Source organism: Centroberyx affinis, unplaced genomic scaffold, assembly GCF_046629955.1.
Source record: "Centroberyx affinis isolate AG114_WGS23_722 - 3 ecotype Tasmania unplaced genomic scaffold, CSIRO-AGI_Caff_v1 ptg002065l_1, whole genome shotgun sequence".
Taxonomy (NCBI): domain Eukaryota; kingdom Metazoa; phylum Chordata; class Actinopteri; order Beryciformes; family Berycidae; genus Centroberyx; species Centroberyx affinis.
Window position 1 is genome coordinate 145388 of NW_027280395.1, and position 288358 is coordinate 433745.

The 288358-nt window shown below is 41.2% G+C and overlaps 5 protein-coding genes across 6 annotated transcripts; 4 read left to right on the top strand and 1 right to left on the bottom strand.

Moving 5' to 3' along the window:
- Positions 1-4581: 4581 nt before the first annotated feature.
- Positions 4582-82327, top strand: col15a1b (collagen, type XV, alpha 1b). Its single transcript, XM_071531326.1, has 44 exons — positions 4582-4847; positions 4941-5023; positions 45308-45555; positions 46068-46238; positions 46858-46989; positions 54558-54632; positions 55582-55674; positions 58108-58237; positions 58872-58915; positions 59791-59973; positions 60236-60262; positions 60814-60876; positions 61018-61098; positions 61914-61970; positions 62385-62513; positions 64494-64547; positions 65045-65080; positions 65612-65737; positions 66264-66323; positions 66673-66708; positions 67139-67183; positions 67585-67647; positions 67945-67980; positions 68299-68382; positions 69191-69256; positions 69620-69682; positions 69965-70054; positions 70737-70772; positions 70996-71049; positions 71475-71531; positions 72508-72567; positions 72682-72723; positions 73651-73678; positions 73939-74007; positions 74280-74305; positions 74432-74521; positions 75206-75350; positions 75557-75621; positions 76417-76545; positions 77582-77629; positions 77742-77804; positions 78393-78590; positions 79232-79347; positions 79930-82327. Exons 1-44 carry the CDS (start codon positions 4837-4839, stop codon positions 80129-80131), a joined length of 3714 nt encoding a protein of 1237 aa, XP_071387427.1. The 5' UTR covers positions 4582-4836; the 3' UTR covers positions 80132-82327.
- A 2140-nt stretch (positions 82328-84467) lies between these two features.
- Positions 84468-86004, top strand: LOC139654238 (apolipoprotein D-like). Its single transcript, XM_071531319.1, has 4 exons — positions 84468-84587; positions 84666-84790; positions 84895-84977; positions 85772-86004. Exons 1-4 carry the CDS (start codon positions 84468-84470, stop codon positions 86002-86004), a joined length of 561 nt encoding a protein of 186 aa, XP_071387420.1.
- Positions 86005-87483: 1479 nt separating this feature from the next.
- Positions 87484-93092, top strand: LOC139654239 (apolipoprotein D-like). Its single transcript, XM_071531320.1, has 5 exons — positions 87484-87498; positions 88061-88165; positions 89390-89511; positions 89795-89883; positions 92860-93092. Exons 1-5 carry the CDS (start codon positions 87484-87486, stop codon positions 93090-93092), a joined length of 564 nt encoding a protein of 187 aa, XP_071387421.1.
- Positions 93093-101571: 8479 nt separating this feature from the next.
- On the top strand, positions 101572-106779 carry ggh (gamma-glutamyl hydrolase (conjugase, folylpolygammaglutamyl hydrolase)). Its single transcript, XM_071531333.1, has 9 exons — positions 101572-101701; positions 102012-102120; positions 102288-102338; positions 103243-103327; positions 103418-103556; positions 105125-105231; positions 105858-105948; positions 106059-106193; positions 106291-106779. Exons 1-9 carry the CDS (start codon positions 101620-101622, stop codon positions 106407-106409), a joined length of 918 nt encoding a protein of 305 aa, XP_071387434.1. The 5' UTR covers positions 101572-101619; the 3' UTR covers positions 106410-106779.
- A 2181-nt stretch (positions 106780-108960) lies between these two features.
- Positions 108961-237308, bottom strand: LOC139654245 (A-type potassium channel modulatory protein DPP6-like). Of its 2 annotated transcripts, XM_071531329.1 has the most exons (27): positions 237132-237308; positions 212498-212503; positions 161456-161570; positions 151769-151867; positions 140472-140566; positions 139922-139996; positions 137338-137390; positions 135569-135650; positions 131236-131356; positions 122937-123091; positions 122479-122576; positions 121804-121927; positions 121660-121698; positions 120498-120605; positions 119857-119948; positions 118575-118622; positions 118350-118468; positions 117239-117286; positions 115117-115215; positions 113653-113722; positions 112455-112649; positions 112030-112084; positions 111325-111424; positions 110342-110400; positions 110168-110240; positions 109986-110059; positions 108961-109110 (listed from the first exon to the last, which is right to left on the bottom strand). In XM_071531329.1, exons 1-27 carry the CDS (start codon positions 237306-237308, stop codon positions 108961-108963), a joined length of 2529 nt encoding a protein of 842 aa, XP_071387430.1. The 2 variants fall into 2 exon arrangements, with proteins under 2 accessions (XP_071387430.1, XP_071387429.1); XM_071531328.1 differs by lacking the exon at positions 212498-212503.
- Positions 237309-288358: the final 51050 nt, after the last annotated feature.

Consider the following 288358-nt stretch of genomic DNA (forward strand, 5'->3'; position numbering starts at 1 on the left):
AGATTGTATCCTCATCTAACTTACATCAGTTTGATATGACTTACTATGATGTATTGTATTTATTCATGTCATAAAGATTCATGTCAGCCTATAAAGGTGAGTAAGCTCTATTCTGTAATAAAGTAAGTAAACTGTATTTGTATAGCGCCTTTCAAGACATTAGAGTCACAGAGTGCTTCACATTATGACACAAATATGGACACTCAAAAGGACATATTATGAAATAAATATAGACACTCAATGGAATACAAAGAGAGAAGTGAAAAAAATAATCAGTGAAAAGACACAAGAAAAAGCTTGACAGAAAAGCTGGGTCTTTTTTCTTAAAACAAGGGACAGGGGTGGGTTAACTAGAGTCTAGGTGGGTTTGTCTTCCACTACGTCCTGCAGTGTCCGCTGGCAGTCTTTGCTGTACCAATACAGGACTGCATTGCAGTCTATTGCCACTCTAAGCAGCTTTAGTTCACAGCATGGAAAGTCCCTCAAAATGCCCCTCTGTGACCCAGAGCCAGGCGTTCTCAGCAGATGTGTTTTGTTTTTGTTCGTTGGTGCGTTTTGATGTCAGCTGGGGCGGCTCAGCCTGCTTTCTCACAGCCGTCAGCTGAGGAGCGATGATTATCCGCTATCTCTCTGACTCATACTAGACCTCGGACTGCCCCCCCTTTTTTTAATCTGCAGCCACCCGCAGTCTAGAGTCCCTCTCCTCCCTCTGTCTCTCTCTCTCCATCTTGTGTCTCTCTCTCCTCTGTGTTACTATTTCCTTCCAGTCTGTCTCTCTTTCTTTCTTTCTCTCCCTCTCTGGTCACAGAAAGTGGGCGTTTGACCTTGTTTACCCCCAAATACACAGGCTACTATGGAGATAAACAGAACATTCACCTTCAACCCTAAAGGTCTGCATGTGGGTGTTCTTGATGGAGTAATCCCGACAACCCACAATAAAACCACAACATTTATTTTTCACTTGAACCTTTCCCAAAAAACAACATCTGTAAAACTAATATGGGGTTATGTGGAAAACGATAACAAAAAAAAAATCTCATTAAGTATTGATGCATGACATTTTCCTATTGCTGTTTTCTTGTAGAAACCCTGTAACTGCAATTTTGGTGATTTTCATATTTTAACTTCACTTGAAGGATTACATGTGTCTCTATGGGTTGAGAATTCTTTGACCCCATTGAATAAACTCTAAAATACATGGTGGCCAAGCTAAAAACAAGGCTGTTTTTACCCAACAGTGACGATAAAGATCTGTTGCTACTCTCTATTCCCGACCGATGTAACAGCAGTGATTCAACCTGTACCCAGTTCATGAAAGCTTTTACATTTACTGTTCTAAACACCCGGTGTCTGGTAGGTCTTTCCCGGGAAAAATCCTCTGGCGCAAAGTGATGCTTTTCATGTTTCCAGCAGTAGCAACAATGGTTGGTTTGGAATACATAGAAGAAGAACTGGGTAGTTAGTATGAGCAGCGATAGCCACCATGGCTGAACAGACAAAGAAAACTCAAACTTCATCAACAGAAAATCCAAAGACAGACGTCACAGTCCCGGCCCACACTGTTTGATTGACAGGTGATCACTGTGAAGTGCAGTGCAGAAACACCACAGTAATGAGCGCTTAGCAACAAAGATGTCTCAATAAAAACAGCGAGGATCCTGGAGATGACAACTTTAACATATGTGGAAAATCATTGTTTCCTTTTCCTTTTTTTTCCTTTCTGAACACCATTGTTGGTTTTGCATCACTTACTCATCACCTGTGACCCCCTCTTTTGTTCTCCATCACAACACAGCAGCTGTATTGTTTTACAGCGCTGGATGAAGAAGCATGGAAACACAAACACTCCGGTAATGTGTGAACTTCCCTATTTTGCCAGCTACAGAAGTTGAAAGCTTATCTGTGCCAAAACACTGTCAGCTGCGATGAGTCAGAGGACCACTGACTAAACTGGACACCTGTGAGGCACAGTGCACACACACACACACACACACACACACACACACACACACACACATTTTCCTCCATATTGGATTATACCGCTGTTTATTTTCTGTTATTCAGTTCAGGTGTGTCCTTGTTGGTCATCTTGATTCTTTTATTTCCAGGTGAGGTGATTGGGGTTTCTTTATCTCACCTGCAAAACTTTCTTCTCATGTTTTTTTTTTAATCTTTTAAATGTGCAACTTATATATGCAAATTAAAGTAAATAATATCAAAATTGCTTCACGCAGATAGGAGTTTTGATTACTGACACGTCTTCTCAGGGCAGAAACTGTTATGATTGGTTCAATAAGACGATCACTCAAAAAAAGAGAGGAGGCGATTTAGTGACTTTGTCACTAAATCTAGTGACAAAGTCGCCAAGTTGGCAACACTGAGCATAACGAATGAAAATAAATATCATGGGGACATTAGGCTACATGAGAGGCACTCAGCTCTCAGTAGCGTTTCAGTTGAATTTCGGACCCCTGTCTAACTGCACTTCAACACTCCAGCCCCTGGAGCCCCTGAAGAGGCTTCTCAGCTATCAGGCCTGACATGAAAGATACAGCAGACTTGACACTTACAAAGAGCAAAAACACAACACCCATCAGGCACTTTGATGTAGGCTATTTCACCCTCACTTCAGTGTTTCATTATGTACTGTAAAATCTGTTTAAGCTGGTATACAGGTAGCCTTTGTCTCTTGTTACCAAGACCTGAAATGCCTGTGTATTTAATGTACGTTACGATGAAAGATCTGATTCTGATTGAATTTCACAAACTGTAGACCAATCCAGAATAATATTTTTTAAAAGATACAACGCTCATCAAATGATGGCACTTTACACACAGTAGCCTACTTCAACAATCCAAACTAAATGAGGAGGAAGTTTTGGACTATTACCTCAACAAAGCAAATTACAAAAAAAATCCAGAATATCCTTTCTTGAAGTGAATGCATTCTTGTTAAAACTGCACTTGGCAATTTCAATTGAACTTCAGTAACTGTGAATCCTTTAACTTTGCATCATGTTACGTAAACTGCACACAGCATGCTCACGTTTACCAACCCAGCTGGTCTGTGATGCAAATGAAACCAAAGAGACGAAAGATATTTTATATTTACGTTTTAATTTGTCACTTCCTGTGGGTGAAGTACGCAAACCTGTCACCAGAATTTAATTTGGGCAAATAAGATTAATTTATGGCATCTCAGTTAGGGGGGAAGGGACACTCTTCTCTCCTGTGGCCCCACTTTGTGATTTTGGCTGATAAGAGCTTTAAGTATGAAGGCTCATTAACAAAATGTGGCATTTGACAGAGTCACAACAAAACATTTTTAGGAAGACCGGCTCCTGCCTCCTGACAACACCACTGCTCAGTCTGCTTATCACCGATGTTACCTCTCTAACAGCATTGCTCACTGGCTGACTGGTCCATATCTGTCTGGGCTGTCAGAGAGACGGTCTGAACACATCTTTATCTGTCCTCCCTGTACCACACTGGCTCCTGCAGCTAGACTGATGTGTGTGTGTGTGTGTGTGTGTGTGTGTGTGTGTGTGTGTGTGTGAGAGTGAGTGTGTGTGTCTGCTTGTCTGTATCCTGGGCGCCAGTGCACAATGCTCTTGACTCCAGACATTGTGGTGGGTGAATCACTGACTGTATCATCACCCAGGTCTGGAGAGGTGCGTACCTTTACCATACACTAGCATGGCTTCTTAAAGTATGGGTCAGAAACCAGATGACAAGAGAGACAATGAGTCTGCATGGGACTTTCCCAGAAAATGTTTAAAACCCAGAGTTCACCCTACTCTGCTTTCTTCCCTTGTACAGTGTTTACTTTCCTCTGAAGTGTATCTATTGGTCAGTTTTATTAAACTGATTTTTTAAAAGTTTTATTAAAAAATGAGATATCCACCAAATAGTGACACCTACTCTTACAAAATGATGGTACCAAATTAAAGACACTATGGTACTTTTTATGGTCAGCAGGTAAGTTTTTAGCCTAGTTGACAACAGATTTACAGGCTGAATCCTCTAGAACTATTGAATGATGAACTTCTGATAATGACTTTTTTCCCAATATGGATATACAATATAGCAATTTGGAGTATAACTCATGTATTGGATTTCACTATTTAGTAGTTTGTTACAGTTTGATAGTGGATTTTGCTTTGAATAGGACACCCATGTAATTAGCTATCTACTTAGCTAGCTACTAATTTGCAATCAAAAAATTGAAACAACCATTTACTACCAGACCTCAGAGAAAATTAGAGGTTTTGGCTGTAAATTTCTGAGAATTTCATGTGATGAAATGATAACAAGCTTTGGACGGGAAGGATGCTGCTCATCTCGAGGCGTCCCCCCCCCCCCCCTTGCAGTTCAAGGCCACACAAGAAACCGTTTTAAAGCGCAGGGAGAGTGAGAGAAACCACACATATGAGTTGGAGGAGGAGGATGACGAGAAGAAGGAGGAGGACTTAACTCAAGTGTGTTAATTTGTATGTGGGGTTGTGATGTCTTGAGGGGAGGGTTGGATTAGAAAGCGGTGGTCCGCAGAGAGACACGGAGTCGGGTTTCAGAGTTTTGAGGGCCCCCTGAGTCCCGACGCACTGAAGCTGCCTTTGTTTGACTGGGAACCACAGGCAGTGCAGGGAAACCGAGCGAGAGAGAGAGGGAGACTGGGAGAGAGAGTGAGTGAGAGAGCGAGAGAGGGAGAGAGAGACTTTTTTTTTAGTTTGGAGTCAGTGAGAGAGAGGCAGAGCGGGCTCCATCTCTCTCTCTCTTACCACTATCACACATGAACAGGGCGACTTTAGTGTGGATCTAAGCTTTCCATCACTGAAGATGACTTTACGGTAAATGGAAAGACATAAGGGTGTTTGTTTTTGAGGAAGTTTTTTTTTGCGCACATGTTTGTTTTCTCACTCTTTACTTCTGTCATTACGCAGCATTCCCCCGTGGTCCTTTGGATTATTTCTACCGGTCCTGTGGTTCTGCTGCCGTCGCTCGACTGCGTATCAGCTGCTGGATGGTAGGTGCACTCTCCGTTTGCCTATATTGATTTGAATGGACACGTGTCTCAATGAGGGGGAAAGTTGCTGCAAGCGCGTTAAGTTCTCTTTACGGAACCTCTGCCGGCTCATGAATTTTTATTCGGTCAGTGTGAATGCTCAAATTGTTGCGCTCCTCTCCTGCAGTGGAACACGCGTTACCTCTAGGAAAACGCGCTATAATAAGCCTAATGTACATTTAGGAAGGATGCAGTACAAATATCACAGCAAAACTATATGTCGCCATTGAAGATTATAGGAATATTACCGTAAAATAATCCATAAAGTACGATAAAGTCAATATAAATGCACTATTGAGTATCAGAATGCGCTATAAGCCTCTACAGTAATATTATAGGAATATTATAGGAATGTCATGGTGATGCTGTAGGAGATAAACCATTCAATAAGGCAGGATAAGGTCACTATTAACTCACTATTGAGTACCACAAACACACACCTAGTAATATTATATGAATATTATATGAATATCATATAGGATAAATTAATTCCATAAGGTCACTACCACACACTCATGCACCCCTATAGGAATATTATAGTGATTTTTCAGGTAGGACTTTTTTTTTTTTCTAGGAAAACTTTGCAAATTGGAAGCATCTGGTGAAATTTCTATTGTCTCATGAGTTGTCATCCATTGAATATGAATGGGCAAGCTGTTGGGTATGTATATAGCAAAGATCGTGGTAGAGTGTTAGGGGTTTTTGAGACATTTAGACCTGCATTAGACCCCCATATATAATTCAGCATCCCAAGGAACCTAATCTGAGATGCTTGTTGATGTTTGACTCTGTTTGGGGGTTCAGATTAATAAATTACATAACTGTCTATACTGGAGGAGGGGAGGTAAACCTATGATCATAACAGTCACTCTTATACACTCTTAAACACTAAACTATTCCTCATTTTGCTGGCGACTCCCTGGAATCCTCTCAAGGACCCCTGGTGGTCCCCAAACCCCACATTTGGGAACCACTGCCTTGGATGATTCGCTTTATGCTGTTGACAGATACCTGCAACCTGGCCTGGATTCTGTACTGTATGATCATTCCAATTGATCTCTCTGACTGATTAGGATTTCTATATGATTTTCCTGATGATGATGAAGTCTTCGCCTCAGCGTTGTGGCGTGCTGTCTTTGTTTTCACAGCTCAAAAGTAGAGTTTTCCATGATTAATGGACCAATCGGAGCACTTCAACATGTTCTCAATTAGCTCCGAAAGAAATCCTGATTTTCTTTTCCATTGCAATTGGCAACACTGGAGAAATCTCACAAAGTGCACATTCGCTGACGCAGACTATCCTTACCAGACCTCAACAATCAGTAGCACCATATAATTAAGGTGGTGACGGTGATGTAATGCCATTGCTACTGATTTGGGACATTTTAGTGTGTGTGTGTGTGTGTGTGAGTGTGTGTGTGTGTGTGTGTGTGAGAGAGAGAGAGAGAGAGAGGTGAAGGTCATTGTCAGTTAAGTTACAGTTTCTCATTTCATTAGTTTCACCCTGGCCTTTTGACAGACAGGCCACTATGCCATCACTTCTTCTTTCGTCAGTGGACTGGAATCCAGATTGGCATTTACAGCCAGTGTGTGTGTGTGTGTGTGTGTACATTCAGGCATGTGTGTGCACAATTATGCGTGTGTGTGTGTGTGTGTGTGGATATCTTGACCTGTGATCACCACAAGGACCGACATGTCACAAAAGCACCATTGTTTGGGCCTCGCTAAATAATTATGGGGTCTCTCTAGCTGATGTGGCCCCACGGAGCTTAATTGTCAGGGTCTGACAGTTAAAGTTGCTGACAGTTGAATTAAACACCGCTTTGGCTGCTGGCAGCAAAAAAAAAGCATAATCACTCTGCGCTAAAAACCTCATCCCTAAATTTACAATAATTGGAATGCAATCTTGTTGTAGGAATGAGTTTTGACTGAAAAGAAGTTTGGAATGGGGGAAATAGATGACCTGCAAGAAATGAGCTGCAACTGAGTGGAAGTTGAGAATGGAGAAGAGGAGAAGGGGGGAAGGGGGGGGGGGGGGGGGATCTCCAAGGCATGACTTCTGACTAAAGAGAAGTTTTCAAAAGGAGAAAAAGTGTGATTTCATCGTCCGGTTTCTTCCTCTATCCTGTAGATCCTGCAGAGGCTCTGAGAGACTCTGCTGTCAACCTGTTTGTGCCTTTGCCATATTCATAAGCTCTGCCATGATTCACTCTTTCAAGGGGAAAAAAAAGGAAAGCTGAATGCGTGTGTATGTGTGTGTGTGTGTGCGTGCGTGCAGGCTCACTGTAAGCTCACTTGCCAGATAGAGCGCCAGGGACAAATATTTCCAGGCACTTGTACGCTGTAAATATTCTTGAAAACAGAGCTGTTACCGTGGCAACGCTCACGTCGGCGTGCGCGTGTGCTGAAGTCAAGCCGATATGATCCGTTTCCTTAGTGTGAAACTGTGCACGCTGCCTCTGTTTGTGCTCCTTAATGTTTTAAGGTAGATGCAGCAGACCTGAGACCTGGCAGGACTTAACTGTCTTTGGCCAGGAGAGATTCCACTGCTGGCTGACTGGAAGATCTTTGGTTTTTAAGTTTTTAATTTAAGTTTGACAGAAGCACAAAATGCTAATCAGCAGTCTTTGTTGGTGGGTATGTAGGCCAGACTGGATGGGTAAACGACATTAATCAGCAAAAGAATGAAAGGAATAAAGCAAGAAAGAAAAAATACATATGCAAAATAATGAATGAATGAATGAATGAGTGAATGAATGGGTGAATAAATGAGTAAATGAATGAATGAGCAAATTAATGAATGAGTGAATGAATGAATGTGTGAATGGATGAGTAAATGAATGAATGAGTAAATGAGTGAATGAATGGGTGAATAAATGAGTAAATGAATGAATGAGCAAATGAATGAATGAGTAAATGAGTGAATGAATGGGTGAATAAATGAGTAAATGAATGAATGAGCAAATGAATGAATGAGTGAATGAATGTGTGAATGAATGAGCAAATGAATGAATGAGTAAATGAATGAATGAGTAAATGAATGTATGAGCAATATGGTTGATGAGTGAACAAATAAACAACTTTACCCGTCCACAATGGTAAATCATTTTTACAACATATCCAAAGCTAAATAAACAAGCAGTAAACCAGTAATAAAGCATCATGGCTTCGGTCCAGATATCAGTAAACATCATCATAACGTTTTGTGTGCCATCATTAAGTGGAGGAGTCGTAAAAGCCGGCCCTTTGGGAATTTGTGTCTTTTAATGTTTACTAATGAGCAACGTGGAAACAAAGGCTGTATACAGTATGAGATCTTCAGCCTGGGGGGGGTGGAAACATGAATCAGCACTTGTACTTCATAATGAATATAACGCTCGCATGCATATAGGCATGCACACACACATCCACATACATACACACACACTTGCACTAAACACACGTATTGCAAAAACACACACACATGCACACACACACACATGTTTCTCACTTCTGGTGTCCTCCATCTGCTAAACACATGGCAATTATTCGCAAATAATAATGTTTTTGATTATGTTGATGGAACAACTTTAATGAATACCAAAGACACAGAGACAGAGTTCTACATTAATGGGGATGATGATGACGATGATGATGATGATAATAATGAGGGTGATGATAAGGATCAGGATGATGATAATGATGAAGATGATTAGAGGGATGAGGATGATTCAGACCAGTGATTCTCAACCTTTTTCATATCAAGGACCTAATTCAGTCCACATTAGAGCCTCAGACCCCCATTTGATGAGATTTTATCTCTTGGACCCAAATCTGAGAATATTTTTATTGTTAGATATAATTTTGTCCAGAATTCCATGACTATATGTATTGTAGACAGAGAGATACCAGTTAAACTATGATCAAAACAGTCATTCTCTAATTGTCTTCACTTCTTGTATGTGAAATAATGGTGAAGTTTAACAATTCATCAATTTGCTGCGGACCCCCTGGAACCTCAAGGACCCCTGGTGGTCCCCGGACCCCATGTTGAGAACCACTGATTGAGACGATGTGAGTCTTGGAGAATTTAGCTATTATGAGCATGGTGCTGCCCGCATCAAGTTCAAGTCCTTGATGCTCGCCTACAAAACAATAACCAAAACGGCTCCGACCTACCTGAACTCCCTCATTCAGGTCTATGCTCCCTCCCGCTCACTACATTCTGCCATGGAGCGGCGCCTGGTGCTGCCACCTCAGCAAGGCCCTAAGTCTCTAGCCAGACTCTTCTCTTCTGTGGTTCCCCGGTGGTGGAACGAGTTGCCAAACTCCATTCGATCCGCAGAATCCCTCTCTATCCTTAAGAAAAGGCTAAAGACCCAGCTCTTTAGCGAATACCTCCTTTCATAAAAAAAAAAAAAAGATTTGATGCACTCTATGCATTACCTCATAGCACTGCCTTGTAGCACTCCCTCGTAGCACCTATGTCCTGTTGGACCAGAACTTCGCTTGTTGCACTGTCTCGTAGCACCTTTGTCCTGTTGGACCAGAACTTAGCTCTATAGCACTTACTCTCGTGGTTCTCTCCTATCTAGATACTTGCTTGTGTTGTATGCAAATCTCATGTGTAAGTCGCTTTGGATAAAAGCGTCTGCCAAATGTGAAATTGTAATTGTAATTGTAATTGTGGTGACGATGATGATGATGATGATGGTGATGATGATGATGTTGATAAGGAGGAGGAGGATTATGTGAGTCTACTGATATTTTTAGACCAAAGTCTCAGATAGCCGATATTTTGCGCCAGTATTCAATATCTTTAAATTTGACCGTTTTCATGCCAAAAAATTACAACGATTCAATGTTTCCTCAAGAATTGTAATGTCGGTAGCATATAAAAGCGTCTAAAACAGCATTTAGAGCATGGGAGATTAAAGCTCTCCATTGAAACCCAGAGTAAAGAAATTCTTTTAGTGTTAGCAGCTCTTTAAGGCAGGGTGACCCACCAGACCTATTCAGTGGTAGAGGAAACTCTGGGATACATTTCTGGCTTTGGATGAAGAATGAATTTATAGTAGACTACACAGTGCGCAAAGAAAATCAAATTTCATTGCAGGTTTTACAGACTGTTTTTATGTAGCGGTAGTCAGGGAGGAACCTGCATGGCCAATTCCATATTACTAATTCACTCTGTCCGCCCACACAAAACCACCTTAGAAGCTTTTCTTCCCAACCGTCATGTTTTTGAAAATAGGAACTTCTGTGTTTCTGAAAGACTGATTGATGAATTTCATGTGCCAATTTTTCCAAAATGGTTACATAGAACTTTGGAATTAATTTTTTTTTATAAATGCGGGCGTTGGTCTTTTACTATGAAGAGGAAGACTTGAGAGTGATTGTCATGGGCTTGGAAGTGGCTGCCTGGACTGACCGACTGACTAAATGTCTCCATTGACATACTGTATGAAGGTCAGCATCACACACTAGATGGGGAACTGAACAGTAGGTCCATAGAAAGAGACAAGTTGCTTGTGGTATGAACACAAAACCCTGTGACTCACTCTGCTGTGGATCAAGAATAATTATGGTAATGGTTAGTCTTATGAATCATTCTAGCTCAAGAGTTATTATGCATCATTTAGCAGTGAGCCATTGAATGAGTTGACGTATCGGTTAGCTGCGCAGGTTGGTTCAAGTTCAAGTTTGTTGATGAAGTGATTTAATATTATCCCAAACTTTTAGGTTATTAGACAGCTTAGTCGTTTCATACTGTATATTAACATAAATATAACACTCTGTCTTTGTCTTTCTCTCTCTCTCTCTGATTCAAACTCATGGTTGCCGACTTGGCTGCTGCTGCGGGTGTGTTTTGTTTGAAATATGAAACAATTTCTGTTTCCAAACTCTGGAAACTATTAAGCAGCGATGACTGTTGAGTTCTGTAGGAGCTGCAGGAAGAGGGTTTCTCTCCTGCGTCCAAAACAAGAGCTGTGGAGAAAATGGACACATTACTGTACATGTCAGTTATGGAGATAGAGAGAAGGAGAGTGTGTGTGTTTGTGTGTGTGTGTGTGTGTGTGTGTGTGTGTGTGTGTGTGTGTGTGTGTGTGTGTGTGTGTGTGAGAGAGACTTACAGCAGATAGACAGGCAGAACAGGCAAACAGTCTGAGACACAGATGGACTGAGACAGACAGATACAGACAGACATAAATAAACAGAACTACTGACTGACTGACAGACTGACAGACAGACAGACAGACAGACAGACAGACAGACAGACAGAGACATCTCATCCAGACAGGCAGACTGTTTGGAAAACACTTCTCTTCCTCTGGGAGTCAAAGTGTTACAAATGCCCTTATTGTCTGCTTCATTTCTGCTCAGATGCTGCACCAGTCCAACCTGGCCTTCCAAGACTTTTTGACACAGACATGATCTTTTTATTTAATGCAAAATCAATCAAAAATCCATTGTAAATCTAGCTGAACTTGTTTTTTTTATGTTGAGGTACTTTTTGGCAATAAGGAGAGAACAGTAATACCTGTGGATTAGCTCCTTGTCACAGAACAGAAGTGAGAAGACACTGGGTTTATGGAAGAAGTGTAAATCCATCCACAGTAATATAACTCTTCGCATCCATTTGGTCTTCATCTTGACTCTGACTCAGCTAGACCTGACCTTGGTTTGGCTTCAGTTTGATTTAGGTCATCTGGACCGTAGCCCTGAACACAGTTAAACATGTCAGGTTTTGATTAAAAGGGTGATTTCAACTCCCGCATAGTAAATGTAGTCAGTCTTCTCCAACACCGATTCCCTTTGTAAGAAAAAACACTTTTAAAGTAGTATTCTGCAACATTTTTATGTAAATAAATGTCTGTTTTGCTACTCTTTATCGCCAATTGATCAAAAACAAAAATGAAGATATCATGGATTACCACTTAACAGTTAGACTCCCCAAGATAAAGTTGCCCAGATGTTTTCTTGTGTGTTTATACTGCTCAGTGTCAAATGTATGAGTGTGCTGTATGAGTTTGCCCAGAATGAAAATTCTCTGTGTGTACATTATGAGGTAATGATATGATTTACATTTACATTTTAGATATTTAGCAGACTCTCTCCTATGAAGAGAGAATTACAGCAACTGTTGGGTGCAAAAAATATATTTTACATTTACATTGTACATTTAACAGATGCTGTAAGAGTAGCATACAGTGTGAGCAGCTAGGGAGTCGGTGTTGGGACACTTTGACAATTTTGACAACTTTGGAAATGACAGTGGATACACTGGCTGTTGTTGGGTTCAAACCATTGAGTAAGAGTCAAGTTATTTCATTTAAAGCTGCACTTGGCAAGATGTTTATGTAAAAATACACTTGTCTTATCAGCCTAAATCACAAAGTGTGGCTGCAACAAGAGTAGAGCGTCCCATTTCCTTTAATTGTGTATATTGCCAAATTTAAATTCTGGTGTCGGTATGGTCACTGGCAGGAAATCTTCTCCACCCACAGGAAATTAATCTCAATTGAAACTTAAGAGCAAAATAGAAACTGTCTCTTCAACAGCAACAAGGGAGCTGCTGGTAACAATAGCTGAATCTGCTGCCAAACTATTAAGAAGAGCAGTTTGCTGACTTCGGGGTAATATAATCCTGAAAAAATTCCTAAATTCAAAGTCATCTCTCGGTACTTGGGGCAGCAAGGGTGTGAAGTTGCCTCTCTTAGCTTTAATTTGAAAATAACTTACAATATAATTTCTTATCATTTCAGTTTATTTCTATACGTACTTCATAGTTTTGTTGGTTTTTGCGGTGGTGAGATGAGCATCTTTTATGACGTACATGTGTTTACTATTTCATGTGTCAGCAGTATGCAAGCTCAAACTGATTCAAGATGTCGCACTGTGGTCATGTACTGCAGGTTGTGTGTGTCGCACATGTCTCTGCATCCCAGATAATTCCTGTTTACTTTGCAGGTGTTTGGTGTTGAGTTCAGTTAATTTGGTTTCGGTGGCCAATTCACTCATGTCTTCATTTGTCATCTTGATTTTTCACACTTTTGGAGCGAGAGGTTTTCATAAATTACAGACAAAAAAAGACCAAGCACATTTAAAAAAAAAGCCATTGCTTACACTGAAAGACCATGGAGTAAAAATGGGTCTGTAACTGATTTGAACGGCAATGGATTGTGCTGACTCAACACTTTCCAGAAGGTTGTTCCACAGTCTAGAGGCTGCAACAGTTGTACTGCAAATAATATAAAACGAATCCTAAACTAAAAAATGTCTGTTTAATCCTGGTGGGTGAACAGGAGAAGCTAAATATGGCCTCTTCAAAACAAGCCGCCGTGATGAGTCATGGACACAGTATGAGGTGAGACAGATGACTCCCTGCAGGAGAATGAAACCAGGAAGTGGACAAAAACAGGACGTGTTAAGTATAGGAATGTTTCCGTGAGGGAGGGGGGAGTCTTCAAATGCCACTTTGACTTTGGTACCTTTCGATATTTTTACATTATCTCCTAGAACCTTATTCGTAGATGTACATTATGTGAACCAGATCCAGCAGAAGAATCCATAAATACCTTATCTTCCTAAATCCAATTTTTTATATTTACTCCAATTTATTTTCATCACTCTATGCTCTTTTGCTGAGACACTCTGATGCCGTTGTTAGCATTGATAACAAATTTGAATTCCTGAGATTTACTTATCCCCTGCTAGTCTTTCCATTAATCTCTCATTAATTCCTCCTTATCTGAGCATCAGTCATCGCTTGTTGAAATCAAAGCTTCGGCCATCAAAGAGCTTTTATTCTCAACTGGCCCGCTTCCTAAATGCTTTGATGTGGTCCACTGTTTCTTTCTGTGGCCTTCATTTTAATTTTGGATGACGAGGATCAAACGAAACACTGATTTAACTCCTTTCTCGTTGATGTTTTTTGTTTACTTTACGTTGCCTTTCCATATGGAGTGTTTCATTCCAAAATACGATATATATCTAGGTATCTGTATCCTTGGATCTAATTTCTCTATATGAACTTCCCAAAGAACACCTCTCACCTTTACATATGTTCAAGCTAAAGCAGCATTCCTTCATTGCCATCATTGTCATGCATATGAAGTATTTGTAACAATTTGGTACAGTGTAATTCTGAATTTAAAGAGTGTTTGACAGTATGTATCCAACATTCTTCAAGTGTTGGGGTATATTGCTTTTTTAATGAGGCTCAATGTTCCTATATTCATAATGATTTGTGATGGTCAACGGTTAACTCTCCCATCCCAAGTGGCAGAAACTCTAAAACTGAAAAAAACCCAGAATCACTTCAATCTCCAAGTACTATAAACGTACAGCAGTTTGTCTTGGTGACATTGGTACCAAGTTTTTCAACGCATCTACAGACAACCATGGCATAACGACAACAGGAACCTCACATACGGTGCAAAGGTACAGGCAAGATATGCTATGCCTTCTGTTTGATTTGTGCAATATGTTGTGTTGTCGTGTTGAAAACCAGCAGCGCTGTGAGTCCAAGGCAAATTTCACCAATATGAAGTATATCGTATCATACATACTATGGATGGCAGGTTATACAGGTGACGCTGCATATATCCTTTTGGGGAGGCAGTGGTCTGACTGCTTGTTCACACTGCAAGCAACTTGGTTGATGGGTCTCTCTTTTCTGAGTGATTCTGATTGTCAGCAGGCTCTGATTGCATCTGTGTAGTGGTTTTGATTGTGTTGCTCGCAGTGTGAATGTACGGTAAAGGTTAGAGAAGCAGACCAGAAAGCTGCCAGTTCTAATCCCCGGACCAGCTGAAACACTCTCTACTCCATCAACAGCTACGGTCGAGGAGCCCTTGAGCAAGGCTCTTAACCCCCGACTGCTCCAGTAGAGCTGCTCAGAACCAGTAGACGAAGACTGTGGTTGTGCTGGGCAGCTTGAAGGTTTGAATGTGTGTAACTGTGTGAATGTGAAGCAAGGTGTTGCAGGAAAAGAGCTTGCATGCTCAGTCAACTTATATTTGAACACTTGAGGCATAAAAATATGGCTGCAGCTATAAGGGGAGGTGTTGTGACTGACCAATAGAGCATTAGTCCAGTGTACCATGAGGGCATTATACTGAAATGAGACACATGATATAAATTATGAGCATTAGAGATCCTGCGTTCCTGTAGGAAAGAGCATGCTCATAGGTCGATGTCAGAGGGGCTTAGAGGTGCATCAAAACTGCAATTTACGAGAATGTAAAGTGGTCTGAATTAGTATGTTTATTTTTCTGGGAGCGGCCGGGCTTCCTGGCTTTGCACCACAGAAGCCCGATGGGTGAAAACATGGAATTTATAACAGTCTGGAAAGTGTCTGTCAGGGCGGAAAGATAGAGGCGAAACAAGCAGGTGTCTGTTCTGCTGCGTGGAGACCACAGAGGGAGAGAGAGAGAGATGTTCTGTCATACAGCTATGGAGCATCTGAGTGTCTCGAGAGGTCATGGAGTGCATCGCAGCTGTGCGTGTGTGTGTGTGTGTGTGTGTGTGTGTGTGAGAGCGCCTGGGCGTATTTGCATATGTGTGAGTGAGAGAAATGATGATTTTTATATCCCTAAATCACCATAACCCATGTTAAACCTATCTGAATTCTGTGGAAATAAGGATATAATTCAGTGTTTCCAACTATTATATTCATAACATGTGTATGTGCGTGTGTATGTATGTGTGTGTGAGTGAGTGAGTGAGTGAGATGACGATTTCTGTATTCCTAAATTACCTTGTAACTCCTAAAAAAAAAACATGTTGAAGCTAATTGCATTCTGTACAAATTAGGATGTAAATGTAAAATTAGTGTTTCCAAATAATGCATTAAAAAGTGTACGTGCTTATGTGTGTATGTGCATGTGCATGTCTGTACGTATGTGTGTAAAAGTGCTTCTACACACCCTGATGTGTGCTTGCAGGTCTGTGTGTGTGTGTGTGTGCTGGAGGAGGACTCCTGTAATGACAGAGCGGTCGTCAGTGAGGACAGATTTATGGAGTCTTGAAACAAATGCGTCTCTTTTTCCTCTTTCTGTCTGAAAATCAGCCGCCCACCTTTCAAGCAGCGGGTCCTTCACCCTCTGATCTCTGTTCGTTTGATCAGTCCACTTGCTATTGGACCGGAGATAAGGAATGTTTATTTATCTGTTAAACTAATTGCTACTTTGTCATAGATAACCCTTTACTTGACGAGGAGCCCGCTCTCTGAAAATCCTTATTTGATGTTTAGCTAATCATCAGCAAACGGTCAAACACCAGTAGCAACAGTATATTCATCGAAGCTTCATTTCAAAGTCTCAGTTTCCACATACCTCACCCCAGACGTGGAAACTTTAATTACTTGAGACTTGACTTGATGCATGAAAGACTTGAGACTTGACTTTACTTGGGTTCTGGTGACTTGGGACTTGACTTTGACTTGTGCTTTGATGACTTGAAAAGGTTTCTAAAGTCTTGACAAAAGTTTGTGTAAATGATTTGAAAGTTGAGAGATTGAAAGTGATGAGATTTGTTCCACCAGACGACTGAATTTAAATTCTATTTTCTGAATTTGTATGGAATGATTGAATTTATTGGAGTTGAAACTGATTATAGAAATCAAACTCATGATGCTCTTACCAAGTTTTTATCCTATTAAAACCATATTGCATTGAAAAGTCCTAGATATTTTGTTTTCTTTAGGATAATAAATTGATACTCGAGGTATGATTTGTTATGATTGGTGTTCTACATTTAGACTTGAGACTTGACATTAATGACATGGACTTGATTAGTAATCTACATTTAGACTTGGGACTTGACTTGAGACTTGAGTTGACTTGGTCACACCTCTGCCTCACCCTCATTCCTCTCTGCAGGCCTGTATATCATTTTGATGATTATCTTCTATGTTGCTCTTGAGGAAATATGAAATCATAGGCTCCCTATTAATAAAACTGAGTCACTGACTCATTCACCCCATAAGGTCACACCGGGTCACGCTTCAGCAGTGTTGATGGTTTATTGTACCAACCTTGAACCCTCATGGCTCTGGTTTTCTGCACTGTCTCCTGTCTAGTTAATGGATGACTTCTGTTTATTGGCAAACCAAAACCAAAACCACAGACTTCAAAGAAAGTCTCTCCTTTAAACATTTCACAACAGACACTTGAACCTTATTGCATCTTTTTAAAGTTTGCTTTGTGTCTTGTTTTTTTAGCTGCAACACACACATAGAAAAAATGACTTCTGCCCAGACTGAAGACCACCTGTTTGATTCTTCGAAGAATGATGAGGTGTTTCTATGATCTAAGTCTTGCTTGTGCGTTTCACTGTAATTGTTGAGGTATGGGCATGTTGCTTTGGCAGCTTCAAGCCTGAGAGAGAGAGAGGAGAGAGAGAGAGAGAGAGACTCAGAGAGAGAGAGAGAGAGGGAGAGAGAGAGAGACTCAGAGACAGACAGAGAGAGAGAGATGTATTCCCTCAAGAGCGTCTGCGAGTGAGGATCTTGATTATTTCCCAACGGGGGGTGTATGTGTGAGTGTGTGTGTGTGTGTGTGTGAGTGTGTGTGTGTGTGCAGCTGGTCTGCAGCTGCATTGTTTCTGAGAATGCAACAGCATACTGTCGACTCACTTCCTGAAAATCCCACCACAAATCTAATTAATGGATCGGTCTCAATTTACCTTATTGTGTCCTCACTGCTGGCCTGTAAACATCAACAAACATCGCTCTCTCTCTGTCTCTCCTCTCTGTTTTTCAGTCTCTCTCATGCTTTCCCTCTTCTTTTTCCTCCCTCAGTGTCTCTGTTTTATTGTCTTTTATCTATCTGTATATCTTCCTCTGTATCTCAATGCCTATTTCTTTTCGCTGTCTCTCTTCTCTTTATTTGTCTCAGTTCTTGTCATTCATAATTTCTTGCTTTTCTGTCTCTCCCCTCGCTCTATTATTTTTTCTCTTGCTTGCTTATTAATTTGTTCATTTAATTTATTTGCCGCATCTCCAGCCATACATATGAATACACTAAGTGCTGTTTCCCTTGTGATTTAACGCTAGAAATCCATGCTGGGAATAAGTGTTTTTTTTCTTGTCTGAGTTCTAAGTGTGAAAATCAGCAAGTCAGTTTCTGGCCGTGGTTTTCGTGGTTAGCTCTTTGCCCGTAGCTGCTGTTTCCGTCTTTGGCCTCTCTCATTAGCGCTACCAGTGATTATGTTTTTGCATGTAGTAAACTCTAATCACCTCTGCCACTCCAAAACCAGAAGTATGTGGATTCTTTCCAGCAACAAAACCAAAACATGGCAAATCTACTTTCTCCTTACTGGATTAGTTTGTATTACTGTAGGATACCTCACTATTTTGCCCTCTTACAAGCTATACTACACCCATTTCACCCTTTTATTAAAATGTAGAGGCTCTAGGGATACATACAGTATATTTTCTTTTATTGTGACTGCACTGCAATATACTACAAAAGAAGTGTATACAAGGCTATCAACGCTATGAAAAAAGTTTTTGATTGAGGACTACACAGTGCTGTGGCCTCTAATTCTGAGTCCAGTGCTCTATGACAGCTTATTTAAGCTAGGTGTACCATTACTAATAGGTGGGAGGCATAGAAAAATGTGACTAGCTGCTGTTAGCGATGTTGCGTTAAAGTCCAGCAGCAGCTAATATTCCTGTGCCGACAAAAAAAGGAAACAAGACGACTGTGCAGTTATCAGCTGATGTGTTTCTGGTCCCAGAAAATGAATGAACATCCAGTGATTGGTTTCTTCACTTGTTGGAGGTGTTTATGCATGAAAAGTAGTGGAACAACTTTAAATGGAGCAACTGGCTATGAAATGCTGCTGGAGCATTCCCAATTCACTGCATGGTAAGATAAGTGGAATAAAATACCAAGGCAAAATCACAAAAGTTACCAAATCAGAAAGCCATACTATTCACTAATGGTAAAAATAATGCCTGTCATGGTCATGCATATGCAATTACATTTCATTATTTATATTTAAAGGATGCCTGTTCTTCAGAATCTGACTTTTCACTAAGTGCAATAAATGACCATTGCATTTGCATCGTTATCTTACAAAGAGACAGTGAAATACCTACTGTACAATAGATTATATGATCATAGTAGACTATGCATATCACTCTCTCTTGTAAAATACACTGAATTCCAGAGGGTTGTGCCAAAAAATGGTTGTGATTGCATGATTGCTTAGCAAAAAAAAAAAAAAGTCCAAAAGTCAAGCTGCCGTTTAACTGTGGACTTTTCTTTTTCCCCGCATCTCTTGGGTAATATGTTTCTCTGGAATGTAGCATGAGGCAACATAGTAAGGCTGTAGATGATGTGTGCTAAGTGACTGAGTTCTCAGTTATTATTTTTAATGATGGTCTGCAATAAAAAAGTTATTGTTATGGTCAAAACAGCCCATAAGAGTTCCCCAAAGGGCTCTTAAAAGTCCGTCCAAAAATTGTAATGTTGATGAGAAAAAAGTGTTTTTCTGCATTTTATTGTGCTGATATCCTCGCCAAGATAGATATCACTTGAGCCTAAAGGAAAACTGGATCCAGTGAATTTGAAGTACAGTTATAATGACCAAATCTTACAATGGCCAGAGATGCTTTGTTGTTCCTTTCTGTCTTTGCATGTAATCTCACAAACAGCACCATGTGTTTTTAAGTGGGAATTCTAGTAAAAACGTAATTTGTCTTATGCTACGATAACAAAAAGATAACAGATACATGAATGTTTCTTTTCAATGCATACCAAACTGTCACCATCACCCTTTTGCCTTGGTAGAGGGAAAAAATATGCTGATCCAGTGCTCCTTTTTATCCTAAGTTAAGTAAGGTTGACTGAGTGCACTTGCTCTTTCTCAGCAATGCACCACTTCACAGTGATACAGTTGCACACAATCACATCTGGTAGCTGCCCAGTTTCAAATGAGAACCAGGCTTGTGTACCAAAGTTGACAATCAAAGCAATGCTAGAGTAATCAGCCAGGTTGATTACTTTAAAATTGGTTCATTTAATGCTAAAGGTTTGTGGACTATTCTCACATATTGTTGTTTAATGATAAGTCAGGCAATAAATTGTAAGAGTTATCAACACACTGGTATTGTTCTTTGAAATACTTCTTGATTGGATGAGCGGAGCAAGTGTAACTCTGTGTAGTTAAAGGTCCTGTTTTCATGTGTAGCCAACTGGCAGATTGCAGTTTTAGTTATACAAGCGTTTCTCAGAGGCAGAGCTGTTCTGGAGGCAGAAATAATCTCATTGGTTGAGTTAAACCTCAATGGGTGGAGCCAAAGAAACATTTTTTTTTTTCCGCTAAGTAACATTATACTGAAGCCAAGTGAAAAATGGAAGAGGTAAGAGAGAAGGAAGCTAATATTATGAAGTCTAGAGCTGTAGCTACTACCTGAAAAATGCAATCAAACCATTCAGTTAGCTATTTAGCCTAGCTGACCTTCCAAGTTCAAACTAGCCATATTAGCATAGCTATCTAGATAAACTAGCCTGATTACCTTCCAAGATCATAAATGCCATTCTTAGGTGAACTGAGGAGTTTTTGCTTTCCCAAAGTCAGATATGGTCACTATTTATCAAATTCTGAAACCTTCTCTGACAAAAGGATCATGGGGCATGAAAGTGAAACTCATCATCATTGAAGTTATTAGCTATATTAAAGCCTGTGCTAAAGCTATAGTAGGAATTGAGAATATGATGATCTTGGATTTATAATGGTTTTGACTAAAACAGTTCAAATGTCATTCCAGGTGAGCTCAGAGATTGCAGAGACCGGTTCCTCTTTAGGCCTTGGTTCAGTGGTTCCCAACCCAGTCCTCAAGGACCCCCTGTCCTGCAAGTTTTTATTCCATCTTTACTCTTGCACACCTGATCCCAATGGGGCCTACACACTTTCATGCTGCTCTGTTCAGGTAGATCTGTCTCTACCAATCAGCATTAAGACCTTAACTGGATCAGGTGCGCAAGAGTAGAGCTGGAACCAATACTTGCAGGAAAAGGGGTCCTTGAGGACTGGGTTGGGAAACACTGCCTTAGTTGAACAGTACTGTCATCAGTCAGTCCCTGGCTGGTCGACACCAGGCATCCCAGTGTGGCGCTCAGCCTCCTAAAGCTTTCAGCAGCCTCTTTGACTGGAGTGAGGAGAAAAACAGATCCGTTTTCCAAAAGCTTCCAAACTTGAGAGCAAAGTTCAACTCCAATTTAGCCCATAAAGCAGCACTGTGTTGCTTTCATTACACTTCACTGCACTTACACTGCTAAATAAAGAGACATACGTTCACTTGAATCAATTAGAAACCTCACATCTGGTTATTATATTGCATAATTCATAATTTGACAAGGCATTGAAATCAACAAGGGACAAGTGAGAGATGACTGCTGTATTGCTATCAGAGATAATCCAATCTGGGTTAGACAGTCGCAGTTTTCTCACAGGCTCTGTGTAAACAATGCTATCATCAGTCTGTCGCTGGTTGGTCAACACCAGACATCACAAACTTTCAACAGCCTCTTCCACTAGAGTGAAGAGAAAAACAGATCAAACTCCTGCAATCAATAGAGCAAAGGCCAGTCCTTATTTAGCCCTCTACCCCAAAAATGTCTCTATTTCCTTGCTGTTTCAGCAGTGTCTTTCAAATCATGTCAGCATGTCCTGAGTCAGACCTGGCAACATGATCAAACCAAGGGATTTAGGGCGCTGTCTTTGTAATGGAGACACATACTAGGGCTATTCACTAGAATACCTGGCAGTTCTGTTTTTTATAATACTTCCATAAAAGTGTTATAATCTGAAACTAAAAATGTGCAAAGTGGTTTTCTTGTTCCTGGCTTTTACAGTATATTAAATATTCCCATTATGTATTTGGAGTGAAATATAATCTCTAGAATATAACAAAATATAAATTTTTCAGTTTTCCTACTGTATATTTTTGAAATTTTATTGTGGGTTTTGAATGGATAACATGTGACCTAGGATCATGAAATGTGCCGCATATACAAAGGAACCTATAAAGCTTTAGCTCAACTGTAAACATTAAAACCACCAAAACTGGATGGTTTATAAGTTTCTCTCACTAATCAAGCTCCTTCCACTTGAGTGGAATGAAATTGCCTTTTTTGTGTTTATGTAGCATAAGTGGTCCTGGTATGAAGTAATTTGCCTTCCCAAAATCAGCTCTCTTAGTGGTTTAGTGATGTCTTAATGGAAAATGATGGTGGTTTGCAGGGATTTACGCATGTAACTGGCAACCAGAGCTTGATATTAAAACTACACACCAATAAAATGAGGGTAAATTTTGGCTGTGGCTGTCTGGCAACCCTAGCTGCCACTTTTACATGGAGCTATCCTGTTTTCAATCATTCTATTCTATTCTATTCTATTCTAAACACACTTGAAATTAAACTCCATTTGCAACTGTGGAGAGTAACGTTTGTGCCTTTTTGGCATCCATAACTTCTGTAATCCTTTTGGCAGTCTCTGCTCTGATTTCCTTTTATAGATATCATCAGCTGCCTCTCTGTAGATTAATTTTTGAGAGTAGCCTACGTGTTTATGGCAAGACGTTGAACTTTGGGAATAGGTGGATACTGTATTGCTTTCCATAAAAATGTTTTTAAAGACGTACAGTCAGACAATTCTCACAAGAGTGGGGAGACAAACAAGATTTTCCCAAATCCTTGATCACAAATCAACTCCTAAATCAGCCTCCCTCTCTCTCTCTCCAAACAAAAACCCCGGTCTCTTTCCATTTCAACAATGCCTTTTTAAATCCCCTCATCAGCAAACTGTAACAGCTGAGTCAAACCTGGCAACACAGCCAAGGGGGAGGAGAGTCATTTTAATGTGATGCTGTGGTGGCCCGAAGAGGGTTCACCCATTTAACTGGCAACCCCGGCTTTGATAATACTCCCATTGGCAGCAGATATGAAACATGAACTCTGCTCCAATTTCCTCTCCACAACACCAGCTGGGAAATCACCTTGCTTTTGATGCATTATTGAGCATAACCTAACTGTAAACGCTTGCGGCAAGAGGTCCAATTTTGGCAGAAGTTAAGTCTTTTGTTTTGACATTTTCCACTTTTCCTTCGTTCCTAGGAATCTCTCGGCTTAATTGAGCACAACAGAGCCAGATTTGAAAGCCAATTTGTTTCAAATGAACTCAGTACTTGTGGATTGTGGAGTGAATGTCAGATTATGCAGAACATTATAGCAGTAAAAGCCACCTTTTTCATCAGTGAGAGCCATTGACAGGGAAGCCAGTCTTCCCTTGTTGCTTGTGGGTAACCATGAAGAAACCTCAAGACGTGTGTCAGCTTTCGTTGAGGGTCTTGTGGTCAGGCATCAGAGAATGAGAAACACATTAAGAAAACATGGGATATATGTTGAAAAAAATACATATTTAGGTAAAGAAGCGTATTGATAGTAAGTTATATGATATGTGATACGCATTGTGTGTGTTGGGTACAGCCAAAGAGATGTCATACAAAATCAATAAACTATGTCATTATTTGCAAAAGACTTAGTTGTTACAGTTACAAAGCATTATATTAATGCCAGGCCAGCTGGAAATTCATAATAACCAATATTTCATAAACAAACCCAGGCTCTTTAACAGTTCCTCCCCCCTCTTCTCCTCTTCATCTCCTCTCTCTAAAAGCCATGTTTTTGATGGCAAGATGGCTACTTTTAATCTAACTCCCAGTGTGTTTTGACTTGTATGAGATTAAATTTGGAGAGTGGCTTCGAGGCCTTTCGCTGAAGTTTCCAACTAGATGATGTAATGTACATGTAATGGTTTGGACCGAGAAAAGGGGGACAGCCTTGGCCTGCAGAGCGGCTCGTCTTGTAACCCTGAAGCTCTGAAGCGGAGGGTGACATGGTGTTCCACAGGGTTACGATCGAGGTCTTCTCTGGTTTGTGAAGAGAATGTACTGTGGTTTCAGAGGCTGTGCTTCTTACATGTTCGTTCAGCAGCGGTGGTCCACCACTACTGGAAAGCTGCCCCAGCTGCTTGGAAACTGTAGTAGGGGATTTTTTTTGTCTGGGTTTAATATTCACCCAAAACAAATGTTATACACTTACTGAACATTTAAGGTGCGGCCACACCTACAGCTTGTTCTCTTTGGTCCAAATGGAAAACTTGACTTCGTTGCATTTTTGTATTCATTTATTCATGCACAATTACAGGCGAACTAGGGCTTGTAATCAAAAGTCACATGGACTCACAAGCAGCTTGTTTATTGGACAGATTTTGGTAATCGGTCATCCTGTCATAGGAGCGCTCTTTGCTGTAATTTACCTTCTCTGGTGTTCATACCAGTTAATAACCCATGAAGAAATAGCTGAATATCAGCATCCATCCAGACTGCGGTTTGCCCTCTTTCCAAGCATCAGTGACTGATGGCTATCAGATGTCAACATCTGTCTCTTTATACCCATAAAACCTTGCATCTTGGGGTCGTTTCCTGTAGTTGGTTTGGATTATGTTCTCACTCCTAACAAACAGCACCGCAGTTTGTTTGGAAGAGGACCGAGACCCGTTTCTGGTGTGTACCCAAGACTGAATTAAAGGTGTAAACACTCCAGATTTCTAATAAACCACTTCAAACATGCTCGGTGTGAACGTGCCTTTAGTCCAAGTATCTAAATAAGAGCCATTTTTGAATCACAACAGGTACTAGAACTGATATTGATAGAACCAGAACAAGCTACAGAAGGATTTACCCCCATCGCAGACTGCTGCAGAAAGGAAAAAATACTGGGAGGAGTATTTGAAGCGGTTGAATGTTCCCTACAGTGAGAAGGCTGGAAAGAAGAGTCTGTGACTCTTGACCTCACATTGAGGTTGTTTACAGCAAGATGATGAAACTGGAAGAGAGGGGAAAAAAGGAGCGAGGGAGGTAGAAAGCTCAGAGAGAGAGACAGTGCTGTTGATGGGAGGGAGAGATGAGCTGAAGTCATATCCATTCATCTATTTCATTGCTGCATGATCGGGTCAGGTCAGACTCCCTCTCATGTGCTACTCAACATAGTGGAAATTGACTCTGCCAAAGAAACACATGAAAACATAAATGCATGTAAAGTTAACCTTCTTAAAATGTTCTTTAAGAGTTTCCCTTCTTTCTTTAAGATATTGCCTTTTTTGAATTCCTTTCTCCATTTCCACAATTTCCTCCAGTGTTCAGAGTCTGTGTTCACAAAGCATCTCAGAATAAGACTTCTGTGATCTGACAGCACTGACTTGATTATTTATCACTGAGTAAGGCATGTGGCCATCTACTTCAGTCTCTGCAAAAAAAACATTTCAACAGGTGTTTTTTTTGTGTGGATATGTTAGAAGCAGAGGCTTGTTAGCATTTGGTAGCAATTTGTATGCACTGCTAGTACAAGCAGAAGGGCTAAAATTTATTTATTTTTTTAAATGAGATTCATACATCTAGTAAACTATTTTGTGAAACAGATTGGAATGGAAATGCTCTGCCTGTGATTAATCTGGCAAATGGCTTTTAGCCACCTTACATTAGCATTGTTAACAAAATGAGCAACTTCTGCTTCGCATATCTCCAAAACAAAAACATTGGTGCAAGTGTGTTTTTGCTGGGCTGAAGTCATTCTCAGTTCATGATAAATCAGATCAGAAAGCTTGAACTATCTCAAAAACCTGAACTATCCCCTGAAGAGGAAACTGCTGATTATCACCCCTACCCTGAGATACTGTAAGAATGCAGAGGTCTAGATCATTATTCTAGTAATTTATCTCCCGGATGTGGAAATGAACCCTGGTTCAGATGTTTGGTGCTGTTCGGGATCAAAGGGCCTGTCAGGGTGCCAGCAGGTACTTGCTGGGAGGGTTTATGGGGGCTAACAGCTACGTGTAATCTCCTCTCCTATAGGGCGAGGGCTGGAAGGAGAGAGGCCAAGTTCTAAATCTGGAAAGCTTTACACCCACGCACAAAGACACACACACACAAACATACACACACACACACAGATATGTACACACACAGCTTTAGACCAGGTGAACCGAGGTTTAGTTGAAACATTTGTCGCTGGATTAAGTTACCTGGACAATGACATCGTAAATCAAATAGCTCATTTTGGAGAGCGCTGAGAGAGAGAATTCATTATTAGAGAGAGAAAAAAGTAATATTGCTGTGTGTGTAAGTTCCAGGAGTTAAGAATAACAGTTTTATTTTCAGGTTGATGACCATGCGTTTTTGTATATGCAGCGAAGGTCTAGGGTTATGAAACTGACACTGCACAAGAAAGGCTTTCAATTCAAGTAAAACATAAATGTTGCCAAATTTCCACTCAGCAGCAGTGTTTAGTTTGGTTGAACTGATATGGTTATCAATTTATTAAAAAATGATTTAAAGCATTAGATACACTGACAACAGTGTCTCCTTTTATTAATTTTGATGATTTTCATGTTTTCATTTCAACTGAAGGATTACATGCTCTTCTTCGGGTTGAAACAATTCTCCAACCTCTTGGACTGATGAAACCCTTTTAAAACTCTGGTGGATAAACTCAAAAATAGAACTTTCAGCAAGTTAAAAAAAAGGCTGTTTTGCTTAGGTTCTGAAAAGTTGACATTGGAAATACAAAGTTTTCACCCTACGCGAAATGTTCGTACTATGTCCTGACACTATATCTACATTTTTTAAGAACCATAGAGCACAGGCAAAAGAAAAACAAATCCATCTCATCCCGAAGGTGGCCCAAAGCTTTCAGTTTTTGTCAGAATGTCAGTTTTGAGGGCATAAATCATAAATCTAGTCATAAATCAAATTACTCAAAGCGTTGGTAGTTGTTGCCATCATTTGAGTTCATCCACACAGAATTTTGACCCTCACAATATTAATATCATCCTTGCATGTCAAAGTAAATATTGGTCATAAATACTTCCCAATAAATCAGAACCGATTCGAAGCGGGTTACATTCACGGCAGAAGCTTCCTATAGAGAATTTGTCAGGTGGGGTACGGCTCATAAAAACATTTTGGAAGCTGCTACCCCTGACTGTGAAAACAGTGCTGATGTTCCCCCAGTGTGGAGCGGCACAGATGGAGCGCAGACATCACAAGCTTTGCTGTTTCCACCTCATATTCCTAAGGAGCCGCGCAGTTACAATACACATTATAAGTTACTGCACTGTCGGGAGCTCGGTTATGAAGCTTAGAAACTTCAGAAGACTTGGCTGTTCGTCCAGATGTTTTTTTTGTGTGTGTGTGCATGTGTGTTTCCTAAAGTTTCTTGATTTTCTTTAAAGTAATACCCTTTCTTCCCTGATTTTCTTCACACTCAGTCAAGACTGCAGGCCAAGAGAAACATATGTTATATGGAACGTAATTGTTAGTTTGCCGCTCAGTGCCTGATTAATGAAGTTAGAAGGTGAATACGACCTGGCAGGTATGAGTGTTTAATCTTCACCATGTTTGTTATTGCCTTTAACGAGGGTCATGAATCTCTCTCTCTCTTTCTCTTTTATCTGTCGGTCTTTCTCTCTTTTATTTTTGTCTCTTTCTTTACTGTCTGTTTCTTTCACCCGCTCTTTTTCACCTGTCTCTCACTTCCTGCCTTTCTCTTTCTTTTCCCTCTCTCTCTCTTTCAATCCTGCCCCTATCCTCTCTCTTTCTCTCTCTCTCTCTGTCTCTTTCTCTGTTTCTCTTCCTCTCTTTGCATGACAAATGAAGGCCAAGTTCAACAGAGACTGTCCTCTGTAACTCCTGCAGATTAGACCAATTCACATACTTCTTTGTATTTGACTGAGGTTGCCTAGACAAATACAACTGAATTACTCCCCCGCCTCCCTCCCTCCTCTCGCACCCCGTCCCAAAATGAAAATCCAGCTATTCTCTAAACAACCTCTTAAATAAACTCCTGTCGTCCTCCAAATGACTCCTTAAAAGGCCCCGTCTTTGTTTTGGCCACAACACTCCCAAGCATTTCTGAGACACGAGTGTTGGTTTGAGGAATTTTAAGTTGCAATAACGACCCAATGAGCTTGACCTGATTTTGACCTAACAAATGATGTTAACAGCTGCTGAGTGTTCTCAGTTGGTCGGAGGACACCGGGGTCAAGGAGCGGGGTCATTTCCTCCCCAGGGAGAACCCAGACTACGCTTTGCCCCAATTTAGCACCAAATAGACCAACAATAATGTAGATGATTGAGATGAAAGACCCACGCTGGGTTTGCTCGGAGGCTGTTCTGAAGCAGACCATCTAAAATAATAAAAATTTGGTTCGGACTCCTAGTGCTTAAAGTGGTAATCCGCAAGTTCCTTATTTATTTTATTCTGTTGACATCTTTGGTGCCAAGCACTCATTGTTCTGGTGTTTCTGCACTGCACTTCCCAGAGATCACCTGTCAATCAAGCAGTGTGGGCGGGACTGTGGCATCTTCTTCCTTGGAGTTGATGAAGTTTGTGTATGTGGCGCCCTTTTCTTTGTCTGTTCAGCCATGAACAGCTACCCAGTTCTTCTTCTGTTTATTCCAAACAAACCATTGTTGCTAGAAACTTAAAAAAAAAAATGCATCGCTTTTTTCCCGAGAAAGACTTTAGAGAGACAGAATGTTTAGAACAGTAAATGTAAAAGATTTCATGAACTGGGTATAGGTTGAATCACTGTTGTGTTATGTCAATCAGTGATATGTATTTATATTAAAATGGATTATTACTGTAATTACTGAAAGACAACCATATGTGGTCATCGAGTGTAGATATATTTAGATAATCTCTGTAGAATGCAGGAGCTGGAGACGCTCACCCATAAATGTTAGGCGAGGTGCAGACTTTCTGAAGGCATGCTGGGAGCATAATAGCGTGTGCAGCTTCTCCATTTTTTCATCTCTAGTGCATATTAAACCATTTTTACAGTGTTGTCACAGAGCTGTCAAGTGAGCATCAATCAAACTCTGACTCATCCGATCATCTGAAACTGTCGCTGCAGCATGTCGGTTGACTTCTGGAGTGATTTGACACCGGCTTGACATTAGCTCCGTCACGTTCGGGTCAGCCGGTTCAGTCTCATCTGGGTCAGCAGTCATCAGACAGTGACAGTGAACCCGGCCCCATGGAAACGGCCACACTTGAGTCAATGAATGGACCGGACTGCAAGTGGATTGGCCGACGGCCCGCTCTTCAGACTGTAGCGAACAACTCGCACTGCAAAGCCAAAGCAGATGGTATCACTCAGGGGCTTCAGAGCACATTACTCAGCTGCAGACCCCCCCCCACCACACACCCCCCACCACACACACACACCCCAGTTTGGATAAGCTAAACGAGGATCTCTTACGTGATGAATACACACAAACGCCAAACCCTCGTAGTCAGGCCAGGGAAAGACTTTTTTGTATTTTTCACTGAAAAAGGAGGGAAGGGACCAGTAGGATTACTCTAAAGGGATTTATTTATGACTTGAGGAGCTGATGTGGATGGAGATGGAGAGGTCGCAAGGTGATGTTGAGCTACAGATGTTGATCCTTCAGTTGCACCACAGTACAACTGCCAGGCTTACTGTATGTCTCTCTCTTTGTCTCGTTATCTCCCTCCCTGTCTCTGTCTTTCTCTTTCTATGTCTCAGTCTCTCTTTCTTTTTTCGTTTCCCTGTCGAAGTCCCTCTCAGGCTCTTTCTTTCTCACTCAATCTATCTCTGCATTTTTTCCACTCATTTTCTCCTCTTGTAATCTTTAGCCTCTTTGCCTTTTTTTTCCCTCTCTGCTGGCTGAAGCCATGATGAAGCTTAGCAATGTCAAAAAGGTTCCCATTGTTTAGTAAAAAGTGGCTCTTGCGCCTACCTCTCTTTAGCTTCTGTTAATTGGTGATTGATTGCCTATATCTTCCTCATACACATTATCTACGCATTCCCCCCTTTTTTTCTCTCGTTTCCTATTGCTCACTCACACTCACCAAAGAATCAGTCAACTTCCGCATACAAAAATGCATGCACACAGACAAACAGATGTGCTCTCTCTTTGTCTAACCCCCTCTCTCTTGTGATATCTTGTCATTCATCCCCCCCCCCCTCCTCCACCCTTTCCACCAGTAGAGGCTTTGCACCTTCTCTCCAAAAGCTCTGCGCTGAAGGCTGGACATTGTGGAGGCAAGCTGCCAAAGACAGGCAGTGTGTGTTTTTTTAGCGAGGCCGTCATTCCTCTGACACTTCGGTCAGAGTGCAGTTTCTACAGCTGGTTAAACACAGCTTGGGGTAAGCCGAAACAACGTGCCGTTTACACCGAGCCTCATGCCATCTGACCCCTGCGGACATCCGCTTTTACCACCAGCCTCTACTTACAGTACTCGAACTGGCATGAAGGCAGACCAAAACATGATGGTTTGAAAAATATAGCTTTATTCCCCAAGAATCACCACTACCGAACTACAAGACTACTTAAGGTGGAGCGAGATAGGATGTCTTGAAAGAACAAGTTCTGTTGTATTTGGTCCTCTTGTGTCATCTATAATATTGTGATAGGTTTTTATTTCTTCAAGAATTTCTGCACCAGCATCCTTCTCTAGGCTGCATAAAGCTTCATTCCAACTGCTGAGGATTTGTTGCATATTTGAGGTTTTCTTGAAAAAGCCTCCAATACGGTATCATGACTAAGACTTTTTGAGAACATTGCCATTGGCCTCCTAACTGGCTGCTTTTCTTGGATTTCCCACAGTTATGTTTGGCTTGTTTAATCAAACCAATATGGGTTGTTTTTTTGTTTTTTTGATAGTATTTATAAAGTCACTTTATGCTGCACATGCATTGTTTTACTGTACTCCTAAAGTAGAATCACTTAAATTATAGATCTTACAATTTACAGAGATTGATGGTACATACCAACACACATGACCTCACATACAGTGCAATGGGACAATGCCACAGATACAGATGTTCTACCTGAACAGTGGACTATACATTTATCCTAAAGTTCGAACTGCTCAGGTGATTTCAAACAGCGAAAGCACGTAGCTCTGATACTCTCTACTGAAAAGCGACCTGAGGGGCTTCAAGTGAAAAATCAAGAAAAATACGGCAAATATTCCGCTTTACAAAGGTGATACTGTTCTCTCACTGACACTGCCAACATGGTGCCCCATATCGAGATGGAAGATAAGCATTCTGGAGGAGCGGGGAGCTGCTGGTGGTGTGTGTGTGTGTGTCTATGTCTGTACAGTTGTGTGCTCATGCAAGTATGTGTGTGTGTGTGTGTGTTTTTGGTGGGGCAGACATGAGGAAAACTTGGCTCCGCTGACCTACCACACTAAAGTATTTGGCCTTTGGCTCTCTGCAGCCTTGGACCTGCCAGCTTGTACGGGCACGGAGAAAAAAGACCCTTATCAGTGACCCCACTCCGGTCCCATGTTGACTTATATGGGCACACACTCTGGAGCTTTGAATAATTGGTCCAGACCCACCCCAAACAAACTTTGATGGTGCAGGGGAAAAACTTGAAATCCCCATGTTATTGTGCCAAATAGATAAATGAAGAGTCCCACACACAGTTTTCACCTCTGCTGTTTCCTTATTTGTACAAGGTTTCGGTACAAGGAAAAGATTTTTGGAGTGTAGAATGAAATGCAAGGAGTGGAACGTGAATGAAAGGCTTACAGTTGGCAGATAAATACAGTTTTCATGAATTGACCTTGGTAATATAGCAATATTCAATGTGTAGTCTGCACCAAGGATATCATAAAAACTCAACTGAAACTAGAAACCCCACTGAGCATTTTTGTAAACAAAACAAATATACAATCATGGAGTAAAATTCTACATTGACCTATAATGACCCCCTCCTCCTAGACACTACAATTAAACTGTTGTCATTAGGAAGCCATTATATGCTCCTCTTCCACGGTCTGCTGAAGTTGCACTTACAAGACCTCTAACCCCTTGTGAAACCTACAGCAGCGCTGCCATTAAACCCCAGTGCAGAGTCAGCCAGTCTTTCCTGGCATGAGATCTACTTTTTTTCCATGACATACCCAGAATTAAGCAAGCATGGGAGAAGTCAACAAAGTCAAATTCATAAGGAAGTAAATTAGTGAAATCATGTCTATTTAGGGAGATAAATATTGTACAAATTGACTTTCAAAAGATTGATAGTTGTCTTTAGTTGTCTTTAAGGAATTTTCATTTTTAACTTGATTGATGTAGCTACAGCATGAGACTTGCTGTTTCCCATTTGTGTGTCCTGTATTTGTGTCGTTCAGTTTGGTGCATATTAATGTTTGAGTACACTGTGTGACTTCAGCTTCACATCCTCTGAAAATTGTTTGCATTTGCACTTACAGTATAGCACACTAAACACTGGACTCAGGGAGTTGAAACTGCAACCCACCCTTCTTTTCGCAGAAGAGAAAGTTGATCAAAGAGCTTATTTACAAAGAAGCCAGTGTGTTTCCGTAAGAGGTTCCCACTGTATACATTTCCATACATTAAGTGGACAGTAGTCTGTAAGACCACCGGCCGAGCAGAAGCTGTCCGCCTCAGTGAGAAAGAGTCCACCCTGCTCCCCATGCTGAATGTTGGAAGAAACACAAGAATGCACTCTGCTTACTGCTCAGCCCCCTTTACCCCAATCCAGACCTCACTTTACCTGTCACACATAAGGCTCCCCTTGTATATGTGTGTGTGTGTGTGTTTGTGTAAGAGGTCATCTCTCCCTCTCTGGTCTGTCTGTGTGTGTTTATATGTGTATGTGAGAGCAAGGGAGAGAAATGGAGTCCTTTTAAAAGCTGCACTAAGCAAGATTTTTATGTAAAAATACACTGTAGATTTGCCTTATTTCCCCAAATAAAATTCTGGTATTAGGTGTGGTCACTGGCGGGAAATCTTCTTGGCATACAGAAAATGTCAAAACTTAAAAGCGAAATACAAACCATCTCCGAAACAGCAGTGAGTGATTGCTCCATCCAGAGAAAACTGGACTTCCCCACCTCCACCCCTAAACAGACACTAAGAAGAAGAAATTTAGGTCCAAGGAGTGTGCAGATTACTGACATCACGCTCCATGATTTCTGGGTTTTGAAGTTACAAAATTCAAACAGGTGCTGTAATTGGAGCAGCCAACATGCAAAGCTGCCTAATGCAGCTTTAATTGCGTATGCATGAGGAGTCTATCGAGGAGAAAACAAGTACAGATCCTGTACAGGCCCACGGTGCATGTGTTGATGTGATCGCCACTATTTTTTTCCAAAACAAATATAGGAACACGTCTGATTTGCCAACAGGTGGTGACGAATCCGTCCGTCCAGAAAAAGTTCAACTGAGTTGAACCCTCTGTCCATCAAAAACTCTTTTTTTTAGTATTGACAGCGGAGAGTCGAACTGAAATCCAATATGGCATTATCAGTAGGCTATGGGACTCAATGTGGCATTTAGCCCATAGGAGAGAGGCTATCTCTTAGTCAAAGACGCCCTCCAGAGGCCATCTCACAAAGCGACATCTCACTAAACATTACCTGACTGACTGACTGACTGACTGACTGCCTGACCTGAATTTGCCTTGTGCCTTGGCTGCGTTGTGGAAAAAAGACAATGGAGATAAATAGGACAAGAGATAGAGGGAATGAAGAAGAAAGAAAGAAGCCTCTGTTTGTCTATGGGCAGGCATTTTTGTACGTGGAGGTTGGTGGGTTTTTGGGGACATGCACGTGTACAGTATAAGATTACAGTACAGTGAGAGTCATTCTATACTGCATCCATCTTGCATTAATACTGTTAATACTTCCATGCTATGAATACATCACCTGTAGTTCTGTATTGTGGTGCAGTCTGTGTTGTAGTAAAGTTGTTTGGCTTTTGTCTACCACAACCAAATCAGTATATTCTGATGTAAAACTTGTGGCTCTCAAATGACAAATCAATTCTTTTATTATCTGATCTGAACAAAATAGAAATGCTCCAAACAGTTCCTCTTGGGTTCAGCACTAGTGCAGGAAACATGCAGTAAAAAGACAGACTTCTGTGATGCTACATCTGCATGTTGTTAATAAATCGCACCTTCTTTCGTTCAGGGCCTTGGTTTATGGTTTCAACACTGCAGTTGGCATGAATATGGATGACACAATTCTGCCTAATTTTGTTGCGGTGGGTACAGCACACTGGTGTCATTTCTCAGGGGAGAACTTGGAAGAATTTGATTTGGATGAGTTTCAGTTGTTTAACAAAAACATAAGGAGGTGTGCCTGTTTAGGCTTCAGTTGCATGAGAGGTTTTCACTTAATTTCAAGGCTGCGACTGACAGATAGAGTCAAGTGTAACAGAGTTGAAGAAGTCTGTTGAAGTCACTCCTCTTGCAGACATGAAACCCTTTGGCCAATTCAAAAGGGTGAATTTCAAAAGTGTGGCTGTCTATTGTGCTGGCAGACACATTGAGTAAGAGCAGAGACTCACCCTGAGATATAGTCCTTTCTATTAATGACACTCTTAACACAAGCAAACCTCAGGATGGAAGACTAAGTAGGCATAGTGTTGCTATTATGGACAACAAATGCATCTCCAATTTTTTTGAGTTACATGTTTTCATGACAGATTTATGTGGTCATGTATGGGTAGAATAGATTTGATAAACCTATCGCCAATGAAACCCATGATACATTTTCAAAAATGCATTGTTGTCTGAAAATATGCTTTTTTCCCTCCCAAATTCCTGAAAACCTGACTTCTGAAGATACTGAAAGCACTTTTCTGTGTTGTCCAGCCTGTGAGCAAAACTACAAAGCTACTGAAAAGTGTCTCTCGATCCTACTTATCATTTAATCTCAATTATTATTTCCACTGGTTAGCCTACTGTGGAATTTCCCTGGAAACGTTTAATGTCCAGCATTTGCTTCCCTCTAACTAATTAGCTAATTGTATTTTCAGGGTTTTTTTTCCACTGTGGAAAGTAACGGCTCGTGCCGGTGTAATCATACCCCAGCACAATGCTGAAGTAGCCCTGTTCCTCAGCAGAGCCAAAGGCTACATGCAGGGGTTAATTGGGGACATGGATCGAGTTTGGTTGAGTCAGTCTTGGCTCTGAGACTTCACAGAACAGCGTCAGTGAGCCAAGAGCACAACGCTTACTCTGGTGTCATGGAAAACTGATTTCTCATGAAATCCTGCAGATAGAATTTGGATGTGATTGGTGGCTGGGTTTTTGTTAAAGCTAAATTAATGCAGACAGGATTTCTCTTCCTCTGACGACTGCACATCGCTGTGGTTCATGCTTCCAGCAGCTGCACCCAGCATCAAGACTGCTCTGTTTATATAACCAACCATTGGGAATGGATGTAGAGCACACCTCCTCAACATCGACACTGATAAATGTGGCATGCAACAATGGAAACAGACTTTGGACTACTCTTGTGTAACTTAAGCTGAATTCTTACCACATTTCTGTCATTTCAAAAGTTCCCAAATGTCATGACCTCATAAATTTTCATCATGAAAATACCCGGAAACTCCTTTGTGGCCTCGGCTGCTGCTTCTGGTAGAGACTGATTGGCTCTTAAAATTGTCAGCATAATAACTTTTAAAAAAAACTGTGATTGCCCTGATAAGCGTGGTCAAATTGAGGCTGTTGATAGCTGAGCGAGAGGGAGAGAGAGAGAGAGAGAGAGGGAGAGAGAAAGAGAGAAAGAGAGAGAGAGAGCTATCCAAATATGAATTAAAATACCTGTGGAAACATAGTTGGCTGTGCTCCAGCAGAGAGGATGGCGAGGGTTGAAACGTCTTATTCAGATTCCTGTAAACCATCTGGTTCATCTCATAAGCAGTTGAAATTTAAATGGCCGTAAAAGCTGTCTCCATTTTATAGACTAATCGGCTGTGCAGCTTTGTGTTGATGCCCCGTCGCAGTGCTATTAGAGCAAGGACCGCTCATGTTGACTTTACTGTGGAAAAATATCCTCCTGCTTTATAAGGACAGCTGGAGCCAAGTGTTTGAAGTCAAAGTGTAACGTTACGGCTAGATAGAAACAGAAACAGATTTTTATTCTGTACGTTTTTATTATACATTACAATCTTGCGTATATGTTGGAGTCTTCTGACAAAGTTCCTAGAGGTCACAAATCACTCTTTTTTTTTTTTTTTTTTGAGCTTGATGACCAAACCGGCTTTTTTGGGATTACACCAAATTCAGGACAAGGCCCTGAAAGAAGAAGGCAACTTTGCACTTTGGTGCCCCAAGTGGCAGCGAGAGATAACTGTTTGAATTTTTCAAAATTTGAATTACTTCATTACCCAGCAATCATGTAATGGGATGTCGGTAAACTGCGCACTCCTTGGACCTAAATATCATCTTCTTTATGTCTGGTATGGGTGGAGATGTTGAAAAAGAAAAACACTTTTTGTAGCAGCCATTGTTTGTGAGACAGTTTTGATTTTCGCGTTTAAGTTTTGATTTATTACTTTGTGTGTGCTGAGAAGATTTCCCGCCAGTGAGAATGCCTGACACTGAATTTGGCCAAATATGGCAAATTCACAGTGTCTCAATTGGGATGGGACACTTTGTGATTTAGGCTGATAAGGGGTATTTTTACATAAAAATATTGCCTAGAGCAGCTTTATTTGTGTCTGTGTGTGGCTCAGATGGTTCAAATTTTGGAGTAAGGTGCTTGCAACACCATGCAATCTGTTTCTCCACTGGGATCAATAAATGGATGCAATCAACCACAAAACCTTCTGTTTTGGATAAAATATTGCATCAAATTGAATAAATCTGGTAGCTTGCTGACTTTTAATGATTTCTAGTATTTTCAACTGACTTTCTACACACATGGTTCTAGGCCTCTCATCCCTATGTGAGCATGAATGTCTCATTCCTAAGATTCATGAGCGTTACATTCCCAGGTGAAGATTACTGTCTCATTCCTAAGATACATGTAGGAATGATATCACATTCTCAAGATACATGAATGTCACACATCCCTTTGTGAACATAGCCTATCTATCTAGCTATCCCATTCCCAGGATTCGTTAGTGTCACATACCTACTGGAACATGACCATCACATTCCTCACTGAACATGAAGAAGAATCTGTTTCCCTTCCTATAGCTTTGATGATGACAATACCATACACTGTCCTGAAAGACTGCAAAGGTGCATTTTTTGAGTGGTGAGAATTAGATTTACTGCAATCACAGTAACAAAATCTTATCCTCTTTCTCAGACATGAATACTGTTTTCATGATTGTTTTAGCAAAGTGTGCTACACAGATCAGCATCTTCAGAACTGATTGGACAGGTTTCTCCACAGACTGTCAAGCAGTAAAATACATCATCCTCCCTTGAGCGTTTGAGGTTTGTTTCCTCATACTATACCAACACAGACAAGCTTAATCTCCCCCGACAGACATTCATACAGGTGAAAAAAAAAAAAAAGTGACGTTGTGTCTGAGATCAACCTGAACGAGACCCATTCATCCCTGAGCTAAGTGCTGGGAGCCTTTGATCAAGGTGAGAGCGTTAGCAGTTAGCGCTCCTCTCCTCGGCTAATGACTGTGTTGACTCGCCGCTAACAGACTGGCTTTGTGCTCCATGGGGGGCCTCTAGCGTCACCTGGTCACACACACACATACACACACACACACACACACACACTGATACATACACAAATGCCTAGCATACGAAGACATGCTCACACATACTTACACACCGACAAACATACACACACACAGACACAGGCTGTGTGGCCTCCTCAATTTAACTAGCACTTCCTGCTTCTCACAACCACACGTGGCTGACATCACCTCTGCCTGTCAATCAAACACTCATGTGCTTTTGAATGATCTTTAAAAGAACCTCGGAAGAGGAGATGGAGTCTTCTTTTTGTTTGAAGGTCTACCTAAAGGAAGAACAATGGAAAGGCCATTTGGAGATCCGACAGAAGTGAAGCTAGCAGTAGAATAGAACAGAATAGAATGAAAATGGTAACAATTTACAATAAGGGACACTAAGTTAAGGGTTAGTTAATGCTTAATATGCATTAACTAACCCTTAATTAACAGTTAACTAATGTGTCTGGTAATCATTTACTAATGGTGTTCATGTTAAGTAAGGTATTAATGTATACATTATTTAATAGTCATCTTTATAAACTATTAAATAATGTATAAATGAATACCTTAGTGAACACCATTAGTAAATTACACATTAGTTAACTGTTAATTAAGCATTAACTAACCCTTATTAAGCATTAACTAACCCTTAACTTAGTGACCCTAAGAGTTACCATGAAAACCCTGTTTGAATCAGTGTCTTTTACTTATTTTAGCTCTGTACCACACACAGATGTGAGGAGGACCTCTGCTTATCTACATTAAGCTTTTAAGAATAAGACTACAGGTCCATATCAACTTTTCAATGACTTAAAACAACATTTCACTGTGATGGCACTTTTCAGCCTCTCTATAGGAGTTCAGGAAGAGTCAACTTCTAATGTTAGCTGCCTTGGTGATCCGCTCAAAGTTTGGTACTGTAAGTCGGTATCGAGAGAAATCAAGTGGTGTCTGTGGATCTGGTTCAAAGGCCTCTGGGAATAGACAAAGGTTAACATGATTACACACAGTGAAATGGGGCCTTGGAGAGAGGCAGTAGTATGTTTGTAACATGTGGTGTGACCGCAGCCACAGAAGATTTACTGTGCAACAATGAGGTTTTGTGTCTCTCTGCATGCTTGGATAACGTTTATGATCCATTTGCACTGAAATAAGTGTTTGTGTGTGTGTGAATGCACTGTGTGTCTGTCCAGGTACGTGTGCTGGTGTGGATTTATACATGCTTGAGGTTTGATTAGATTCCAGACTCACAGTCCCTCATTAGATGTGACAGGTCATTAGAGACTGCTGTGGACTGACTGACTGACGGATGGATGATTTTGGCCGGCAGCACTTAAACCTGTCCAAAGGCCGATCCATCACCACCGCTTTATTATGACCCTTCATTCTGAGACTATAGTGTCTGCTGTCCCTTCTTTTTTCCTTCGTTCTTTCGTTCTTTCTTTAAATAGGAATAGTATTCGTCCCTGCAGTGTGAGTCTGGCCTGTAAATGGGAGCCAAACACACAAAATTTACATCCCAGTCCAAGTAGAAGAGCTTTTTGTGAGGCCAAGCCGGCCTGAAATTGCCAAGGAGACACTGGCAAACAACAGTATTTCTTTAGTAATATCTTGAGCCTAAGCCAGACCTACACCAGAGCGATTCATTTTGCCAGAATTGGTTATTTTAAGTGTCACTAGGGCCTGTGCTCTCCTCTTTACATGTCAAAAGTATTCCAAACTCCTTGAGTTACTATTAGCAACAGTTTACAATCACCTCTTCCACTGTATAATTCTACTAAAAAGTACACTTTGTATGCACACGTTTTTATTATTAGTCTGTCCACCATGCAAGCACGGGTACGCATGTAAATGTGTGTGTATGTGCACCAATATGTGTGTGTGTGTGTGTGTGTATGTGTGCTTGATTAAATCTGCCTCCTCACTTAAAACTTAACAGACGATCTTTGTGAGAAAAAAAAAAGTGACGCACAAAGGGTTTTGCCCTCAGCTGTCTGTCCTGGCTGTTCTCTTTAACCTATTATTATGTTCATTATTTCAATTGTGCAGTGCTGCGGTGTTCGATTTCACCTAACATTTTTTTTCATTACCTACACTGAATTGTAGTTGCTCTGCTGTTCAATCTAACTTATTACTTGAACTGCATAACCCTGGGTGAAATGAACTGCCAACTGCGTAGTTAATGGAATACTTATGCAGACCAAGTTTTGCTGTATGTTCAGATGGGAACAATAAGGATTATACAGTCTGGATACTGTCCTCTGACAAGAGACCAGCAGTTGTAAGCCCAGATCATAACTGCACCGTGGCGTCTCCTGTGGAAACAGTCGTCCCGCTATCAGCTCGGTTTACAAAGTGATTCACTGAGTTTAAGACATGTTTTCACTCTGAAATACATTCTCTGAGCTTTTCAGACAATTGCTGACAGTATGTCACAGCTAAACAAGTTATACATGTATTTCAAGGATATATGCAAATGTATGTAAATGCAGGAGTAAAATACACTGAATTATGACAGATCAAGAAAGTTTCTAAAAAGGGTCATTCATGATAAACCCTAGATTTAGACGGACTAAATTGAGTTTTATTACAAAAGGCTATGCATTGTGGGAAAAAATCATTACCTGAAGCTCAACATCCAGTCTCTGAAATGTAGAGGATCCACTGTGGAAAAGTATCATCAACCAAGGACTTAAGTTTCCTACTTTCTTAAATATCCTTTAATAAATGCCATAACTTGACTAAATTTTTTCAGTTATTTTGTAAGAAGGGTCACTTTTTTGCAATGGGGTGATATCTCATTTTGGAATGACATTCCTCTTGCAAGTGGTGCTTAAGTAAGGGCAGAGTGTTGCAGTTTCTGCTATTCATAACAATCTGGATTTTGCCATAACAGTGCGTCGCTCCGGGACGTTCGCAGTCAGGGACACACACACACACACACACACACACACACACACACACACTCCCAAAACACACACTCCTTAAACACACTGACCCGTTTAAGAGAGCCGTGTTTGGATCGACTGGCGTTCATTTGGATAGAGAACAGGCATGCAAAACACTCGATAACCTGTAAACACACACACACACTGACGGAAACACACACTTACAGATTCAGACACACATACATATAGTGAACTGTAGATATGCACACACACACGTACACACACATACACACACACAGTCAAGTCATTCCCGGTGATGATGCTGCCATTCACTCTTATGTTTAATCAGCGCCATATGCAGTGGGAGCCAGCTCTAACCTCCCTCCCTCCCTATCACAGTCCTCACAACACACACACACACACACACACTAACCTAATGTAACCTTCCATTACGCCATGCTCTGAGACTGCTGCCTCTGGAGGCCCTTCCACCGGCACTTCAGGGGGAAATTGTCTGTTTATTAATTTCATATACTGTAGCGCTGACTTTTGGTCTCTATAGCCGGAAAATGATGGGGTTTTTTTTTTACATGGGACACCTTTAGTGATCCAGGTCGGTCTGCAGGAAGGCAAATTTACCTACACATCTGATGTAGTGATATTTTATTATGTGGGAATAGGTGTAGTGCATAGATATAGAATTCTTAATGGGAAATCCACCCTTGAATGCTCTTACACTGTTAGATATCATCAATTTCTGATAAAAGCATTCAAGTATAATGTACTTTCTTGGTGTATCCACTTTCCCTAACCTGCCTCATCTAGTTCTACTTCAGCTAGTGATTTCCTACATTTCCCAGAATGCAGCTGTGCATTCAACAACATGTCTTGTGGCTGCATTGCATTCTGGTCTATTGGTCTCTCTGCCCCTTCTGTGATGGATTTCTCCTTCCTGTAGAGATTGTTGAAAGTCGGTGAGTTTAGAAAGAAGCTCTTGCTCTTTGATTTACAGTTGTTTTAGATAGCCAGAATTTTTTCTGCTGTCAAACTATATTGTAGCTGTGCTGGAAATATCTTGATGTGATGTCATGAGAAAAATACACAATACACCAGCAAACAACAAAATGGGCCCAGAAATGCAAAGTGCATCGCCTAGTTTTAAAGTCTCTTAGGGTGGATCTTTTCTTTAAGGGATTTTCACTGTCTTGCACTATCTCTTTGCACTGGATGTGAAATTCAGTACATTGCCATTAGGTCTCAGCACCGATATTACAAGGCAAATTCTTGTATATTTATCGTACTTGGTGATTTAAGTGATTTTGTTTGCCAGAGGTCCAAAACAACTTCCTCTTCCCAGGAAAGGGAGTTTACTTTTCTTACGCCAGCGTTATGACTCAGAAACTTAACGACATGGCAAATATCATGACCTGCACTTAATTTGAAGCACCTTGAAGTTATTACTGGGAACACAGGCCACAGGCCACAGAACATACATCTATCTCCCCCAGCCTTCCTCCTCTCTTCTCCTCTTTCTGTTTGATGGCTTGCTGCAGTGCAGGTGGTGTTAAGGTCCAGCCAAGGCTGATTACATGGAGATGTCACAACCTGGATTACTCCAAAGTATATCGCTGCTGAGTCTTGTACTGGGATGTTTTACATTTTCACCATGCTCCAGTTCCATTATTCACAGTATTCTTATGATGAATGCTGAATGCCCTAAACATGATGGTTTGATTACAAGAAAATATTATTTAATTGCTGTCACCTGTTGTCAAACATGGCCATGTGATGACGCACAGTACAGTAACGCAATGCAAAGCCAATACACAAACACAGCTTGATTTCTAAACTGACTTGGCAAAGCCCTTGTCCTCCCTGCTGTATTGGGTTCCTGCTGCATCATGGGAACTTGAGCGAGGCCAGAGAGTGTGTCTTGGTTTCCATGGTGACCTGTCCAGCTGTTCAGTCACTGGCCCGGTGGAGGAACATCTGCCGTGATGTCACTTTTGGGGCGAGGAGAGAGCAAGGTGACAGGCCGAGCTGTGGGAATGTTGGCCGACACACATTGGCTGGATTTTCCTTTTGACGACACAGAAAAGACACAGAGCAAAGTCCGCTGCTCAGTCTGGAGGGAAGGAGAGCAGAGGCAGGCAGCCAGGCAGCCAGGCAGCCAGGCTCGGCTGGAACCAAAAATGGGTCAAAGTGTATTTGGGGAAATAATCCTTAGCGCTTGTTTTAGCATGGTTAGAGTGCCAGATGGGTGGGGTTTACTAGCCTGGTTCCCGGTTAGTGGGGTTTAGCCTGGTGTCCGGCGATTCATTAGGACCTAATGAATCGCCATGCAAATTCGAAAGAGTGCTGAAAACTGCGATTCATAGGGGGCTGGACACCAGGATTTACTTAGGGGTTTACTGCATCGGGACAATACAATGAGTGGCAGAAAGTTAAGACAATCACAAGAAAGTATTTCAATTAAATATGTTTTTTATCATTAAGAACTTAACTGACATCTGCATTGTCCTCATGTAGGTGTTCAGAATATTATACAATTGTTGTTCTAATAATATTAATGACTCTCACAGATCTGATCTGTATTAAAGTCTTCTGAAGTATTTCACTTAATTTTGGCTCCAGTTACATAGAAATAGAATGTGTGCTAAGAAGAAAAAACACTCCAAGTGAGAAGAATGGCTCTCATTAAAACCACAACTATAGCATCCAAAATGATTGGTAGCTAAAACAAATACAGTCCAGTCTAATTTTTGAAAAAAAAGTCAGTTCTACTCTGGCATCCAGCTGAGTTACAACATCCAGCTAGGTTTCACAGTGGAACGGATGGTGTGTGTTGCAGGTCACTGTTATTTTTTAATTGGCACACAGTCTGTAGGGGTATTAGTCCAATTAACGCATGGAGGAGGGAGTGTGCCTATCTCCCTATGGGGGAGCCCTACCACCAGCCACACACATGCACACACACACACACACACACACACACACACACACACACACAAGCATACACGCAACTACACTAATGCAAATCTAAACGCATGCACTCGCACCCTCACTTTCTCATTCCCACTCTTTCTAACTCTGTCTCTCTCTTTCCTGCACACACACATACACACACACACACCCACACACACACACACTCTAACGCCACGCGGTAAGCCTAATTTACAGGAGCTGCCACTGCGCAGCGCGTGTGTATTAGTCTAGCCTAATGCCTTCCAGATGCCCAGCTCCTATACCCCGCTGCCCCATACGCTCCCAAAGAACAGACGATTGTTCGACGGGTCTCCCCACTAAGGGGAACCAGGTGTAGAGGGGAGTGTGTGAGAGAGAGAGAGAGAGAGAGAGAGAGAGAGAGACAGAGAGAGAGACAGAGAGAGAGAGAGACATGCATGTGGCTTGTCTGAGTTCACTGACTGTGTGTACTTCTGTCAGAGAGACAGAGTGTGTGGTTGTGGTGTGTGCACGTGCATTCAGGCATGCTTGAGTGTGTGTGTGTGTGTGTGTGTGTGTGTGTGTGTGCATGAACTTGTGTGTGCATGTATGAGAGAAAGAGAGCATGCACATGTGCATTCAGACATGCATGAGTATAAAGTACTGGTAAATTTACAGAATATTGAGGCATGAGTGGAGGTCTTAGACAGATGGAAGTCTTCTCTCTCTCTCTCTCTCTCTCTCTCTCTCTCTCTCTGTCTCTCTCATCCTCTTGGCAAACTTTATGGGGTGTAACTGACATCCTGTCAGACATCAACATGCCCAGTGAATGAGAAAGGATCAGTACCACCCAGGATGTCTTATAAGGATCCAGAGAGCTTGTGGAGGAGAGATGTGAACTAGATCCGGGGGGATTTGTGGCCTACCTGGCTGTAGGTGCTCCAATACTCTAAGACAGTGGTTCTCAACGTGAGGTCCAGGGACCACCAGGGGTCCTTGAGGGGGTTCCAGGGGGTCCCCAGCAAATTGATGAATTGTTAAACATCACCATTATTTCATTTAGAGGTTAACACAATTAGAGAATGTAGAATGACTGTTAGGGTCTTAGTTTCTCTTTTATCTCTCTACCTACAATACAGATAGTCATGGAATTCTGGACAAAATTATATCTGACAATAAAAATATTCTCAGATTTGGATCCCAATCTCAACAAATGCGGGTCCATGGGTCTAATGTGGACTAAATTAGGGGTCCATGATATAAAAAAAGGTTGAGAATCACTGCTCTAAGAAGCAGTTAGGTTTAGGGTTAGATGGTCAAAAAACACAGCATTAAGGCTTACTGAATTTACTTTTTCTTGTTAATTTTCATCAATTATTTGGTAAAAATGTGTTAATTTAATCAGCTTTATTATTTTTTTAGTTCATTTTTCAGTGCAGTAGGACAGAAATGCCAGTCAGAGCTCAGTACCTGCTGTAGAAGTCTGACAACATGCAACAGTAACATGCAACATGCAACACTACTGCTGCATCATTACTCCTCCTTTGAGAAGAAAGAGGCTATTGGCACCAATAGAGAACAGATGCATGATGGGCAAATTCTGCAAAGGTTACCAATGAAGTCTGATGATTTAACCCTTTATGCCATGCTGTTGCCATATGGAAACAATTCAATTTTTTTGCCCCTTCATGACTGTTTATTTAAACAACTGTTTGATGACTTCCCAGCTCCCAGTTTATTTTTGTACGGTGAAGGTCTCAGTAGTCCAATGATACACTTCCCTTTCATCAGCTACCTGTGACTCCCTCCTTCCCTCCGCTAACTGTGTTTTCTCCTCCATGTTTGTTTTCTCCAGAGCGCGGTGGCCAGGGGGCTTTGGACCTGACAGAGTTGATCGGCGTTCCCCTCCCCCCCTCCGTCTCCTTCGTCACGGGCTTCGAGGGTTACCCCGCCTACAGCTTCGGGCCGGACGCCAACGTGGGCCGGCTCACCAGGTCCTTCATCCCAGACCCGTTCTACCAGGACTTTGCCATCACGGTCACGGCTAAACCCACCACGCGACGTGGCGGCGTGCTGTTCGCCATCACAGATGCTTACCAGAAGGTGAAGCGATAAACACTCGAGTTACACCACTCCTCTACTTGTTTTTCTGTTCATGTGTTTACTTTTCTTTACCAGACCTCCTAAACATCACTCAGCCAATAGTAAGAGCCACCTATTGATTCAATTCTAATCCTTGAACCACTCGCTATGCTTCAGCCACTCTCTTATCAACCAATCACATTCATTCTCTTGCAGGTATCAGCAGTTTTCTAACATCACACCACTGCCTGATTGACACCATCTAAGCCAAACTAATGTATTACTTAATTTAACCATTATTCAGGCTTACTCCCTCATCTTTAGCAAACACCCACATGCACTCACAAACCCAACTACATCAACCAAACGTATAGGCTATAATTATTAAAATTAAGTAAATACTAGATAGTATGTACTAGATAGTGTGTATGAAAGATTTCCATTCTTTGCCACAGCTTTTTTTCTGCCATACGTAATGCAAAGGACAATAAAGGACAGTTTTCTGAATCTGAATCTCCTGGTTTCTCGGTAAGGTTGTGCACCTGGGCATAGCGTTGTCTGCAGTGGAGGATGGCTCCCAGAGAGTCGTGCTGTACTACACCGACCCCGGGACTCCAGGCGGGACCCAGGAAGCCGCATCCTTCAAGATGGGAGACATGACAGGAAGATGGGCGAGGTTCACCCTGACCGTACAGGGGGCGGAGGTGGGTTTAGCACGTTTAGTAGCATTTTAACATCAATAAATCATTACCACATGAATTTTGAGACATTAGTATAATTACTTTAAACAAATGAGACCACCACTGAGAAGATAGGCAGCCTTTACTGGCTTCTACACTGCATTTTACATTGTGTGCCACTTGGCGGGAAATCTGCTGGATTGCACCAAACAGGAAGAGGGCGCTGTTCTTCCAGCACAAGCGAGTTTCTGGCAACATCCTCTTTGCGATGGGAAGCAGGATTTATGGGAAATGTCTTAATTTTGAGACACACTAGCACTAACAATACCATTGTAACATAGAGGCTACCAATAATCTGGACTGGATTTGATTACGGTAAATATACTGAGGTATCACAATTAATTTGACAATGATATAAGGGTGTTTAAATAGGGTTCAGGTGGCACCTTTGACTTTAATTTGATTTTAAAATGTGAGGAAGTTGTCAGAAACTGATATTAAGCTGAGTTCTCAACTAATGTGATTTTTCAATGGAGACCTAACTATGCAGGATAAAGTATTTTCCAGAGTCCTTCTAGATTTACAACAAGTAAAGCTTGTTATGTATGTGTGTAAATACTGTTCATCTGCCCGTGTACCTCAGGTGCGTCTCTACATGGACTGTGAGGAATACCACCGGGTGGCCTTCATCAGGAGCCCACAGTCCCTCACCTTTGAGGCCAGCTCCGGGATCTTCGTGGGGAACGCAGGGGGGACGGGCCTGGAGAGGTTTGTGGTGAGTCAGGATGGGAAAAGATTCATACGTGTGGCGTTTGTGTAAGCGTGTGCATGTATGTGTGTGTACAGTTTTAGCCAAGCCCGCCCCCTCACCCGTCATCTTCTGTCAGTCCTGCATGACTGCTACATTTATGCATAGTCCATCCCTCATTCCTCATGTTGGGGATTAGAGCTGCAACGATTAATTGATTAATCGATTAGTTGTCCACTATTAAATTAATCACCAACTATTTTGATAATAGATTAATCGGTTTGAGCAAGAAAAATAAGTCAAAATTCTCTGATTTCAGCTTCTTAAATGTGAATATTTTCTGGTTTCTTTACTCTTCTATGACAGTAAACTGAATATCTTTGGGTTGTGGACAAAACAAGACATTTGAGGACGTCATCTTGGGCTTTGGGAAACACTGATCGACATTTTTCACCATTTTCTGACATTTTATAGACCAAACAACTAATCGATTAATCGAGAAAATAATCGACAGATTAATCGACAATGAAAATAATCGTCAGTTGCAGCCCTATTGGGGAACATATGGATGGCGGACCCGCTGCTACTAACAGAACCAAACGTGGCGTTTGGGTGGAAGCCTACTTTACATTTGAGCCATGAACACAACAGTCACTGTTGGCAGTTTAATGGCTGCCACAGGAGACAAGGAATGAATGACCACATGTGTTTATGAGCGTTGCCTTATCCTGCGAGAGCTCATAAATGACAAGCAGTATATGATTTCATTTACTTTGAGGAATTTAGCTGATGCTCTCTTCCAGAGTGATTTACAATAAGTGCAACAGTAAGTGCAAGTGTAAATTCCTAGATTGCCAACATTTTAATCAAACAATACTAAAGCGTGCAAGGGTCAGAACTCACACAATCCATGTTAAAAATATTTCTGTGTCCTAAAATGACGGTATGTGGTTAAAAAAAAACAAAAGAAATAAAAGCCAGGGAGAAAAAGGTAGAAATGTTGGATGTGATCCTGTTCTCTGTGTTCTTGTAAAAGAAAATCCACCACTAAATTATTTCTCTCCTTCCAATCACCCATTATTTGTTGCTTTGTCAGAAATGGCTGTGCGTGATTTGTCCAAATATAACAAGGGGGATGGTGGGAGGATAACTGTTTTTTTTTTATAACAGGAATATCTAAGTCCAGTCAATATTTAGTATCAGGAACAGTTATATCCTAAGGCCAGAAACCAGCATATCATGTCATCAAGATGTTGAATCTGAAACTTTTTTAATATTCAATTTTAATAAGGGGTAAGCACATAAAATAAAATGCGCCAACAATGTGGTTTCCCATAAAATCACCCTGACTGATGGTTAAATTAGAAAACACATGTCCTGTGTTCATCTTAAAAACAAACAGAAGTCCTGTGTTACACTGCAACCTTTGTCCTCTTCATCTCCTCTGAGTTATTGTTATGTAAGCACATGTGATGGACAAACTACAAGATGTTTAGTCTCCAGGACAGTGGAAAGTTCTTATCGCCAAGCAGCTATTTTCCTCTCATTAAGATTTTATTGGAGAAATCTGAGGAGAGTTTCAAAGAAATGCGATGAGCCAGGGAGGGAGAGCATGTGTTTACTCAAGGATTCTTGGTTGCAGGGAAAGAGCAATTTTGGTGTTGGAACCACGTTTCCTTACCTAAATGGTTTAAAACCAATCCTTATTTGGGTGTTTACGTCATGATTGTCTCCAAAACAGTATTTCAGACCAAAATCACTTCACTCATTCATTATTCAGTCAGACTCAGTCTGTTATCACTCTGTCAGCCATAGACTAAAGTTACTTACTATACTTTAATAATCATCTGTTTTAATTTTGTGCTATCAGTTATTTTCTATGAGTGAGCAATAAGCCCAGAGGATGAATTTTAATTTTAGCAGAGGAGGGCTTAGCAGTCCATAGTGTGTATGGGTGGAAGCACTGCACTGGTAATAAAGATGACAGTAAACTGGAAACAGGAATCCTTTCCTCTATTTTCTTCTTCGAAGTTCTTTTTTATTGAATTTTCCATCAAATCACAATTACAGTTACAATGATCAGGTAAAAGGTGTACAAATAAGGTCATCCCATCCCTCCCTCCCTCCCCCAGCTGCCACAAGGGTATGTTAGTTACTTATCGCAGCTAAACCTATCTGCAACATAAGGCGTATTCCTTTCCTCCATTTTCAATTGACTTCTTAAATACAGAAGTTATCTCAGTTGGATGGACAAAGCCTCCATAGAGCTCTGTCTCTTTTTCTATTTGCCTATTCCTCTTTCCTTCTCCTCTGTATCCTTCACTTTCTCTCCTCAAACTGTTTTTATAGAGGCTTTGCAGTTGTGTCACAAATCTCCTAGCAACCACATTTGGTGCCATCATACCAAATAACAAGTGGGCTTAGAAAAAGAAAAAGATTGTTGTGGTGTGGGTGTTGGTCAATTCAGTAATGTTATAAGTAAAGGTGAATCATCTGATATAGTGTTTTCTAAATTCTGGTTACTGTAACACAGGACACTGTTAGCCCTGTAGTCTCTAACCAAAACATTAGGGTTGGTAGTTTGAGAAGAGTCAGCTTAGTTAACCTGAACAAACAGTTTTTGGCATTGTTAGCTAGCTATCTGGCCAGCAAATTTAGAAAAAGCAACTAGTGTTTACGTGTGACCAGCCACTATAACGCTAGTTTCTACAAGATACGTTACCTAGTGCGCAAATCAAAACAGTGATGGTTAGCTGGCTGACACTATGGTTGGCTAGCTAACAAGCTGACATCTTATTATATCTTCATACAAAATCAAATCAAATCTATCACTAGTGAAATGGTTCCCAGTCAAAACAGCACAGAAATTATAACCACATCTATGACAGGTGAGTTGTACGTTCAATAGTTCTATTAAACGTACAACTTGAATGAGAAGGAGGGGAGATCCTACAGAACTGATTATTTTAGTCTAACTTTCATCATTAGATTTGATCACGACCTCGTGCCCTTTTGAAATGTTTTCACAGGGGTTTCATGGACCCTAGGGCTGTGAAACTTGCTCTACTTATTAAAGATCATGTAAAACTTCAGCTTAAAACATGAAAATCACCCAAATTCAGAGTCATGTAAGAGGTTGAAGCATCCATTATCACTGGTATCAACATATGGTTAATGAGGACAGTTCTGATGTAGCAAAGTTAACTGTGACAAAGTAGTTAGTCTGACTTTTTTGTTTCTCTGTCTCCCCGTAAACCTATTAATGACCTTTTTAAAAGGTAAAAATTAAATTTTTTTATCTACATCACACAGAATGTCAAAATGAATCTTCTTGCCATTAGTCTAGCTGCATTTTTGGTGTTTTTCTAACTTGGAAGAGAAAGTTTGCATCATTTATGTTATCATGTGTGTGAGTTTCATAACCGCACTTCCCTTAAAACCAGCCAAAAACCCCACTGTATACACTACCTGATTGAATGCACTGTGTTTTGCATCATCTCAAAGCCATTTTGATCTAAAGGTTTATGCTTAAATGCTTGAAATTTGTTTCTGATGATGTAGCCCAACGCACCCTCTGGCGGCCATATTGAAAGTCCTCAGATCTTGGGCAGTTAATTGTGTTTCTCCACAATTAGAGGGAGATTGTGTTTCTACACAATTAGCTGTTCTCACTACACAATTAGCTGTTCTCACTGTTGCCCAAGAGCTGAGGACTTCCAATATGGCCGCCAGAGGGTGCGTTACATCATCTGAAAGCCCTCTATAGTTTTCTCTCTCCTTCCTCTTCCCTTTACCTCCCTCCATCTCCTTCTTTACTCCCTTCCCTCTCTCTTTATTTTCACAGCTCTCTCCTTCTCCCTCTCCCTCCTCTGTTTCTGTCTCTCTCAGACAAAGAGGACCAGTAGAGGCCGGTGGTTTCCAGCTGTTCAGTGTTTGGACTGGCAGCTCTGTCTGAGATCCTCCATCTCCACCTAGGGAGAACGATAACAGTCACACAGCAGCAGTAGCTCTCTGCAATACACTCACACAAAGCTCTGTCTCTTAACACATTTATAAAACACACAGATACAGTTGTACATTTGAACACACACACACTTTTCATGAACATTATGCACACATATACACATTCTGCATAATACACACACTCTCTCATTGACTCACTGGCCTTCTCGCTCTCCTCACAGTTTAATTGAACACTAAGATTCAAAAGAAGTGTGTGTGGCACAGAGTGTGTCTGTAGATGTGTGTGTATGTGTCCGTGTGTGGAGAGTGAGAGAGAGAGAGAGTGCGAAAGAAAAGGAAATAGACAGAGAGACTATGTGTGTGCAAACCTTTTTATGAGTTGGCTGACTTTCTGAGCAACTGTAATCCTCACTGAATATAACACTGCTCATCCAAAATGTTAAGGAAGGTTGTAAAGGAACACACTGTCTTGTCCAAATAAGCTCTTGATCAAATTATTAACATTCGTAGCAGTTTGTTTTGTTTTTTTTGCCTGTGTGTGCGCTGAGAATTTTGTACAATACACTGCTTCTGCAATTATGCAAATCTATCTTACAGGGTCACACTGAACATATAAAGTTTGGTAAAGTTTAAGCGTGCAGATGATGAGCTAAATAAATACTGGACACAGGGATGAAACTGCTACTAGCCTTCACAATAGTGACTTTATTTTCCAAAAAGTGATTAATTAATTAAAAATGGATTGACCCCGACCATAGTGGTGATGGTTTCCAGAGACTAAGACACACACACACACACACAGTATTACCCAAATGAAGGGAACACGGATCTTGGTGAAAAGCTGTTGCACATGGGTAAAATCTGACATTTACGACAAACAGCAGCGTGACAGCTTGAGAAATTACAAAACCCCAAAGGCTTCTCTTTCAAAGACGAGAGAAGAAAGTGGAGAGAGAAAGGAACAAATAAGTGAGTAGGACAGAATAAAGGAGGGAAGTTGGATTTATGAGGGAAGGATTGTTGCCAAAGCAACAGAGAGCAATGTCACGGCTACAGTGGATGTCTCTTCGACTGCTGCGGGCCAAGTGTGTGTTCTTATATTTTTATACTTATGAGGAACAAATGTTCTCACAAGGATGGAAAAATGAGGAACATCCTCAAAAGTGAGGACATTTTCATCCATCTCTCACTGCCATTGTTTGGCGAAACAGGTCTCAAAATCCCACTTTTAGCACATAAATGAACGCAAACAAAGCAGATTCTGACAATATATAGAAAAACTACTGTCACTGTCATTGTTTTTAAGTGAATCGCTTTGTTTATGTTTATTAAACCTTTCAGTTTGAACAAGTGGAACACAGAAATCCAGTTTGAGGAAACTTATGCCGATGAAATGAAGAAAATAATAAGTTTGCCAACAGTTGTAAACAGGTGAAAAAAAGTGACACTTTTTTTAATATATTGGCAGAATCTACTTTCTCCAAGTCCTGTTTCCCACTTTCTTTCACCTTATAATATTATGTACTTAAAGGTTAGGGGTTAAATAATGAATTCCCTGTAGTCAATCAAGGTCCTCACAAGTATAGTAATACAAATGTATGTGTGTGTGTGTGTGTGTGTGTGTGTGTGTGTGTGTGTGTGTGTGTGTGCGCACATGTATGTGTGTGCACATCTGTGCCTGTGTTTATGTGTGTGTTATTGGTTTTGACTGCATTGTTTATATCATTTTTGTGGTTGTTTGGTCTCCACAACAGCTGTCTTTTGTTTCCTCACACACACACACACACACACACACACACACACACACACACACACACACACACACACACACACACACATTCATTCATTACAGACAGCTACACACCCATTCTTCTAGGTCAAGAGCACGAGTCAAAATCCCCTACCGACCGACATCTGTGTTATAGGCGTTGTGTGTGTGTGTGTGTGTGTCTGTTAACTTTTGAGCATGCAGCAATAAATATGTCAGCTTGGCACTGCCAACTCATCCCACTCCCTTCATTTATTTACAACACACTCGCATAATTAAAAGGTTTTACTCATTGACTCATCAAATAATCACTCAGACCGTTTACTGGCCTCGTTCTTTCATAACTATGAAACTATGAAATGCAAATAAAGCCGTTTGAAGAGAGCGGAGCCGGTTTGCGTGGCACATTCTTTGTTTGTTTCAGGCGTGTTGTTTACTGCTCCAACACATGTCTCTGATTTTGGTTGCTACCCAACCCGAACCCACCCTGTCTCACTCTCTCTCTGTCTCTCTATCCATCTGTCTCTCTCTCTCTCTCTATCTGTCTGTCTGTGTCCCTGTCTCCCTCTCTGCATCTCTTTCTCTCTCTCTCTCTCTCTCTCTCTCTCTCTCTCTCTCTCTCTCTCTCTGTCCTTTTCCCACTCCGTCACTCCACCACTTGTCTCATGGACCGTGATGTGTTGCATTAAAAACAGGTGTTTGTGCTCTGGCTCGCGCTCAATATCAATAAACTTGGCGAAAGACGCCTTTAGCAAGTCTTTACTGTTCTAACGGAGGGAATCGGCCCGCTGACTCTCTCAGTTAAAGGGCCATTCCGCAATCCGCATCTGTGGCACACACAACTGCCTCACAGAGCCAATGAGCAGCATCTGCATGAGTGGTGGAAACGTTTATCTCCTGCCTTGACAAAGAGTCGGGGTACAGAAGTGGATAGTATATCATTTAGTTGCATTTACTGGTGGGTATACCGTTAAATCTAAAGCCTAGTCATGAGTTTTGACCTTTAAAACCCACAAAACGTAGTCGTATAGGCAGCATGGTTGAGCTTAGTTAATATAAGAACACGATTAACATTTGTTTATTGAACTATTGCTGCAAGTAGTGACAGTATGAGACAGCTAAAGATGATTTGTAAATGTATTTTCAAGCTGTAAACAGTGTGCTTCCCTTAATAATGTGCATAAATATTGGAGTAAAATTGACATACACTGCAGTTTTTGAGGTAAAAAGTAACAAATGCAAAATTTGCAAAGAGATAATTTTCCATCAGCAGCTAATTCCCTTCCAGCTGTGTCAAGCACCAACTCTAATTTGATTTAATTTGTTATATATTTATGAAATATTGGCTTTATTGGATTGATTCCAGTGGAGAAAGACGGGAACAAATGGGAGACATGCAACCGAGGTCCCAAGCCGGATTCAAGCTGTAGTTGCATGTTTTCCCCTTAGACAACTGAGCCACCAGGAAGCCGCAAAATGTAACTTTTTGAAATGATTCACATACTTTGAATGAATAAATAAATAAATTACAGACTGGAGCTTTAATTCTGATGTGAAAATTGTCTCTGGAGAGCAGACAGCTTGGACAAGAGGGAGACACCTGTTCACTGCCAGATGTGTGTGTATACATTTATGTGAGTGTGTGTGTATGTGTGCAATTGTGTATGTGTCAGATAATGTGCAGGGGAACGAGGGAGAGAGAGAGAAAGAGATAAAGAGATAGACAGAGGTAGTGTGTTAGTGTGTGGGAAATGCGTGTTTCGGTTGAATTAGTTACCATGCAACATAACACTGACTCTCCTCTTCTTCTTCTTCCTCCTCTCTCTCTCTCTCTCTCTCTCTCTTTCTCCCTCTCTCTCTCCAGGGCTCCATCCAACAACTGGTGCTGAAGTCAGATCCCACGGCCCCAGATGACCAGTGTGAGGAGGACGACCCTTATGTGAGTACACCATGTAACCATGTACACACACACACACACACACACACACACACACACAGGCATTAGCCAATGAATGAAGTTTAGTTCTGGCAGTCCGTTCTCAGTGATATCTTGCTGTAGTAATGAATGGAACCACTGCTCCCTCTACTGGTGCAAAAAGAGCATTACAGGACTTTGTTGTATTCAAGTTTACTGCAAATCCTACAGGTCAAATTTTGGTAAATTTACCCAAAATAATGGGTTAATATCACAATAATACCCGAGATGGTTTACATTGTTGTGATTATAGATACATGGTGATACAATGGTTATGAGGGATAGCTTACTATTATATATTATTCAAGTTTCAGCAATTTATCAGCAATGTCTTCCATCTCTGGCTTTCACCTGTTTGTTTTTTTGTTTTTTTTTATTATTCTTATGTATGTACACTACTTTGAAGAAAACTTTTCATACAGTAGACATGCATTAGAAACCGTTACTCTCTCAGGTGTTAAGGCTTTATCAGTCTGGGACCCAAATTGCTCACATTTTAGTTTCCTACTTCTCGTTCTCCATCCCTCGCTCTTTCCTTGCCTCTCTTTCCCCCTCCTCTCTCTCTCTCTCTTCTGCTATAACACCGATTCGAGCATTACTCGCCGCTGGTATCCAGTGTGGAACGTCTCCAAAATACGCTGTTTTTAAAATGAAAACAACATCCAATCAGTGTTATCACAGAAACCGTGGGAACCAAACTCTGGATATCCAAACATTTTTCTGAAAATGAGGACGACGAGATATTCTGGCCCGTTGCCTCATACCGCTTTCTGACTCTGCAGCTCAGAATCACATGGGCTATGTCTGTTCATAAGTATTTAATTATCTCTTCCTGTCTCTATCTTTGTCTGTCTACCTCCCTACCTACCTGCTTTCCGTCTCTCTCTCTCTCTCCCTCTCTCTCTCTCTCCAGGCCTCTGGGTATGGCAGCGGTGATGACGCCTATGAAGACATTGAGGGAAGAGATGAGGTGAAAAAGATTGTGGAGGAGAGAGAGTACACCATGGTGAGCGTAAACACACACACACACACACACACACACACACACACACACTAAAGATATTATCCCCTGAACAGACCACAAACCTTCCCTGACCCATTACTCCCATGTCAGTCAGTATTTACCAACCTTTCCCTTCCCAATCAAAGAACTGGGCTTGGACCAAAGAAAGCAGCTCTTATCCCAGCAGGCCTGGTGGAGACTGGAGCATGGTGATATGTGGCGCTCCCAGCCAGCAGCGTGCTATCTGACAAATGTTGCTGCTCTCTCCCCCAGCCAGCAGTGTGGAGAGAGGGAACCAGTAACTACTCTAATTAATGAACTTTTGTTAGAGTAAATGCCACTTTTCTGGTGAAGCATGCTCTTTTATTAGCTTCACAATCACACACATTTGTACTTGGGAACATCCCAGCACAATGACAGTCTTGTTTGTCACTGGACTGGAACAACTGTGGGGTTTACTGCCTTGCTTATGGGCAGCTTGATGGAAGTCATTAAGGCAGATGAGAGAGTTTCTAATTAGTTTTCTTCACCCAGATTTTCCCAGCTGGCCAGGGATTCCTTCCAGTCAATTTTAAAGATAAATCAGAGCTCAGAGATTGAAAGGTATGCTTGTGAGAACTTGAATTTAATATAAATTTAAAAAAATATATATTCTAAATATATCTTTTTTTTTCGTAACAAATTTCCCCTTTGTCCCCATGCTGCCACGGACCCCCTAGTGCCCCCCTGCAGCCCCCCAAGGCGTCCACGGTCCCCAATTTGAAAACCACTGCTCTAGGCTCCTGCTGCCCAAATGAAATGATTAATGCTTTTTCCTTGCAGTTAATTAAGTATTTGAGTGTTTTCCTAGTTAGGCACTCTTACTTTTACTTGAGAAATTTTCCAGACGAGTGCTATTACTCTGACTTAGATTCTAATAATCCAACTGTTCTCAATTCAACCTATTTAAAAACAACTCCAATTACAGTACCTATACTTCTGCACTAAGGTTGTCAGTTTCCACGTCCAGCTGATAGTACAGTCTGACCATGTAGCCATTATCAGATGTGAAGCCCTCATATCTTCACACTATAAGAAATTAAATGAGAAAAAAATTGAGGGTTTTATTCCAGAGCTTTACTTTAAACACATTTTAAGAAAAATAGTGTTCAAATTCACCACTTGATAGTTCCAGGATGCTTCTCTCATCACCAATGTTCATATTTAGGATGCAAAGATCTTAAAATAGCTTCCTTTCCCTAAAATTAGTTTTACTTTCATGTCAGCAATCACTTTGTAAAAGTAAGTGTCATTATGTCAAATGTTGGATATTTCATTTTGGAATGAGATCAGTTGCCGCCCTCTGATTAACACCCTCTGGATTTTTACTGTTTTCCTGGTGCAGATGGTGATATTTTCCAAGCCTGTAAAGGACATTTTAGTTTCAGTTCCTATAAAACAAAAAAAGGATTTGAAGACAGCCAAACTTGTGGAATTATGAGGTGTTTAATGCGTCAGCAAAGTTCTCTTATCCAGCTCTGCTATTTGAAAAATGTTGGTTTCTCCCTCAGCCAGATAAAAAGTTCAAATCCAAAATCCAAAGCTTTTCAGGAAATAAAAGATTTATTATTTTCTCATGTCCTTGGATCATTCACAGACAAACAGTGGGTTTTTGAATGGGTTTCTTGGGCCGTGGGGTCGTGAACTGTAACCAGCGTATAAAGGGCCGTGTAAAGTTTAGAAAAAGAGAAACAACACTAAAAATGTGTTGAGCTAATGTGGAGCTGTGAGCCAGCGCTGTGCTCTTGTGTGAAATGTTGCTTTCTGTCTCTGACACTGTAGCTGGACCTGAACTGAGAGAAAACATTTCCTCTTGTCTGTGGCAAGCACTTTGCTCTCTCTCTCTCTCTCTCTCTCTCTCTCTCTCTCTCTTTTCTTGTGAACCATTATCTTATTTTATTGGATTTCCAGAGACAATAAAAGTGTCAGCAACCTGGAATAAATGATAGAGAGAGGAAAAAAATGTTGATCATGAATATGGAAAAGAAGAAATACAGCAAAGAAAGCAAACAAATTGATAAATAGACATATACTGGACATATAAATATGTACTACGCAGTTTTCTGTGATTCCATGGTAGTGGAATATTTTGCAGAAAACAGGTTGAGTCACTGAAAATGAGGAAGAAGAAGAAAAATAGGAAAGTGACAGAATCATGCAGAAAAACATCTAAAATATCTTTCACTACCTCTAGATTTCAATGAAGGATCCTTAACTTTTAATTCTGGTTTCACTCAGTCTACATAACGCACATTTTCTGCATTTCATGAAAATTTGTATTTGTCAGGTGACCAGTGAACCAGTTTTTTGGTCCTGTGGAAAGCTGTGGGGACTGACACACACACACACACACACACACACACACACACACACACTAACCCTCTCTCCCCTCTGCAGCCCCTCCCAGAGCCAGACGTCACTCACAGCTCCCCGGTCCAAGCTCCGCCCACTGAGGCGTCGCTAGGCAACGATGATGAGGATGCAGAGGAGACTTCTGGACAGGAGGAGGAGACGACCACGTTTAGAGGTAAAAAAAAAAAAAAACCTTCAAAAAGTTATTTAACATCATAGGAAAACTGAAATATCTTAGGAAATCTGTCTCTCTTGGCAACAAAAGGCAGTGGTTCAATGTTTCTCTCTCTTTCTGTCCCCCCTCCCCCCTCCCTTCATGCTCTCTTTCCCTTTCTCTACCTATTTCTATTATTTATATAGAAGTAGATAACACACATATATTTCAGTTGTGTGTCCTGATAAAATCCACGTCCAGGATAACAGATAATAAGAGTTCATGGTTTGACTACAAAGTGACTCAGACCTAGGCTGCGCCTCCTCTGCTGTATTTCCATGAGTTTCCACCAGAGGGCGCTGAAACTGTGGCATCGTCAAACATGGATGATCCCAATTTTTATGCATTTATTTATTTATTTTCATTCTTTCACGCATTCTTTCATCCCAGTTTGGGTTGGGCATTAGTTTCCCCTGTGTCTCTTTCTCTGTCTTTTCTCTATCCTTCCCTAAATTAAAGTGAAGTCAGATCATAACAAACCACTTAGATGCAAATTTTGAGTAGTTCTAGCTTTGCAAACCTTAGGAAAGCACCAACTTCTTTTAATTAAATGTAACTGTCAAACTGTAATGTGTTCACTGTGTTTCTTCCACAGCAAGACCAACTCAGACAGCAGCTCCAGCCTACAGACCTGCCACTGTGAGTAATACTCTTATCACACTGAATACAGAACTTCACATCTGGACCTATAGCAGACATTTTACTTATCAATACATGCATTTGTATGTTTGTTTGTTCAATAATGCCATATATTAATAATGAGTTTATCCAATGATTAATTAAAGCTGCACTAGGCAAGATTTTTATGTAAACACGCTCCCGTCTTATCTAAAGAGCGCCCCGTCTCCACTAATTGAGACCCAGTAGATTCACTGTATTTGCCCAAATTAAATTCTTGGTTTGGTCACTGGGGAGAAAACTTCTCCACCCACAGGAAGAGACAAATTGAACCTTCTGTGTCAAATACGAACTGTCTCCTAAACAGGAGACAGTTTGTAGAAATGTTTGTATAACTATAATCCCAATCTGCATAATGTTTGATACCTGTCTGTATTTCAGTGGATGAATGAATCAATTAATCAGTCAGTAGGGATGGGACGATATATCGAAATTCAATATATTGCAATGCAAAAATGTGACAATACATATCGTGGGGCAGAAAAATGAATGGTGATATTAGCTCCATTTTATTCTGCTGTAGTAATCACAAATGAGTCGGCTTGACCATCACAGTTTCACAAGCTCTGCATCCAAATTATATTATTTACACTTTGTAATGACATTTTTAAATGTTGTTTACATTCTAGCAAGCCAATACCATCGCTAGAAAGATTTGTGGCTCAGAAATAAACATAATTCTGCACAGTCAGACTTTGTCGTCGTTTATTTATTACATCGTATCGTGGTTGTATGGAATCGTGAACCCCCATATCACGTATCGAATCGTGAGATAAGCATATCATCCCAACCCTATCAATCAATCCACCAATCAGCCTGACTATCACTCCCTCCAGGTGTCTCCAGGACAGAAGGGGGAGCCTGGAGAGCCCGGTCCTGCCGGCCCACCGGGGCCCGCCGGCCCCCCAGGTCGAGCCTCGGAGGGGGAGAGCGGGTCTGGGGAGCCGGGACCCCGGGGGCCACAGGGGCCACCGGGACCCGCAGGCCTGCCTGGAGATCCTGGGAAAGATGGACAGCCTGTAAGATTTATCTGCTTGTTTGTTTGACGTATTTATTCAAAACCTGGAAGTTACTGACTGTTTTAGAATATTATTGCTGCCATTTCAGGAGGTGTTGATGACATTAGAAACTCTATCTATCTATCTATCTATCTATCTATAGCTGTAGAGCATCATATCAGCTTTATAGAGCACATTGTGAGAGGAATTGTACTATTCAAACTATGGATGTTGTCAAAAGATAAAATAATAGATCAGTTTTTCATTTTCCTCTTTTTTCCAGGGCAGCAAAGGTGACACTGGAGTTCCAGTAAGTAAAGAGTTTTCCACTCTTGCAGATTCACACGTCCGATCTTGTGGGACTTTGTCATTTTTTATTATCTGTGGGGGAAACTGTTCTGCAGGGATGCACCCATTTCCCCTGTACAGATACTGATTCCTACACTTTATGTATTAGCCGATACCAGGAACTGATCCAATCCATTACTTTTACTGAACAGTGTAGACGTGGGTCGTTAGTTTGGATTCACTGGAAAGAAGTAATTGTAATATACAGACAGATCTAACATCTTGAGGCAGAAAATCAAGTTCCTTTGCTTTGATTTTCGAAATGTGAAATGTAGCTCTTGCTTGTGATTTTAGTATTGAATAAATTTGCTGATGCCAATATCCTGGTTTATTGTGGTATTGGCCTGATATCTGATACTACTATTAGTATTACTGCTTCGTTTCTGCTCTCACAAGGTACTGCAGTAGGTTTTCTTTTCAGTATGCTAGAATTGAACTGTGTTGCTTTACCTCTGATATGTTATGCGGCATTGTTTCTGTTATACTGAGCAAAACTGATGGTCTCGTCCTCAGGGAGAGACTGGGGCTCCAGGATTCCCAGGTTTGCCAGGAGAGTCTGGATCTCAAGGTGAAAAGGTAACAGCCCACTTTGAAATTCATGATGTGTCAAGGTGCATGTGGCTCATGACATAAATACTGACAGTGTGTGCACACCCATAAGGAGTAATACTGAATCTACGAATGAATACTTAAATACCCCACTGCTATCTCCCACAGGGTGATGCTGGTGTGGGACAACCAGGTCCTCCAGGCCCGCCTGGACCTCCAGGCCGGCCCAGCAAGTCTTCCAGGTTCCTGGTAAGTTGATCAAAAGACTTTCACAAGGTGTTCACCAAACCTGGGCTAATTATTAATGGCAGTCCTTTCAGAGATTAACATTTATGCCCATAACTAAGATGAAGTCCCGGGCTCGTGTGCAGAAGTATCACTGAAAAATAGTGTTCTTAGCAAATCTATCATTAGAAAGTTACAAGTAATAACAAGATTCAGTGGAGTTTCAGCTTAAAAATAAGTTTTCAGTTCTGGTGTTTGAAGTTTTGAATAATTCAGTTGCTTTACTTACTTTAAATTTGTTCCAGTTGCCATGCAAATTCGAAGAGTGCTGAAAACTGTGATTTATAGGGGCTGGATACCAGGCTAATTGATCTCAGGAAATTAACTGAACCCATTTCAATTCATTCATCATCATTCTGTTGTGTGCTTTGTTGTGTTTTTAGGTCTTCTGCATGTCGCTCTGTTGCTTTCGTCCTTTTATACTGTTCACTGTCATTTTTATGCACTAACAATGTAAACACATTTTGTTCCAAAATGACATATGCACCATCTGAAACAACTGGCAGCTACCGAATGAAGGCTGGCTCGAAAGTAAAGCACATTATGGGGTTACTGTTAAAGTTATGAGTCATCTGAGCAAAACAGTTCTGTTTTTGAGAAAGGAAGCATGTGTGTTTCTGAAGTATCGACTGTTTGAAGAAGCAAATGAAACCCTTCAATTCTATTGATCTAACCCAAGACTGCTCATCACACTGGTGATCTATATCTGATCACTGATCTGTTCATTAACTGACTGGCCTGTTAGCTGATCAGCTGGTCATGTGATGTGTGTTCATCAGGATGCCATGGAAGGATCAGGATTCGATGATTTCGACAGCGATGCAGAGATTATTAGGGTGAGTCGACTTCAAATTTAACCCTCCTTTTCTCTCTTGTTCTCTTATTTTTACACTAAATACTATTTTGCATCATATTTTATTATTGCGATGTTCTGTCCTTTCTCAGCTCTCTCTCTCTTTCTCTTTCTCTTTCTCTCTTTCTCTCTCTATATTCCCATCTGTCTTTCTCTCTATCAATCTCTTACTTTGTCTCTTTCCCATTGTTGTACAGCAAAAGTAAAGCCCCAGGCCAGAGACAAAAGATACATCTCTGCACCTTTTTTCTGGGAGTGTACTTTACTATATTTTGACACTCCTGGACCTTCCCTAACATTTGAAGCTTGAGCGGTACAAGGATGATCCTTCTCTCTCTCTCTCTCTCTCTCTCTCCTCCCCTCTGTGTGATTGAGATGTCCTGTCTTGTGTCTCCAGGGTCCCCCAGGTCTTCCAGGCCCTCCAGGGCAGCCGGGGCCCCCAGGAGCCCCATCTCAGGAGGACGTCCTCCCTGGACCGCCTGGGGCTCCTGGGAGAGACGGGACGGATGGAGAGATTGGACTCCCTGTAAGTTACCACTCCTTCCTCTCCTCCTTTTTTCATGCACAATTCATCAGTTTAAAGATTAAGCAATATCCTTATTCATACTGTAGGGGCACCATCTTTCTAAAATTGTAATCAAAATTGCAGTTCTTATACATACTATGTAGAGAGGTGCTACTTGAAATAAATAGTGGTTCCTTAGGAGCAAAAAGGCTCCAACACTGAAAATGTGAAGTTACACACAATTAATTGTGTGTAATTGCATATCATATATCTTAATTGTGGATAATAACGTATCTGCAATATTGAAACATTTCATTTCCTTTACAGTGTCCGCTGTAGTGGAAAACAATTGAGATGTTCCTCAAATAATCTATTAACTTCAGCTATTGATTCCACATTAGTAATACAGGGGAGACGAACAGGAGGAGACAGATTACAGTTTTAAATTTACAGACTGCTAAAACATGGAATTGGCCTAAAGGGGCACAGCTCAATATTAGGTAATGTTTTATACGCTAACCACGAGTTCACACCTCAACCAACCCAGGATACCAGCTGCTATAAATTCATGTATTTTCTACAACCGTAGTAGCGATGTTGACCATGATTGCCTTGTTTCCTAGTTGGCTGGTGCATAACAGCTGGCTGCTGCTGAACTTTTGGACAACATTGTCCATCTGCAGCAAGCTACTAGCATACTACTAGAGTAATATGATATGTCCTGCCTATTTCTGCAACAACATAGGCTCTACAGCTAACAATCTGCTATTTCAGCCATTGGACATAGGAACATAGGAATTTGGTTGCTTGTCATGTGAAGGCAGATTTAGTGTACACTGCCTGAAAAAAATGACAATGTACCAAGGCTTTAACACTAGAAAAGCCATTGAACTGTGGAGGTCTGAGAGAAGGCGAACAACCCATGAATTGAATGAACGAGTTACTGAATCATTTTGAAATCTAACAACAGTGATTTGTGCAGAACGAGGGTGTAGGAAGTCATGGAGGGACATTTTGAAGGCTGAAAGTTTTCAAGAGCTGAAGAAAGAAAAGTTTCAGCTAAACTCAGTCAGTTGACTGAGGTTTGGCCTTTCTAGCACACTTACACTGCTGACCCAGCCTTTGTTTTCAGGTGATTGAGGAGTGGTTTAGTGGTTCTTGGTCTGCTTCTTGGTCTGGTTCTGAGTCTGGTTCTGGGTCTGGTTCTGGTTCTGGTTCGGGTCAGGTATTATCATTTGGTCCCATGAAATCCAAGGGGCCTAAAAGACAGTATTTCCCCCAACTGTATTTGAAAATCCCATGTTGATCTACTGCCTTCCTGCTATGGCTTGCTACACACTATTGATCTATAAGCCAGCAAACTGTGTGTATGTGTGTGTGTGTGTGTGTGTGTGTGTGTGTGTGTGTGTGTATGTATGTGTGTTCATTTATAAATGTTACTACCGCACAGTACATGCAAATCCTCTGTATGGCACTCACACACACACACATGCCCAAACACATACCGAACAGTCAGATAGGGTATGTTCTTTTCCTGTTATCCTCACCTTTAGCATAGAAAGCTAACAGCGTTTTGGCAGGAGCTAGTGGAAGAGCTGGAACATGGTCTGGGCTCCTGGCTGCAGCTTCAGTTGGGGAAAATCTGTCTTTTCACTTTAAATTGTCAGAGGCTTTTACTAACTGTGTGAATGGACTACTCACAGGTTATACAGTGCTATCCCGCAGTATAGTGGTGCATAAAACATTTATACACTCCAGTTTCATTACAAATTGGTCATTAGCATTGTTAGCATTTCCTTATTTTAACCATTTCAACCTACTTGGCTTGTAGCTATCCACTACATTACATAAAAAGAGGAACGCTAACAATGCTAGCAACCCATTTTCATGGAAACTGTGCAACAAATGTACAAACTTGTGACAACAATGTGACAAGTGTCTGGTATAGACATGAAGGCATCTAAAATTTCAAATGTCAAGACAGTACTGTGACTCTTACAGGGAGTTGATGGACAAGACGGGGATCCAGGTCCTGCTGGGGCGAAGGGAGACAAGGTGAGACATTTTTTATTTAGCAGTGCACAGCATGTGATGTCAGAAGGCTTTCTTGTCACTGGTGTCAGTTCAACTTAGAAAAAACTGGCCCTAAAGTGAAAATTGGCTTACAGCATGGCATACATCACAATGTATTATCATGTCAACAAAGAGATACAATGCAGAAACATACAAGATACATTAAATAAAACAATGGGAAGAGCAGTAGATTGGATGAGCAGGAAACAGGTGGGGTTGAGAGTATCTGTATAATCTGTTAGTCAAATTTATGGCGCATGGAATAAATGAGAAGTACAAACTCATTTTCAAGAAAGATCTTGTAAAACCGTACTTGTAAGATCCTCACAGTCCCAGGCGAATATATATATATATATATATATATATATTTTTTTTTTTTTTGTTCAAACCAGAGACTAAATCCTTTTCATTGCTGTAGTTTCATGTGGTTTTATATTGTGTTTTTAATTTAGCATTGTCTCTGTTTTGTTTGTTAACAGGGAGAGCCTGGTGTGAGCGGGCCAGCAGGACCAAAGGTAATTGAATATCATATATCCAATTTGAATGAACAACCGTTATTGATATTAGCAGTGATAATTATATTGGTCATTTATATTGATATTGTACCCAAATTGCTATTGGCACAGCATAATTGATAAGCGTATATCTATTATCTTGGCATTCTCTCTCTACTCTTTGTGTCTCTCTCTTCACTTAATTTATTCCTACACTATGTCTTTATCTAACTCCCTCTTTCCCCCCTTCCTTTATTTCTCATTAATCCCTTTCTTTATCTTTTCTTAAGTTCTTTCCCAGACTTTATTCCACTTCTCTTTTCCCAGTCTCTCTCCCTCTGTCGTCTCTCTCTCTTTTTCCTGTCTCCATCCCTCATCCATCCATATCTTTACCTCGGCCTTTTTCCCCGTTTCTTTCATCCTCTCCCACATCCCATAAATCACAATTTAAATTAGTTTATTGGTTTAGCTGTTTAACAGAAACAGCATTGCCAGTTTTGAAATGATTTTATGTTTATTTTGAAGTGGTAATCTGTACTCTTCCTCTCCCAGGGTGATGCAGGCCCTGCAGGGTTCCCAGGTCTACCAGGGCCAGACGGCCCAGAGGGGCAGCCTGGTCCCAGGGGCCTTCCTGGCCCCCCGGGGCCCCCTGGAAGAGGCTACAGCTTGGACCTGGAGGTATGCTTTGTTTCGCTACCTATGACCAGACTACTTCTTGAAATGCACCACTTCTACTTTTTCCCTCCTGAAATTGATTCCAAATGCTGAACTTTTCAGAGTAAAGTACTTATCTGATCTATTATGTTCACTGACTCACACAATGTGATTCATTTATGGTCCATGGACAGAATATTGGAATATATTTTCTCTGTTAGAGAGATCACAAATCCTTTTCTGAGTGTGGAAAAGACAGAAAATAAGGTTGCTTTGTTTAATTTAAGTCTCTGACACCCTGGTGTCAGCCCAACATCCGACCCTAGCATGAATCCTGGAGATACTGTGCCTTTCATTTCAGTATTACTAGGCAAGTTTGCAATGTCTGTGCTATATATAAATTGTTCAGTTATTATGGTCTTTGCCAGCTGAATGTCTGAAGTGTAAATCTACTGTACATAGCATGGCCTAGTGGTTTTGTGAAATGGTTTTTAGAGACAGGTTACTTATCAAATACTAACAAGTTCAAGTTCACTGAATGTTTTGTTAGGACATGGAAGGATCCGGGAGGCAGAGTGGCTTTGGAGCGGTGCTGTCCAAAGGCCCACAGGTACCAGAATGACTTGAGTATATATAAATATTGAGTTACATAAGCATTCTGCATGCCAGCTCATATCCAGTTGAGGTCATGTTCAGGATATTCTGTTTTTATGTGCTGTTTTATGTCATATCATGATCATATATCTCCCTGTATACATTAATCTGATGATGTATGAATATTACATATAAAAAGAAAAGCTTCAGTGATTCATTTCACAACATTAAAAAGCTAGACTTAGTCCTCCTGCTGCAGGAAGTATATTAAGAAACAACAGCTAGTTTTGCCGATGTAAACACAATTACTGATTATTACACAATAACTTATAAACTTGGCTCAAAAAATTCTACTTTTTCCACAGGGACCTGCTGGGATCCCTGGCCTTCCAGGACCCAAGGTAAAACGTGTGTGTGTGTGTGTGTGTGTGTGTGTGTGTGTGTGTGTGTGTGTGTGTGTGTGTCTCAGTGTGGCACATACATACTGTATGCGCAAACACAAACCAAACAGTTAGATAGGTTATATCCTTTTCCTGTTATCTTCACCTTTAGCAAAATGAGATATCCAGCATTTGGGAAAAAAAGCTACTCTTACAAAATGATTGATAGGATAAAATTGAAACAAATTCCTCTACTTTTTAAAGGAGAGTTGGTAATTTAGGTCCTTGGTTGAAAAAAATTTTGACACTTTTGTAGACTGGCTCCTCTGCATTTTCTAACACTGAATGATGAAATTCAGATAATATTGTTTTTTTTATTTCCAGACTGGATATGTAGTGTTTTGGAAATTATTACCTATTTTTTTTTCCTCTCCTCTTCCTCTCTTACTAGGGTCAAGACGGGTTCATTGGTCCTCCAGGAAAACCAGGAGTAAATGTGGGTCCACCTCACCTCACCTCAACTGTCCTCTTGTTTTTGTCTTTGAGATGTTTGAGGTAGAAGTTGTCAGCATTTGTTAGCAGCTGCATTGAAAGTCAATGGGACAAAACACATTACTTTGAAAAATCACCAGCAGCACAATCCAATTTCCTGTTTGTTTCACAATGTTGTTGATTGTATCGACAAAACCGAGTGTGATCGATCAGATACCCTTCTTCATCAGTACTAATTCATTGAAATCTCACATCTCTGTGTGAAGAAGGCAGAAATCAAATTGCTTTGCTTTTATTTGACTTTATTGCATCTTATCTAACCTTTCCTAGTTATCCTATGCCAGTAATGTTTTTTGAGGTTAATGGATATGGAGTGTGTTGGTCATTTGTTCTTGTCTCCTCTAGGGGGAGCCAGGTGCTACAGGACCACCAGGGTTTCCAGGACTGGACGGATTAAATGGGGAAGAGGTCAGTAAATGGATCGACTGATGGATTGAAATGTCAATTTAGTAGCTGGCAAACCAGTTTTTAAAGTTGAAATTTGATTAAAATAAGTGCTGTTAAGTGCTGCTTGGTAGATGAATGCCAAAATGAGGGGTGAACCCTCAATTTGTTAAAGGTTTTAAGTCATGATTCAGAAGGTCTATTTTCCAGTGAGGATGGAAACGTGGATTGATGTAAAGTTCTCTCCCATACACGGCATGTATTGGGGCTAGGATTTACGTGCCGAGTGTTTGTTCATACTTGTTTTTGTGTCATCTACAGGGAGCGAAGGGGGACAAAGGTGATGCAGGACAAAAGGTAAAATGATCCAGGAGTGGATATGATATGGTCAAACTTTTTATTTTTGGCACCATGTATTAAAAGCCATGATTTTGAGTCATACTTACACACACTAGAAAAACATTTCATCATTTAACTTCTTGTTGACTAAGGTGCAGCCCACAATTTCCGCCTACGAGCACACACACACACACACACACACACACACACACACGCACTCATACACTACTCAAGTTTAGGAATAATCAAGGTTTAAGCATTCTATTTCAGTATTGACTTCATTGTTCCCTGTGATGCAGCTGGTTAACGTGTGTACTGTGATGTTTTGTTTTTCAGGGAGAGCCGGGACGGGACGGGCTCAGCCACCCCGGCCCTCCAGGGCCACCCGGACCCCCAGGACCCATCATCAACCTCCAGGACGTAAGTGTTCTTTGGCCCGTTCCATTCATGACAAGTAGCTCAATGGGTAGAGTCCACACTGGTAGTTGTAGTGCCCTGCTCTACTGGACTTGGGGAATGGAAACCTTAAAGGAATACAGTTTTTGAGAGATTGGCCCATTGGTCAATACCTGTTAAGTGGTTAGAACATAGACACCAAAATCATCCAGGTGTCCCAGGTAGATTGTTCACCCAGAGCACCATGCTAACTAATGCTATTAGGCAGCTAGCATTATCTCAAAAGTGTGAAAATGAGAACCTGTAGCAGCTCTAAAGCTAAGTGGTGAGTAATTTTTGAGTGAGTATTTGGACTACTTTCACAGTTTATTCAGTTAAGTGAGGATGGTGGGCCATCCTCAGCCAAAAATCACACCATGGATGAATACATGATTGGTCACCTGAAATAGTTCCAAAAATAAACCTGGCTACATCAGCTATATTGAGTTAGTGATATTTCATTTAAAATTCATGAATCTGCAACTTGTTACAAAAATGTAATAAGTGAGTTCATGTTTGTTGCCTACGATCACTCAGCATAGTTTATGCTAGTGTTAGCATTGAGCTGAGGAGCACTTGGTGTCTATCTTCTCATCACTTAAATGGGTAAGTCGACTCCCAAAAACATGGTTTATTCCTTTACCCCTGGCAGTGTTAATGCCATGCTCTACCCATTCAACTACACACATACTTAACACACATATTTGGGTTGAACCAGACTGATGGATTTGTTAAATGAGTCAGAGTGATGTGTGTTTACACTGACAACACTCTCCCTCTGCCTCTTCCTCAGCTCCTGCTCAACGACACAGACGGTGTCTTCAACTTCTCAGGGATTTTTGAACCTCAGGGACCCACTGTGAGTATCAGCCAAACAGCTGCACTGTAGACAAAATAATCTTGATGTCATGACAACAAACATTGTGTGGGTAGATAACTTTGCTGCCATCATGCAGGAGGCCGCCTAGGTTAGATAGGCCTGTGTGTGTTTGTGTGTTCCAGTGAATGCTTTTACCTCTCATATTTGCTATTCCAAGCAGAAATCAATGTGTTCAAACATCCAAATTTCAGTCAAACGAATGTTATTATTACCACTAGGCCTCATCCCTATCAGATTAACAGGGCATCAAACCTATACAGTGAGTTACATAGTTCAGTGTTCAGTCATGGAGTTTAGTGGCTTGCTGCTGATTGTAATGTTTTATTCCCCGAATCTTTGCAGGGACTGCGGGGTCCAAAGGGGGACATTGGGTTGCCAGGTGTGCATGGGCCGCCAGGTCTGAAAGTAAGTGGGGTGTGCATGTCATGTCTCCACTCCTTTGCATATTCACAGTGTTGAAAAAAACATTAGTAACTCCCTCCTAATGTTGGGTTGTGCCCCCTTTTGGAAGCAAATGCTTCTTTAACGTCTATTCCTCCACTGAAGTTGATTAAATTGTTAAAAGCAATAAGAGATCATAGTTTTTACCTGAATTTCACTTTTTCTACTTTGTATACAGTGGATATTTGTGTACATGCATGTATTTAATCTATATATACTGTATATATATTGTGTGTGTGTGTGTAGGGTGAAAAGGGGGAGCCGGGATTTGTCGTTGCAGCTGATGGATCTGTGATGTCAGGCCTGACTGGACCATTAGGACCCAAAGGAAACAAGGTCACTTTTCCTCATATTTCTCCTCACATTATTCACTTTCTAGTTCTGGGTTCAGTGACCCGTCTTCCTAAGTCAGAAGGGGGTGGATTCATAGTCTGCCCCAAATACAATGTCAAGAGTATAATATTACTTCTGACCCGCAGCCAAATGTAAATATGGAAAGTTTGTCTACTCTACCAGCCACTTTGACAGGTTGACACATTTTTTTCTAACTCAAAAATCAATATGGCTGGGATAAGAGTGACAGTGATTAGTGAGTTTTGTAATACCCAGCAACAGTGACTGATACCTCACAGCATGTAAATTTACATGCACAGACATTTTTCTGGGACGCTCAAAGATTATTTTTAATAGTTTAATAGTTGAAACTGCCATAGCTTGTTCACAGTAGTCGGGATATGGTTGTATCCCGTTTATTTGAAACCAAAATCTAATCGCTCATTGCTGAGATCTGCCAGTAAGACATGCAAATACCTTAGAGTTGTTTTTTGTGATCTGTTTAAGTTCTGTTTGCATTATATTATTCAGAATCCTCTATTTATTCATGTATACAGGGATATTTTGATCAGGATATGAAGATGGATATGAACAGTTTATCCCAAAATGACCCATAATGAGAATATGAGCTAGACTTTAGGACACTTTGTGCATATAGGTGCGCTCAATGTCTCTTTGTTTGCAGGGAGATAGTGGCGTACCAGGAGCCCCTGGAGTTATGGTAAGTCTTAAAGGGAAATGCCACCTAATTTCACCCAGAGAATAACTTTATATTCATGTTTCACCAACATTGCCTTGCCCAATAAAACTAAAAACACAGCCTTCTTTTGTGCATTATGTGTAGCAACTATGCTCAGGCTTTTAGATATACTGTATGTTATGTACTATGGAGGATACAGTAGATATGTTTATGAAATGCAGTCACTCTCTCTTGTTCCCTACAGGGGCCTATGGGACCATCAGGACCAAAGGGAGAATATGGTTTTCCTGGACGCTCTGTAAGCACCACCTGCTCACAAAATATTTTTTCCCCGATGATTAGGCCATACATGTCCTATTTTTACTTTCATTTGAAAAGTGATATATTGTGATGTAGTTATCTCACAATTTCTTGGGTGTTGTTCCTTTAATGAAGAGAGTCCATGCTTATTGTTTTTATGTCCATTGCAAGTAAGAATTCTTTGTATGTTGCCATGAAAAACACAAAACCTGCTTATAGCCTCGGTCCATGATTTGAGTCCAATGAAGGTGCAGAGTGCTGAGTTTTGAGTCAAATTAAATCACACGTTGACACATTTAATGGAACTACCCAATTTCCCCAATTTCCCCACAGGGATCATTAAAGTTTCATCTAATCTAACTTCCCACACTGCTGTTGTTTGTAACTTGAATGCTTTCGGCTAATGTCTTTCTATCTGTAAAGGGTCGTCCAGGTCAGATGGGGCCTAAAGGAGAGAGAGGGGAGTCTGCTGGCCTGCCGGTGAGTCACTGTCATCATCAGCCTCATTAATGTCCGCAGATAAAGGAAATCCACAGGACTGGGTTTCAGTTCAGTCTGACAAATCACCTGAGGAGGGAGGAAGATGTCTTTGTCATTTGTGAAACAGACTGACAAACACACAGCCAAACAAACACTGTGCGGCCCTAGACTGACAATAACACAAAAAATACTGGTTGATAAATTAAAAATGAAAAGTACAGATTCTGTACAGTGCCACAGTGCATTTCTGGCGATGACATATAGACCTGAATGTGACTTCAGCTGTCTGGCTCCCTAGTTGAGCAGCTGCCTTCATCTCTTTCTATGGAGAATTCAGTAAAGTTAGGCAATTTGACACTGTTTGGCATCCCATGTAAATAACTAGTATTGTTGTATGCTTCTATTTTCATTCTTTGTATAATCTCTGCATGTAACGCTTTTTGGTACAAAATAGCTCTGAGCTGCTTGATTCCTTAAGTAAAACATCAGCAACAGACACCAAAAAATGACTTTTGTTACTACTTTTTTTGTGCTATTTTGTGATCCATTTTTGTTACTGCTTGTGACCAAAAGTACATGAATGCAATCAAGTCATATTTACCACTTCCATTCTCAGAAGTAAGAAGTTCTCCCATTGAGTAACCTCATTGAAACTCGTGCATACAAAGAGAATTATGGGCGATTCAAATTGCAGCTTAGGTGTGAAGATTTATAGCTAAAGTTAAATTTTCACAATAATACAACAATTACTTTATTAATTACATACTGCTTAATAAAGAACAGAGTTGATTTATACAAAATGACTTTTACCACACCAGGCATAGAGGAGTCAGGTATCTCCCTTGCTCTTGCCCTGGCTCCTGGCTGAATTTGGCTCTCACACACCATGGTGCAAAAAAATCAATAGACTAACAAGTCAGAGCTCACCTTCTTCTCTTTCTCTCTTTCATTTCCTTGTTTTTTTCTCTGCTGTCAGGGACCGCCTGGCCCACCTGGACCGCCGGGTCGTCCGGGCATGTTCAACTGCCCCAAAGGAGTAAGCACACACACACACACACACACACACACACACACACACTCTGTCACCAGCATCCTGTACTCCAGACCTTTATGTGCTCACGCTCCTCTCTCTTTCCCCTGTTTTCTGAAGACAGTTTTCCCCATCCCTCCCAGACCCCACTGCAAAAAGACTGTAAGTTTCGGACCCTGCCAGGAAACCACTGATAAAACCAAACAAAACAAAACATGGATACGTCTTTATACACGCTTTTATTACAGCCTGTGCTAATGGATTTTTGGGTTGATTCTTCAATTGCTATTCATTCTAATGGCAAAATACTGTTGTACTGTTGTGTATCCCTGTTTTACACATGCTGGCCTTATAAAAGTATAATTAAAGGATGTGTAGGAGTCTGTCAGATATGCTGCCTGCGATGCATCTTCGATTCCCTTTGACACAGGCTGTAGAAAAGTCAATGTCAAGATGGATCCATTATTTATACAGGCCTACGGGAACGGGCTTCCTGCCTCCTGTCTACCTTCACCTGCATGGATAATCTCATATCTTCATTTATTTACCTTCAGTAATCCACTGACTGCTGTTCTTGTGTCCACATTGCACTTCTCACTCAGACAGCTGTCCGATTCAGGATCTATTTCTCTCTCTCTCTTTCTCTCTCTCTCACTTTCTCATTATACACGTCTCTCCCATCACTCTTTCTTTCCCATCTTTGTGGGGAAAATGTGCATGCTGTTCTGTGTGACATTCCTAGTTCCTAACCTTTTCTCCCAGAATCGTTCGAGGAGGGTTCTTCGTTATTCCTGCATGCTGCATGTCCGCTCGGGCACGGTGAAGGTTTATTGCCTAAATCGAAGACAGGTAGTACTAAAAATACAGCCTCAAAAAACTGCATGTCAACGACAATATTAACTCCTTTTGTTACAGATTATAGGTTGATCTAATCATTGATAAAAGAATGCAATTTAATATTCTACTCAGATTAACATTCTGAACCTTTTTCTGAATGTTAAAATACAAATACTTTGACTTTATTGCTGATTTCCAAATTCAGTCAACGTTGACCGACATTGTCAATGTGCTTGTGCTCCATTTTTGCAGCTGAATGCCAATGGAACCATCACAAATGGTAGGTGGGATCATCTTGTATAAATGTGCTTTTTTCTTTATCTTAGGTCATGAAGCCTTGTCAAGTCTGAAGTCTGTTTTGACCACATTTATCGAAAATGTCGCAATACCTTTTACGGAGCAAAATAAAGCAGTACAAACAAGTTTTTACTTTAAAACCTTTCCAAATATAAATAGGGCCGAGTAAAGATAAGCTATAAACCTTAGTTTTGTAAAGGTGCTTCTGTATGATGAACTGAATTTTGCTTTTTGTCCCTCAAGAAAACTGTCAGACTGGAGCTAAAGGAGACAAAGGAGAGAGGGGCTTTCCTGGGATGCCGGCTCCACCAAGTGAGTGAGCGCTTCAGAAAATTTCAAATCAAATCAAAAAGCATCACATCACTCCAGAGTCCCAACTTTATATAGACATTCAGAATAACATAGAAAACCAGAAATACAACAGATCTACTTACATAAAAGCAAGTCTATCAAGTGTTTTAAGAAGTGATTTAAAAAGGTCTGATCTCCTCACTCAGTGACTCAGTGTTGGTCTTTTTAATATTACATTATTTATAATTAGATATTTGTAATTTCATCTTTTTTTCCTGTTTTTTCTTCTCCAGTTGCATTTTCTCCTAGACAGGGTTGGGTAAGTTTCAAACAACATTTGGATCGATTTTTTGTTTTGTTTTTTTTGTTAGTGCCCTGTGAGGCATGTTTTTTATGTATGTGTGCGTGTGTGTGTGTGTGTGTGTGTGTTTGTGTGTGTCGGCAGGGGGAGAGAGGTGAACAGGGCATCAAAGGGGAGAAGGGTGAGCGTGGGGCGGTAGGGATGCCAGGTATCCCTGGGAGACCTGGACCTGTGGTGAGTCACGCTTCATGGATACCACAACCATTTCAGAGTTTTTTTGTCAGAATTTGTTTTGTTTTCATTTAATTTGTTAAAGCAAGATGGGATAGTTTGCAAGAAAAAGTTTTTGATGATACTGACTCAATTCAAGTTATTTCGCCCAACCAACATTAATAACACCATGCCTTGCCATTGAGAAGCTCTTCTGAGAAGTCATCAATTCATAACAGCACATGTCGCCAACAACCACTGTCTGTGTGGCAGCTGCAGTTCTTTTGTATCATTGCTCCACCCCAAGAGGAAATATGTGGAGAGTGGAGCAGAGCTACTGCCTAATGAAGGCAGGTGGAGGTCATTCTACAGCGGCTGTCACTCAGCGTTTCATTACATTCAGTTAATAGTCACGACCTCCACTGCTGGAAGACTGCACCCACTGCTAGACAAAAAGACAATGAAAATGAATTATTTGGGCCTACTGCTCACCCACAACAATATATACTGTATATTGTATATACTCTTGCAGTGCAGTTCATCTATGCATCATGAATACAAGTAAGATTAATTTTTAAAACCACAATCACACTCCCGACTGTAACCCAAATCTCCATAGAAGACAGATTATACATCTTGCAAACACATCAACACACACAATTATTGTCCAATAAGGACTTTATCAGTGACTTCTTCCTTATGTTTCAGGGACCCAAAGGACAGTCAGTGCTGGGTCCTCCTGGTCACCCCGGGGTGCCAGGCTCCCCTGGTGTCCCGGGCTATGGCAGACCTGGTTCTGTTGGTCCCCCTGGGCCCCCTGGCCCCCCGGGTCTACCCTCAAGATACGGCTCAGGTACAACCCGTCAATCATATCTCGGTCATAAGATTACCACTAAATGTAATATAATAATGGTCATTTAAGTTCACACAGTGTTCTTGTGGCTGCTGACAGTTCAGTCAATACCTGTTAATATGAACAACCCTCCTCTAAAGCCAGAAATCAACCAGTCAGTATGAGCAGTGCAATATGAAAGGTGTTGACATGTTTTGTTGTGGCAGCTGTGACCATCGCTGGACCTCCTGGACCTCCTGGACCTGCTGGACCTCCAGGGAACACAGCATCTGTAAGTTAACCTGTCTCTGCTGGCCATACACAGTAACTGTTGTAAAGTTACAGTAATACCTTGACAGACTGAATTTTTTCCTGCAATGGCCTGTTAACCTAGTTAGCAGTCCTCAGGCACAGTTAGCTGAAAACTTTAACTTCAAGTTCAACAATTAAAAATTGTATCCGCTAGATTCTTGTGTTTCTGAACTTGGCCACTTCCAGTGCTCAGCGCTCATCACTGTGGTGTTTCTGCACTGCACTTCCCATAGATCACCTGTCAATCAAACAGTGTGGGCGGAGCTTTGATTTTCTGTTCATGAAGTTTCTGTAGGTGGCACTCTTTTCTTTGTCTGTTCAGCCATGGTGGCTATCACTGCTCATGCTAACTACCCAGTTCTTCCTCTATTTATTTCAAACAAACAGCTGTCGCTGCAGCCAGAAATGTAAACAAATCACTTCCTGTGAACCAGATGATTTTTTGCAGGAAAAACCTACCAGAGACCGGGTGTTTAGAACAGCAAATGTAAAAGCTTTCATGAACTGGGTACAGCTTGAATCACTATTATGTTATATCAATAAGCAATAGAGAGAAAAGAGACATTTATTTATGTGATAATTCTACACTTAAGTATTACTTTACTCAAATTTAAACTGTCAACATTAACGCTTTAACATTGTCAGTTTGCTTAATTCTAATAATTAATTGCTTGAAGGATACAAACCTAAGTACTTCAAAGATTATACAGTATAACAAGAGGTCAAAGTTAACAGTTATATATATTTTTTTCCCTCCCCTGTGTTTTTCTCCCAGCTGAAAACGTTTTCTAGCCGTGAGAGTATGATGCAGCACACGCTCAGGGACGCAGAGGGAACGCTGACCTACGTGTCGGGGACAGGAACTCTCTTCCTCAAGGTTCCCCAGGGATGGAAAGAGATCCAGGTACGGACCGGGGCTGCTGCTGTATGTAGGTCGCTAAATCCCACGTGACATCACCCTGTACAGAAAATGTGCAATTACATGAGTGCTAAGGGAAGATCTGAACCATTGTAAATGCACTTTGACGTCAGGATTTTAATCATTGTTGTTGTCTTTCACTGTAGCACGGCCAAATGTGTGAATTTATGTATGAAGTGTAGTATTTATCTTTTAGATGTGAGCTTATATCTGTGAGCTGCCCCCATTTAAAGGTACTTTAAATGGGTACTTTAAATGTATGTAGGTCTCAACTCCAATGAGGAATGGTGTGAGGAAAGGAGGCTCAACTGTGTTAGTGGAAAAAAATATGTAACAATAATATTAATGCTTTCCTTTTCTTACTTCTTTTTCTTACTTTCATACTTATTTTCATGGTCATTTATGTGTCAAGTGAGTTTCCTGGGCCTATGAAACCTTTTTCTTACTTTCTTACTTATTTTCATGGTCATTTATGTGTCGAGTGAGTTTCCTGGGCCTGTGAAACCTGTTAAAACCCCATTATAATTTCAAATATACTGTATATGAGTATCAGAAAATAAGCAATTGAGAAAATAAGCATTTTTTCTTCAGTCTGGAAAAACCTAAGTTTTGCAAATTCATGTTTTTTGTCCGACAAATCAAAGTGAATTTTGTAGCCTATTCACTGGCCCTGAATCACTGCTCCAGGATCAGTTGCTGGGGATTTTTGACAGCCAAAAAAAAAGTCTCTCTGTCTCTGAAGATGTTCCTCTTCACATTACCAGTGAAAATGCTTTTCATGAAACACTGTCGTACAGTAGAGAAGTCGTCCTTAAGATGGTGCCCAAGGTCCTGCTTCATGAAAGTCACAGAATCACTTTTTCACTCTTCATTCAACTTAAACATGATTCATTTTATCAACAAATTTCCAGGTTCAGTTAAGCTGGGCTTTACAGATGCTGACACATTTAGCGGTGTAATGAATTAATCCTAATCAGAATCATTCATTTTCAAGGAGAATAAATGTGTTTTGTCTCCACAGCTTGGCAATCTGATCTACCTCTCCAATAACATTATTCCACAAGATGAGGTACGTATTGCTTATTTTTATTTATTTTAAACATTTTCGAACATTTGCTAGTGTGGAATATTGTATGTACAGTATTTATCCATTAAACGTCTATATTCAACTCTCCATTCAGCCTCAAGCTGCCTATCAGATAAGAGGAGACACGATGGAGCGGATACATTCAGTTAAAGAGAGGGTGAGTTCAAACGAGAGTCCAACAGCTTTATCACAATAAGGACAATAACAGGTGTGGCTTTACTCTTTTTTCACACTGAAGTTGAATGTTGTACCGTAATACAGTATGTTTGGAGTGGAATTCTGTATAACTTGACCTTCATATAATGGATCTCTCCAACCTAAAAATAAAAATACAATGATGATACTAGCATTTGCTCATGAAAGATAGCTATTGGAAATGCATTTTTGTTTCTGTATGGTTTCCATGTCATGTTGTACATGATTTTGCATGCAAAATATCTACCAAAATATAGCAAATTTCTTGTTTTTGGCCTCATTTGGCATCCCTCTTCATGTGCAGTTCCTATGTAATGTGTTTCATATGGGATTACTGCAGTACATACTGAAGCATTTTCACATTTAAAGATTGTTTTATCATACAATTTCAAAAATACATGGGTGTCAATGAGAGAATAAACCTTTTCAGTTATAACTTCATTCTGATGTATTTTCCATTGAAAATTGCTGTAAATAGTTTAAAAACGGCAAGAATCACTTATTTTATTCAAAGTTACCCTATCAAAATACTAGCTCTCTCTCCTTGCAGCTGAACCTGGTGGCCTTGAACCAGCCGCACTCAGGAGACATGATGGGGCTGGACACCGCTGACCGCATGTGTTACGAACAGGCCAAGGCCATGGGCCTGGCACCAAACTACCGCGCCTTCATCTCCTCCCACAGACAGGACCTGGTCCATGTGGTCTACCCAGGTTTCCGTGAAACACTGCCAGTCACCAACCTCAGGGTGAGTCTGCTGCTCTGGTGGAGGACAGGGTGTGAAATTAACACTCGTCACCAGCTGAATTCTGGTAAATTTTGGGTCTGACTGGTTTGTGGTCTCTACCAGCCAGCTTGGTATGTAACTAGTGATTAAATGGTAAATCAAACAGTGGGTAAACTATGAATATGAAACTATGAGATCCAGTCGGTGATCATCATAAGGCATCACAACAAATTGCATAAACAAAGATCAATTATACTTTTTTCCTTCCATCAGTTTGATGCTACTTACTATGATGTATGTTAGAATTAACAGTTCCAGGCGAATGAATTGTTAATTAAATTGTCTTGCTTAAATTGACACAATCATTTATGTGTTGAATGAGTTTCAAGTTCATTGGGCGCTTGAAACATGTTCAAAAATACATGGGCATCAATTAATAACATAAAGCCTTTTTCTTCCTTTTTGAAAAGCCCTGGCAGTACTGTGTTAAACAAGCATGACGTTAATCCTAGGATCCAGTTCAATGAAAACATCAGGAATTTTGGTCATGTGAGGACCCTCCACAGACAGACCCATGACCCGTAGTTTTAAGAGCTCATCCTGTAGTCTGTCTCTAGTTTTAGTGTCCAAACTCACCAAACCTGTCATGTGTCTCCTGTCAGGGAGACGTGATGTTCAGGAACTGGCGGTCGGTCTTCAGCGGAGACGGGGCGCCAATCAACTCCAGGATACCCATCTACTCTTTTGACGGCCGAGACGTTTTGGCAGACCCCTTCTGGTCAGTATCTATCTATCTATCTATCTATCTAGCTCTCTAGCTATCTAACCTGGAGATCCTGGGAAGGATGGACAGCCTGTAAGATTTATCTGCTTGTTTGACTTATTTATTCAAAACCTGGAAGCTACTGACTGTTTTTTTTATTTATTGCTGCCATTTCAGGAGGCATTGATGACATTAGAAACCGTATCTATCTATCTATCTATCTATCTATCTATCTATCTATCTATCTATCTATCTATCTATCATAAATTCCAGGATAATGTAATACATTGCTGGATAGTGAAATAAATAAATGGATAATGCAGTAAATTCATGGATAATGTAATAACGTCACATGACTCATAAGGGATGTAAAATATGTATTATTTATTTATTATTATTCATTTATTTATTATACATTCAGAGGGATATTTTGTCATATTTTGACGAGTTCTTACAATATCCGTCAGTCCATCCATCCATCCATCCAGCCATCCATCCAATCATTACAATATTAACACTCAAACAGTTAATGTGCATGTATAAATAAACATGCTTTTCTCTGACTCGGCCTGTTGATGTGTGTGTCGCCCCCTGCAGGCCTCAGAAGAGCATCTGGCACGGCTCCAGCAGCAGGGGTCTCAGAGTGTCGGACAGGCACTGTGAGACGTGGCGAGCGGACCACATGTCCGTCACGGGCCTGTCGTCCAGCCTGACCTCCGGCCTGCTGCTGGGCCAACAGACGCGCAGCTGTTCCAACCAGTACATCGTCCTTTGCATCGAGACCCACAAAACCCCATAAATTCCCACAAATAAACCCCGTCCCAGCCGCCACGTAAATGTAATACACTCGAGAAAAGGTGTTTTTTGAGTGTCTTTTGAGACCGAAACTCCACACTCTTAAAGAAGATGTATCATTTTCAACACATCCCTGCATCTTTTTTTTTATTTTAAAGGTGCTATGTGTTGTGTTTCTCAAAATCAAGACCACATTTCCCATAAACCCCTGCCGCTTCCTGTCGCAAAGAGCTACCTGCCCCTCCCTCCCCCTCCCTGCCGTCGCTCTGTGTGCGTTTGTTTTGAAGAGTGAGAAGATGGATAAGAGCCGCTAACAAACTTTGATAACAGTAAGCTAACGTGAAGTTGAAGCTATGCAGTTAGAGTACAGTTCCTGCTTTGTGCCATAAAGCAATATCCGTTTGTGCCGTAAAGCAGAAGATTTCCCATGAAATGCGACTCCATGGCACATAATATTAAATGCAGTGTAGAAGCTGGTACAGGCTGCCAATCTTCTCGGTGATGGTCTTGTTTGTTTACAGCAGTTACATTATTGTCTCAGTATTAATGTGGTAATGGCTTATTGATGTTAAACTGCTACACATAGCACCTTTAGGCTTTACTTTATCCAGGGATAAAGTGGACTGAACACTATGCTCTTTCCCAGCAACGCTCTGCTTCTCATTCACACCGTTACACAGATTCACACCTGGAAGCTGCACAGTACAAGGCAAGGCAAGGCAAGTTTATTTATATAGCACATTTCAGCAACAAGGCAATTCAAAGTGCTTTACATAAAACATTAAAAGCATCAAGACAAAATGAAAAGGATAAAATTCAAATAAAAGACCAAGAAAAATAAAGTTAATTAAAGAGCTAATAAAAACAAACAAAAAATAGGCTAAAATAGAATAAGACAGGTGTAAAATACAAGAATAAAGGTTACAGTGCAGTGTGAGAGATGAATAGTTATTTGATGTCATAAAAGGCAGCGGCAAACAGAAAAGTCTTCAGCCTTGATTCAAAAGAACTGAGAGTTGCAGCAGTTTCCTGGGAGTTTGTTCCAGATATGTGGAGCATAAAAACACAGTGTTCAGCTGTTGGCCACTGAGCAGCTTCACTGGAGCGGCTGGGGGTTCAGTGCCTTGCTCAAGGGCACACTGACAGTAGTTGCAGAGGGAAGGGAGAGCGTTACTCCTTCATTTTCCCAGACCTTCTGATCACAGATTCGCCTCTCCAACCTCTTAAGATATTGCCGCCCCACCATCTAACTTGCAACACACACTTATGCTACTTCTCAACAAAACATATGCTAATCAAACACATTATGACACACCATATGTTGTTATTAACATATGTTGTGTATCTGTATGTGGGTTTTGTCCTCAACTAGACATCCGGGTGTGTTGAAAATACCGCATCCTTTTTACGAGTGTATTTTGTCCTCCTTGTTCAATTGACGGACTGAAGCAGAGACTGAGGACACAGGAGTTACAAGTCTCTTCAACTGTCTTCAGACTTGGCAGTTTTCACAGCTGATAGATTTCCAAAGACTGTTGTGATGTAGGTGTAAAGGGCTACTTTCATTATTTTGTTTACAGGTTGTCATGGAAGTTGTTTGAAGATTTTTTTTTTACAAATTTCAGGAGAAATTGACTGGCCAAAACTTACCACAACTTACATTGTCCCTAGTCCAGCAGTGGAAAGACCAGACAGCCAGTATTGCCACCAAAGTAATTTTGATGCACTGTATTTCATTTTTTATAGTTTTTTTTTGTTCAACATTTTTCATCCATAAACATTATGTTTTTGTTTTAGCTATTCATACATCTGGTGATCTCACTCCTTAGCAGTACTTTCTCTCAGTAGGCTATTTAATTTAAATTCAATGATTTATTTATACCGTGACCGCACATAACGTGAAATCAGATGATTAAATTTAAGAATGTAATTTATCGTTTGTTATTTGTCAAAGTGATTGTTTTTTCTCACTTTTTTGCCTTTTTTCTCAATTTTTTTTGTACAGCGTTCTTAATGGTTTTTTAATATGTTTCAGAAATCCCTGAACGTTGACAGCAGTCAAAACTAAATTCCACCAAGTGTATAGAAATGCCTTTCAAACAAGCAAAAAAAAAAAATATGTTGATACAACCAAAATGCAAAAAAAAGAAAAAAACATTTCCAAAGGCAAAAGTGAGAGCATATGTTTTTGTATAAATATTGGTGCTTTGTTGAATAAAGTTTTCTCTTTTCATAACCTGCTTGTTATGTTTCATTGTCAATACAGTGCATAAACTGTGACTGATACACCATCTGACTCTATTAAGTAACACTGTAAAAACTGTAAATTGACAGATAATAGAACTTTATTTTTAGTAACAGTGGAATGAAAACATTACAAAAGCTTATTTTACATCCATCAGACCCTCTGAGAACTGATGTTCAGTTTCCATAATTAGTATACTGAGGTGAAAGTTAAGGTTTTGAAAATTAAACTGAAATGTTTTTGAGTGAACATTGAAATGAGTCGAGTACCCAGATCATCCACTATTGACGCCCTGTCAGTTACAGGGTGTCTATACAGTACAAACATATAATATTATAAACAGGTAGTTTTCAAATAATCTGATTTGTCAGTGCTGATAATTCCCATAGAGCTCAGCTGTGCCTCTAACTCTTGTGGTAACCAGGAATCTTATTAACAATCTTTCTTGTTTTCTCCTGCTTTTGATGAAAACGTATATATTGGTAGCTGTTCTATAAAAACCATAATACCCTTGAAGGTGTTCTTTTCTGTTAATATGGGTACTTTCTTATAGCTGCACAGCCATAATACACAACAACACCCTCTTGGGTATTACTGCTATAACAGCGCCCACTCCCAATATTAAGGGTATCAATCATCAGTCCCAGTTCTGTGGTCTTGCATCAAACTGATATGAAGTCTCTCCAGGTGCTGTGAGTCTCGTTCTGCAGGTGTGTGTGTGAAGTTAACTGTGTGACCATACACTTGAATCACCTCATCTATTATGTCGGTAACACAGAGCCTCTGAGTCAGCGAAGGTGTGGCCAGAACAACCTTCATCATCCCTTGCCTCTGGGAGGAGAGAACTGCTGTGATTTTAGAGCAAGACTTTCTGGGAAAAGCGACACGCCTTGTTGAACTCTCTTGGCATTCAAAACCACACAGGTAAGAGCAACTTTTTCTATTGATACTAAATGGTAACACAGCAACAACAAAACAATTACATCCCCTCTCTACTTTGCACTTCTTTATCATAGGCCTATATCATTTCATGAACAGGAGTTATCTTTTCAGGGTGCCATGATTTCTTACTATTTATTTTTTGCTTGTAATGCTGGTGATTTAGGAATCTGAGTTTACTCATTCTAAATTGCTCTGGATTAGAGCTGAGCAATTAATCGAAAAAAGAAAAAGGAATCGCAATATGAACTGGCTGCAATTAATTGCTTAAGAGAGAGGGGGCATCTAAAATTTTAACAAAATCACATTTCTTCAAACAATTTTAAAGTTCTAAAAAAAATATGACAAGAAAAACTTGTGATGATATGAATCACGGTTTAAATCGCTCTTGCAGTATTCTGATTTTTTGTCAATATCTTTCGGCCCACTCTGGATAAGAGTGTCAGTAAATGCCTAAAAAGTAAAGCAATGTAAGTTTCATTTTAGGTAAAATGTTTGGCAAGAGGACCATAAATTATCCAAAATAATGACAGTATTTAGAAATACATCTCTTTTCGCAGTCTCAAAAGTATTGAGCTGCAACATGTGGCGATGGCAGCGGTGCTAAAAGATGCTGCTTTGTAATATGGCTTCCCTTTTGTTGCTACAGAACATTTGTGTCTCTCTATTGTTTCTTTGATAATCACTGGTAATGGGATCACTGGGTCAGGTTTGGTTTTTACACTGAGGCAGTCTCCTGAGGACTGAACCATCTTTTTTACACAGAGACAATCTCCTGCATGACAACTGAACCAAGTTGCCAGATCATGTGCATTTCTCACTTATTATGTGTGTGTGAGTAGACCCCGTGTGAATGGGCGTTGGACAAAGACAGGTGTGATGTATGTAAAGATAAAGAAAAGAACTGAAAGGTCAGTGTGGGTATCAGATGGCAAGACTGTTGTCTGCTTACAATAACTGTTCTAGAGTTTGGCCTACCCATTGTCTCTTATGCTTTGCACAATAGTCACGCATAAAAGTGGAGTCATGCCATTTACATGTTTACATTTACTCTGCAATATATTCAAGGAGCTATTTCTCAATGCAGACGTTGCTATTCCGTCTTTTGGATTTGGAATTGACACAGAATATGTTTTCTCCTTTCTGCTGTGAAGGAATGATGTCTCTCCCTGTCTGCCTCCTCCTCCTCCTACTCCTCCCTCTGGTCTCGGCTCAGATTTTCCAGTGGGGCCCCTGTCCCAGCCCCAGTGTCCAGTCCAACTTCACCCTTGAGCAGGTAACATACATGTATATACAAAACAGCTGCATGAATTCAAGTGTGGAAACTACTCACACTCACAGTTTCTTCCCACAGTACCTGGGTCGGTGGTACGAGATTGAGAAGCTCCATCCGTTCATGTATGAAAGCGGGAAATGCATAGAGGCTAACTTTGTGGCGAAGAGCGATGGCAGCGTCCGAGTTCGTTTCACCGAGACTGTGTGAGTTGTCTCTTATACCCTCAGAGTGTCCCGCTGGATCTAGTGTATTATTATTAAATCATATCACATGTTCAAGATACACCCATCCTCTCTTTCTCAAACAGGAACAACAAGGTGGAGACGATGGAAGGAGTGGTAGATCAGGACATCGAAGAACCGGCCAAGCTGGGGATTTCCTACCACTATTGTGAGCCTTAATTCTGTCTGTACATACAGCATTTCATGTTCCATAGGAAAATGTGAAATGAGAGTGTTTGATACTGCACATGTCTTGCCAAAATAGCTGTTGGTTTCTTCAGGTGTGTAGGTTCAGATGAATCATATAACAGCATCAGACGACGGGAACCTGCACACTGATTTGCTAGAAAGAAAAGCCTCAAAATAGGAAATCAGATAAATTAAAAATGGTAAATGCACATGAACAACTGTATTAATTAATGTTGTTATACATGTTTGTTAATGCCAATGTATTACCTAAATTGAAACCCTACCCTAAGTTAAATCACAACAAGCATTACCTACAACGTGAGTAGTGTGTTATTCTTGTAATTTGGTAGACACGCTGCAAAATAGTGCTCAAAAAGAAACTTTGTCCTAGCAGATCAGTGTGCAGGTTTCTGTTGTCTGATGCTGTTCCATAAGAAAACATACACATTATGGGATCTGAGATTGTCACAGCTGAAAGGTAATGGTGGAGGTTTGTTCCAAAATGACATATTTTCCATTAAAAAAGTGACACCTACAGATTATTTTTTTGAGTCCATGGTTGATAAAACACTTTTACAAAATGTAGCCTCTATACCTTAGAAATACTGAAGAATGAACTTCAACTAATGATTTTTTTTTTTGCCCTGAAATTAACATTGAGCATTTTGAGAATAACCTCTTTCATTCTGCTTTTTCCTCAGTCTAATGACACCACTCTAGAGCATACATACACAAGTCTCTTTCACATTATCTCCTCTTCTTTCTCAACCTTAGTGCTCCCCAAAAAGAACTGGTGGGTGCTGGCCACTGACTATTCCACTGTGGCTGCGGTGTATTACTGCCAGGACTTTCTTCAGCTTTTCCACGTGGACTTCGCCTGGATCACCGGCCGCACGCGATCCCTGCCCCCCGATGTGTTACAGGAGGCCAAGAAGGCGTTTCTGACTAACAAAATCGACATCAGCTACATGATAGCTGCTGACCAAACTGGCTGCGAGGATGAGTAGGGTGAAGGTCCTTGAAATTCCTTGTAACCTGTAACCTTGTACCTCTGATCTGAATAGATATAATTAGTGAGTAGACAGCTCAACCTGCAGGCTGCTATCTCAGCCACAGTCTGAACAAATGTTTATAACAGGATTAAGCCACAGTTGAAGTCAAAATGAAAAACTGAATCTCTGCCTCTGCAACCAAGAAACTACAGTAGTCTGTATTATATATTATATAATGTATTATATTATATACCCATCTAACATCAGTGATGCTGTGAGTGAAATCAGTTATTTTCATACTCTTCTGTCTTCATGCAGTCAGTGGTTTCTCACACTCTGTAAAAGGATTTGTCAGATTTATGACATGACCAACAATGTAGAATTCCTGTATGGTGTTATTATTATTTACCAGTGTAGTTTATAGCATATCAGTTTATTTTCAATGAAATTCTCTGATGCTCTCATCTTTTGATTAAAAGCAGATAATACAGTATATGTGCATCCTTTTCTGTTTAATGTAGTGATGTTAGGAGCAGCAGGAAAACAGAGATGCTGATTAACAGTGAATGTAATCTTTACAGTGTCAAATGATTTCCTGTGTGTGTGTGTGTGTGTGTGAGGATGATCAATTTGCAAGGGATTATTGGGGCAAAAATGCATTGAACCTGCTGATGTTGGATGATCAAAACTGGGTTTATTCTGCCCTCTCCTGGGTAGTTTACTGAACCATCAGTCTAGTTCAAAACAGATGGCAGCGCTTTCATTCTAGATAATAAAAATCATAATCATAATTATAATAGTAGTAGTAGTGGTGGTGGTAGTAGTAGTAGTACTAGGCTACTACCAGTAGTAGTAGGAGAGTAGTAGAAGTAATAGTAGCAGCCTTAGCAGTAGTAGCAGTAGTAATATTAGCTTTACTAATATTAGCCGTTGTATTAGCATTAGAAGTAGAGTTATTAGCAGTAGTAGTATTAGTAGCATTATCCTTGAGTCACTTGAATAACAACCAACACTACCATAATCCACATGAAATCAATGTCATTATTGTGCTAAATGGGATGCTAAGATAGCTTGTTATTGTACTAAACAGTAGGCTAATACTCAGATTGCTTAATTAAACAGAGTTTAAACAAAGCTGGTCATGTTTAGCCTATGTTAGTGTGGATAACTACAACATACTATGAGTGTTAAAGGTTTTGAAAGAGTAAACAGAATCCAAATACAGCTCTTCAAACATACTGTATGTTGCTCCTTCCAAAGGTCTGGCACTGATAGTGAACACACACACACACACACACACACACACACACTGCTCAGCTTGCACACGAGCCTCTGGTAAGTTGTTGCATTTGATTGGATCCTTGTTCACTTACTTTACTGTTGTCTATAATCATGTAATGTGGTCCTTACTTAACTTTTACAGAGACATCTGTGTGTCGTCATTCTTCTTTACATGGGAACATTTCTGTGTGTGAGTTTGTCTACCACTGTAAAATGACAGCATTCCAGGTACTGTGAGTATGTTTTCACCATTATAATGTCTACTGTGTGTGTATGTGTGTGTGTGTGTGTGTGTGTGTGTGTGTGTGTGTGTGTAGGTATGAGGAGGTTAACTTTTTGTATGGCATATAACTTGTTGGCGTATTCTGAAGAATAATTGTAATTGTAATTTTGCTTTACTATTTCGTATTTGTTGTGTGATTTTATTTCAGTACTTTTATTGATATAGCATATGTGACACCTTGATTGATACAGGGCCAAGAGGAATGTGTCATAGCTATTGTTTTATATATCAAAACAGTGATTCACAAGAACCCAATGTTGAAGAATTACCTTAGATTATTCATAAAATGTATCAATGCATTAATACTAGGTGGTTCACTCCTATACTGCACTCTTATTTTGGCTTTGACTGAATTGTAATTAGTTTTGGATGTACTGATCATTTTAATAGTCTCAGTTTTTTCACACACACTTAAATTATTTTCATTTCAGCTTTCTAAAATGTAGTTACATTACCCTTGTTTAATCTTAGTTTTACTATCGTTGATATCATAACTTTGGTGTGCAGATCCTGTCTGTGCTGCTCCTGGCTGCTGCAGCAGCTGATGCTCAGTCTTTCCACCTCGGCTCCTGCCCCACTCCATCTGTTGAGAAGTACTTCAACATTACTGAGGTAAACAGCTGGAGGAAAGAGATTTATGTCCATTCATCAGTGAGTCTGTGACTTTTGGCATGTGCTGATTGATATTGATTATTCTGTACATTTCCATGTAGATAGAGAAATAACAGGAGCCATAGACAGACACTGTGTCAACCTGTGGAATGGCCACAGCTCCCACACTAATAAACCAGAAATCGAGTACGTTTTGAACCCTGTTCACTGAACAAGCTAATGGATTAAAGGCTTTTAATCTTGTTTGTTCATCTAGAGTATCTTGGATTTGCTTTCTTTTCTGAGGCTATATATCTACTATCTACTATCTACTATCTCTATATATATATCGTATCTGATGTTCTTTGCTCAATATTTAAAAAACACAGGACTACATCCTCCGTTTTGCAGGAAAAGGCTGTTGTTCCTAAAAAATAGTTCAATACTTTATTGCCATGTCAACACAGTTGATAGGAATTTGCCTCAGTGCAGCTCTTAAGAACAGACAAAAAACACACACATAAGTAAATAAAATATATAAAATAAGAACAGCAAAAACAGTTATCACATGTATACATTCAAACATACATAATATGATAAAGTCCTAAGTGCTTTGTGCTGCTACATTCATTTTAAAGTGCTTGTTGTCTTGTGTTGCTACCTACCTACTTTTAAAGCTCATTAAAAGCTTTAAAGCTTTTAATGAGCCTGTAAATATTGACATGCATATACATATTACATACATATTAGGAAAGAGACCTTTCAACAAAAGCAGAAAGAAAATATATACAGTATACTACCTTATTTTTTTTTTTACATATGCTCCAAATATAAAGTGCATTATGTAGAAGTGCTATACAAACGTTTCGATCACATCGTTCGTTCACTGAGGTCATTGTTTTGCAAGTAAAAGGCTCAAGAAAGCTAATTTCAATATTGAGTTTTACTTTAATGAAAGTAATGATTTTGTAATAGTAGATGTCACATTTTCAGATGTTTTTTTTTTTTTATTTTGGAATGAAACTCATCACTTACTTCTGTAATTCCCTCACCTGAAGCCTAGATATGACTCCTTCAGCATTTACATTTTATGGTTTTTGGCTGATACTCTCATCTGTTATAATGAGAGTGTCAGTTTGACGGGACGCACATTGGCTTTTGCAGGGAGCCTGTGACCTTTCGGAGGTCACTTGCCACCTAGTGGTTGATTTATGACCCCGCCTCCGGCTGTTCTTCCCTCTCCAGTACATGGGAACCTGGTACGAAATAGAGAAGCTCCCTGCTGTGTTTGAAATGGGGAAATGTGTCCAGGCCACATACAGTCTTCTCAGTGACGGGACTGTCAGCGTACGCAATGCAGAGCTGCTGTAAGCATTTCTCTCTCTCTCTCTCTCTCCCTGTCTTGTTCACTCTTTCCCAAAACAATACCTAAAAATATTCCACATTTCCAAGTTTTAGTATGGGTGAAATCTTGGTTTGCAGTAGCATGCTCAATATCTCTATTTCTGTTTCTTAAAATACTTTTCATACATCTTAAGTTTCTACTAGTCTAGCCTTTATTTATCTAGCCTATATACAGGAGCCCTCCTTTTCTCTCTCTCTCTCTCTCTCTCTCTCTCTCTCTCTCTCTCTCCCTCTCTCTCTCTCCAGGTCTAATGGGAAGGTAAACTCTATTGAGGGTGTGGCCAGAGTTAAAGATCCATCCCAACCTGCTATTCTGGCTGTCAGTTTCTTCAAAGGTAATATACTGTGGATATAAAAGTCCATGCATGTTCATTTGAATGAATGAATAATGAAGTGTGAAACAAATAAAATGGCCATTCATTATTACAGTACAATAGTTTTACTGTTTCTTATCCTAATCAATATATTTAGATTAAAATAAAACAGATTTATATATTTGTATCTGCCAAGAGAATCACTTTTTATTTTTTTGCTTTTGCCTCTCAGGGTTTCTGTAGCCCAGTTTAATTATACCTGCAATCTACTGCTTTTCTTACCCAGATAGCAAACTAACACTGAATCAGTGTAGAATCAATGTTAATGCATCAGCACAACATTTAAAGAAAACAGCACATTCAAGTTCAGTTTTGAACCTTGAAATAATGTTACTAGTGCAACATTCAAAATGGAATGACGGCGACACAGAAATCAATGCTATTTCTATTCAAATTCAACCATTAATTGATCATCAAATTAATATTTAAACAATATAAAATTCACCCTGCTTTATGCACAGCAGAATTCTCTGGTGAATGCAGGCAGTGGGCAAGCTGAGATAAAAATAAAAAAAAAAACGGCCCTGGAAATTTGACCTATGCTCATATGTAGAACAAAGCATCTTAAATGGGGTGATACATTTTAATTCAAAATATGATAATTAGTTATCATTAGTTGTTGACAAGTAAACATCACATCTCAGCAACTTGGGGATCAAAGAAAATCTAGACTTTCCCCTTTGTATTTCCCATCTTGTTTATATTGTTCATATGCACTGAACTCATAACTCTGTTATTTCTGACATAATATCAACTTAAAACTCCCAGTGCTCCAGAAAACTTCCCCTGAATATAGGGCAGAAGTAAGAAAAATGTAGCTCAGTGAGATAAGCAGGTGGATTCATCACACACATACATCATACCAGGATGCTGGTTCAAACCTCATCTTTGTAAATGTTTATACTTTTAATCTGATGAATGTAAGGTGCAAGCAGTGTGGCTGCTGCTCAATGATGCAATGACATATCATTACTGATTCCATAAATTACACTTCCATAAATAAACTATAGAAAAATGTGTTTTTGACACTCTTAAATTGCACATCAGCAACAGTCCTGCTGACTCTTCAGTGTTTTCACATTATTGCTGTCAGTAGTGTGAACACTTAAAATACACATAAGATAATGAATGGGAGCACCTCCAAACTCAGTAATAGCTCAGCAGGATGAGCAGCTGGTTTGTCTGTAACTACCTGACAGTTGGAGTGTTGGTGATGTGGGAGAAATGCTAAACCAGTCTGCAAAGTGTTTAACATGACTGGTTATGACATATTACGCTTACACAGCGTATACAGGCTCCTAGACCGCTCCAAAGAATATACTGTCAGGAACACAGTACATACAGGCTGTTACACATACTATATGTAATTGACACAATATGTGGAAGATACTACATGTGAATCAATCAAAAATATGTAGGCATGCATGCTACGGAAAATGTTTACAGTGTACATGTTGATGCATTTATAACACATACACACATAATGCAAACACTTCACATGTCAGTAAAACTTCAGCTGGACCGGGTGAAGAGTGTGTTTTTTTGCTCCAGCTACTGCCATAGAAGAGGGACTCGAACCAGCCACCCCACATCTGAACACATATTGTAGGGTCTGTGTTGACTATGCCATCACACCACCAGGTCCCCTTTGCACTTGCACCTCTTCTCTGAGTGCTTTTCACTCTTTCCTCCCGGTGTCGGCTTTCAAAAAACAATAATTGACTCTGGCTTGAACCCACAACCTCAAAACCTTCATGTAACCAACCAACTTGATGAGCCGCTGGGTCATAACACTTTGAAGCAGTTTTTTCATTTCAATCTTTCTTTGGTGTAGACTTAACCAACAGTCTTGAACCGAGACCCCAAAAGAGTTCTGAAGCACCCAGCACTTTGAGTCACTGTATAACACTAATAATGAGGATTTTTGCCTGAGCTTGTCAATCTTCAGTTGGGATGTTGAGTTTCTAAATTCACTAGCTTTAGACAGGCTTGAACCCACAACCTCAAAATGGATATGTATCAAATACTAGCAGCTCACCTCTATAAGCCACTGGGCCACACCATATCTGAAGACAATTCTCTCAGATCTTTTCAATCTTTACTTGGGCTGCTGGCTTTCAAAGTTCCTGGCACCTAAGAGTGGAAACTAGGGCCCAACCCTTGAACCCAGAACCTCAAAACGTATAAGTAGCTGTGCAGCTCTTTGAGCCACTGGGTCACACTGCTTCAGAGAGGATTTTTTTTTTTTCTCAGAGCTTTTCAGCCTTTTGCTCGGCTTTCAAAATCTACTTGCAGATTGGGCCTAACCCTTGAACCCAGAACATCAAAATGCAAGGAAAGCTGTCTAGCACTTGAAGCCACAGGGTCACATTGCTGCTGAGCTTGTTTTCTGGGAGCTTTTCATTTTGCCCTCTAGATGCTGGCTGGTGTCAAAGGCAGGACCTCAGCAACTTTGTATATCTACTTAGCTCGGTTTCTGAACTTGTTCTGTGAAAGTCTCTGGACAGTGGCTCTCAGAAAAAGAAAATAATGTAAGGTTAGAACTGGGGATGTGAACTACAACCTCAAAGGGCTCTTGAAACAGTTTATTCCTCTGAGATACTGAGTGAAACTACAGCTTAGCTTGTCTGAGAACATTTCAAATTTTCTGTTACTGCTGGATCTCAAACCAAACATTTAGTCCAAGAGATTTAAGATCCATATCTAGAGATAACTGTAAAGATAACTGTAAACTCTAACTGTACGTTGCTGCTCAAGCATTCACACTACAACTATACTGCTTTATTTCGGCACCAAATTTTCAGACCAAATGTCTTCCTTTGCAGACAGGTGTTATGAGTAAAAATGAAAAGACTGAATTTTAAATCCTGCCAGTCCAGTGGATGATTAGTTTCCTGACCTGGCCATTACCCACAATCCCTCTCTGCCTGTACCCAGGTGTAGAAGATCCCTACTGGGTTCTGTCCACAGACTACCGGTCGTACGCTCTGGTCTACTCCTGCTCAAACTACCTGGGCCTTTTCCATATTGACTTCGCCTGGATCCTGGCTCGCACACGGGCGCTGACTGATGACATCACTAGCCAGCAACGTGACAAGCTGGCTGCTGCTGGTGTCGACATAAACCGCCTTACTGTCTCCAACCAGACTGGCTGTGATGCCATGGCCTGAGGCAGGGTTACTTTAAAAATGTAATATGGAACGAATTGCTGATTACCTGTTTTGAATTGTAATGGAAACTCCAATATTTAGTAGCCTATCATAATACTTTTAGATTACAATAGGATAGGAAATATTAAATATATATTCCAATTTACAGAGTGCAATTCAGCTATTTATTATCAGTCATCTACAACCATTTTTTTTTTTTTTTTTAAGTTGCCGTGAACTTCCTGTTATTATCCCAACTACAGAGCTATGGAGTTTCTAGTATGCAAACGTTATTATCATAGAGTAGTTCATTGATTTATTAATAGATACATTAAAAAAAAAAAACGTAGTGATTAATTAAATTAACATTTAAATGACATTTAATAAAACTGTTAATAAAGCAATTAATAAAATGTTCATTAAATTTGTCAACAATACCATTTCATAATTGTGTCTTTAAACGATGAATACATGACTGAATTTATAAAATGACTGTAAAATGTAAAATGAGGTTTAAAAAGGCATTTAAATTTCACTTTCTGTTATTCCATGTGCTAATGTGCTTTTGTATTCATTTTCCATTTCACAATTCATTTGTCTAGTACTTTACCTTTTACGCTTTCTGTCTGGGCCACACTTTATCAGACAACTTTTCTTTTTAAATTTGACAACATGGTGACAGTATGCCAAGCTAAAAAATAATAATAGTATTTGTTTTGACACATATCTTGTACAGTAGCAATGAAAGGTGTCTTGTGTGGTGTCCAATTTATTCTAAAAATGTCACAGTTTACCAGCGGACATCTTGAGACGCGACGAGTCAAACATTTCTCCACACAATACACAAACATCAATACTTTTTGTAGGTGTTTTAGGTCCAGACGACATTTTGGCTAATCTCTATAAACAGATATCTGCATATGAGACGTCGTCTGTCAACTCCAACTCCATTCTCGTGTCTCAAGTTGCTAATCGGACTGTAAACAATGACCGGCACATGGAAGAGGAAGTCTTGGCCCGGATGTCCGCTGGCTACACCGGAAACCCCAAAATATTGGCCGTCGCCCCCAGAGTCTAATCGTCATCAGATCGATAGACGATGGGTTCCGAGATTGTTCTTGATGAAACTACCTGCTTAAGCCTTCGTTTGACATTTAGTCAACTCAGAGTTGCCTGTCTGTTTTAGCTTGCATCTCAAACCAATGAATGGAAATCACGATCAAAACCAAAAATTTAATTCATGCACTGACTTAGGTAAAATCACTGATCTCCTGGTAAGTGAATGTCCACTGGCTGCAACAAGGATCCTGTCCATGTGTGTGACTTCTAGCCTACTGCCTGGTGTACAAGCCAATCATGGAACATTTGGCATCTGTCAAATTCTGCTGAAACCACCTAGGTTTAGACTAGTTGCAGTGGGTTGCTGAGTCTCGAAACATTTTGAAGCAGTTTACCTGATTGCTAGTTTGTTTACCTGGCCTCTGTCAAAAGTCCAGCTAGTATCAACTTTTTTAACAGACTGATATTTTCACGCACTGATCTCTATCAATCCATGCCATCCAGCAATGCACAGGTCTCAACGAAGTACATTCATAACTAGTAATTTTTATGTAGTACAAATGCACATGTGTACGCCACCATATTGCGGCGTAAACAGTCTATGGGCGTAAAGAGCATGTACTGTAATTAGGCACCGCAGTGCGCACTGGGCACAAACAGCCCGGATGCCTCTGACTTGAGTCCACTTGGATCCATGGAGCTAGTGGATTTTCTAATAAACCATTTTTAAACTCTTAACTACCTGTGCTATATGTGCTGCCTTGGAATGAGAGGACGTTCAAGTTTACTGTTACTTTAGTGAGCCAGCTTTGGCTTAGGATATTTTAAGAACTGCCTGGGGGATGAAACCTTTCTTAGCTTTCATGTGCGGACTGGGAGAAGAGCTTCATTTTTTTTAGCAAAACACTGGGATCAGGTTACTGGTAATTAACACATTAAAGACTACACAACTTTTTGGGAGCCAATATATGAAAATCATCTCTGTGTCTCTGGTGCATAAATCTACCTTGTGCGCTTGCTAACGCTTTAGCATACAGTATGTTAAAGGACAACTCCAGCGTGATTTGAGTTTTTGCTAATTTTTGACATTTTACATCCCTTTAATGTTGACTGTATTTACATGCATGTGCCACAATTAAAGATATTTTAAAATCAGTTTTGCCATACCGCTCGGGCTCATTCACTCCCATTCAATTCCAAACGGCATAGAAAACAACACTGGAGACTTAATTCAGTCAGTAAAGGTAGTCCATCACTGTGAACGAGAGGCTGCAAGAGCTAAGACGAGACCGACTTACCACCGTTTTCTACTTGTAAACAAATATACCGCTTCCAGGTCATTACATGTCCGATTTCTGCATTTTCCACTCCAAAATAAAACTTTTAACCACTAGAACACAACAACTATAACAACTTAAACCTGGAGTCAATCGGATTTAAGTTTTGGTCGGTCGGTCGGTCGGTCGCATGCAACACGCAATGAGTCATATTTTGGGCTCAAACATATGGGAGAGTCGTACACTTTTATTTTAACAAAATACGGTCTTCAAACATATAATGTTCTATGATTTAGTAAAATAGCCTCTTACTGTATTGTCTGAGAGGTTGGAGAACACTTTGGGAGGGACTGTGCCTCCATGCAGAACATTTCAAGATCCTTGATATTCTTAGGTTTGTGCTTGTGGACTGCCCTCTTCAATTCAGACCGCAGATTTTCACTAGGGTTCTGGAGACAAGATGGCTATTGCAAAACATCGATTTTGTGTTCTTGCAACCATTTCTGTGATGATTTTGATGTATGTTTGGGGGCGTTGTCTAGTTGAAAGGTCCTTCCACGGCCAAGTCTCAACCTCCTGGCAGAGGCAACCAGGTTTTGGACTAAAATATCCTGATACTTAGTGGAATTCATTATGCCATCGATCTTAACAAGATCTGGACGACTAGCAATAAAACAGCCCGAAAACATCAAAGATCCTCCACCATATTTCACTGTGGGCATCCGGTGCTTTTCCTTGTATGCAGTCGTCTTTTGTCGCCAAACATGCCGATGTTTCCATTTTGGTCTCATCTGACCACAACACACAATTTCAACTGTAGTTGCTTGGCAAAGTTCAGGCGCTTCAGTTTATGGGTTGCACTCAGTAAGGGCTTCTTTCCTGCAACCCTTCCAAAGAGCTTGTTGACATGGAGGAGGATTTTGACACTTGATAACCTCAGCATTCTACTCAACTGTGCAGTTGTGAAACTGTGATCCTTGGGTTCTTCTTTGCCTCCCTCACCATCTTCCTCCCTGTTCATGGGGACAATATGCACATGCGTCCTCTTCCTGGTGAATTTGCAACTGTCTCTGAGTTGAAAGCTCTTTGATTTTCCACAAAGTGATGGATGACAAATGGATTTTACATGTATGCAACCTCATATATTGACCCCAGTGAAACAGGAAATGATGAAAGCAATACAGTTTCTGAATTATGAGTTCAATTAAAAAGAAAACAATAGAATTTTATTTATTTTACATACATAAATATATAAATACATTTTGCTCATTTTCATGAAGGGTGACAATAATTCTGGAGGTGACTGTATATGGATATTCCTGTATGATAATTTCAGAATTTTATAATGCATCAATTCACAGTAAATTAAAACAAAATTGACTGACATGGACTGATTGCAATGCAACACTGAATTTATTTTTTTGCCGTGGGATTTCAGTCCCTCTCAGTTTCCTTGGCTGTTTTCCTCAGTGTTTGGACCAGCCAACGGAAGAAGCACCAGACTCTGTTCTTCTTCTTCTTGGTCTTTTTGATCTCTGAAAATAAAAGAGGACAATGCCTCAATTCATCATCATGGAAGTAGACATGAGCTACTAGAACTCCTACCTGATGTGGTGTCAGAGGATTGTTGCACCTCCTTCTCTTCAGTGCGAACCAGTCTGCTGGTCAAGCCTTCCTGGACTGCAGTAATGGCAGGAGCTTCAGTAGGGAGGGTCAGAGGAACCAGAGGAGCTTCAGAAAAGAGGGTCAGAGGAACCACAGGAGCTTCAGTATGGAGGCTCAGAGGAACCATAGGAGCTTCGGTAGGGATGCTCACAGGAACCAGAGGAGCTTCAGTTGAGATGCTCACAGGAACCACAGGAGCTTCAGTTGGGAGGCTCAGAGGAACCAGAGGAGCTTCAGTTGGGACTTGCACAGGAACCACAAGAGCTTCAGTAGGGAGGCTCAGAGGAACCAGAGGAGCTTCAGTTGGGAGGCTCACAGGAACCACAGGAGCTTCAGTTGGGAGGCTCAGAGGAACCAGAGGAGCTTCAGTTGGGACTTGCACAGGAACCACAAGAGCTTCAGTAGGGAGGCTCAGAGGAACCAGAGGATCTTCAGTAGGGAGGCTCACAGGAACCACAGGAGCTTCTGTAGCGAGGCTCAGAGGAACCACAGGAGTTTCAGTCGGGAGAGTCAGAGGAACCAGAGCAGCTGAACCAACAGCAGAGTCCATTTCTGGGCTTGGTGTTGTGTTCTCTTCCAGTTCCACCTTAAGAGGGAGAGAAGCCATTTGAATTTTAGAAAATATATTTTTTTCTTTTTTACTATACAGTATCTTCAGTATCCAGCTACTTAGTCGTACATCTGCGCAGGTCTTCTTACCTCTTTGGTGGTCAACACTTCAGACATTTCCATGTGTTTCTGTGGCTCGAACATCACACAGATTTCCCCCACTGTGACGTCAACAATCCTGGTCAGCAGCTCTGGCCCAAAGCGCTTCAGCTCCTCCAGCAGGACGGCTGGAGTGTACTTCTCTCTGACCTTGTTCTGGATAGAAAGGACCTTCTCATCCCGGATGGAGCGGGAGAAGGAGGCCTGACGGTCCGTGAAGGTCAGAGAGGCGGACAGCTTATCCTGAACGGCCTTCGTGAGTCCGATGGCCAAGTCGCTGAGCTGCAGTGGGGGTACGGACAAGAGGATCACTGGATTAATCCAGAAGCCCTGCAGGACTTTGGGGACAACCCGCATCACCACTTCCTGGGGGCTGAGGAGGCTGGAGTTGGGCTGCTGCTTCTCCATCAGGCTCCTGATGGCTTTGTCAGCCAGACGGATGATCTGAGGGTCTCTGTCAATGAGAGTCGCTCAAAATGAGTTGAAATACAGGTTTTCTGAAAAGACACAATTTCCCCACAGGAATCATTCGACTTTCATCTTATCTCATAACTGTGACTTACTGAAAACAAGGACTGTTGGCTTCATGTGAGTTGAGCACGATTCGGGCTAAAAACTCAATAACCATCATTTTCATACTGATGTTCACCTCCCACATCTGAAACAAGAAATGGGATGCACCATTCAGATTTGACATATTTACAGGATCAATCTAGTGTTGTGTGATAATTTACTCCAGACTGAGTCTTTTCATGTTCTTGGTCTTACCAGTGTGAGGAGAGGCTGGACACTTTCATCAAAACTCTCAAGATCAAACCTCCATAATCTTCAAATAGAAAGAAAACAGAAGGTACATCTTAACTGTTGCTCTATTTTCTTGTCATTAGAAACAGACTAGCTTAAAGGAATAATCCACACAAAAAATGAAAATTCAGTCACGTTTGCGCATACTCTAGCCTCGATAGGTAAACAAGAAAACAAGAGCCTTCCAAATAAAAGCGCAAGATTTTAAAATATAAATACTATTTTAAAGCATTACTTTGCATTTAATTGTCAAATTCAGTAAGTGAGCACCCATATTAATGTTTGATGTATTGATAATTTGATGTTTGATAATGAAAAATGCCATAAAATGTGCCATTGGCGCTATAAACGCTGCATGTATTACACTGTGCAGAATACATACAGAACAGAGACTAAAGTGGACATCAAACATTGAACCGATTTTCTACTGGCATGGGGGTGAGTAGATAATGACTGAATTTTCATTTTTGAGTGAACTACTCCTTTAACATGAGCAGAGTTTAAGATAGATTGAGTGGTGGACTGTCTCACTGCTCCCTGAGAGATGTCTTGCCCTGCTCCACCAGCCAGTCAGTCATGTCCTCAGCTGTCAGCTCAGATGGGACCTGCTTTTGTTGCTGACGCCTCAAAAACTGCACCATCATTTTTTTCTACAAGACAACAGAAAACATCAAATGTTCTCATATATAATCATAGGAGACACTTTACCAGAATTTGTCAGGTGTTTTATTTTGTGCGGGCCTGAAACAAAAGTGGTTCTTACTTGTACTTCATAGTACTTCCACTCCCAGCAGAGCTGTACAGTGTCTCTGTACACCGGTACATTGAGCAATGCCTTTGAAGGAAATGCGATAATGTCACTCAAAAGCCTCTTATGCTACATTTAATTACAGCTCAAAATCTTTACAATTTAACTGCAATAAACAATCCTCACATACCTTGATGGGTCTATAGATGACCCTTTGTCCTTCAATCCAGTCCATCGATGTTTTGTTATTGGATGACAAATCAACAATGCAGAAACAACGACACAATAAAACCAACTACCAACCTCACAACTACAGCAGAGATGTAAAAGCACTGAAATGAACAGAGAGTGTTCAGGGAGAAAGTTTCTGTGTTTTGGTTCAACTGTTCAGGCAGAGATGACCAGGGAAAATACATGTCAGCAAATATGATGATCAAGTTCGATCAATAAGTTGCCTTTAAATGTTTTATTTAATCACACAGGAATGTCTTTTTGCAAGGCAACACTTGGGAGTGTAGCCTACATTGCCCTAAAAAACGGCCAGGTGTGTCAGCACTTTTATATCCTTGATACGCACACTGTGTAACATTTTGGTCAACATTGCAGGATTACACAGCCTAAGTAGATGGATAAACACTCTCATATTGTCTACATGGCAGCTCCTAATGCTATGGTATTATGCTGCAAGTCTGACTTCAATTCCTGTTGACCGACACATTGCCTTGTCATCTTCTCCAAAATGTTGCTTGTTGTATCACAAGCTTTAGGTCCAAGATGCACAAGCAACATTTTGAAGCTGTGGAGAAGGGAAGTATCGCTCACAACAGGGATGGGACTGGCAAGCAGGACAAAATCAATGTAACCACACTGGCTATAGGACAATAATGAAAAAATACTTACATACTTTACATTGCTTCACAACACCTTCCACGTATCATGGCCAAGGGCGTCACTTTGTGTTGAAAAGTGGTGGGGACATAAGGGCTCAGATGAAAAAACATTTTTTAAACGGTCTTCTGCGATTTTAGGGAATGTAATGGGGGGATCGGTATGAGGTCAGAGTAGATAATTATGGTGTAGAAAAAAATTGCATAAGGGTGCATCAAAAGGGCATAGCCTAGGCTACTACAGAGTCGACAATATGAAAATACTCAGCATAAAACGCACAACAACGTCGACCGCACAAGTACAGTCATCCATATGCATGACATCCACAGCTGCAACACCATGTCAAGTATTTGTTAAAGTTACTGATCGGCGCATGCACGTTTTTGGGTCATTTTAGAATCAGTAGGCTAGGGGGGATTTTTTTTGTTTTAGCTTCTGTTACTTTTTTTGGACAATGCGCATTTGTTTCTTCTATATTTACATTGCATTATATGTTTTCTTATTGTGCAAATAAACCTTTCTCAAAGCGTTCTCATTCGTTAGTTAACATTTCTTAGTGCAAGCTATTTTTCAGAACATTTTTAACAAATTATGCTTTTAAAAAGTGATGAGGACAAAATTGGCCATTTCAAAAAGTGGTGGGGACATGTCCCCAGCGTCCCCACTGTAAATAACACCTATGAGTTTGGCTGATTTTGAAGGCCTGCCATGATTTTTCTATAACTGCTTGGGCATAAATGTTAGTGTGTTGTTAAAGTGCAGGTCTGTAGGAGTGTTTTGACATACAGTATATCTTGTGCAGTAGCAATGAAGGTGACTTGTGCAATGTTTAATCTATGTAGCCTGTGTAAAAGTAGCATTTCTCCATTTAAATGTAGAAGGGAACTTTCATCAAAATAATTACAACAGTTTTTAGCCATAGACACAATATTGTACATATTGTATAGTTTCATTTTGTTGCTTAATTGTTATGATTATGAGTATGATGAAAGGTATTATTATTATTATTGTTATTATTATTATCGTGAAAAATGACGTTTTTGTAGTCAATATTTGGCTGCTGTAGATTGGTAGAAATGAGGCTTTTATTCTGAAGGGTGGGGACCGGAAGTGGAATTTCTTCAAATGTAGAGAGGGGAACTTTCATAAATTATTAGAACAGTTATTACCATAGACAAGTATTGTACAGATTGTATAGTTGCATTGCATTTATTTATTATTATTATGGTTATGATTATGATTATTACTGCAAAATGAAGTTTTTGTAGTCAATATTTGACTGCTGTAGAAATTAGGCTTTTATTCTGAAGGGTCGGGACCGGAAGTTTTATTCTTGTTGAAGCTTGTTGTTTTGACACAAGCAGAAAGTAGGCAGCCGGCGAACTTGAACGGTACAGAAATGTTTGTCTTACTATTTTACATAATCCTCTCATCTGTCCCTTGTTATTCGTCGCCAAAGAGGAATGACGCGCCGGTAATTGGTAAGGTCAGCTACAGAAGTTACATTTATGAAAAAAAAACCAACTTAATGCTAATCGTATAACATTTTTTGGTGCTAGCCTAACGTTAAGTTGTAGGCAAATATCACAGCAAAACTGTAGGGACAAAAATACCATGAACTATGTTGTAAACTCACTATTGATTAACAAACACTACGTTATAATCGGAATATTAATATGATATTAGCCTACTTTTGGGTAGTGGGAAATGCACTTACCTAAAGAAGTCGGCATGACAACAGGCCGAAAGACTGTTAGTTGTACTAACTAACTGTGCACTTTGTCCCTCGAGGTGTATTGGCCCAAAAAGTATATTCGCCTCAGCCAAATATGACTTCTTACATCGCTGCCTCCTATGTCAAGTTCCTGGAATCAGCAGGAGCAAGAGTTGTACCTGTCATGTGAGCCTATAACTCATATAACCGTCACATTATGCATATATTTACCTTCACGTAATTGTCAATCCTCCAAGGGATAATGCTAAATAATGTAACATTGTACATTTCTGTATTACACACCCATGTTATCTCCCTAACCGTTTGATAAGCTCCATTTTTCATTTCTACAGGATTAACCAGACAGTGGAGGAATACAAAACTCTCTTCAGCTCCATTAATGGGTAAACATGTTACTATGGTAACCAATTAGCAGTCAGAGCCATTGTATTTGAGGAGATTAGTTCCAAAATGAGATATCCAGCATTTGGAAAAAAAAAACAAAAAAACACATCCACCCTAAAACACTTTGTAACACTGTGTTTGGCTGTATTTTTCTTATTCCCACAGATGACTGGCCAAACATAAGCAACTTGACATCATGTTGAGATGATTCCAGCACAGCTACACTAGAATTTGATAGCAGAAAAACTAAAACAAAATAAATGTCAAGTTTTGGTGTCAGTCCCTCAGAATCAAAGAGCGAGGTCTTCTTTCTTTACCTGCCATTTTGCACCAAAGTTCAACAGTCATACAGGGAGGGAAATCCATTGTAGAAGAGGCAGAGAGACCAATTTCTCCACCCACAGTGGACTCAATAGACCAGAATGCAATGCAGCCACAAGAGTGGTTGCGTTTTGAGTAGCCTAAGGGGAAATGTAGGAAATCACTGACTGAAGTAGACGAGGCAGGTTGACGGAAAGTAAAATAAAAAAAAAAAAAAAAAAAAAAAAAAAATATATATATATATATATACATATATATATACTGCATCACTGCACTGAACATCACAAATTGATGATCTAACAGTGTAAGAGTGCCGGAGGGTGGGTTTTTCCTTTAAAGTGATTGATAGGACAACATTGAAACAGATTTAGGTAATTTTTAAATGATAGTATGCAATTTAAGTTAGTGATTGACCAAATACTAACATTTTTACAGACTGGAATCTCAGTATTTTAGAGACACTGAGTGATATATCTTTTCAAAATATATTTTGGATATGAACTTTGTCAATGGTGACTGTGTCTCAGTAGAGAGAGAAAGTGTACTTTGGTAGTTCCTATGTCTTTTACCTTTCCTCCACAGGATACTTTTCCCAGGCGGAGGAGCCAGCATCATCTCATCTGGTTATGAGAGAGCTGCAAGAGTCTTTTATGAACTTGCTATTGAGGTACAAGTGTGAAACCGTATGCTAAACACGCTCTACTGTTTTGCTATGTGATTGTGTTGCATGTATGGCCTCATGTGTGTGCTGTTTCAGGCCAACTTGAGAGGCGACTTCTTTCCTGTGTGGGGCACCTGTCTTGGATTTGAGCAGCTGACCTACTTGACCAGTGGGAAGCTGCTTCTCTCATATTCCAACACCAGCGGGGTGGCGTTGCCTCTGATCTTTACTAATGGTATGGCATGATCTTATTTAACTGGACCTGTGATTACTGCTGCTGTAGAGCAAAGTCAGTAACATCTGCTTGTGGCACAACAAAACATTGTACAAAGGGACGATATGGGAGGACCAAATAACCTCAATCTAGAAGGCTACCATCTTAGGCTGGAGATACTCTAGAACAGTGGTTCTCAACGTGGGGTCCGGGGACCACCAGGGGTCCTTGAGGGGGTTCCAGGGGGTCCCCAGCAAATTGATGAATTGTTAAACTTCAGCATTATTTCATTTACAAGAAATTAACACAATTAGAGAATGTAGAAGAATGACTGTTTTGATCATAGTTTCACTGTTATCTCTCTACCTACAATACAGATAGTCATGGAATTCTGGACAAAATCATATCTAACAATAAATATATTCTCAGATTTGGGTCTGAGAGACAAAACCTCATCAAATGGAGGTCTGTGGCCCTGATGTGGACTAAATTAGGGTCCTTGATATGAAAAAGGTTGAGAATCACTGCTCTAGAAGACTGATAACTGATTTTGAAAACACATTTCATCACACGCATAACGATGGATTTCACCAATTTTTTTGGTCTCTTTGTTGTAAATCTGCTCAACAAAGATGATTAGGCAAGGACAGAGTATCACACACTTAATGTAATTGAGATGATCCTGTTGACTCCTGATTCATCGCTGACATCAGGCCCTCTAATCTCACAGGACCTTGCATGATCCATTGTGAATCGGTATGTATTTACGTACACATTGGTGAAAAAACAAAACAAAAAACACTAAGAATTTGGGTAAAGACAAACCTGGAGAGACCTGGTCAACTTGGGCTGTACACTTTTCAGTAGAGCTGGAGGTGAGAAGGCTTCATCAGAAAAAACATAAGTTACATTGATTGTAAGGCAGGAGTTCCCAAATTATTATCCACACATTATTATCATTAATCTTTAAAATAACTTTGTTAATATAACTCCTCCACCTCACCTCACTGTAAACTTGATCGGGGCTCAAATCAGTCTATAAGACTGCATCTGTAAACTCCTCACACTACCAGATAATCTTGACCGACCAAGCGTCCACTCGCTGTTTCCCCTCCCGACTGTCAGGATGGAGAAATATGGTGCTAATTGTCCCCATTAATCATCTAATGTGTCCCCAGCCTTAAGGTGCATAGTCCTATTTGCAGTTGCTGTTGATGTGTTTTTGCTGCAGGCCGACACTCTGTTGTTGTCATCTAACTTTTGGACTAACTTTTGTTTTTGTTTGCTGGCCAGAGGGTCTGGTGCATCACAACATTTAACTAGGACTAAAACCTTACCCTAACCTTAACCAAAGTTTTAGTTACCTAACCCTAACCTGGACCTAACTTTGATAGACTGTTGGAAATATCTTTTGATAATGATAATGCCATCACATAAATACACAGATAAGGAGATACTTAGGCTACAAAATACATCTCAAGTTAAATAGATCTCATTTTCCAAAATGACAGTTGTCCCTGATCTACTATTCTATCTCTGTAAAAAAAAAAAAAATTATTTATGAACATACTGTTTTGGCTCATTTCCAGAAACCAAAGAGAGCAGGCTGTTCAAAGGCTTCCCAGCTGACCTGATGGCAGCTCTGGCTTCTGAGCCACTGACAGAAAACTCTCACAGGTGGAGTCTGACAATGGAGGTGCATCATTCACTACAGCAAAAGCTTTTAATGCACATTTACCTTTTACCCATTTAGCCGATGCTCTTATCCTGAGTGGTTTGTAATGAGTGCAACAGCTGAATAGGCCTCAGTCACCAACATTAGATCCACTACCTCATTCAACTCCTTAATAAATGGGACGGCAGCCAAATGGGCTATTCACACCGATATTCGCACCTGCACTTTAACCTTGGACACTTTTATTATTACCATTTACTATTTATGAAGCCGCTGTGTAATGTTGATGTGCTTAACGTGTCTTTTATTTTATGTGCTCATTATTTGCAAATCAAATCTCCCTCGAGGCAATAAAGGTTTTCATTCATTACCAACAAGAAGTAGTAAAGAGTGTCTTGTCAGAGCCACAGCACTGATAGAATAGATGTTACGAATATTCCTGTGACTCTAAAATGCTTATATACTGTATGATAGAGAAATGGCTGGTAGAGAAATAATAGAGAGAGAAATATGTTTTTTTTTAACAAGACAAGATCATTTTCAGAGCATCTAGAGTGCAGTAGAATGGGGGAAAGAGGGTTGTGATTCAATTCTGTGTCCGCTGAAACAAACCTCAATCTGGTTATGTTGCTCTTATGTCGTTTTAGAGTTACAACGGCAATGAAGAACTGAAGAAGTTTTACAAAGTCCTTTCCACAAATACGGATGGAAAAGTAGAGTTTGTGTCAACGGTGGAAGGTACAACACAGCCTCACTTGATGACTGGTGAAAGTTTATAACGAAATACCAGGGAACAGTTAAACATGAGCTCCATTTACAGTGCTTCCTCTCTCTTGACCTTTTGGCAGCCTACAACTTTCCAGTTTATGGAACCCAGTGGCACCCAGAGAAAAATGCGTTTGAATGGACGAGGCCCTACATCCCACACTCTCCATCCGCAGTCAAGACCACCTTCTATATGGCCGAATTCTTCGTCAGTGAAGGTTTGAGCGTAGCATCATTTTGATTTTAATCTCAGTCAGTGGTTGGGTGATCAAGCTTTGTGATCTCTAAATCTGGCATCGTTTTCTCACCCTACAGCCAGAAAGAGCTTTCACAGGTTTGACAGCGAGGAGAGGGAGCAGAAAGCACTGATATACAACTACAGTCCTGTTTACACCGGGATCAAGTCTGACTTCGAACAAATATACTATTTCTGATGTGTGTTTGTAGATTGCCATTCCATTTCAGTAGCTGATTGGCTCTTTTAATTATGTAACGACGTATGAATGTTTACAGATAATCAGACGTGTTTGATTTTGCATTTGATGCCTTCTCCTTCACCCCCTGCATCTGAAAATATGACAGAATTATGCATGGAGCATGACCGTTTTAAGACCCTGATGCAGTGCACGCTTTTGAAAAAATGTGAAAAGGAAGAAGCACGCTTTGTGGATGCTGTGGCTGGTACTACAGCTGTGTTCCTAAACTGAGTGACAGTGCACATAGTGACATTTTAAAACATTTTGCTTGGTTTGATTTGAAAAAAAAAAAAGCACTTTTATGGTCTGCATTGGTCTTGCCACAGATTTCAGGAATCAAATAAAATGAGCAATAATGAACATTAAACAGTGGAATGTCTTCCATTTTCACCACAAGTACAACAAAACAAATCAGTCAAAAAGTTGAACGATGAAAAATATCTTTTTTTTTTTTTTATTCTAACATTTACCTTCATGCCACAATCTGCCATTAGTCTCCATCTATGCTTTGGATAACAAAGTCAAGAGCATCTTGAAAAAGGCCGCTGGCAAGAAAGTCCAGTGTTGCCATTGGCATTTATAAAGTCCACTTTCAACTCAATTCAAGGACCGCAACAGGAGAACAGAAATGAATAGTCAAATGTAACTTCCAAAATGCTTTATGCACAAATAACACTCAGATAATATTTTTTAGAATAAAATGATATTTGAGTAACATTTACACATCAAGCTTGACGAGACTGGGATCTCAATCACAATACTACTGGAAATGTAAATTATGCAATCCAGTAAGGAACATTCAAGATGTCAAAATTACCATGTGGAAACTGAGCTATCGGAGATAGCGCCGAGTCGCAAATAACCTCTTAACATGCACTGAAACATAACACAAATGAGCATCCAAATAAAAGGAGAACGAAAAAAAAAAAAAGGTAAATGAAAAATTCAACTTGTGCCTCAAGAATTCAACATTTTGTATGACACATTTGCATTACTTCATTAGACTGTGAAGCTAACACCATTTTTTTCCTTATATACAAATGTAGTATTTCTGGGGGTATAACACTGATCCTAATGGCTCCTTGCTCATATCCTTATGTACTATAAGGGGTGCACTGATGTGAGCCAAGGGTAAGTGACACAGCATTTACAATAACATAAATACTGCAGTTTCTGTACTCTGTGGATATAAATTTTCTTTACTTACCATTCATGAATATCTTATAGACAATGATGCATGCAGATACTGTACATTTTGGCTTGGTGTTACAATGTCATTGGTTATACAGCGGTAGGAGCCGTAGCTGAGAGGGCATATTTCCAGAGAATGGTCATTCACTCATTCTATGAAATTTTAAAAAGTCTTCACAATTTTAGAATCAAAAGCTAGCTGCTGAAAACTTATGCTTTAACTCGTGTTTCATTCCAGTCAACTACCTATTTATTTGATATGAGCCGTGTTGTGTTTTCATATATATGGAGAGTCCCGGAGCAGGACGTCTTTCTCCCAAAGTAAGGCACAGTGACTAAAACAAGTTTATGCTTCCATTTTCCAAAAGACAGTTAATAAAACCGAAGCAAAAAACAAAAGGATGGCTCACAATAAAACTGTCTCAGAAAGAGCGTGGAGAACAATAAGAAACCTGTGACATCTTTTCTTTCTCTTCCAAACGTTTTGTCAGGTGGAAAATTTTTGTCAACATCACTGAAATACATAAATGAGGCTACAAGATGATACCAACATCAGGGCAAACATGAATACCAAAAGAAAATATATCTGTAATAGCCAAGTGAATGTTTTTTTGTGTGCTATTTTACATACTGTAAGAACAAGAGACACCACCACGGTCCAACATGAAAAGTTCTTCACAACTTTAAAAATAGTAACATTTCCTGTTCCGCACCATCCCGGACCCCCCTTTTTTTTAAACACTGGGTACGTCAACCAGTTTTATGCACCACGCGTCTGTTTTTCATTAATATACAACCCCAAAAGTTTGTGCTATAAAGTTTTCCTTCTCCTCACAGACTGAAAGTTTGTGCGAGAGTCGATGCTCTCTCTCTCTCTCCTCTGCTTTTGAGGAGCCGGGTCCAATCCGGCCGAAAAGGCGACTGCTTTCCCGTTGAATCCGTCGCCCTTCAACGTTATTCCAAAGCGTCATGTCAGGTCACCAGGCTTTGTTGTCTCTCTCCGGAGGGGAATATCGATTCGAACTGAGGGGTGGAGAGAGAGAGTGGGGAGTGGGAGGGAGAGAGCGGACGGACGGACGGACGGACGGAGGAGTGGAGCGGTGGAGCTGCTGGAAAAGGCAGTCTGAGGTTCAGCATGCTGACACAGTGGGGGGAAACCGAAACAAGAACAGAGGAGGTTGCATATTGTGTGGACAACTGGAGGCCGGAGTTGTGCTTGGGCACGGGGGACAGAGGGGTGGGGTGGAAGGGTGGAGGGTGGATGGGGGAGGGGAGGGCGGGGGAGGCTGGAGGGCTGGACGAGACCGAGCCAGGCCGGCTAACCCTCGTCTTCGGTCTCCTCCTCCAGTCTCTCCTCAAACACTTTGTCTGGTAGCCTGAAGCATTCCTCGAAGAAGTTGACCAGGGACTGGCTGAGGTGCTGCCGTGTCGCCTCGCTGTGGATGAAGTGGCCTTCGTCCGGGTAGATCTGAGACACGGAAAAGGAGAGAAAATGTCCAGCAACTATGGGATGGGACGATACACTTATCTCAATCTCTTATCTGATACAATTCGATACACAATATGGGGTTCACGATTGGATAAAACCACGATATGATGTAATAAATAAAAGTTCAGTGACAACAAAGTATGACTGTGCAGATTTCTGCTTATTTCTGAGCCACAAATCTCATCTTTCTAGCAATGGCACTGACTTGCTAGAATTTAAAAATGTCATTACAAAGTGCAAATAATACAATTTGGGTGGAGAGCTTTTGAAATTGTGATGGGCAAGCCGTCTCATTTGTGATTACTACAGCAGAATGAAATGGAGTTAATATTGTGATTCATTTTTTATTTTTCAGATGTCTTAGTAGGAGTTGTCATTTGTCATGAGTTTTTCCGGGTTTTTCTAACTGAGTTATATATGTTTACATGCATCAACCCAAAACCGGTTTAGGCCTACAATGGAACTCCCTGTGCATGTAAACATAGCCAAAGAGAAGGAGGGTGTGTGTGTGTGGTCTGTACACTCTATGCATGTGTATATTCACATGTGCAAAAGTGTGTGTGTGAAGTAATCTAGTGGTCAGTAATAAGCTACAATGAATGTTCAGGCGCAGTTCATTGTATCTTAATTGGATTAGTCATGGTGTTAATGCAGGATGCCTAAGAAGGTCTCATAATCTCATTATGTGGAATGAAGGCATTGTGAGGGCTAATCCTCCGGCTGCTGGGGGATCCTGCTGGGATCAAAGAGCTCCCAAAGGTTGGAAAAGCACTGAACCATAAAAAGAAAGCTAAGCACAGAAAATGGGTGTCCAGCACATGTAATTACAGTGGGGTGAAGGCAAAACCACTTACCTGTAAGGTGTAGTTTGCCTTTTCATTGATAAGCTGAGCAATGAATTTTGCCGTATGCTGGAAATGGACCTTTTCTGGGAGAATAGAGCAAGATACATGCCAAAATATCAAATACAGGCGTCCTCGTCATGAAAGCACAAAGAAATTGTATATTTTGTAACTGTTAAGAAGTGTTGTCTTACCATCAGCTGTTGGATGAACAATGAGAAACTTCTTGTCCATAAACTGAGATGCTCTGTGTGCTAAATTTGCCATCTGAGAAGTAATTACAACACAGCAACACATTAGATAAGTTTGACTCTGGAATAATTACGATGATTGGAAGTTGAATGATAGCTAATGTAATAAAAACTTACTGTGTATGCCCTTGGATCAGGTTTGGGCAGTCCAAGGTATCTCTCTGAAAATGCCGAGGCTGGAGGGAAAAGATTTAAATGAATACTTTGCATTGACATAAACATTAACTTTATATCACCATTTGTCAATAACCGGACTGATAACGCCGTTTCATTGCTGCGGTAAATGATTTCCGACAGCCTGGCTCTTTGGCCATTTTGATAAAGTACACAGTAAGGCTCTTTCCCGGGTTGTTGGTTCTTTTCTATATTCAAATATATTCATCAAATCTACATATTCCTTTGTCTAGAAACTGTTGCGGACAATCTTCATTTGCAATTCCAAACTTCTACAGTGTCATGGTGAGTCTCTCACTCCCGCTGGCAAAGTGAGAGAAATCAAATAGATGGGAAATCAGTCTCACCACTTCATTTACACTTTCCTGACTCAGTGCGCCTACAGCTAAGAAACGCACAGTCTCTCGCTCTCCATCTGTTTCTCTCTCTCTTATACACACACACGCACAGATTTATTTCCTGAGGTGAGGCTGGTGTAGTTAACATTGACATAGTGTTTGTCTTGCACCGTTATGTTTGAGTTGGAGGTGTGTCTGCTCCATCGCACTAATAAGGCGCCCTAGCTCATCTATCTGTCTCGACCATATTTTCACATATCCCTCCCTCACATATATATATAGAACACTGTCACTGAAATGGCTCATCACTACAGAGGCACAAGCTGTTTTTTTTTTCATGTAGAAGGTGTTAGATTGACTGGGTCTTACATATACACACAAACACACAGCTGTGCCCCCCCCCTCTCTCCCTCTCTGTCTTTTTCCTTCTATTTTGCTTCTGATTGCCTTCTGACAACCCTGTTTGCTGCCTGAATGATTATGCAAAGTTGGGATTCTTTGCTTATTACCATGCAGCAGAGACTAGCTTTTTTACATGTGATTAAACAGACATTAAAATGACATTGCACACACACACACACACTTTACCGTATAATTCAAAGTCGGTGATGGGAGAGAGGACAGCTCCGCATTTTACTGGGGATTCCTCAGCGCTGAGCAACAGGCTGGTCACGTAGCCTCCATACACCTGAGACACACAACACATTCATATTAATGTCGCTGAGGAACTGCAGCCTCACTGTCAAGAGGCTCCTTTGTATCGACTTCAATGAAGAGCTTTAATGTCACATGGTTTAAATGGGGTTTCAGCAGCCTCTTCACCCCTGGCTTGATAAAAACCCGGGGAAACTCTGCTCTAGAAGTTACTGTAATTAAGCTACTGAATGCTGCCCATATGTTACGCAATGTTGGGGAAGCTACAGTTTAAGAAGCTACCAGTTACTTCACACTGGAAGAACCTCAACTACAGTAAAGCTACCCTCAGTTATGTTTTGTTAACTAAAGTTACTTTAAAAAAGGAGTTCAAACTACCAAATTCACACGCAAAAATACCACCTAATACCATCAAAACATTTATTTTGTCTGAAATAAAGTGTAAGGGATAGTCACTGTCTCTAATGGCCACACTGCAGAACAGTTACAACAGAAACTAGAGTCTAAACCTAAATGAAAACCAAATAACTCTATCTGGGTTCATCATAAGAAAAAGTGCAAACTTGTACTGTTCCTCACTCCTACATTTTCATTGTGAAAATCTGTCTTTACTCTCAGCATAAAAAAATATATTCTCACCTTTCCAAAAGCTCCAATTCTGGTTTTGTCAACATAGGGCTCTTTTGAGATAATACTGCAAAGAATGAACATTGGTTATGGTTAGGAAGAACATTTCCATTTTAACTTTGTATACAACATCTCACAATAGCAGCTGTACTTTTCATGAATGTTGACATATACAAGATGATATATACAAGGTGTTTATAATAAGTCTATGGTTCATAAGCCAATACAATCCTTTGTGCTGGTAACCTTGGGTGAGTGTCTATAAAGCCAAGGCTAGGTGAGAGGGGCTATGTCATCAGATTTAGCAAGAAAGCACCTTCCATCATACATGTTTTGGTGAAATTCAGAGGGTTCAACAGTGAATTCTGGCATTATATTTAATCTGGCGTTTATATGAATTTCAATAAGACAACATGAGAGCGTCCCGCCCCGTCTACCTGAGCGCCTCCATCTGATCCCGCTCCTCGAACACACCCAGTTTCTTCTGGATCCTGTGCAGGAGGTTGGTGCCCTGGAAGCCGCTGCCTCGCCCGTCGAAACGCACCACGATGGCCCCGAAGCTGCTCACCAGCACCGTGGCCCAGTCCATGTGAAACCGCTCCGACACCATCTGGCCACCGGGGGTGCCGTCACTGCACAGAGCACCACAGAACACCATGGTGATACATATAAAGCAACCTTTTTCACATTAGAATAACAAGAAATAAATAGGAAAAGTGTGCATTGTCAGTCTGTGTCTGTGTCCCTGTGTGTACATCCTGTAAATCGTCCCGTTTGCCTGAAATAGGCTTTTCAATGATGTTGCAGTGCGTTTTGGGGTGTACACCATTTGCTTTTGGCTTAGAGGAAAGCAGTAAGAGGTGAAAATAAAGCTAAACGTGCCACAGACAAGCCCAGTCCAAAAACACAGTGAACATCGTTTTTTTTTAATAAAATTGGACATTGGGCTGCGTTTGCCATCTGCCATTTCATCCCCTGAGGTGGCTTTATGGATGCTGGTTGCCTCAGCCTCAGGCTAGATGCCAGTTTAAGGCTGACAGCTCATCAAGATGAGTGACAAGTGTTGGGGCGTGAACTTGACCAACTGAGGGTCAGGAGGGCGAGACTAGCAATACTCTTGTTTGCTTAAACCCAAAAGGCTAACGTGGCAAAGTGTTTACAGATAAGCAGCTGAAATCACCTTCATAGAATGAGATAAAATCTAAAAGGAATTTAGGTTTGGCTTTTTATAAAATGTATAGACAATGTAAAAAAGGCCAGATTCTAAAATTCCTCTTCCTAGATTTGTGCTGCAGAGTAAGAGATAGTCTAAGGCAGGAGGAGAGGAATGCTAATGAAAGAGGGGGCGGAGAGGAGGGTATAAAATTTCTCATTTGCAGTGTAATTATTATACTGCTACAGCGGAGGACAAAGCTGCGTGTCTCTGTGTTAGATTAATATGCCTGATTAAAGCTCTGCCTGGGAAAGTGATTATCTTCGTTGATGAGGACCAACATGTCCTCACATAACTTGTGTACGAGTGAAGTGTGGACAAGAGTCAAGAGACACAACATTGTGTGTGTGTGTGTGTGTGTGTGTGTGTGTGTACAAATGTGTGTGAGAGAGCATGTTGAGAGAGCATGTGCTGATACATACACAAGCAGGAGCAGTGGGTAGTGCGCTGTGTCCGTAAAGCCGGCAGGTTTGAGGATCTGCATCGTCAACGCTACAAGACAACAACAACAACAACAACATGACAGAACAACTGTTATACAAAACACAATGAATACACTTCCCAACACCCACCTGTTAACCCTCATTCACTCAACACACACTATAACACATCATCTGTCTTATAGATTTGTAGTCACCATTTTTCACCAAGTTGTATCAAGTTGTATGACATTTGCATAAAAGAAAAGGATTACAGGAGTTGTGTGAAAATCACTTCTAAGATGTTAAGATTTATAGGTATCGAGGAGTGAAGTAGAAGCAGCCAAAATTATGTGTTTCCAAATTATATTATAATATAAAATTATAGTCTTGTACAGTATTATCCCTTTGTATTGTATGTGAGTGTGTGTCCTGTTGTTCTTGTACTGTGTGTTTTAGTATCAGCTGTTTACATCTGTAAGTTGTCAGTCTCAATGAGACCAATTCCTGTACATTTACTGTACTTGGACATCATTCTTCCATTCCATCTATTTGCTACTATTATTCAAAAACACAACATTTCTTTTCACGGTTATGCAGATGATACACAGATCTACCTCCCCCTAGAGCCTAATAACTACACCAAACTAACTGTCTTCATGACTTCAAATCCTGGATGGCTGCAAACTTTCTTCAGCTCAATGAGTATAAAACTAAAGTTATCTTATTTGGACCACAGCATTTGTCCAACATTATTTCTCCTCATCTTGGCCCATTGGCCCCCTCTGTTAAACCACATGCAAAAAATCTTGGAGTCGTATTTGACTCAGGATTGACAGTTTGACAAACAAATCACTCAGGTAGTAAAATTAAGCTTCATGCAGCTCCGCATCATCTCCAAACTCAGATCAATTCTCTGTACTTCTGACCTGGAGAAAGTCATCCATGCCTTCATATCATCCCGCCTTGATTATTGCAACTCGTTATATTTTGGTATCACTCAGTCTTGTTTATCCCGTCTTCAACTACTTCAAAATGCAGCAGCAAGAGAGCAGCTTTGGAATTCTCTTCCTCCCACCATCCGATTCTCCCCCACTATTGAAATCTTCAAGAGTCATCTTAAAACACACTTCTACTCACTAGCTTTTAACTGTTCCTAACTTAACTAGCTCAGGTATTTCTCCTGAAGTCTCTGTAGGTCTGTGTTGTCACTTTGGCCTCTGTGTGACCATGTGCCTTTACTATTATTATTATCATTATTATTTATCATCACTCTGATTTTTTCTCCTCTCTTATTGTGTTTGTTTCCTTCTTTTGTTTTTATTTTCCTCTGTGTGTGTTGTAAAGCACTTTGGATCAACTGTGTTGTGTGTAAAGTGCTATATAAATAAAGTTGAGTTGAGTTGAGTTGAGTTGAGTTGAGTTGAGTAAAGTGAGTGTGACTCTGGTAATCAGACAGGAACATACTATAGTCTTCGATGTTGATCTCCTTGTACTCCACCCTGGGCATCTGCATGGAGTCCAGGATCAGCTTCAGGTTCTCATTGGCCTCCAGCTCAAGCACTTCTGCAATCACAGTAGAAATCAAACCATCAACCACTCAATCGTCTGGTTAGTGTTCAGTTTGTAATTCACTATTCTGAGATTCGTCCTGTTAGGACTGGAATAAGAGTGAGAGAGATGCATGATGGGATATAGAGAGAAGAAGAGAAAGGCAATGCTTGTGCAACATCTTTGGCTCTAATGCAGTGGGGTAAATTAGCTCTCAATCGCAAATCAAGGTTGTGCTGAAAGTATGGAAAGAGATTAGTGCCAGCAGAGATTGTATTTGAATTGCACAAATTTGAATTTGTCATGCTCATATTAACCGGTTGAATTCAAAAAATTAATTTGATTTATTTTTTTGATTGACTGATTAATTTGTAAGACACAATTAAGATATTGAATGCAGTGGCTTGAAATTGAATGTGAAATTGATTGTGATAATTCTTGAATTTAACTTTTAACTATAACTTCAAATTAGGAGGTTTAGGAATAGGTTTGGAGAGTTGCGCATAGAAGTGCATGCTAGAAAGTAGCTCAATAGAATCAGAATCTGTCGTCCTTCCAAACATTCATCATGAACTCTAACAAATCCAAAAACTGCAGTTGTCAACTGCAGTTGATACTGTGAACAGGATTTTCTGAGGCAAACTTGATGCATGGAAAGCTTGTTATGAAAGGAGAACTCAACAGCTGTTGAGTTCGTTTGTGTGAAACTAATTAAACATCCATGGTTGCCATGACTCCTAGGTCAAGCGGGATATATAATAGCAAACATTGTATGTTGGGAAGTTTGTTTGGCAGACATGGTCAAGAGGCAGCAGAGAGGAGGGAAATCAACACTAGAAGCCTGCCAAGGTCTCCAGTACTGACAAACTAAGATAAAGCCTGACAGCCTTGTGGAGTAAAACTTCAATTAAAGCTTCTGAAAGGAAGGAGAGCAAGAACAGAGGCTGGAGCGGAAATCTGTGTGTGTGTGTGTGTGTGTGTGTGTGTGTGTGTGTGTGTGTGTATGCCTAGACAGATTTTGAAATGACCTTGTCTCTCTCACTGCTGTGTGTGGTCTCAGTTGGGTACAAAGCCAGGGGCGGTCTCATCATTAGGCAACGGTAGGCGACTGCCTCGGGCCAGCCAGAAGGCCCCGCAAAAGACAAGAATAGAACTAATGTAAACTCATTTTTAATAAATTTAAAAGAAATGTACACCCCTGTTTTTGTCACAAAAATAATCTTGAGTCATGGTCAGGCTATAGGGGGCTATACAACATCTAGTGACATTTTGCCACTTGACTTTAAGCTCATGTTCCTTGCCACTGCATCAGTAGCTGAGAGAGAAGTTAAAAAATAAAATAAGCAAAGCTATCCATATTTGACCATTTTCATGCCAAAAATGTAAGTGATTCAGTGTTTCCCCAAGGAATTGTGTCCTTGCCAGAGTGGGAAAGCCTCTGAAACACAATTTAAACCATCATGCAAAATTAAAACTCTCCACTTAAACCCAGACTAATGGAAATCCTTTAGTGTTAGCAGCTCTTTAAATCAAGGTGACCCATCCATCCCCCTCCTATTCAATGGTAGGGGAAAATCTGGAGTACTTTACCGCCTTTAAGTGAAGAACTAGTCTACTAAAACATTACTAAACAGTACACAAACACATACAATGAGCAATGAAAATAAAATTTAATTGCTGGTCTTACAGACTGTTTTTATGTCGCTGTTGGTGATATCGGTGATAGATGACACTGATTGGCGCATACACACACACACACACACACACACACACAGTAATCAAATTACAGTATGCTCATATTGCCAGTGGGTAGGTCATAATTTCATGAGGACATCCATCCAGTCAAGTAATGTAATTACTGCCATCAGCCTAGACTTGGCTTGTAGACAAACAGTGACTCAGCACACAGGTGGTCATTATGTCCTGGGCCATCAATCGAATGCATCTGTCCCCTTTTGATGAGGTCATTTTATGTATTTTAATGTGATTCATAGTCTTGAAGAAGCACGACTTTGAATTAGTCAGTAGAAATACTCACTCTCTCTGTCCTGTGTGTTGTATACTGCTACAAACGGGACGTCAGGGCCTAAAGAGACACAATGACAATGACAAGAAGACGTGTTAACATGGTTTTTTTATCATATCACCAGGCTACTAAAGATGTAGTTTCATATGTGTCCATGGCATGTGGTGGCGCTGTTCCATTAGGTATGGCTTTCATTTCAAAGATGTCAATGAATGAGAAGTTTTCTGCTTGTTTTCAACCTCTCCGTTCAACTTTTTTTAGAAGCACAACTATATTTAGTTTTTGTTTTTGACATTAGCAAAGTTTGGATGCATCCTAAAATGAACAAAGTCTCTCTGTGCACTAAAACCCGGCAGTAACTACAGGGAATAGGGGGGGGGGGCGGGGGGGAGCACAAAAGACACATCCCAGATCTTTGCTCTGTCAGAGAAAGAGGCGATTCTTTGCTTATTTGATTAATGTAATGCAATAGCTGAAATAGCTTTTCCAGACCTAGGCCACAAATAGAGACACAGTCCCTGAAGCCCAGTCCTAAAACCTCAGCTGCAGGAGGAGGGACAGCAAATGAAGTGATTGATGCACTTAGCAAATTGGGAACACGGCGCAGGAACATTGTGGGTGTGTACTGTGTGAACTACGCCAGCCGTTTGCTCTCTCGCTCTTTTTCTCCCTCGTTTTCTCCCTCTTTTTCTCTCTCCTGCTCTCGGAGTGGTAATGATATCATAGCCTCGTCGGATAAATGTGTGTGAGCGGGCTGTGAGGAGAGAGCGGGATTAAAAATGTATGAGGTACAGGGCCGCTGACTTTCAGTGAACACTGTGGTGATGTGCGGTGTCGATACTGAGGGTCAGCGTCAGGGCCATTTTGATCTGAGGTCAGTGATGGATCACCAAGGAAAGGCTCAAGTGTGATTTACAGAAAGTTGTTGGATCTGTGATTAAATATTTACGATGTCAAGCTTTACGTCTGACTGAAATCACAGATCATCTGACACTATGTTGATATTCTAAAACTGATGAACTGAGGAGCTGAAGTCAGATGTTTGTTGGAGGAGAGAACGGGTAAAGAGAGAGACAAAGATACAGTTTAGCTGAACACAAGAGAAACAGGCGGCGTCGGCTACCTTGGCAGTCGAGCAGGAAGTAGCTCATGTTGTAGCTGAAGGAGCCGGTGACGTAGCCGCAGCCGTCGGAGAAGTCACATGACAGGCAGCGGCGGTTGAACGGACCGACCGTGTCCGCGCTACGGAAACAGGAAGAGAACGCTCAGCTTTTACAGATCCTTCCATCCGGATGAGTAAACTGTACTGCATGTTCCACTTCCAAAACAACAGTTGAACACTTATTACCTGTACAGATGCCTTCGCTTCGGATCATCCTCGGTGCTCACGAAGTATCTGTGTTAACACCAATAACAAGAATGCAATTATAACACGATGACAGCAGATTGGAGGTAACCCATAGCACACACATTAATGCATGGTTGCACATCATGAAGGCACACAGGCTTGGTCTTAATTGTGCTACAGTATGAAGTGAAGCAGACTTTGGCAGAGCTGTGTTCACTCAGCATACGTACAAACTCTGCACCATCCACTCACTAGAATGGATGTTTCATAAATGAATGATGGAGAAAGAGAGAGGTGGAATCCTCTTAGAATAGAAGTAGGCCAAATCTTACCTCCTTGGGGAAGAGGTTTTGGGTGGGAGAGTAGAGTATAGTTGAAGCGATTTCAAGATTGGGAACGAGGGGCGTTTGTGTTTGTATAAGTGTGTGTGTGTGTTACCCTGGTAAACGGACACTCGCTACAGCATGTGACTTCAGTGTGACTCATCCTCATTGATGAGGATGAGTCACACTCCTCATGTGTGCAACAGAGAGACAGAGCGCATTCACACCAAGCATATTTGGAGCAGTTTATTGGAACTCTGGAGCATTTTCTCCTTTAGTTTGGTTTGTTTGGGCAGAGAACAATGTAATTCGAACTCGGGTGGCACCAAATAACCACACAGACGGCTGAAAATGTAATCTTTTCCAAGTGAAATGTGTTGCTGTTTGTTAGGTGTGAGAATAAGCCGAACCAGCTACAGGAAAACAACCCAAAACACAAGGTTTTATGGCTATAAGGAGACGGAGGTTGACATCTGAAAGCCAGAAGTGACTCATGTGCATAACATAACAAAATGAACCAAAGGCACACTGCAGTTTGGACTGATGCTCATTTCCAGCTATTTCTTCATGTGTTCTTAACTGGTATAAAGACCAGAGAAGGTAAATTATGGCAAGGAGGGCAGACAAGTCCATCATGCTTAGATAAAGTTACAGGGACTGGAATCAGATTTATTTTCGACACACTCTACTGCCAAAATCTCTAACCTGGCAGGATGACAGGTTGTTAAAACTCTGTCCAATAAACAAGCTGCTTGTGAGTCATGTAACTTTTGTTTACAAGCCCTGGATCACTTGTAATTGGGCAGTGTGACCAAAACAAAACAAATACAAAAATGCAACAAAATAAACTACTGCTGTCTCGCTGTGGGTGAGGGGCGCTGGTGGTTAGGGTGGTTGGGTGGTGTGTGTGTCTATGTGTGTGTGTGTGCATGGGGATGGGGTGGTTTTGGGGCGCTCACATCAGCTGGCTGTCCTCATTGTAGGCCAGGACTTGGGTGACATCCCAGTCTCCAGATGTGATGGACTGCAGCGTGTCTGTGCTGGTGTTGGGCTGTGGGTTTAGGGAGGAAGAGATACAGAAAGAATATGGAAACTTTACTTTATTAAGGGTGTAACAACAGAAAATAACAGTGCAAAAGTGATGTTCTGAAATAACTAAGTAAAATTAACATAGGCTAATACAGTGGAAAGTGTTGCAAAGAGTAATTGGAAAGTTTCATTGCAAAACAAGATTATCCACTAAATGAAAAATATGACACCTATTCTTATAGTCATTGCTGGCATGAAAGTAAACACACTATTGAAGATTATTAAAGTTATTGGCTATTTTAATACCTTTTCATAAAAGCTAATTAAATTTCAGAGGACATCATCATTTGCCTTTTGTAAATATTGAGCAATGAACATGAGATAAAAATGTTTTACTCCAACATGGATGTAGAGCTTTTTGAAATGAAACTTGCATGCCTTACTTCTTTCAGCACGACCTCTCTGTTCTCTCAGTAACAAAGTGAAAAATGCCTCACCTAAGCCTACCTCATTTATCATTTTTAGTACTGGCTGTTATCTCTGTTAGCTAATGCGAAACATATTAGTGTACCTGGGAGATGGACATGGAGATGTGGAAGAACTTGCCCCGGCCTCCTTGAGGGATCGCTCTGGTGAAGAACAGCTTCAGCCCGTCTTTGGAGAACAGAGGCTTCTCATTCTGGAGTCACAGACAAACACTCAGTTCAGTTCTATTATTTGTTTACCTGGAAAATCTGGTGTGCAGACAGGGTTAAAAAAACAGCATAACAAAACACATCATTTACCATGCAATCAAAGTCAGTTGATGAGACGAGAGACAAAGTCAGTAGGCCAATACAGTGGAAAAAACAAACTAAAAGTCCCAAAATAACACTTGCTCATTAGTAACTAACCACAAAAGGCTACATCATTATGTGCTTTTTCTAAAAATCTCATAACCATGTAATACTGAGCAATAATCAGTGATGTACAACGAAATAAAAAGCTAAACAAGGAGCTCCAGTTGATCATCATGAGGCAAACAACCACCAATATAAACAATAAATTAGATGCTTTTCTTTCAGAAAAACACTAATGCATGCTTTTGCCCCATAAAAGACCATATCCTCATATAACTTATATCAGTTTGATACTATTTACTATGACGTATACTATGACTGTATACAAGACTATATAATATAAAGACTCATGTCAGCCTTAAAAGGTGGTTAACTTTATTCCACAAATAAAAAGGTCGGTTTAGGAGGGTTTATCCAGCTGTTACTTCATCATTTGCTATGTGAGTGCCACACTTCCTACTTTTAAAAGACAACTTAAAACCCATCTTTTTAACTTTGCCTTTAAGTAGGATCTCTCTTCTTTCCTGCTCCTGGGTTCTTATTTCAATTTACATATCTCTTTTATCTATTTGTTGGCCTTCAATTAGTGTAATCATTTGCTGCAATTTTCTATTGTTTATTTTGACTTATTCATCTCTTTTTACCCACCATGTTGGTTGGTTTTTGGTTTTATTTTGTGTAGTCATCAGTGGCAATTTTCATGCCTGTGGTCTTACTTAACTCAATGTTTTGCTGCTTATAATATGTGAAGCACTGCACTGCATTCTGTGTATGAAATATGCTATATAAACAAATGATTGATTGATTGATTGATTGATTGATTGATTGATTGATTGATTGATTGATAGTAAACATGTTATTTTTGCATGTGCATCACCATGATTGTCCTCCTACCTGCCTGTGCAGCCATCCTTCACTTTCGTCCTCATGTTTCTGTAAAGAGCAGTTGACAAGGGTTCAGTCGGTGCAGAAAAGCATCGCTGGGTGTCTATTACATATAGTATATATATAACATAAACACACATAACTGAGGCGTACCTTCGTGCAGACTCCGGTCGTGGCCTCACACAGCGTGAGCATGGAGATATTCTGGGCTCTGTTCAGCCAGTTGATGGCCAGTTTGGTGGTGGTGGCCCATTTCACCATGGTGACATAGTACTCACTGGAAAACACAGAGAAACTAATGAATAACAACAGCAAACTTTCTTTATATAGCATCATCTGTGGTTCAGCATCAGCGGCATCAGTGGGCGAGACGAGAATATTTGACTGAACATAATGACTGAAAAAGTGTCAAAATGTTTCGATTTGCTAATTGCAGATTAGGTTAGAATTAGATTGGATGAAACTTTAATGAGCCCCTGTAGGGAAATTGGGTCGTTGCAGCAGCAGATAATGAGACACAACAAAGAAAAAAAATAGGATATAAATAAAAATAGAGCAAATGGGGGCTATTAAGCATAATGGAACAAAACACTGGAACATATTAAGTAAAAATATATGACTGAAAAAATATGAAAATTAGAAGAATTTATAGTATATGCACACATAGGGCCTATGCAAAATGATGGTAGTAGAAAATGAGTAAAAAAAATATGTATATAATATGAGAGATCTATGATGTATGAAATAAGCAAACATATAGAGATACATGCAATATATAAGAAATGAGAAAGCTTTAGGATTGACTGGTTGACGGTTTGCGCTCCCCACCCTATCCTGGGATCCTCTGGTCTCCTCATCTCGATGGTGTGAAGCGGACCGTTGAGGTTTACAACGTACAGAGTGATGACTGGGTTCTCCTCACCGGCCTGGAGGTGGGGGGGGGGGGGGGGGGGGAGAGAAAGAGAGGGAGCAGGAACGAAAGCAGACAGACTTAATTGTGTTTAGTGAACTATAAAATCAAAACACTCTATATCCACAAAAGAAACCCAAAAGAAAACAACAAAAAAATCTATGAAATGCACAGCATCCCGTCATTAAAAGTGTTATTTTGGAGTTGAAAAAATATAAAACCTCTTTCTAAAAGTGCTAGCAATTATTTGTTAAGAGTCATTTTTTTCTAATTTTTGGTTTTCTCATTGTGGAAAAAACCTCCTCATTTGTTAATTATGATACTACCACTCCACCAGTATGTACCAGACAGTAGTGTTGAGGAGAAAACTGCCTACCTTGGGGTAGTGGTACTCCTTCCCCGTTGGGTAGGGGATGCCAGTGAACATGGGCAGCTCCATCTTGGGCACCATGGTGTCGTTGATGGTGGCGTACGCCAGCCGGGCGCCGTCTGGAGACCACCAGTGAGCGACGTGGGACTGGAAAATCTCCTCTGGAATACAGACAGAGGGAATCAGAATCACAATCAGAATCAGAAATACTTTACTGATCCCCGAGGGGAAATTAGGTTATGTTGCAGCTGCTCACATTCTAGAAGAGAAATATATAAAGGCATAGAGAAATTATAAGAAAATAAGAAATATGTAAAATATGTGCATTATACTACAATATATAACAATAATAATATAGAAATAAGAGAAATAAGAAATATGTACAAATATGTGCATCATACTACAATAGCCTATATACAACAGTACAAATAATTAAATAATTATTGCACAGTTGAATTATTGCACAAAATTATTACCGGAATCAGTATTGCACAGGTAAAGTAAAAGTAACAGTAAAATATAAATTCTAAATTATGGGGTTATAAAACTGCTGACAGGGGTGAAATAAGTCCAAGAGCCAGTCTATTGACTCAGATTGTCTGACACTCTGAGGGAGGAGTTGAAAAGTTTGAAAAGTGGTGCATCTCGGTGGAATGAGTCTTGCACTGAATGTGCTCCTGTGCTTGACCAGCATGTCATGGAGCGGGTGGGAGACATTGTCCAAGATGCCATGTAACTTGGACAGCATCCTCCTCTGTGACACTGCCACCAGAGAGTCCAGCTCCACCCCCACAACGTCACTGGCCTTGCGGATCAGTTTGTTGAGTCTGTTGCTACCCTCAACCTGCTGCCCCGGCAGCACACAACAGCAAACAGGAGAGCACTGGCCACCACAGACTCATAAAACATCCTCAGCATTGTCCGGCAGATTTTGAAGGACCTCAGCCTCCTCAAAAAGTAGAGACGGCTCTGGCTCTTCTTGTAGAGGGCTTCAGTGTTCTTAGCCCAGTTCAGTTTATTGTCAATGTACACTCCCAGGTACTTGTAGTCCTCCACAATAGCTGTCAATCATAAAGACAGTGGTCTAATTCTAATAGGAAACTAATAAAGATTCAAACAGCAGCGAGTCCTGCCCTTGTTTCTGCTGATATTGACGCTGACCGTGGCTCCATCTCTCTCGATCTGTTTTTTCTCTTTTGTTCTTTTTCCCATGTTCTTGTCAATGTTTCTTCCATTTTCTTTTCCTAACAAGGTTTTCTTGAAAGTTTTTCCTTGTATGCATTGAGGGTCTAAGGCAGGGCAGGTTAGGCTATGTAGAACAGGTAGGCTGTTATGTCTTGCTAAAATCTGCTTTGTGCTCTTCCTGATGTTCGTCCTATATCATTCTGTTCTATGGTTGATTGTTCATCAGTTAGATCTAGTTAGGCGCATTCTCTGTAAAGTGCTTTGAGACAAGCATGTGATAAAGGGTTATATAAATAAACAAACTTGAACTTGATCCTGCTATAATTTAATAGCTGCAGGCTCATGGTGATGTTGGTGCCATGGGTCAGAGATTAACAGACTCGGAGCAAAAATGGCCTTGAAAATTCATAAATTGCCTGATAATTAGGAGTAATATTCATGTGTGAATGTGACTGCTGTCCCCCGTGGGCCACCGTGGGTGATTTGTGGGACCTTATGACCGGGCGATTCCTTCCAGTGTGTGAAAAATGGAGCAGATTTTGATCAGAATATAACTGAGCATGCAGCTTCAGCAGTACAAAGAGTTGGCACCCTGCAGCCTTGCAGTAGAAGAAAATGCCCCACACAAACCCACTGCGTCAACAAAAAATAAAACCACCAATATCGTAAAAGGTTTGAACGTTTATTTGCCAATATGCAGCGCAAATGTATTATTTCACAGTTCAGTAAAATTGCCCCCAAAAAGGAACAAAATACCTGTAAGAATCAGATCAAGGGGCAAGTTAATTTCTTATCCTGGTACCTGTCCTGGCAGTAATACTAGTTCTTGTCTCCTAACTGCCTGTTTTACTATATTGGACACACACATGCACACACTCTCTCTTGACCCCACACACACAAACACACAGTACCAAATGTTGAGGTCATAAATCACAACAGCTTTTAATCTCAGTACAGCCTATCGACCAAAATAGAACTCAGCTACATTTCCCAGAAATGAACCAAAAAGCAATTCCTCACCAGGTACAACGATGCAGTGTATTTCATGAAATGACTTTGGTTTCGGGTTGTTGCTACCTGCGTGTGTGTGTGTGCGTGTGCGTGTGTGTGTCCCATTTTCTGTTAGAACACCGACACTCACTTTACCAGCTCACTTCAACAGAATCTGGTGCCCTAGAATGTTCCCTTGAGACCCTGTGTGTGTGTGTGTGTGTGTGTGTGTGTGTGTGTAAGAAATTATGTAGGGATGACACACATTCCTTTACAATGGAGAGACACAGAGAAAATGAGAGGCACAAAGAGACGTCTAGGTCCTTCAACTCCGCTACTACACACACACACACACACACACACACACACACACACACACAGAGTGAGTCATTAGCAAATTATGCAAATATCAGTTCGCTGAGGGAACTTTCTGACAGCATTAAGCATGGGCATAACAATCCAATTCATTATTAAGTTTATAGCAACATCATAGAAGGCATCGAAATAGTTCTACTTATTGTTATAGTGCGCCACTAGCTACATTTATATCAACTTTTGCAATTAAAATTTCATTAATGCTGTTTATCTGTGGGACTAGGTGCTGGCTTCGGGGAATTAGCAGACATCAACTACCAATTATCATTTTCATTAACTGGGCATGCTTGGTGGAATCACTTGATAGGCAGCATCATTTGAAAACCCCTCAGTACATGCGCTTACATGCATACTCAAAAGTTTGATTTATTTATTTATTTATGATGAACACCAACTGCATGAACAGAGGCAATGGGAGACATCATATAATAAGGTTAAATAATAAAAGAAAAATGTATAGTAATAATCATCATGGCTCATTGTTCATATGCACAGCTTCCCAAAGAAAATAGTTGTACCAATGGAAGCCTGCATGAGGTTATAGTAATACCCATGTATAAACTAAAATTAAAAATAAATACTTATACAGGTAGCGCTCTGCTTAAGTGACATATTATTGAAGTTCAAAGCTTCAAAAGTTGCTCCTCCTCCTCCATCACCCAACCCGGCCCCCCCCAATCCACGGGTCCCATTACTCCTCAAAGAACACAAAAACACACAAATAACGACATCCTTACATAATATCTTACACAGCTGCTCAAAACTAATTCTGCAAAAGTACTTCTGCCGTATTTACCCCACACAGGCCCGACGCAGTACCTTTCCACCGCTGGATGGTGTTTTAAACTAATTATAATTGCAGTCGCCGGCTTGCCAGTGACACAAGCAGCAACAGGGCTAATGGTAACATTTAGTCGAGTTAGTCTGTTTGCTCTCCCCCGCCCGCCTGGCGTCTCCGCCCGCACCCTGCTGCTGGAGCTCAGTGGGGAATGATTGGATTTCGCTGGCGGTGGGACACCAGCTATCTGTCTGATGATGAGCAGAAGCGGCGCAGGACTGCATTCACTAATGATGAAAAAAATAAAATAAAAAAAATGATTTCCCGCATGGCCGGTTCCACTGCCGCCGCCTGCTGACTTCCACCACCGGCAGCTTCAAAAGGCTTTCCATGTGGAGTGGAACGGGCCGGGGACGCCCAGTCACCTTGGCTAGTCAAGGGGAAAGTAGTTAAGTTTCTAAATGCGTCTGAAAATATGTGCGCGGTGACAAAAGAAAGCTAGAGGACGAAAGGGAGACACAGAAAAATACTTTTTCATGTTGCTATTTGAGCTCAGTCTCATTTTCTCTCTTTCTCTTAAAGCGATGCGATCCTGTCTCCTTCCTGTCTCCCCCTCGCCTCACTTTCTCTCCACTGTCACGATTATCAAGGTGAGCTGTCGCAGGCTCATCTGCTCTCCCCATGTTCTCCATCCCGCTGTGCGGACTAAATTATTCACTGAGCAGAGGACATTACTAATGCATGAGATGCCATGATTGTGAGTCAAGTGGCCAATGGGAAATAATGAGTGCGAGGTGACAGATTCAGATGGACCAGACTAATGAGAAAAAGAAGAAAGAAATGTCCCAGTTGGCGCTTTCTTGATTACACTGTCATTCACATACGAGTAATAAGAAAAGACCAAACGGTTACGGCCAGTGGAGATATCAGTAATATCGATAGGAATCTGTACTGACAAAGTGATCAGATTGTCTGTTTATTCAAAATGGCCAACAGATGGCAGCAGCGTCACACACTAGAACCACACTGAAGACTGCTAATGTACAGTAGATGGGAAATAAATGCAGCCTGCAGTTTGTTCTTACAGCCTGAAACCAATTTCCACCACTACCTCTGTGTTCTTGTTCTTGTCAATGAAATACCTGTGTGTATACAATTACTACTGCGCTGACTCTGAGGGGAGAGTATGAGCTGCAAATGTGTGTGTGAAGAGAGACAAGACAAGAGAGAGTAAAGTGAGATTTTGCTGAGCTTCAGTCAAAAGCCACATCTATAGTTTGTGATTGCTTTGCATCGATCCAATGAAAACATTCCCAGCTGGTATAGCAAAAGAAGAGAATTGTATTAAGATGCTTTGCAGCTCTGTATTAAACAGATAGAAGAAGAAGAAGAAAAAAGCTGCATGGGAGAAAGTCGCTACTGTCCCCATTTATGCAGACAAGTCTTCCTTAAAGTGTTTTTTCATTTATTTATTATTTTTTCTGGCAACAGATCACCTGTCAATCAGACAGTGTGGGCGGAGCTTGGATTTTCTGTTGATGCAGTTTGAGTTTCTCTTTTCTATGTCAGTTCAGCCATGGTGGCTATCGCTGCTCATGCTAACTACCCAGTTCTTCTTCTGTTGATTCCAAAGACACTACACAGACAGCTGGACACCAGGTGTTTAGAACAACAAATGTCAAACCGATCATGAACTGGATATAGGTTGAATCACTATTGTGTTATATCAATCTGCGAGTAGCAAAATGGACATTTATTTATATGAAAATGTAGCAAAGTATAGAGAAGGATATTATTTATGATGATTATCTGTAGTAGGTTGTAGTCATGAATTATCAATACATAATTTTGGTTCTAAAATTCTCACAAGTGGCAGCATCCATCATGCATGAGTACTGTTACAGCTACTTACGACAGTTCTTTCTCTGATGTTTTCCAGGAGTTAAAAATCAATATTTTGTGATGCCAACCTCATGTTTCTCAAATAAATGCTTGCCAAATCATTCGTACTTTCTAGATGGTTGAAAATATTGACTGAAGTTCACCTCATTTTGGGGCGGGAAGCTAGAGTACAGAAGTAATGCAGCATGAATGCAGAAAAAAAAAAGTAACTTCTACAAAAACTGCATCTATAGCTGTAGATTGAATTGTACTGTCACCAAATGATCAGACATGTTCAGCTTATATTCATACCTACCTATAAAACTAACATCATTTTTTATCATTTTTATTCCCTTTATTAGTCTTTCACTCTCCCGGCACAGGCGTGTTGATCATGTGACTTTGTGCCCTGCGGCCTCGCAGTGATAAACAGAAACAACCCTCTGAACAAGCTTTCCCGATGAAAACAACCATCTAGCCAAACATCTATGGGGCAAACATGACTCAAATCAAAACAACGTCGGTTTTATCTCAGCGTACCAGAGCCCAATAAACAGCTCTGTCCTCGGGCTACGTCACACTGCAGGATGTGGCGGCGTCAGTACAGCCTCAATAATCAGACAGCCGACAGATGACAGAACATTTGAGAATCTCCTGAGGTGTCTTCGACTATTACGCACAGCCGACAGGTCTCTTGGCTACGTCTCTCTTTTTTAATTCGGCTTTTAATTTCTCATTTCCTCTTGCTCTGTCTCCGTCCTTCTCCCTCTCCTACATGCACATACACATCACACATCACACATCACGCACACGCAATCATGGATTAAGACGGCAAAGCAGGCCAGAGGATATTTAAGCCTGGGAGATTATTTGCAACCTTTCACCCTGCACCATCAAATGTGCCGTGCAGCGACAAGCAAAGCTAAAGAGCTCGTTTCTCCTCGGCGGCAGTCTGAGCCGGAGCTTGACCTTGGCCGGAGCAGAGCCTCAGTCATCAGCATGGAAAATCCTCTGCCTTGCAGTCTCAGTCTGATGAATGCAAACATTGCACAACCCCGGCCCGGCATCTGTGCTCCCCCACAGATGCTAGCATCACCGCTGGGCTATCGCCAAATCTGTTCTATTTATAGGTAGAAAATCACTTTCAGAAGGGTCTTACTCATTAAAGGACTGTTGATGTACTGTACTACATCCAAAATGAATTAAGATGGAAATACATCAAGACAGTGTTAGTATAAAGGGAAATGCAGAAAAAGTGGAGAATTGGTGAACCGTTTTAAACCTACATTGCCATCATTGCATGTGAAGTAGTATGTTTAAATGAAAAACCCATCCTCGAATACTCTTTCACTGTTATATCATCAACTTGTGATGTTCAGTGCATTCCTGCAGTTAATTTGTGATGTAAAATGTGTTGTAATTAACTTTTTTGGTGTCACCACTTTCCCTCAACCTGCCTTGTCTACTTCTACTTCAGTTTAAAGGTGGGTGTATGGGAATAAAACATAGCTAGCCAGCTACTACTTTACTCAAATCACAACATAAATGGCTGCAGTGCATTCTGGTCTATTGAGGCTACTGTCAGTGGAGAAATTTGTCTCTCTCCCTTTTGTCCCTATGATGGATTTCTCCCTGTATGATTGTTGAATGTCTCTTGGTGCAAAATGGCGTCTCTAGAAAGAAGCCCTCGCTCTTTGATTCTGAGGGACTGACACCAAAACCTGACGTTTATCGTTGATGTTTTGGATCACTGAAACATTTTCTGCTATCAAACTCCATTGTAGCTGCAGTGGAAATATCTTGATGTGATGTCATGTCGTCTATATTTGGCTAGTTATCTGCGGAAATTTGACAAATTCACCACCAAAGAACAAAATGGGCCCAGAAATACAAGGTACATCACCAATGACTGTCTTTTTAACGGTGTGCAGGGTGGATTTCTCCTTTAACATTGACAAGCAGATCAAGCACCTGTACCCCCCTCACCTCCCCTCCTCTTTTTATCTCTCTCTCTCAATGAAAGATTTATCTGGTCAATAAATGATGAGTGTAAATTACCAGGCCTTCAGCACAGCATAAATATGAGTCAAGGGGGTCAGACACAGCAATATCACACTGATTAATGTTTAAATGGCTGAGGACGGATACTGCTCTTGGAGGATGGACATGGTTTCAAATGTCAGACTGCCTAATGCGGAGATAAGAGGAGTCTGCGGTTGACGACATCAAATAAAAACAGAGCAGTCATGCAGAAAAAGTGGTCATACGGCTCTTGTCCTAGTGCATCGGTAACCTCAGATAACCTCACTGTCACAGCTTCTAAATCCTCTGAGGCCTTCTAGTGGCCGTTCACAGCCATTATCAATCCATGAGCCAAACAGATATGTCATTTTTTATACTGTCACGCAAGGATTAACAGCTAGATGTGTATCATAGTCTGCCTCTCTCTTTCTGCTATCGCCATTCATATCTATCTGCCTCGCTCCCCCCCCCACCCTTCTCGCCATCTCTCTGTTATTAAAACTCTGTTCCACTGGAGCAGAGAGCGCACCCAGCGCAGCGGATATAAATTCATTAGTCGAATGCTAACACAGAGCCCGTCCTCTTTTCCCTGGGAGGCAGGCGGAGGCGCGCAGGTGAGCTTTGATCGCTGGCGTCGACGCTCGGAGAGCACCGTGACATCTGTATCGGAGTGTGTACGACACACGCCGCCGCTGAATTAATGCAAATCAACTGATGTAGAACATTCATTTTCTGAGCTGTGTAAACCAGAAGCAAATTGACAAGAGTTTCCATTTTTAATTTACCTGCAGGAAATCAAGTCCTGCACGCCAAAAATACTAATGCGGGGCAGACGGCTGGGAGTCACGGTGTCTCATATCATTACGTGCTAATACATGTACTCCTGCACAGTATCCAGACATTAGAATAGCACATTGAGATGGAGGGAGGAGACGGAGGGAAGGATGAGGTTCATTGAGCATTTAATGGCGTGACTGTTTTCCATATTGGTCCTTGTGCGACATCGCAGACAGACAGCGGTCGGCTCATTAAGGCCAAATCGCCGCTTTGTTTGCGCAGCTTTTTCTGGCTTACCTTCATACAGCCAATCGCTGAGCCCGTTGAAGATGACGCCCTCCTTTCCGGTGGAGACCAGACGGATGGAGCGGCTCTCCACCGTGGAGCGATAGTAGATGTTGTTCTCAAAGATGAAGATCTACAAGCGAAGAGAGAGAGGAGAAAGGAATGTTAATGCGGTTTGGGAGGTTGGCAGTGCGGCTTAGGGGTTTGAGAGACCGAACATCCTTCAACTGGAAGACACGGGTTCAAACACTGGTGTCGACAAGCAGCTTCCCCCCTCTGCTAAAGTATCCTTGAGTGAGACACTGAATCCCTACCAGCTCCAGGGGCGCTGCTCTGTAGCTGACCCTGACCTCTGATCACGCTGGAGGGAAGCAAAGTAAAAGAGAATTTCCCTGCAGTGATGAATAAAGTATCGCATTCTTATTATCAACACGCACGAGGGGAAAGATAAGGAGCGTCCGGGATTTTCACTGACACGTTAAGACAAGGCGAGGGAGATCCGGGTGAGGCAGAGGTCGCACTATCGCAGACAACATCAACCCCGGGGTCAAAGGAAGGGCCCGCTTCTGAAGGGCCGCTTCTGAAGCCTGGAGATTGTGTTTAAGGTCGCCGCCATGTTGACATTTTTTGGAGCCGGAGCAGCCAAAGCGAAGCAGCGGGTCGTCCACAGAGCCACAGCGCTGCCTACTACTCACCTGTCGATCACTAGGAAAACAACCCCGTTTTATATCCGTTATATCCCGTTAATGACACAATTATTTCGAAGATCGTCATAAGGACACACATTAGAAGAAGTGAAATTAGCCATAATCTCTCCAAAAAATGTATCGACTTTATATTTTTAATGAGAAGTTTGGCTGTGGCCCCACTGACTTGCATGGAGTTGGGCGGTTTGGAGTCTTTTTTGAGCCGGCCTCTTCTACTCTAGGAACTGCTGCTGATGCCACTTCAGCCCTGGCTTCAAATTTCACCCTTGTTTTTGGCTGCTTGGTCAAAACACACTCAGGTGTCTTGTGTAGTGTGGTGCTTTTTCAGGCATACAGGCCAAACAGACGCTGCAGAACGGTGCGTATATTAACAGAGAATGTGTGTAGATGTTTCCTTTATTACCTCCGCCAAGGAGGTTATGTTTTCGGTGCTGTTTGTTTGGTTGTCTGTTTGTTTGTCTGTTAGCAGGATTACGGAAAAACTACTGGCCCGATTTTCATGAAACTTCGTGGAAGGGTGTAGCATGGGCCAAGGACCCTTTAAATTTTGGAGCGGATCCGGAACTGACTCACGAACAAGCAATAATAGCACGAACCCTAGCGGAGGTCTGAGCTCTCCGAATGCCCTTCTAGTTCACTTTATAAATGTGGAAAGGCAAAACCAATTTTTGCAATCATATTTCCATATTGACAAAAGTTTTTGATTAGTTTTCTGATTAGATGATAAATACTGTGAGCCGATTTCGACTTTTGACGCTCCCCTCCACACACTGACTGCGCCCTGTCGGGAGCGGCCGGCGGAGCCTGCCAGACAACTGAAGGTCAACTCTTTCATTACAGAGAATAATAGATCATCAGCACCCATAGAGAGTGCGGCTGGGGGGGCTCTTGGGGCTGGGATTTTAAAATGTTACAGCACTAATGCCATGCCGAAATCAATCTGAAGCTACTACAGAAAGCGGTTCGCTCAATATCTTCGGGATTATGGAATCCTTTGGCCTCGAGCCGGTATCAGTGTGAATTTTGCGAGCGATTCACCAAAAATCTTTCACTTTGAGCAGCAGCCTGAGTGATGCGGTGATTTAGAGTGGGAAATCCAATACTGTAGATGTTCAAGGTTCTCACATTATTGACACAGTGCTGCTTCTATTTCACCTAGTGCTACAGCGTAAAGAGACTCAAACCTTAGCAAGGATCCAGTGTTGTACCATATGAACTTCATTTTGTACAACAGTATTCAAAAGCCAACAGAAATATGGCACAGAGTGAAGAACTAGGCTAGGCAAAAGTTTCTCCAACGAGCCCTGCGTTTCCTCAAAGGTAACATAGGAGCTGTCACCATTCGTTCCTCTTGAGGAGAGGCAAGTCGGAGGCCCAAGTGGGTTGGTGTCACTTCGGCGCAGATGGAGTCCCTGTATAGAAGCTAATCTAGGCCACAGCACAGAGAGAAGACCTGGCCCCGTTCTCTCCGAAGGAAGGTAGAACACTGCCGAAGTCGGCTGGGATCCACACTCAGGGCGCGTTCACACCATGCAATGTTTGGAGCGGTTTATTCGAACTCTGGAGCGTTTAATCCTCAAGTTTGGTTTCTTTGGGCAGGTGGGATCAATGCTATTTGAACTCTAACCGCACTGAAACGGTCTGAAAATGCGGTTTTCTGTTCTGAACAGAATCCAAATACAGCAAACGACCCCAAAATGCAAGGTTTTATTGATACAAGGGAATGCTCATGTTCAGCTATGTGTTCTTAACTGGTATGAATACGGTAAAGGACGGAGACAAGTCCATCATGTTTAGCTAAAGTTGCAGATTTGTTTTGACTCCCCCACCTCCAAAATCTTTACCTTTGTGTGATAACAGGTTACCAAAACTCTAACCAATAACCAAGCTACTTTTGAGTCCATGTGACTTTTGTTTACAAGCCGTGGTTCACTTGGAATTGGGAAGTGTGAATCTAAACGAACCGGAACCAAAAATGGAGCAAAGAAAATTTCTTCCACTATGGTTCAGACCAAAGAAAATGAACTGTAGGTGTGATCAGACTCTTAGATGATTTGGACAAAGTCTCTGTTGCACTCTGTCTCTCTCTATCGCTGTCTCTGTGTCACACAAACACACACACACACACACACACACACACATACACTCTCTATGCTAATACAGGGAGGCCTCCTGGGGCTGAGCGGTCATACTTTGGGTTTGACAAGAAGTGTGTCAGCCATGTGTTGGAGATTAGCCCCCTACAGGGAGCAGGAAAAAAGAAAGTGAAACTCTCCCCCTGAGCTCCACTCCGGGCTGTCTATTCACTGGGGGATTTACTCGCAACAAATAAGGCAAAAAACATCTTTGGGAAGGGTTGAACACATGCACATGCGCACACACACACACACACACACACACACACACACACACACACACACACCTAGGTAAACATGTAAAGAAACGCAGTTCATCCTCTGCGGAATTGAGAGCTCACTCATTTACCCAATTACATTGACTTTTCAGCCTAACAGACAGTTTAACATGTGGCTGGACATCTGTGAGTAAGTGTATTTCTGTGTGTATGTTTGTGTATACACATGCCCATTCATGCGTGTCTCTACGAGTCTGTAAAGGAGATTTAATCAAGTACATGAGGGATTTGGAAACAGGATAACAGGTGGGCTGATTTGTGTGTATTAGATGTCTAAATATGAAGGCATTCGCTTGCATACTGTGTGTGTGGGTGTGTGTTTTGGCAGATGGACACCTCTCACTTCCACCTCCACCTCTTTGACAGAGGACATCTGAACCTTAAGGGAAGCCAGCTGCTGCTCAGTTTCACGCTAACACAACTTGACTGCTGGAAGTGAAGCCATTTCATGACTAATGGCGGGAAACTCTGGGCTGTATCAATCTAGCGACTCTGTTAATTAATCCGCTGACGAGATTACAGGTAATTAATAGCATTGTGCTGCAGGATGTAATCACTTACAGTCTGTCTGCCCTGCAAACCAACAGACTGAAGCTTATTAAATGCTCTGACAAGTCAGACTGTGTGATGATGGAGGCGTAGGATGACTCATCTTGGGATAGTTTCAAAGGAAGGACGACATTTAATTTGAAGATTGTTTATGGGGGAATCTCATTTAATCATTAAGATTATTTACACTGCGAGGGATAAAATAGGTCTGTGTGTATGCTACCAGTCAAAAGTTTGGACACACCTGATTGGATGTTGTGTTTTTCATTATCTTAAAGCCATTTTGATCTAAAGGCTTATGCCTAAATGCTTGAAATTTGTTTCTTAGACAGATATAAACAGTGAAGTTGATGCCTATGTATGAATTTCTATTCTAATATAAGATAGTTTTTTGGTAACTTTTTTGGTCACTGCATAATTCCATTTGTGTTATTTCATAGTTCTGATGTCTTTACTATTATTCTAAAATGGGGAAAATAGTAATAATAAAGATAAATGTGGTGTGTTCAAACTTTTGACTGGTAGTGTATATTCAGTGAAGGAATCAAACTTAGAACATGGACTCGAGGAAAATGCAAACTCTGGAAATGAAATATTAATATATAACTCAAAAAATCACTGGTCATCGGCAGGCAGAGATGAGAGAGAGGGGGTTGATGGGAGTAGTAGTTCTTACCAGCTGCTGACCCTGGGGTCCCCAACCTGCAAACTGCAGCTGAGCGTTTCGCACCTCTGGAGGGTTCAAGTTCCACGTCTCCCTAGGGTGTGCACAGAGGAGACAGTGCTATCAGATGAAAGTGCACACACACACACACACACGCTCACACATACACAAGGGCTGTTGAACTCCAGCACTGCGGCAGCAAAGTACAAGTGTAGCACATCTAAGAATAAAGGTTTAAGTGCATCCATAAATACCAGCTCTTTATAACAGTGTCACCTCTCCTTATTGAGAAAAGTGCTGCGCAGTGCAGGCTGCAGAATTAGAGGTGCCACTGCCTCTATGTCTTTGTCTGGAGGCAAAGATGAATGAGGTCATCAACTGGGTGTTTTTCGGGACATTACCACTGGGTGGCAGCACACAAATAGATTTGAGCAGGACGGCCTCTGACAATGCTGTCATACAGTGACCTGGTTTGGGGCAATTTAAAGGGGAAATAAGTAAGGTGTTTACTGTCTCGCAGCACAGAATGACCAAATTATACCTGGGTTATTGATCAATACCAATGACTCAACAATTACTTCACCAGCTGCTGCGGTTTCTGGCTTTCAAAACTCACTGTTATACTCCGTTTTGAAAATGTGCATCTCGGTTTTCTTCCAAGCAAACTGCTGTACGGTTCGTTAGAAGTGAGAACATAATCTGAACCAACGACGAGGAAACAACCTCAAAACGCGCAGCTTTATGGGCATGAGGAGACACTCATGCTTGGAAAGCCTCGCATAACAAAGGGCAAACCGCATATTCAGCTATTTCTTCATGTGTTCTTAACCGGTATGAACATCAGAGAGGGTGAATTACAGCAAAGAGCCCAGACGAGTCCTGAAGCTACTCCCCAGACATTCATTTCTCCACGCATTTTCAACTGCTCAATGTTGGAGGCCGGTGAGACCGCCATCGCGACTTAAGACATACGAAGGCAAAAAAAAGCTTTGTTCTATTACATTATTTGTTCTATTTGTTCTATCTATATATTTTCTATTCTAAGTATTATTATTATTATTATTTATCTATTCTTTTTGCTTTTTTTATTGGGGTTTTTGGTACAAAACATAGACCATCTTTAAAGATTTCCTCCAAAACATAAGGAGATATATAGGCTACATATATGGCTATACATACAAATACCCACACACATATACACATACAGTATATATATACACACATATGCACATACATACATATATTTACACACATACCTGTGCACACGCTCATATTCACACCTATACACGTAAATAAAATATTTAAATGGTGTATGATAAATCTCTAAATACTCAAAAGTAGTATTATTATTACAGTATTTTGCATGGTGATATATTACCTCTTCACTAGACGTTTCTGTTGGATCTCTGCTCTAATTAGCTAGCTTACTCCTCTATTATGAAAATGTGACTTTACCGTTTGTGTCAATTACAGGCTTAATCAATGGGACAGGAGGGGTGCAGATGCAAATTCTGCCAATGTTGTTGCAATTCCACCTGGTCGACAACAGAGGTCATAGATTATACTCCTTTGACTACACAAATAGTATCAGTAGTAGCGGTTTAGTAGATTACAATGCAGAAGTTTAGACTGAAACATAAGCAGAGCTGCTAGGTGGGAGGTGTGAGAGAAGAGGAGCGAATTAGTTTTTCTCACTGGCAGTGAAGCCGGGTGCGACATTAAAGCATATGGTAATGAAATACAATGTACAATGGAACAACGTGGACCCGACGCCTACTTACGGAGTCTCCAGACTGCAGATGATGTAGAAGGCAGTGTAGGAATACTGGTACACCTAAGAAGAAGAAGAGGACCGGGTCACATGAAACACTTGATTTGATTTATTTCTCTATCTCTGACTTACAGACAAAACAAAACATAAAGCATAACTAGAATCACTGAAGATGTCACAGTTAAGTAAGACTTGTTCCTACTGACTTGTTATTAGGAGGGTTATTAGTTTGATTTCCAGTAATCAGAAGAGGAGGACTGGAGGTGAACCAGAATCTGGAAGAGTCTGCCTTTATATCCAACTGTTGTTCCCTAGAGAAACTGATATGGAAGCATACACACACTAGCGCCTCTGTAGAGTTAAAATGTATTTGAATAAGGGCTGTGTGTCTCAGGGGGTTATTTTTATTGGCCAGTAATAGGGTTCGACTGACATATTGGTTAGACAATAAATCAGACTGATATTGACCTTTTAATAAATATGATATATTGTCCACTGTCAATATGATGGAGGTTTCTCCCTGACCACAGAAAGATAAAATCAGTCTATGAAAGCTGCACTGAAAGTTTATTTTCTTTACACTTTGTATTCATTCATTTAATTGATAATTCTGGGGGGAAATGCTGAGTACTTGTAATTTTTTGGCATGAAAATGGAAACATGTAAAAATCTTGAATATTGGCGCAAAATATTGGCTACTGGCAGCTTCATTACAAAAATGTCAGTATCGTATCGGCCTTGAAAAACCCATATTGGTTGAATCCTAGTCAATAAACATCTCCTTTATCAGGTGAATGTATAACATATCAGCATGTTTGGCTCCATTGATTTCACTGGAGGGCTCTGTTGAGGATGTGTTTAATGTGATCTCATCTGGGAAAGACTACTTTCTGGATCTGCAGTTCTAACTTGAAACTTGACGTACTAGTTAACCTGGATGATAAGAAAAAATCTGACTTTTTATCTCACCATGAATGAATGTAACTGTCCTTGATGAATGAGTTTGTATTATCTTTACTTGTGAATTTGTTTTGGTGTGTAACTTGGCTCCATTGAAAATCAGTGTGACTCTGATGTGAAACAATGCTTAAATAAATAAAAAAACAATAATTTTCAGTGTACTGATGTCAGCTTTTCCCTCATTGACCACAGGCTCATGGTATGTAGGAGAAACCAGACAGAACATCTACTACTTCTTACTACTTTCAGCTATAGCATGATGTTATCGGTGCCAGTGTCTTTTATAGCACCAGTGTCACATGTTTTCACTGCTCCATGTGGTATGTTTCCAATTCCTAAATAGCACCAAACCAAATGCTACTGATATAGATGTTTATGGTGGCAGCGCATTACATTATAGTTGGGCAATACAAATGAATGTGCCAAGTCATTGCCCACTGGAGCCTTGTTCCATACCAATATATGCAATTCAGAGGAGGGTGATATTTGCACCTCTAGTGTTAGTATGCAAAACATGTGTTTATTATGAACACTGACTGTTAAATGGCTCTAGAGGGAGAGAGGGACAGAGAGAGAGAGATAGATAGATAGATAGATAGATAGAGAGAGAGAGAGAGAGAGAGAGAGAGAGAGAGAGAGAGAGAGAGAGAAATAACACATTTCTGAAGGGTAAGTGTAAGCATTGAGTATGAAGATGAGGTGTGTGTGTGTGTGTGTGCATGTGTGTGTGTGTGTGTATGTGTGCGTGTGTGTGCGTGTGTGTGTGTGTGTCGCTGCAATGACTGTATGTGAATGCTGTTGTCATCCATCAAGGTGATGGAGGCATGGATGGAATAATAAATGCGAACACATGCAGATATCATCACGCACGCACGCATGCACAAACACACACACACACACACACACACACACACACACCTCTAGCGTGTCACTTTTCCAGCCTGGCTGTTTGCTTTTTATATATTTTCTATTCATCTCAGGCAATAAGACAAGGTTACAAGGTTCTCTGCCAAACATCCTTCCCTTCACACACTAACAATGTGTACAAACTCTCTACAGCGACTCAGCGGTGCAGCAGAGAAAACACAGGATGAAGTAGATCCACAAACATTAGCCGACGAAATGATTAAATATATCTGGAACTACCTGGATTAGGAGCTGACATGCCAAAGGGCTCGTGGGTCACAGAGCTTTTCAAGCCCATCGCGTTCCTGCCAGAGGCCGGACGTAGTCACGGGACACTTTATTTCGTTTTACACATAAATGATAAATTCCCAGCCAACACTTTCATTCTTTCTTCTCTCCTTCTCTGGATCTCATCTCCCTCCCTGTGCGTGGGGCGCCGTGGGGATTTGTTTGTGTTTTCACCTCCCTCGCTACAGTTCCACTCGGCTGTGCTGGTCCCCGCCGCCATAGCTGACAGGCAGCGGTGTGCGACGGGCCTTTACACCCCACCATGATTACTTTCCCCACCTCCCCCCTCCCCCCCGGCTCCCGCTGCCTTCGCCGCAGTACGCGCCTCTGTCCCCCTCCTCCCCATCCCTCCTCCCTCCCCTCCCCTACCCTCCCCTCCCTGACATATTTGGCTGTCAGTTTGCTAATTCAAAAAACAAGCAAACAAATGAGAGGCTCACCGGCGCCACGTTGTAGGCCAGCAGCACATGCTTCATGTCGGGAGACACCTCGTACTTGCTGGCTTTGTACATTTCCTGAGAAGCGAAAGCAGACGGGGGGAAAAAAAAGACAAAAAAGATGAGACCTTTAACCATGCGTGGTATTTTTTCATTAAGCCGGTCTTTAAGTGACTGGGTTTGACGGATGGCTCAGCTCCCGAAGCAAACGGGAGACGCATTAATCTTTGCGGCGGTGCTTGCTGATTTGATGACGGACATAATGTTGTGTGTCGTCACCCAAGCCGCCGCAACACTGCCGCCGTATTTCATCTCAACATCTCTACCACATAACCAAAGCCCTGAGTGTTAACTAGGCAACGCACATCTCACAGTAATGAAGGATCATTTGAATAAGCTTTGTAATAAAAGAGCTTTGGGCGCTTTGATGTGCTGACACTACAAGAAAAGTTTTAATTTAATTCATGAGCAGCCATGGTCAGTTCTTTCAGTCCTGTGGTTGTGCTCAAGGAAATAAGAAAAAGAGAGAGAGAAAAAAAAAAAAAAGACTTACAAACTTCTTGTTATGCACCAAGACCGTTTTCTCATTTGTGTCGACGTTGAACTTGACGACGTCGCCATCGCGATTACGGTACAAAAGTTCATTACCTGCAGTGGGGGAGAGAGAGAGAGAGAGAGGGAGAGAGAGAGAGAGAGAGAGAGAATTTGACTGTTGATGGTCTTTATTGTAACATCTCACAACAAAACAGAGGAGGAAAGAGACTAAAATCATATTAAAAACTCAAGTCCCCAGTACCCCCCTGATCCCAAACCCCCTCACACACACACACACACACACACACACACACACACAAATAACAATATTTACAGTGCTGGCAGCCCTCACAGGTATAATCAACATTTAGATACAGACAGTCAACCTGCTTCTCCCTCCATACATATAAAATTTTGCAGCCCCCCAAACATTCATAAATGATACAATATCGCTCCTGAGAGAAAAATACATTCCACCCTAAAACGTGACCGTCCCCTTTCAGCTTTCCTACAGGGTGTGAGGGACCCAAACGCCTCACCTTGATCCTTCAGCAATACACCTACTGCACTTTTACAGACAGAATACACAATACGACAAGAATGAAGCTCCTTACACCGGAAGCTTCCCCCATCACGTCACACAGGACACTCGGCAAGTTCAGAACAAATGTAACCCGTTGACATGAGACAGAGAGAGAGAGAGAGAGAGAGAGAGAGTGTGAGAGAGAGAGAGAGAGACAGAGAGAGATCACTTACAAAGCAAGTTATGAAGTTGGTCCTCCAAAGTACTTACTAGTGTCAGAAGTCCCTTATGATGACCTTTCTATGCATATTCTGCAGATTTTTCCCAATTTTTGTTCTTTCCTACTTAGATATTCACCCTTTGGAAAAACATCACGACACCTGCTGCTATTATTATTGACTAAATAATTACATTTTCGAGGGCAATATCTTTTCTTTTTAGTGTTAAAAGGCGTAATCAATAATTTCTGACTATTATCAACCTTTATCGGCAGCCAAGGAAAGTTCAGCAACATCGTCAAGTCTCTGGCACAATGTACGGTGGCCTGGAATGGACAGAAATATAAAAGTGACAAAACAGGTTCTAAAACAGAGTAAGTAGGTGAGTTTTGGAAAGCTAGAAATCTCAGCACCTGGTAAAGTAATTGTTGAGTCATTGGTATTGATCATCAACCCACTGCAGATAGAATAAGGTCATTTTGTGCAATGGGACTGTAAAATCTGATTTAATGCACCTTTATGCTCCTAGTTAAAACTGACTTGAATGTTAACAGGGTAATATTTTTCCCCCAAAATAGATATATAGCGTTGTAATGTAACACTTCTACTAAATAAAAAAAAAAAGCCCTACAATCTCACGTACTCAGTGCCATGGAAAAGTTGCACCTTTCAATAGACCTGTACAGAAAACCTTGCCACTTGAGAAATTCTTTGAATAGAGCCATTATTTGACAGACATATGAAAGTTCATACAGCTCCTCATCCATCAGTCCTTTATCAGGGAAGGATAACTTTTACAGCTGCTGCCCCCTTTCACCTTCAATCTATCTGCACTCCTCCATCTTATTGCTTTACAGATCCATAGGCGCACGAGCAACCAGGCCATTTGGCGAGGTAATTAGAAACCAGAGATTGTTATGCAGAGTGTTCTCTATCTGCTAGCATATCTAATTGTCCATTAGAGGTGACAAAATTACCATCACAATGGCTTTAATTCAGGACGTGCTTGGGAGAGCAGTCTCAGACATTTTTAGATTGGCATAGCCAAACGCCCCCTCAACAGCTTTTGTCTCCTTGCTAAAAATCACCGGCATACTAACGAGGGGATAAAATGTGCCGCTTCTTGGAAATCTTCAAGGAAAATAAAAGGGAATCTCTTTTTTCGCCGCGCTCCATCGTTTTAGCTGGACTCTGTTTGGCACCTTGATAAACTGTCCACTTTCACATCTGTAATGGTAATCGCTGAGGACAGTGTGACCTTAGGTGCTTAATGAGTGGGGAACAGAAAGACAACATGGTGATCAATCACTGGTCAGGTGGATTGACTGCACTTTATTTTGATTCCTGATTCACTCAGTTTCCATCCATCCATAACGGGGCAAATTGCGGCTGCATTTTCAAACTCTGAGATCTGCGGCTCTTTGAGGCATCGTTTTCATCTTTATTCCTCACCGATTTGCTGATCTTCTTCTCCTTTATCCACATGCCCCAAGATACATCAGATATACCTCAGATCTCTCAAATCCTTCCCTTCACTGCCCTTTTTTAGCCCTCCTGCTGAGTTCATCATTTTAGACCTCCTTTTCACCTCTCCAAGTCTTTGTCTTCCACTCTTTCAAAGACCAAAAGCCATCTATTCTTTCACAGTACCCTAGGCATTATGCCTCCCCCTTCAATCTATCTCTTTCTCTCTCTCTTTCACTCTCCCTCTCTCTCTCTCTCCCCCCTCTATCTTCACTAGCTGTGCTTTAGCCCAGGGCGCTGTTTTCTCCTCTGATCTATACCTTTCCACAGCAGTATGTCTTATTAATACAGCCTCCTGCCCTGGGCACAGCCCTAACCCTGCCTCACTCCGGGGAGGCAGAGGGAGAGAGAGAGAAGGGGGGAGAGAGAAAGAGAGAAGTACAGAGCGACACAGAGGAGTGATAGAGAGAAAGACAGGTGCTGTAGTTCATATAATTCAGCTCCACGGATTTCCCTTTACAGACGCATATTCATGGAACAATCATTTACCATGGATGCTACCACTTAACCCCGATGCCTGCTCTGATCTTACCTCCTGGGGAACCTGGATTTTTCTATTACTTCAATGCTTCATTGTACTGTAGGCTTCATTAATGTTTCAACCAAGCCTCTGCAATATGACAGGTTCATTAAGGAGAAAGTGAGAATAGTGCAGATCGACTGGTCAATACCACTTCCAAGGAATAACGATTCCAGTAGTCTCTTGAAGTGAAATTACCTCCTAGCGCGCCGTAATTTCAAACGCTGCTAACTTCTCAATCTCCGTTCCCGCTCTTCTCATTCTTTTTTTTTTTTTTTTTAAAGATTTATTTTAGGCATTTTATGCTTTATTGATAGAGACAGTGTGAGAGAGAGATAGGAAAGTATGGGAGAGAGAGAGAGAGGGGAGGACATGCAGCAAATGACTGCGGGCCGGATTCGAACCCAGGTCACTGCGGGAAGGACTGAGCCTTACGGTACGGACTCTACTCGGTGATCCACCGGGGCGCCCCAACGCTCCTTTCATTCTTGAAGGCAGAACTGAGGCTAGTTCTTTCACCGCGTTCAGTGTTCTCCTTAGTGCTTTTTTGTCCTTGTGGAGAGGGTTTGACGCACTTCAAGAGAGCGCTGCAAGAGCCCTCAACAGCCACGGTCTGATAGAATAAGTAGTAGTAGGCTGATCAGTTGTATTACTTACGTAGAAAATGCCCACTCACGTTTCTTTTTTTTTTTTTGTCTCACATCAAGAGTGAGCGCTCATCACTCCGAAGCCTAAAATGTTGGCTGATGGGAGTAGAATAGGCTACTTAGAAATGCCCTCATGTACCTCGTCTTAAGAGACTCAATCTCCAGTCAGATTGTTTGGCTTCTTTATCTACACTACCAGTCAAAAGTTTGCACACACCTGATTGAATGTACTATGTTTTCCATTATCTTAACACCATTCTGAGCTTATGCTTAAATGCTTGAAATTTGTTTTCTTAGACAAATATAAATAGTGAAGTTGATCCTATGTATGAATTTCTTTCCAAAGCCTTTGCCTTTCCATCAAGGCAAAGGCTACTTTAAAGAATCTAAAATATAAGATAGTTTTGATTTGTTTCACACTTTTTTGGGTCACTGCATAATTCCATTTGTGTTATTTCATAGTTTTGATGTCTTTACTATTATTCTAAAACGTGGACAATAGTAAAAATAAAGACAAATGCGTGTGTATGTTACATACTATACAGCAAGAAAATACAAAGAGAGATAACCTGTGACGTCGGTACAGTAGCCACTGAGATACTATTGTAATGGTCCTAACCTCGTTTCTAACCTCCACATAATACATCACCGACTGATTACAAAGCGCGCGCTGACAGAGCGACTGAAAGAGGCTGTTCATATAGCTACTGTAGGCTACATCATTAGCCGTGAGGTGAGCTGAGGTTGCAATGTTAAGTTCTGGATAAAATGGGATTTTTCTTGTCGGTTCCAGGTCATTTGTCCACGCCGAAGGCTGCGGATGATGGCTGGCCTGATAAAAGCGACACAAGCTGCTAGGAGAGAATTATGGTGTCTGTCTGTGGCTAAATAAAACGAAGTCTCCAACACAGTAATACAGTCTTAAATCTCTGCCACCCTTTGGCTCAGATGTGCTATAAAAAAATAATATAGGTTCATAAAAAATTCACCAGAAGTTTTAATTAACCCCTCCGCAACCCCCCACCCCCCACTTCTGTATTTTCAGTAATTTGGTTTCATTTGTGTGTGCTTCTGAAAGGCAATTCCACATCATAGCCATGTGTATGTTTCTTTACTGCTGCAAAGCTGAAATCTGAATTATATTTCCGACCGACCTGATGAATGAACACGCAAACAAATGAATGGTAGAACAAACAAATGAGCGACAGAACTAAAGAATGAACTAGCTGACAAAATATTGAACCACCCAAGGCCGCTTCCAACCTGCCTCTGGCCAAGTTTCACGCTGGAAGTCATTTATGGTTATCAGGAATGACAATCATGGTGGCAACATCGCATAATAAATCTTTTTAGCACGCTCTTCCACTTCAGCAACACAGGGATGTTTATTTTTCTCTCTTATTATTTTGCTTTACTTTGACCTTGCATAGCTTGTGTCGCCAGAGGTGCAAGCAAAAGCACGTAATATTTGCATGGGGGATTCTTGGGGAAAAAATAAAAACGACTATGTTTGTGGATTGGCGTTAACAAAATTATCCAGCCAGGCTCTTGCTGTGAGGGAAAGCTCACAGCCTTTCTGCAATGTTACGTGAATACAGTTAAGCTTTGTATTCCCAGTGATAAGACTCCTAAAGTGAATTCGAAGGATTGTAAGTCTATTTCACGGATATGCCATGTGCGGTAGGAATTATATGGGTGGGGATTGTAGGCGCACTTGCTGGATATTCAACTGTACTAGTCTTCTATAGAGACTTGTTTGTCTAAACATAAAGCCAATTTAAAAGTCCCCCTTTGTGCATTTATCCTGCATCTATCCTGCGTCAACACTGCAGACAATTATTTCTTGAAGGTAAAACACTAAACCAACTAGTTACCATTCTTTGTAGCTGCTGACAACTAAGAAGAGAGTCTGAGGGACAAACTATTCCTTTGGCTAGTCAGTGTGTGTGGGTGTATGTGTGTTGTGTGTGTGTGTATTTGTATGTCCGTGTGTGTGTGGGCGGTCTCCTTCTGGTGTTAATTAGCACAACCCACCAGACAGAAATGTCAATCTCCGCCTCCGTCTTCCCACCTCTCTCCACGCTGGCAGAGGGGCAGTGACTCTAATCAAACAATAAATAACATTTTCCATTATAGGTGGGAGTGGGACAACTGTGTGAAAGATGTGCAGATGAAGCCATTGTAGGAGGTGTCCATCCTGCATGTGTGCAGATGTCTAACAACCTTATCAAACCAGTGGTTGTGTCCTCTGCAGGCAGAAAAAAAGATTGGCTTTCTGCACTAATATGTGGGACTCCAATGGAAGAAGAAGAAAAGAAGAAGAAGAAGAAGAAGAGGGAGAATAAGGACAAGAAGAAGAAGATGAAGAAGAGGGAGAAGAAGAAGAAGAAAGAGAAGAAAGAGAATAAGGACAAAAAGAAGAAGATGAAGAAGAGGGAGAAGAGAATAAGGACAAGAAGAAGAAGATGAAGAAGGGGGAGAAGAAGAAGAAGAAGAAGAAGAAAGAGAAGAGAGAGAATAAGGAAAATAAGAAGAATAAGGACAAGAAGAAGAAGAAGGAGAAGGAGAAGAAGGAGGAGGACAAGAAGAAGAACAACAACAACAACAATAAAAACAACAACAATAACAACAACAGTAGCAGTAGTGAAGAAAATAAATAAAATAAAACCAGCATGGAACATGATAGTCAAAGGTGTTTTTGTCCAGTGATATGAGGCACAACACTGATTTCAGACCGTCTCAGATCCTGAGGCAGGGTGTTTCAAAGCCTTGGGGTCCTGACAGCGAAATCCCTGACAGTCACGTTCTGCGTTTAGCCTCGACCCTGGAACTGCCCAGAGTGTCCTGCCTGAGGTCCTGAGGCTGCACTCCGGCTCATAAGGGGTTAAAGGGTCTGAGTTGTAGCTAGGGGCAAGGCCTTTGTGAGCTGTAAAAATGATCAATAAAATGTTGAAATCAAACCGACAGCTAAGCGAGGTAAGGATGCCAAAATGGGTTTCTTCTCATCGTCCTTGTCGAAAAGCCTTGCACAGTATGGAGTCGTGCCACGGCTTGTCGGTTAAGGCTTCAGAGATTCCTTAGGTGGAAAAAAAACACAGGACTGAACAGAACCAGCGTTTTGGAATGCCACTCAAAAACCTGGATGAAACGTGACATCTAAGTTTTTAGACGCTGCCTTGACTTTATCTGCTAAGGAGCCAACAGACTGACGAATTTGTCTCGAGGTGCACTGAGGCAATCGCACAATTCCCAAAGTCTGCTTCCGTTCTGCATTACTGCATCAGCCACTCTTCCCTATTCTTTCCTGGGTGTTATAATTCAGAGAGCGAAATCCGTGTGTTGTGACATGCTTGTATCTGTCAAAACACTTGTTGTCAGAACATTGCTTGTGCCTTCTGACGTTTGAAAAATTTGACTTTTTAAAAACAAGTCCTCTCAGATAGAGCATCAGTCTGCTTGCAGTAAAAAGTGGGCCATCTCCAGAGGTTATGTATGTAATAAATGTTAGCAATTTAAAAAGATGATTGGCTGTGGCTCTGGATGAACACTGGATACTAACAGTGAGTGTATGGGCTCATTTGATATGACTCATTGGTAAGAAAAAAGATCCATTGCAGGAACTCCATTAACAAATGAAGTTAAACATCATCACTCACGTTGTGTCATGGGAGCACAGCTATGCAAAGTCAATACGGGAGGGAGACAACTGCCTAATCTTCTTGAAAATGATTGCTTTACATAAACATGAGAGATGAGAGGTTGTGCATCATTCAGAAACGAGGTAATTCTCTAAAATGCACACACATAGACACAAACAGACAAAACAAACATCACTCTGCTGCACTCTCATCTAAATCACAGTCACAAGTCCCTCTCAAAGTCAAAGCGATAACACTGGCACTTAGTAGTCCTAATCGTTTGCCTGTTCACTTGCATCCGCTTGGCGAATGGCTCCCCCTTCAACATGTTTAACAAACACCAGTGAGACTAGAGGCATCCTAGGGCGGAGGAGAAGAAGAAGAACGCGGCCATTAAAATGGCAACCAGCTGCTCGGAGCGCTGCATTGTGTCCCGCAGGGCTGACTTCACCTCGGTGGTGAGAGAGTGATGTTGATGCCATGTCTGTTTGATTCAGACTGAGCGGTAAAAATAGGCATATGTGGGATATCACCAGAGTCTGTTAACTGTGCAATTACCTAACCGGCGAGACTTCTAATGACAGCTTCAGGACACGCTCAGAATACTGATGGAGAGCGCTTATGGCACAGCGAAGGAGTTTATGGATGTGATAGTAGATACATCACCAACTTAAAATGATGATCCATGGGTGACATGGGCGGAGATTACAATCTTTATGAGCAGCTACGTAATGAGAATTACGCTTAACTATATGCTTAAGCTGATGCTGCTGGAGTTGGACAAGACCGAAATAGCATAAGGAAGGAATTCTCCCTCTTAAAATAGGCTAATATATGACCATTAAGGAGTGTAGAGGTAATATTCAGCGTGTCTCCCAGGAATTGATTGATGGGTGGAGGAAGCCAGGGAGGGGGAAAACATAAAATCAGGCTAAATTAGGTTTAAAAAATTCAATTTCAGCGCCTGTCCAGGAAAGGCATAATTGCAAATCTTATAGAAGACAGCTCAGAGAGCCTGCAGTTTGGTACATGGCCAGGTCCAAGTAAAAATGACATACTAACAAAGACGAAGTAATCAGCTGATATTGGATCTCTACACACTCTCTCTGTCTCTCTGTCTGTCTCTCTCTCTCTCTCTCTCTCTCTCTCTCCTTCTCTCTCTTAAACCCCCTCCCCACCTTGTCAGCTGTATCTAATGATAGACTAAAAATACCTCCAGATCAAGACTCATACTGTCAACACCACAAAAAGCGAGAGACAGCAGAGTGGGCTGCTTTCTAATGACACGTCTCATGTCATGGCTGCTGCTGCTACTGTGTGTATGCAATATATAGTATATATAAAAAAAAAAAGATCTACCTCTCTCTTCAGCTCTTATTTCCTTTCTATTTTCTCCATCATACATGATAAATCTCAGGTCACAGGAATATTTTGTTAGTGACCCCCACACTGCTTACTGCTGGTGGCTTGTAATGATCAACCAATTTAAGCGTATTCAAATTGCTATTAATGAACACCAATAAGCAAATCAAAGCGACATTAATGCAGCCGCTCTGTTGCTGACAGAAACATGCAGCTACTGTATTCACTGCTTGATGTTTCACACAGAGATGTTTCACTGAAAGCCATGATTTTAGATCGCGGGAACAGCTGTGAGCTTCCAGATGTGTACAGTACGACCGCAGCAGTTTGTGACGTTTGCCGAGGCTCGTTCATGCGCGATGGATTTGTTTGCGTTTTTTCTGGGTCACAGCGAGTAACGGCGGCAAATCGGCCACAGGAGAGACGGTTCGTCCTTAAGCACATATGGGGACCTGTGGGTAAAACAAACGCTGAAATTAGGCTAGACAATTACCCAGATCATAAGCTGAGATCCAGAGGAATGCCATCTTCCCGCCTCAGACTGAACAGCAAAACACTAATATACTGAATACCGGTTTTTAGCTTTCTAATTATATACACAATAAAAAAAAATCACATCAAGGAGGGTAGGCTTGTAATTTAAAGGATTTGAGACCAGCTGCAGCATTTCTAGGAGCCGTCTTAGATGGCGTGATTGGAGGAGACAGTTTCATTGGGCACGAGAGAAGACAAAATCCACCTCATTAATCCTTCAGCTGTACAAAACCCTCACATCATCGAGCTGTGATCATTTCCTTCAATGCGGCACCGAGACGTGCGAGAGCGGATCCAGTCACCGAGCCGCTGTTTTACCTTGATAGAAATAAAGTATATAATTTTCTTTCATTGGCTCCCTGCGGTGCCGTCAATGTTTATACTGTCACAGCCCCGCTATCAAGAAACAAGCTTTTGAAATCCTGGTGATAAATTGTAACAGCAGCAGCGTCCACACACACCACCATTGATCAGAGAAAAATGAGGGTTATAGTTACAGGTAATTGGGTAGCTATTGAAGCACATAGAATAAATCGTTTGTGGGAATGTCAGACCACAAGGACACACACACACACGCGCACACACACACACACACACACACACTCACACACACACTCACACACACACAGAAAGTACAGAAACACACACTTTTACAAGGGGCAAACAGAAGAGAGACAGAGGCAGTGAGAGAGAAAGAAAGAAAGGAAGAAACAGAGAGAGAAAGAGGAAGAAAGACAGAACAAAAAGACAGACAGAATGAAAGAAAGATAGAATGAAAGAAAGATAGAACGAAAGAAAGGCAGAATGAAAGAAAGACAGAATGAAAGAAAGATAGAACGAAAGAAAGATAGAACGAAAGAAAGAAAGACAGAATGAAAAACAGTATGACAGAATGAAAGAGAGAAAGACAGAATGAAAGAAAGACAGTATGACAGAATGAAAGAGAGAAAGACAGAATGAAAGAAAGACAGTAAGGCAGAACCAAAAGAAAGATAGAACAAAAGAAAGGCAGAATGAAAGAGAGAAAGACAGAATGAAAGAAAGACAGAAAGACAGAACCGAAAGAAAGATAGAACAAAAGAAAGGCAGAATGAAAGAAAGAAAGATAGAACGAAAGAAAGACAGAACGAAAGAAAGATAGAACGGAAGAAAGAAACACAAAAGAAAGAAAGAAAGAAAGACAGAAAGCAAGAACAAAAGAACAAAAGAGCGAAAGAAAGAGCAAAAGAAAGAAAGAAAGAAAGAAAGAAAGAAAGAAAGAAAGACAGAAGAAGAACCACACTTTCACTGTTCACATTGCATCACTAATTGGCCTATCTGTGAGAAATGGCCTCCTATTATTCAGCTATTCAGGGAAAACTGTTGACAACTCTGGATCCACACACTGATGATTAACTGCTCCACATGAAAATACACAACCAGTGGTAATAAGCTAAGTAATTCCAATATGATTCCAGGGTGTAATGATATGTAAAAAAAAAAATCATATTGTCATTATATTAGTAAATATTGTGTTTGCAATTTGAATTGCGATGTGATGCACATTTGAGTTAACATCTCTTATTTCCTTGTTACAAGGCTAAATGCAGATGTTACTAGAAAAACAACATTAGTAGAAATATACCATAACAACTGAAACCATTTGGGCTATTTTCAAAAGCTTAATTACTGTATCTGGCATAAGCACTCAACAACTGCTGAAAAAAAATGAATATATATCCTTTAAGAGCTTAAAATATTCAATTATTTTATTAGCAATCACTATTTATGAAACATCTTTCAAAATAAAAGGCATTACAAGGCATCAGATGTTGAAGCTTAACTTGTGATGCATTTGAACTTGATTCTTGGTATTTAGTCGCTATGTATTCTTCATACTCTCTCTCTGCTGTTGTTTGAGGTGTTAAAAACAAGTTGGTTGTGTAGTTTCGTGGTGTCGCCACAACTGTCTGACTATTTCTGAGTTTGTGATCCGTCTGCTCCCCTGCATCCAAAACACTGCCAAGCCACTGAGGTCCAAATTCCTCTTCGGGACCAAATCATCCTCATTCACTGTAACTTGTTTGTCTCCCGATCTGGCTGTCATGTCACTCTGACTGGCTTCTGATTGGTTAACTGGTAAGGAGGCCTCTAATTGGCCAACAAGTCAACATCAGTTCTGCATATGCCTAATGCATGGAAAATGCAGAGTGCGATTTCGAACAGATGCGTTTCAGTTCAAAATCTTTATTGATTGTTATTGTTCAGTGTGTGAAGGGGAAGCCTTATGCGGTTTGGATATTGCAGATGTTCGAATCCAATTTTAATTCACTTAATTGTGCAGCGATGTGTGTTTCAGTGGGATACTTACTGCTTATCCACTTGGCGTTGGGTTCATGGACCTTGAAGTCTTTCCTAAAGATGTCTCCAACAGTCACCTTGCCCTTCAGTGCCAGGCTGTCATCCTCCCCTGCAACACAAACAACCAAAACACTGATTAACATAAAGGAAATTGAAATTGAAAAACAGTGTTCAGAGCAATTGCAGAAGGGCTCGCATAGGCTATAGTTACATTTTACATTTTAGGCTTTCATCTGGATCTCTTATCCGGAACGACTTTCAGTGAGTGCAACCGTAGAATAAGCTTAAATTCCTAGATCACCAAAATTAAGTGTAATTTAACGGTGCAAGGGTCAGAGCCACAGTGCCGTGAAAATATTCCTCTGACACTAGAATGAACATGTGAGAGTGAGGTACGAGGAAAACATATCAAACAAGGTAAAAGCACCCCCCTCCCCCCCTTTTTTTTTGGTTTGTTTGTTTGTTTTTTTTTTGTTAAATTATCTATAAACCATATAGGTACAGCTGAAAAAGAAAAACAGTAAAAACAGTAGACAAAATTGTGAATATGATTGTATACGTTGCTGAAACTGAAATAAAAACTAAGTTAAAAAAAACAAAACAAGGTAAAAGCAAACATGTTGCCCCCACGCATGATGCAGTCATGTTTAGGCTAGTCATTTAAAATGATGTTACCCAATGCTTATATAGTACAGAGTGTGATGTTTGTCCTGACCCTGTGTGCGTCATGTCTCAGACAACACTGACTGAATTTTGACTGAACCTGTGGAGATGATGCAACTCGCCGTTACATTTGCACCTATTACGCTAATCGGTGTAATTTGAAAGGATGTGTCAATCGGACTTATGTGTAAGAATAAGGGCCTTTCAAATTTCAATAATTTGATCTTAAATTATAGCGTCTCCATTAGGCCAATCAGCACAATGTTTCTAAAAAAACAGAACAGTGCCAACATGCATCATCCCTCCATGTATCGTCAGTGCTATCTGAGATATTATTTTATCTTCAGGCCCATCTGTCTATCTTTTAATCAGCAGAACACAGCGCCAAAATGCATCATCCCTCCAGGTTTTGAAAAAATCTGACTAGCGATGTCTGAGATATCACACTGAAGTTCAAAATTTTGACCTTTAATTACAGCCTCCCATTGGACCAATCAGTGTAATTTTTTAAACACCAGAACACAGAGTGAAGACGCATCATCCCTCTAATTTTCATCAAAATCAAACCACCGGTGTCTGAGCTTTCACCTGAGATATGGTTTGATGGACGGACGCCCAGGCAGAGCCCGATCCATAGTCCAATAAGAGCTAAGGAGGGATGTGGAAACGATTTTTTAGAGCAATTACGGGGAGCGTAGAGGAGAGGAGATGTGATTCAGTGAGGAGAGGGTAATGTAAGGAACTTGTTGAAAAGACGAGTTTTCAGCCTATGAATGGAGATGGAGAGTAACTCTGTTCTGACGGGGGAGGAGAGGTCATTGCACTATTGGACAGCTAGGAATATATGAGTGAAACGCTGCTACTTGAGGCTGTAATGGCACAATACTGTCATATCAATGTGGGATGCTTAAGACGAAAAGGTTCATTATCTCAAAGCAAACTACTGGCTTGTATTGGAAGCAAGAATCACATTATGCAACGTTCCATTTGAGCAACTTTACTAACTTTAGACACTAAAAAAACACTGTTTTGGTCAAAATCAAAATCGAATAATATTTGGTGTTATGAAGAAAAAAAAAGTATCTTGCGTTGTTGGCAAAGTGAAAACAGAAACCGAGAGAATATATATTCTCCTTTCGACACATTTTGATCTCCCACTGCATCTTTACAACTTGCTCCTGCGGGGCCGTGTCGGTTCACCTTTCAAATAATGAACAGTGCAGCTGAGACAGAGAGGGAAAAAAAATGAATACTTGAGTTAAATAACAAAGAAGCGCACCATCATCTGTCCCTCTGGGCTCTGATTAAGAGCAGCGCAGCCTCTGATCATCAGAAAAGACTTTTACATTTACTCTGGGTGCCTAGTGCAATTCATTTCAGCCTAATTTCATCCATCAACACTCGCTCACTCCATAATATGACTCATTTCACCTCTATATGCCCGGTGAGAGGCGAAAAGCAAAAAGCAATATCTGATTTGCTTTTCTGTCTTTAGTGGAAGTGTTTTCACTCTGAAATTACATTTTGTGAAGTTTCATTTAGTCTGACAACAGTTTTTAAGAAGCAAACCATGGCATCTGACAGATGAACAGAACATCCTGTTAAACTCTCAACTGGTAGACTTACATTTACATTTTACATTTAGCCCTTAGTTTCCCAGAGCAATACGTTTGGACCGGTTCAATCAAACTGCAATGTGTTTCTCCTTTAGTCTGGTCTGTTTGGACAGGTGAGAACAATGCCATTCCAACTCGGGTGGCACCAAATAACCGAGACCGTCTGAAAAAGCGAGTCTTGGTCTGCTTCCAAGACTATAGCGTGGTTTGTTACAAGTGAGAACGTAATCGTACCAACTACAGGAAACAACCCCAAAACATCTGGTTTTCTGAACATGTAGATCATTTTTCAGCTGTTGATCCAGATGGTTTTATGGGTATAAGGATGGATATTGACATGATTTGACTCTCCCACTCCCCCACTGCCAAAATCTTTAATCTTGCAGGATGACCGGTCACCAAAACTCTCTCCAATAAACGAGTGACTTGTGAGTCACGTGACTTTTGTTTACAAGTCCTGATACACTTGTATTCAGTTAATCTTGCTTGATTTTGAATCCCTCCACTAGGCCACTCTGAGGACACGCTGCCACTGACAGTTTCTGGCTGGAACGACTTGGGGAGTTATTTTTCATTTGCGAACTGACTAGACATACGCTGGAGACAAGATCAGAGAAAACAAACTTGGTATGATGTCCTTCTGCCCACTCAACATTGCCCATTAAAATGGCTGGAATATTTCCTTTATAGTAAGCTTCTCAAGCTCCTCAAGCTTTCTATGCCAACAGCAAAAATATATATTCATGCATCTTCAGCTGTTATGCACGCTGGGCTAATAGCCATTTAAGAGGCCAGAGAGAGTGATGGAGCCGGGCTGCGACAGACGGGAGAGAGAGAGAGAGAGAGAGAGAGAGAGAGAGAGAGAGAGAGAGAGAGAGAGAGAGAGAGAGAGAGAGAGAGAGAGAGAGAGAGAGAGAGAGAGAGAGACGGGCAGGCACAGAAGAACCTGGCTGCCAAGAGAAGAAAGAGTGTGTGTGTGCACTGCGACTCAGGAGAAATAGAAAGTGAAGAACATTTCCTTCTCTCCTGTACCAAGTATGAACACATCAGGAACACATACTTTTCAAAAATCTCTGAAAGAATAGAAAACTTTCAAAATCTCAGTATCAAGTAGAACTCTGTGTTCAGTATATGATGTCATGCCATAATCTGAGAAACACATCAACTCTGTAAACTCTTCTTTAACTTTGCTTTTTTGTAATCATCACTGTTATTGTTGTTACCGTCCAGAAATATTCTATGTGATGAATCTGTATATTTAATATGCAGTTTAATATGCATTTTATTTTACTTTATTTCTCATTTATGTTTGAAACTGTGCTTTGAATTTTGAGAGAGAGAGAGTGTGTGAGAGAGAGAGAGAGAGAGAGAGAGAGAGAGAGAGAGAGAGAAGGAGGGAGAGAGTAAACATTGGCGGAGGCCACATGCTGAAAAGGATTTACTAATAAATGTTTTTTCTCAGTACTGTAAGAATTGCTGGAATTTACCTGCTACATTTCAACCAGAATGGAGGAAAGACAGGAACACAGAAGCACATATCTGATCCTCAAACAGCCATAAACCACCAGTCATCAGCACTGCAGGGGGGGTGAAAATACTAGACATAAAGTGCATACTAGGGTTCAACTGGTATGGATTCTTGCCAGTGCTGATATATTTATTTTTTTATGGAAGCTGCTGATAGCTGTTTTTTTTTTTTTGCTGATATCCAATATCTTAAAATCTGACAATTTTCATGCCAAAAATGACCAGGATTCAGCATTTTCCCGAGAATTTTATTCTTGTCAGGGCGGAAAATCCTCTGAAACTTCATTTAGAGCATCATGGGACATGAAAACTCCACTGAAACCCAGCTTAATGAAATAATTTTAGGTTTAGCAGCAGCTCTTTAAGGCAGGGAGACCCACCGCACCTATTCAACAGTAGTGGGTGAACTGTGTGATATATTAATGTCTTTACATGAAGAATTAATTAACAAAAAATAAACATTACTGAAGAATTAATTCAATAGAATGTGCAAAGAAAGTGAAATTTCACTACAGGTTTTATAGACTGTTATAGACAGTTTTTACAAAACTGCAGGCAGGGAGGAACCTCCATCATGTTAACAACACTGACTGGCTGATATCCAATTTTCCATTAAACACCATTATTATCAGTCTAACCCTAGTGTTATGACAGAGGCACTCTAACCACTAGGCCACCCTGACGCCATAAAGAATAGCTCAAAGTTGTTTTTTTCCCCCGCTGTAAACCTTAACTGTGACCAAGTTCCCTAATATTAATCTGACACATGCCTTAATCCATGTGTCGCAGCTGTCTGAGGAATCATCTTTAAAAAAGGCAGATAGATGGGAGGAGAGGTTCAGACGGTGGTTGACAGCACAGAATGACACTAAACATCTTCCTCTTGCCATGTTAACACCATCCCACCGCGCCGCTGGGGACAGAAAAACAGTTTAATGTCAGTTGCTGGAACAGTGGAACAGATCCCAAGTACTGGATGTGATCATAAGAGTCTGAGATCTTACTGCAGGAAAAAAAAAAAAAAAATCTAAGTGCAGCATTCACATTTCAAAGAAAGCCCCAAGTGTATCTAAAAATATGAATCGACAGATCATGGGAAATCGTGATAAATTACCGTGTCCAACGCAGTCTTGGATTCTTGTTATATGCGTTTCCATTTCAGGCATTTAACTCAAACTCTGTCTTGGTTTGGCTCAAGAGCACTTCAACAGGATAGAGTGGCTGTTATTGGGACTGAACATGGGACCTTTCCAAAACAGGACACTCCACCTAGCCACTACTAGGCCAACCAGCCATTCATTCTTTACATTTGCTTTTCTCTATCAAGTATATTTCTATAGGTCTTCATCACACAGGGAGTCTCAAAGGACTTTACAGAGATCTAACTAAACTAGACTAAACTAGACTACAGTATGCAAACCACAGAAAGAAAGAAAATATAAAACACCTTTCAAGGCGTCTAGCGGGTGCATCACTTGAGCTTTGAATATGATTATCAGTCACTAGACTGTGCAGGCTGAGAGGAAATGTAATATCTTCTGTAGAGCACTTAAGCTGCTGCTTCCTATGAGATGAGTTCAGGAGATAAATACTGACTTTGCAACGACTGAACCGTCGCTACCGGACAGACTTACGGGTTGTACACGGAGGCAGTCATTAGATAAACAAAGTGATAAACAAGTGGGCAATGCATATCTGAACAAGTTTACATTTACATTTTGGACATTTCGCTGAAGCTGTTGAGGTCCTTTCAGATGGAGGAGCGGATATTTGCGAGGGGCAGTAACCGCTCCAGAGGAGGGAGAAAGCTCTTCGCGCGGTGGAAGGCAGGAAGTTGCCGTAGCAACGTAAACAAAAAAGCATACACATCATACCCATCATCCACTGCCAAATCTATTTGTTTACAATGATAAACAAAGATCATGAACACAGATTATGACAGATTATGTTTTATCGCGCAATTGCAGGCAACATACTACCTAAGATACAAGATACGAGATCTAAGATACAATATACTGACTGATAACCGACAATTTTTTCGCCCTCCCCACCCAAGGAGTATCTAAAGAGGGTAAAGTCAGATACGTCAATGTGCATGAGCTTTAACTGTAGACAAACTCTAAAGCCTGCAGCACAATTTGTACGGAAGCGGATGGGAAGTCCATACATGATTTATTTATGCTCTTTTTTCCTGTGCCCCCCCCCCCTCTTTTTAGGGCTTTGTTCTGTTTTTGTGACTGGCTCTGTGCCCCCCCATGTCTCTGTATTTGTTAGATGTTGTTTCCAATCTTTGTATGTGTACAGGCTGTGGAAACAAATTTCCTCTAAGAGGACAATAAAGAATCTATCTATCTATCTCTGAGTTTTTGAAGCCTGAGTTTCAAACACGTTCTACCTTGGCAATGACACCGACAGTCATTTGTTATTTGGTTTACTAGCTGATGTTTAGGGTGTTTTCATAGCTACATTTTGATCGAGGAATGTTATTTTTCGGATGTGACTGTCATTCACTGCATTCAACTACTGTCATCGCCAAGGTAGGATGCATTTGAAACTTTAGTATAATCTTTGTTTACAAAATAGTTTTCATTTTGAGTAATTTTGAGGATGACTTCAACAAATCATCTTCATTAATGAAATATTGACTAATAGAATGCAGGGAGCAAATTGTTTTTTTTGTTTTTAAATGAATCATTTTGCATTTTGGAAGTAAACCCTTAATTTTCACAGCGGTTGATGTGATGGTGATCTGGCTCAGTAACCGATTGGCTTCATGCCAATTCGTTGTGACTGTTTCCGTTAGGCAACACAGAATTAAAGCGTCCTGATCCTCCTGCAGTTTCCATGAGCTGTCACCCTGTCAGTCAGCCTGACATCCCTCAGTCTGAGAAATACCCAGACAGCAGCAGCGAACATCTGACCCAGTTGTATTGATGTAGAGAACAGAGCAACCACTTAGCAACATGGACCTATCAGTTACAGCAGAGGGAGGTTGTCAGAGAAGCAAAGGAGAAGGAGAGAGAAACTCTGTGTGTGTGTGTGTGTGTGTATGTGGTGTTTGTATGTGTATGCTGTATGTGTGTGTGGGCGGTAAGGGTACGTGGGGTTGGTGGGGGGTGAGAACAAAGTGCTTGTCAGGAGCAGTTAGAAACTGGCTGCTCTGTCTGGCAGGGGAACATCCATCAACAAACCCTCCTAAGTGAGTGGAAGGAACATGCTATCCCATAACTCCTCACATGGGCTACATTGCTAGTTTGCTCGCCTATTTTCCCATTATGTATATTTAAAGCAACAAAGCTGTGTTGAACGCAGCAAAAGCAAAAAGACTGCTAGATGTGAGATGTTAAAACAAAAAAAAAATCCACCCCAGGACACTTAAACTCTGTTGAAAAACAGCTACTGGCGATGTACTGTATCTTCTGGCTCCATTTTGTTGTTTGGTGGTGTATTTTTCTTATTTCTGCAGATAACTGGCCAAACACAGACAACATGATGTCAAATTTCGTCTGTATTTCCAGCAGCTACAATGGAGTTTGAAAAAGTTTCAGCGATCTAAAACATCGACTGTAAGCATCAGGTTTTGGTGTCAGTCCCTCAGAATCAAAGAGCAAGGGGCTTCTTTATAGACTCACCGTTTTTCACCGACATTCAACAATCACACAGACAGAAATCCATTGTAGAAGAGGCAGACAGACCAATTTCTACAGTAACCACAGCTTGCATCTTTGCGGATCTGTGGTCAGTAGGGTGTGAAGTACAACGCCCTCTTCAATGGCTTTTTTGGCACCGTTCTCCCTCCAATCTCACGTTTTTTGGCTGGAAAAACTAACTATGCTATTGCTCTCTCCGCCTACACATACACTGAATGTAGAAAAAATCAGGGACACTTACACTGATGAGGTGAATCCAGGTAAAAGCCATTATCCCTTATTGATTTCCCTTTTTAAATCTACACCAATCACAAAGGAGGAAATGTAGATAAAGAGCAGCGGACGAGTTAAGAGAAGGATTTTTAAGCTTTGGCACGATTGAGATGCGGATTGTGCAAAAGAGGCTGCAACTCAATATCAGGAAGATGTCCCTAATATTTTCTACACTCAGTGTGTGCAGCGGAAAAGTAGGAAATCACAAACTGAAGTAGAAATAGATGAGGCAGGTTGAGGGAAAGCGGGTTCACCAAAAAAGTAAATTACTTTACATTACAAAATCACTCCCGGAATGCACTGAAAATCACAGACTGATGATATATAGCAGTGTAAAATTACCCAAGGCTGGATTTTTCCTTTAACTTAATGAGTAAAAAATATATTATTCCACATTCCAGGGATTCAATCTACTGCCCCTCTAGAATAAGATAAAAAAAACTGCAAACATACATGCACAAACATAAAACACTGTCCTTGAGGAATGGTTTATGAAAAAATGGCAGAAGCCAGGAGATTAGCCAAAGCCGGGATATCGCCCAGCCCATCGTCCGGAAGCTCTTCTCTGTTGCTCAGGATATCTAATTAATTCACACCATGTTTCAAAAGCCTCATTTTATGAGGCAGGAGGATATTTTTTAATATCTCAGTGTTTACCAAATAGCCTCCACAAACAGCTCCGGTAATGGGCAGTGGGCTGGAGGCCTCCGCGCCGCCCCAGGGACTCGGCTCACGTCGGCACTTGGAGCGGAACAGCAGTTCTGCTCGAGCGCACCGGGTCGGCGCGGGGAGGGTGCGGATTAGGGCGAGGTGCGAGCCGGAGACGCCACCTGCCCCGGTCTCCGCACACCGCCTGGCTCCCCCCGCTGGCCCGCCTTGTTTGGGACCTGGCACATTGAACAGCCAGAGTTCATGCGAGTCCACAACAAACACGCCGGGACAGGAACAGGTCACACCTCGGAGGTGACGAGGCGGGTTTAGGCCTCGCTGCTTTGACATCTGCCGTTGCGCTGAGGTCTGCGTCGGCGGTACCCCTCTCAGACATCCATCCAGATCCCCGGGGATTATGTGCGAAAAACAAAACATTGAAATTCAAAGTGTCTTTTCTAATCTCTGACCCTGCCGCACCCCCCCCCCCACTCCCGCCCACTCCCCCTTCTCCGGGAAACATTACCTGCAATTGTCTTTGACAGCAAAACATAAACAAGGGCACAGCGATTACTGTCTCGGTAACTGGGTTATAGCGCAGATATATTGGCAGTTCTATTGACTGATGTGGCTCTGGCAGCGTATAAAAGCATATCAAGGGGCTTTATGAGCTCAAATCTAAACAGATGGCCTATTGATTAAACATTCATGTAAATCCGCGAAAAGAAAACCTGAAGGTCACTATGAAGCCAAATTCCAAAGCTTTAAAATGACTGAGGAAAATTTACAAGTCAAGATCGAATGAGTGTGTTGTGTGTGTGTGTGTGTGTGTGTGTGTGTATATATCGGACTAAGTGAGGAGAGAGAGAGAGAGAGACAGACTGCATATATGAAGAAAGCAATTTTGTGCGCATTAACTTCAATGAGATTTACTGACCTTCGGCAAATGTGACCATTAGAGCAAGAGTGTCCATGTGGAAGTAAACTGTGACATTACACTGGGTGAGACTGCAGAACTGCATGAGAATGTGAACCACACACAAGGACAGAGGCACGGACACACACACACACACACACACACACACACACACACAAACATGCACATATGCACACTTTAGCCTGTGCATTGTCATGGGCTTTTTGCGAGGGCACAGCGGTGAGATTGATTGCGAAACCTAATGGGCGTGTCGGTGCATAATAATAGCAAAGCAAACAGAGCGTGTGTGTGTGTGTGTGTGTGTGTGTGTGTGTGTGTGTGTGTGTGCATGTGCATGTGGTGTACGGTGTCATGGCCGCTCCTCCCCGTCCTGTGCCACGTACCTGGTGTCAACAGGATGACGGAGGTGACGATCAGCGAGCAGATGACCAGAATGACAAGAAGGGCGATCGCTATTCCCTTCCAGTTCCTCTGCGGTGGGTTACTCCCCACCAGCTCCTACAGAGAGAGAGAGAGAGAGAGAGAGAGAGAGAGAGAGAGAGAGAGAGAGAGAGAGAGAGAGAGAGAGAGAGAGACAGGAAGCAAGATAAAGACACGGTCAGACAGTAAAAAGACTATCATGGGAGGGAGCTGAATGAGACCAGAAATTACAAAGAGGGGAAAAATGAAAGAATATCAACAAGAGCAACGTGTGGGAAGTAAGAGAGAAGGAGGAGAGAGAGAGAGTAAATATCCAACAATAAAAAAAAAAAAAACAGACCGAAGATGAGTATGAAGTGAGTCGAGAAATAAAAAAGGAAAATGAATCGCAGGAAGTGTGGATGGCAAACTCGCAGGAAGAAAAAGATGTGGGTGTCAGTCAAGGACGAACGTGAGTCAGAGAGTAGCAGCCTCGCGGCTCTCAAGGAGACGCGCCAGCAGCAGCAGCAGCGGGAGGAGGGGGAGAATTCTTAATGAGCCGAGCATCAGCGGCCATCACCCGCAAACGAATGTGACAGATAAAAATGGAGCCCGCGACACGTCTGTGAGTCGCATGCTCGACAACAACGCCGCGAGGCTCCGGGGTTAGAAAAACCACTGTGAGTTATGAGCAACCTTGAGGCAGTTTTTTTTTTTTTGTGGCAACCAAACCAAGAAACAAATGAACTTATTGCAGTTTAATATTGTTTTTAAGTGACGACTGATATTTTGAAGAGTGAATATGGCACTAGACACAGTATTATGAAAAATGAGAACAATGGGGGAAAAAATGGCTTCTAAGCTTCTTGTTTATGCCCAAAACTTAAATCAGTTATGGACGATTCTGTACAAGGGAAACCCAGTAAGCATCCAGCAGGTAGCCAAGTTCAACATCGACCCAAATTAACACACAATTTCATTTTAAAATTCAACTTTAAAGAATTAATTGTAAAATAACTTTAGGTCTCGATTTCACAAAACAATGCAGTTTTCAAGCTATGGACGACTATGGACGTCGTCTCAACTATTCTCTCATTTTGGCACTATACTTAACATGCGTTTTAATCATTAAAGATCCCATGAAATGGCATCTTTATTTCCTTGATTTGATGCATTTCCTGTTGAAACAGGGAATAGGGGCGGGACATAACGCAGGGAGGGATCATTCAAAAGTCTAAACCAATGGACTATGAGTCAGGGAGAGAAAGGCAGCTTTATTTCAATGTCAAAATGTTTGCTGGGAGAGTTTTGCATCTTGCCTTCATCTTACGATCCAGTCATCAAAGTGTTCGGTGGCCAACTGTGAGACTTTCAACTCACAGCAGCTCAGAGGGTTTTCCACCTCAACCCAGTCCGGTCTGGCAAACACACAGACAACCAGCGCCAGAACCACAACCACAAGAGGGACTGTGCCGAAAGGGTCCAGAGCCCAAACTATTAGTGAAGGATTAATAAGTTTTTAATTAGTTTATAGAGGATAAAAAGAGTGAAGCAGAGCATGTGCTTCGGGGGACCTGTGGCCGGGCTATTAATGAACACACGCTAAGGCTTTAATGAAGCCGGATGGCTGATCTATGGAGCAAACCTTTTAGTGACCTCGTTCCCACCTTAATTGAAAGGAGCCGCAGACATCATTAGCCAGCAGATAAGAGCAACCGGGACTATTTACTAGACTGTCCATTACCCACATTCATTAAAATGGGAACCAGTTAGTTGGCTATATAGTTATACTGCCGCTCTGATAGTCAGGAGGAGGGACAGAAGGCAAGGTCGCAAAAACTTTAAGAGGAGCCGAACAAAACAGAAATAATGCTGCTGTCATAACAAACAGACCCTCTGCTCTGCTGTTTTCAATATCACTACTATATACCACTTTACAGGTAATACGTCTATTCAGTTTGAAAGCTTTCACTGAAACAAACAAACATGCAGACTAGATAGATATATTAGATAGATAACATAGAGAGATAGCTAGAGATAGAGATATAGATAGAGATATAGAGATATAGATAGAGAGATAGATAGATGGATAGATAAATAGTCCTGTCCCTTTAATGTGACACTTGAATTATGGAGATTGCACACTGCTACACACTCATACTTTCCTTTACCAATGACACTGAACACAAATACTTCAACAAAATAGATCTTAGAGATTTTGAAAGATAGAAGACTCTCAGTAAGTGGGATTCGCTGAGATAATGATACAGATTGTGGAGGATAAACAGATTAGCATAATGTTTAGGACCAAGCACTTTACATAACGCCTACAAAAAAAGAAACTAGGACAGCCTACACGTTCACAGATATATACATACACAGCAAACACACACACAGACTTGAAGTAAGCAACAAACTTTGGAGAGCACAATAAACTCTCTGGAAGGAAATTAGGATTGTTTACCTGACTACAGCTTCACTAAAACAACTGGGAAAAAGAAAAAAAAGAGCAAGGCTGAATGAGGATAAATCAGATGCTTTCAGCTCTGGTCGCGTTTCATTTATCAATTAAGAGCAAGCCACCGTTCCTGCGGGTCTTAAATCATGCTGAGGAACAGCTGAGCCTCTGATGTGACTCTGATGTGTGAGAGTTGGTAGGTTGTAATGTAAATAGCCTGGGACCGGTTATTGCAAGATAAATAGATCAATAAACATAAACAACAAACACGCTTGGCCCTGACATTAGTAGAGTTGAGTTGAGTTGAGCTGAGTTCAGAGATGCAGTGATAAAACACTTTTTTTTTTTTTTTTTTTTATTCTGTGCTGAGCCATCTCTCCGGAATGATCTCTATTTTTCCACAGAAATGAAAATCCTACCGGAGCACTTATGAGAGTGGCAGGAAGCCGGCTGCTGATTGTTGTGATCGATACAGCATGCGACTGCATGGAGGCGTGAGGGGGATTTACAGTATGGAAATGTGGTGAGGAAAAGATGCGACTACTTACAAGGGAACGGCACAGCATGTTCACCATAATTTATGTAATACCCAATCAAAGAGAATACATAAATCTTTGTTCAGTGTTGAGCTATGATTGTTTAATATGTGTTTCATGCCAAAAACAATCCAAAACTGGGCGTGATTCCATTGCAGTGTCTTCAGTTAAGAGGCTAAATTTGATAAACTCATCCGTTTGAGTGTGTGTGTATGTGTGTGTGTTTTTGTACATGTGCAGACTGCTGGCAGTGGTGGTGTAAGGCGGTCTTCAAGCTACAACAGGTCTCCGAAAGCGATCGACACAAAAAAACGACACTTGCTGGCGAGGCAACAAGATGTCTTACGCCGTGTGTTAAGCCTGGGAGTGCAGCAAAAACGATTTAGTAAAGGTAAAGTGTGCTGCCCATCTAAACGTCCATGCAATTTTGTTCCATTACCTGGAAAATAAGATTCAACACTGCTGCAACACCAGATTTAGATTTGCTCATCCTTTCCCACTGTGGCGGGAGGAAACATTATGTTATAAAATAAAGTACAGTGTCGTGTTAAAGTGGACAAGATGCGTTCCTGCAGGCTGCTGACGCTGGCTGAGGAAAAAACAAGCTGAACAGAGCTGAACAATTAATCGAAAAAACAAATCTAAATCACAATATGAACTTCCACTTCCACAATTTCCAAATCAAAGAGGCTGCAATTAATTGCTTAAGAGAGAGGGGCGTCCAAAATGGACCAATAAACAAGGTGTTTTAGAGCTGCAGGTAATCTTTGGTCCATCAAGTACAATATTGGTGAAAACCTCTCACCATACTCAAACTCAGTAAATCCTGCACACAAAATCACTTTTCTTTAAACAGTTTTAAAGTTCTAGAAAATTTATGACAAGATGATATGAATCGCAGTTTAAATCGCAATTGCAATATTCTGTCAAATAATCGCTTTCAGCCCTAGTGGATGGATAGTAGTCGAAAAATAGTAAAGGTGAGTGGATTTCCCATTTTCAAGAAGAGAAGAAATGGTTGGCTCTACTGCCATGGACCTAGCCAACAGATAAGCGAATACATACGCAAGCTGCTAGACTCTAGCATATGAAAATGTTTCTCTCAAGTTCGGCTCTCCAGTATCTACAAAACAGCCCGACATCCAGCATGCTGAAACTCTTCAAGATCTGTTACAATGACTGAAGAGTCAATGTCAAATTCATTTGCTGCTGTTACTGCATTTCCATATAGATCAGCTTCTCTGTGCGAACATATTGACATTGGAAACCATCCAAAAAAAAAAAAAAAAAAAAAAAATCCTCTTAAGCTCCCTCTCGGAGACAGAGTGAACCGCATTCTTGCGAGGATCCATACCTCGCAGGGGGCGAGGCACGCTGATTATCGAACCTCAAACGATCCGTTCCCAAAAAAAGGAACCTCGCTTTGTAACTCTGCCGGCGGTGAGGACAGGATCCTCACCGACTTGTGACACTTCTTCTCTGTTCAAAGGAAATACTGGTAATCGCTTATTCGGTATGGATAAGGCTGCAGGCACGGGCTGAAAACCTTGCCTAACCTTCCCAATCATGCCTCTGTGATCTGTAATTATAATAATGATTGGACTAATTAGCTAGACCTTATGCGCCGGAGTAATGAAGAGGTGATTACAAGTGACTACGGCAGCAGAGGGGAGATGAGGTCGAAAATGAGCAGCAAGGAGACAGAGCGTCGTCAGAGCTTGCAGGCGCAGTCAATAAATAACAGTTTGGAGACTGGAGGAAAATTCATTCAACGAATGGCCTGAAGCACGAGCAACACATGAAAGAGTGAAAAAAAAAATGTATAGGACACTTTAGATGGATCCAACTCTACTCAGACACAAACAAGATCCAGGCGTTTTTCTTGTCCTCAGTGATGCTGCAATGTCACTTTTCAGTCCGCAGAGCCATAAAGCATGCACAGCAAACCTTCAAATTCTCTGTGTTAATTTAGCTTTGAGAGCATAAAAAACAAACACAAACTACTTTTTTATACAAGTTCTAAGACTTTTAGATAGTTTTGAACACCCACACAGAGCCATATCAGCTCTGTGAGTGAGCAAACAGCTCTCCGATCAATACTTGTCCAAATAATTGTCACAGAAGAATCAACACTTGTTAAAAGGATAATTCCAGTTATTTTCCACCCGGGCCTTTTGTACCTAGTTCTTGCCATCATCGAAATTTAATCAATTACTTCACTGTAGAGTTACAAACCTCTTTGCTGTGTTTGAGTATGATGAAATGTTTTCACCGATATTGTACTTTATTCATGGATCAAAGATTACCCACGGCACTAAAACACCTCGTTCAGAAATCCATTTTGAACGCTCCTCTCTCTCTTAAGCAATTAATTGCAGCCTCTACGATTTGGAAACTGCAGAAGTTCATATTGCGATTTTGATTTTCTCTTCGATGAATTGTTCAGCTCTACTATACAGTGAAGTAATTGGCAAAAATTTGATCAGAATCAATCAGCATGATGGCAAAAACAAGGAAGATAAGGGCCAAGTTGAAGAAAAAAGTTCACAAAAAGCATCACAACTGTAACAAGGAACAGGCGATGACAAAGGCCCTCGAGCACGGGCTCCTGCTAGAGTCATGCTGCTCTCTGGGACACTGAACTGGAGTTTAAGACTTGGATCATCTTCCGTTAGTGCTGTGACTTCCAGTTGACCGCCCACGGCTAAAATTCCTTTAGTAGGTGTGTGTGTGTCGGCTACATGTATTCCCTCCGAGGACAAAATGGTAGTGCCTTAGGTCTCCAGCATTAGCAATGATAAAGAGAGATCGATTATTCTGATTCTCAACTAACATGCTAAAGGTATAGCAGGGCATGTGGGTTTTGCATGCGTGTGTGTATATGTGTGTGTGTGTGCAATCTGTGCTTTCATGCATACTTCTATCTGCTTAATTATACAATATGGAAATTGAATTGTGGCACTAAAAATACTAAATTATCCTTGGGCATGCATCCTAATTCACTGATAGCATAATGAGGAAACTCATAACTGTGTTATTATAAACAGGTGGAAAAAGCTGTGCTGTATAGGCCATCTTTGGCTGCTGGCGATTGGAGAAGAGTAGGTATGATCACGTATGTTCCTGGAGATTATACATTATGGTAGAGAAAGCTTATTAATAAAAAAAATATATATATATTATTTAAAAAAAAAAAAAGAAAATATTAGAGCCTGGAAGGTATCTCAGATATTCAGACAAAAAGTAGATGTTCAAGTGTCACTTGTGTTGAGGAAGAAATGGAAAAGCACCTACACTAAGCAACATTCCTATATGCTCACTTCAAATGTGACCTTTGACCCATATTTTCACCGTAAGTGCCTAAAACTCAAGAATACTGAATCTGCTTCACCATTATAAGATTAAACTCTAAAAGTAGCATCTTGTGTTTTTCTCACTGAACTGTGAGCCTGGTCTCCTCTTATTATGCATCTCCTTAAAGTGCTAGAACTATAATTATCATTGGTTGTTCATATGACCTTATACCTTTTGACCAATAGCTTTATTATATTCTATCTGTATTAACATAATCATGAATATTCAACACTATAAAACTCTGTGTAATCATCCAGATTTTTTTGAGTCCCTTGGCTCCCAACCTGCAGATTGAATAAACCTGTCTGCCACTCTCTCCTCCTGAGTTTTCTTCCTTGGTGCATCTCCACAGACTATGTAACCGTAACTCTGACTTTAGCCTAACCCTAACCCTAACATTAACCCTAGCCCAGACACTGAATATCTATAGAATGCTTTTCAAACAATTATGAGTATCACTTTAAACTCAATCAACTTTATAGGGACAGATTGTTGTCACTTGGAAGCTGAGTATCAACAAATAAAGTGTCACAAAGGAATCTAATGTATCACTCAATAAACTCCACAGTAGACAGTAGCAGCATTGTACTGTAGTAGTAACTGTGACCTTGATTCAGTTGCAGGACAGTCTCTCCGACCATGAGTGTAAATCAGGTGTCAAAACAGAGTACGGTTCGTTTTTGTAAAGTCAGAAATCTCAGCACCTGGCCAAATATTCATGGAGTCATTGGTATGGATCAAGATCCCTATCAAACCCCTGCAGATATATGGTGATTTTGTGCTATGGGACAGTAAAAACTTCCTTGATGCACCTTCAAAGGGGATCAAATCTGTGACATTGGTTCAGTTACAGCAGTGGTCCTCAGTATCCAGAGGAGCCTACTGCTGGTTTTCCATCCTACCAGGCAGTCAGTTGCATTCTCCTCGCATCCCATGGTGTAAATCAGTCCCTGATTAGCTGGCTAGAATGAAAACCAGCAGGGTTTTGGGTCCTGAGGAGCAGGACTGAGAACCACCGAGTTACAGGATCGTCTCTCTCCAAACATTCAGTCACCCAGCCACCCTGCTGCAAGACGGTCACATCATGATCATCCAAAGCCAACCGTAAGCAGGTCAATCAGTGTTGTGTCATGTGCAGGAGTGAGGGCAAAGTGCAAGCCATAAAAACCATAAATGAGTCCATAAAAACTGTAGGTTATGAGTTAGATATGAGTTACTCTGCCCAGCAGAATTATAATCTATTTTAGTCTTTTGGCCATAGAGCTAAAATAAGAGTACATGATTACAGAGAAGCTTATAGAACATATTAAGATCCATATATGTAGGTATACTCACATACTGTATGTGTTTCTTTCTAACACTGGGCAAATAAAAATATTATTTTCAGACACATTTTACTTGGCTATGACTAAAACACTAAATTTAATCTGAAACTAACATAATAGTGTAGCACCATAGAGTGGAACAATGAAAAATACAACTACTATACAAAAAGAAAATAAACTAAATAGCTATTGAAATAAAAATTACAAATTCACAGCAGAAATGAATGCAAATCACAAAATAATAATTATAACCCTGCCTCTCAGCACACAAAAAAATGAATATTGTGTGAGATTGCTACTAGCAACAGACTAACAGCAGCTGCTAGGACAAAGAAAACAATCTGCAGTGATACAGTATCTACCAGAGAACAGACACGCCTGTGTAAAAAGAGTGGTGCACAGAATTGCAGAAGAAAGTGAAAGCTGAAAGAACAATTTGACTGACTGTTGAGCAGTGTTTATTTGTAATGATGTGTGATAAATGCTTCAATAGCAGTCTAGTGTGTGGGCCTGATAACTGGTGTGGGAGAGTAGTTGTAGTTGCTGCATTGACCTGCCTTCCACAAAGCACTCAACTTCTCCATATCAGCATTCAGACTGGCTGGAGATAGAGGAAAGGTGAGATTTCACAGTCCTCACGCAGGCCCATTTTTCATTGTGCAGAAATGTGAATCTAATCCTCAAATAGAGGGATTTTGACTCTCTGTCTCTTTCATCCTCCTCAAACGGACTTCATTCTTGCAAAATATGACTGGATTAATCACAAATCCAAATCCTCTCCTATTGTTTAAGTGCTTTTATGTACAAATGGATTTTCCCTTACCCCCTTTCTCAATCAGACTTGCGGTTTTCATCTTTGAATAAAATATTTCAAAATCAAGAGTCTGTACAAGCTCTCCATTTCACGGGTCAGAGAACTCCGCCGCCATCTGATTCCATGCGGACCCCTTTTCTGCAACGTTTTGGTGTCATACAACGGGGGACAAAGACAAGGCCGTACATAAACAAGCTGTCTTGTTTGTTACTCATGGCAGGAGAACTAATTTCCAACAGGCCAATGTAGGTTTTTTTTATGTATTCCTTCCGCCTGGTTTGTTTGATTTGCGAGTGAATCTCTTCCAGTCCATTAGAGAGATGCTGGGAGGGTGCCACCGCCAGCTGACCTCTCTCTGCAGAGTTTGCACTAAATCACAGCTCTGTAAAATGCCATAGAATACCCACCAGCCTGCCAGAACGAGTTAGTGTGTATGGCACAGAGCTACTGTAATATCACACTGGGGACTTCTGGAGGCAAAGCTGTGGGAATGGTTGATATATGATATAGTATATAGCATGATATAGAGTAGAGTTCAATATGATGTGCATGTGATTGAAGTATTACTGAATGTATATAGTAAACACTGAAGCTCATTGCCAATCCCATAACTGATAATATACATTAAACCTTTCTGGTTTTACATATGATTTCTGAGGCAGCCATATACACAAACTGCCCATTTACATGCAAGCGCACAGTCTGCAGAGGCAATTAATCACTGCTATTCGGCATTACTCCCCCTTGTCGCTATGGAAACAGAGTAAGAGTGATTAGGGTTTTTATCGGCATGCGTCCCCTATAGCTAGCTCTTCTGCTCGGTGAACATGCATTATGACATGGCTGGTCCCGTGATGAGGCACATGTGTGAGGGGAAACTATTTCCTGCCCTGCGCTCATGTAAAATGGATGAAGGCAAATGTGTTTTTTTTTTTTTTAGTCTCAACACAGAAGTATTCTTTCTGAAAGCGGAACAATGCGATGATTTCAAACATAAGCAGATAAATCATGAATGTGACCAGAGTTTCCTCTCATTTCATCACTGTCTCCCTGACAGTATGTCTACACATCTGTCAGGGGACGTAGAATATAGCCGCAAATATTACAATGTAGCTGTCTTGAATCAAATATTTACCTTCATCGCTTAACATCAGTAGCACTAGAAGTACAAGTCAATGAGGAATGAATGTTAGTGGAGATAGTAATCTGTTAGTATAGACTATTACTGTTGGTACACAATGAGGTGAAATGTTTGGACACATGCATTTTTCTTTATTTTTACTATGTAGCCACCCTTTGCCTTGATGGAAAGGCAAAGGCTTTGGAGAGAAATTCATACATAGGCATCAACTTCACTATTTATATTTGTATAAGAAACACATTTCAAGCATTTAAGCAGAAGCCTTTAGATCAAAATGGCTTTAAGATAATGAAAAACATAGTGCATTCAATCAGGTGTGTCCAAACTTTGACTGGTAGTGTATACTGCGTGTTATTGTGTTGTTGTTTTTTTAATGATAGATGCCTGTACAAAGGCAGCATTGGGAAAAGCTCCAACATAACATTAGCCCTGGATCTGAACCCATACTGTCCTGGGTAAACGTGTAGTGCGCCGACTAGTAAGCATGAGCCACTAGTAAGCTCCAGACCTCTGACTTGCATTGTATCACTTTGGATAGCCAGTGTTTAACTGTTGAACTGCCAGTGTAAATAAGCAATGTAGTACGTCCATATCATTGAAAATCAAGATCAAAAGAAAGACACGCACATCTAAAAAAATAGGTGCTGGATCGAAGAAAATATCAAGTGAAATACAAACAAAACATCCGCCATCACAACCTTTTCAGTCTCAGTTCACTACACAGCAAAATCTTTAGTGTGAGGCTGTAAAAATCAACATTATGTCAGTGTTTATACAAGTCCACACCCATCAGAGTTAATTTAACACTTTTAGATAGATTTTTAGACAGTTTTGAACAGCCACATCAGCTCTATGAGTGAACAAACAACACTCCAATCAACACTAGTCCACTCCAAATAACAGCGACTGAAAAATCAATTAACACCGGGAAAAACTTGCTGTGTGTACCTACTCAAATCACCCGAGTCATATGAGATAACATTGCGGCTACTGTTTTCCCGCTCAGTCTCACTTCACCTTGTCACGCAGCCGCCCCGCACAGCTGCAAATGTTTTGAGTGGAAAAACTTTGGGGCAAACTAACCGAAAAGTCATCTGAGGCAGCGGCAAGGAGAGCTGGGGGGGGTGGGGGGGTGGGGGGTACAGGGGGGGGAAACGAGAGAGAGAGAGAAAGGCAGGGAATAAGTCAGAAGGCGAGGTTTCACTGCAGAGCGCCACGCGTCCCCTCGGCCCACACCCAGAGCGATTGTTATTCACGGCAGCCGGGGCGGCGGTGCCAGTATATGGTGCACCTCTCAGGAACATTAAGAATTGAAAAGTCTCTTTCCCATTGTTCTTATCTATCAGCCTTCATTCCGTACCGGGCGCTTGTCATGCCACTCCGGCGAAATAAATTGCCGTCATGGAAACAATATGCACCGGCAGACACACTCGCTTCCTGGAAATGAAATGCCCCCACAACCCACTGCTCCCAGGCACCGGGGCCTAATAAAAAGAGGCTGGGCTCCCATTGATGTTTACTCAGGCTAATGTATTCTGGCCTGCTGTTTTTATCGCTTCCTCAGACGAAATATGAACGTCCATGTAAAAAGAATAGACTCCTAGCGTCTTATCATTGGCATAATGTTTTGCTGAAGTATCCTCACGATGAAAAATGTCTGGTTGTTTAGAGCAGTCTGAAAAATTTCTCTACTTTCACCCGACTCCGGCAACTGAAAAAAACAACAACAACAAAAATCAAACGCTTGGGGCAGCTGCTTCACTGGCAAACACAGCCACTGTATTACTGTGTGAGCCAGAAGAAGCAGGACAGTGAAGGGTGCTTTAATGTATTATGGATACTAAGGCACCCCTGTGACTATCTAGTGAATGTACAAATACACTCACTGAGCTTTCTATAAAGACCCAGCAGATTCCAAAAATTCATACAGAATAATATATCAAACTCTATGATGAATTCCCCAGGTGTAAGAGTGTGCGCATGGGGTATTTCCATTTCTCTATATTAAATCATGTTGGACATCACTTTGTTTGCGTGCCTGTTTTGTTTTGTCACGTTTCCACGGCAACGCTGTCAAAGGCGCGACATAATTTTCCGCTTACCCTCCATCTGGCCACCTGTTGTTACTGATGCGACCCTTTTGTTCACGCTATCCACCTGCCAACGGGAGAGCATGCCTTGCATACAAGGGTGGCCATGAGAGACAGCATTTGAACAGGTTTGTACACACTGTATTTACTTTATAATTAGTGGTTCCAGCGATCCAATCCGCCATATAGACACATATTAAGATGCAGGTTACATGGGCGCTATGTTCTCCGTTCAGTACAATTCTGGATCATGGGTGAGGTGCTTGTGTTGCTTGTGTGAGCGTATTTCACGCGTAACCCGAGTGAACTCAATCTAAATAAATACGGTTCGCTATTCCACTGTACTGCTGCACCCTCACCGACGGGTGCAACCTACAGCATACAACACTGCCTGAATGCACATAGTGATAGAATGCTTTTTTTTGTATGTATGTATCACTGTCTACTTATGTCCTGAAATGCTGCAATGCTAAGGTAAGTATAGAGCTACAGCTTTTGACTTTTTTTTTAAATTGTAGCTTCAAAACCCATTAGAATCAACCTCAACAAATAAAGACACATATAAGAACGTCAATATTTGTGTTAGACGTAGTTAAAGACAATAATTTTACACTCCTATTCATTTTCATGTTAGACAGAAAGGGAGCAGGATCCAGAATCCCTTATTTGTGCTGGAAAAGTATGTCACACTTCAGAACAATGCCTCTTACAAGTGAGTTACTGTTACAAAAAGTAACTTGACTGCTAATAAAACCAATGTTGTACATCAATCCACAGAGGGACGAAATCACAGGAAGTAAGACTGAAGATACAACCAAAATAAAACATTCTCTCCCTTCAGTTATTATTCAAAAAGCAGAGACTTGCAGTGAGTCACATTTTAACAGGTTCCTCTGACAGAGACAGTTCTCATGTCCTTTCACTTAAGGGGAAATTCAGACTGCGTAAGGTTAACAGACTGAGATATCACAAATCTAATCAAATCTATGCTACTCTGTTGTTTGTTGTGTTTTAGAACACCTAATCATAACCAATAATTTACTGACTAAAATCCAGGACTGGCTGCGAAAAACTGGGCAAAAAAAGTGCCTGAGAAACGCTGTTCCTTCCCTCTAGACAGCTCCACAGCTGAGGAGCTGAGGGGCGAGGTGTTTAACCCCTGACTGGTCGACCAGAGCTGCTCAGCGCCCAACAGTAGAAGACTGTGAAGACTTTGTACTGGGCAGCTCCCAGGTGGAAACGTGTGAAACTGTGTGAGTGTGCAGCAGAGGCTGGCTAAAAAGAGCAAGTCAACCTTCCCTGGTTAAATGAAGATTGGAAACAAGTACAGCTAGAAATAAACAAGTGGGAATAAGTGGGAACAAGTGTTAAGTGGGAATAAACAAGCTGCAGAAATTATCTCGATTCGGATACCAATGATGGGCTATAACTGATTTACCCTGATATCTTACTGATGAGAGGGAAAATCCTTATAGAATTTTTGATGTGCGCTTGCTGCTTAGCGCAAATAATTTTTCCGACAGGCCAACAGCATTAACTCTTCAAAGTCTTCTAACATTGCTTAGTTACAGTGGTGAAATCTCAATTTAATGTGTAGGACAGCTGATTCAAATCGAAGAGCTGACAGAAGCTTTTTTTCTTCTATTGCAAGGTTTTATAAGTGAAGGTTGGAATTTACTCATCTTTGTTTCGACTGAGTAGCAGGGAGGAAGAATGCCGCCTTGGCTTCAGGTTATCATAAAGCGGTCCTCAATGGAGAGTGGGGCCGCCAAAAAATGAAGGTGAAAAGCAAAGCTTTTCAAATCGTTATTCGTTAAAGTAGTTATTTTTCAGCACACAGACATTCCTAAGGGTGTGAATCAGTTCAAGATAATCAGCCAATCTGATATGATTTCCTGCTGCAGTTACAGACAACTGCGCTTCTGCAATTCATTGCTCCTCCCTGAGGAAGGTCTGTGAGCCAAAATGGGTAGGTGGATTTTCTGAAAGCTGTTTTGCTATGAATTAGAGAAAAACATTTTTAGCTTATCTGTGTCTGCTGTTCAGCATCCCATAGTTTATATAGACTAGTGCAGCGCCCGTTCGCCCTGCTGCTGCACAGAGCGCTGTTCACTTGTTTATTCCAAGTTTATTAATATTGAACATGTCCAAATTGCACCAAATCCAACTCTGCACGTCCTTGGGTCCCCAGCAATACACCGGCCAAGTGTGAAGTAGATCGGACGAACGGTTCTCGAGATATGCAAAGGACACACACACACACACACATACAGACAGAGATTCCTTGCTTTATAGTTAGATGTCCTGTAACTGCCCATTGTTGCTGGAGGCTGCTTTTCCCTATGCATAAGTTCAAGGATGGAATGCATGGGGAATGGTTAATACATTAAAGAGAGGAGAAAAATGTGAAGGTAAAGGAAAGTCAAGGTCTGATCTGTGCCGTGAAACTCCTTCAGAAAATACAAGGCATGGCTTTCTGATTTACATCTCTAAAACGGGTTTACAGAACCATGCTGAGAATTTAACAGTGGACCTCTGCTGGTGTGGCCAATGGGAAGGATGTTTTCTCTTCTCGTTTGGTAGTCAGACACACTCATCATCATGCACTCTCTTCAAATCTATCATACGACTGACAATGATGACAAGCAATCATAATAATCAAACGGTTTCAATATCTTACAGCTTAACGCTCCTCCATTGAGTCTCTTTAGCATCGTCTTTCCGGATGAGAAGCTTCAATTGCCGAGCGGACAATTATTGCCGTGGAGAACACATTGAAATAAAGATCATTCTTGAACACAACCATCAATGAAGCACTCGGTGATCCTGAACGCAGCTGCAGGTGCACCAGAAGCATCACCGCGGTCCGGCCGATGGAGGAGGCGGTCGGCTTTGACGGACATGCTTGGTGGGCCGCAGCTAACGAGGCCTGATGCCAAGGCTGGGGAATTACCAGTGAGACAGCAGAGTTGACCAGATGCAGACTGACGACATAGTCTGAGGAACACAAGCTAACACACACACACACACACACACACACACCAAAACACACAGCGATAACATATGCCTGCTTTATCTTGGCGTTAAGCTGTGTGATAAGTTCAGCTTCACTTTGAAGATTTCTTTCTCTGCCTGAAGGAAATCAGAGTAGAAAACGGGCGCAATTAGCCACATGCTAATAAAAGCAACTCCCACATAAAAAAACAAACAAACAAACTCACTGGGGGAAAGATGCTGTCAAGGTATATTTCAAGTGGAGGGCTCACAAACTAACTCGCACACACACACACACATACACACACAAACACACAATAGGACGGCAGCTAGGAAGGACAAAGCAAGAAAAATAAAGTGATTTACAGTTTCGAGGCAGCAATCTTGTTTTTTCATTTAATTTCAGCTGGAATCATGGCATCAAAGCAGAAGAATTGGTTTTTCGACAAACGAAGGAACGCATTTTCAGCCCTCCTTTCTTTATTTCTCTCCCCCCCCCTCCGCCTCCCTCCCTCCCTCCCTCTGCCTTCTACCTTTCCGCTGCCTCCACCTGAAAATAGCCCAGAGAAAGTGCTCTCTTCTCTGACAAGCGGGGAGCGGTTTGCACTCCTGTCAGGCTACAATGGAATGAAAGGTCGACGGCGCGTCTCCCACGAGAGCGTCGGAGAGAAAAGAAATGTGTGCATTAGCCTCAGCGCTTGCATCAAATGTGAACATGGGAGACAGAATCGGCGGGCAGTTCCTCTGTAATGAAGCGTGTCCATCAATAATTTAATGTATAAGCACACACCTTTGATGTCTGTGGGATATTATGTTGACACAACAGCAACGCAATAATGGACAGATGAATGTGCACAACACCACTAAAAGATTTTATGAGTGAAGAGTTAAAAGTACATTGTGTACTACAGCATGAAATCAACACGGGCAACAATATATTCTTCTATATGCTACACTCACTGCACATCCAACAAAAGTCCATTCAGCATAAATAGTAGCTTATAATGTGTATTTGGAATGGTATGATTATCTCACGATTCGATACGCGATATGGGATTTGGTAAAACCATGATACGATGTAAAAGTTCAGTCTGACTGTGCAGAATTATGTTAATTTCTGGGCCACAAATCTTTCTAGCAATGGCATTGGCTTGCTAGCATATAAACAACAACTTAAAAATGTCATTACAAAGTGCAAATAATATAATTTGGATGGAGAGCTTGTGAAATTGTGATGGTCACGCCGTCTCATTTGTGATTACTACAGCAGAATAAAATGTAGCTAATATCACCATTCTTTTTTCCGCCCCGCAATACTTAACTTATTTTATATTGCGATATATAGAATTTTGATATACTGTCCCATCCCTAGTGTGTTGTGTTGTTGTTGCGGACATGTTAGCATGACTAAGATGAACAGGGGAATAAGTTACCGACAGAGAAGCTTCAGTACTAGCACCCGGTCCCAACCCCATCCTCTTATCATTTTCTTCCAGAGTGACAACCTCTCTTTCTCCCTTGCACAGGTCTACAGAGGCACACACTATAGCTGAAAGAATATATTTGAAGAAATCTAAGCCTTGGTTGTCATTGGATTGGGGAGAGGTGGGGAGAGGTGGGGAGAGGTGGGGAGGGGTGGGGTGGGGGGTGGGGGGGGACTCTCCTCCTTCACTCCTCTCTTATTACAACAAAGAGAGGAGGAGGAGAAGGTGAGAGGGGAATTGCAAGGTAGGTCATGAATTGGAGGTGCTGGGCAGGAGGGGGACAGGGGAAAACAAACAGCGCTGTATTGAGCCCGAGATATCAAGAGTTTTGCACAAGGCGTTCAATTACAGGCAAGCCGGTGGGGAGCATATGCAGTCATGCGTGTGCTGATGTCAATATATACAGAGAAAAGATGCTTAACAAGGTTTTTGTTCATGCTGAATGCCTCCTGCGCAGGAGTCAATAGTGTATGTCAATTACTGCAGGGTAGAGATATTGATGCTGTTTTGTCAATTTGTCATCTAATGATGCCACACTGCATAGCAATGGCACAGCCCCGGTCAAACTTGCAGCTAAGCAGTCATAGTAAGTGTCATAGTAAGTGGAAGTATGTTGATTTGGTTTAGGATTAAAGAAAACTACTGTTCCTTTTGTGGCTTAATCTGAAATCATACTTCTATACTACATTATCCATTGGCCATTCCCCATTCTGTCCCTTCAGTCCCTTTTAATATATATATATATGTTCTGAAAAGTCTGCTGCTGTTGCTACCTTACAGTCCCATGGCATATTTCTGTTTTTTGCTACAGTTAGAGTAGCTAAAAAATGATTTCATAACAAATTGTAAAAGTGCAAATATCACCCATGATCCATGTCAGACAGGGTTGTGAATTGTGACTGATATATTCCACTTTTTGGTAGATAAAATATCTATTTTCCAATAGTAAACATCCAGAAAGATTTTTCTTCAGATGTTGACATGAGTAGTCAAAGGTAGCTGGAGCATACACTACCAGTCAAAGGTTTGGACACACCTGATTGAATGTAAGTGTTTGTCATTATTTTAAACCCATTTTGATCTAAAGGCTTCTGCTTAAATGCTTGAAATGTGTTTCTTAGGCAAATATAAATAGTGAAGTTGATGCCTATGTATGACTTTCTTTCCAAAGTCTTTGCCTTTCCATCAAGGCAAAGGGCAGCTACTTTAAATAATCTAAAATATAAGATAGTTTTGATTTGTTTAACACTTTTTTGTCACTGCATAATTCCATTTGTGTTATTTCACAGTTAACTGTTATTCTAAAATGTGGAAAATAGTAAAAATTAAGAAAAATGCATATGGCCAAACTTTTGACAGGTAGTTGGTCTAAGGCAATTGTTATAGTTATGTGAAAATTTGCAGCTGAGGTGTGACAATTCACAGTTATGTATAAATTTGAAATAGAGCTTTTATTTAATTTCATCAAGTAGGCACTTCTAATAAACAAAAGGCATGAGTTGTAGTAAAATTATTTCCTCAAGTGCTGTAAGCTGTGATGAAGTCTGATAGCTTGCAGGCACAGAGGAGTGAAGTGTGAGACGCCTGACTGCACTGTGGCAACAACGCCGTGGGAAAATACATGAAATTGAAATGACAAACTATGAAATAAACATTTATATGTATTCCAGTGAAAAGCATAGTACTGTTCTTAGTGAGCCCACTGACGAAGTCCCTACTTATTAGGAAGTCTTCTATCAAAGCTGGTGCTTGAAAAGAACTAGGTATCTATTTTTCTAAACAAAAAAAGACACCATCGACCTCAGAGAGATGGATTATGGCTTTAGAAGATGCCTGTCAGATGGACTGTAAATTGGCTTTCAAGCTGAATGAAACAACACGTGGTATGGATTGAATTACATTCAACGATAGGTCTGAAGCAGCAGAGAAAAAATATGGACATGAGCCAAAAAAAATGAATATTGTTCAGTGATTCTCAACATTTTTCATAGCAAGGACTCCCAATTTAGTCCACATTAGAGCCACGGACCACCATTTGATGAGATTTTGTCTCTCAGACCCAAATCTGACAATATTATTAATGTTAGATATGATTTTGTCTGGAATTCCACTTCTATCTGTATTGTAGGAAGAGAGATAACAGTGAAACTATGATCAAAATAGTCATTCTTCTTCATTCTCTAATGGTGTTAACTTCTTGTAAATTAAATAATGGTGAAGTTTAACAATTGATCAGTTTGCTGGGGACCCCCTAGAACCCCCTCAAGGACCCTTGGTGGTCCCTGGACCGCACGTTGAGAACCACTGCTGCAGTGTTTTGGTCTCAAAGAAAGATTGCACTGCCTATTGCTGTATTATATTATTTGTGTGCTATGGCCTTTAACCAAAAACAAAACAGTGAAGGGATGATATTACACCCTTTGGATACACACTTACCTGCCTGCCACATTGGGAAATACAGTACATATTCTATCAAATACAGTATACCTACATGAAAAATACAGAATGCAGAAAAACCTGCACTAAAGATTATATGAGATCTTCTTCACTACTGCAATGAATGATGCATGTGACATGAGATTCAAACAACTGATTCACTCCTAACAACTCCCATTTTTGAGATATTATGACATTTTCACTCCAGTAAAACATTATCTCACATTAAGACGGTGTAAATCTGTCATGTAAAGACCGCGCGGCAATGTTGGTTGCCAGTTAAATGATTTTGCAGCAATTCACATCTCACACAGCCTTCCAGCGAGTATTCTTTTGATTTAGTTCAGCGCAAATTTAGTTTGGTCGTGACCTTGAATGAAAAGGCTTGCACTAAACCGTAATAGCTTGTTCAACCAGCCAGCCCACAAACCATTCTCTCAAAATCAATGTTGCCTCGGCGAGAAAAAGTACATTATGTCCAGTCATTCAGGATCACACACACAGACACTGTGATGTGCCCAGGCAGCCGAGGAGATGCATCTTCCCTGTCCACTCTCAGGTCCATTTAGATAATACGCCTTGTTTACTGGCTGTACAAACAGTGTGGATTCACAAAACACTGGGTGAGCGCTCGCGGTGAAATTACGTCGCACCTTCATGCTACTCAAAAACGCCGGCGAGAAAAATGAGAAGATCCCGAGAACGCAATTTTTGTTCCAGGAAAGCTGGTTGACGCTTGTTTCGGGTTTGAAAGCGTTCATGCATATTTCACGCACACACACACACACACACACTCGTGCACGCAAACAATGTTCTCCAGTGCCAGTGTGAGCTACCGAAGAGCTCATGATCCACTTGTCTTCTGTTGTAAGTATGAACTCTATTATCTTTTCTGACAATAATGTAAATGTTTCTAAGATTACCTGAATCTCTAAAACACCTTGTTCAGAAATCCATTTTTTAAGCAATTAATTGCAGCCTCTGCAATTTGGAAATTGCAGAATCGCGTTCATATTGCGATTCTTTGCGATTTTTTTTTTTTTTCGATTTAATTGTTCAGCTCTACCAGGAAGGCTAACATGGTTGATGCTCGTTCAGGTTTGAAAGCATTCATGCATATGCAATTTTGGAAGAAATTCACACACACACATTGTTCTCTAGTGCCAATGTGAGCTATCAAAGAGTTCGTCATCCACTTGTCTTCTATTTTAAGTATGAACTTGAGTATCTTTTCTGAGAATAATGTGAATGTTTCAAAACTTTCATGACACAAAATCATTTTAACGTAATCATTTTAGGTGTTACGTTAACTCTGTATCGACTCACCAGTCAAAAGGCTCAACTAGTTTCCTATTAAACACAATGAAGTATAATCTTTCAGGTCAGCTAAGAAAAGAAAGGCCACTAGGTCTCACATGGAGTCTGATTCCACGGGGACCACTTCAGACGGGCCCCGAGTCATTTATGCATTTTTAAAGGGGGTGAAGCAAAGACTCTCCGCAATAAAATTTGGTAACTTAATCTCAAAGACGCACTGAGGGAATGAGGTCGCCTTGAAATCTGATCTTCTCCTGGATGGCTGGCAGCCGGAGACCAAATATAGGCCCGGTGCTTCGCTCGTAATTGGGAGCTTTATTGATTTCCGGGCCTGTCGTCACGCCTGAGGTGACCTTTTGTTTGAGAATAATTGCTCTATTAGAGGGTTTATTCAGGCACCTGCTGGGTATCTCAGACACCATTATCGCCCAATAAGAATCCCAGGCAGTAAAGCAGTGACCCTGTTCTGATATGTGGGTGGACTGAGATAGTCTGACTTGCCTCAGCGCCGGGGCTTATCATCAAATGCGAACACAGCGCTGGCTTTGGTACATTCGTGGGTTAACTTTGATAAGGTTATAACATATATTGCTTTAGTTGCATTGCTTCCTTTCAGAGAAGTGGGAAAATCATTCACTAGCTGTGCAACACAAACTATAGCAGAGTGAAAGAATATTTTTCCATGCCGGTACATGAGAAACGATTAGGGATGGGGAAAATATATCGAAATTTGATATATTCGATCGAAAATGTGGAATACATATCGTGGGGCAGAGAAATGAAACATGATATTAGTTTTTTTGTTTTTTTGTTATTATTATATAGTAATCAGAAATGAGACGGCTTGCCAATCACAATTCACAAGCTCTCCATCCAAATTATATTATTTGCCCTTTGTAATGACATTTTTAAATAGTTTACATTCTAGCGAGCCAATGCCATTACTAGAAAGATTTGCGGCTCAGAAATAAACATAATTCTGCACAGTCAGACTTTGTTGTCATTGAACTTTTATTTATTACATCGTATCGTGGTTGCATCAAATTGTGAACCCCATGTATCCAACCGTATTGTGAGATAAGCATATTGTCCCATCCCTAGAAACAATTGATTCCTAATTTCTTTTTATCAAATGTGCATGTAATCTGTTTTAGAAAATACTATACAATCAGCACAATCGTGACTATATCAACAGCAAATGCCTGCTGCTCAAGAGCTGTGAATCATAGCTGAAAATGCTTTAAAAGATAGAAAAACAACAAAACAACAGGTTTGGTTGTGTTGCAGTGGTACACTTCTACCATCACTGAATTGTGTGAAGCTGCAAAGCAGCAACCCCATTAAAAAGCAATGCATGCTCTCTGTGAGTTCATCCCAAGTGATCAGAGCACTTCTTACAGAGTCAGCCGAGAGTTAGACAGGTTTACCTAGGAAACTTTCTCAGGCTGTGGCTGAGGCTTTTAGCACTGTGACCCCGTGACCTGAAAAGAAAAGGTCTGAGAGAACTGTGAGCCAACTGGAAGTCAATAATTAAAGACAGAGGCTAAGAATGCTTCTCCCACTTCCTCCCTTACCTATTTATTCTTTATTCTTTCCATTCATCTGCCCGTCCATATCTAAACCATTCATATTCACATCCAAAAAAAAACCTCTTGGCCAAAGTGTGAAAAAACTGGAAAATGCATCGACTGTTTTGTATCATGCATTGACTTTGAGACAGTTCTGCAAAAGTATGCTGTTAAATGAAACATGATGTTCTTGGAAGACCCGAGCAAACTTTGTACCAAAACAAAGAAACAATAAGAAGGGCCTTGGTTGATATTATAATTTGTTTTATAACTTCGAACTTAGAATTTAAACAGCTTTTGGTTTTTAATCCATTCAGGAATTTTTACATCTAGACATGAATAGGGAAGACAACTTCAGAATATAGTGGCGTGGCATTTCAGTTTGCAAGATGAGACTTTGATAAGGCCTTCAATATGCCTGCTGTCCTTTCAATCACCTTCAGTTGCCCATCACCGACAGGCCAATAGCAGGAATGAAAAAGAAAGTTGTCTGAGTGAAGCACAAGAAAAAAAACCTAACCCAACTACAATAATTTAACAGTAAATTTTAAATGCAACACATTGTAGGATGATCTTATCTGGTTTTGAATTATCACTTTCCTTTTGAAAACTGGGTCTGTTATTGAATTGCCACAAAAATAAATAAGGATTTATTTAGGCCTATGTCATTATTTAAATAGAGAGAGACAGAGATGTGTAGGTCCCATAGGCTTTCCTAACAATTGCCTGATTACAAATCACCTGACAGCTTTGATATGCCAGAGTCTGTGAAGAAAGGGAGAAACTGAAGAAGATGGACGATATGAAGTTAATCCCGGATGTGGAAAAGTATCGCAGCCGCTCCGTGTCCTTTCTGAACCAGGCATTGTATTTTAAAGTGGCACTGAAATGAGGCACTGAAATCTGCACTGTGATTCGGTAGGTACCGGTCGTGTGGCACCGGGTTTCAGTACCCAACTCTACTTAAAACTAGGGCTGATACTGACAAGATACTGACAAAAAATCGAATTGTGATTATTTGACAGAATATTGCAATTGCGATTTAAACTGTGATTCAAAGTTTTTCTTGTCATACATTTTTTTTAGAACTTTAAAATTATTTAAAGAAAAGTGATTGTACATGATTTACTGAGTTTGAGTATGACGAAAGGTTTTCACCAATATTGTAGTTGATTCATGGACCAAAGATTACCTGCAGCTCTAAAACACCTTGTTTAGAAATCCATTCTGGATGCTTCTCTCTCTTAAGCAATTAATTGCAGCCTCTGCGATTTGTAAATTGCAGAAGTTCATATTGCGATTTCGATTCATTGTCTAGCTCTACTTAAAAGTTATCAAGAGAACATATCAAGTTAAAGATTTGCTAATCGGTTACATGAAGAGTGATGAAAGCGTTTGCGTTTGCGCATCACATTCAAATCAAACTTGAGTTGCTGAACGCTCTTGTTGTTGCAGAGCGCTTTGAAGCCATGCTAGTTGCTAGCGGGAGTGCGGGGAGACTGATGAATAGCGGGGCGAGTGTTTGTCACTGCGGTCTTGACGTCACGCTTTCCCATGAGTTTGTGTCGCAACAGCGCCGCACCCCAAAGTTCCCTCTGGCACCGAAACGGAACGATATCATTAAGCCTTGGCATGAACAGTTATGACTCACACTCTCTTGCTGTCATGCCCTCTCTCTCTCTCTCTCTCTCTCTCTCTCTTTAGAGTATAGCTGCAGAAGCATTTTGCACACTAATTCGTATTGCACTAACTCTGTTCACACTCACATTCAGTACAGACGCTCGTTCACACCGCCACACCAAAAGCACCAAGAATCGAAACGCATGTTTAAAAGCTCTACCGAGAATCGGCGGCAAGGGCGACTTCTTTTTTGAGTCGATGCAAACACACGGCTAAAGCTGCTGCTCAATAGCCTTAATGCACTAATGCACTTTAATGTGTTCTCTTGCCACATAGCAGACTTCGACATGCACCTTCTCAATGTAGCACAATAGATTTTCAACACGCTGTCTTGTCCTCTATTGACAAAATCACAGCAGTGAGGTGCGAAGATCCCGCTCGCCTGTTGAAGCCAATTGTTCTCTCTTGCAGGAGCACATCCCTTCATCCAAATCCTCCCATAATTCCATGGCACGCTGAGCTACAGAGGTCTATTTTCTACCTTTTGAATGGGGGGGTGATGAGTTCAAGATCAGACATCAAAAGGCAACATCCTCTAAACATGAAACAGCCTTTATTTGAATGATAAAAGAACAGGGGGAAATGACTGATCACCTGCCAAGGATTTTAACACAGGCATTTGGTACAGTGGAATGCACCAACACAACACCAACAAACGCCCCAAATCAGGATTAAGTGAGAATTTGTCTAGAGCACATCTGAGGTAGAGCTAAGGGGATCAATAGAAGTGCAACATAAAAATATTTCCCCCAGGAAAACATACTGACGTGACTCCAAGTTTCAACATTTTTACTGACGTTTCATGATTATATGTGAAAGAAAAAGTTTGATCAAATGGAGTAAAAATGTGAAAAGAGTTCCTTAAGTCAGAACGGCCAATAATTTCAAGTCGCAAGTGCTTCCTTCTCATAAGTATAATAATTACCTACTATTCATTTTGATATTTTACTGAAGTCAAGGGCCAAAGACATATGATAAGAATGAATGATAAGAATTCATTGAATGGATGCCCAAGCTTCATTCAGACCCAATGATTCCCAGGGAGTGTAGTTTTTTTCCCTTCATTTAAAAAGACTGAAAATGACTAGCGTGAGTGGGGGAGAACCTATATTTCACTGATATAAGCCGGGGCAGACCCTATAATTCAGCTGTAAGTGACAGAGCCCCGAGGACCACTCAAATGAGATTAAAACTCCAGAGTGAATTTAGCACAATAGCAGCGAGCCTGGCAGTGGGTGGACTCTGGAATCTCCAAAAAAAAATGGTGAAGGAAGGGATTCAATCAGGCAGTATAACCACCACTCAGTATCATGTAAGGAGTATCATCTGCTTGGATGTAAAAAAAAGCAAATTAATGGTGTATTCTGTCAGGGAGATTGCTTAAGTAGGCTATTTTATTTTGACTGATATCCTCCGGTGTGCTTTTAATATCAAACAGCAAACTCTTTATCAAACAGCGTATGAAAACAAAAAACAAGGTCTATTAGGCCCAGGCGAGATATCGTGATATGACACTTGATATTATCTGGGATCATAATATTGTGAAATAACTTAAATGTTACTTCTCCCTGGTCTTAAAGGCTGCATTACAGTAAAGTGACACAATTTTCTGAACTTATCAGCCTGTTCTGGCTGAGTAAAATGAACAATGATTGGCTTTACCTGCTCATCATATCCACATTACTTATTACTGATTACACATTACTGATTACTAATGATCATTACTAATTTTCAGAATGTCCTTGTGTGTAAATATCTTATGAAAGCAAAAAATACTCATTCCCCCAAAATATCGTCACATTATCGATATCAAGGTGTAGGTATTGTGATATTTGATTTTGTTAGTATGACCCAACCCTAATGTCTATTTGTAATCTAGTTCTCTACATGCATATCTCATCAAGGGCTATGAACTGCAGCATACCTAGCGTACAAATAGATTATGAAAACACTAAAATATGCGAAGGACTGGCTTCCTGGAGTAATTAGCACCCTGTGTGCGATGCCAATTCCAGCAAAGCACCCATGTACCACCTTTTCATATCAGCAGAACAATTGCCAAATCAAAAGCCCCAATCAAGCTTCCTGTGGTGTTTGATGTTTGAACAAAGTCGGATGCTCATTTGTTGGAACATATTGAAATTAGGGGTGCATGCTTATTTGCCGGAATGAGAAGCACATTAGCTGAGCATTTGATTCAATTTCAACTTCTAGTTAACAGAGGAACTGCATAAGATGGCGACACAATTAATGATCAATATTATTTTTCCCCTCTCACTTCGTCTGTTTCAATCTGTGTGTGTGTGTGTGTGTGTGTGTGTGTGTCTCTGTCCATGTGTGTGCGGCATGCATGCGTATCTACAAAGCTACACGCTGAGCAACAGCATCTCCATAGAAACTAGGTTGCCGCTGGGCGTTTGGAGTGTACCCAGCAAATGTCATGATGAAAGTCAGTATTTCAGGCATGGGCACTAAACATCACTGTGGAGACATGTAATGGTTGCCAATATTGTGATTGAGGAAAACCAGCAGGGGGTTGACATCATCTCCTCTGACGAATTCCTGCCCGCTAAGACTTGTTTTTATGTATCTGGAAGGAGAAGGAGTAGGATGTGGGCGGGCAGACAGACATTCAGGACGGCGCTGACGACATGACTGTTGTGACAGATGACAGGAAAGCATGCTTCTCAAGTAGAGAACGATGATGTTGCAGGCCGCCTACTTTCAGGCTCCCATCACCATAATGTGATGAGCTGTCTCGTTGAGATCCTTGAGTTGGTCAATTTGGAGCGCCGTCAGTATTCCCCGGCGGGGAGAGTTATTGCAGCCATAACAATAACACTAAAGGTTGGAGGCGATAAATGTCAGCTAGTACACTGGTCGGAAGACTGGGCCAGGCTTTGAAAAGCAAACTCATTCCTCTACATCTGTGCCAGGCTGAGCAGCCAGATACCCTGAGTCAGGCACAGCCTTTAGCCCTCTGCAGGCTACTGACTGGCTCTATGTGCCGCCTGATAGGCCAACTCAGGTCACATAAGGAAGTGGGACGGAAATCGCTGTTCGTTTGTATCTGTTTATAAGGAACATTGACAACACGGCAAAATGAGGACACCTTTAACAACCTATATCAAAAATTAAGGACAGGATTTGAAACCAGAGCCGTTTGCTAGCTTAAATAAGACAAAGCTAATGACATTCCAGGCTCACCTCGGCTCGCCGTATCAGTTTGGGCTGTCACACTTCCTCGACACTGGCGCAAACAACCTCTGGCAGCATGTCCGATGAAGCTGGAGCACCAGCTTCTCCTAATTCGCATCTGGGCCTACAGGCAATTACCTGCTTATCGTTCGTGACTAGCACTCGCTCTTCTGAATGTTTGTCACCGACGTGGAGGTGGCACGGAGGCAGCAGCGGGACCCGAGGGGGGCCGGCGGTGAACCTGGCAACGCTCAACGTTTCAATTAGAGACTCGGTGGAACATGGCGGCTCTGATCGCCTTCCTGCTCCACTGCTCTGGGCCCCTAATTACAGCAGGTCGATAAGGCCAGAAAACGCAGCCCGACTGGACTGAGGGGAGGTGCAGATAAACAGACGCGAACTCAGACAAAAAGACAAAGACGTATTAACTTACACGGTGACACACACACACACACACACACACACACACACACACACACGCATGCACACATAGACACAAGTCTGACAGTGTCACAGTCAAGTCTGAGGAGTGGCTAGTCCGACTTAACACTGCAGAGCTGTTCAGTTATGGCTATGCATACAAATCATACCTGTAACAATAGAAACAGCACATGAATTATAATTATATTCTGCCTTTAATTAAACTAAATACATTGTGATAATTTACCTTCTTATCAAATCAATGTATTTCACCAGCATACAAGAGATAGAGGCATGAAAGTCTGGTTTCAACTCCTAAGAGCTTGTTAAAAGATGTCATTTTGGTTAATTTATGGAAATGCTAGAAATAGGCACAGCAATGGGCTTTCAAGGTTGATATGGCTGATATGGAGAAAAGGTGAACGGTGTTTAATGGGATCTATAAGCGTATTCTGTGCTTCCTCCCATAGCCGAGAGACACAATTAGAGCACAACAAAGGAGGAGAAAACAGATTTCTCACACCTGACAGAAAAATGCTGACCTTTTCCTAAATGAGGCAGTTTTACACGAGGTTTGGAAGCTACTCCGGAGATGTTTCACTGCTGGATAACAACACACACACAAACACACACACAGGCGAAAGGCACACACACACTCACACCTGATGTCTACGGCAACTATTAGTGAGATGGAGCATCGTCATGACATTTAGTTTGACCACTGAGAAAACAGAGACGGAGCGAGCAATGCTTCAAACATTGAATATTTATTGGTGTATTAAAGCTCCCCCCTCCTTACCCCCCACCACCCCAAGTTATAAGCAATTTCAGCCAGGAGCATTTAAATCATGACAACAATCATGATGAATCGCTGTGGTGGCCGCCTTCCAATCCCTGCTCTAATCTCCACTTCAGACCCCAACATCACGGCTCAATTGTTCATAATTGCCCTTAAGATGCACTATGGCACAAACATTAGGGGCATCCAATTCTCCTCTAAATCCATCTTTCATTCCCTCTTATCAGCCAAGGGCACTCAGCAAACAGGAGGAGTGGGCCTATTATCTATTTGCATTCCAAAAGTGAATCATCTCGTCACTCTTTGCCTGCTTTATCTCTCCCATTAAGACGCGGATGTGCTGGAAAAAGGTACAACAACAGAGAAAAAAAAAAAAATGTCAAGTGTACGTGATAACTCCGGACTGGCCTCTGATTCACCACAGGAGAAATCCACAAGAGAGTGAGGGAGGAATTGCAATGAGTATATAATGTATAAGCTCCAGTGCTATGCGGCATCATGCTCAATGTGATTTCGTGACAAATCTGCTTAATGCCGCTGCACTGATGTTTCTACACTAAAGGAAATATATTCTAGTAAGTGAATCTCAGTGGGGAACAAAATAGCTAGAACTTGGCAAGAAAACCACAAATTCAAATTAAGCATTTGAAGAGAGACGGGGAAGAGAGCAGTATATCCTCAGCCATCTGAGAAGCTGTCTCTTGGGCGGTGTAGTTTTAGGGCGTAGTTTTAATTTTTTTTTTTTGCATTTTACATTTTGAGCATTTGGCTAACACTGTTATCTGGAAGTTCTTACAAAGAGGAAACAGGCAAGGGTCCAGTGTCTTACACAATCGATGCCTTATCTTGTTATAGGTTGGGTGAATGGGGATGAATCTATATATGAACAGGATTAGTCGAATTGATGTACAGCGGCATGTCTGGATTAACAATGGGACACAGATGCACAGATGCAGAGTTTTGCGAGAGGAAGGGGAACATACAGTAGAGTGTGCTGAAACTGTCACTGCAGTAATGCTGCGTAATGCATTTATGCAATTATGCAAGCAAGTTTATGCAAAAACACAAGAGCAATAGCAGGTGCTGTGACAGTGGTGGAGACTGCAGATGATGTCTTGGCGCCCCAGTGTGTTTCGTGTGTAAGTAAAGTTTCTACTTTAATTAACATCTGTTTAAGCACTCATCACTTGAGCTCTTCATCAGCAGGGCACTGAGGCAGCACCTTTACCACCGGGGTCTGGGTGGGAAATGTCACATTGTTCAATCAGAGAGACAGCTTGAATGAAATAAATCCTCCCTCATTAAAAAAAAGACTCATTTTTTGTGAGTTTTTTTCTTTTTTTTAAATCGTAAGCAACATTCTGAGCCAAACATCAATATGATCTTTAAGGAACGCTGCCTGACCCAATTTTGTTTACACTTTCAAGTGAGCATCTCTACTTCTTATCCCTGAATCTGTCAGCACATACGCACACAAGAATTCCTCAAATACGCAGCACCTGATGTCAAATATGCTTTATATCAACATTTGAGAGGAGCACAAACTCAGAAACCTTACTTACTAGCTATTTTAGGAAAAGCATGCAGTATCAGTCTGAGTACAACATCGAGGTGACTAAGTGGGTGCTTGATATCACAGCAGAAACAAAGAAAAAAAGGTACTGAACAAATGTGGGCCACTGGTTAGTACTGCACTTCATATTTTTGAGGCACAACAAAATTTCCACAATGCAAATCATCAGAGAACATGGATTGTTATCGCCAGCTTGGTGATCGCTGCATTTTCAGATACAGATATCTTTGGTGATGTCAACTCATTTGTGGAAGGAACAAATGAATTCAGGAAGAGGAAGGATGGATTAGCGAGGTACGACCTACAGTATTGCATGATCTGAATTCTTATAACTAAACAGCACAAATGAAAAAGCAACAGTCATTTGAATGGGCAAGACACAAGTGATTCCCCGCATGAATTTCAAAATTTCGTGATGTGGGATGAATAAAACAGAATCTCACAAGAAGCTACAACAACTACATCGGCAACAGTGTAGAAACTCAATCCCACCTGGCCAGCTAGCTGCCTCGCCTATGAGATTCACCTACTTTGGACCCCAGTTGGTGTCCATTCTCCTAAGGAACACCCACAGGCCGCTCAGCTGCTTCTGAAACTGCCTTGATGAGCTGATCTAAGGTTTTGGCTCTGAATCCCCAGGTCTTTCAGCGGTCTGGTAGTAGGAGATGCTACAAATTCATCTTCCACAGGGGATACACCTTGCTCTCCAGCCTGGCTGGAGCAGTATCTATCAGTGTCTTCCTTCTGTACGCCTCACCTACTAACACTTCCCAAGTTTGCAAGACACACTGACTGCTACAAAGTGGTAAAAGACTTTTGGATTGTTGGACTGGATGTTAGAGGAGTCTCCGCTGGAGTTTTCCCCCTTAAGTGTTGGGTGCTCCATGCCTGCTTAAAGCTGCACTAGGCACCTTCGCACATTGGAAGCTCCAAATGGCAGCAAGAGGTGATGGTTTGAAAAAAACTGAACTTCAATACCCATAAATCCTGTAATGTGACGTCAGTAAACTGCATACAACATGCTGATGTTTACCAACCCGTCCGGTCTGCGATGCTTTATACCAGGGGTCAGCAATTAGGTTCAACCATGGGCCAGTTTTTTCATGATTTTTCATTGGGGGGCTGTTACGCAGGCCTACATGTTTTTTTTATTTATTTCTTTTAATTCATTTACGAATTAAATAGATTAAATAGATTTATAACAGTGTTAAGGACTGTATCTGAGGGGGAATAAATGGCATCAACACACCATGTCTGTTTGACTGCCAACCATTTGTGTTTGTGAAGATATAGGCTAAAGCTGTGGAATTAAAACAGTTGTTAGAATTCACACATTAAACTTTAATTTCTGGTAGGTTTAATTTCAGCACCATGCACTGTTCAAATAGCAGCCTTAGTTTTATGGTGTGGGGGATAAATGTATAGCTGTAACAAGGTTATATTGCAATAATTGGGATTTACAGGAGCCTTGTGTTTATGGTATCTACAGTAGATTTGTGAAAAAAATATGTAAAAGATTTGATGTAAACTATTATAGTCAAAACTTTCATCAGGGGGCCAAATATTTTTTCTGCAGGGCCGAATTTGGCCCACGGGCCGCTATTTGCCTACCACTGCTTTATACTAGAGGAAACCAAAGGGACAAGAGAGAGGAAAAGATCTAACGTTGGTGAGTCCAGCTTTCTCTGGATGGAGCGCTCATTTACTGCTGTTTAGTAGATAGTTTGTATTTCCGGGCTTAAATTTAAATTTCGGCTTGGCTTAAGTTTTGATTCCTCATTTCTTGATGGCGGAGAAGAGTCCATACCTTACACTATAATTTCATTTGGGCAAATACAGTGAATTTACGGGAGATCAATTAGGGGGATCATCTTCTCAATTGCAGCGCCACTTTGTGATTTAGACTCATAAGACAGGTGTATTTTTACAAAACATCTTGCCTAGTGCAGCTTTAATTAGTCTTTTGCTCCTCTACAATGCCTTCCCTCTGTAAGTGCATTACAGCCCCAACCAAGACCTGACCCCTCGCACATTCGGCGCCCCCTACCCTGTTGCCGTAATGAGGGTTAGTGGTGTGACTCTCTCTGGGGGTTGCTGCTAGCTGATTATTGGAGAGCCATTGCTGTTGTTGCTATCTCTGGTGAGCTGCCCTCTATCTCTGTCCTCTGTCCCTGGACCATAAGCCCTGCTAGCAGACCATCAATCAGGAGGCCGCAACAGGACCTCACATAATCACAGTGTGTGTGAATGTTTGTATGTATGTGTGTAGTCTCCAGTGTACGGTCAGTGTGTGTGTGTGTGTGTGTGTACCTACACCATACAGTTTGCAACCTACTATGAATGCTTGAAGCAATTTTTCACTTTGGTGGAGCAGCACACCTCAGGAATAACCCACTGACAGCCACCATTCACCATTCGCTCGTATTTCACCAGCACCAATTTCACCAGCAGCTTTCAGGCTATTTTCCATCTCTCTTCAACAGTAATGACAAACAAGAAAAGTTTGACATGGAATGGAGAAAGAAAGAAGGTCTGAGTAGCATCGTATGACTTTTTGGATTCAATTCTCAATGAAAGCCAGTGAGGTCACTATGAATACACAGGGCAACCAATAATGGTAACTAATTACTCTTTAAACAATAAAGGGGGTATATATGCTAAAAAAAATAAAAGCTAAAATGGTCTAGAATCTACAGTGGTTCTAAACGTGGGGTCCGAGGACCGCCAGGGGTCCTTGAGGGGGTTCCAGGGGGTCCCCAGCAAATTGATGAATTGTTAAGCTTCAGCATTATTTCATCAAGTTAACACAATTAGAGAATGTAGAAGAATGACGGTTTTGGTCATAGTTTTACTGTTATCTCTCTACCTACAATATAGTCATGGATTTCTGGAGAAAATCCTAACAATTAAAATATGATCAGTTTTGGGTGCGAGAGACAAAATCTCATCAAATGGGGGTCTGTGGCTCTAATGTGGACTAAATTAGGGATCCTTGATATGAAAATGGCTGAGAATCACTGGTCTAGAAAATGTGATATTACTTGAAAGCCCATGCAGGCTAGTATGCTGATGTATTTGTCTATATAGCCTGTGCTGTATGTGTGAAATATGCAGGGTGGGACTGTGGCAGACCTTTGCCTGCCTCCCTGGGTGTAGAGTGACAGTCTGCAGCTAAATAACAGCAGGAGAAGATTGTCTGCTTGGTGGGATAAAGCCAAGTGTCCCTCTCACCTTTTCTGTCATCTTTAGACAGGTGCAGTGCGCAGGAGGAGCCCGACAATGACAGATAGCTTCAAAAGTTACAATATGTATTGATAGACTTGATAGATTTTTGGTGGAAAATACAGGACTATGATTTATGAAGTTGAAAAAGGACACTTACATGCGACAATATGAAATAAACCAGAGTGAACTTGTATCTCCAGGTTAACATAAAAGTGAAAGGCAGGATTCCCACCCTCACTTGGATATCAAATTTAAGGACTTTTCAATGACTTTCAAGGTCTCAAAATCAGCATATTTTGGGGTAACATTACATGACATTGGTCAGAGAGCTGAAGCATATTGATGAATTTGGGTGCTATTTTCAATAATAATAATAACAAAAATCAAGTACTTTCTAGTCCATTCATTGTCCAAAACTTTTAAGGCCTAATTATATTTTGCTCAAATCCACATGGGAACCCAGAAAAAGTGCAGAATTGTATTAGTTTACTGGTATAGGAGGTAAAACGAGGCCATAGCCTACTGTATGCCAGTTTGACGACAACCAACATTAACACAAGCACAATAGAAAATGTGAGGTCATTTTTTTTAAGATCATGAAATATTAATACCCCAAAACAAACTCCATTGTGTCCTCCATTATTTAGGCAAGTCTGTTGCAGCGCAACACTCCATGGGGGCGGGTCAGAAGAAGCTCCATCATCAGTAAGTGATGGAGGTCACAAAGAAAATATCACCCTGCACCACACTAAAATGCAACAGTGTTGCATGCATAGTTCAACTCCTGACTATAGTGAATAGGTCACGTGCTTTTATGGGCTTTTCTTGCCATATCAGATAAAGGGGAATGATACATTCATCCAGGCGATTCTAGGGCATTTAAAACTGGATATTTAAATCAATGTTTGCTAATAATAGTCAATTATTTGCAGGCCTTTACTGACACGCGATTTGTGATACAAGTTGGTAGGTGGGCTATCTGGCTGATTTGCGTGTCCTACAGCAAGGTGAGGCGCACTGTCAGTGTAACGAAAAAAAAACACACAAACTGCCCCCCCCCCCCTCGTGCGTAAAGTCACTGAATAATAATCACTGAATAATAATAAGTATGATGATCACAACCGAGCAGGAGGCTGTGAAATCCTCCAGTCGTGATGAACTGACAGTACAGCACCGGGTACCAGCTTGAATTACAGAGCCAAGTGACTCCGAGAGCGGCGGATTACAAATTGTTTCCCCTTATAAACGCCCAATAAAAGTCATTGCAGCGCGACATGTAAATATGCAATATCAGCCAAGCAAACCGGGGAGTCACAGGTTAACGCTTATATTAATATGCGTGGACAAGTGGAGTGAGAGAAAAGCGCATCGGTACCTGGTCTTGCTGTTGAGCCGCTTTCGACGGCGCATTGGCTTCCTTCGCCGTGGTCATGATTCCCTACAGCTGGGAGGAACAGTTGCTTCACCGCCAAAGGAATAAAAGAAAAAAAAAAAACAAATAGAAATGCACAGGTGCAGTAGAGAACCGGTAGGAAGGAGATGAAGGTCTATTCTCGGTGTCTGCTGATAGGCGGTTGCAGTGGCCAAGGTGTGAAATAACAAGTGGTGGAAGGACGCCTTGCTCAAGATGAGAAAAGGCAAAAGATTCTCAGTGGAACAGAAAGAGAGGAGGAGGAGGAGGGGATAGTGGAGAGAGAGAGAGAGAGAGAGAGAGAGAGAGAGAGAGAGAGAGAGAGAGAGAGAGAGAGAGAGAGAGAGAGAGAGAGAGAGACCGCGCATCACTTCGATAAATGCTTGATGCGGGACTCTGCGGGAGCAATTCACCACCCCAAAGACGCACGCAAGCAACCCCCCCCCCCCTTCTAACACATATATATGTACGTACACACACACACACACACACACACACTCACACGCACGCTGTTCTTTGGCGTGCATGTCAGCCAAGCATGGCTGAGCTGCAGAATGAATGAATGATGAATGCTCAGTTGAAAATTACATTATAGAGGTGTATTGCTAAATTCATAGGGAATATCGCCTATTGCAACATCAGGCTCATAAAATATGAATTTGCAACTAAGGGGCCACCGAGTTCCAGCACTACTTTTTGAACCATATATCATGTCAATACCATATCAGTGCCTTAAAACATTTATTTAAGTCTATTTATCTCCATCTCTCAATCCAACTCCCCAAACTTCAAGTATAATCACTTTATTTTGACAGTGGCAACGCTGCAGTAAAGCTGTTTCTCGCTGTTTCTCCCACTATCCTTAATACTGTACCTTTGCTTGGTATAACTGTAAACAAAGCATTATGCTATTAATAATTCTAGTGATTTAAATGAACTGCAATAAGCCGAACACTTTCCATCCACACAGGAGTGGCAGAAGTAATCACACTGAGAGTAAAATGTGAAAATGTTTGCCTCATAACTTTGATATTATGATAATGACGTGTATGATTGAAATAAGCACTTGTTCAGGGATGAAATAGCAGTAATAAAGTGCAAATTGCTAGAATTGAGGCGAACCTTGCTCTTTATACAATGTAAATTTATCTTTAGAAATGTAACCAGACAGTTCAGTCAGCTGAGGGTTTTAGCTGAATCTATCTCTCTAGACAGAAATATAATTAGAGGGGGAAAAAAAATATATTCATTTCACTGCAGTAGCACTGAAAGAAACCTCTTATGTTGTCGCTCGACTTTTCATGATAAGAAGCAAACTAATTATTTTCATAGGCATGTTCAATTAATTACATCTTGAAGAACTGTTGTACAGCATTCCCTATCAAACACCGTGAGGAAATGACTTACTTGGACTCTGAGACGTACTTCATGTTAATTAATACCTTAGTCTCTAATTCGACTCTCCTTATTGCAGGTTTGTAATGGAATGTGTTACGCTTTGTTAATTAAAGTCAGGTGCCGCACTGAAGTCAATTATACTGGAATACGAAACAAACCCGACCAAGAAAGCACAACGGGCAGAAAAAGGCCCTTCAAAAAAAGTCTTCAAAGAAATTGAGCTATTACCTCCGCCAAGGAGTCAATTTGTCTGTTTGATTATCTGTTAGCAGGATTACGGAAAAACTACTGGCCCGATTTTCATGAAACTTTGTGGAAGGGTGTAGCATGGGCCAAGGAAGAACCCATTACATTTCGGAGCGGATCCGGATCCGACTCACGAACAAGCAATAATAGCACGAACCCTTCTAGTGCCCTTCTAGTTTTGTGATGAAGTGTAATTTACTTTTTTGTATCCACTTTCCCTCGTCTACTTCTACTTCAGTGAGTAATTTCCCAGAATGCCTTTTGACGATGTCCAGAGAAAGAAGGTTCTCTGTGCCGTACACATGTAGGAGGAGAGAGCGATAATGATAGCAATAGTGTAAGCAAGTTTCCAGTTGAGGAAAAACTGAGAGTGGAAAGAAAACAATGCCTGTTTGTGCCATGATCAGTTTCAAATTACAAAAAGCCGCCAAAGAGGGCGCTCTCTTTCACGCGACAGATCTGCAACGATAAGCTGTAGCTGCATTGCATTCTGGTCTATTGAGGCTGCTGTCGGTGGAGAAATTGGTCTCTCTGCCTCTTCTATGATGGATTTCTCCCTGTATGATTGTTGCACTTCGGTGCAAAATGGTGAATCTTGATACCTCCAACCCCAAGAACAAACCTCCTCAAACGCACAGTTATTTACCGTTCAATAATGTCTTGAAACTCACCACCTCCTCACATAACTCGCACACAAAACAAAGTGTCATTCAAAAAACTATTAAAGGCACACTTGGGGCCACTGAAAATATGACTGGAACCAACTGTATTTGATCAAATATAACGTATATTGTTTGTACTGATACTATACACCTAAGTATTCGATTGTACCATTTTAACTGTATGTTTTATGTTATGTATTGTATGTATTACATGTCTTATGTCCTTTTTGTGGACCCCAGAAAGATTACCAGTCGCCAAGGCATCAGCTAATGGGGATCCATTTAATAAACAATAAACAATAAACAATCTAGAAAGAAGCCCTCACACTTTGATTCTGAGGAACTGACACTAAAACCTGATTGACCTCCATTGTAGCTGCACTAGAAATATCTGGACGTGATGTGTTGTCCACAGGAATAAGAAAAATCACCACCACCGAAGATCAAAATGAACCAAGAAATGCAAGGTGCATCATAAATTGCTGCTTTTTACAAGTGTTGAAGTGTTTTAAGGTGGATTTTGCACCACAGGCCTGGTGTGTGGTGTCACCTATCCATCATGCCGTGTGCATGCAGGTTCCCATTTCTCCTTGACAAAGAATGGACATGATCTGTTCACCTTGTGAAATCACACCTACCATCAGGCTTACTAAGGTTTACTCTCACACAGAATGAATAAAGACCACCCAACATCTACAGCACCATCCGCTAGTGGCTCAAAACTACACAAACAGCTTTTCTTCAACAATACTGGCAGTGTTTACCATCAACAGAATGATGTATGAAACTGAAACGACTTCTCAACAGCCAATCAATCAGCTCCAAACTAATGATGGCCACTCTGGGCCAAAGCCCTATTGGTTCATGACGGATGCTATGTGGTTGGACTGCAGCAGCCAAGAACATAATAACCGCCTTATTGTGGCTGTGTTAGAGAGTGTGTATACAAACCTCATGTCTCTGATGTTGACAAATGGACAAGAGAAGGCAATGATGAATGCCCGTGGGGTGGCTCTGTTTAAATACACATTCCCGGAAAGTTACAGATTAACTGACTGACAGTGCCAACCTGCCTAAACAAATGGAGCCATCCACTCGCTTCTACCCAATCATTTCACTACCAGTGCCAAGCTAGCAGCCAACCTAATGAACTGGAAGTGCTTCTGACTAATTAAAACTTCAAACTAATCAATACACGCCACAGCCTCAAAATACTATACACTGATGCATTGTTTTGGTACTGATAATAGCCCTGTAATTACTAGAAAAAAATCATTGCTACTAGGGTGATGATTATGTAGATAAAAATAATTGCTATTGTTAAAGAGGCGTCTCCAATTAGCCCTGCAAATTTTCAGTCTGACATTTATATCTAGGTTGCTGCAATGCGTCGATGGGATGTGCTCCACAGCAAAAGCATCACAGGCTCATTGAGATAGATCTGTGGTGCTTATTCACATGTGCATATCTTCAAAAGTGTTTGTTGCCCCTCTAAGCGGAGAAAATGGACAAAGGGCATATGCAAACAAACAGCCAATTAAATGGAAGCTCTGCAAAATAAATCCATTCTGATCTATCTGTGATCATTCAAATGAAAAGGCTGATAGTGCTGAAAGCAAATAAAAAAGGTCAGACCTACAGATTGAATTCGATTTTTATTTTATTCTCTCTTAAATTAATTTTAGGAGCAGAAGCCAAAGCAATGTCTATCCATGCTTCTGGTTTATGCAAAGCAAACAGTTGTTTCCTGGAATACTGCCTGGATGTACAGCTTTGTAATTGAGATGTTTGGAGAACTAAAGCATAAAATCCCTGTTAACACCACTGGGTACAAGAAGGATCATGCACATTACATGGAAATCTGGTGTGTCTGTCATTAAGACTCTTGTCAAACTTCTAGGAAGTTGAAAATTACACCCAGGCTGGGTACAGCACAGTGTGTTCTGACAAAAGAGTGATCTGATACAAAGAGCCAAGTCCCAAGTCCCAAGTCTGATAACTTAGTTTGATTACAAAATCAAGAATATTGAGTATAGTTTGTTTCTATGTGTTTGTTTGATTTTTTTTTTTTTGGTGTATTTGCGCACACATGCAAAAAATGTATGTATAGCCTATGAGTGCATCTTTGAGTTTATGCATGCATGCGATCACATCTATAAAATGTGTCCCAGTGCACCCATCTGAAATGGAATCTAAAAATGTGTTTTGAGTCACACTCAGCTCCACTCTCTCCCAGAACATACTGTCGTTGCATATGGCCAAAGCCATCTATCAGTGTTACATTAATTCCTTTATCAAACCCTTCAATGTAGCAAGCCCCCAAGGCGTAGAATATCCATGGGAACAAGTGTAATGGGATGTGTCAAAAAACAAAAGTTGTTTAGTGCCATAACACAGTTGAGGAAAACCCCATGCTTTGTTTTGATTGAACGCACATCATCCATTTCCTCGTGGACTGCAGTGCTATTTCATGAAATGCAAACTTCTGCTGTGGACAAATCTTGTATAGTACTGTATATGATGGAAGAAGCATGTTCACATAAAAAGACCAGCATCTCTCCAGAGAGAGGTCTAGGATGGAAAAGCTATTACGCCGGCAGTGACACAGCGCCGGACCAAAGGTCTGGGACTCGTACAGAGACTCTGTTCCCAGCAGGTGGTGCGACGTATGACTGTGTGCTTCCATTTCTCCGCTCTTATTTGTCAGACACATGATGGTAAGCATTGGGATATTGGAAAAAAAAAAAAAGTAACAGCTTTTCCATCTCTCCTCCCCGCCTCCCCTCTCTGAATACTGTATGTGTGTGTGGTCCCTACATAAATACAGCTCCGACCTGTCATCCTGACAGAGAGACGATGCATCAGGGTGCAGTTTCTCCTGCTGCTGGCGTACAGTGCTTTATGCCAGGTGTGACTCATCAGCCTTCACACCACTCAGACGTGAAATGTCAACAGAGCCGGACTCCATAGCCGCGCCTGCGTTCCCGGCACCAGCCTGTCGAGCATGTTTGTGGTGGCGAATAAGGGAAGTTTCCAGCCTCTTCCTTATTAGCATACTCCCTGTGTATGTCCTCACTGCTGGAGAGCATGACTGAACCTCACATACAGAGGCAGAGGCTAATCAGCTCTTCCAGTAGTGGCATCCAGGCTAGGGGGCTAGGGACAGAGGTTTTTTTTTATTTTTTATTATTATTTAAATTGCCATCACTGAGGTAGATATGTGGTGCTTAATCACATGTGCATACCTTCCTCTAACATATGCAGAGAAGATGGAGAAAGGGCATATGCAACCAAATAGCCTATTAAGTGTAAGCTCTGAAAAATAAATCCACTCTATCTCTGATCATTCAAAATAGAGTAGAGAAGGCAAAAAAGGGAAGGGCTGATAGAGCTGAAAGCAACTAAAAAAAAAAGGCCAGGCGTACAGAGAGCGAATTCGATTTTTGTTTTATTCTTTCCTCAGTTTTTACTCCTCAAGCTCACTTGTCAATCCTGTTTTTCCTTCCAGAGCTAACACATGCTAATGGCATATTCTTAACAGGTGTTGTGTGGTCATCATCTTCTTTTTGAAAGGCTCTGTTGTCATGACAACAAAGGTTGCATCACGTACTGAAGGGGGTTTGTTTGGGATTGCTTTAAGTCAGTGCTGCGTGTTTTGCATCGCATATGCATCAAAAGCTGAGCTGTGTGTGTGTGTGTGTGTGTGTGTGTGGTGTCTTTTTGAAGTCCTCTTCAACCCCATTTGAAACCGTCAACAAAAGATATCATCGACAGGGAAGACATGACTGAGTGTGCCGTCACAAAAACAACACCTAAGAAAATAAAGGATTTAAAAGGCAGCTCCATCAAAGAACACTCAAAATAGCTGTAACAAAACAATACTATCTGAGGTGCTCTCTGAAAAAGATAACAAGTGGCTGACTCGACACCTATCACTCCACCAAGGTCTCACACTTCTCTGCTACACCCAGTAGCGAGACCCCGTTAAAAGGCCTGCATGCAATAACAAATTTCAGCACCAGGCACAAGGACAGCGCCCAGTATGGATCCAGACGGCATCAAAAGCCTGGCACTGCGGAAACACACTTCAGCTCTGCTTAATGGACAGCTCCGACGGCACATTTCAGTCCCACGTCCGGGACTCTTTTCATACGGACATGGAGCAAGGAGGGAACCTGTTGAGAAAAATACCAGCATAATGGGCTTATTCCACTTTGCAGTTGATGGATACAAATGGATGTTAAGAGCAGAGATCATAAAGAAACGATGTTGAATAGGTAGTCACATGATCTCATGAAATGTCATTTGGGTTTTTATATACTTTAGCTAGCTGAAAATATGTCTCATTCTCTTATGACAGCTTTACCAGAGAAGTAGCTATGATAATTATGTAAGTGTTTTTCACTTGGGTAATTACTTTCTCCTTTATTTTACATTGTCCATAGGTTATAGCAAGCCTTTAATTGATTGGTCACTTACTGATAACATCATAGCTCAGTGCCAAGCAGACAACAAAACATACTTGGAGCTACGCTACAATGTTAAACAATATGTATGTTAAAAAAATGTTACAGCTTTCAATTTGAATGTAAATTATACTGGAAATCACTGCTTAACTGGGAACTCACTGCCAATTATCAAAGTTACGGCCGGAAAAAATAAAGAAGCTATTTCCGTACAGAAAGCTGACACTGCTCAATTCTCCAAATGATGGATTATGGCGATGATGAGAATGTCTCTCAACAGGATATTTTGAGGGAGTTTCAAAATGGGATCTAATGAGCGGCAGACGATGATATGAATTGCATACCTTGCGTCACTCCATATGCGTTGAATCACTGTGTGAGGTGGTGTAAGGTAGCGGAGAAATGACAGCAGGGAGCAACAACTTGAGCCTTTAGTGTCAGGCGGGAACATCCAGTAAAGATGCAGTGATTGATCAGGGAGAGGAAACGCAAAGCAGAGAGAATAGCAATAAGGACAACATGACCCTGCTGAACGTCCACACTGTCCTGACTCTGTGGGTTGAGTTGAGGTACTCACTGATAGAAATATATATATATTTTTTTTGCCCACAGCATTTTGTGGGCAATCATCCCCACTAAAGCCCACCACAAGCAGTCCGCTGTTTACTGTACAAGTGACATTTTGCTCTTAGACTTGGATCGCCCCATTACAATTCACTTGATTGCGAAATAACAATGTATAACAATTGTGCACGGTGTCTTTAAGCATGATTTAGTACCATAATGTGGCATAGCGAATGCATAAACACATGCTAATGCGGAAGCATAACACAGAAATACACAACCTGCCTCCTAATTACACACAACCGACCCAGCTTAATGGCAAAGCGCACCATTAAGCTTATTCAATGACAGCGAGCCACCAAACTCTGCAGTTCAGCAGTTTTGTTCTGCCTGAATAAGAAACAGAACTCTGACTCCAAATGGTGGGTGAAATCTCTAAATATCTCTTTTTTTTCTTCCAAAGTGCCATTTAGATAATGCCAAGTTCCCCCAGAATTACTTGCTGACTTAATGGTTAAGACGGTCCGATGTTGCACTGCAATCATCTCCTGCCTCCTTACGGCCTTAAGATACAGTATGTAAAGTGCTGACCAAAAAAAAAAAAAAAAACCCAGCAAAAATAAAGGGAGTTTTTTTTTCTCTCTCCATTTAGGAGTAGTCATCTATATTATCCAGAGCTGCAATGGTGGAGCTGGAGCTGCTGCATGGGTTGCTCTCTTAGTCTGTGGACCGTGATAAATCTCAAGTCGGGAGAACATTTGTCACAGTGGGCCACATGTTCTTTCATCCCACCAGGTCTCACTCTCCTGCTCTCTCATTCCCTCTCACTCTCTATCCCTGCCTGTCTCTCTCTCTCTCTCTCTCTCTCTCTCTCTCTCTCTCTCATTTCTTCAACCTCCATGGTCGTTCCATTCCTCACAGAAAAGCTTTGTTGTGAATTTGTCACTGCCCAAGCCTCTGTGCTGTGTTAGCTATGCCCTTGGGTTTCTAATAGGGCCAGCAGTGCATGGTGGTGCCGAGATAGAAGTGCAGCTTGGTGAGCCGCTCTCTAACCAAGAGCCATAAGAAGAATAGATGGCTACGCGGCGAGCTTAAGCTTCTGACAGGTAGGCCGCTGACGCCACAGGGGAAATTTGGACACAGTAAGTTTTACGGACATAAGCCACTCGGAAAAGGTGTGTGACGTATGTATAGTGCGCGGCAGAACTGAAGAGAGAGGAATAAAAAGTACGATAGATGCTGAAGATGAGGGGGGCTTGCTAATGCCCAAGGAAGAAAACATTGTAATTGGATATCTTTTTTTTTTTTTTCTTCAGTGGTTTTATAGGCTCTGGTACACATATTCTACTTTTTGACACATTCCTCCAAGTAGCGTGACTAACAAAAGAAGCCCACAGCACGATATATATGTCTTGTTATTTCACTTCGAAATAATGCAGCGGAGCAACAAAGCATCAGGGAGGAAGCGGGAATTCTAAAGAAGCTGGCAAACAAAATTTTTTTGTAGACATGAGTAAAAAACACATCCATACCCCGGCTTCAAAAGTCAACGACTATATCCGGAGCTTTAACGTGGGAAGAAATCAGCCAAGATCACAAGCTGATTTAAGAGGTAATTATAGAAGTAATAGTATTCCAGATACGCAGCTTATACCCACAGAGTATTCTTTTGTATGAGGACGGGTGAGGAAGATCTGAAATATTAAAGGTGAGATTGCTAGCAGGGGGATACTTCCTGGAAGCAGGCAATAAAATAACTCATTAAAACTTCTCGTCTCCTAAGACGGAAGATAAGCAACTGGGTAAGGAGGGCGGATTCTGAAAGACAAACCAAATAACTTCAACGTCTGAAATTCATTATCAAAATCACCTCTTTTTTATCAAACTCTCTGATTCAATGTCAAAGCCTGTGCATATCTGTAATAACATGGATTTTAATAACAGGGATTTTGCTTGAATGAAGCTGATTATAAAGTGCAGTTGATAAAGAAATAAGTGCATAGGCATATCCTGAATGGCATTTTGTATGCAGCTTTGTAGGGGCATTCTGTAGAGACATTCTCTACAGAAAATTCAATTTTGTCTGCCTCGCAAATTGACCATGAACTGAATACCACTGAGGAACAAGACAAACTATTAAAGGGTAAGGCTGGTGTTTTTTTAATGCATTGCTTACCGTCAACAAATCCTATGAAAATAACAAAATCTGCAATGATTTTGTTTTGCCAACAAGTCTCGTCCATGTAGCCGGTGCCCAATGAAGCCATGTCCCAGCAGCCATAGAAATCCATTGTATTAAAAAAATGGTTAAAAACACGTCAAAGAGCCATGCCGTTGCTCTGAGCAGCATATTTCATCATGGCGATGCACCGGGCCGGCCGACTTTTTCCTCAAACAACTTAATAAGCCGGCTGTAAACACTTGGCGATCTCAGGAAAGTAGTTCCGTAGCACCGAAAATAGTCCCCGGCGTAATTTGTGCCCATTTGAATTTTGGTAATAACTACAACAGCCTGACTTTTCGTGGTAACAGTTAACGATTTTTAAAAGGTAAACTATGTTTTTGTGAGCTGTACTTCAAGGTTTTTAGCTTACAATTGGAGCCAATGACTTCCGGGTTGACGGCTAAAAACGGTACGTGGGAAGTCAGAAAGTAACGGGAGTAGAGCAAACTTTAAATACTATAAAAACGTATAAATATAAAAACTTTAAATACCTTATAAATATAAAAACTTTAAATACCTACCACCGATTTCAGATAAAAATCATCCTCATCACTACTACTGAGACTGAAAGGTTGACATCCATGATAAACATCAATTGATATGTGTGTGTGTGTGTGTGTGTGTGTGTGTGTGTGTGTGTGTGTGTGTGTGTGTGTGGTGTGTGACTAATATCTCCTGTGCAGCCAGTTAAACAGAAGCTATTTTGAACGGAAATTCTCAGGTCCGACTTTACACATAACTACATTTTTAACGGCTGCACCAGCTGAAATATTTCCAAGGTAGCCATAAGTTACAACTTAAAACGTACACCGACCCCCTACTAGGTGTAAAGACTTTCATAAAGCAGCCTCTGGGAAGGCAAATCGATTTGACAGATGGGGAAACATGCTGGAAGACCTGGGGGATCAAAAACAGCGTGGTTGGCAACATGAAATTAGATCACTGGTGAAGAACCAAACTACAGGTTTAGCTAGCTAAGAATAAAATAAATAACATTTTTCCACCCTATAAGTGATATAGGAGCCTGCATTAGACCTAACTATTGTACATAGCTTTTAACCTGTTGAAATTAATGGTTACACCACTTGATGTCACTATTATTGTCTGCATTAGTTAGTTACACAGATTCTATGATTGCAATGGGTATGGAAGACGAACTACAAATTAATCCTCATACTGTGTTCTAGATAACGTACCTATTTATTGACGTTTGGTGATGTTAAATTAGCTAGGTTTATTCTCTTTAGCTAATATTAACTTAGCAACCATTAGGCCTGGAGGAATAGATTTTGGCAAGTTATTGGCCACAGAAGGGGAAAATGTCACTGTCTGTGACAATGTTTTGGTTTGTGGTCCCTTTACGCTCTTTAAGATGGACCTTCCTTCATTTAGAGTTATAATCCATTTACTTCTATGTCTAGTTTACATTTGTTACATGTTACATGGTTTGAAAATACAAACCTTACGGTGTCAAACCTAGCTTGAAACTAACTGCTGTCCCGGCAGACAACAACACCCCCAAATAAGAAGACATGGATGTTTTTTAGGGATTATTTCCTGGTAGAGACTTGCATTTCTTCCTGAGGGTGTCAGGTGAGCAGAGCGTAACATAACGCAGCACTGATATGAAAACACTCAACACGGGCACAATGAAATAATGATAAAACAGAAACTTGGAAAAAAACAAATTAAAGCTTCATGTTTACCATGATGGATTATCTAGCTTGGGCAATTTTCAAGTGTGTGGAAGATGTTTTTAATACCTGACAAGAATGAATGGAAGTAAATGGCTTCTTCTGAAGGTAGGAAAACGAGCGCTGACATCTCCAACTACACTGACTGTGTGCAGAGACCATCAGCAATAATGGAAAGGAGATGGGCGATTGGCACAAACTTAAAAAAAAAAAAAAAATAGCACCAGTGTCATCCTTTACGTCTCCATGATGCAACTATCTGACAAGTTTCAACATAATGTTTAGTGTAGACTTTACACCATAACTTACAGGTGAATGCCTATTGAGCTTGGTGCTACAGACTGCTGGATTAGATCTGGGTGAAGGTAAATTTGCTCTGATGCTTAATTGCTGTACAGTTGCCCAATTTAATTGAACATAACGACCCGCTTTGTTCGCAGCAGGAGAGAACACGAGGGAGGTGGTAAAGGCAAGAAGAACTGTGATTGCCAGGAGCCAGCTCTCTGTCTTGTCTCTCTCCTGGCTTGCAATACTCCTATCAAGCAATAGGCCAGCTGCTCGATTGCCTGCGGTGGATGACTTGACCTTCTACTGTTCCCCAGCAAGGGACACGAGCTGCAGAGGGATTTTCGATTGGCCGGGGCAAAACCTGCCCAACTAATTTACTCGAAACAAATGTGTGAGCAAATGCGTTCCGCGACAAATATCTACCCTGGCAGGCATGACTTTATAGAGTGAAGGTTAAATCTATTAAGAATGGGAATGAATTCTGGCATCATGAGTCATCTCAGAAAGAAGGAAGGAAGGAAGGAAGGAAGGAAAGAAAGGAAGGAAAGAAGAAAGGAAGCGAGAAAAAAGAAAAAAAAGAAAGAAAAAGAAAAAGAAAGAAAGAAAGAAAGAAAGAAAGAAGCTAATGTACTGCTATAAGGGTCTTATACTGTAACAACAACAAATACAGTGTATTGCTGTCAGAGACCAACAATTACTTTGAAGCATTTTCTCCAGCAAATCTCACCGTGGCTGCTGGACTATTGACAGAATGACACAGTACAGTTCACACATCACAGCCTGGCAGGTCTGAGCTTTCAGGAGAAAATGATGGTCATAAATCAGAAAGGAGTATTTGAAACTAAAATGACAACTACGGTTGCATTTGGATGCTTCGCCCACCATCTGCTGAGGATGACAGTCTGGAAATACCAACGCATACCGCGTGTCAGTGAGCAAGGTGTGTTTGGGAGGGGGGCGGGGGTGCACTCAGACTGTCAAATCAAAGGGAAATCAAAACACTGCATGGTTGGCTGATCAAAGTGTCAATGAGGACCTGTGAGACAGCGCGGCTTCCTGCTGAGCACAAATACAAGCTGTTGAAGTGAAGACGCAGGCATCCGGGGAGGACAGTACGAGCCTTCAGATACAGTAAATGCTTTCCGCAGACATTACAGAATAATGGCTAGGGAGGATGGAACAGATTATGCCGTTCTTGTGTATCGTTTATCAAATGACAAGTTCAGATTTGATGCTACTGTGGTTCTGTTGCTCTGCTTTCATGTTGTTGTGCTTATGAGCTGTCAAGCTATCGCCTTCTGTCTGGCATCCCCAAATGGCTAAATGATTTGGTCTCCCGACGCCAAGTTTGCAATTTGAACTTTATTTGAGCTTCGGTGAGTCTCCAGTTCCAGTATCAGTTCCTGAGCTGGAATTAACATTCTAATAAATCCTGCTTTAACACCTCACCTGATACCCCATCTTGCAAATCCAAAGAGAATCAGGAGGGAAAGATAAGCTGAAGCTGATGTGCCACTATGAGTCATGAGCTAAGAACAGAGCCTGGTTTGACGTCGTGAAATATGGCAGCCATTTACATCACAAAGACAAAAAAACACTATCATGTTGGTGACTGAGATATGAGCAAGGCCGGGCTTCTTCCACAGACAAAACGTTTTCCCTGAGCCCAGCTGAAAAGAATTCTTCCTTGATTGCCCTAACAATGACAACTTATCATTGATGTAATTATGAAAATGCCATTACGCAGCTGTGATGCTGCAATCAAGAAAATGATCCTTTTCGCAATTAAAGCCAAGTGTAGGTTTGAGAAGGAGAAGAAATCTGCCAACTCCAGAGTTTATGGGTTGATTCAGTGACATCACCGAGAGAGGAAGTCCAACTCCCACTCCTTTTCTCCCCTTCCTGTCTAATAGATGCAAAGATACACATGCAGCGTGAGAGCAATAATTAGTAGACGTCGGTGCCAAAGGGAGAATGCATAATGACGTTGTTGGGAGGCTTGGGTCAATCTTATTATACCCTAGATGCACAGGCTGCAGCTGCAGTGGAGGATCAGTGGGGAAATAGATTCCTAGAGTAAACAGAGGTAGTGGATTAACTCTCAGATGACAACTGACTCTTTCTGTACACATTTCACAGTATGGAGAGGAGATAACGGCTCGGGGAAAAAAAGAAACTCCCTCCTGTCAATGCAGGCAGTTGTTTAGACATATGGATTTGAGTGTTAAGCAACAGATAAAATCAGAAACAAACATGGAAAATCAAAAACAAGATATAGAAAATCAGATGGTAAGGGAGAAAATGACACGTAACCAATAGACTCCTATAGAACAGCTTGCGATCCCGCGGCCTCCACTGCTGCTGCGGCAGCGTGGTCGGCATGAAAGGGAACATCCAATCTGTCTGATTCCTCTCATCTTTCCATTCGGCGGAGCAGCGCGGCACCGTTCAACAATGGAACACCGCGTTTCCGTTATCACCGGGGGAGCGTTCCGGATCGGCGCGGCCCTTCCTCTGTACTCTATCTCTGTGATTCGGCCGCGGGCCGGTCCGTCTGAGGTCGCCGTCTTATCACCTCTCAGCAGTTTCATCATGAGGCCTGTACAGCTGTCGGCCTTCACTAATTCTGCTGTTATCTGCTGCAGCACAGTCAGCGGCCAGGACCTAACACCTTTAACACACACACACACACACAAACATACTCACACATAGGGTTAGACGGATATATCAGTTTACTCATATATCAGGCCAGTTGTGGGATTTTATTAAATATAAATATAATGTCATTCACTTCCCATATGATTGAGGTCTCGAAAACCTTTTAACTGTTCAAATGTTTTTGTTTTTTTTGTAAATTAATTCTTCGTTTAAAGATGGCAATCAATCCCAGAGTCTCCCTGCCATTGAATAGCAGTGGTGGGTCAATCTGTCTCAAGGATCTACTAACCCAAAAAGAATTTCATTAATTTTGGTTTCAATGGAGAGTTTTAGTGTCACATGATGGTCTAAATGCTGTTTTAGAGGCATTTCCACCCTGTTAGGAGTATAATTCTGGGGGAAACACTGAATACTTCTGAAAACTGAAAGATATTGAGCAGCTTCAATTCAAAAATATCAGTCCTGTCAGCAAAGCCTCACAGTGTGCGGTTGGATAATTTCTTCTTTCTTTCCGACTATTTTGTATTCCTGCGACCAAGCAGCATCTGATTATAAGTGGCTGTGCACGGGCGTCTTGACTAAAAAAATAGCAGTATTGGCCTTCAAAAATCTGTACCCTTCAAACCCTATTCATGCACACCCATACAAATGCATACACACACACACGCACATAAAGATACAAAAGCACACACGCACACGTTAGAGGAGAGGCAGATGGACTCAGAAGCACCTCTCAAAGTGAATCCAAATTAGTCCAAAACAAACCCCCACAGAGCTTCGATCTGCACCAAAGGCCTCCTCCACTCCAGCGGATGCTGACATTTGATGACAGAGTGTCGAGCCAGACGCAGGCAGCCGGGCGAGGCTGGTTCAAAACCACAACGATCTATGCCAGATACTTTGTGGTTTTGGAGATTGGGATGGACAGGCAGCGCTGTTTGCCAAGCTATGCTGTAGTCCCTTTCATAATATTGCTGCAGTCCTGCCACTGTATTGCCATTGTAAACGAGACATTTTGGAGTGTCATTCCCCTGTCCCGCAATATGTTCTCCAACTTTATACAGCTTGTCTAATTTTCATACACGAGGGGCCGAGGAACAGACAAATGTGCCATTAACGTTGCAGAGAGAAAGAGGCCTTGTCATCTAAACCATTATAACATAAATATTTGATTACAACATAAAAGGTCTCTCTTGTAAGTTAGCTGGCCATGCATACAAAGAGGGGATTTAAGTCTTAGTGTGGCAGTACAACCACAGTGGGTCAAACAATTTTAGATCAGCATAAAACCATTGTGTTGTTTGGTGCTCATTAAATATTGACACCGCTGTTGCTAAATCTTATAATCTACACTGATTACTGTAGACCCTTGAAATCTGCACTAGTGCACAAAGCCTAATGAAAGCATAACAACAGAATTGGAAAGTATTCATCGATTTGGGATATCCACATCATTTTCTTGTGCTCTTCTTGCTCTGTGTGTTATGGAAGAAAGGACACAATACACACACCTACACACAGACACACACACACACACAATACAGCGCACGATACACAGGAGAAAATTATGAAGATGAAAATGAAAAACAACCTCAAATCTCAAAACCTCAATCTCAAATACATTCACAGTAGCCTTGGAAAGCACAGACAAATTTCATTTATGGAAAACAACCAAGCAAGGGTCATCATACAATGAGCGAAGACCGCTATAAGTACACCAAGGAAGAATGAATCTCACAGACTCATCATCATGGCATGCTCATGAACAATGTCATTACTCCTTCAACCAAAAGGGCAGTACACCGTCTGAGTGCTTGGAAAATCAACAGAAAGCTTTCGCAGCCTGAAACACGTCACACATGCACCAATGGGAACTCAAAATTGTACGGGCTTGGAGTAAATGCCTCTCTCTCCTGCATTTTATATAAACACGCACAGCTTGACTCCCATTTTGTTCAAAGAATGATGACAAGATGAACATGATGAGCCAGTTACTCTTGAATGCTCCGCTCATGGGTTGAATGGAATTTCCCTCTTGTGAATTTCTGTGATCACAGTGACCACAGTCTCATGAATAATAAAGGGTTTGCTCCGAACCATCGCACCCATGGATCCACCTCATCTACCATTCGACAATGCAATATCACCATCAACAGAGCGAGCAACCAGAATCTACAAATATGTCTCAGATCTGCACACTGCAACGGAGTCACGTTCAAATAAGTTCTCATGATGAGGGATAAGTGACAGCAGTTTTACTTTAAGAGATGAGTTTACTTGTGAGGCAGGGTTAAAGTCACGAATGTAAGAAAATAATAGAGACAACCACCTTGCATTTGTGCTAATTGTAGAGATATAACTAAAATTGCAGTCATCTAAATCATGACTCTTGCTGCAGAATTGTGCTGTACACACAATATACACAATACTTAGTATACGCAACACAAATAATATACATACGTAGTGATAAAAATGTATTTCATATGACAACATACAAAAAAACAGCCAGCAGCTAAAAACAATCAGTTATCTTTTCCAGAGTGTCTATAAACCCACTGTAACCCAGTACAGAAACCCACTGTAACCCAGTACAGAAACCCACTGTAACCCAGTACAGAAACCCACTGTAACCTGTACAGAAACCCACTGTAACCCAGTACAGAAACCCACTGTAACCTGTACAGAAACCCACTGTAACCCAGTACAGAAACCCACTGTAACCCAGTACAGAAACCCACTGTAACCTGTACAGAAACCCACTGTAACCCAGTACAGAAACCCACTGTAACCAGTACAGAAACCCACTGTAACCCAGTACAGAAACCCACTGTAACCTGTACAGAAACCCACTGTAACCCAGTACAGAAACCCACTGTAACCCAGTACAGAAACCCACTGTAACCCAGTACAGAAACCCACTGTAACCTGTACAGAAACCTACTGTAACCCAGTACAGAAACCCACTAACCCAGTACAGAAACCCACTGACAGCAAGTATTTCACATGTTGCTCCATAATACTCCACTGCACTGCAAGAACCACCATAGACCAACCAGGCAACATACTTATCTGTGCCACAGTCTAGCCTCAGTTGTTCTCCATACTTTGACTGCTTTCCTTTTGAAGATGGCAAAATGTGGGAATTAATGAGGTTTAAGGTGTGGGAAATACAGGAATCAAAGGATAATGCAACCCACATGTAGCCTATATTTTAAGGGCAGAGTTTAATGTAAAGCACACTAGGGAAAGAAGACAGATTTCAACATTGTAGCAGAAGGTGAATTCTTTAAAGACTCAAGGTCTGCATCCTCATTTTATTTCCATCAATATCCCCAGATATAACTTCAGAATATAAAGCTGCTACTACGTGGACCATAAATTAGCTATTAGTATCTAAAACATGACACCAGTGGTAAAGGGGAATTATAATCTTTAGCGTTAAAGTTTCATAGTATTTATTTTTTATGAGTTTGATGATGGCACAAACAAAAGTATGTTTTTTTTTATCCCTTCAGAGAGACATGATTTCCATTAGTACAACCATTAACACTTCTTCCTGCAGCAGACAAAGGATGAAACCAAAGAACACTGAAATGGCATTTGCCACAGATTCCCTGCAATCAGACACACAGTGCCTTCCTGTCAGCTCCATAGCTCCGACAAAAGATGGAGGGAGTTATGAAGAAAGGGAGTTGGGTGGGAGGAGGGGAGAGGGGGAGAGGGGCACTGAGAAATGAGAAAAAGGCATTGTCCCTGTTGCGTTGTGAGCTGATGAAAAAAGGTATGAGGCAGATTGCAGCACACCCAGCTGCAGTCAAATTACAGAGAGCAACCATGCATAAAATGCATAGATCTGAGTAGAAAAAAATAGTGAAAAAACATGAAATCAGTATCCCCTAGATCGGGCACTGAATACAATAAATATCCAAAGCAGACTTGGAAGATACAGCAGTGATATTCCTGTCTCATATTTCTGATGGTCAAACTCATGCTGTATTTCAAAGTATTTTATTTCTGTTTTTGCTCTGAGGTGTTTTAGTGGTCTAGTAATCTTTCCTGAGAAACGGGCCGTGTGCTGCAACCCCCGAGGTCAAGCTATGCTTTCAAATGTTTCTTATATCCACTGTACTATGACAAATTCTCATGGCGGCTGGACTGACCACTCTCCTGTAAGGGATTTTGAAAACCTTATATTCTTTTCTGAGGTACGGTTGGTTTACAAGATTATTCACCATCTGGCCCCTCCTCCTCCGAAGGACTTTGAGTGACTGCGCTCTTCCCCAAAGGTCCACAACATATGCTAAGTCAGCTTTCTCCATAAAGGCAACTAAAAAAACTCCATGACTTCTCATGTTAAAACTGCTTCAGATCTGCACTCTCTCTTAGTGATGCTAAAAATATGGCTAAAAACAAATCAATCAGGAACACATTAAGTGTAATTAGCCTGCGGTTGTAAATTTCCTGTGGTTTTATACACGCTGCCTTGTAATTTTATGTAATGTTTGTTGTAGTTTACGCATATTTACCTCCACCAAGGAGGTTATGTTTTCGGTGCCGTTTGTTTGTTTGTCAGCAAGATTACGGAAAAACTACTGGGCCGATTTTCATGAAACTTCGTGGAAGGGTGTAGCATGGGATCGGATCCGACTCACAAAATTTGCATATCATAGCAGACTGGACTATTGGCCTTGGCGGAGGTCTGCACTCTCCGAGTTCCCTTCTAGTTCTTCCTATTTTTGAAGATTTGTTGTTGTGTATGTATAATGTACTTTAGTTCACCTGCCCAGGGGCTTAGGGGTGAAAATTAGCTGACTTCTTGAAGGATTATGTTTTTACTGTACGTGGTCCCTGTTCAATAAACTTAAGAAAGGAGAGTAAAGGATGGAGAGAGAAGTGTGGAGGGTCCAGGCTCGTCTGTCAGGGTCTCCCTCCTGTGTCTGAAAGGTCAGGCCAATGCATTTAGCTGAGGCTCTGCACCAGGGTGGCTTACACTTTGACACAGTACATTCGCTGTTGTGGGAACACCTGTATATAAACTTGTGACCTTTCCATTATGAGATGGTCTCTCTAACCACATGGTCTCTAACCGCCCCGCCATCCAATATTTTTTAATCATTTAGCTTACACTCTTATCCAGAGCGACTTAGGGCTCGTTCACACCAAGCATGTTTGGAGCGGATTGTTCGACCCCTCGGGTGGCACCAAATAACTGCACCAAGACCGCCTGACAACTCGGGTCTTGGTCCTCTTCTAAGTGAAATGCAGTGCGGTTTGTCGGGAGTGAGACATCATCCAAGCCAACTACACACAATGACCCCAAAACACATGGATTTATGAGTATAAACAGATGTTGACTTCTGGTAGACAGCAATTACTTGCTTGGAAAGCCTAGCACAACAAAATAAATAGACAGCAAACAGAGTCAAGCTGACAGCAAATTCTTTGGTACCTACTAACAGAATCAAATTGATGCTAATATTCAGTTGTTCAGATTTGTTTTCACTCCCTTCTGCGGCCAAAATCTCTAACCTCTCCGGAAGATAGGCGACCAAAACTCCTGGTTCCCTTCTAACTGGACAGTGTGAAAACTAAACAAACCAAATACAAGAATGCAACAAAGTAAACTTTCCTACTGTGGTTCAGACAAAGGAAAACAAACTGAAGGTGTGATTGCACCCTTACGAGAAGAGAGCAAGTAGGGGTTCGGTGTCTTGTTCAAGGACACTCCAACAGCATACATGGCTGCTGATCGACACAGATTGGCTGCTATAAGGATCAATCTTGTGACTTTCCATTTACAGGACAGTAACCTCTCATCACAAAGCCACTCCACCTCCCTACGCAGTCATCAGCACTGTTTTCCATGCGTTCTGTTCAACACATCCTCATGTCTACAGAATTGATGATAGTAGACTGAGAAATTGGATGCAGTGGACAAAATATTTCTGGTTTATTTTTCAGAGAATTTCTCTTTGGCAAGCAGTGTGAGAACAACCAGAAACTGCAAACATAAACAGAATTGCCTTTGACTCATATTCGACGTAACAACGGGGCAAGCCTGCTTCAAACACTTACTTAAAAAAAATGAGGAAAATAAAAACTTGGATGACCCTGGAATGACTTGCATTTTACCCCGGCAACTTTAAGGACTACCCACATAAATGACAGGATATCTATAAGATGTGATGGAAGCAATGGGGGGAAAAGAACATCAGTTCCTTCAAGAAATGTAGTAGAGAAAACTTGAGTGACCCCGAAATGACTTGTATTCTACCTCGCCGAACTGCCAAAGCAGATAAAGGAGAGCATTACTGTATGCTAATCTGCTAATCGGCAGCTAATACAGTCTCTGGTTGTGAAGAAGACGGCAGTGGGAGGTTAACGCGTCATGACAAGAAATGAATGTCGAAGAACGGAGATGAAGAATAGCGCAGCGGGAGGCTGAGTCTGAATCTGACAAGAGGAGAGCGGGAACAGTGTGAAGGGGGTTCGGATCGACTGAGGTGGGCGGAGAAGACGCGGCGCCCATTAAGGAACAAGACAAGGTGTGGGCGACTGAGCAACACAGGCGGCTCGAAGCCTTAGCCTTCTATCAGCCTTAGTCATCTCTATTAGAAATATGGATTTTCACTCCACTGAAATCTCCATTCAAGAGCTAAACTATGGAACATGCTCTGTGCCACGTTCCAACAATAAATGATCACATCTAATCTCTTCAAATAACAAATGACCACAACAAATAATGAATGATCACATCATCAAATCACGAACATTTATACATGACATGACATGAATATTCATTATTTGATGGTTGGCTTTTCATTATTTGACATGAATATTCGTTACTTGATGATGTGAGCATTCATTATTTGTTGTGGTCATTTGTTATTTGTAAGTTTTTATTATCAGATGTGATAATGTATTGTTGGAATGTGGTATAGAAAATGTTCCATAGATAACGCTGAGAGTCGTCTTCAGCAAAAACAGCAACTCTTAACTCAATTGAAAAGCTCAAATGAAAAGCTACACGCTGAGTTTGTGTTGTGCAGTCAAGCTGAAATATCTGGCATGAAGTATGAAACGTGCAAAACCTTGAGAAAGAAAGCAAACTATTCAGAATGCTCACTTGCATTCTTTTATCATTTATACATAAAACAAATTAACTATTCAAAAAATTCCTATGCTGAAAAGCAGGCGCATTTCTACAGTATATCCTCTATCAAATAAAACCGTACAACATGAAGAAATGAGTCTGGAAGTTTCTTAATGAACAGGTTGTCTGGGTTTGCCCCCAGTTAACACACTGCTGCATTATGTTTGCTAGCCTTGTGTAGAGGGATTAATGCGTGAAACCACAAACACACACTCAAGCACACACAACACAGACACACACCAAGTCTGCACGGTATTGATTTTGGCTTTAAACATTGTGATTAACATATGTGTGGATGTGGGTTTTAGGGTGAAAAAGGATTTACAATTTCAATGAAAGGAAAGATTTTCATGAAACATGAAAATTTGTTGTTGGCAAACAAATCAGCAAATTAGAATATTGTTTGGGGGCTGCATGGAATATGTATCCCTAAGATGGAAAAACACAAAACAAAACATTGTCTTCCAATTTGGAAACTGCAGTAATGTTAACTGTGCAGGTCTAATGTGCTGGAGAACAGCTAAGCGATCTGAGCTAAACAGCAAAGCCAGACCTGTCCTGATTGACACTCAACAGAATGGAGTCAAGAGGGGTGGAGCGCTACATACTGCAGATCAAATAGAAGAGAGTAAAGGTCGACAGCATGAGATGGGGAGAGTTTAGCCTGGGCACACATGATGAGTGATAGAGATTAAATTGAAGGGAGGTTCTCCTGGGTATTGGAACAAGGCAAGATTGATGTAGGCTGCGAGAAAGGAAAACACACGAGAGAGACACGGAGGATCAAGATGCACTCCCGATTCAACTCCAGATTTCATTCTGAAAACCCGCCCAGTCCCTGTCAAGCAGCCCACACCGCGGGCATCTGTATTCAGCGCTCGGCTTTGAGCAGAAAAGAGTCTGTCTTTACCCTTTTAAAGCCAGTGTCTTGAGGGAATGCAATATTGACCGGCTCCAGCGGGTGCTCCAAACACTCTCTGTAGCATTTTGGTCCTACCTCCAGACACCATCGAGTTTCATTAGGTTGCCACCTCCCCTGGGATAACCTTTAAAGAAGTGGACAAACTTTGAGCCTGGATTCTCTCCGGTGTGAGTTTGATCTGCGGTAAACCTTTCCCGAGGACAGCTTTTCAAAGAGACCACCAGTTGGTCTTTTTACAGGCTCATTAGACTGATTTGCTGGGGGCGATAAAGACGAGGCTTTTATCAGAGATATGGGACAGCTCTCCAGGCAACAGTAAAGCCTTTTATCGGGACTTAAAAGATGTTTAAGGTACATGTGTTGCAATGATCTTCCTTTAAACACCAGTAACCTTCAGACAAAAGACGAAATAGCTGTCCTTTCCACCCTCCTAAACTAAAAAGAGGTAAAAAAAAAAAGATAAGAATATAAATCAAGATCAAAAAAGTCTCTCTGTTACCCTTATATTAAACTCCCTGGGTGTTTGTATAACATGGCACATGTACCTCATATACCTTTTTAATTCTACTTGCTTTATACTGTTGTATCCATGCGTATGTATTTAATTCACACTTTTGTTTGAGCTTGTCGTTAGCCTTTTGATATGCAAGAATCATGGTTTACTGTACAAATATGGCTTATCTTATTCATATTTATGCTTGTCTTCCATGCTGTTGCCATGACAAAAGTGGCCCTATTTTTTTTATTTTATTGTATCCTGATTTAAAAAATTGTGCATATGTTTTGGATGTATATTCTGTTTTAGTGGGATCCCAGGAAGAATAGCTGACACCCTTGTGCGCAGCTAATGGGGATCGTCCTTATCAATAAAAAAACAAACAAACAAATAAACCGCCAACAGTTCCAATAACTTAAAATAGAGTCATGAATCTATACTGTAGATCTCATGGAGCCAAGTGTACAGACTTGAACACTGATGCCATATACGCTACACAGCACTTTACATCCTTTAGGCCACATGCTGCCTATTCCTAACATGTTGCACACACACCCACACACACACACACACCAACTCGCACACAGGCAGACGCTCCCTGTCATCACATTATATTCACACTCCCGTCCCACTCACCCTCCAGAACCTCTTGGCCGTCTCCACCCTGGAGGGTTTCCTGTGAAGGCCCAGCGGTGCTCCCAGCGGATGTTCAAATATCATCCTGAAGCAGCCTGCGGTGGCTAGTTAGCTTCTCGCTGTCTGCCGAGCCTGCCACTCGCCGTCCTGGGGATGCTACAGCTGCTCCGCCAGCAAGTGGCTGTCTGGTTTGACAGCCCACCAGCCTTACCCATTTATGAAGCAGCTGCCACACCCAGAGCCATTACAGTCTTGTGTATTTCCCAGCAACTGCATGAAAACAAAAACAACCACCAGCCCTTCTGTCTCCAAACCCTGCTGCACGGCCCGCACATTAACGGGCCCTAATGGAGGCCGGAGACAGCCACCGCTGAGATTGGCTTTCACTGTCTACTTTCAGGTACCTCGCTTCTCCACCCCCCCCCCCCCCCCCCCCATCTCATAAACCATAAACAAGAACTTAACTTATTTTGTGATCCGTTTCACTTGCATGTTATTTTTGTTGCCCTTATCAGTGGAAGGCAATGCGATCAGGGAGCTTAAGCTAATGAGTGAGATGAGTTTGGAGCTACAGATGCAGTGGGAGTGTAGAGTGGCGATGGAGAGTGAGCAGAGGTAATTCAACACCTCCACATGAGATGTGCCGCTGAGGGAACAATCGCTGCTAAACTGTTTATTCAGCCATTAGAGCCACAGCATGGTGGGATGTACTGACAGGAAAGTGGCTGATTTGAGATCATAGGCCTGCAGATGTGTATGTGGGCGTCTGTACGTGTTACAACTGAAAAAGCACCGCAGAGTGAGAAACGGTCCTATACCTCTAGAGTTTTTCCAGAAGTAGTACTTTACACAAACACGTACACACACACTACACATAAAATTCACACTTGCAAACAAGACATATTTACACACAAGCCAGGTTTGTCATTCATCTTTATATGAAAATCATACTCTAGAAGACTGACAATAATCACATCCTCCATCATGATGATGATGATGATGATGATGATATTTTGCTGCTAGGATGCAATAGCAGGCGGAAAACATTTTCAGTAGTTTAAGTTCTCCATCCTCAAAATTACTATCAATGGATTTTTGATAGGAAAAAAAACAACATTTAAAAGTTAAATTATACACAAAATGTTTACACAATTTTATGTATTATTTCACTTTTAGGTTATCAAAGGTATCAAAATATCGGTATAAGTCAAATTTTTGGTTTTGTTATAACATACACATACACACGCACACACACATACATATGCACACACACACACACACACACAGACATACATGCATGATCACATTGATTGCCCTTAACTCTTTCACGCTCATAGATTAATTAATGTACATTGAGCTCCAGTACACACAATCACTCCGAGCAGAAGCTAAATCAGAAAAATTGCAGCCTCGTCAGGAACCAATCTCTCACAGTGGCAGAGGCAATAGAAGATGAAAATTTTCCCTTTGATCTCCAAAGCAATCGCCCTGCAGTTGCCCACATCCATAAGAGCCCCGGCCCTTTAAATGCTCTATGAGCTTTTGTAGCAGGCACTCGTTCCAGCTGGATCCCTGCATTTACTGTGGACCAGTGTTAAGTGATGAGATGGAGATATTGTGTATGTGTGTGCGCATGCATGTGTGTGTGCAAGTGTGTGGGTGTGTGCACACGCGCAGTATTTGCACACTTGGGAACTAATTCATGATAGTTAATAATGAAACCCCACGCATTCACTTAGGCCATCCTGATTTGCATTGGCTGCCCACACACGCACACACACTTAAACCACTATCTTCTATCATCAAAGCTTAAATGGCCAATTTTGGAGCACCTGATTAACAGCAATCTCACGCAATCTCGGACAGTCGTTTCAGTGGTGCACCAACACTGTACAGCAATGAGAAAAAACCCTTTTTGGTCAATGCCTTTGACAAACAACAAAAAAAGTGTTTCTGTGTTTTTTTGTGGAGACACGTAAAAATCTGTCACATTGAAATCAATCCAGTAACATAAAATGTGGTCTTGATAAATAAAGTGTATTTTGGAAGTGCATTAGATGAAAAACAGGAAAAGTGGAGCATATAGGAAATATGATAGGAGCATATAGGAATATGAAATCATTTTCAACCCCCCCCCCCAAAAAAACATGAAAGATGACTGGGAGCTAAAAAAAAAAAAAAAAAACTAGCATCATTTCATTAAGTGAAAAGCAAGGTACAAAGTACAGCATGGAGCGTAGGTGTTTTTGTTAGAATAGCAGTGGATTTCAGACACTTGATGCAGTTTTGTTATAGCTTAACCTGACATTGTAATATCCATTTTTCTGTGGTAAAGCACTAGAAAAAATACATACAGTACATTGAAAAAGATGGAGTTCCAACAGTGGTTCTTCATACAGTTTGGTGTGGCACTCCCTGATGAAGACCACAGCATGGCCAAAACACACTGGCACTGTTTTTAATATCTAGCCATGGAATAAAGGCTTTTTTAAATGTTTGCTTGAAGAGTATCTTGGGAACTCCTTCCTTTTTCATTAAGCTACAACTCCAAAATCAAAAGGCGCACCGTCACCAAATGCCTCCACACACCAAAACCCAATAGAAGCACTCTCTATCTCCTCTTCATTGACACCACAGGACATTATTGTATTTATTAGACGTGTAAATTATTCACACTGTGTCTAACCACTGTTGCAGACCCATCCTAGGCCTTCACTGGTCAGTGCAAGGCTGACAAACGGTGACAGATAAAGCGTGCAGGCTGCATTCAGCGGCTGCTATGGCCGACAGCCCCTGAAATGGATTACTAATGGATCAGATGGAGCAAAAGACAAACTACCGCAGGAGGAGAACGGCTGGGGAGGCTGCTACCTGTCTGTTTGACAAGAGAGAGAGAGAGGAATAGAGACGGGGGGCATGGTGAGAGAGAGAGAAGAGAAAACAGAAAGAGGTAGGGAGGGGCAGGAAGTGAGAGAGAGAGAGAGAGAGAGAGAGAGAGAGAGAGAGAGAGAGAGAGAGAGAGAGACAGAGAGAGAGAGAGAGAGAGAGGGGAAATGAATAGGAAACCAAGGGAGAAAATGACAGTTCTGTACTTCTGAAAGACTTGGAGACAGTTTTGAGAAATGGTCCGGTGAACACTCAGCCTGGTGGCCCGTGGGGAGAAAAATCCACTGGGATGGAGTGGAGCGGCAGGGTGTATTTTCCTCTGCCCTGACAGACAGATAGTAGCATATTGATGCATCTGAGGTATTACCACCACGGTAAGCACAGCCAGCGCTCGGCAAGTGTCATTAATGTCTTGTCTCCACTTATTTATTTCTTGTCAGATCAGGGGTGACGGGGGAAACTGCAGTCTCAAGGCCACACAACACTGATTCAGAGAGAGTGTGTGTGTGGGAATGCGTGCCTGGGAGAGAGAGAGAGAAAGAGAGAGAGAGAGCAGTTGTACGCGAGCATGTGTGCATGTGTGTGTGCACATGTGCCTCTGTGTCCCTGTGTGTTTCCGGCCCATGCTGTGGCGGTGGTAGATTGTGCTGACACAAGCCGAAATGCCTATCACAAGGGAAGGTCAGCAGTGTAATGATTTTACTTCAACAGAACCAAGTTGTGCAAAAAGCTCATTTACTAATCCTCCTCCCATGGCGCCTACCATTGAGATAGGATACTATACCCAGTTAATAACTGTCTCATTTGTAGGCCTAAAATCCTCTGAGGTAAGGGATTTAAATGCAATATATTTAAACTAGTTTGACCTTTTAGGTGCAATATTCCTGGAAGCAGTATTTAGTATTTTCTAGTTAAAGCTGCACTAGGCAATATTTTTATATTAAAATACTCCCATCTTATAAGTCTAAATCACAAAATGGCAATGCAACAACTGCGGCAATTAGATAATTTTTGGACAGTTTTCTCCCAAAAAGGGGCTACCAAAATACATTGTCAAGTGTTCAAAGTTGTCTAGTGCATCTTTAACAGTAAATAAACATACATATTTTTTTTTATTTTAATGTATATATGCTGCCTCTGGGACAGGGGTGGGAACAGACACTGTAATCTTTCACAGTTATGCAGATGACACACACGTCTACATGGCTGTTAATCCAAACAAACTCTCCTCCATCAATGCACTAATGCATTAATTGTCTCAGTCTGTCCAACATTAAAGTCTGGATGTCAAATAATGCTCTCATGCTCAACGATGATAAAACACAAGTAACTGTTTTTGGCAAACTGGCAATAGAGAAAGTGTTATGGCAGCACTGTCTCCTTTAGGACTGGGTTGCAAACAGCAGGCAAGAAATGTGCGGGTGATCTTTGATCCTGACCTCAGTTTTTCATCACATCTTAACTTCTTGACAAAATCTTCTATCGGCTCAGAAATATTGCCAAATTTAGACCTTTTCGTGCTTTGTCGGACACCAAAAAGCTCATACATGCCTTCGTCTGCAACGCTCTTTTCTCCGGCCTCCCTAACAAATCAATGGACTGATTACAACTTATTTAAAATGCTGCAGCACGCATTATTGCTAGAACCAAGAAAAGAAAACACATTACTCCTATATTACCCTCACTGCATTGGCTGCCTGTGAGCTTTAGGATTGATTTTTAAATTTTGCTGATTATTTTATGGTACAGATGGATCTGGCCCCCGTTTACTTACATCTCTGATCTTTTAACCCCCCGTGAGCCAGTGTGCAGCCTGAGATCCTCAGACAACTCCACTTTTTTTTATTAACTGGCATTTTTGTAATGTTTTATTTATATTCAATTTGTATTCATTAATTTATTGTTATTCACATTTTATTCATTCATTTATTATTGAATTGGTTAATCTTCTGCTTGTTTTTATTCTCCATTCCTTTTATTCTCTCATTCATCTACTGCTTTTTTTTTCATTCCTTTGCTGTTCTTTTATCTGTAAAGAAGCTTTCTAAACTCTGTTTTGAAAAGCGCTATAGAAGTAAAAATTATACACACAACTCAATGCCATCTCAAAATTCAAGGTTGAAAGTATCCAATTCCTCTCCTGCATTTGGTCTTCATACATCAAGTCTACCAAGTGCACGACACTATATCATGAGCTATGCCCCGGTTTTCATAAGACTTTTTCCAAAAAACATCCAGTGGCCCTCTTCAGAAAATGAACTCAATTCACAACACTGTCTACCATTCTATCAATTTATTTTCTATTGTTGAACTAAAGTTCTTTTTCCAGGCATTTCTGTTCAAAGCACATACATCTCACAAGCCACAAAAAAAAGCAATATTCCTGGTTGAAAATAAAAAAGAACATTTTTTTTCCCATTCCCTTCAGTTCATATCTGAGAGTAATTCTTCACACACAGCGAGGTGCATTTACAGCGAGCCCAGTCATGGCCTGAAAGTGTCCTATAATGGCCGTATGAATTCAAAACAAATAGATAGAGCTGAGATCATTTGATAGATGTTACGCACTGTGACTCACAATATGTGTCCTTTTAGCCTACTCCATGAGCTGTGTGTACGTGCAGACATGAGTATATGGTTTTGTGTGTAATCTTCATAGCAAGTAAAGGTTATGGCGAGCAATAGATGTTCTCCGTATGCGTAAACAACCTGAGGGGAAGAAAGGACTAGCCATAAGGCATCGTATTAATAGTTCCAGAGGTAGTGAACACCCAGAGAGATGAAGGATGGAAAAATCAATTTGTGATAAGACACCGTATAAGATCTTGATCTATGGCCAGGGCAACTGTGAAAATAATACAGCATCATTGTTTTGCAGTAGAAGTGGCTCCAGACTGCTTGTGTTTGATAAAACTAGGCTGTAGGCGGCATACACCTGCTTTATCACATGTAAAGCGCTGCCTGTTGTAATGGCCCAGAGGACCGGGGCAGGAAACTCAAAGGAAAAATCCACCCTAAAGCACTTTAACATTGATAATAAACTGCTATTGGGCGATGTACCGGGCCACATCAAGCTATTTCCAGTGCAGCTACAATGAAGTTTGATGAGCAGAATATTTTTCAGGGATCTAAAACATCAGCGGTAAACGTCAGGTTTTGGTGTCAGCTCCTCAGAATCAAAGAGCGAGGGCTTCTTTCTAGATTCACCATTTTGCACCAACGTTCAACAATCATACAAAGAGAAATCCATTGTAGAAGAGGCGGAGAGACCAATTTCTCCACTGACATTAGCCTTAATATACCATAATGCAATGCAAAGACATGCAAAGACATATGTTTTGAATAGGTGGTACGGCCGCAATCATAGACGTTTGATTGAAAGCAAAAAGTTCACACTGTTGTCTGGGAGTTGTTGAAAGTCATTCTGGGAAAGGTAGGAAATCACAAACTGAAGTAAAAGTGTTGGAGACAGGTTGTGGGAAAGTGGGTACACCAAAAAACAAAATTGCAACGTTTTATCACAAAATAACTCCTGGAATGCACTGAACATCACAAATTGATGACACATAACAGTATGTGAAGGTGGATTTTTCCTTTAAGATTTTTGTCCATCAACCACAGGGGCTGCTGTATCCCAGAATTCACCAGCTATTCATTCATTTTCTATACCCGCTTATTCCTATTCAGTGTCACGGGGGTCTACAGCCTATCCCAGCATGCACTGGGTGAGAGCCAGGGGAAAAACCCTGGACAGATCTCCAGTCAATCACACAGATAGACATTCAAAAAGACTATGGCCAATTTAGAGTCTCCAATCCGCCTGACTTACATGTTTTTGGACTGTGGGAGGGAACGACACGCAGACACAGGGAAAACATGCAAACCAAACGACATGTTTCACTTGTTTGAATAGAATAAGACCTCCAAATGATGTTGCTGGCATTTGGATGGAGTTAATATTGTATCTCACCTTAGACAGAACTCTCTGAAAGCCAACACCCAGCCTCACCTGACCCAGGGTAATGTGTGTTGTTTTAAACAGAGGCGTTCTATTCAACACAGCTCAGCCCAGCCTAAATAAAAAGACATGTAGCTTTCACTATACAGCCAAGACCTGAGCCTGGGTCTGGGACGAGACAAGGGTGCTGCTGTAATGTTCCGCTTCAGTGGGCCGACGCCATTCCCCAAGACACCGGGTCAAAAAGGCGAGCAATGGTGAAGAAAAAAAGGAAATAGAGCAGAGGAGCAAGGCATGGCTGTGAGGCAGAGAGGGAGAAATGGGGGGAAATGCAGTTCTATTCAGAAGCTCTCAACAGGTCATTGGGAAAGGAAAGGAAAAATGAAAGGATTCAACTTTGTGAAGCGTGGAACTGCAGATACATTCCAGTATTGAATCAAAGGATAAATATAGAATGGCCCATACAAGACTACACAATCTATTCAGCAACAACACTGGGTTTGATAACTAACTCTGATTTATGTCAGTAGGAGCCATTACACCAGCGTGATTTCTGTAGCTGAGCATCACTTAAAGGAGAAGAGAAGGAGAAAACACCTTTGTAAAAATCAGAGTGAACGATCGTAATGTTTTCGTCAAACTCAAGTGGTCACTTACCTCCGGGACATCGAGCTGTTCTTTCAGCTGCGACACTAGCAGCCATCTGAACACCGAGATACGGAGAGAAATCAGAAACATTTGCCGCTCTTTTCAAAAGCATGCAGGGCACCAAATTAGAGGGAGGAGAGGAGTCTAATTTGGATGTTTATGGTGTGTAATTGCTAAGTTCTGTCTCTGTTAGACAACAGAAGAGAGGTGTAAGGCTGAGAGGAATAATTATACTATAAAAAGTAGCAGGCGGGGAGTAGGGAGGGGTATGGGGTGGGGTGTGTGTGTGTGTGGGGGGGGGGGTACAGGCATCTAAGTAACCGTAGTTGAACAGCAAAATGCATTACCATTGTTTATCACTAGACAAATGTGAATAAAGAGTAAGATAATGAAAGAATAAAAACAGAGACATACAGTAGTTGATACAGACAGAGATGTACAGCAAGAAAGGGAGTTTAACTGAGCTTTTGGAAATTCAAATTGTGGGGGGAAAAAAATAATTTGACAATATACTAGGAAGGATAGGTTTACAATGCAATGCAGATAATACAGTGCTGCAGAGATGGGATGTGCCAATTAAAGTTAAATTTAAACTGTCCTTTTGCAGGTGATGCTGTCAGGTTTACTGTGTCTCATGGAAGAGACAAAAGAGCAGCCACTAGGTTTTATGGGCACACCCAATTACTGTGCTTGTAGCTGTGTGTGTGTGTGTGTGAGTTTGTGCACATACTGTATAACTGGGAATAATGTGCACACACATTTCCCCCTAACATACTCCACAAGCACATCGTGTCCTCAGCAGTGACAGTAAGAATCTTCCCCCTGTCTGTATATGATATGAACGCTTTGTTACTTCAGAGGCTGCGCATTAATAATGCACAATCACACTTTGCTCTATCACAGGTTAATACAGAACTGCCATGTTCCACTCCAAGCGATCTAGCAATCAGAGACATCCTACTCTTCCTAGCCCACCTCTGAACTGAGAGGCAAACTACAGACCTTCTCCATTTCCACATCAAAGAACAGATGTCAGAGCCCCTTGAGATTTCTGCATTTAGGGCGGGGCTGTTAAAAGCGCCTCACACAACACCTGGCAGAGTGAGTCGACCTAAAAAAGCAAAGTTTGGAAGAGAGAGAGAGAGAGAGAGAGAGCGCGAGAGAGAGAGAGAGAGAGAGAGAGAGAGAGAGAGAGAGAGAGAGAGAGAGAGAGAGAGAGAGAGAGAGAGAGAGAGAGAGCACCTCAGACGACAGAAAAAGAGAGAAATGAAGAATGAATTATGTGAAGCGTTGTGGGCTGTTAAGGAACGCTGCATCTGTTCTTGTTTGTTACCATCGTGTCCTGCTAGGAAACTCTGCCCTCTATAGTATGTTTCATGGAACAATGAACAGTTTGTTTGTGAACTGAATTGAATGCACTGACTTCTATTAATCATTATCATCATTCATCTGATATCTGGACATTTGTCTTGATATTATCCCATACATAGCCAACCTCAAATACATTCTGCCTCTACATGAATGACCATGAATATCATATCTTGCCATGGTCTCCCAGATATCTGGACCTAAGGCAGGATGCCATGCTCCAACCTGTTGGCGACTAAAACAGCAGCTGTTATGGAGTCCTTAACAGACATTTTTGGCTGTCAAGTCCTCTGGAAGTCCATTACAAACAATCCTGACCTCCTCTATGAGGAGTTTCAGCCTCTCTCCTCAGGACAGGCATGCGAGCTCCCAAGGGCTAGGTGCAATAGATACACTAGAAACACTCCTCCCTCCTGTGTGCAATAATTATTCTTAATTTGCATAGTATGTAAACTCTGCTCTAAGCACCTTTTTACTCATCTGTACTTTTGCACATTTACCATTGTGAACTTTGGTTGTTCTGCTCCACACTCAATCTTGTTATTGTACTGTTTTGACTATTTTTTATGTTTTTTACTGGTTTTATTGTAGTGTGATTTGTGCTGTCAGTGGTGTCATGCTGCAAGCCAATAAAGTACTGAACTGAACTGAACTGAACTGAATGTCGGTGCAAAACTCCATTGTAGCTGCAATGGAAAGAAAAACTAGACTCATAAATGCAAGGTACATCGCTTTTTTAACAGTGTTACAGTGCTTTGGGGTGGATTTCTCCTTTAATCCCAAAGCACCTTACAGGACTATGAGAACATACATCATTAGCATTGCTGGCCCCAGTGTGAATCAAACCTTTAACCCTTCCAGTGTCACAGACATGTTCACCCCATTGACCCATTGACCACAAGGCAGGGAATCAGTGCAGCTTCCTCCATCTGGTGTTGTACTGAGCATGCCTCTTCTGTGATCCTGCAGACTGGGCCAGCCGGGTCATACCCACCGCCCTTATCTTCTCCTTTATATAATATTCAGCTTTTATTATATTATATACTATTCAATTATCCACTTCTGGTTTTGATCAAGCTCAGGCTCAGTCGTTTTATGTAGGCCTCCCTTCAAGGCAAATGCTTTATCTTCTCTGTCGCTGTCCCTTCCTTCCTTCCTCCCTCTGTCTCTATGCTTTCCTTTCATCATTCCTCATCCCTACATCATTGATTTAACCTCACTCTGTCTGTCTGGCCTTCGGTCCCCACAGACCCAGCTTCCACAGAGATATCTCTCAATCCTCCCACTGGCACCTTGGAAACGATGCGCCTCATTCTGAGGCAGGAACAGGACAGCCTCTAGTGGCAAAATGGGGGCACTTCATGTCAGGCTATGTCTTCTCAAACCTCAATACTGGGTAACACACAGTGCTGTACTGCAGCTGAGAGATACTGACAGATGTAAACAATCCCATAAGAAAATGTAACATTCAAAGACAAGTGAAACATTAACGTTTGTCCCAAAAGCGACTTTCAAACACTTGCAGGAATTTGTGTATTTGCATCATATGGCATCATGGGAGAAGTTTAGAATATTTAGAGATTCTTGAACATGGTATGACATTTTACATCTCAAAATACTGTGTTACAAGTCTATTTTGGTTCCTCAGAGCTGAAAAAATATGACAGATGGGCTTTTGATTCACAGGAATATACTGTAACTTAAAGGAGTATTCACTGTCAAACTACATGAAAGAGACTGCTGTATCAGTCGCAAAAACACATCAATACGCATAATGACAACATCTGCAGAATGGATCAAACCAAAAAAAAAATGGAGTAAACATGTCAGTCTAAATTTAGGCTCTGGGAGCAAACTACAACTTTGCAGGCTCATACTGAGGCTGATATCTCTCTGACTTGACTCCTGCGGGAGCGTTTTCAGCAGAAGCTGAGCTAGGTTAATGTCAGAATAAGTGAATCAAGGCACGACCAAAATACATTAAAGTTATTACCACATTAAGATGCCTCTGATGACACCGGCACTTCACAGGTTTCATGTAAAACACACGGGTGTTGTTTACCAGTAGGAATGGCTGAGTTATTTGCCTCTCTGCCATTTCCTCCCTAATCTTAGGAATACTGCGTCCAGTCATAAATAATGACTAAATCAGCACTCCAGTTTTCTGACCCGTAAAAGTGAAATGCTGCACAGCTCTTAAGCGCTGCTTGTGTGTGTGTGTGTGTGTGTGTGTGTGCATGTGCGCGCATGTGCCTGCGTGCGTGTGCATGCATGTGTGTGCAGCTATGTGCATGTGTGTGTCAGAGAGATGGATGGGGAAGAGTGCTGCTCCAATGGGAGCGCTCCGCTTAAAGCCCAGTGGAGGAGCATTTTGGTGACTCAACCCCCTTCTTGTCTGTCCTCCTGCATGCTTGCCTCTCCCCGGTGGAAATGGCTTGTGAAGAGGCCGGATATGAATTCATTTTACGCAGAGATGAAGTTATTAATGCCCACCATCTGTTATCGTCAGCGAGCTGCCAGACAAGCAGCAGTAACAACACAAAGAGGAATGCAGCACCAGCTGGAGAGCTGCAGACGTCAACAGTGAGATACATGATGCCACCTTGGTATTGATGGATAGCTTTTTCTGGATTATCTATAGCCTAGCTTCCATTTACTGAACATTATTTCTCCATTTCTGCAAATCACAGGTACATGGCGAGAGGAAAGAGCACAGGCACAGGTATGTGCTCTGGTTAAATGCTCAGACTGTAAAGTAATGGTTGCCTTCTGAGAGGAGGTACATGATTCAAACTGCAATTCTTTGGCAAATCCATTCAGTCAGTGGTACGGGATAATCTCATGTTGCTACCCTCCTTCTTTGCATATTAAATCACTGCTATGGACTGAGATTTAAAGAGAAAGCTGAGTCTATGAGGAACATGTTGGCACTCATGCTGGCATATGGAGAGCTGTATTCACTGCAGTTTGTGACTGTTCTTCAATGTAATTGTGGCAATCTGAGCACAAACCACGCAACCATTACAGCACTTTCTATATTTGTACTTGGCTATACATTATAGATATATCCATACATATATAGAGAGTAACTTTGACACGAACACATTAAGATCAACTCCCGCCTGTGTTCCATTTGATCATGTGATCTCCATCTGGCAGCTGTGATTGGTCTTAAGAAGATGCCAACTTATAGTGCATGTACCTGATTTGGTTAGCAAAAGCTTCCTGATGATTAATAAACCATACTGCTGTTTCACACCTCACTGGCTGCATAATTCATCACTGGGGAAAATGGTGCACATGCGAGCGCGTCATGTTTGATATACAGGAAGTGTTTGAGTTGTTGATGAATGAGGGATTGGCTAGATTGGAAAACAGAGCTGGGGGTCAAAAGGGGCACGTTAGTTAAGATTTCGAATACGACAGTAATCAAGTGATGGCTGGATGCTGACTTTGTTGCTGTGCTTTGTGGGAGAAGTATACAGATAAGATGAAATAATTAAATTTGCTGCTTTCTGCTTGAGAGCCTTCAGCGGCCGAGCAACCGCTCCCTTGCGCCGGCCTAAATGGCAGACAATGTGCTATACGTCTCCATGCCAGATAATTCCCTCAGCCCTCCTATCCTCTTTTCAAGGAGATTCTGCAGATTTCTGAGACCCTGAAAAGCACTCACCATGCACACACACACACACACACACACACAGCAGATGCTTCAGATGCTTCCAGAATCGAGAATCTAGTGGGTAGAGTGATGACTTTATCCTTCCAGTGTCATCATTAATCAATCTTTAATCAAACACTGGCAAACCTATTGTTTCTATAATGAGGTAGTATTTGTTTAGTAGTAGTTTAGTACTCTAAACTAGTTAAGACTGCTTCATTGGGAGTAGGAGAGACAGTGGCTACATTTACATGCAATGAGTAACCTGGCTACTGGCCATACTCTAGTCTAGTCTCATTTGGGTTAAGCTGAACCTTTCATTCCCTGCGGCTGAATATCCCCATTTCCAGAATATTCCTGTCTACCTGAGACGTCCCGCTTATAGATAGAATGGCCCACCAGCTAAAAAGTATGAGAACGCACTGCAGCCAGCTACCTCCTCCCTATCTGACTGAGGTTAAGGAATGATGACCCCTCTAGAAATAGTAATAGTAAGTACTTCTCACTGCTTTCAGTCTCAGTCTGAGTTCATGCTGGTGGCAAAAACCCTGTTTAATATGGGAGTAGGCCAGGCATCTTACCCAGGTTTCTCATAACCAGAGTATGAGCTTAACCAGGTTATGACGTTTACATGTGTCGACCCAAAACTGGGTTACTTGAGAATGTAATCATCTGTGGATGTAAACGTAGCCATCGTCTCAACAATCTATTCTTAACTAGTTTAGAGTACTAAACTAATAATACACTGGAAAAAACGTACATCTTAACAAGTCATTTAACAAATCATATTCAGCCTTCAAATCGTATTTTTCTTAAACCAAGAGAAAAATTCTGCCAGTGAGGTGAGATAACTCCACTTGTTTCCAATGCACTTTCACTTGTTTCAGGAATTTTCTAGAGATGAGTGTCAATATCTAAGTCAAAATAAGGCAGATCACTGGTGGAGATTTTTTGCAGTGTAGTTAAGTCGTGTTGAAAAAGGGACCAGAATCTCTCAATAAAAACAACAGGCTTGGGAGTTTTGGCTTCATTGTGTTAATGATAACACTGGAAGAATAGAGTCATCACAAAACTGAAGCCCACACCCGCTTGCCAAACAGTGTAATTATGTTTTGAGTCCAATATGAAAACTTTAAAGTCATAACAATAGGACTGTAATACAGTATACTATAAGAAACAGTGGATTGCGTCTGTCCAATGAGAAAAGTGAATGAAAAACTGATTCCCATGTCTTAGTCAGAACTCAATTATGCAGAAAAACAAGCTCTATATCTGCTGACACAGAGAAAATAGGATATAACAGTATATTGTATATTTACTTCTTTTTATTTACTGCTTTCTTTTTGCTATTCTTCATCATCATTATTTTTTCTTATCATAAAACCTGAATCGGATTCTGGCCAGGTTATTAAAAGGGCATTCCAGGGCTCGGTCTTCTCATAATCCATACACAGAAAAATATCCTATTTTTGTCTGTGTGTGCATATGTGTGTGTGTGTGTGAGAGAGAGTGAGAGAGAGAGATAGAGAGAGAAAGGGGGAAAGTGTGTGTGTGCCCATATGCCTGCCTACGGGTTTATCCCATTTCTTCCTCATCCTTCTTAATGCAAAGTGCAGGGCCAAAGCCATTAGACCACAGAATAAGTGAGAGTGTAGTGTGGGAGAGTGTAAAAAGTGGAACTGTGGAGAATACACAGCTGAAACCAAACACACTAAAAACGCATCCAGGCACTGCCTAAAACTTAGCATTTCTGGACAGCGCTCTCCTGAGTCTCATTATGAGTGTGCTGATAGTAGCAGACAGAGACGGACGAAACAGAGATGTTTACTCCTGTAATGGTTACTGTGGAGGAGCAAAATCTGACCGCAGGGACTAACTTTTGTACAGTTCCATTTCTGTTCCGTAACGGTCTTCGGCCGGTTCAAATCCCGTCGGGGAGGACATCTAATTAACAAGGTTTTAATGTGAGACTGCATGTATTGTTCGCTGTAAAAATTCAGCAGTTGGGGAAAGCAGAGGCTCAAGTGGGAAACAGAAGGCCATAAGCTTTACATCACACCGTTATCTAGACAGATCTGGACTGGACCAAAGGAGAGGGGAAAGGCTACACAATACCACACATAAAATGTTCCCAGTGAACTATGAAAGTCTACAATCAGTCGTATCCCACACTAAATGAGACCACAAAAGCCGGAGCAGATGTAGATAACACTGCCTTGCAGAGTGAAAGCTCGGGAAATAAAACGCGTTTGATTAGATTCTAATGAGTTGTTTCTCCACCCGGGAATTATCATCAGAGAGGATTTCAGACTAAGATCGCTATCAAATATATTGACAAAGTCGGATTTAGCCCACAACAGAGAATAAGCCAAGCTCATGCCAAACAAAAACATTAATGAGTCGTTTTAAATGCATTGTCTATTTAGAAGAGACTAATTTCTTTAGATCTCTCTTAGATCCTCCAGATTCACAACAACCACTGATCAATAATCTATTACACAATTGGTAGTTTAAGCCAAGCAATCTGATTGGTCAAAGACGTATTCCAACTATGCCAATGTTTGGCATAAAGCATGGCTAGCAATGCTTAATTAGTTGTTTGCGATCTTTATTGTTATCTCCTGTTTTGTTTTGGTTTGTTTTTTCTTTTTAATTTGTAGGCACGTACACTACTTTGGAAAAAAACTCAGTGTATATGGTTATACATGGGATGTAACCATCATACAGAAGTCACAATACCCTTGCAGATGTTTTTTATTGTGACGATGGGTTCTTAATTGACCATTAAAAAACATTTCTTGTCATCAAACACAAAATGAGTTACCCAGTATCCTGACCTATCCCTGTCTTCTCAGTCTCAGTTTCTTTTAAATTTCCATGTATGTTAGTTTTCATTTTACTCACTTGTGTAATGATTAATGTTCTTGTACCAAGCCTTAAATTGTTTTTGTATAATGTTTAACGTCCATTACATTGTTTGTTTGTTTTTGTGTGTTGCATTATCAATAATCAGAAATATGTGACCACCAGGGGGAGCCACTTGACAAGCCCCATTGAGCTTTTTGCACTATGCACTCCACATTCTGCACTGCTTTCTTTTAACTATATCTTATGTGCAAATGAATAAAATGAAAAAATAAATTAGATTTAATTTGATTCAGTGCCTCCAACAGTGCTCATTTGCACCTCGTAGCTGTGCCTATATCATCACAGTAAAAACCATGAAATTGGGTATAGCAGTTGCTGTAATTAATGCTGGTGAACCATATTGATGTTAGTTATATACAACTATGTGCTGCCCAGGGATGTTTAGGATGCATGAGCTGCCATTAATACCCCACTATAGCACAGTGACTAGCATTCACATTTATTCTGCTCAGTATTGGAAATCCCTACATGTATGAATATATTTAGTTACAGCATTGGCAGAGACAACCATGGCTGCAGGGCAGCCTAGCGGTTAGAAAATGCCCCATAACTGACAGGTCACTGGTTTAATCCCTGGAAAGAGCCCATGTGTCCATCAGTAGCCATGTGTCCTGTTGAAATGTCCTTTAACAGGACGCTGAACCCCAACCTGCTCCCTCACTGTGAGAGTGCTTCTGGATTACAGCTTGAGCTAAACGCCTAAAATGCAAACATGAATATAATCTTGAAAAAAAGAGCACACAGAAGAAAAGGCATTGCTGAGGTGTTGAGGATGATGGGGAAATAGAGAGGTGGCAGACAGGAAGAGGTGGGGGAGACTGTGAAGTTTACAATTAAGGTTTTGCTGACGCTTTTATCCAGAGCGACTTATGAGTGCAATAAATCCTAGATTTCCAACATTACAAGCAACCACTAGCAAAGAGTACATAAATCTGTGGCACAGCATGCAAACAGTAAATGTACTGTACTAAATGTTCCTGTGTAGCTGGAATAGTCACGTATGACAGAGAAGTGCTGGGTAAGGGAAGAAGAGCTGAGGAGAAAAAAAAGATAGCAAGGGATCTCAAGAGGCTGAGTCAGTGGACGGCTCCTCATCCGCCCAGCATGATGTAAATGTCACCTCCATCAGGCTCACTCATTAAGGCCACGCGGCTGGATACCTGCCAGAGCTTGAATTGGCATTAAAGGGAGAGTGCTATTCAGGACTGGGATGAGCGCAACTGACCAAAACCATCGCTGTGATCATTAGAGCGATATCCCGAGACGATTCGCTGCAAGCCACAGGGAGATGATGAGAAAAAATTTTTGGGTAGAGCATGGCACAAACACTTAAAAATTGCGCTCCAAATGGCATATTATGTAAATTTCAGAATGGATCAGGGCTTTCATTATGGGAACATGGCTTTTTACCCCATTGTGGACTGCAGCAATCATTGGATAGGCTTGTGTCCATAACACTTTGGATCTGACAAGGCTATAAGTTAGTCTTGTGCTATCTTGTGCAGTATCCACAGCCATGCTGAGTTTGATGAATAGGGACTATTCATCACTCGCATATTGACTTCAGATCATGTTGGAGTTCTCTGCACCAACAAACACGAAGAGAGGACCACCGGTCAATAAATCAATCTCATGTTATATTCATGTGCACCTCAACCGATGTTTTACCTCCTGCGCTCCTTTGTACAGCAGGAGAGTTTGCAACATCAGCCGTCCGCACAATGGCTGAGACACAAAAGCTTGTTTAGATAGCAATTTGATACATGAAAGCATTAGCTGGTAAACCGAATACAAGGAATCATGCTAAGAAGGAAGTTACAATGCTGCACTCAAGTAAAATAGGAAAAAAGGAGGGAAGATGGGAACTGGTTTGTAATGCACTGCAAAAAGGCAAAAAGGCAGTACAACTGATAATAATGACAACAAAGACTGGAAAATACAGAAATGCTAATTCAATCAGGAGAAAGACGACTGAATAGTTTATATGGTGAAAGTAAACAGACAAATAAAAGTCAAATGCGCCAACAGAAGAACTACTTTCCTTGTGTCCATGTTTCAGCACCATGGAGAGAGAGACCACAGCGGGCAAAGAGAGACTCTGTGTTTCAGCACCACGGAGAGCGCCGTTAAAAAACACTGAATATTTGGCAGCGCTTTCCAGGCTTAAGCAGGTGCATTGAATGGCCCAAGGTGGATTATACTACAATCATTATGAAGAGCCAGTGTAACCCCGCTGAAAGACGAGCCAGAAATAAATCCTTTCGAGTAAACAAACATCGTCTCTGACAGTCATATTCAGATTGTGCTGGCAATTTGACAAGACACTACTATTTTTGTAAACACGCATTGAGAGCCGGTTTGAAGAAAACTCAAAGGGCTGACCATAATTTCATCAGATCCTCACAAAACCGATCGCTGGAGTATTTTATTGATTTAACCTTTATGTAACCAGGTTAGTCCACCTGACATTAAGAATCAAGTTGAGACCTGGCCATGCAAAACCGCAGCATCACGACAACCGTAAAAGTCGCAGACCAACAACATACAACAAAAGTATAATGTCAAAATATTGACTTTCCAACTGTTAGATTCATTAAGCGAGCAGACAGACAGACAGCGCCACTGAGCCTTGATTGGTTTGGAACAGACGTAAGTGACGCGTCATGTATTGACAGACAAGCCAGCCAATTGGGGCAATGACGCACAAGTTTGACAACTTTGGTTTACAAATAAGTTCATTTTAAAAAGGGAGGCATATAATCTAACTCTGCACGAGAAATTGATTGCAATAAAGGGAATTAAGTAGACTTGGGGGGTCTGTTATGGGCTCTCTACTCAAATTGATTACTGATTACTAAGTTGATTAACACCATATAGTGTATCGAAGCGGATAGGCTCAGCTTAAGATATATGTAAATCGCCTGATGAAGGTTAAGTGGACAAACAAAGGGGGTGACAGTCTATACGTTTGTGTTTCTTACATCCTCGTCTTCGCATTGCCGCCTGTACTGGTTTTGGAGTCGGGGTCGCTGGATCCTCCCCGCCTTCTCCTCCTCGACACCCTGCTGCTGCCCGAGGAGGTGGCTCGCCTCAGGAGGGTTGGGGAACGATTTGTTTGTGTTGATCTTGCCGGTGAATCTCTGATACAGCGAAGCCATTGCGAGTATTTGTCAAAGAAATAATAAAAAAACAAACAACTTGCCGAGTCTCTTTTCTGGTGCGCATCAATCAAGAAAGCCCCCAAAAGTCCAAAGTGGCTTGATGAAAATGTCTGGTGGAGGTTAATGAATAATGGCTGAGGTATTTCGATTAGACGATGTTCTCTAGTTCAGTTGAGAGGAACCAAGAAAAAAAAAAGAAAAGAAAATCCAAGCCTTGCTCTGAATTCACAGCACGTAGTTTCAGCTCACTGGATTTGGGGGGAGACGGGTTTCACTGCTCGCTCCCGACGCTGCAGCCACGCAGTTTCTGCACTTTCCCCCAACTTGATGCGAAACTGATGAAAAAAAAAACACAGATGGATGTAGGTTACAGTAGCTGCATGAAGCGATGCTTATCCGGACCCGAAAGACAGGAGAGAGAGAGAGAAGGAGAGAGAGTCTCAGCGATATCCCGTCACTCTTTCCCTCCCCCCGGGATAAAGTGACCGCTGATAACCGCTCGGAGACTAATAGGTCTTTGCCTTACAAGTGAGCGGAGCGAGCCGCTGGTGTCTCTCACAGCTGCAAAACGACACAGCGCAACACCAACAGATATATATCAGAGGTTTTGAGGTCGAAACTTATCATGACTTTGCAGATAGCACGGGCTCATGTATCTCTATTAGTTTCTTATCGTTTCCTCCATTTCGGTCTGTGTCGGGATGTCATGCGGAGAACAAGAGCGCCCCCACGTGGGAAAAAACAGCGTCCAAAAATGCATTTTTATAGACACGGGACAGTTTTATTGAGACATGTTTTGATAGACTATAAAACGAGAGTACTAATTAATCTGACACTGTAAACCCAGTTCATCCCAGGAGGTTTCAAGCATTTTTTTCTTCAGGTTTCTTATGTCATGCGAACAGAAACAGGTGGAACCCTCATTTGTTTCTTTTCTTAAATTCCACAAACACATTAAAACCCATTTAACATCTAACAGATATTTACATAAGGAAAATGACAGCCACACACTTTGGCAATGATATTTGCTGTTGGGCTTAAATGTGTTAAAACAAACTGATGTGCATTAAAATGGAGCGGCAATGGAAGGAGAAAAGTGATAAGCATGTATCTAAGTCTGCTTGATATAAATGAGACTGGCTAACTTTTTTAAAAACAGAGTAATAGTCTTACATTGCATTATTAAACAATGATCGACAACACACTGGGAAGCAGAAGCCATATTACTACAGCATGTGTGTAGAGTACAAAAGTACTCTAACAAGTTACCTCTAATAAAAAGTAACTTTGTACCATTACTAGTTACTTTTTAAGGTGAGAAACAAAGTAAAGTAACTAATTACTGTCAAGAGTAATTTTTCCCACCACCTGATGATAATGCAAATGATTATGCATTGTACATTCAAGACTAAGCAAAGTACCAGAGATAATAAAAGATGATCAACTGTTCCTCTGTGTAGCTGGCAGTCCTGATGTCCATGTCCTGTTAGATAAGATACAGCATCATTCAACCACAGCTGTAATGCCAGCAGTGCAAAATGCATTTTCTAGACAATTTTCTGTCTTACAGGATACAGAACATCTCTGTATCTCTGTAACCCTCTTTGTATCAAACATGCCTGGTCTTGCAGAGCAAAAACAGAATAACTCATCCACTCATCCAGGCTCCACAGCCCACATAACACACAAGTTCCAGGAAGTTCCAGGAAGGAGGACAGCTACTTTGAGCTTTCGTTTTTTTTTTTTTTATTTAAAAAGCCTCTTAAATGTTAACACCCTCCTCCTACATTCCATAGCCTACCTACAAGAACAATGCAGAAACCAACTACCATCTGTGCAGAATCACAAGATGAGTTCCTAAAAAGATAAACAATGAACAAACAGGCCCTACTGTATCATCGAATGACTTGGTTACTGTGCAGCAAATCCACACAGAGAGCACAGACTCCTGGCCTTACCACCATGGTTCTGGGAAATATTTTTACCATCGATTTTCAACATAGGTTTCATTAAAAAAAAAAAGTGGCTTCCAAGTGGCTCCACACATCAAATCCATCTCAGCGTCTAGCAGAAGACCCACAATGCAAGTCAATTTTCAAGGGCTGTGGAGATATGATTAAGAAAAAAGACCGGGGGTGCAAGACATTTTTCTTTTTTTTTTAAATGATTAATCTTATTTTTTACAAGTTAGAAACTGCATGAAATCCTGAGGCTACTGATACAGTACATTTTAAAGGCAGACTGAATATGTGAAACCTCTTTGAACCAACGTTTATTGATAATCTAGGTGAAAAATGAATTGTAAAACACTTCCTGGAACCACAGTGAGGGCAAATGAAACCACAGGCTTCATGCACCTCCCTCTCTCTCTGTCTCTCTCTCTCTCTCTCTCTCTCCCACCTGCCATCTCACCTCATCAGATTACCGTATCACATCGAGTGAGACTAAGTTAACAGAATTAACATTAAATTAGATTATTTGTATGGGTCTCCCCTGCAGTGAGAGTTAAATTCGGCAGGCTCTAGCTCTCTGCTGCGTGAAGGAGATCAGCCTGGAGCTCAGCAGCAGAGGGCAGAGCTGTGCGCTTTAATCCCAGGCAAAGTCTTCTGTCCGTGGGGAAGGATTGGCCGATATCAGCCATCCTCTGGTGGGCCGTCACAAACGTCCAGAGGACACACTTGGAGAGCAGCACAAGACTGAAAAATGTCAGTATAGAGGAAACTTGTGATCATTGTGTTTTTATCGCAATATTTTAATCACAAAACCAATACAAATGTTAACTGTGGAAGCCGTCATTGATTGCCTGTCAGTGTATAAAGCTTGAAGTAAAATGCATTCATGTAATACATTCCCTTCAAAGTAAAATACCAGTGACAATGAAAATGAGGGGGCAAAAAATGCTGAAATCCTGATTTTTTGAATTAAGAGTACGTTGACTTGTCATATAACCAAATACAACTACTGTCCCCTGTAGGCCACGGTAGATGATTTGTGGGAGCCGATGACCGGGGGATTCTTTCTGTAAAAAGGTTTCCCCACCAAAACAGTTTCCCACCCTGCTGTGCATTAATAAATACTACTACTAAACAAACTACTAAACAAACTACTAAACAAAACCACTACACAAAAGTAGTAGCCAGGCAGGCGTCAAACAACCAAAAACATTCACAAATCTTCATTACAACTCCAGTACATACAGCATGCATGCAATTTCCCAAAACTGAATCAACACTGGCATCTAGTGGATGAATGTAGCTTCATTTATGTACATTTATTTTTGAGCAATCTGTTTTACAAATTGTTTTTCTGTGCAGCATACCATAATACATCAGCGCTGCATTGCACATTCAGGCAAATTTGTTTTCATGTACAAAACTGTGAGCATATCCACAAGTTCATGTATGCCATGTATGATGGATGGTTTCTCATTTGATACCAGCCTGTGTGAGCTGTACTTATCAACCCACGTCTCTCCACAAGACCACAACTGCAATCTCAAAATCTATTTCTCCATAATAAGAATGAACGGAGTATAGTAGTTTGCCACAGATAGGTGGCAAAGCGAGTAGTTGGACTATACCATCCTCAGTGTTTCCAAAAGCTGTGTCATTGTCAGCACATTTTAAGCTCCAGGACTGCCAGATCGCAATTAAAGTAGCCAAGAGAGGCGGTCAATCATAATGACAAGCTTTAAGTAAATACTAATTAAGCAAGGCAAATCAATACCTTTGATGCTGGATGATGTATGATAAAAACACTCAACATTTAAACGGTAAACAGCATTATAAATGAAAAACCTCAATTAAGGGAAGTGATACGCTTGTGCTTTTCTGATTATATGCACATATGGCACTTGAGCAACTAAGCTACCTGGGAAATTTGAAAGTTAGACAAGAGTAGTGAAGTTTGCGTACTGTAGGTGAGGTAAAAGACAAATTTGACCTTGTCCAAAAAAATAAATAAATAAATAAAAAAATCCCTCTCTTGGAAGCAGGATGAGAAGCACTTTCACAGCAGGAGCGGGGAAAGGTTCAGGTGAGAAAGAGAACGCAGGAACTCATGAATTTATACTGCGGTGTCACATTTCACTGTTGCAGCCCGTCTCTAACTGAGAATACTGTCATAAACCTCCACCTTCAGTCCTGAGCCGCGCAGAGGGAAGATCAATATGGCCATTACCCAGAATATTTGGGCCTGTTGGACCTCTGCTTTATGACAGGGGAACTGAATTTGCAACTGCAGTCTTTTCAAACACCCTTACATCTGTCCCTAAATATCGCCAAGGTGTTACAGCAGCAACTTCAGATATGGAAGGGTAAGTCTGATTGATTTAAGGGTTTCTGCCTGGGTAAGCAGGTGCTTTCACTCTCAGGGAAGGACGAGGCTAAGTTTCAGCATTAGATTAGAGGCATTTTTTCTTCCTCTATGTGTGTGTGTGTGTGTGTGTGTGTGTGTGTGTTTGTGGCCAATGGCTAGAGGCTTGTTTTGAATGACAGGGGGAGATTGAAGGTGCTGGAGCCTGACGCTGTTGGACTTAAAACTAAATGGCCAAATTAATAGGTGCTGTCATTGGCTGCTACGAAACCACCTACTTGCCTCAACACAAATCCAATGACAACAGCTTTTGATTGACACCTCCATCTGCCCAATGCCATAGTGCAGATCTCTCATGACAAATCAAAGCACTTCCATCACTAAGAAAAACACATCTTAAAAAATGACAAATGGCGAGAGGGAGAAAAGTTTCAGCAAACCACATTTTGCTCATCCTGCAGTTTTATGATGTGTCTGCATCAACTGTGGAATTCCTGGGGAAACTGACATGAAGCATGGCAAATTGAGTCCAAATCCTATTTGAAATGGGCGAGATAAAGTCCCAAGGAAATTTAGAGGGACAGACTGAACAGGGAGGAGGGTTGAGGGGGAGAAAACGGAAAGAGCAAGGAATTGCGAGCCGCGGAAGGTAGGGGTGAAACATCGAGCATGTACAGAGTGAGGGAGACACAAAGGTAATTTGCAGAGGCAAGGCTTGGGAGAAAAATGCATTTCAGTTATCTCATGCTACTCCGGTGACTTGGATCCCATTTCCCCGACAGGGCCAGCTGAATAATTTCACGTTTGGTCGAGATGGTGGACCAAGTACAACGGTCTGTTGGCCGAGGGTTGATTTGTCATTCTGGAGGCCAAATCCAGGAGCAGGGACCCCAAAAATGCATGTGAAACCCTAAGTGGAAAGACTACCCACTGTGTAACACTGATCAATGCTGTGGGTGTTGAATCTATATCTGCTTTTTCCAGTAAATGCCCTTAAATCAAGCCACTGTTATTAGTAATAACTGCACTCTGCTTTAATTAACAGAATATCTATTAAGTATTCTTTTAATTGAGCTTATTATTCACTTTCAGAGATACCGGTGTGGAATATTATCAGGTGAAAAGCATCAAAAAACACTAGGAATTCTGGCTTCTGGATGCAGCTCCCTTGTTTATTGCTATATTTTTTTTTGTTGTTGTTTTGCTGCAAGCAATGCTGACTGCAGCACGACTCGCACATCCCAAGCCCTCTGTTTATTTGTACCTCCAGATGTCCTCAAATTATAACTGAGAGAGGTTTACGGAAAAGCAGGATGGTGGGATGGGAAAAAAAGAGAGAGAGGAAAGAAACAGCAGGGAGAGCAGAATGAATGAAAGGTTCAAAGAGAAAGGAAAAAAAAGTGAGAAGATAGAGCGGGATTTAGAGAAGGATGAGAAGTAAGATAAAAAACCTTGGCTAGATTTACCTCACCTGGATTGTTGGCATTTAAACTTTCCACACACACACAAACACACACACACACACACGCAGCTAGAATCCATGATTGTGAAAAAGCTTTGTGTTTACAACCAAAAAACCTATTGCCATTATCTGATGACTTTTTAATTCGTTGCACTAGCGGATTTCAGTCATTATTTTGACTCAAGGCCGATTGAACTGGCCAGAAAACTTTATCCGGTGCTTCACTTTTGGAAAAAAAAAAAAAAATCAATACATTTAATTCTACATTATTCATTCCTCCACTCAACTTTTTTGTTTAGTATTCTGGCTCGGAGAATGAAAAGGCTGTCTGACTGCCAACAAAAAAACAGTGGATTTAAAGTAATTATTGATTTATCTGAGGAGAGCTATGACTTAAATGCCATAGAGGAGCTACGCCAGAGACAAATGTCCTCAGAGAAAATCACTTATTCATCTCTTCATCTCAGCCTTTGCTGTGTGTTGCAGTCAATCATCTGTCATTTCAGAAAAGGGGGAAAAAAAATCAATATTGAATGCAGCTTTTTTTTATATTATATCCCACATTTTCAGGGAACTAATTTGCCACATAGTAGAACACAAGCATTTCTTCATGCTGAGGTGAAACCTGAGTCGAATTTGTAACAAAACCCACTCCTAAAACTGTTTTTCCAAAACCTCCCTCGCACCATTTGTATCATATGTCATTAAAACACATTCCTACACTCCACTGGTTACAAACAAACACCCCCAGCTTCTTTACAACATAAGACCTTACCAAGTAAAGCGTTACTTGTTTAAAGAGAGGAATTTCCATCAGGGATAATAGTTCATGAGGTGGAAAACCATTTGAGTGTGAGAGAGTGAGCGGAATTAGACACATTAGCAGGGAAATGAAACATCTTAACATAAAGGAGGGATGTGCGCTGTCCGCTCAGGGAGGCGTGAGGCGAACTGGGAAAGCTTTGTATTAAATCTGGCACATCAATAACCTCAAACAGGCCTGGCTGTGACTACTGGGCTGTAAATCATCTGATCTGCAAGTATCAAAGGCCTGACCCTGGGCTCTGGGACACGAGGGAGGAGAGCAGTGGATCCACTACTGACTGAGAGAAGACAGAGGCAGGTTAGAGGGGCAAAACCCACCGAGATATTAAGCAGCAGCATAAAGCTGAAGCACGGAGAAAGGTGCCGATTCAGGTTGCTTTCTCTGTAGTGTTAATCACAGCATGTCAGTGAAGCAGAAAACAGATTCACTAAAAGTAGGAAAGGAATTCTAGTTAATCATACTGCTTTTTAAGCCGGTAATGATCATGATTCCCCCTGTAAAGCGGCACAATACCAACCCCCATTTCAAACCTATCCTTTGCTGGTAGCTGATATTGAATCTAAGCTGAGATACTCACCTCTGCAAAGCACACAGCTGATAACAGATACAGAAATTTGCAGAAGCATGGAGAGGGATTTAAACCCAGCTAGTAAGAGTTGGCTTGAGTTCTGATTTCAAGATCAGTGATTGCAAGGTGAGAGGAATTACCATTAAACCAGCAAAACAAGGTGTGAGTTAAGTGCAGTTGGGTCCCATTTGAAAAGCTGGCATGGGCCCTAGATTTACATTTTATGCTTTCACCTCATACATTTATCCAGAGCAACTTAAAGTGAGTCAACAGGCAGGGCTTCAGTGCTCAAGGACACTTCACCAGATGGCTGTGGATGGACACACACTGGCTACATTTACATGCACACAATAATGTGACTATTGCTAATACTTGTGTGCCAATATTTAAAATACTTATTTCAATTATCTAGAGAGAATTGTGGGAATCGGAGGGTTTATTTTCTTTTAAAAATTCCTGTCACTATCAAAACCACATCATGTTGTTCGCCCACAGGCTTCAGTGCTTTCCAACAGGCGTGAACTTGTTCAGTTACGACAAATCCATCCTCTTTAGGTTTTTAGTGTTTTTCTGGCACTCATGTAAAAATGCCACCATTACAGTACTTACATTCGTCTAAAAATTTGCATGATATCCATGTTTTGGATTTGCTCGGCTATAGTCGCGTCCATGTTTGTTTTTACCGGTGATTGTCGTCACATTTGCTTCCTGTTCCTCTCTTCTTCTATGTTTCGTTTTGGTGCGATATGATTTTTTTTTTTTTTTTTTTTAAATACTGCCACCCTGTGTACGGGATTTCAACGTTATGCTACGCTCACATCAACGCAGAAGTATAAAAACTCAAACGTAAGCCCACAGCGTTCTTTACATTCACGCATTATGTTTATGTTACAATCAACTATAATATGCCCTCTAATTGATGCAGATTAATCCAAATAAAATCAGAGTACTCCACATACTGTATGTTACTGCGATTATGCATACTTCAACTAAGGGCATAATCACATTAATATAATCAGAGTATGGTGTTTACATGAGTCTTGACTAACTCACATTACTGCATTATAATCACACTTTTGATGTGCATGGAAACACGGCCATTAGCTGCTGTGGGGGATCAAACCTTTGACTTTCTGTTACCGGATGGTCTCTTTAACCACTTTACAACACTGAGGTTTCAGCACCTCAAACAATATACTGTGCAATTTATTCCTGTATATTCTGTCAAGGTCCAAGTCATTTGAAACTCTTGAAAGTCCCAAAACAAGCCGCTACAGCCAAGGCCACCTGACAAGTACCTGTGTGTTTCAGAAGCGTACATATCATTGCCAAACAAGTGAACCAAAGCACTAAAGGAGTCTCTACTGGCACAAGCCGCATCCTATCAGAAGTGCTGACGTGACAAAAACTTTGAAGGCATGCCAAGGGTTCAAACGAGGGCTCAAATAAAGCAAATACAGAAGATAAAACGATGAGCGGAGTGTGGCTGATTTAACGAGACAGGTGGAGAGTCTGATTTAACTCCCACCTTAGCCGGGGAGCCTTGAGAGGTGGTGAGAGAGTTATGAACGAGAGCCCCGGGGGCAGCGCCAGCCCATCAACAAACCAGCCCTCTTGTCATTGTACCAGCAAAAAAAAAAAAAAAAACATTCCCCGCATAACAGTTCAGTGCCCGAACCAGCTGTCCACTCATGTCCACTGACTGGTACTGTCAGGACGACCCAGACGCACATTTAGACAGTAAATTATGATTAATATTTCCATTAGAATGACAGCCATTCAAATGGCTGCAAATACTTATTAGCAGTGTCCTTAGCAAATGGTTGTTATTCAGCATGACTGACACAATGTGCAACAATTTATTCGCAGCTAAAAGATGAGGAAAGCGTGGAATCGCATAGTCTATGCAGAGCATATTATACAAATCAGGTGAGCCTAATCACCACTATAAAAGAGCAGAGATGACTCACAAACGCTCAGCGACAGTTACAGCCAAAGCTGCGGCTCAACAGTTCTTAACTATGCACATGTAACAGTATGAGTGCAGCTTAATGCTTACCATTTTGGAGGTGGTGGTATCGATCTGCTGGGTGGCTATTAGCATTGACATGGCTGAAGTGACAGAGATAGAGAGATCCTCCAACACTCTCCTCTTCCGTCTCCTCAGTACAGGAAAGTCCTCTTAGTCTGGACGAGTGCCTGGTGAGCAGGGGGGCTTCACCCAAAGTGGGAGGATTAGTGTAGCCCTCCTCCTCGCTCCTGAGACCCCCCCCCCCCGTCGGCCGACTAGCACACTCCAAGCAGACTTTCTCGTTAGCCAATCAATCACATAGCGACAAGGCTCCGGTCGGATGCGCTGTGATCCCTTCGCCAGGATGGGCGCTTTGGAAATGTATGCTCCCGTGCTTCTCCCACTCTGGCTGTCTCTCTCTACCCCCGCTCCCCCCTTTCTTCCACGCCGCTCTGCCTATCCCTCTTTGACTTTTCCCCAGCCTCTCGATCTTTCTCATTGACTCTGCTCCCTTGCAGGGTTTATCAGTCTTTGTCTCTCCAGGACAAGTCGTCTTCTCTAACTCTCACTTGTAGTGGCAGTAGCCAGGCTGTGCAGTTGGCTACTCTCTCTCTCCCCCCTCATTCTTCCTCTGTCTCATCCCCACCTTTCTTTCTCCCCACTAAGCTCTTTCCCACAGGAGCCTGGGTGTTTTTCGGCGGGTGCAGCACCTGAACTAAATTGGGGGTTTAAGCGTAATCTGTTGGGCTAGCCATGGGAGAGGCATCTGCCAGCAAACACAGCCAAACAGCGTTCTTTACATCTCCATCACAGCTTTAGTGAGGCAAAGGTGTGTGTGTGTTTGTGAGTGTGTTTGTGGGTATGTGTGTGTATTGGAGTTGGCAGGTGGGTAAAGAGACAGAAAGAGACAGAAAAAGAGAGAGAGAGGGAGAGACAGACAGTGAGAGGAAGGGAGGGTGAGGGAGTGCAGAGGAGCAGGAAAATAGCCAAAAATGTGCTACGTCTGTGCCAGCAATAACTAAAAAACTTATGCTATAATATAAACAGTGGTGTGTATAAATGAAGTTGTTATGTTTGGATAAATCAAGGTGTGGGATATTGTGTTCATATATAAAGAAGACTAGAGTTTGTGTTTCTACAGGTTTGAATTATGTGTCTGTTGTTGTCCACCAATATACAGATCAATTTAATCAGTCTTTGTGATTGGCTGTACTAAAGTGGAGGCAATGTTTATGTTCCATGCACTCTGCCTCATAAATTACCCACGCCTCCCCGGGGGATGGGTCCTGGGCATGGTATAGGGGATGCCGTTTTATTTATGTAGCATTTTCAGCAGCGGGCGTGGTAAGCCAAAGCGCCGAAATGGAACGACCAATTTACACTAGCACAACACTAGCACAGTCTAGTAAATGAGAAGCACTACAGGACCGGAGGAGTGGGAAGGTTACAGACAAGGGCTTGAAAAAGATTGAACGGCTCAACTCAAGAGAAGCACAACAAAACGTCCGTGCCGAGAAACTTCTGGAAGTTTCCCCATCGACTCTAATTTGCTCGGTCAATAGTACCAACGCCGCGAATCCATTTGCAGATGACATCACTTCATCTGCAGGAGAGCAGGGGCAACAAACCGGCCGCCACCAATTATCATCATTCCATGTCAGTAAAGCAGGACTCAGAGCTTGTTAACAGAAATTATGCAGGTAATGCGGCCTCTCTGTGTGAAAGGTGCTTAATGTGCTGCAGCTGAAACAAGCACTTCACCGATGACGTTGCCATGGCATTGGTGGAAAATAAAAGCTCAGCAGGCTCATTCCGCTAAGTAAATCAATTATGGAGGATTTAAACCTAAGACAAGGGATATATCGGAGTGAGATTCAAGGAAATCCTGAGGTAAAAACTCAGCAGGTCCATCTGGAGACCGGCTCAGGTGCTGGCTGGGCATTTTTCACCTTGACGTCAGAAGTTTCACTCCACACAGCCAATTACAGTAGCTGCCATAGGAGAAGGCATTCACCCGATATATTACTTGGACCCAAACTGCTTCTATTTTATGAGTTACAGATGGCTCTTAATAGACTCTGTGATTACTAACATTCCAGTCCTGAATGGCTAAATTAGAAATTAACATTTTGCTCAATTCAGCGTGTAGTTGGACTTTGTGTTGCTTTACCCAGTGATGCTGATGAATAAACAAATCCTACATTCCAATTCTTCGGCTAATCACTTAGCACCGAAGCCGCTGTTCCAGCCAACTATTCAAAAACAGTGTGCTGCAACAGAGAACATGTGATCAACTATTACAAACGTTGTGACTTTATCTTTTAAATGTGGGGCTAATAGTGTTAAAATTAAGACCCTGACCACTTAAAACCCAAATTAAACGGTCACACAAAATTTTAGAGGGATATTTTTTTTCAGAGTTCCATTTTGTTGATTGAGAAAATACAAGTAAGGTAACATTGTGTTCAATTAGTTCAATATTTCAGGAATTCTTGCAGTGTCTTTAAAACCACTTAATACGCAGTGCTACCAAAATAGTTTACAGTTGAACATATGCCAAAACACATTTAAATTTGCAAATTAAAGGCAATGAGTGATGGAGTGATGGGACTGGTAGACGATCCATTGTTTGAGAGCGTATCAAATACAAGCCTGATATTGTGTCTGGGCTGTTAACTAATACTTGGATAAGGACACGGTCCTCCACCTCATCCCTTTAACCATTTATTTCATTATTGAGCTCTGACTTTTCAATTCCCCCAGATCACAAGAAAGGAGCGAAGAGACAAAATGAAAAAAAGTCCCTGAGGTCCAAAGAAGTGCTGAAGGCAATTCCACCATATTGTCTAGTAGGATGAGGCTGGATGGAGCCAGAGCCAGCCAGGTAAGATCTGTCACTGCCGTCCTTAGTAAGGTGAGAAGCAGGACTGAAACCATAATCAACAATCAAAATGGTAAAACAATGGTTAAAATGTGCAGTAGGCTTCTGCAAATGCTTTTAACTGGGCAAAATGTCCAACTGGCAAATCTAAACCAAGAATCATATGGTGAATAACAGCAAGCAAAACATATTGCTCGAAGTTATCTAAATGAAAAAAGACTATGATGTAGTACAAATCCATTTCAAAACAGCTTTCCATTTTTTGATTAGCAAGCAGTTCAGCATTTCGCTAATTTAATCTGGCCTCCGAATCGAATTTGCATTATAGCCTTAGTTAATAACTTGACATTCAGCATATGACTCTCTGCTATTTAGATAAGTGATGGGTCTTCTTTGAACACCCACATGCTTCTCATGCCAAATTGCTCCATTGCTCATAATAAAACCTGTGTCTGAAAGACTCTCTGCTGTTATATTTTATTGGAATTGTTATTAATAGGACTATCAGAATATTATGCCGGGTCCCTATAGAGAGCTAACATAGAGTAAAAAAAGAAGGATTTTTGGGGAGGATTCTGGGAGATGAGATGAGGGATAGCTAAAATGGCATTCATGCCACGGCTGGTGAATAAAAGATGAATGTTTTGACTTGGCTCCAAGTTTCTTCTCTCTAGTGGCTCATCTCAATTACTATAGAGGCGGTTTAGAGGAGAACAGAGTCAGTATCTAAACTTTAAAGAGCAAATGATGCGGAACGCTCAAGGAAATTTTCATTTTGAATACATGGAGGACAATGACTGACACTTCAGAAAGAGAGGAATATGGCTAAATACAGTGGGACGACACAATGCGGTGCAACTCGGCCCATCTTTCCCCTGTGCTGATGTTAAACTATCAAAAAAAAAAGTACTCCAATAGCATTGAAGCACTTAAAGCCAATCTTGGCTGGAGAGCGAGCCCCTCGGCAGACAAAGCTCTCCACACTAGTGCTCTCTCCCCGTTTAGAGGAAGAAGTGGTTCTGTCCTTCATCTGTGTGACCACTGTGTTTTCAGTACCGACAACAAAAGCTCTTTCAAAATAACTCGGAAGAAAAAAAATGTGAGCGCAGAGGTGATATTTGACATTTTCAGCAGTTATCTTGCGTTTACTGTTAGTTCACAGTTTGAAGTTGAGTTTGACCAAAATGGGTTTTTGAGGGCCAGTACAGATGTTTTTAGACTGAAGTCATGCCAAAAAATCACAAGTATTCAGTGTTTCCCCCATAAGTTTAATATTGGCAGGGTGAAAATGCCTCTGTAACAACATTTAGACCATCATCTGACACGCAAACTCTGCAACACACCTATTCAAAGGGATACATCATTGAAACCTTGAAATGAAGAATTAATTAACAAAACAACATTATTGAACTAGGGCTGGGCAATATATAATATAATCTCGATATCATGATATGTGACTAGATATCGACTCCTACTTTGGTTAGCGTAATATTGTGAAATAACTTAAATGTCATCATATCTACATTACTTATTACTGATTACACATCACTGATTACTAATGATCATTACTACTTTCCAAAATGTTCTTGTGTGTAAATATCTTATGAAAGCACGAATACTCATTCTCTCCTCCACCATATCAGCAGTAGACAACGTCCCTGGCTGATAACCGGTATCTAATAAAAGGCCAATATCAGCCCGGGTTATCTGCAAACCGACATATCGGTCTCACACAAGTTTTAAGCAGCTGCAACATCTTTCAAATTACCATTCCTCTTTGATTTCTCACAGTTAAGAAAACATCTCCAGCACTCAGCCACAATTTGTCAGCGTAGCTCCGCTTCAACGGAGGGTTAAGCTCCTTTTAAGCAACAAAAAGCACATAGCGGTGACAAAATATTCATTTCAATGACAATTCCGCTGAGAGAGATTAACTTGACTCAATGCCGCTTTCAACGAAACAATTTGTCTTGTATGGAATAGATTAGGGAACAATAGATGAGGGAAGATGTTCCTCTTAACTAATTGCCTTTTAAGCCGGCTTCTATCTGATGCAAAAGGGCAAAGTAATTCACTGACACCGACAAACAACTCGACCAATCACTCAGCCGGGAGGGTATTTTAACCAAAACACTGAGGCATGAATCCAAGGCACCTCCTCCATTAGCCCCAGCTTGTCAGAAGTGAGAGTGGAGCGAGAAAGCCCACTTCAGTGGCATATAGTTAATTTCATGCCATGCTGAAGAGAGATGGGGATGGGCGGGGAGTCGAGGACTTTACAGCACTCATAAATACTGATCTATTAGTTTGGATGGAATTCCTCCTTCCGTTCCTCCACGGGGTTCAGTTTGAATGGGAGGGCCCAGACCAAGGTCAAAACCACTCTTGGGTCTGCGTGGCCATTGATCTGAATGCCCGACCGATTCAGCGGCACATGATTGATGACGGCCTCAGCCAATCAGGTAGTAAAGGCAGGAGAGGCCAATACGGTGACAGATGGAGGAGCATGTGCACTGTGCTTAATAATGTAAAGGCTGGTCATACGGGGACTCAAGGTAAATGACAGAGGACGAGGAGAGGAATGTCATTTCCCCGTCAGGCACCACCTACTGCGGTGGTTTCCTGCGTCTGCGCTGCATCAACATCGGCTCCGCTGCACACTGCACAGACAAATGGATTTCATTCAACTTAGACGGCTGTAAATCTGAGAGGATTAAAGACAAGAGAGATGTACTGCAGTCCATAGAGGACATGCATAAATATTTTTTTTTTCTCTTTTGTTGTGTCGAGATAATGACTTAATTATCTAATTATTGTCTTCTTGTCATAACGACTTAATTTTCTATTTATCACGACAAAACAAGTCATTTTCTTGTCATAACAAGTTAATTACGTCATTATCTTGCCAAAATAAAAAGTTGTTTTCTCGTAATAATGACTTAATTATCTCATTATGACGACAAAACAAAAGTATATATATACATACAGTATATATATATATATATATATATACACATATATATATATATATATAGATATATGTGTTCATGTATGTCCTCTATGGACTGTAAGTATAGAATGAATTCAGTCACACAATATCGTCTCACAATAAAATATCACCTTGTTATGATGAGAAAACAACTTTTATGTTGTGATAAGACAAAATAAGTTATGACGAGAAAACTACTTTTGTTTTGTTGTGATAACAAGATAAGTTGTTCTCTTGACATAAAAGAGAAAAAAAATGTTTATGCATGTCCTCTATGGACTGCAGTAGAGATGTTATAAAGCTATATAGCAAAGTTTCACAACACACTGTTGGTTTGTACAACAGTTTAGGGTTCAGGGTTTCAAGATTGAACTCCATCATGTTCCTGTTAAATGGATAAGATACAACCCACTGAGAGCTATAGCTTGGCGTGCGCAGACTACTGTGCCGTCATTCAATTTGGCCTCTGTCGCCTTATGACCATGACCTTTATGTCATAAACCCTCAGTGACTTTCATGGCTGTCTCCTGGTCGACAGCAGTATAATAGCCATCTATCTTTGCTGGAAAGCTAGAGAGGCTGCGAAATGAAGGAAAATTAAAGGGAAAATTCCACCCTCGGACACAGTTATATACCATCAATCCGTGATGCTCAATGCATTCCTGGAGACACTTTGTGATGAAGTGTTGTAATTTACCTTTTTGGTGTACCCACTTTCCCTCAACCTGCCTCGTCTACTTCTACTTCAGTGAGTGTTTTCCTACGTTTCCAAGGACACCTTTCAACAACCCAAAGAGAACTTGTCTGGCACCTCTGGTGCGCAATATTCCCTAATGTCTCATCAATCATGTAGCGGCAATTATTACTATTCACGCCACTGCTCTAACTTCCAGTAAAAAGCTACTGTCATTGGCCAATTTATGACCAAGACACTGATGTGTTGGTCATTTTAATCAAGAGTTTTTGTACCCCACCTGCCGTCTAGTGGACTGACTAGCAGCCTGATACACAAGTCACAGAATACGTTGCGGGAGTCAGGTGTTGATTTTAAGATTGTACGTTTTGTGACAAGTTTAACTCTATAGCCTGCCATTGCCTTGTATGCAAACCACCATGAATATGGCTGTAGGATAAGTGAAAAATGCAAACTAAACCAACGTATAAAGCTTGTAGTTTACGTTCATGTGTTGAACCACAACAAAAAGCAGGATCACATCGAGACATTGATCTCCAATTCATTTTGTTGTGGAAACACTGAATATTGACCAAGACCTGACGGTTTCTGCTATCCAACTTCATTGTAGTAACGCTGGAAATATCTCAACGTGACGTCATGTCGTCCACGTTTGGCCAGTTATCCGCAGAGATAAGAAAAACACAGCAACAAACAACAAAATGGGTCCAGAAATACAAGGTACATCCCTAATAGCTGTTTTTTTAACAATGTTAATGTGTTTTAGGTTGGATTTTTCCTTTTAAAAGTGCTACCGGTAACTGTCAACTTGCTTGTAAACTGATTAGGTGCATCTAAAAAAATTGGACGCCAGTTAAACAATGTAAAAAATTCTGGAAGCTATCGGTGGCTTGAGCCTTTGAGCATGCGGTGAGTGTTGACTTAGCATATCAAATACAGCTACACGCTTTGTGAATTCGATCTTGGGGGCTACTGGGGCGGAGGATAAAGAGATATTGTATGAGCAGCGAGCGGATAGTGCCACTGAACCTCGGAGATCTCTACCAACCCCCCCCCCCCCCCATCCCTCCTGACAGGTACAACTGGAGGAGGCGGGGGGGAGTGTTGCTGAACAGAAGGTAATGGGGAGGAGGGCTGGAGGTGGTGCCACTCAACCGTCCCCTTGTTTCCTCGTAGACAGGGCCAAATGTTTCCCCCCCCCCGCATCCTGATTGCATCCTCCAGGCTTTTCCCCAGAGATTAGAAACCAGGTGGGAGACGGTTCCAGGAGGGGATATGGTATGGTGGACAGAGAAATAGCACATCCCTCCATCTCTCCTCCTCTTCCCCTCCTCTTCCTCCTTCACCTCTTCCTCTGTGCTCACACTGCCATAAGCACCATGGGGATATTGAGACAGACATATCCCTCCTAGATGAAAGGGGCATTTCAGTCGCACAGGCCCCCAAGGTGGACGTGGTCTGAGTTAGCAAGCAGCTACTCGTTTATTGTGGAGAGAGACTCAAAGGCACCATAACACCACCCGAGACAATAAAGGGCAACTGCTCTGTTCACACTTCTGACAAGCTATTTGTGGCTCTACCAAGCCATAAAGACACATGCTTATTTGCCTTTGTGCGCAACGCCCTAACAAAGTTTGTCCCCGCAGAGGTTATTGGGGTTCCTCTCCATCTATTCTATTTCACAGTGTCACCGTAGTAACGCATTTCATTTGCAGATATGAAGCCCCATCGGTGCTCCCGTGTTATCATTCATTATTTGCGCGAGAGATTAAGCGCGAGATAAACTTGGCAGTTCGAAATCTCTCTCTTCCCTCCCTGGAGGTTTGCATGACAGTGCTTAGATCTCTAGTATTTTGTTAAGGCTAATATCATGCATACTGTATAGCGTGAAACAACTAGGCAAGGCTTTGGCAATTCATATCTAAGAATTCCTCATTTTGCGTTTATTATTGGCAGTCTATAATACTTCAATACTTCTCATCAGCTATTCTACCGCTTTCATCCCCCCAGTATTCTAATTCTCTGTCTTTCTCTCTCTCACTCTCTTGATAAGGAACTGAATAAACACACCGCAGAAATAATGCTCCAGAGTTTCAACACAATCCCTCGCTCCAGGTGTCACTATATCACGGTAATAAATACACAGAACAAACTGAAGGCATACAGCACCAGCCTAACGATAACTGAGAGCAGACGCAGTTAGACAAACTCCTCAGACACCAGTCATCAGGGCACAAACACCGCCTTCACAAGGCAGCTATATTCATTTGTATTCCTTTCTGTGTGAGAGAGACATGCAAAATGTCAATGACAAATTTGTCTAGACGCCATTATCTTGGTCTGGATTCCACAATAGATCCGTAGTGAGGCTGAGCATGGACGCTCACGGCTACATAGTCATTTTAGCAGAAACACCACAGAAATGCTGATATGTTTCTCCCGGGACACTGTGCCTTTCCCTACTACAAAATCCTTTCAGAGAACAGATTTTGCCCAATTTAGCAGTGAAGCAACACAGCCCTACCATTCACTTCCTAGGCTGTGAATTTCAATGAGAGCCTTAGTTACAGAGAAATGGGCAAGGAAAATAGAGCTAATTCTGCAATTATGTTTCCGTCTGAATTGGAGACCAATTAAAATAAGATTTCAGCAATCTAAGTGTCAATTCTAATTGGTAGATGTTTTGCTTGTGTAATAGTTTCATGGAAATGCACAAAATACGTACCAACAACCACAACAAATTTTCATTGTGACCATATTTCACATACTGCTTCTTAGTTTGACTAGTTGGTAATTGATGTGTTTTGGACAACTTGATTTTTAATTTAATTTAATTTTGTGGGGTGATTTATCTTTAAAAAAGTGAAAATACAAGGTTTACAGCATATATTATTTTAATTATGATGAATAAAAAAGCAACATTTTGACAAGTAGCTCTGTTATGGAGTTACTTAACACATGAAAAAAAAACAAGCATTTAAATAAATATCTCATTTGCATATCCTAATGGCAAAAATATCCAAATTCATTATGCAAAAAGTTAGTTAGAAAAGAGTTAAGTTTCATTCTGAGGATTGTTTTTTTCTCTTTTCCTTTGGTACGCCCCCTGTAATACAATGTCAATATCAGCATTTTCAGAAAAGTTGTTACGCTGCATAAAGTGGCTTTTCCAATAATTATAGTAAAATTGATTGGTATCCCGGGACAGCACCGCCCCACAGAGGTAATCTACACTCCACACGCTTTCTATTGGGACCTGACATGTATATGCTCCATCCAAAAAGACAGAACAACTTATTGGTAAAAGCACTAATGTCCACCAAAATGTTTATTAACCTCAATTTAATGATAGCCTTGAGCATTTATATTGGACAGCACTAATGGTTTGGGTGCAATTCAGTCTGTTCCAGTCTCTCAGGGATTCTTAGTCTTATCTCTAGTTTTCACTGGGGCCAAACTGATTGGCACACAGAGTAAGGCTGCACAATTACAGCCAAAATAAAAAATCCTGAATATTTTGCAAGATATTGTGATAATGATTATGAGACTCATTACCTCATTATTATGTTTGTTTTTTTTAGCTTTATTTATCTGCGGAAAGTAAAGTGGGCACGCAGGCTCTTTCTCAGCACCACCCTGCTTCAGATTTGGACAATTTCACATATTAGAGTTGCTCAGTACAACTCTTCTAATGTTGACCACTGCTCCACTGACACAGTTGGGGGTTGAGTGCCTTGCTCATGAGCACCTTGAGGGGAAGGCTCCTTGATTTCATTTTTTATTAACCATCCCCACCCAGACCTCCCCAGTACTGGCGACCTTTCAGTCTCCATGATATGAGGAACAAAATTGTTTTACTGCCCTTTTTTGAATCTTATATCAAAATATCATCTTGACTGTTTTCAACTAAACGAAATTAAGTGGTTCAGTATTGCAGATATGCCAATATTCTATGATTATTAAAGGAAAGATCCACCCTGAAACACTCCAACACTGTTAGAAATCAATTATTGGTGATGTACCATGCATTTCTGGGTCCATATTGTGGTTCAGTGGTGTATTATTTCTTATTCCCACAGATAACTGGCCAAACGTACACAATGAGACGTCACGTCAAGATATTTTCAGCGCAGCTACAATGGAGTTTAATAGAAGGAAGATTTTCAACTATCTAAAACATCAATGGTAAACATCAGATTTTGGTGTCAGTCCTTCAGAATCAAAGAACGAGGGCTTCTTTCTGGGCTTTTTTGCAACATTCAATAATCATACAGGGAGAAATCCATTGTAGGAGAGATATCAATTTCCAGAATACAATGCAGCTACAAGACATGTTGCATTTTGAGTATGGGGGCGCAGCTCATTTCTTCTCAACTGGAAAAAAAATCGCTTTGTTGCTGTTATTATTCCTCTATTCTATTCTATTCTTCTACATTCTGGGAAATGTAGGAAATCACAAACTGAAATAGAATTAGACGAAGCAAGTTCTGGGGAAAGCGAGCACACCAAAAAACTAAATGGCAACACACTCACAGATTGATGATACAGTATATAACAGTGTAAGTGTAATTTTCCTTTAATTGGTGAGCCAAAAATCGTGATATGCGATTATACGTGATTAATTGTGCAGGTCTAACACAGAGCTACGTCCCCACCACAAATCCGAGCAGCAGGCATGAAGCAGCAGAGGGACTGAGAGCGAGGGATGGAAGGAGGAGCAGAAGCAGCTAATTACAGAGAGAGAGGGAATTGCCTGTGGGGAGTAGTGGAGAGAGAAAGAGAGAGAAGGATGTGGCGGAGGACTAGAGCGGGAGAGAGAGAGAGGGCAAGACTTGGCATCGAGTCCTTTCACGGCACTGGCCAGAGTCCCAGCTGAGAAGCAGGGCTGCCGTCCCTGGCACTGGTCACTTACACTGACAGCGAGGGGAGGAGAGTGACATTCGCTCACTAACACACACACACACACACACACACACACACACACACACACACACACACACACACACACACACACACACTAAAAGCTAAGTCACTGATTCTCCTAGGTCAAACAGATAATGTAAATTTTGTAGTATTAATCATACAGTAAGTCTATTAGGCTTGGGCAATATATTGAATATTGTGATATTTCGTGAATATCGCAATATCGTCTACGATATCAAATACCCACACACACACACACACAAAACAAAAAAAAATAAAAGTGTAATTTTATTTCAAGTGGGTTCGGTTTGCCACAGTCAGCCCATTTTCCTGGAAATGGCAGGAATGAGCATATTACACCAAATGGCTATTGCTTTCGCTTGAATAGTAAGATCAAATTTCTAATAATAATAATAACAATTATTATTATTATTTATAGCCAGGACATTTGATGCAATTTAGAAGTAAAAAAATACAAAAAAAAAAAAAAATGTGTAAAAGAAAACCCTGAAAAAATAAAATCAAAAAATAATATTGTATATTGCGAAATTTTGGCGGGACAGCATCGCAATATTACATTTTGTATATCGCCCAAGCCTAAAGTGTATGTTATCGTCCTATTAGGTAATTATTTTGGTCTGTTAGCCGCCTATGGTTAGCTGCTATGGAGAATGACTAACCACAGCTAATATTCCACACATCTACGCATTTTTAACTTTTCCTCCTAATTACTTTCCCTGTAAACTTTTCGAGATGCAATTATCTTTTTGTCTCTCTATCTTGCACACACACAGACAGACACACACACACACACACACACACACACAAACAGACACACCATTTAAATTCCAGAGGCAAGCTTTGATCACCAGTACATTAGCTTTACATTAGAAACGATCATTAGGAGGACATCATCCCCACGACCAATTTGCCTTTGGAAAATAGTAGTGCTTCAGTGTGCTGCAGCCCACAGAGGACCAATGAGCCACACTAAACTTGATTAGCCCTGATAGTAATGTATCATTCCTCCTGGCCAGGCTTCGCAGACGAACAACTTGTCTTAATATTGAACACACTAAGGGCCAGAAACTGGAGTGGACTCATTTTCAAAAAATCTCTTTGAGGAGGTTCGCTCTGGCAGCAAAGAATGTGTGAAAAGATAAATGAGTAATGAGTCATATGTGTTCAGTCAAGGCTATTGAGATATTCCTCAGGCAGGCACTTTGGGTCTGATTTTCAAAGAGGCAATTCTGAGGCTGCAGCGATTCGGCGGGAGACACCGCATCACGCTGTCACGAGTGAGACTTGAAACATTTTTAGAGTCTGGCTCTTAGAAACACGCTGAAAAGTGTAACGTTTCTTTTCTCTCATCCAACGTGTTTTGATGCCCGGCTGAGAAAAAGCAAAGGGAGCAGACACTTTTTTTTTTTTTTTTTCTCCATTTGTCCTCACAGAGCAAATTGTATCAACCGCAGACATTTTCTCTCAAGGTTTTAGAACAAAGGGATGAGCCGAGCGATCTCATCTCCTCTAAGCCTTACGTGCTTCATACTTTCATAGTATTAAAAGCGCCTTTTATCTCCAATGACACCATATAAGTAAAGCATACCTTATGAAAGTCAATAAAGAGAAATGCTTCTCCTTGAACATGAATACTTCACTTGCATAATGTGGACTTCCACATGTAGAGGGGCTCATCTAGGGAGCTTAAAGCCTGTTCATCATCAGGCCCAGCCATCAACGGCTATCAAATCTACCTCACGACAGTTTTACGAGGGCATAACGGTAGCCATTCTGTGGCGCAGGGTAAGTTTCAGGGAGCAGATGGGAGTGAACTTTAAACCCAGCAGGGAGCGAGCAGCAACGTCCAGCTGACAGTGGGGCTGGCTTGCCTGATGTTTGATTAAGAGGCACGCTGACCTTTCCAAGGCTCCAGGGGGCGCTGAGATACGCTCTCACCTGACAGCCTGCGAGTCAGGCCCTTCTCATTATGGCCCAAATCTATCAATCTACTCAGGTGCTTTTCTCTCTTGTTCGCAAAGGAAAAATTAAATGTCATGAGTTTGGGGGGGGAAGGGGGTTTGCGCTGACACGAGGAAGCTGTTATTTAAGGGAAAGTGTCTCAGGATAAATGTGTAAGTGGAACAGAGGCAGGCAGGTTATGGGTTTGAGAGACGGAGGACAAAAGAGACAGAAGAGAGGAATGAGAGAAAAAGATGAAGCAGAGTGAGACTTTGGAGTGTATACATGTCTGCATGCGTGTGCCGATGTACTGTATGTGGCATTGGTTGGGGTCAATTCATGAATGAACTCATCAACTCCAATTCAACTGAGGAATTGGAACCGGAATTTGAAAAAAAAAAACCAGAAACAGAACTGGAACTGAATTGAAATTTCAGGAAATGTAATTTAATTCAATACAATTCTGTGAAATTCCATGTTTTTTTCTTATGTGCTGTGGTATGTGGGTGCACCCGCTGCATGCAGTAACCCACTATTGCAGGTGCAGTCTACTGACCACTCCCACATCACAAAACATAATGCTGTTGCAGTAAACTATGTCGCTCCCTGTGACCGACCAACTCTATAACGCAGCTCAGTCAATAACTAAAAGCTCAAACAACCTCCATAGCTTCTATGATAAATACAAAGGAGTCTATTGAGCACAGGGCTGATGCCTTTACCTAAGATTATAATTGATGACCAGGAAGAACCTGAGGTGAGTCAATACGCTGTGATGGATTAGACCCGTATAGTGGCACTGGGTGTGAGCTTCTACTGTTCATGACAAATTGGCCATGTCAGCCTCTAGGTATTTCCCTTTCAATCGATACATACTGAGACGGGCATGGTCGAGGTCAGCCTCAGTTCATAATCACTGAGACAAGACGGACACCGACACAAACAAAAATCACAGAGACACTTTCTGCACAGCAAATGCAATGCAGACACTGAAACCTGCTTCCTGTTCTGTGGGACCCTTATTAATAGGTCTGTGTGAGTGTGTGTGTGTGTGTGTACAACCTGTGCCTGTGTGTATCTGAGCCTACCACTGGTGTGGATACCTGCCAGGGAGCATCTGCCCAAACAGTGGGGACTGGCAATTGAGCCTGGGATGCTACTATAATCCGTTAAGTCAGCCTCACTGTGCTCTCTGTAAGGGACACAACTCTACAGCACCTTGTGTACCGAGGGCTGCTCAGTGGATCAGTGTGTGTAATGTACAGTTAACCACTGGTACCTGAGCAGAAATGTAGCACTTCAGCTGTTGCAGGTAGGTGTCTAGCAACTGTATCTGAGCAATCAACGCTCTGGAGGACTTCAATTCACTTGTTTCATATATTTTAAGCAATGTGGAAAAGAGTTCAGTTCATCAGTTAAGATATGAGGAACAATCATGTGATGTTAAGTCAGCTCCTTCCACGGCACTACCAACCAATTTTATTTATTATTTGTTAAATACTAAATTCTGAGTGGCCAATGAACTAGGGATGGGATGATATATGTAAAAATTCAATATATCACAATACAAAAATGTGACAATACGTATCGTGGCGTAGAATAATGAATGGTGATATCAGCTCCATTTTATTCTGCTGTAGTAATCACAAATGAGACGGCTTGCTCATCACAATTTCACAAGCTCTCCATCGATATATCATTTGCACTTTGTAATGACATTTTTAAATTGTTGTTTACATTCTAGCAAGCCAATGCCATTGCTAGAAAGATTTGTGTCTCAGAAATAATAGTTTGTGAAAGTTAATCGTGAACCGCATATCGTGTATCGAATCGTACCGTGAGATAAGGGCATCGTCCCATCTCTATTCCCCATTCCACAGCTTAACATACTAAATTCTGATTGGCCAATGAATGCATTCTGAGGTCTGGGAGTTGTATGTTTAGAAACACAATCAGCTGTTCACAGCCACTGTTGGCCAAGAGCTGAGGACCTCCATTATGGCTGCCAAAGGGTGAGTTACATCACTTCAAAGCCCTCTGTATTTAATAGTTATGCCAGTGATTCAGGTTCTTCATATTCCTGCAATGCAGAGCAAATAGTGTGATGAAACCATCAGCCTATGTTTACTGTATATCTCTTGTTAAAAGAACATTGGATTTCTGCATCGTGAGATGGCTACTTGTAACACCTGTCTGCTTATCTGCATGGTAGTTTGCAGTTTATATGGTAGTAATGTATATAGAAGCTTTCTATAAGAAAGTACAGTGCTGCAGTTTGTTTTAAGAGGCTGTTTTTTGCTCGACAGCATTTAAAAACTAGATATTCTCACTGAGACAGACAAAGCAGAAAACAAATGGCAGCTATCGACTCTCCATCATTTCCTCCTGTTTTTAATCTTTTCCATCCTGCGCAGAGGGTTGGGCTTTACAGAAGTCAAGTGCTGCAGCATTCTTCAGACACTATACAATTCAAGAGGCATACAAGAAAGTACGTTCACAGAGGGACCTTTCCTCTTCCCTCAAGTGACAAGTGTGAAATAGAAACTATTGCATATTAAAGGCATAGTTACATATATTCTCACATACTAACCAAATCAGCAACAGTAAAACTCACCTTAATTTCCATGTCTGCCACAACGAATACAACTTTGCTTTGGAAAAAAAGGTTTTGTTGGCCATTTAAAATACACTGAAGATTAGCTGTAAAGACGCATTTTTCTGTTGGGTTCGTTTAGGTTCTCACTGACCAATTACAACTGAACCAGGGCTTGTAAACAAAAGTCACATGGGTTCACAAGTCGCTCCTTTATTGGACAGGGTTTTGGTGACCGGTCATCCTGAAAGGTTGGAGATTTTGACTGTGTGAGGAGTCAAAACAAATCCTCAAAACAAATGCTCTGCGACACACATATCGAGGAGGCATTTCACCTCATCTTGACTCCAAGCTTAACCTCGCTTCATGTTGTTATGCTGGGCTTTCCAAGCATGAGGAACTGCTGGCTATTAGATGTCAACATCTGTCTCCTTAAACCCATAAAACCTTGCATTCTAGGGTATTTTCTTGTAGTTGAGTCGGATGAAGTTCTCAGTCGTATTGGAAGAGGAATGAGACCGGCATTTTCAGGCGTCTCGGAGTGGTTATTTGTCGCCACCCGTGTTCGAACAGCATTGTTCTTAACTGCCCAAACAAACCAAATTGAAGGAGTAAACGCTCCAGAGTTTGATTAAACCGCTTTGAACGTGCTTGGTGTGATTGTGCCTTTAATGCTGGTTCCAATCTGTAGAGAAAATGACATTGACTCTGCGAGGCATCCAAGAGCCCTCCAATTAATTCAAACGAAACCCCAAAAACATCCATACCATAATTAATAATGTATCGCCTACCTACGCGAGACACATAAAAGTTAATTTAGAAGTGCAGAGCATTCTCCCGATACACCGTGAGGTAATATTCTTCTAATGTTTGGGGAATACACAACATTCCCTCTACAACAGGTGCTATTTCATTTTCTGTTTGGCTAGCTTTAATGATCTCATTAAACAGCCGCTCTAACCGGGAACAGCCGATGGCACCTCTGCCACACGACAGGGAGCACAACAACACGAGGGGCACATCTCCAGTGAAGAGCAGGAAGGCCGGGCGTCTGTCTGATACCGCGGCGGTACAGAGGTTGCTTACTTACAAGACGGACAAGACTCCGAGACCGGACTTAAAAGGCAAATTGAATTCCCTGAATACGGCCGTGCACAATGCCCTCGCTGCTGCACGGAGACTGGAGACACAAGCTGAGAATCTTGTTAGAGTGAGTTGTACATCATTACCCAGAATTCTAGCCGGCAGTTTCCCCAACTTCCTCTGCCAGGAACCAAATGGCACCGATTAATCATAGATTGTCTGATGGCAAGAGGGGGAGAGGAAAATGGTCCTACGCACTCATCATACACTCTTTTTCGCAGACACTCCTGCCCCGGCACAGCACAGCAAACACAACCTACACTTGTGAGCAAAGTTTTGGATCTTTTTACGTTGAACTTTTGTTAAGTGTAAGCACTTTAGGGGGTTGCATTTGTTTACATCATGAATTCAACATGTCAATATCATATTTACTGGAAGTGGGTCAGACAGACTATACTTTGTCATGAGCTTAAATGGCAAGAAATATGTCAACAGAAAAAGGTCTGTCGCGGTATTGCTTGTACTATAAATGCCTCTGCTTTAGAGCTGCAACCATTAATCGATTAGTTGTCAACTATTAAATTAATCGGCAACTATTTTGATAATCGATTAATCGGATTGAGTAATTGGCCTGATTTTCATAAAAGGGTGTAGCATGGGCCAAGGAAGAACCCATTAAATTTTGAAACGGATCCGGATCCGACTCACAAACAGGCCTCACGAACAAGCAATTGGCCTTGGCAGAGGTCTGCGCTCTCCGAGTGCCCTTCTAGTTTCACAATGTGATGGTAAACAAGATGTCTATTGCAAATCTGATTTGAGTGTTTTACTGTTCAAGTTCAAGTGTTTCAAAATATGAAAATACATTTAATACCAAGAATTCATCCACTAATGCAAAAAAGAAACAGAACAGTTTGAGGAGGATCAGGAAATGGAGGCAGTATAATTTGAATGTCCTTTGAAGGTTAATGGGTTTGTGCCAATTCAAACCCAAAATCCCAAACACACTGCAGCTTGCCAGCATGAAGATTTCCATGTGCAAATGCATGACAGGATGATTTTTTCATCTCCATTATGTTTAGTCTGTTTTGCAGATGTTATTGTAAGCTTGCAGATTGTGCTACCTTTTGCTGTTGTAGATTATGATGATAGTTTGAATGAGAAATATGTTTATTTCCCAATTCTGACAGAATGCAGCTAATCTTGGCAGAATTTTGGCAGAATTGTTTTAGTCCGCCTAGTTTTTAATAGAGCTCCAAACTCCCTCATAATGCTGGACCGAATGGTCCAATTTGAAAGTCAAAAACTTGGCATTACACCTTTTTCTCTCCGTCCATCTGCCTCTCTGTCTGTCGGTCTGTTTCACTCGTTCTGTCTCTCTCTCTGTGTCTCTCTCTCTCTGTCTGTCTCTCTCACTCTGTCTCTCTCTCTCCCTCTCTCTCTCTCTCTCTCTCTGTCTCTCTCTCTCTCTAACATTTACCTCAGTTCTCATGTTTACCTTCTTTCCCAGACTATTACTGTATCAGGACACAGGGCCTTTCAATATCCCTCCCGATTCTACCAACCAGATATATATATAGCACTCAAGATGCTAAACGCTACAGTGACTCCAGACAAATTGAGTCCTCTGCTTGCTCATTCTGTACATACACCCTGGCAACGAAACGCAATTACACGTAATGCCACGAGTAAGTGGTGGAAGCCAGCTTATCATGTCAGAGTCCTAACGAGTGTTACTGAAGGAAATCATCATTAATGCTGAGCACAAAGACAGTCTTCCCTGCAAGGGAGGGAGAGAGGTTTCATAAGAACCAGTTCTCTCCCCTCTCTTGTTTTCGTGATCCTAAAACCCTCCTGCTCATTGTGGGTCAGGCCAATTACGCTAGCAATAGAAACAGAATGGCTGAGGGTCAGCTTCTACTGTTTTCATTGCACATATACTCACACATATACACACACACACTATGAGTCAAAAGTTTGGACACACATATTTTTCTTCATTTTTGCTATTTTCCACATTTTAGAATAATAGCAAAGACATCAAAACTATGATGTAACACTAGTGGAATTATGCCGTGACCAAGAAAGTGTTAAACAAATCAAAACTATCTTATATTTTAGATTCTTTAAAGTAGCCGCCCTTTGCCTTGATGGAAAGGCAAAGGCTTTGGAAAGAAATTCATACATAGGCATCAACTTCACTATTTATATTTGTCTAAGAAACTAATTTCAAGTATTTAGGCATAAGCCTTTACATGACTTTGGCTTTAAGAGAATGAAAAACATAGTACATGCAATAAGGTGTGTCCAAACTTTTGACTGGTAGTGAAAACCTCTCCAACACATGCATACTAGGGATGGGACGATATGCTTATCTCACAATACAATTCAATATGCAACATGGGGTTCACAATTCGATACAACCACGATACGATGTAATAAATAAAAGTTCAGTGGCAACAAAGGCTGACTGTGCAGAATTATGTTTATTTCTGAGACACAAATCTTTCTAGCAATGGCAATGGCTTGCTAGAATGTAAACAATTTTAAATTGTCATTACAAAGTGTAAATAGCAGAATAAAATGGAGCTAATATCACAATTCATTTTTCTGCCCCATGATACATATTGTCTCATTTTTGTATTGCAATATATTTTCAATATATCGTCCCATCCCTATTACACATATACTCCCACATATACACATATACACCTCTGCTCTACATGCACACCCATCTCTCCACACCTCCAGCACCGCTCTCTGTCCACACCCCATCCCAACCTTTCCCCTCCACCCCACTCTCTCTATGGCATCCCTAAAACAGACTGCCAAATTAGCCTCTAATTACAACGCTGTCCATTTATTATCAGAACTCTGCTCCTTCAGAGACCGCTGTCAGCTTTGGGTAGAACATCTCCTGTTCAGAAACAAAGCCAAGACACACTTCACTGAATGCACAAAATATTGAGGACATCTTCCTGACATCTTCCTGAGTTGCAGCCGCTTTTGCATAATCCACATCTCAATTGTCTCAAAGCTTAAAAGTCCCTTAAAACTCTCTAACTCGTCTGCTTCTCTTCATCTACATCTCCTCTTTTGTGATTGGTGTAGATTTAATGAGGGAAATCCATAAAGGATAATGGCTACCTGGTTTTGCCTGATCAGTGTACTTCATGAAAAGAGTAGTCCCTAATATTTTGTACATTCAGTGTATGTTGGAAGCATTGACTAGACCCACAGCAGCATGGGACTCAATCAGCTTCACAATGCTGAATTACTAAACAGCAAAACAAGAGAAGAAAGAAATCAACACAGCTAAATGAGCAAACCCAAATTGTTGCATATATTCATAAAAAGACAATCACAGCAATCAAACCTTTACCACTACGGGTCTTCAATCTCGAAATGCAAACAGTGTTGGGATGGATGGGGCGGGGTGCATGAAATATTCAGCTACTGTATACTCATTATTTTGCTGGAGCACCCAGCATGGTGTAGCCTGGCTAAGTGGTGATTGATTACTCAGGACTGGGGAGAGGGTGCAACAGACAGAGACAGGAGCTACTGTACGCACAAGGAGAGAAAATGTGTCTAGTATTTTATGTGGGACAACATTTCCATGCATGTGGCAGTAAAAACAAGGCAGAGCCCACAGTGGAAAGAAATGCACTTTTTTATTATTAATTCCTCGGAGTGGATAAAAGAAATGATCAGCAATAAAAATATGCATACTAGGGTTTGACTGGTATGGGTTTGATGGCCGCTACCATCATTTTTGTAGTGAAGCTGCCAATAGCTGTTATTTTGTGCTGATATTAAATATCTTCAATTTTTTGCATTTTCAGGCCAAAAAATTACACATATTCAGTATTTCTCCCAGAATGCTATTCTTGGCAGGGTGTAAAAACAACTGAAACAGCACTTAGACCATCATGTGGTACTAAAACCCTCCATTTAAACCAAATGAAATGAAAGGCCTAGCAGCTCTTTGAGGCAGGGTGACCCACCTCAACTATTCAATGGTAGAGGAAACTCTAGATTGCATTACTGCCTTTAAATGAAGAATTCAATTACAAAAAAAATGCTGAACAATTAAATGAATAAATAAAGGTTTTATAGACTGTTTTGATGTAGTTGTGGTCAGGGAGGAACCTCCATCATATTGGAGGTGGACGACATGACAAACTGATATCCGATATTTAATAAAAGGCCAGTATGGGTCTGATATATTGGTCTACTCCTAATGTATACATCAATATCGTAAGGATTAGACGCACAAAAATCACTGGATGAACTTCTAAGAGGCTGTTTCAATTATGCAAAAAGGCCAAGGATTATCTTTTGACAGGGGCATTAAGTTATCTGCGACTTTCATCGATCTCTATTGGCCACCAAGGAATTGCAACATCATCTACAGGTCTCTTCCACAGCTTACGGTGGCCTGTAATTGACACAAATAATAAAGTCACATTTTCACAATTAAGACAAGTAAGCTAGCTAATTTGAGCAGAGATCCAACAGAAACGTGTAGTGAAGAGGGAATATGTCACAATACAAAATAGTGTAATAATAATTATGCTATGCCATTTTAAACACAGTTGAATATGTGAATAGGTGTGGAGTTGTTCCAAAACAGAGTGTGGGCTGGACAGTGAGTTTTGAAAACCACCTGTCAAAGTAATCGATATTGATCAACGACCCTATCAAACCTTGACTGATACATTATGGTCATTTTGTGTTACAGGATGGTAAAATTGCCTATTTGCACCTTTCATTTCACTGGCCCAGAGATTCTTTAACTTGTCTCTCCAAGGTCCAGCTCAAAAAGAGCTGCACAAACCCTGTGTAAACATTAGGAAACAGAAAGACTTTTTGTCAGAAGACGAGAAGGAAGGTCTCTCTTGAAACGAAAAAAAAAACTCAACTTAATGCCCTTGTCATAAGATTTCAGCTTCTATGTTGAAACAGCTGACATGCTCTAGCCATCTGCCAACCTCGCCACATCGCTGGAAAAACACAGCTACTCTACAAAATGTTTCTGTAAGCCCTCGCATAGCCAAAAGGGAAACACTCAGTATGATGGATTCCAGTATGCCTAATGAAATGCTGCTGTTGCGCACTGGCACCGTTGAAAAACAGTGGCCCACATAAAGGTCACTATAAATCATGGCCCTCGTTCCCAGCCCCCTATGTTTCCCATCTTGCCACGCTCTGACCCCAATCAAACACACAAGTATCCCACAAGTATCCACAAACACTATAAGGGCGCGCTGCAGGGAAACTGCCTCACTAACGATTTAAAACTAATAGTGCAAGCTGGAGCGCTCACTGTGCACATTAGTTTGTGATTGGATTGTGTGAACAGCTATAATCAATCCCTTGAATCTTATACACTATATAAAAGGATAATAATTCTGAAGAGTCATAGTCAAAGAGCAGTTGTCTTTCCATCACAGAGCTGTCTTTACATGTCACACTCCTTGTTAGAGAATGTGTTTGAAATATTTGAAAGCCTCAGAATGGATCAACAACTATGTCAGAAGAGCTTTGATTGCAATGCTGACTCACTCACTACCAGGCAGCGGCTAACAGGTGCACAGATGCCAGATGACTGGAAAATCATGGTGCAGGGTGCAGTAGGCATTGCACACCAATCAATAAAGCTGCATGCATGTGGAGGTGCACAAACAGCGCAGTGATTTTACTTCTTCATCACATGATTTGAAAAGGCAAGGCATGAAAGCAAGAGAAGTGAGCCTCGGGGGCATCGACACAACTCCTAGAAGATGGCCAACAGCCCTTAAGTTTGTATTGCAAATGCATTAAATGTGCGGTGGAGCACCTAATCATGCAGAGTGGTCCTCCATCAAAATGTAGTCATCAGCCGGAAGGGGCACAAGCAGTGTAACAAGCCAAACAGCTGTTTGAGGTACAAAACAGAAGCATTCCTCAGTATGTAAACAGGGCTACATCTGCTTTCAATCTGCGCTCTGGGAAACACATTATGAGCAGCAAATGAGGCTGATCCACAATGAAGGTGATAGTTTGCACACTGAGCAATGGTCTGGTGAAATAATCTTACCTCCAAATGTTGTCCAAATGGAGATCATCCATTCTCCTAGATGATCATGTAATCATTCAATTGAATTTTGAAAAATGAAAATCACCCAAATTGGAGTTACAAGGTTCTCACCTGTAGCCTGGTTCCAGACTCCTGAATCGTGTCCCTCCCACTTTTTCAGATTTTGTCGAGTGATTCAGAAAGCCCGGTGTTGCTGCTTGTTCTCACTCTGAGAAACTATTGAGCCAAGCTAAAGTTTGAACTGTTTGTGCAACAGTTTCCAACATTCTTGGTAAAGTTAGTAAATACGGCCAGCATCAGTGTCACTGAAAATAACATCAGAGCGGCCGGATATGTCAGTCACTGATTGGTTCAGGGAAAATCAAGCCCCACACATAACGGCTAACGAGGAGGCAATCTCAAGCTGAATAATGGAGTGGTAATGACATGGCCATTCAGTCTGAAGATCAGGCTATTTCATATGGCAACGCTACTAGAAAACCAACATAAAATACAGCAGCAATCTCATGATGGCTTAGTCGACCATTAGCAATCACATGGTCATACAGTTGACCAATAGTAATTAGAGGGTGATTTAACTGACCAGCAGTGATTACAGGCTGATGTATGTGACCATGAGTAATCACATGGTGATTCAAGTTGATGAGCTGGTTCCTTGGACTTTTTTTTTAAATGTACGCCATGACTGCAATCCACAGTGCAGGGTTAAAAAACATTGACGGAAAAAAAAAATAATAATTCAACCAATCACAGTCTTTATAACACTTATCACGGTTATAAGTTAGTGCCGCTTCCTTTGAACCTATGCATCATGCAGGCGCACATACTTTGAAGTTAATGAGATAACGGAGGCCATCAGTGAAGAAGCGCCAACTGTTCCAACTGAGAGCTCAAAAGGTCTCAAAAGTGATAACCGTGACGACGGGGCCAGAGGAAGAACGCCTTCACGGTGAGCCTTTTGAACACATCTTCTCTTTTACAGAGATAATTCTCCCAGTCCAAAATATATTTTTCATTTCAGCCCAAGGCAACAAATCATTAGTCGTTCAACAACACTGCCGACTGTGCCCTTGAAGGCCTGTTTGCCATGGCAGAGAGCAATCACAAACAAACAGAGCGAAAGAGCTGGAGAACGACCATCGGAGCCAGTTCAAAATGGTCCTGCACTCCTGCCAAAGGCGCCCACACACTCATTCATTTGCAGACATAAAGCATAATGGGCTGCCCGCACTGTCCAGCCAGTGGGGGGGGGACAACAAAATATACATCCCATGGCAACATTTTTGTTGTCATTATCCCTTACGCTGCTGAGTGCAGACTTGATTATCTGTAATTTCTCACCCAGATAAACAGCTTGGGGGTGTTTTGACCCTTGTTTTTTAAGTGTTACGCGTTTCATTTGCAGGCAGAACCCCCGCTGAGCATCAAGAACGTCCAATCTTCATGTGAGGTGGTCAGAGATCACGCTGTGCACATTTCTCCCTGTTAATGGGAAGATGAAGATACAGGACTTCCCACTGAGACATCACTGTTAGTCCCTCTCCGTTGAGTACAGGCTTATTGTGCAGGAAGCAATTCACTTTGTGCAATAAACCTGTCATGTTGAAGCTAAAGTACATTTTCTATTTTCCTGTCATGTACATTTCCATGTTGCAACCACCTAAAAACGCACCCTAGAGGTCAAATAATTTTACGGCTGACCGAGTCAATAAATCAAACAAGAAATTGGGGATACGGCCAAAAGAATACATCAATAACGCAATGAAAAAAATCAACAATCTGAATGCACAAAATGAAAGGTGACAATTAGGGCTGCAACTAACAATTATTTTCATTGTCGATTGGTCTATAAAATGTCAGAAAATGGTGAAAAATGTCGATCAGTGTTTCCCAAAGCCCAAGATGACATCCTCAAATGTCTTGTTTTGTCCACAACCCAAAGATATTCAGTTTACTGTCATAGAGGAGTAAAGAAACCAGAAAATATTCACATTTAAGAAGCTGGAATCAGAGAATTTTGACTTATACTTAAAAAATTACTCAAACCGATTATTCGATTATCAAAATAGTAAGCGATGAATTTAATAGTTGACAACTAATCGATTAATCGTTGCAGCTCTAGTGACAATGTGTGTGCTTCTTATATCTCACTTACTATCCAAAGCATTAAAGGGCCTGCGAGAGGTATAAAGTAATCTGGTTGGGCTCCTGATTAAATACTTCTGACATGTCTTCCTGGAGAATCTAGCCGGTAAACTGACCTGACAGGTTGTAGATCTGACAGGGGAGACAAAAATGGACCAACAAATATCAGGAGTCTGGCGGTGGACGCCTCTCAGAGATTAAGCCGTAGTAGAAGCCCTTTTCATTGATTGTGTTTTTGCTGCATGCTCACTGCTTTTCTGCTGCGCTGCTGCTCCACCTCTGAGAGTTTGGAAAATCTTAATTTTGTCTCCTTTTGAGCGATCAGAAATCTGCCAGGTACTAGTTTGGAAGATTTGAGTTTTGTGTAACAATATGCCTACTCAGCTTTATCTGCAACATTTGAGGAAGAATGAGCTGTGGTGACTGTTGCAGTGCTAGTGTTAGGATAGTTGCAGGATAGATGCATGATGGGAGGGCAAAGGTGTGTGTGTGTGTGTGTGTGTGTGTGTGTGTGTGTGTGTGTCTCATCCTCACCTGGCTGAAAAAGATCTGAGAAATGAATAACTAACCATAACTGAACATCTGGTACATCTTATATTCCACCTGTTCACCCTGCTATCTACTGAACTGCTATTGCTGGCTAAAACAAAAACATTAAGGAAAGTCACCTAAGGCATGATGCACATCCAAGTTCACACAGGCGCCGGACTAATAAAAAAAAGACATGAAGAAGAAGAGCACTATGACTCGAAATGTCACATCAAGATGGGAATGAATTAGCTCATGGGATCAGTGCAGTGTATGAAATGAAAACATGCCCAAGTTGTGCAAATATTCACTTTATGCTTTGCAACACTAACAGAGTAAATAAACGAGTGCCATTCCGATATGGAAATGGACCAAAATCCTCATCATAAACACACATATTTACTTCCCATTATTCAGGGATAAAAGAGATAAATATGAAAATAAGGATGTGGGGAGTAAAGACTTCAGTGATGGAGCCATTTACAAAAACCTGACTCCACACAGCTGTGTCCCAAATCCTCCAAAATGGCCTTGAGTGTTTGCAGAGCAAAGCTTATTCAGCTATTAATAAAGCCATCATGGGGCAAATCAAAACATTAACATCAAACCAAATTACAGAAGAATAAAGTTGATCTGATCTGGATATCTGTTTCATGTCATGACTCTCCCATGTCAAGGTAACATCAGCAACCTTGGTCTTGCATCCAGGTGGGTGTATGCAAATCACAGGAGTGCAGTTAAGGCAAAATCTCACCCAAGACAAGATTTTTGAGGAATCAAGATATTGGCCCTGCATGCCTGAAAGAAGGAGTGGCTGTAGCCTCACAGGACATTTAGTATTTATCCTCCTCATCCATCCATCCATCCAGCTACCTGCAGCTCCCCATACCGAGAGAGACAGGGTAATATTTCCTGAAACCCACAGCTTTAGGTGTAGTAAAATATTAATGGGTCCCTCCTTGGGCAAAAGGTTACCTCTGCCCTCAAAAGCTTCATGAGGCAAAGGAGACAAAGACAAAACCCAGCAGTCATTACGACCAGACTCATAAAAAAGACAGGGCAAAACTTTCCAACTCTTTAACTGTGATTCATAACTAGGCAATATCATTACAGACTCCATTACATCGCTTCTGCTCCAAGGAAGAGAGGGCGAATGACACATGAAACCAAAAGGGCGTGAACTATCAAGAAAGCATGCTGTGCTATTATCTCACAAGGTAACAAGGGTAAAGGGCTATTACGGATGCAGAAGCCAAAGGTAAACGCTGTATTGCGCGTAGATACGTATTTCCAAAGCTGTTGTGTACGGTTCAAACGTGCGTCAAAGCGCATGTGGATCACGGGGAGGCGACACTTCCAAAAGACGATTTGTTAATAAACGAAATCATTTTCCCAGCGTCATAATGTCATGCAAGATCAACAAAGCAAAGCCGCCTTACCATGACGTTGCCCTGCATTTTAGCCGTCTCAATCAGACTCTTCTCCTTCATGTTTTCTCCGCGGCCTGGGTCTTCTTTCAAAAAAAAGATTCAATTTGTAGAGTTTTGGACCGCTTCTGTCAGCCCTCTGTCCCCGCCGGTTCCCTGCCAGACTCTTAGGTAGTGAGCCAGTTCATAAGTGGGTGGGCTTACAACCTAACGCATTGATCAAAAAACGTGGGCTCTCTTCAGTATCCCGTTTAAAAACAATTCTCGCCGAGTTTTTCCTTCCTCTAAGCCAAAACAGTAAAGCCTAATGGGGAAAAAATAGAGCATTGAGACGGATAAGTTTCCCCATAAATTCTCCATCCACTCGGGATCACCACATTAACGTCGCTTTCCTCCCGGTAAGAGGAGCAAGCAGAAGATGCTTCTTCCCTCGTTAATTTGAGTGGATCAAGAATTCCCACTCCCTTCCTCAACGCCCCTCTTCCCCGGTCGGCAATTGACAGTCGGTGCGTGTTGCCCGTGCCGCCACTGCTGGAATAAAGGGAATCATTTCAATTACGATGGACAGCACGTAAACTACTGATAGCTGAGAAGCCCACTCAAACACTGACTACCACTGCTGGTGGGAACAGATCAGCTGTGAACCTAATCTGCATGGAATCAGCTGTGAAATTAAACATGCGCATGTTATGATAAAAATGAAATAAGCTGCCATAATATGGACTTGTCATTACTGGCTTCAGTTCTACACACCTGTAAACAAAATTAATTAGTCTCTAGCTTTCAAATGACTAATAAACTTTTTAATAACTGAATATTTACATAAAACCCGTATCCTTTGGTTTGGTAAAGTCATTTCATGATTGAGGGAGAATTCTGCATCAAGAGCCTGCCAAGGTCTGTGGTGTGCATCCAACTAAATGTCTGTCGCTTTGCCATTTTTATGAGTTTTCTCCCTTTAGAAACTCAGTCTCCTTTATCTGCAGCCAGCTCTCCCCAAAACTTTTCAGAGCCCGCTGCACTCGGATGATGACCAAATCCATGCAACACAGGGCTTTCCCCCCCTGAAAATAGCAATAAAGCTGTGAGCATCCACTCTAATCTATCCACAAACTGTGACAACCAAACTCTCAACAGCATTAAAAACTTGCTCAATGAACAAGTTTGTGCTATCTACAGTATCGGAGTCAAAGGGGCATAAGTGGCATATTCCTAGTTTTATAGCAGAGCAAAACAAAACTTGACATTCTATGAAAAGCTAGTACTGCAAAGTGCAGTTACAGCTTTTTGGCACCACAAATAGGATTTTCACTTGAGTATTTTGGATTTCCTCCTTTATTTAAATTTTGTTGGTGGTTGCAAATGTGTTCTTTTGACCATCAGATACAGCTCAACAAGAGCTTCCCAATGATATAGCCTGCATTTAACGTACAAAACGTTAGGGACATTTTTCATGAAGCGCACTGATGAGGTGAATCCAGGAAAAAGCCATTATCCCTCATTGATTCCCCTTATTAAATCTATACCAATCACAAAGGAGGAGACATAGATAAAGAGAAGCTGATGAGCTAGAGAAGGATTTGAGACAGCTGAGATGTGGATTGTGCGAAAGGGGCTGCAACTCAATTTCAGGAAGATATCCCTAATATTTTGTACAGTCAATGCATGATACTCAGTTTTGGCTATCATTTTGCAACAAACCCTCTATCAGAAGTCACGTGATTCAAGTTCAAGTTAAAGATTCAAGATGAATTTGATTCTATCTTTCTCAAGCCTTATGAACCGACTTCACTCTGAAAGTTTATCTGCTAAATTTCGACCCTCAACATTTAGCCTACTGCATGCAAAATGTATGTTGACACTGCAGCCAGGCAACTGAGTGTCCCAAAACTCTCAGCAGTGCACTGACAGTAAGTTCCCCCCGCTGAGAGCTGCAAACAGCATGTCTCACATAAATCTCATTTAAAACTGCCCTGTATTAATTACTGTGGATGAGGCTGTCAAAACAACCTAATGGGGGCGTCAGGCTCCCCAGACTCCAGCTGGACTGCTGACAGAGGGAAACGGAGCGGATGCAAAGATAGGTAGCAGGCTGCCGCTGTACTGTACACAGGCTGTTTTTTTTTTACCGATCATCTTCATAAACACTCTTTGGAGATCTTTTAGGGGTGTTATTGTCAAAAGCATGCTTAAGGGATAACCACACTTCATAGCTTTTCAAAACATGGCATCTAACTCTTGCTGCTTTGCTGATGGTGATTTTTTTCAGTGGCTGCACCAAATTCAACACATGAACTCCTGTTGACCCCATAACCCAGCCTATAGCACAGATGCAATATTGAATTCCTCTCGCCATGTTGTTTATTCCCATACTAGGCACAGCGGGCCAAGTTGGAATTCATCGTGTGCATGTGTGGCGGCCAAGGACATCTGTAGCGACGATGTTGGCCACGCAGAAACAGGCAGCAGCTGCCTGATGTTAAGAGTCGGAGGGAAAATGGCTGGTTAGGGATGGGTAACCGCTACTACCCAGCGATGCTCAGGAAAAGGCAGTTGACAGTCACACAGCAGACAGCAGCCAAAGCTACTGAGCTGCATGGGAGCTCAGCTGGGGAGAGGAAACCTGCTGGAGTGTGGACTGCTGCTGCATGACTTGAATACAAGAAACCGCAACAGAAGGCTGGTGGTGCACGGCTCATTTAAGGTCACAATGAAATGGAAAATGAAACCTTGTTAGCTAATTTTCCATATCATAACATGCACCTACTTAACAATAAATGCAAAAAAAAAAAGAAACTAATTTTCTTGTATGTTTATGTTAAGAACAAAATAAAGGGAAATCTTGATTGATTTATTTGACATGTTTCAAAGCTTGGCAAAACAGTTTGGCAAGCTGTAGATTGTAAAATAAATCAATGAAGATATATTTTTGAGTGTGGATTTCCCTTTTTTTGGTTCTTGAATTAAGCCTATTTGACATCAATGCACCAGAGAAGCCTTAATTTATTTCCATTTTCTTACCCAGCATATGGACTTTCTCAGTCATTTTGTATTTTTCAGTCAAAATCTGTATTTTACTTCCAGGAAAACAGTTTTTTTTTTAGTAGTTCAAGATGTACCAGGCAGGCGTAGATAAAAACTCCAACCAATAAAACCATCACATAGATTTGAACAACCCCCCCTCCGCTCCTTCCATCATATAAAACCTACAATTTCACAACATTCAAAGCGACACGAGTGGCAACATGGAACGGCGGAGCAGTGTTGGCTGTTCATCCTCAAAAACCCTGTTTCCATTTTATACACTCTGGTTGTGTCACGGTGGCTGGAATTTATTCATTTTGAAAAATCAGAACATTGTGACAGCTCGATATTATGTGCAAACCAATTTTGAACTTTTGAACACTTTTGAACAATCCCTGCCCACGTTATGTCCCGACCCAAAATCCTGTTTCAACCAGAAATACATCAAATTACAGAAGCAGGACACTGTCGTAATGCCATTTCCTTCTGACTTTAATTTACATCATTTGTGTGTGGTGTGTGTGTGTGTGTGTCTCTCTCTGTGTGTTTATGAATGTTTGTGTTGGTGCTTCTAGGACTGGGTCTGTTCCAAGAAAAGACTCGAGGCAAACTGAGAAGCCTTTTAGACAAAAGTGATTAAAAGTTGCCCAAATCCAGCATTGATTGGCCTGCATCCCCCAGTGGAGTGAGTCCAGGGAACAAGCTTCATTCTGGTGACGGCAATCATCCAGCACAATAAACCCAACTGGGACCTTCTGAGGACAAATCGATGGCTTCATTATCAACTCAATTACTCGATACCATGATACCCCCTACACTCCTGTCACTGTTGTCTTCCTCTGTTTTAATGACAACCTCAGAGATTTTGAACTAATTTCAAAGTGAGACGAAATTACTGGAAGCGGCTCACTGTCGACCTCAATTGAATCAAATAAACCTACGCTGCTGCTGCTGCTGCCCCTCTTCCCTAGCTGACACCATTGAATTTCACTTTACCTGTATTCTGTCATTTCAACAAAACAGTCAAGACAAGTGCTGTAGTCGCCAAGTGGAGTCTCTGAGTTCAAGGCTGTTGTTCCTCTTTCATATCGAAGTCGTGGGACATTTTCTTCTTTGAAAGTCTGATAAGTAAGCGGTTATCATTATGAGTCACTTTGAGCAGAGCTATTTCAGTTTATGAGTAGCAGTGTAAAATCGGAAGTGGGGAAGATTGTGCGTTCTCCTCGACCAGAAGTTCTGGGTGCAAGAAAGAGAGTTACAAGATTTACACTAAATCATGTTGTAAATATAGGTATCGTCTAGTCACTGTGTGATCGTTTGGCTTCAGAAGACTTTTTTGAACTCTAAAGAACCATTTTGGAGAAGCCTGGTACTGAGTTATGCTAGCAACCTCCCTATGTGTTATATGGAAAAAAACAAACTTTGCCTGTGTTTCAACTGGCATGAAGGGGGGTAGATAATGACATTTAAGATTTTAGCTAAATGTTAAGAAAGATAAGCCTAATCTTACAGTGGTAGCCATTGTTGAAGTCTCCCTTCATGCTTTTATCCTGCATCAAGCTTATGTTAATATTGCAGAAAAGTATTCTTTTGAATGTAACACAGTAGAACCAAATTGGTATTGGTCAGCCAACTAGTTTCCAGACAATTCTTAGTTTTATTGGCTTAAAGAGAGCAATATTTGATTTTTCCACATCATAATTCTTGGGGGATTCTCTGTTCTGGGGAAAGGAGTAAAAGTGCAGCAGTAGTTCAGCAGGCCTGCAGTAAAAAGTGAGACATATGGCTAGATGTGTATATTACCCCCATTAATAGGTTTAAGATAATACATATTTCATGTTGCTGCTATATTGTTATTCTTTATTCCATAGATACAACATAATAAAAAGCTATAATAAAAGCTAATATAGAAATAGGAATGCTGTAATCATCCCTCATGTATTGACATATCAACATATGAAAAGTACTATATTACTCATTACTCATGACTCATGTCAAAAGTTAAATAACATTACTTTACTTATTACTCCCTGGGAGCAGTATTCTGTTGCACTTCTCATGATATTACTTTTCCATTTCACCCCCCAAAATTGTCTGTTGCCTCGTCTCTCATCTTCCAAAATCCCAATAACTGAACTCATTCTCCTGCACGCTTCTGTGTGAACGATCAGGGAAAATCAATTAACATTGATGTCCAAAGTTTCTGTCATGCTTTAGCTCGATAAAATCAAAGTAGTAGGAATATTTTCCACTACTGGAAATAAACTTTTCTATGATTTATCATCTAAGCTAGTGTGAGCCTGTGCCAACTGAGTGGGCGACGACTAATTCTGACGAAATCGAATCAGGAGATGGGGATGGGATACAGTTTTTGGATAAATAAACTTCAATCTGACATTCAGAGGGGGTGAAAACAAAAGCTTATGTTTGATTGGGAACCCTAATATTATCACAGAAACTGAAACTACTTTTTACTGGGAAATTGTGCAATACTGCAGATTAATCAGTAATCCACACTCCCCATTCTTCACTTTTTGATTCTTTCCACAAATGAGAGAGCTCTACTTGAAAATGCGACTATCACCAAGCTGGCAACAACGACTTCGATAACTATGCTCTCGACTGATTTGCATTGGGAACATGTTTGTGTGGATTTGTGTCCTCTCTCTCTGGTGGGGAGCTCCATAATCTGGATAAGAGGTTTGTGCTGACCTTCCCTGCCACGGCCTGTCAGGGCGACGGATCATTATCATCCTTAATGAATTCAGCAGCAGAAAAATGGCGCACAGGCATGTAAAACGTACATTAATCTTGCAGCCTCGATGCTGGAGGTTTATTAGCGTTATCACTGCCACATATAGAGCTATAAAGATCTTCAACTGATCGTTATGCGGTCTGGTTTGAAAAAAGCTGGTTTAGCAGGGAAAAGCTTTAGGTCCTTTCTTGTCATTCCAGGCATAAATTGTTTTGTCAGGAAAATTATTTTAGTCTTTCCTTTAACATCCATGTGAGGTTTTAAGTAGGTGCTCACGCTTGTTAAAAAGTACAAGGGATAGTTACATCAGATCCAATTTTTGGTAAACAGCACTTATCGATGTCCTTAAAAACAATCCATTAAGATTTCATCAAGTTGCTGCAGTTCCGCAAATGCACTCTGAATTAAACAAACCTTTCTAATGAATGAAAAATGATGTACGGCGAGTGCTAAACTGCAATTTTACCTTGTACACATTTATCAGTTCGGGAGTGTGAGAGGGAAAAGTTACTGTAATTACTTCCCAACTTGCGGAGACTTTTGTTCCCCCCGCCTCGTGACGGAGGCGGTAAGCACATCTGAATATTAATGGAACAGTTGCCTTGAACAGCAGGCGTTTGTCAGGAACTTGGATCAGATTCATCACTTTAACCTGCTCTGCTCCGCTCAGGGACGGATGATGAGTTCCCACAGCACAGCAGCTGGCTTCAGCTTCACAACTCACTCTTCAGCGGTTCAAAAGGACATGAACACGAGAGAAAGAGTAACAGAAAAACAGAATCGATGCATGCATGTGTAAGTTCTCGCAGCTACTTGTTTGTTTTGCCCTCTTACAATTTTTAATCCCTAATGATGTTAAAGTAATCATTAGGGATGTCCCAATCAACTTTTTTTTTTGTCTCCGATCTGATTCGCGTCATTTAATAATGAATATCTGCTGATCCGATATTTTTGTCAAATTCTTTTTTTTTTTACATACTACAAGCATCATCAAAAATCAGGAAAACCAAACCAAGCGAGGAAAGATAAGCTTAATAATCAGTTAAAAAAAACACATTCAAAATAAATAGCCTACAGCATGCCTGCATTTATTTTATCTTTAATAGTCTTAATAGCAAGAAATAAATACCTTTCCATTACATTAACATTTATCTGTTAGCCTGCTTTCTGTCTGCAGTTTAAAATAATTCCACTGCTTCCATACCATGCCCCTCACTGCCATAAGTGGTGGATAACGTCTGTTTATGGCACATACATTTTTTACGACAATTGGCGTAAATGGAGCGCAAGGGGAGAAATTAAATAAATAAATGGATCTGGATTTAATTGGGCGTCATGTGGCCGACACCTATCAATCAAAATATGCCTTGATCGGCTCCCATTCCGATCTTTGATATCAGCTCGGGATATCCCTACTAATAATCCATGACATTTATGAATAAATGGCTGTTTTGCTACTGTCTATCCTTGATTGATATAACACAGTAGTGATTCAACCTCAACCCAGTTTATGAAAGCTTTTACATTTGCTGTTCTAAACACCTGGTGTCAGGTAGGTCTTTCCCAGGAAAAATACCTCTAGTATACAGGAAGTGATGCGTTTTATGTTTCCAGCAGCAGCAATAGCGGGTTTTTTGGAATAAATAGAAGAAGAACTGGGTAGCATGAGCAGCGATAGCCACCATGGCTGAACAGACAAAGAAAAGAGAAACTCAAACTGCATCAACAGAAAATGCAAGCTCCGCCCACACTGTTTGATTGACAGGTGATCTCTGGGAAGTGCAGTGCAGAAACACCACAGCAATGAGTGCTTAGCACCAACGATGTCGCCAAAATAAATAAATAAAAAAATAAAATAAAAAAACAACTCATGGATAAAGTAAAATGGACATTCACAAATTCACTTATTAAGCCTTTGCTTCTATGTTTGCACTACTGCAGTAAGCCGCTGCCTACAGATGCCCTTCCATAAGTCACCATTAAAGAGGTCTATTGACTGTCCTTAGCATATATTGACAGGCAAGACTAGTTCAATAAAAATTGTTCACATGACCACAGCCAATGGTTGCCTCCTATAATGAATGAAAACGGTGAAATACTGCAGTGTCGATGGACAAAATCAACAAATGCATTAATTATATTTATGGTTTCTCAGCAGTTCCTGTGTATCCCTATAGATACACAGAGAGTGGGACTGTGGGAAAAACACCTAGCGGGGTTACACACTCGCAGATTCATCAATAACAGCTTTCCTGTTGGCCTTTCAGGATGTTAGCTTCATCCGCGTTTACATATGTGTCTGTCTCTACTGTCAACAGACTGTAAAATGGTTACACTTGGTTGGTTTGTAATGTTAACAGCCATTAAGGTAGACTGGTACCATCACCAGTGAGTTGGCTGTACTTTGCAAGTGCCTGGATGTTTATCTATCAGGGAGTGATGTAGCCGACAGTGTTTTAAAGCACTTGTACTTTCTTTCTTTCTTTCTTTCTTTCTTCTTTCTGATGACTCATATATTTCTTCACATAGTTTGACTGACTGCTTTGGATATTTGAGGCTAGAGAATCCGCTCCATAATGGAAAGACAGTAAAATGTAAATTGTTAACTGAATGGGCATTATAACCAGAAGATGGCGCAATATAGGTAATATAACCTTAACCCAACATGAGTTCTGTCCTTGTATGATGCATCTCTTGCTATTGTATGATTTATCGATGGATTTCAATTTGCTTTTACACAAGGAGGCTAATTTCCTTCATCATATGGCCATACTAAGATCTTATGTGGAAGTTTCTACATCGATCAATAATAAAACATGCAAGAAAATCTTCCTTCCTGTCATGCTCTGTCACAGCAGCGCATGTAATTTTTGCTGCTTTGAAATGAGCTGCATTCAGAAGCGTCATTGGAAATGGCTGTCTTTCATTACCAGTCAAGGCCTGCGGATGCCGGATATCTTCTGTGAACGCCCATTTGGGAAGATTAACTACAGGAATATGCTTTAGTCTTTGAAAACGGGAGAGTCATATCACGTCGCCCAAGGTGGTTTCTGGGGCAACAGCATGCCCATCAATCAGCTGGGTGTAATCTCCACAGCAATCGTTGTCAGCATGCAAATTAGTGGCACCTTTCACACTGCCTGTGTGCACACTCCAGAAAAACGGCAAAAGGTCTTGTAAATAAAAGTCTACCGATGGGGCTATACAGTACAAAGTGCCTTTGTGTGTGTGTGTGTGTGTCTGTGTGTGTGTGAGTGTGTATGCCTAGACACGCATGCATGAATATGTGTGTGTGTGCTTTCCTCACAGATGTCATCACCCTCTGAAGCCTGGTTTAAAAGAACAAGCAAACACACATTAGCAGTAAACAAATACGCCAAAACACAAAGGGAGCAAGTTTCCACTTCTGTGGCCTGCAGTACTGAAAATTTCATTGCATCTCCGGAAATCAAAGGTTGAAGACTGGCATCAAAGCGGTCAACCATCTTACTACAGTGGGAAAAAAAAGGCGTCAAGATCAGATTGATGGATGACAGGATCTTTCTATCAAGCCCCTTCATCTTCCAGGCGCCTGCAACATGCAGCAATCTCCAACATCTGCTATTTTGAATTCATTAAACTCAAGAGCGCTGCTGCTACAGAACACACACATAAACATGGTGAAGTATATTGAGATTATCATAAGAAAGGAGTTAATGATGGCCAACAGATGCAGTGTGTATCCGCTCTCTCTCGGGTTGTAGAGTAGAGAAGAATATCATGAAACAGTTGACCGATACACTTACAACTACAACTGTCTACAACGATACAACAAACCGGGTTAGCCCAAAGGACAGAGCAGAGTAGGCTGTTTTTTTCAACATTGCACCTGCATATCTGTCCCACTTTCCGTTTTCTACAGCTTGCTGCTCAATTTAGATTGCACTGTCTCTGGAGGCACAAAACCTATTAAGTGAAACTAATACAAACAGCCGCCGAGGTGAGGTTCAGCCATAGTGACATATCAGAAAATATCATTTTTGAGCACATCTGTCAAACTTTAATGATTGCTTAAGTCTTAAGTTTGGAGTTGGATTGAACGGACGGTTGATGGGTTTACTGATCCCTCCGTCTCTCTCAAATTGCCTGCCATTGTTGGCAGCAAAGGTAGTATTTACCAGTCTCGCTCATTGATATTGGCTCACAGCACATGGCATCAGCCCTTTTCCTTTATTCATCTACAATATTAATGTGCCAGTGCGTCCAGAACAGTGTTGGCTGTACAAAATAGCCTGTGTGCCGTGTCTGTGTTAGCATGCCTCCTGAGGATGATTTACAAAGCATTGATTGGAGGCTCACAGACTCGAGCACAATAAAACTGTTGTTTATGTTCAGGCGGCGAGTGTTCATTGTCAAGTGGAACAGCAGCTCGTTTTAGGGCAGCGCAGAACACCATGGGAGTTCAGGCATAATACACGACAAATCATCTCTTTTTAACTGCCAGGGACATGGGGACAGTCTAAGCTTGTGCAATGGGTTATACTCCAGCTTTTTGCAATAAGTCAATAAAATCGTCTCCAGCAGTTATATGAAAATGGGTTGTGGCAGGGGCATGCTATACATTTCAATAAAGGCTGCAGATTGCAAGTGCAGTGAGACGAGGACAGAGCTCGGCAAACAATATGTAAAGTCACAGCCAAGCCAACAGACTGTCAAGCAGTCTGGCCAAATGGGACAAAATGACTACCTTGTTCAAATGAAGATATGTGTAGATGAGGTGGAATTTAATTTTAAATGTGGTGATTAACACCACCGCACAATTAAAATGATAGTTTTAACATATCATGTCATGGCTGAGCGTCACACGAACATACAGTGGATATCAAATGTTTACACAATCTTTTTTTCTATTTTTATTACCTTGAGGACTGTAATGTAAATCCACTGAAAGACTTTTTTCTCTCATTTGAATATAGTACCTGGCAAAATCGAGGTAGAAACAAAAGGCTGTTGTAATGGTGCTGCAGTTTTACTAATCACATTCAAAGCATGCACAAAGTTAATTTGCCTTCACCTGAAATCAAGTGAAGTGATTCTAATTGGATCAATTAAAACCAGGCTTTGAGCAAAGGTTTCTTTGTTGCATTCGTGTTCGTCAATGTGCAGAGACAAACATGGGCTACAACTTTCAAGATGTTATTGCTGAAAGGTTCAGATTAGGATAGGGATATAAAAGACCTTAAATACACCCTGGAACACAGTTAGGACCATGATCAAGAAGAGGGGGGACTATGGCAGCAACAGGACCTCACCTAGATCAGGTCGTCCCTCCAGGATAGATGACTGTGCAAGGAGGAACCTCATCAGGGAAGCTACCAAGAGGCTAAAACCAACCTAAAAAACAACTGCAGGACTGTATGGTAGAGTCTGCATATAACAACCATTTTGCATGTTCTCTGTAGTTCTGGACTGTGGGGTACGGTGGCAAGACGGAAACCACTTCTCTAACATCCTGTACCGTTTTGATCATGCAAGAAGACACAGTCAGTCTCCCTAAACCATGTGGGGAAATGTCTCACTTTTTGCTGTTAATTCCAAAAGATATTTTTGGCACAGAGCCAACACAGCCCATCACCCAGAGGACAGAGTATTGGCTGGTAAGCTATGACAAGGGTTCAGGTCAGGATAGAGGGGAAATGAATAGACCCAGACACCAACATCATTTGGGAGGAAATCTGCTGCCGTCTGCAAAAAAGCTAAAGTTCAAGAAGAATTTTGTCTTTCAATGTGACAAGGATCCGATGCACACAGACAAATCAACCTCAAAGGAAAGGTCAGTATCCTGGAATGATCCAGAGCCTGGGCCTGAGTCCTGTTGAAAACCTGCAGACTGACTTAAAGAAGAGTGTGCATAGGACAAAATGAGTGCACTTGAACTCTTCCGTAGAGAAGAATGGGAGAAAAACTCTACATCCAGATTTGCTATGTTGATAGGGGACTTATCAAAATAAACTCACTGCAGAAGGTGCTTATAGTACTAATTGAAGGACACTGCACACTCACACAACCAAGGTGTTTTAGATTTCCATTTTGAATACATTTTGTCAGAAATTATTAGGCTTTTATTTGCTGGTTACTCCAAATGAAAAGGAAAAACTCTTTTAATGGGTTTTGATTTTCAGGCCTCAAGGCAATACAAGTGAGTGTGAAGATTTTGATACCTCACACATTCTGTTAAGACTGAGTGTAATTGTCCAAAAAGTCTCTTTCACACTGCAAACAATGTCAGTTATTCTTGGTTCAAGACAATTATTGCAATACGTTGATCTGCAGTGGAAAGAGGTGAAATTATCATACTCCACTAGCAGTTTTTTCCACATGTTTTAAAAGGGAAAAATGATCAATATTTTTTGCAGTGCAGTTAAATCCTTATTGATGAGTCTATCCCTTTTTATGTCAGTCTATGTGCCATTGTAAAAGTCCCACTTTATGCTGCATTCTTGCTGAACTAATAAAAATACATTTCAAGAAAGAATTACCTGCAGTACTAATGGAGGGTAGAGGCAGGATAAATGCATGCATGCATGCTTGTACAATGGCTACCAGTGTGTTTCTCTCTGGATTTCGGACCAAGGCTACAACACAAAAGACAGTTTGCCCTGGGCGCTGCTGCGTGGATATCTCAGGATAAACAGTGGGACTGGAGAAGCAGAAAGTGGCCTTTCTTTTTCATCAGGGTTTCCAGTTCCAGTCCAGTCCGGTTAATAATGTTGCCTGTGACGCCTTGCAACTGGAGGATCAAAAGCACTAACAATGGAAAGGATCTTTGATCTTCATTTTCATATTCCCTTTCATGTAAAAAGAAAAACAAAACAGGGACAGAATGAATAAAAGATGGTTTATTTTGAGAATTTGATTGGTTCTGGCTGTCTAATATGATGCTTTGGAAAGTCTGTGTCTCTTCTATAGGCAGTAGAGTGATGACTGTCACTGTTGGAGGCATACTGCAGCCTATATACAAGTGTAATATATTGTATATCAATCTTGGCACAGCACTTCTAAAAGCTTTACATGCAGTATTGGCTATGCTGCCCTCATTTTAATATGTTAATAATTTACTCTCTTAATCAATGCTCTTCATAAGCTGTATTTCTATTTTCTACTTTTTGTTTTATTTATCTATTTATATAGAATTTTATCTAAAAATGTATTTGATCTTTTATCTCTTATGTGTATATAAAGTCTAATGTGTTGGATTTTTGTTGCTGGAATTTTCCATTGCACGTAATGTAGTGAACAATAAAGCTCTATCTTATCTATCTTACAGACCTAAACTACAGTACTCATAATGCTAACCAGTTCATTTAAGCTTTGCTATTAAGAAACCATTAATTTAATGGTCAAGTTTCACCATTTCAGATGCCTCGTTATGCACCAGTTGACTTAGCTGAGTGAGATGTGTGGATCTGGTGCTGAAGATCATGAACTGTTTTATCCAGCAGAGGGCAAACTTAACCTGAACCTGAGATACTGCATATGCTCAGCACATAGTAATGCTGTGCTGAAACTCAACTTTGTATCACAATTCATTTGCATTACAATTTGGATTGATGATGATCCCAGTAATCGATTTACATTCAGCAACGCAAAGAAATGAATGCCTTAAATTCTGTGTTGTCAAAGCCCTCGAGTGCTGCAACGCTTCACTACAGACACTGACAATATCGGCTACTTTTTAGACACAGCGAGTTTAGTCTGATTTGACGGGTGCTGGGGCCTCTGGAGGCGTGGAGCGGATATGCCTGTGATTTTAGATATAGCTCATGTGTCTATCTCCAACCAGTGGCAGCTGTTTACTGTTGTGGCACCATTTGTCTCGTCGGGCCTTGTTGACTGGTTTTGATATGCCACCAGATGGGCTGTCATGACCCAAGCATTTTGTGGAGGCAGCCATTCACTCTGAGGGCCATCGAGGTCTCGGTGACTCATGCAATTACACTCCCCGCGGTGTCAATCATCCCGGGGAACGCACAGCCGCAGCCGGAGTAACACCAACACAGGGACTGCCACAGTTGTGCTGATGCTGATTCCGTCTGTTTGACATATGTGTGTGTGTGTCAGTGTTGTGTGTGTGCTTGTGTGCTTGTGTGCTTTTCCTGGGCTAACATAATAATGGCCTTGTTTCCTTAGAGACCCCCCCATGGTGTATGAGCTCAGGCAGAGCAGCATGGCTGCAGCACCTGATGATTAAGCATACATGCCAGTATTACACACAGAAGTGCTACTACAGCAGAATTAGTAATCTGCAACACATTTAAGATAGATCACTGCATCTACTGGTGTTAAAAGCTGTGGGTGTGTTGCATTGCTCATTTCTCAAGGGTAGAGCTCTCAGATATGGCTCAAAATGTAATTTTGCAGTGGGCTGGCTAAACAAGGTGTTGAAGTCCCCATGCAAATATAGATAAAGGGAAAGGAGTGTTTTGTTTGGCCAAATGCAGACTCCTAAAAAAGACAGTCCTGATAAAACGCACTCTTGAAGTCCATCACATCGGTAACAGACAGCAGCTTTTATGTGTTGGCAAGCAGCATGAAAGCGCAACTTCAAAAGCAAAAAAAGCAGTACAGCGTGGGCTCTATAGTGGGAATGAATTCCACTTGACCGATGGCATGGCCTCACCCTCTAAACGCATAAGGATCAGAAAAAGATTGCTGGTGCTAATGAGTGTGAGAGGACCTGGAGTGCTGCAATTCAAAGTGTAAAGATGATTGAGATAGGCATTCCCCTGCCATCCTGCAGC

Excerpts from the sequence above, each read along its gene's own strand:
- col15a1b (XM_071531326.1), top strand. Across the intron at positions 65,081-65,611 it reads GCGGGCCAGCAGGACCAAAG|GGTGATGCAGGCCCTGCAGG; the intron begins GTAATTGAATAT and ends TTCCTCTCCCAG. Across the intron at positions 67,184-67,584 it reads CAGGAAAACCAGGAGTAAAT|GGGGAGCCAGGTGCTACAGG; the intron begins GTGGGTCCACCT and ends TGTCTCCTCTAG.
- ggh (XM_071531333.1), top strand. The coding sequence starts at position 101,620 with ATGTTTGTCTTACTATTTTACATAATCCTCTCATCTGTCCCTTGTTAT. Across the intron at positions 101,702-102,011 it reads GAATGACGCGCCGGTAATTG|GTGTATTGGCCCAAAAAGTA; the intron begins GTAAGGTCAGCT and ends TTGTCCCTCGAG. Across the intron at positions 102,339-103,242 it reads CTCTTCAGCTCCATTAATGG|GATACTTTTCCCAGGCGGAG; the intron begins GTAAACATGTTA and ends TTTCCTCCACAG.
- LOC139654239 (XM_071531320.1), top strand. Across the intron at positions 88,166-89,389 it reads AGTACTTCAACATTACTGAG|TACATGGGAACCTGGTACGA; the intron begins GTAAACAGCTGG and ends TTCCCTCTCCAG. Across the intron at positions 89,884-92,859 it reads GGCTGTCAGTTTCTTCAAAG|GTGTAGAAGATCCCTACTGG; the intron begins GTAATATACTGT and ends GCCTGTACCCAG.
- LOC139654238 (XM_071531319.1), top strand. The coding sequence starts at position 84,468 with ATGATGTCTCTCCCTGTCTGCCTCCTCCTCCTCCTACTCCTCCCTCTG. Across the intron at positions 84,791-84,894 it reads GTTCGTTTCACCGAGACTGT|GAACAACAAGGTGGAGACGA; the intron begins GTGAGTTGTCTC and ends TTTCTCAAACAG. Across the intron at positions 84,978-85,771 it reads GGGGATTTCCTACCACTATT|TGCTCCCCAAAAAGAACTGG; the intron begins GTGAGCCTTAAT and ends TCTCAACCTTAG.
- LOC139654245 (XM_071531329.1), bottom strand. The coding sequence starts at position 237,308 with ATGGCTTCGCTGTATCAGAGATTCACCGGCAAGATCAACACAAACAAA. Across the intron at positions 121,699-121,803 it reads CGACCGGAGTCTGCACGAAG|AAACATGAGGACGAAAGTGA; the intron begins GTACGCCTCAGT and ends TGCTCTTTACAG. Across the intron at positions 118,623-119,856 it reads AATGAGGACAGCCAGCTGAT|ATACTTCGTGAGCACCGAGG; the intron begins GTGAGCGCCCCA and ends GTGTTAACACAG.